Below are 279,424 nucleotides of genomic sequence, written 5' to 3' on the forward strand. Positions count from 1 at the left end.
TCCACCCCCCCCAGGCTTCCCACGAATAAGCTGTTCGCACGGGAAGCCGGGGCAGGCTGAGAAGTAGGTGGTGGCTTCGCACTCAGGCCCAGGGAGGCGGAGGTGAGCTGGGGGCGTGAGGAGGGCCGCTTGTGCCACAGCAGGTAACCCGAGGGGAGTGGCGGGGGCGGCGCAGGGGAATTGCTCTCCACCCCAGCTCATCGCCGCCACCCTAAGCCTGAGTGCGAAGCCGCCACCTGCTTTTCAGCCCTCCCAGGCTTCCCGCCGAACAGCTGATTCGCAGGAAGGGGGGGGGCGATGAGAAGCAGGGCGGGGAGGTGTGTTCAGGGGCGGAGCGGAGGTGAGGTGAGCTGGGGCTGGGGGCGGGGCGGGGAGCTGCCAGTGGGTGCTCTGCATCCACCAAATTTTCCCCGTGGGTGCTCCAGCCCCGGAGCACCCACGGAGTCGGCAACTAAGGCACCACTTTTGATGTGATCGGTGGGGGGAGTGGCTGCTCCCCCTGCTCCCCTCCTAGCTACGCTACCCCGCCCCTAGGAGCCAGAGGGACCTGCCGGATGCTTCCTGGGAGCTGCTCCAGGTAAGCACCGCCGGGACTCCCCTCCTCGCCCTCCGGCAGGTCCCTCTGGCTCTTAGGGGTGGGGCGGGCACCCACTATGGTGGCCCAAGAGACCCTTCTGCCTGGTTCTGGGGGCAGTCGGGGACAGGGGAGGAGGGTGGATGGGGCAGGGGTCCTGGGGGGGGCATCAAGGAACACGGGGGGGTGGATGGGGCAGGAGTTCCGGGGGGCGGGGGTGGGCAACGACCCCCTCATGTGGTGAGGAGGGAACGTGTTAAGATTTTGGCAGCTCATCACTGCATACAAGTACTGTAGTGCAATCTCTTTATCGTGAAAGTGTAACTTACAAATGTACATTTTTTTGTTTTGGTACATAACTGCACTCAAAAATAAAACAATGTAAAACTTTAGAGCTTACAAGTCCACTCAGTTCTACTTCTCGTTCAGCCAATTGCTAAGACAAACAAGTTTGTTCACATTTATGGGACATAATGCTGCCTGCTTCTTATTTACAATGTAACCTGAAAGTGAGAACAGGCGTTCGCATGGCACTTTTGTAGCTGGCGTTGCAAGGTATTTTCGTGCCAGATGTGCTAAACATTCATATGCCCCTTCATGCTTTGGCCACCATTCCAGAGGACATGCTTCTATGCTCATGGCGCTCATTTAAAAAAAATAATGCGTTAAGTAAATTTGTGACTGAACTTCTTGGGGGAGAATTGTATGTCTCCTGCTCTGTTTTACCTGCATTCTGCCTTATATTTCATGTTATAGCAGTCTCGGATGATGACCCAGCACATGTTTGTTTTAAGAACACTTTCACAGCAGATTTGACAAAACACAAAGAAGGTACCAATGTGAGATTTCTAAAAATAGCTACAGCACTTGACCCAAGGTTTAAGAATCTGAAGTGCCTTCCAAAATCTGAGAGGGAGGAGGTGTGGAGCATATTTTCAGAAGTCTTAACAGAGCAACACTCTGATGCAGAAACTACAGAACCCGAACCACCAAAAAAGAAAATCAACCTTCTGCTGGTGGTATCTTACTCAGATGATGAAATTGAACATGTGTCGGTCCGCATTGCTTTGGATTGTTATCGAGCGGAACCCGTCATCAGCATGGACGCGTGTTCTCTGGAATGGTGGTTGAAGCATGAAGGGACATATGAATCTTTAGCGCATCTGGCACATAAACATCTTGTGACGCCGGCTACAATAGTGCCACATGAATGCCTCTCTTTCAGGTGACATTATAAACAAGAAGCAGGCAGCATTATCTTCTGCACATGTAAAAAACTTGGTTGTCTGAGCGATTGGCTGAAGTAGGACTGAGTGGACTTGTAGGCTCTAAAGTTTTACATTGTTTTATTTTTTGAGTGCAGTTATTTTTTGGTACATAATTCTGCATTTGTAAGTTCAACTTTCATGATAAAGAGATTGCATTACAGTACTTGTATTAAGTGAATAGAAAAATATTATTTCTTTTTTTCAGTTGAAATATTTGTAATAAAAATAAATTTAAAGTGAGCACTGTACACTTTGTATTCTATGTTGTAACTGAAATCAATATATTTCAAAATGGAGAAAAAATCCAAAAATATTTAAATAAATTGCATTCTATTATTGTTTAACAGCGCAATTAATTGCGCGATTAATCACGCAATTAATCGAGATTAATTTTTTAAATAGCGAGATTAATCACATTTAATTTTTTTAATCGCTTGACAGCCCTAATTAAAAGCTCTTTTGTGGCAGTGGTCTTGTCAGTTTATATATATGTAAACCACACAGACAGAGGCTAGCACACTGGGGCCCAGATCCACACCACCAACAACAATAATTAATAAATGGCACCTATAAAAGTACTTCCTTCAGCAGGGGCTCATGAGCCAAGACTTTTCACAGGTACAAAATTAATGGTAACCCTTCGCAAAGTCTATGAGGTGCTGTTTATTTATTAACATGCATTTCCAACGTACTGTGATGGGTCACCCATCCTTTAAATATCCAATTGCTTTCTAACTTCTGAAATCTATTTCACACTTTGCAGCATGCCTCTAATAATGCCTTTTCTGGATCGCACAGCAGATGTCTGGAGAAATTGCATATTTTCTTACATATGGATGATCATTTTACCGAAAAATAAAATAGGGTTCAGCACACTGTTCAATTTTCTGAGGTATCACCCCGGGGATTCTCCACCTGGGGCTGAGACATGACTCTGGGGATTGCTATGCCAGTAGGCCACGGCAAGCAAATAGCCCCTGCCCTACCTTTCTGAGTGCAGAGGGACCCTGCCCGCAGTAGAACGTGTGCGGTTCTGCTGTGTAGGGAAGGGACAGGATGTGGGAAACCCACCCTGAGGAACTGTGATCCCTGCATCCCAGCTCCATGGGATTCTTTTTCTGCTCTGCAGTAGAGATATGGAGGCCTAGCCAGTGGGTCTACATGCCCAACTGACCAGTCCCCTCAGAGAGGGATGTGGCAGCTCATAGCTACTCCCTCTCCAACGCTAGCTTAGAGTGGCTCTGCTGCTGCTCCACAGGTAGGAGTGGGGGAAGGATTCCTTTCTCCCCAGCCTTTAAGAACTGTGAGTGCATAACCCGACTGCTGGAGCTGGGAACAGGGCTGTGGATCTGGAGGTCAGTGTCTTCCAATGGAGTGCACGACTGGCTTCCAAATGGGTTAGTGCTCCAGTCCTCTTTTCACCCTCTTTGACTCCCCAGGCCTTCATTACACCAGGGGGAGCCATGGGCATGATGCAAAGAGAAAGGGAGCGGAGTTCTTCTTCCCTATAGCAGCTGTTATTTCATGTGTCTCCATGCTGCCTCCTCTTACCCTGTTCCTTTCCAGAAAATGAAACGGTCTTCGTCTTCAGTCCTATCTCTTACGGAGGCTTTGTGCTTCCTGACACCCTTGGTGATTCCAATCATTTCCACTGCCTTTTGCTGGGTTCTTTCTCTCTTGGCTTTGCCTCTGTCTAATATAATGAGGTGGCTGAAATGGACCCATTCAGAGCAAGCAACTTCCATCCATTTTGTTTGTGATATTGGGGGAATGGAAGCAGCACACAGAGCAGGTGAGAACTCGGTCTCCATGCAAATATCTCCCCTTTGCTGTAACGAATGCGGTGGAGAGAAATACCAGATATTTCAGAAACTGTAATTACAGAAGGTGATTGTCACAGTTTCCCTGCGTGGTGTTGGTTGGGAATCTTCCCAGCCCCAAATTCATGAGATGGTCCATGATTGTTTTTCCCCATGGGTCATAGAATATCCGGCTTGGAAGGGCCCTCAGGAGGTCATCTAGTCCAACCCCCTGCTCAAAACAGGACCAATCCCCAATTTTTGCTGTAGATCCCTAAATGGCCCTCTCAAGGATTGAACTCACAACCCTGGGTTTAGCAGGCCAATGCTCAAACCACTGAGCTATCGCTCCCCCAAGGGGGTAGGGCCAAGAGTCTCTAAGTCAAAGGGCAGTTCACTGGCCCTGGATTTGTTTCAGGCCTCATGGCATCAAGTGTGCGTGTCTTGCTGTGTCAATATGTGATAGTACTGTGCAAGAGCTGGCACGCGCTGCCATTCAGACAGTTCTATTGGCAGCATTTCCTAGGGGGCAAAAGGATGGAGCACTGTGCCAGGCTTGTCCTTCGTAGCGTGGTGAGAGAAGCAGATGGTGCCAACGTATCTCATTATTTTACAAAATTAGCCAGGAGTAAAAGGGAGTGTGGGATGAGATATCTGACGCAACATGGAGCCAGTGAAATGGGCAGTTGATTGGTTTATGGTTGTCCCCAGGGACATGTGTGGTCCCACCCCCTCGCTCACCGTAAAGGGCAGACAGGGGTGTGTGTATGTGTGGTAGCCATCAATTGTAACTTCCCCTGGCTACTCAATCCATTTGAGTGCCTCTCAAGTGGGACTAACAGATTAATGTCACACCTTTGAAATTTCTTTAGGACTCCACCATTTCTCACTGTGGTTACAGACATTGGTAAATCGGACCCCCAGTGATGTGATTACTATTGGTTGATGTATTGAAAGCCCTTCACAAGTATCAGGGCACTTTATAGGAAGATGGAGAACAAGAATAAAATGCACAATTAAAAATGACTGGAAAAAAGTCTTAGGCCAAATTCATGCTAGGTGTAACTAGTTGACTTCCAATGCATCCGATGAAGTGAGCTGTAGCTCACGAAAGCTTATGCTCAAATAAATTAGTTAGTCTCTAAGGTGCCACAAGTACTCCTTTTCTAGTTGACTTCAGTGGAGTTACACCAGGGATTAATTTTGGCCCCTTGAACAAATTACTTTGAAATAGTGGATCTTTCTACCAAATAGTAGCTAAATGTATTTATTTTATGTGTAGGCTTTTCTATTGCTCTCATCACTGTATTATTGTACTGGAGAGTCTAAGAGCACATGAGCCTCAAAGGCATCCGAATCAGATCATCATGTCTAGATCACAAGTCCCACGTGGGGGCACACCCCCAGCATAAATCGAACTGAGATTAGACTGGACAAGTATAATGGAGCTGGACATCACTATAGACAGCTCAATGAAAACCTCTGCTCAGTGTGCAGCGGTGGTCAAAAAAGCAGGCAAAATGTCCATAAAGAATGGGATGGAGAATAATACAGCAAATATTATGCTGTTGTTTAAATCAATGGTCTGCTCTTAGTTCTGGTCCTCACCATCTCAGAAAAGGTGCACCAGGAATAGAGGGAGCTCAGATACGGGTGACGAAAATGAACAGAGATTGGGGAAAATTTATATGTGAGATTGAAAAAATGGGGACTGTTTAATTTAGAGAAGAATTAATAAGAGGGGACATGACAGAAGTATAGAAAATAATGGATGGTAGAGAGAATATTGCTCCAATTTACCTTCTCTCTTAATAAAAGAATAAGGGACATTCAATCCATGTGAAAGGCAACACATTTAAAACAGACAAAACCAAAACACTTAACACACAGTTAATTTGGAATTCACTGCCACCAAGATATCTTTGAGGCCAAGAATTTAGATACAAAACAGGATGAGATGGTTATATGGCTAATGGAAACATCTACAATTATATTAGACAGGAAAAAACTCAACAACCCTCATGTATAAACACTCTTGCTTCAGGACATAAGCCAACCACTAATTGATGAGGGTAGGTGACAACTTGCCCTGTAGGCATGTTAATCTGTAATTGTCCACAAGGGGGTTCACTGCACCTTCCCTTTGAAGTATATAGCACTAGTTGCTGTCAGAGACTTTCCTTGGATTAGATGGAACACTGGTTTCACCTGGTATGGAAATTCCTATGTCGAGTGAAGAACTTTAAATACAACTAGTAATTTGAACCAGGTGCTAAAGCTAATGGGTAATCAGTGCAAGAAGTCTAAAAATGAGGGTGTCACATGATCATTACAAGAATGGAGGAAATTTAAACATGCTGCTGCATTTTGCATCAGCTACACATAAATGGCAGGATGATAAAAGACTCGAGTAGCCTGATTGAGAGAGGTGGTTGGGCATCCACCACTACCACTGAAATCAGTGGGAGTTTAGCAGGTGACCAGGCCTCAGTAGTGCTGTAATTCAAAGGTGAAATTGCAAGGCCAGGGACTAAGTGTTGTAGCCACTGAAATGGTTATGTTGTGATGACTCTACTGAGGTATTACCAAACGCATAGTGACTTGACTTAGTTAGACAGCCATCAAGGGACGAGAGAGGCAAGTCAGTGTAAAAGTAACATCCACATTGGTGAAGGCAGGTGCTGGAGACCTTGGCCAATTTGGCTAAACTGACTTCCTAGTTTAATGATTGGAGTGCTCCATTTTCACAGATGCAGGAGGTGGTGGGAAGAACACGCAACAGGGATTATTTTGCTATCCAGGATTGTCCGACTGGCAATCAGTGATGGGTTGAACTTCAAAAGATTGGGAGGTTTAGTTTAGGTAAGTGCTCAAAAGCTTGAGCCAGCTCCTCAGCTGATGTCAATCCACATAGGTCCATTGACTTCAACAGACCTATGCTGATTAACCCCAGCTGAGGGCCTGGTTCTTTGTTTTGTCAAACCTCTTGGGTCTGTCAAAATGAGCTATAAATCTCCTAAGAGAAAACAAATATTTTCTTGCAAGATTTCTGGTACCTCTTGATTTCAGTCAGGCCAGAAATACCATGAGAACAGCCTTTTATCATGGTGTTTTGACACTTCTGCTTTGGAATCAGGCATTTAAAGAATGTCCTCCAATTTGGGTTTAAGTTTTGGTTTGGCTCAATTTGTACTGTATCCAAATTGATTTTCCAATCCCCAATGGATATGTATCCTCCTTTTCCTCCCCCCTAGTATTATGTGCCTGAAGGGGGAGCAGCTGGTGAGTCATGCCTTTTCTCTGCATTCAATATGCCCGTACTCGTGGAGATGGGTGAGGTCCCAGAGCACTAGAGATGAGTAAACATAGCATCTGTCTTTAAAAAAGAGGACCGGGGAATTATAGACCAGTCAGCCTAACTTCGATACATGGAAAGATACTGGAACAAATGATTAAACAATCAGTTTATAAGCACCTAGAGAAAATAGGGTTAATGAGGAATAGCCAGCATGGATTTGTCAAGAACAAATCATGCCAAACTAGCCTAATGTCCTTCTCTGACAGGGTTACTGACCAAGTGGATGGGGTGAAGCAGTAGATATGATATATCTTGCTTTCAGTAAGGCTTTTGGCACAGTCCCACTTAACATTTTCATCAGCAAACTAGGGAAATGTGGTCTAGATGAAATTACTATAAGTGAGTGCACAACTGGTTGAAAGACTGTACCCAGAGTAGTTACCAATGGTTCACTCTCAAACTGGGAAGGCATATCTAGTGGGGTCCCACAGGGGTCAGTCCTGGGTCCAGTACTAGTCAATATTTTCAATGATGACTTGGCTATTGGAATGGAGAGTACACTTATAAAATTTTCAAGCTGGGAGGGGGTTGCAAGCACTTTGGAGGACAGGATTCAAATTCAAAACGCCCTAGACAAATTGGAGAATTGGTCTGAATTCAACATGACATAGAAAAAAGACAAGTACAAAGTACTTCACTTAGGAAGTAAAAATCAAATGTACAATTGCAAAATGGGGAGTAACTGGCTAGGCAGTAGTACTGTTAAAAAGGGTCTGGGGGTTATAGTGTTTCACAAATTAAATGAGTCAACAATTTCATGCAGTTGTGGAAAAAAAGCTAATATGCTGGGGTGTCCACCCCACACCAGCCCTAAGTGAGTTAATGTGTGCCGGGGGGCTCAATTCATCTGAGATGCTGCACCTGGAGGGGAACCAGGGATTGATAGTTCCTAATGGCAGATGAAACCCAGTTTGGGGAGGAGCTGGGATAGCATTATAAGGCCAGGAGCAAGAGCAGAAAAGGGCTTCAGGGAGGAGGTTTGCAGTCACTCCCTAGAGGGAAAGGGAGTTGGCTAGCGATAAGGAGGAGATTCAGCAGGAGAGTAAACCTCAGGGTCCTGCCCTGGATTAGAGAGTCTTAGAAGAGGCTTAGAAAGTTGAAGAAGCCATGAGGAGCACAGTCTCCAATGGTAAACCAGAGACAGGCAAGAAGATAGAGAAGTGGGGTAGGAAGGAGTTCCGGGAAACAGCAAAAGGGTCTGAGACTGACTGGAGTCCCAGGGTCCCTGGGCTGGAACCAGGAGTTGCAGGTGGGCCTGCATTCCCCCACTGGCAAAGTGGCACAGGACCACGATTTGGAACGGAAGACTGCCTGAGACCGCACACAGCTTGTGCTATGGGACTTTGTTACCCCGGAAGTGGGGTGCACTGCATAGTTACCTAGCCGGGGGGTTGAGTCATGAAGAGGGAACACCCTGGGTCATGAAGAAGGAGAGGGTCCACAGCACAAGCAACCAACAGAAGGAGGCACCAGGTGTGGGGAGAGCTAATTCCCAGACCTAGCCTCAAGGAGGCACCGCTATGGAGAGTGCTTTACCAGGTTCATTAACACGAGTGTCGTATGTAAGACACAGGAGGTAATTGTCCCGCTTTAGTCAGCACTGGTGAAGCCTAAGTGGAGTACTGTGTCCAGTTCTGGGCGCCACACTTCAGGAAAGATGTGGACAAATTGGAGAGAGTCCAGAGGAGAGCAACAAAAGTGATAAAAGGTTTAGAAAACCTGACCTAGGAGGAAGGGTTAAAAAAACTAGGCATGTTTAGTCTTGAGAAAAGACAACTTGAGGAGGGACCTGATATGTCTTCAAATATGTCAAGGGCTGTTATAAAGAGGACAGGGGCTCAAATGTTCTCCAAGTTCACTGCAAATAGCACAAGATGGAATGGGCTTAATCTGCAGCAAGGGTGATTTAGGTTAGAAAGGTTTCCCTAATATCTAACTGTTAGGATAGTTAAGCTCTGCAACAGGCTTCCAAGGGAGGTTATGGAATGCCTGTCACTGAAGGTTTTTAAAAACAGGCTGGATAAACGCCTGCCAGGGATGGTCTGGGTTTCCTTGGTCCTGCCTCAGTGCAGGGAGGCTGGCCTTGGTGACTTCTCAAGGTACCTTTCAGCCCTACAACTCTATGAGTCTATCAGGAAGAGGGTATAAAGCAGAGTAACTCATGTTCCTTCTCCTTTGGTAGTGAATAGGCATATTAATTCCACTAGCACTTTGTGCTTAGCTAGAGGCTGCTGCTTGCAGTGGCAGGGCACTGTTGTGAGGAAGCTCACCCTGCTGGAGTCACTGGTGGGGTCAATGCTGCATGGAAGCTCCCAGCTCAGATACATCTCTCTCCATTGGAGGGAGAATCGCAGCATGTTAGACAGGACTGCCAGAGATGGTGGTAGGTAGAGCGGGCTATGGAGAGGGCTGAGGAGCAGGAACTGAGTCCGTGTAATAAGAAGAGACAGCATATTAGCACTGCTCTGAGTTGGTGTGTCTTTAAAACCTGATGTCTTGCCAGAGTGTGTGTCTGGCAGTGAGCTCCCTTGTCACTTCTGTAATCCCATTCAGGCAAAGAAGAATGGAGAGGAGATTAAAAACAAAGCAGAATGAACCCACTCCATTCCCTGCTGTGGCTTGCCTCTGATGGCACATGCCCCCATGCAGTCTGGGTGTCTGCATGGCTCACTCCCCAGTACTCCACGGGTTGGATAGCAAGGGTACCTTCACCTAATGTGTGTGTGCCCTTCCTCGAGGTGCTGTTGTAGGAGGGTTTCTCTATCCACCACAGCTTCGGCTTAGATAAAAATGGGCGGAAAGAGGGAGAAGGAACATAACTTTGTGAAGATAGGGGCTGATTCTGCTCCTGTTGAAATTAAAGGCATAACTCCCACAGGCTTCAATGGAAGCAAAGCGAATGGTAGGTCTGGCCTTCTTTAACATCTTTGTCAATGATCTAGAAAAGGGAAGATAACAGAATAGTAATGGAATATTTCCAAAGCTACTGAACTGTGAGATGTTGGGCGGGCAAAGGGACTAGAGAGATTAGAAATGAGGGAGAGAAATAAAATGAGATCTTAAACTTGCCTCTCGTGATGCTCACTTCTCTGGCTTTCTCAGTGTCCTTCCCATCATCTGTCACCATGACTGGCACTCTGATCTCCCTCTCCTTGGACATCTTTGCTGGCTTCTGACTCAGCTCCTAATTCCCTTAAAAAACTGCTCTCTTTGTTTTCTAAACTCCCTGGACTCACTCCACCAGACCTCTTTGACCTCATGGCCACTTTCTTCTAAGGCCTGCTCATGTCACTGCTCCAGTCTTGGCTCAGTCTCACTCCCCCACCTTTCCACCATTTCTCTGTGGATGTAGCTCTCTGTGTGACTAAGGAGTTCCTGCATGCCCAGAATGAATCACCACCGAGCACTACACCACAGCAACTCCATCAGCGTTGCCATAGTGTGCCCATCTAGCCATTGCTCACTCCCTAGCTACAATCTCCTCTCTCCCTTTACAATCCCCTCCCCCAACCCCTTCCCAGTAAGGAAAGTAGATGAGGAGAGAGAGAAGATGCACTATGAGACAGAGGGGAGAGTAATAAGAAATGAGGGTGAGAACAGAGGAGGAAGATTGAGATAAAGGGGGGTGGGTTAAATTCTCCCACTGCTTGCAGCAGTGCAATCCCCTTAAAGTCAGGAGCCCTCCAGGGTCATGTAATGCAACCCTAATTCTCTGAAGAGGATGAGCTGAGTCTCCACTTGTTCCAAGTGAGGTCTTGCTTCACTTATTTGGTTATGAGAAAGCAACCTAGGGGCATCCACGGGCCCAGTCCCACTTCCATTACTGGCAGTGGAAAGACTCCCATTGATTTGAACAGGAGTTGACTTGGAATAACTTCCCCTTTCTTCCCTAAGAGGTGAGAGAGCATTTAAATTAGCCCAGTAGCCTTTCACCTAGGGAGCCTGGGGTTCAAATCCTGCCTGATACTATCACCCAAATGACCCATTGCAGGCAGAGACTCTCTTCCCATTCATAGCTTTTATCCATGCCCATCACTCCTGCTCTGTAGCAACTGCTGCTCTCCTAGTCCTGGGCTCCTCTCCCAGCCCTGCCAGTGCCCCTCACTCCTCTGTGCCCCTCCAAGCCATATTTAATTGCAGCAATGAATTACCAAGTGTGAGCAATGAGACATATTAATCCAGACATCAGACCTCATTTTCTTAAAAAAAAAAAGGGGGGGGGGGGAGAGGGGACTTCATAGAGGAAAGCGTGGACACAGAGAAAGGGGAGGAAGAGATTCAATTAAGAAGAGGCAGAACAAAAGGGAGAGAGGGACTGGAGAAAGAAAAGATGGGAGGGAGAGAATGGAGATGAAATAGAGGAAGGGGGAGAAATTCAATCTTGGGGATTGTTCCCACTTCTTCCAGGGCAGGATTTCTCCATTGGGGAGCGAGAGGGGTGGGGGATGGGGGAAAAAAGGGGAAATAAGAGAGAGAAAGGAAATAGCATGGGAGAAGGTGGGTACATTGGAAATCAAGGAGGGGGAAAGGGGCAGTGGAGAGACTTGTCCAGGGGGATTCCCACCCAGTGCAGTATAACAGAGTGTTAGATTTTGCTGTCAGCAAAACCCCAGTGTGCATCACCAGCTGTCAACAGCCTTGCAGAGCACTAAGTGGTGCTAATAAGTGCTGTTATGCTGGCAAAGGGGCTGTAGGCGTCAACTTCTGCTGTCACCGATGGGTGCTCGACCCCCTTCTGCCCCCGGCACCACCCTGACTTTACCCCTGCCCTGCCCCCATTCCAACCCCTTCCCCAAAGTGCCTGCCCCAACTCCGCCCCCTCCCTGCCCCTATTCTAACCCCTTCCCCAAATCCCTGCCCCAGCCCTGCCTCTTCCCCACCTCCTCCCTTGAGCGCGCCATATTCCCACTCCTCCCCCCCTGGAGTTTGTTTCGCCACGAAACAGCTGTTTTGCAGCGTCAAGCGCTGGGAGGAGAAGTGGGGATGCGGCGTGCTCAGGGGCGGAGGTGAAGTGGGGTGGGGAGGGGGAGCAGGGAGGGGAGCTTGACTGCACCAGAAATAATACCTTGTCATAAATGGCCAGTTCTCATTATATTTGTAGCCTTCATTTCCAAACCAAAAATGAGCATCTAGGTCCCTTTCCTGGTCTCAATTAAGCCAGGAATTAACCCTTTCCTGGAACTCTGCCAGGCGGCATCAGTGGGACCAGAATTTGGCCCCAGGACTTTTGTCTGAGCTGAACCAATTTTTCCCTGTGGGTGCTCCAGCCCCAGAGCACCCATGGAGTCGGCGCCTATGAAAGGGGCTGGGTGGGGAACCCGTTACCCGGCCTTCCTGCATCTGACTGTGAGGTGCCATCTTTGTTGACACCGTTTCCTGCCTCTCTCCAAGCCTAAATCTCCACTCTCCTCTCAAGCTTCTCTTCCTCCCTGCATATCTGACAGTACAACAAATGACGGGCTGTCTATTTCCATGCCTGCTTAAGCAAATGAGTCTACCCATCACTCCAGGGCATCTGCCATGTGCCAACAAAGTGAGCCAGGCAGGTGAGATTTCTCTGACTGCTGCATAACAAGGCTCGGCAGGTGCAGCGCTTTCTGCAGGAAGGGGCATGTATCTGTTGATGTGCCAGCAGGGCATGGGAGTGTATCAAACTGGTATACAGCAAGTTAAAAATATCCACCTCTGATATTAAAAAGAAAGGAAAGAAAATGTCACTTTATATTAAGGTTACATCTATAAATTGCTTATACAGGTTTAGTACATGTAAGGGGGGCCATGAGACAATAGGCTACATGTAATACTTAAGATGCTCCATCAAAATGGTGTCTCAGCAGCAGTGAGGTGCAGAATGAAAAGGAAATAGAACAGATATATTTTGACATCTAGTGGGGAAAAAGTGGCTCTAATCACCCTGTCTCTCAGGGCTTGTCTACACGTAAAACTTTACAGCGGTACAGCTACACCACTGCAGTGCTTAAGTATAGACACTACCTATGCCGATGGGAGGGGTTCTCCTGTCAGCATAGGTACTTCATCTTCCTGAGAGGTGGTAGCTATGTTGATGGAAGAATTCTTCCGTCGACCTAGGGCTGTCTACACAGAGATTTAGGTTGGCTTAACTAGGTCACTCAGAGGCATGGATTTTTCAGACCCCTGCCGATCTAATTTTCTCGTGTAGATCAGGTCTAAGGGCATGTCTTCACTGGCAGTGTTAAAGCGCTGACAGGGCAGTGCTTTAACGTAGCTTGTGTAGTGGCAGCACCAGCGCTGGGAGAGAGCTCTCCCTGTGCTCTAAAAAAAACTACCTCCACGAGGGGCATAGCTCCCAGCGCTGGGAGCGCAGTTCCCAGTGCTGGTGCACTGTCTACACTGGCACTTTACAGGGCTGAAACTTGCAGCGCTCGGGGCGTGTTTTTTCACACTCCTGAGCGGGAAAGTTTCAGTGCTGTAAAGTGCCAGTGTAGACAAGCCCTCAGTCTCTGTCTTCTTGCCTCTTGTTTTCTCCTCACCAGAGACTACCGGCTGCTTTTAGTGGGACTGGGTGGGGTGGAGAGGGAGGCTGATGTGGGGATAATCCGATTATGCCAAACACAAAAGATAGATTTCTTCTACTGCTGTGAATTCTCTTTGCCTGCTTTATTTCCCTCATCTCTTTCCTTTACCCTTCCCTCCTCCTAATGCATAGCATCCATTTTACTGTCATAAACTTTGGGCGTCTCAGGCCTTCACTCTCCCTTCCTACTGCTGGGATGGGGCCTCTCCTTTCCTTTTGTGCATTTTCTTTCTTGCTCACTGTTCTTCCACACAGAGCATCACTGCCCCTGTCTGCTTCCTTTCCTCCCAACCTGTGTCTTGTCTGTTTAGATCGTAAGGAGCAGGGACATTCTCCCAACTATGTCCAGTTCCCAGCACAATGGGATCCTGATCTAGGTTTGACGCCTTTAGGTGCTACTGTAATACAATGAAGTAATCGTAACTGAAGGAATTTTTCTCCTAACCCTAACCTGCCCTGTCTGCTGGAGGCAAAGCTCTCTGGAGCTCTAGTCTGGGAATCGATTTTGAGTTAGGTTCACCAAAATGCTATGCCAGCGGTTCACCAAAATGCTGTGCCAGCGCAGACTCTCGTGTAAACCTGTGGTGGTAGAAAGCCCACCTAGAGACCTTAGGCAAGTTGATGCAACTGTGAAGGTGGGTGGTGTTGACCTTGGAGGGGCTGTGGCCAGGTCACCCAGAGGATGTGCTCACTTAGGGTATGTCTCCATTGCTGCTGGGGATGTAATTTGGAGCTCAGGGGCACGTACGCTCACTAGTTCTGATCAAGCTAGCATGCTACAAATAGAAGGGGCCAACCACCCAAGTATGTATCTAGCATCTCAGGCAGGATCCTACTCGGCGGCTATCCCCTCCCACTGCTCATGCTGCTGCAGCTACACTTGATCAGACCAAGCATGGTATGTCTACCTGAGACGGAAATTATACCTCCAGCTCCAGTGTAGACATCCCGAGGTGCATCCCATGACAGCCTCTGCCAGCTGCAGTCTTCTCAGCCCTGAATGAAAGTAAAACCTCCCTCTTCTGGCAAAGGATGGCAGCGCAAATGTTGACTGTCCTCCTCTTGTGGCCCCATTGGGGATTGGATTCCCCGTGAACCTCTCTTCTCTCTAACCCAGTGGGGTTGTGAACAAAGGCTTATCAAATTGTGTTTAATTACAAATAAATAAGTATGATCAGTTCTCCAAACATTTAGTAATTGTTAACATTAAGAGTATTTTAAATTAGTCCCTAGCTAGACAAAACTCTTAGCTCTTATAGCAAAAGTCACTGGATGTGTGTAAGGTACTGAAACCCAAACCAACACAGCTTTATTTCAGCATAATTCACAAACTGACACTCTGCTTACAGGTGATGAATAGTGCATCTTGCCCTTGCTTTTGTGACCTTCTTTTTGTGTGCGATGTTTCTCACCCCAGCATTCACAAATATACCCTCAAACCACTCTTGATCTTTTCTCATGCTAAGGGGATGGAATTGTCTGTTCTTCCTGTTAACTCATTTGAGAGCTGCAGGTGGAAGGTCAGAAGATTTTTTGGGAGAACTTAGAGTGTATTTGAGAAAAAAGAAAAGGAGTACTAGTGGCACCTTAGAGACTAACCAATTTATTTGAGCATAAGCTCAATACATAAGTGTATTTGAGATGGTTCGTAGAGCAATGGATTCTGGGTCACCAGTCTGTAGCTTCTTGTACTGACTTATCTGTCTGACATCAGTAGAATGTGGCTTGTCAGCCACAACACAAACTCATGTTGAATTGAGAAGTTTTATTGAATTTAAGGAGAACGTCTGATTATATACCTGCAGGAAAAATGTGAAAGCTATTAGCATAAGTTAATTGAAATAAGGAAATAGAAATAAAGAAAAGCAAATTTGCATCACATTAGAAGACAAAACAATACTCTTACAATGAAGTAGTGTTCTTCATTAGGCGTGAGGGCTTCAGAGTAATCTAGGCCAGAATGTTCAATGCAGCTCCCCCCCTTGGAAATTCCAGCAGTAGTATGTGAACAGCCAGAAAGTCACATGTTGTTCCATCATTTTTGTAACAGAATCACAAATAGCATAAGAATTAGTTAAGGCTGTCAATTCAGCTTTCATGGTACAAAAGAGCTCCATGCCATGCAGTTTCTTCAGAAGTTATAAAGGCCGCAATATCTCTGTATTCTGAAAAAATAGCATGCAGGGCAAATCTTGGCAGATAAAACACGGCAGTTCCTACATCTCAGTGCTATTGGGTGTCTTTCCATCATCATGCAGGAAGACTGACACAAAAGAATTTCTGTAGCGTCCCTGCAATGTCCTTATCCTCCTTGATTGCTCCCATTGACTCTCTCACAGACTTTCTACTTCTGGTATTCTTAAAGAATTTTTATTGGCTATTTTCTCTTTACATTTCCTCTTAGCCCTCCTGATTTTCATATTACATTTTACCCGCTGTAGCATTTGCTCCTTTCCTTTGGCATCAGTTGGGTTGAATTTCCACTTTTTGAAGGGTACCTTCTTGGACATTGCCATTATCCATGTTATGTCTTTTATTGTTTGTTTGTTTAGGGGCATGTAGGCCTCCTCTTGCTCTTATATGCTCTGCTGAATCTAAGAGTTTGCCCACCCCTGGTTTATACCATGGCCCGCAAGCTCCCACTGGTGAGCACAGTCTGGGGCTTGCCCTGCTCTGGCATTCCAGCCAGGGCACAGGGTCGGGGTCTGCATCACACAGCTCCCAGAAGCCACAGCATGGCCCTGCTCCTATGCACTCCAGTGGGCCCGCTCCAATGGGAGGTGCAGGGGCAGTGCCTGCGGATGGGGCAGTGTGCTGAGCCGCCTGGCCACGCCTCCGTGTAGGAGCTAGAGAAGGGACATGCTGCTACTTCTGGGAGCCGCTTGAGGTAAGCGCCCCTGGGAGCCTGTACCCCTGAACCTCTCCTCATGCCCCAACCCCCTGCCCCAGCCCTGATCCCACTTCTGCCCTCCAAACCCCTTGATCCCAGGCTGGAGCACCCTTCTGCACCCCAGAGCCTGCAGCCGGAGCCCTCGCCCCCCAATCCCTGCACCCCACTCCCGCACCCCAGCCTGGTGCTCCCTCCCACACCCTGAACTCATCATTTCTGGCACCACCCTGGAGCCTGCACTCCCAACCAGAACCCTCACCCCCTTCCGCACCCCAACCCCAATTTTGTGAGCATTCATGGCCTGCCGTACAATTTCAATTCCCAGATGTGGCCCTCGGGCCAAAAAGTTTGCCCACCCCGGTTTAAACTGATGAACTTTTGTCTTTAGATTCTGGTACATTCCCTTCCACAAAGATGTTGAGTTTAACCGTATTGTCACTAATACGTTAGTGGCTCAACTTCTTGAGCCAACTCCTACGTTTAGGACTATCTCAAGAGTAATCTCTGTTCTGATGTGTTCCAGAGCTTGTGAATTCTAATCGTTCATGGCATTCTCAGACCTGCAGTGTTTCCTTTTAACTCTCAAAATAGCTCAGACTCATTGAGGTCAAGAGTTTCTCATCTAGTCACAAGTCCAGGCTCTTCTAGTATCTGGTGCTTGAAAGAGAACTGCTTTTGTATTTCCTCTCTCCATTGAGTATATGGTGCTGCTTAGTGTTGCTTAGTTCTTCTCACTTTGGTTCTCAAATCGTAACCAAGAAAGGGAATTGGGTCATGGCTGTTGTTGCTGTTATTTTCTTCAAAAAGTTCCTTCCCTCACCAACTTCTTTTTCACCAAGTTAGTTATTATATGTTTTATGCCTGTTTCCCGTAGACCTACTGCAGTTTATGGTTTTAGGACCTATTATTTGGTTTTCCAGGGCCATATAGGGTGACCAGATAGCAAGTATGAAAAATAGGGACGGGGGTGGGGGGTAATAGGTACCTATATAAGAGAGAGCCCCAAATTTCGGGACTGTCCCTATAAAATTGGGACATCTGGTCACCCTAGGGCCATAGTTAGTTACCAAGACTACACTAAAATAAATGCTGCAAGAATGAAATGGATTGGCAAGCCTGGGGTGAAGATTAGAATAGCAGGAGGTTCTAAAGGCAGGTCTGAGGGGGATGGGCAGAGCTACGCATGGGTCTCCAACGAGTGATGCTGGTGGGGATTGAGGGGCACTCGCAGAGCTGTTTGGGGATTCGGGGAATGAAACAGGTGGGGGAATGGTGCTGCTGATCTGAAGTGATTTGAATCATCACAGCTATGTGGGGGAAGCTTGCAGAGCCTAGGCCTGCCTCTAACCAACACTATCTGTGGCTCCCTCGCAAGCACTAAAACAGCAATAACAATAATGCAACATTACAAGATAAAGGGATAACTAAGAATAAGGAAGAAAACATCACCAGTGAAAATTCTTCACCTTCCCTGCACCCATCAATGAAAGCAGAAGTACAACCAGGAAGGTAGGAAGGAAAATTTGTGAAATGACAATATGATTCATACAGTGCAACATAACAGCATCACAGAAAGATGTCAACAAGTCTTGGCAGGAATTCATAGAAGGGGAACCAAAATGATTAAGGGACTAGAGAGATTAAAATAATGAAATATGTGTATCTTGGCTAAACGATGATGAAAAGGGATGTGGTAACCATTCTCCAGTACCTCAGAGGTGTAAATACCAGGGAGGGGTGGGGATTGTTCAATGTGACCCCAAATAGTACGGGATGAAATTTACCAAGGAGCAAATGTAGGCTGAAACATTTCCTTAAGGTATGTATGTATGGAATGCATCCGATGAAGTGAGCTGTAGCTCATGAAAGCTTATGCTCAGATAAATTGGTTAGTCTCTAAGGTGCCACAAGTACTCCTGTTCTTTTTGCGAATACAGACTAACACGGCTGCTACTCTGAAACCTTCCTTAAGGTGGGATCTATGGGTCTATGGAATAGTCTCTCAAGGGGTGGATGCCTCCTCACTTGAGTCTATTAAAGGTGGATTGGACAAAACAGCGGAGAGTACGCTATAAAATAAAAAATCTGCATTGGCCAGAGGTTGGTGGGATGAGATGTGACCTCACCTAATTGGCCTTTTCCATCACTAATCTGTGATACTGGCTGTAATTATTCCACACTCATGTCATTTTGGGATTATCTCTGTGCGGGCACTGGGGCTGGTGCTTAGCTAAACAAGCAGGAATGGGTTCTAACACAGGCACAGCTGCCAGTTGGCAGAGGTGGCATTTAGGGGGGCAGGGAGGGCTGCTGCCCTCCCCGAGTTTCACAAGGAAGGTGTGCTTGCTCCCAGGTGGAGCTCTTAGCTGCAGCAGAGCATGTGTGTGGAATGTAGGTTCTGCAGAGGAGGGGGGCTGCTCCCAGCTTGTGCCCCTGGGGCAGGGAGTCAGTATTTTGTTTACAAACAGAGGCAAAGTGATTAAGATAAGAAAGGGCTGGTGATTAAATCAAGGATTTGGAAGTCGTTAATGAGCCCGTAAAACAGAAATCCCTCTTCAGTGGGTGGGGGTGTTGAAGAGAGAATGCAGGAGACTCAGAAGAAATACAGCAAAACCCTCTGAGCCAAGGTTACATTCAGAAAAGAGGGAGATGTGAGGAGCGTAGGTGAAAAGAAGGGGCCAAACCCCAGGGAAGGGATAGCAGTGGTATCGAAAAGTTCCCACTCTACCTGTGGTACTTATGTGGCCCCATCACCATTGTATCTGAGCACCTCACAATGTCTATTTCTTCTCACAGCCTGTTGGTGAGGTAGAGAAGTGCTGTTATCCCCATTGTACAGAGGGGGCACTGAGGCACACACAGATTAAAGGCCAGATTTTCTAAGGTATTTAGGCACCTGGTGGGATTTTCAGAAATGCCTAGAAGGTTAAGTGTTTTGTAAACCCCAATAGATGCCTAGCTGAATCTTTGGGTGCCTAAAAACCTTTGAATCTCTGTGCTGAAGGCACTGGCCTGAGGTCATACAGGAAGTCCATGGGGGGAGTAGAACCCAGGTCTCTCAGGGCTAGCTCCCTATCCACTGAACCAGCCTCTTTCTCTGCTGCGTGCTGCAAAAAAGAGAGCTCTGATAGATGGGAGCAAAGCCAAGAAGGCCAGTTCTCTGAGACTCCAACAAACAGTCCCAGGCGCTTGGGAAGGATGTCATGTTTGATAGCATGAAAAGCAGCTCAAAGGATCAGGAAGGATGAAGAAAGAGAGAGAATGAGAGTCAGATGACAGGGGATCACTTAACCCCCAAGGGGCGGTGGGTTCTGCCCCAGGCTGGGTTATAGTGTTCTGTGTGTATATAAATCTCTTCACTGTATTTTCCACTGAATGCATCCGATGAAGTGAGCTGTAGCTCACGAAAGCTTATGCTCAAATAAATTGGTTAGTCTCTAAGGTGCCACTAGTACTCCTTTTCTTTTTGCGAATACAGACTAACACGGCTGCTACTCTGAAACCTGGTTGCTGTTCAATTTTACATTTTACTGTAAACCATTTTTTGTCATTTTTTGTTCTGAGCTTGAGAAAAGGAAGGAAGGAGAAAGTGTCGTATGAGTATCAGATGTGTTTATGCCTCAAATTCCTAGGGTTTCAGATGTATTCAGGCCAACTCCAGAACAGAAACTGCATCCAAAGAGTCCATAAAGTCAACAGTTATTGTCATGATTTGTATTATTCACTGGGCACCATCTGTGTGCTCAGCACTGTTCAGAATATGCCAGAAAATATAGTCCCTGAGCCAATGCGTATAAGATGGGTAGCTCTGGATAAGATGGTTCAGATATTTAAGTATGAAGTGAATAGTTATTAAGCACATGTTAATATCTATGAGTGGAGATGCTGATGGCAATAGAAGTTTTACTGGATTAAGGACTAGAAGATTTGATCTTCCAACTTTCTTTCAAGAGGAAGAGCTGCCCAGAGCCTTTGTGCCTGTTTATTTGCCTTTTTTACCTGCAGTGGCCCTGAAATACCTCAGAAGTGTCCATTCTTTTCTCAACTTTGAAATCTGGAATTTTCTTGGTGTTTGGTTTTAAATATTCTCCTGTGAGAACTGCAACTCAATCACTGTAGTGTTGTGTTTAAGAGCCTTCTGGAAAGTACCTAGCCTTTAGACAGAAGTGAAAGCAGTGTTGCCAACTCTCACGATTTTGTCATGAGTCTCACGATAATTATTGTTTTTCTTAAAGCCCCAGCTCCTGGAGTCAGGTGGATATGTGATGATTTCAGCCTGCATTCTTAAAAATGAAGTTTCTAGCCCTCGTGGCTGTGGAGAAAGCTTCAAAAGGTGACCCCAGTACACCATAAAGGCTCAAAAAGCAGAAGGCGAATAAAAAGAACACCAAATCCATTATTTTTACATAATTTCATGATTTTAAAGCCAATCTCATGATTTTTGGTGAGCCTGAATCATGATTTTTGAACATTTGGGGTTGGCAAAACTGTGAAAGTGACTTGAAAGTATCAGTTTCACTCCTGTTTAAAGACAGTTTCTAGTCTTTTATTTGTCGCGGGTTAGCATTTTGAAGAGCCCCAGGCAGGTGCAGTATAAACTCATGGGGTCCTGCCCTAGTAGGATGCTTCCAAAAGTTAAATGATCTATTCCAAGCTTGGTGAATTGCAAAAAAGTGATAGAAAGTAATGTAGATTTTTCTACAATTGTTTCAATTATTGTATTCAAGTGTTAGTAACAAAGTAAGAATTAAATTTTAAACCTAACCAGTGTCTCTTAAGTGAATTGACACAAGATGTTAGAAGATGTTAGTATTAGAGCTGAGTGGGTCTAATATTTATTTACTTTTCTTTCTTTATATAGGAACTAGATACAGTGCTCCTCTCAGCTAATTTCTATGGTATCTGAAAAAACCCTAGAGTTTTCAGGTGCCTAAGTAGCCCCTGGAATCATGGTTAAAGTTGCATGAAGGTGAGATGGACATGCTCTGCTTCATTTTCTGTCCTACTGAGATTCCCGTCTAGCATAAGAGAGAAAGGAGTCCAGGAGAGATGGCTGTATTTTAAAGAATCCTTATTGAGGTTACAGGGACAAACCATCCCAATGCATAGAAAGAATAGTAAATATGGCAGGCTACCAGCTTAGCTTAACAGTGAAATCCTTGCTGATCTTAAACACAAAAAAGAAGCTTACAAGAAGTGGAAGATTGGACAGATAACCAGGGAGGAGTATAAAAATATTGTTTGGGCATGCAGGAGTGAAATCAGGAATGCCAAATCACACTTGGAGTTGCAGCTAGCAAGAGATGTTAAGAGTAACAAGAAGGGTTTCTTCAGGTATGTTAGCAACAAGAAGAAAGTCAAGGAAAGTGTGGGCCCCTTACTGAATGAGGGAGGCAACCTAGTGACAGAGGATGCGGAAAAAGCTAATGTACTCAATGCTTTTTTTGCCTCTGTCTTCACGAACAAGGTCAGCTCCCAGACTGCTGCCCTGGGCAGCACAGCATGGGGAGGAGGTGACTAGCCCTCTGTGGAGAAAGAAGTGGTTTGGGACTATTTAGAAAAGCTGGACAAGCACAAGTCCATGGGGCCGGATGCACTGCATCTGAGAGTGCTAAAGGAGTTGGCAGATGCGATTGCAGAGCCATTGGCCGTTATCTTTGAAAACTCACGGCGATCGGGAGAGGTCCCGGACGACTGGAAAAAAGCTAGTGTAGTGTCCATCTTTAAAAAAGGGAAGGAGGAGGATCTGGGGAACTACAGGCCTGTCAGCCTCACCTCAGTCCCCGGAAAAATCATGGAGCAGGTCCTCAAGGAATCAATTCTGAAGCACTTAGAGGAGAGGAAAGTGATCAGGAACAGTCAGCATGGATTCACCAAGGCAAGTCATGCCTGACTAGTCTAATTTCCTTCTATGATGAGATAACTGGCTCTGTGGATGAGGGGAAAGCAGTGGATGTGTTATTCCTTGACTTTAGCAAAGCTTTTGACACTGTCTCCCACGGTATTCTTGCCAGCAAGTTAAAGAAGTATGGGCTGGATGAATGGACTATAAGGTAGATAGAAAGCTGCCTAGATTGTCGGGCTCAACGGATAGCGATCAATGGCTCCATGTCTAGTTGGCAGCCAGTATCTAGTGGAGTGCCCCAAGGGTCGGTCCTGGGGCCGGTTTTGTTCAATATCTTCATTAATGATCTGGAGGATGGCGTGGATTGCACCCTCAGCAAGTTTGCAGATGACACTAAACTGGGAGGAGAGGTAGGATACAGAGGGCCCTAGACAAATTAGAGGATTGGGCCAAAAGAAATCTGATGAGGTTCAACAAGGACAACTGCAGAGGACGGAAGAATCCCATGCACCACTACAGACTAGGGACCGAATAGCTAGGCAGCAGTTCTGCAGAAAAGGACATAGGGGTTACAATGGACGAGAAGCTGGATATGAGTCAACAGTGTGCCCTTGTTGCCAAGAAGGCCAATGGCATTTTGGGATGTATACGTAAGGGCATTGCCAGCAGACCGAGGGACGTGATCGTTCCCCTCTATTCGACATTGGTGAGGCCTCATCTGGAGTACTGTGTCCAGTTTTGGGCCCCACACTACAAGAAGGATGTGAAAAAATTGGAAAACGTCCAGTGGAGGGCAACAAAAAGGATTAGGGGACTGGAACACATGACTTATGAGGAGAGGCTGAGGGAACTGGGATTGTTTAGTCTGCGGAAGAGAAGAATGAGGGGGATTTGATAGCTGCTTTCAACTACCTGAAAGGGGGTTCCAAAGAGGATGGATCTAGACTGTTCTCAGTGGTAGCAGATGACAGAACGAGGAGTAATGGTCTCAAGTTGCAGTGGGGGAGGTTTAGGTTGGATATTAGGAAAAACTTTTTCACTAGGAGGGTGGTGAAGCACTGGAATGCGTTACCTAGGGAGGTGGTAGAATCTCCTTCCTTAGAAGTTTTTAAGGTCAGGCTTGACAAAGCCCTGGCTGGGATGATTTAGTTGGGGATTGGTCCTGCTTTGAGCAGGGGGTTGGACTGAATGACCTCCTGAGGTCCCTTCCAATCCTGATATTCTATGATTCTATGACAGAGGGGTGTGAGAAATGCTGTCCAGGGGCAGAAAGATTTGTAGGAGTCAGGGAACTGGAAGGGGTCTCTTATTGCCATGCTCTGAATACTGTGTGGCACTTCAGTGACACACAGCAGCATAGATCTGGCTAAGTGGCCAGCTAAGCTGGGTTTGTGGCTGCTTTGCTTCACCCAGGGGGTACAGAGCAGCCAGAATGTACAGTCTGTACAATGCTTTGTGGAGCCCAGGGTACATGAAGCCAGGATGACTATTAATAAAACCAATCTGTTTTGAAAAGCTGCTGTGATCCGCTAAGACCCTAGTCCCTGCCATGGAGAGGAACATCGGTACACTTGCTGATTGGGCCTCATAGTATTGATGAACTGACCTCTATCCCACGGTGTGGCAAAGTGGCTCCCGGCTTTGGGGATGCACAGTAATACAGAATGATCAGATGCAAATCACTCCCCTGGGAGCCTGCGTTCTTCACAGCGAGTGTGTGTGTTTGAGGGATGATTCATTCAAGTTCCATTTTGGTGGCACCATTTCTTTTTCTCTTGTGGTGAGCTCCCCGCCCTTCCAATCAATGTCTCATACTAGATGTCAGGCTAATTGTATGTGTGTACGTCTCCATTCCTCGGATAGCTGAGCTAAGACAGCTGCTCCTTTAGTAAGGATTAGACTGATTTAGCGTGTGTGTGTGGGTCACGTACACCGCTGCCCATTACTGAATGTCTTTATCAGTTTGTTGAGGTCTTGCTCTCCAGTGGTTGGCTGTACTGCTATCACTGATAGCTAATGGTGATACTCCTTCAGCTCCCTGGATAGAGGCGTACATTTTATAGCCTTAGGTTGAGTTTCTCTAGTGCAACCTGTCAGCAGGTGATGGTGCTGCTGATGAAGTGATATTTGGATGTGTGCCCACGCCATCGCTCCTCAGACATTTGAGGTGTGACGGGCTTTCTTTAGCACTCTTCCCCCCAGTTTTTTCTGTGGCTGCCTTTCTTCCACCTTAATCCCCTCTACTCTTCACCGTGGCAGAGAGAGGAGTTCCAGTGTGTTCAGGGCTTGTAAAACTGAAAGGGAAATTGGAAATGTTTCAGCTTTGTGTATGTTTCAAATTTTCCTTGCAGTTTACAGTGCTAGACACACTGGATCCTATTACATAAAGATGTTTCTTGCCTTCAGTCCAAGGCACATTGCCTGTTCTTGGCACCTTCCTTCTAATTTTATGTTCTCCTTGGTGAATAGTTATACCTACAGCTTTACTCAACTTTATCCTAATAATAATACTTGCTGCTTGACGTTAAAGGAGGAGCATCTCTTTCTGCATTTTTCTTCTAATATTATTCATGCCTTGAAACCGACTCAGTCACCTGAAGCTATGGGAACCCAATGAAACTTGGTCTTCTACTAGTGTTGGGTGATCCTCTCCAGTTTTGTTTGTTCAGCTCAGACAAAAGGCCCGGGGCCAAATTCTGGTCCCACTGATGCCGCCTGGCAGAGTTCCAGTTGGCCTAATTGAGACCAGAAAAGGGACCTAGATGCTCATTTTTGGTTTGGAAATGAAGGCTGCAAATATAATGAGAACTGGCTGTTTCTGACAAGGTATTATTTCTGGTCTTCAGTGGTTCAGTCTAAATTAGAAATACAGGCTGTTTCAATAATCATGGTATTTCAATACTTCCACTTCCCACCAAAATCAGGGTGCATGTGCGTGTACACACACACACACACACACACACACATACGTTTTTAAGATGCTAATTAGAGGAGGAGATGTCTCGTGCTTTAACCACAGGTCTTTTACACAGGTTATCTGGGTTCTATTTACCTTCTCTCACAGACACATTGTGTGACTCTGGGCAAATAATTTCACCACTCTGTGCTTTCGTTTTCCCATCTGAAAAATAGGGATAATAATGCTAAACTGTCCCATGTGAGATTTTAATTAAGGCTTCTATAGCAATTAAAGAACTCTGGATAAAAGGGGCTATTGAAATGCAAGGCATTATTATATATTACACACAAAAGAGCTACATTAAACGAACATTATTAGGATTGTGAAGTTAAGCACTCAAAAGTTACAAAAAGCCAGAATTGAGGTTGCTTGTGCAACCCTAATTTGGTCCCCTTGTGCGTAAGCATTATGATATCTTCTTTAATTACATGATCACATACTATTTTTCCCACAGGACCCCTGCCTCATTCAGTGCACAGAATGGATGGTGCTCATTTAATGAGCAGCTCTTCAATATTTTGTTTCCTCTTCACTGGTCAATGTGTGGCCCCATGCCCTGTTTACTGCATGCTATTTGACCCCTGCTCTGAAGACAGAATTATTGATTTCCTCATGGGCTTTTCTGTGATGCTCATCAGAATAGCCTGAGTGCTTCACAAATATTAATTCATTTTTACAACACTCCTGTGATACCAGGGGGTATTATTACCTCATGTGATAGACGGAGACCTGAGACACAGAGAGCTTAACATTAAAAAATCCTCTACATTTGAATGCCCAATTTGAGACACCTAGAACCTGGCCTTTTCCCAGAGGACTTAGTGTTATATAGCGCTTAATACCTTCAGAGCACACCTTGCATTGACTTCCACGGCAGCTGTAGATCCTCAGCACTTCTGCAAGTCAGACCTCAGGGTCTCAAGTCAGTCACCCAGAAAGTGCAGAACACATCATTAGGCTATGTCTGCACAGCAGCTGGGAGGTGTAATTCCCAGATCAGGTAAACATACATGCACTAGCTCTGCTTGACCTAGTGCCTAAAAACAACACTGTGGCTGTGGTGGCATGGGTGGTGACTCGGGCTGGTTGCTTTGTACGCAGGAGGTCAGGTGGGATCGTATTCAGGAGGCTAGCCCAAGGCACAGCCCTCGCCTCCACGGTCACACTGCGATTTTTAGGTGCTAGCTGGCATGTGTACAACTCTCTGAGCTAGGAGTTTGTGGCAATGAAAGTCCAGACACTACAAGAGGAGAACGGGGGGTTTGAACCCCAAGAATAAGCAGTTGAATCAACTGATTGTATACAATGTTATTGTTCTACAAAAATATGTCAAGTAAGGTCTCTTGTGAAAGCTTGTAAAGTTCTAAACTTAATAATCATTGAGATATATACATACAGGCTATGGTTATGAATTTATGTGCTTGTGTATCTAGAGAACTGTGCTCATAAACTTCAGCTCCACCTCACAGCAGAACAATGAGCGATCAGACAGGGAGAGGTACCTCCCAAGCCCAAAGTGTTTATACAGAAGCAGACTCAAGTAATGATCCATTGTACAACCCAGGAAAAGACAACATGGACATTGAGATAGCTGGGAATTTTCCCACATTGAATATCTGTAGTGACTAAAGAAAAAGAATGCAGACCCTTTTAAAATAGAATGGGTTTGAAGTGAAATCGATCCAGCAATGGAGGGACAGCATCTAGGTGGGAAGCTGTCTGTGAATGCTGGATCCTGGGCTTGTCTACACTTACCAGGGATCAACACTGCGGCGATTGATGTACCAGGGGTCGATTTAAGACTGGCTAAATCGACCGCAGATCACTCTCCTGTCGACTCTGGTAGTCCACCGGAATGAGAAGAATAAGGGATGTTGACAGGAGAGCGTTTCCTGTGGACGCAGTGCGGTGTGGATACCTCAGTAAGTAGATTTTAAGCGACGTTGACTCCAGCTACGTTATTCACGTAGCTGGCGTTGCGTAACTTAGGTCAACTTACCCCTGTAGTGTAGACAAGGCCTAAGGCTAAAGAGTATGCCTGTGAAATTGTTCCAAGGCAATAAGTAACTTGTATTTGAAAAGGGATTTTGTCTGATATGGAAGTGGAAAGCCTGAGGTTGCGTCTTTGTTTTCAGTGTAACTCATGCATGTTTTCTTTCCCTTACTATTTCATTTTTGAATCTGTTTTTTCTATTAAATAAGCAGTTGTTTGTTTTTACCCCAGCAGGTCTCTATTGTGCAAACTGTGTGAAGGGTGGGTGCCAAGGTGAACTGATAACTGGGGGTCTGGTTTCACACTTTCAGGGATGAGGAACCAGAGGGAAGTAGTCCAAGTATCTGGTTCTTAAAAACTTAGGGAGGATGTATTTGAGGAGACTTAGAACTGGAAGGGCTGGTGGTGTCTCTCTGCAAGGAGTAAATAGGCTGGTGGAAGCCAGGGTGAGACCTTGTGCTTGGGGGTAGGCTGCTGGTGTCAGGGGATTGAACCATAATGGCACAGAATAAAGGCCCCAAGGTTACAGGGCAGGAGGTGGCAGAACCCTTTACCAGTCTCTGTGGCCCCCAAAACATCACAGAATTACATCTCCCAGCTGTTGTGTTGATGTACCCTGAATGACCACCTGTGAAAAATTTGGTTTAAGTGAGTTGCCCAGCATCACACAAGAACTTTGTGGCAGAGGCGGTGATAGAATCCAGTTCTCGAGGGCAGCTTTCAGTTGTCACCATGAGACCATCTGTGATGCATGGCCAGAAAGGGTTAAATATCCTGCAAAATAAATAACCCTCAAAAGACATGTGGGGAGATAATGTTTGTGTTTTTACATATATATGAGTAGAGTCAACGATGTAATCAACGGTCCCTGTCTATGCTGTATTCTGATAGTTCAGAGATCAAAAGAACATCCTAGCATTTAAACGAATTGTAAACGCGGGATGTCTCGGTATTCATCTCTCTTTTTGAAATGTACTGTGAATGGTGGAGGAACAAGCAAATTGCCTTATGTTAATTTGTATAGCTAAGTACTGGTGGTGGACCTCCTTCAAAGTCATGGTCATTAGCTTTTGTTCCCTGAGGAACTCCAACTTGTCAAAAAGACATGAAATTGTATAAAAGATCTTTGGGTCCTAATTTTGTCATGTCAGATCTGCTTAAGCTTCATCGGGGGAAGTTTGAGTCTCAAGACAGAGGTCCCAGTTATGCTGGTACACCCTGAATATGATATTTGGATATTGGACTATAACCTATGAACTATTTCTGAAAGAACTCTTGCAACTACAAAGCTTACCATCTCTTCTATGAATCTGAATTTTAAGAATTGAACTCATGTCTGTATGTATATTGATCTTTTAACCATACTCTCTCTTGTTTTTTAGTAAATTTTAGTTTAGTTAATAAGAACTGGCTGTCGTGTGTATTTGGCTAAAATCTGAAACATTCATTAACTTGGGAGGTAGTGTGTCCAATCCTTTGGGACTGGTAGAACCTTTTATTTTATACGATGAAATAAGATTTTCAGAAATCATCATGTTTAACTTAGGTACTTGGATGGAGCCCTGAGGCTGGATCACTTTAAGGGAACTGTGTTTGGAGTTCTGAGTAACCAGTAAGGTAATAAAGAAGCTGTTTTATGCTGTCTTGGTAAATCTAAGTATTGGAATATCCACCAGCTTTTTGGGGATTGTCTGCCCCCATTCTTTGCAGTTCACCCTAATTGAGTGACCACAGCTGGCCACCACTGGGGCCCCGGTCACACCATCCATTCTCTGCCTGCAGTCCCCTGCCTTGTTCACCACACAACATCCAACAAATGTGGCAGCGGTCCTACAGACAACAAAAACCTCCTTCCCTACACAACCTGATTCATCCTCACAACAGGCCTATCCTGGTTACTGAAAGAGGCAGTGGTCCTGGGGAATAAGGTTGCACAGGCTGCCTTAATTCTGGCGTTGCTTATCTTCTGAGTGCTTGATACTATGACCGTAATAATAATCTTTTAGTGTAGTTTGTGCTGGTGCAATTTCTTGGTTTTTAAAAAAGCAAACTGAAAAAAAACAAAATTATCATGTGGCAACATATTGACACCTGCAAGGGTCTTCAACGGGGTTGGAACCTTTAGATCCATTGCACAGAACTCACCCACTTGAGCTAACAGAGTTACAGATACCAGTGGCAGGTTGTCATCCTCTATGGGTACCAGAACTAGAGTGCGGGAGAGAGATGCTTTTTGTAAGTGGGTTTCACAGATATTTGCAAAGGAATGGTCAGACTCATGAGTCTTAGAATCCATTCTGGGGTTTGCAGGGGAGTGTGAGTGGGCACAGACTTTTCTGTTCTTTCTCCTACCCCCAAGTTTGACTCCTTCTGCCTTGTTCCCTCCAACTTGTCCCAACTCTTTGGCAACTCCTATTCTTTTACCCTACCCAGTCCTCGTCTTCACTACTCAGGCTTCTTACCCCAGTCAGTCTCCTTGCCCAACCAGTCCCCGCACTCCAGCTCCCAGTCTCAGTTTCTCTTTTCCCCAAGTCCTCCTTTCATGAGATTCCTTTCCTCAATCTACTCCTTTCCCTTCCTCCAGTACAGATGTTGTCCCCTCTGCATTTGAATCTGGGACCATCCTTCTCCTCACTGCATGGGTGTCAGTGAGAGCACGAAAGACAGGCTCCTTGTTCTCAGTTCCACTGCCCACCCCACACAAGCCTAGAGCAGTTACTATAGGGGAAAGTCCTTCTGAGCCCTAGTGACCCTAGACTGGAGCATGCTCAGTCACTCTGTGGGGCTGACATATGCGCAGTCTGATCATATGCAGGAGATGGAGCATGCTCAGTGAGGACAGAATCTTTAGAGATTTTAGCTGAAAAACACTAATGAGTCTTTACTGAGCATGTGCAAACTTTTTTTTTTTTCCCTCCAAAGGCTTATAACTTGGTCAAATTCAGGCAGATTTCATGTGGATAATAAAGGCACATCCCTGACCCACAGACAATCCCTATGCCAAATTTCAAGTTTCTGCTCCAAAGGATGGGGACAGTAGAGCAGTTCCACATAACTCTCAAGATTCTTTTAACATGGCACAACAACATATGTTTCCACCTTGCTCTCAGAAACCTCTGAACTGTCTTGGCTGAAATTGTCCATAAACAATCAACCTGAGGCAGAAACCAGCCATGGGTAATTTCAGCCCAAACAGTTAAAATTTGGAAAATTATAAGCAATTGAAAACAAGATGTTATAATAGGAAGTTTTGGGCAAGCTCGGTAATAGGCGACACTACCAATCCCACCTATAGTTAATCCTAAAGTGTAAAACACCTCAGAACTGGCCATTTTCGTAAGGGCTTTTGAGGGTTCTCTGAGGTTAGCTGTGGTAGGGAGGAGGGAGCGTTTGGGAGAGAAGGCACAGCACTTTTATGAACTGCATGAACACTTAGGGCAGTCTGCTCAAACCTCTGGAAACAGTGAATTCACACTAAACATGCTCAGAGTCCATACAAGCCATCCCCGTGCTAGCATTACATCATCTCATTGGCATAAATCTTTCCCATATTAGTAATTTATACCTATCCTTGCAAAGCTGGCCATACTGGTGCCTATAATGATTCTGCTGGCACTAATCTGGTTCTTTCTCTGTTCCTTGGGGAATCAAATTTTGGCCTCTTTCTCCTGTATGAATGGGTATCTTGTTTGTCTCAAGCATATCAAGTAAGTATTAATGATTTGTCTCCACAGCAGAACTGGTCAAAAAATTTCGCTCAGAACTGTTTTTCAATGGAAAACTGGCGTTTTGATTAAATCAAACTTTTCAGGCCAAGTGTCTGCTTTCCACAGAAAATTTCAGTTTTTTGTTTTAAAAAAATATTTTGTTACCTTAAATGCTGCTGCGGTGCCTCCTGGGAACTGAAATTTGATTGCCTCATGTCTTCATTCTTCTCTATGGGCTGGGTTCCCCAGCTGGACTTAATCTCCCATAGTACACCTGGGCCATGAATCTGTCATGGTGTATCCCCTGCCCAAGAGGGGAGACCATGGTGCACTGTGGAAGGTGTCTGACTAGGGAGCCCAGCATATAGAGGAGAATGGGAGCATTAGGCACCTGAATTGCCAGGAGGCACCATGGCAGCATTTTGCAATATACATATGCCAGTTTTTTGCCTAAAAGTAAAAAATTTACCGTGCGGGAAAAACCATTTTCCAACCAGCTGTTCTCCTCAGTATGTGATTGGGGCTCTGCTCTGGGCTAAGAACTTTATTTGGCTTCCAGTTGTTATTGTCTAATTCTCAGCCATGCTTATTGCCTGGCAGTCTGTCTGGACAATGGTTTTATATATTACAGTAAAATTTTGCTTTATTTTGCCTTTCTTCCAGCTCTATTTGTGAGTCTGGTGTTTGCTTGCGTTTGGATAACTGTCTTGGGGGAAGAAAAGTCCTGTTTGTCGAATCATTAGCATCTGTGCTATGGAAGCTAAGCCTTCTGTTGGTGTGTTTCTAAAATCTAACGGGGGCAGATGTGGATCTTTGTTATTTCTAGCTGCCTTTAAGGGATTTTTTCCCCCACCATCTGAATAGCTCTCCCAGACATTCTGTAACTCGTGTGTATCTTGACAAGGAGGCAAATTGTGCAAATCAGTGGGTCTTAGTGAAATCCTAAAATTCCATAACTGAAAGTTGGACTCCCTTGTTGGTAGTGAGAACCTTGCAGTGAGCTATTGTGTGTGTGAAACTTCTGAGCAATCCTTCAAACCCTTGCTCTTTACCTGCATTTTCCAATATATGGATGACTTGTGTATTTTAGGGAACCATTTTTTTCCTATGCATTGCTGGAGTAATCAGGGTCTCCTTCTAGCAAAATGTTGTCCTTACTAGTAGTTTCTTCTCTAAATGGCCAATGGGACCATAGTTAGCTTCTGTAATACATCTTCGTAAAATTGTTAATTTAGATTTATACAAAAGTAGGCCTCTGTGTCGCTTGGTTTGAACTTCTGCTAATTTGGACATAGCATGCCTCACTAGGGGTGAAATCTATTCCTATGCAGAGAGCCAGCACATGACTTATGCTCCACTTCAAACCCACTAAAGCCCTCAAAATAAACACTCAGTATTGCTGTCCCCAAGCCTTCGAGAATGTCAGGCCCCCAAAATAACGAGATTTAAGAAAAACAAACATTTTGGATTTTTTTGTTTTTGAGCAGCTGCAAATATTGCAAGACTTCCAATAAAATTGTGACAGTTAGCAACACTGCAAATAAGCTGGATTTAAGTTCTATGTAGTCCTTGCACTGGCTGTCTGTAAAGGGGTGAATTTCTCCTGACATGATTTTCATATTCATGAAAATCACTTTCCAGTGCTGTTGATCTGCTTATTGGCTTGTTGAGGGTATCTGCCACATGTGAGTCCTTGCTTGACTTCTATTCCACATGGAAATGAAAGGCGATTTCCCCAGTACCTTGCACTGTGGTGTAGTCACTTACAGTTGTGCAAAGCGGATGTATTGAATTACAGATAAATCTCTGTAGCTTCAGATGTCGGGTTGTGGGTGGTACACAATAAGCATGACTTGAATGTGTCTGGCAGCAGGCTGATATATCTGAACTTGTAATTTTTATTCTTTGAATCTGGATGTATTTTGAACACTTTCAAGGTATTGGATGATTGCTTATTATTGTTCCATATTAAAAGATGGACATAAATGAAGGCAAAGGGTATTTTTAAACACTTTCTTTCAAGTAGTTCGTGATCAGTTAAATCTTCTTCCCCTTCTCACACTGTGGTGGAATGTAAGACAGCCAAGCACAGTTGCCAGCTTCCCTTTCTCAATCTGGATGTAGTTTCTCTTGGCCCTGTGTTGAGTGCAAATACAACTGGCTGCTGTTCTTGTACGAACAAAGCACCTTCTGTAGTCCTCTGGAAAATACATTTGCTGACAATGCAACTGACTTAGTTCAATTAAACTTTAAAATGGATGGATTGTTGATCAGTATATTTAACTGCCTGTTTGTCTCTGTGATGGGGTTGGGACTCACCACCACAGCACCTCCTGCTGGCACCTCAGGGAATTAGCTCTGTCCAGTGCAGAGCGCCCTCTGCTCATGGTGTCCCGTCCTCTATTGCCCTGCTGGTGTCTGGACCTGCATTGCTCCTCACTCAGCGGCATCCTCTTCAGGACATTGCCCTCAGGCAGTGCCCACTGCTCCAGTCTAGCCCCCTTCTGGGAGTTTGGTGTTATCAGCAGTCCACGATCCGCATCTGCTGTAGTGGCCGGCTGCAGCCTCGGAGTCTAGCCCCCTTGTCACAGGGACCAGCCACAGCCTGGATCAGGCCATGCTCCTCTTCAGCCGGTGTAGTACAAGGGGGAGACCCAGGCCCACCCGCTACTCTGAGTCCCGACCCAGGGACCCTCTAGCAGCAGCTTCTCTGCCCTCCTTCTCTCCCCTTGCCCTGCTATTGTCCCTGGGCCGCTTCCCCTATGGACCTGCCCAGCCCTTTCTAGCTAGGCCAGGGGTTTTCCTTGGCTGGAGCTCCCCAGCCCTTCCCCAGCACTGCTCTGTCCAAGGTGCTACCTTTCCGCTCAGGAGCCAGTCCTCCTCCCTTGCCCACCAGGGAGAGACTGCCTTGCTCTTTGCTAGGCAGCCTCTATATAGGGCCTATGCCGGGATTGGCTTTCCCTAGGCCTTCTCTGATTGGCTACGGGTCTCCGCGGCTTCTCTGGCCTGGTTCAGCCCTTCTTCTCAGGGGTGGGCCACCGCCCCATCACAGTCTCCCTAACCAGTGCTAGGCAATGTCCTATTCCAGCAGTTGCCTTAAATGTCTATTGACCATAGGTAGATTTGGAATGGATTTTGCCCAGTAGCTTTTATCAGTTGCATACATTTCTCTGGGTCTACTTTGCATGTGGGCATGGATGTTTAATCTTTTGCTTTTATTTTATCACCATTTGCCATTAAGCTACCTTTATTCAGTGTACATCCAACCCCATACAAAGGGGCAGTAATGAGGGCCGGGGGTTCGGGGGACTTTGGAGGGTGTGCCTTATCCTCCCCTGGACCCGTCAGAATTCCCCAGGGAAAACAGCCAGCGACTCTATTACGTTTTGGTGCCATCCCTTTCCTACTTTGGAGAACTCCTGTTAATGGAGAACTTGGGACCAGCTGGGGAATTCCTGGTAGCAAGGGTGCCTGAACCTTTGTAGAAGTGGTGGGGGCCAAAGCAGATTCCTGCGCCCCTTCTCCCCTAACCTCTGCACTCCCTCCCTGTGCCCCCTTCTCCCCTAAATCTCCCTCATGGCCCTAGCCCCTTGCACTCCCTCCCTGCATGGCACCCCCTGTCCCCCAAGGCACTTGGTGCAGTCAGTCTCCTACCTCCACCAGTTTGCCGGAAGTCCTCTTGCCCTTCCCACCAGCCACCATCCGGCACCTGCAGCACCATGATCAGCTCCCCTGCCACAAAACACAGCCCTTGCTGCCGCCACTCCATACCTGCCCAAGGCTTGCAGTTTGGGGAGGCAAAGACCCTCCTGTCCTGCAAACTACGCCCATGTTAAAAAGTGTGGGGGCATGGCCTCCTGTCCCACCCCTCCCCCAGTTCTGGTGCCAGTGCCTGTTAGCACAGCTCTGATGGAGCCAGGCACTCCAGTAGCAGCCTAGCATTGAAGAGGGCCTCCGGACAGGTGATTCTGTGTTCCTGGATGGATTCCTGTAAATCAACAGGGCTTGAGGGCTACATTCTTGTTTTCTTCTGTGCAGGGGTAAACCACATTTCCCCCCATACAATGGAAAAATGTAGAGGAATCTCCATGCAGTTTCCTGTCCTTTAAACAGATATTACTGCCCGTGGAGACAATTGGGACCTTAATTATCACTGGTTTTGAAATATTTGCTGTAAATATGAACATCTATTTCTATGCAAATACATATAGGTTAAAAATGTGTGTGTTTGCATACACATGATTTCATTTATTTGCATTTACTGGGGAAGCAGTAGATTGGATATATATCTTGATTGTGGCAAGGCTTTTGACACAATCCCACATTGCATTCTCTTCCACAAACTAGGGAAATGTGGTGTACATGAAATTACTATAAAGTTGAAACCTATCTGGTTAAAAGTCCATCTTCAAAGAGTAGTAGTTATTAATGGTTTGCTGTCAGTCTGGAAAGACGTATCTGGTAGGGTCCCTCAGTGATCTGTCCTGCATCTGGTACTATTCAATATTTTCATTAACGACTTGAATAATGCAGTGAAGAGTACACTTATAACATTTATGGATGACACCAAGCTGGGAGGGGTTGCAAGCACTTTGGAGGATAGGTTTAGAATTCAAAATGTCTTTAAATTGTAGAATTGGTCTGAAGTCAAAAAGATGAAATTTAGTAAAGATAAGTGCAAAGTACTACACTTTAGTGTACAAAACAGGGAATAACAGGCTAGGAGGCAGTACTGCTGAAAAGGATTGGGCGGGTATAGTGGATCACACACTGAATATGAGGCAATAATGTGATGCAGTTGGAAAAAAGGCTAATATGCTGGGGTGTATTAACAGGAGTGTCGTATGTAAGACTCAGAAGGTAATTGTCCCACTCTACTCAGCTGGAGTACTGAGTCCAGTTCAGGATGCCGCACTTTAGGAAAGTTGTGGACAAATTGGACAGAGTCCAGGGAGAGCAACAAAAATGATAAGGTTTTAAAAAAACCTTACGAGAAAAGCTTAAAAAAATTGGGCATGTTTAGTCTTCAGAAAAGCAGGCTGAAGGACCTGATAAGTCTTCAAATATGTTGAGAGAGATTATAAAGAGGATGGGGACCAATTGTTTCCATGTCCACTGAAGCTGGGACAAGGCATAATGGGTTTAATTTGCAGCAATGGAGATTTAGGTTAGATATTAGAAAAAACTTTCTAACTGTTAGGACAATTAAGCACTGAAATAGGATTCCAAGGGAGGTTATGGAATCCCTATCTTTGTAGGTTTTTAAGAACAGATTAGTTTGAGCTAGATAATCTCTCCCAGTCCCTTCCCACTCTGTATTTCTATGATTCAGATGCTACAGGTACACATACAATTTTATGTTTATTAGCATAATAAATGTGTACATATATCTCCATTTATATTTATTGGCATCCACATAAATGAATGCATCATCTTGTTGAATTGGTCATGGGTTTTAAGTATATACTGTAATTATTCTTACATATCAATATATGCCTATCTGGGAGGGCAAATAGTTGCTATTTCCTGAGTGAAGATTTTAAAAAGTTCATAAAAATACAGATACATATTTGTATACATAAGGCATGTGGAGTTCTGTATGTAGCTGATAAGAGGGTGATTATTAATTCAGGTATCCAGGAAATCGGAAAGGCGGGGGGAAGAGTGAAAGGCATAACTCCTCATGGGGAAAAGTGAATAGGACCATTCTGGAGTTTGTAGATAAAGGGATATATGAAATAGAATAAGCCATAAAAAGTTAGAGGGATTTTTTAAAATGACAGAACACTTTAAAATGTGAGGCATGGCATCCCAAAAACTGGGTTTCTGAATTATCTCAAAGTCAGGGGGAAAATTCTGTGTGGTGGCACCATTGGACATGACAAGTGTGGGGTTTTTTTGGGTTGTTGGGGTGGATGTGTCAAAATCAACCTTAAAACAGGAGTATTTAACTATGGAGAGGTGATGGCTCTCTCCACATCATAAATTTATATATATAAAAACACATACATACACACACCATTTTTTACTCAGTTTGCTCAGTTTACTCTCTCTCACTGCCTGCACAGTTCACTCCATGGTACTCCAGTCATAGTCACTGTGACTTTGTTTAAATCAGTGGAGTCACAGCATCATAAAACTGGAGTAACACCATGGGGAATTGGGCCTTTTTTGTCTTTAATTGTTCCATTTAATGTACTTAGCTCAAATTAAAATATCAACCATTATAAATTCATCACTTTGTAATCCCACAAAGATCAGTGCAGTTACTCTTTGCAATACCTTGAGAGAACTAATACCAAATGCATACCATACTTAACTTGGCCTTTCAGTTACAACCCCAAAATTGATGTAATTATAGGCTGTTCTACCTTTTCAATAGTCCCCAGTTTTTCCATATTATAGAATCATGAGGTTAGAAGGGATTGCAAGGGTCATCTAGTCTAACCCCCTGCCAAGATGCAGGATTTGTTCTGGCTAACCACAGGCACCAGCTTTCCAAGTACCCCCTGGCTCTGCCCCAGGCCCTGCCCCCACTCCGCCCTGCCCCTACCCCTGCTCCACCCCCACTCCACCTCTTCCCACTCCGTTCCGCCCCCTCCCCTGAGCGCGCCACGTCCTTGCTCCTCTCCTGCCCCCGAGCCTCCTGCATGCAGCAAATAGCTAATCACCGGGGGGGCGGGGGAGGTGTGGGGATCCGCTGATCAGTGAGGCCGGCAGCAGGTGAGAGGTGCTGTGGGGGGAGCTGATGGGGGGCTGCCGGTGGGTGCTCACCATTTTTTTCCCCCTGGGTGCTCCAGCCCCAGAGCAGCCACGGAGTCAGCGCCTATAGGCTAAACCATCCAAGACAGATGATTATTCAGACTCCTTTTGAAAACCAATAGTGAAGGAGCTTCCACAACTTCCCTAGGCAGTCTGTTCCATTGTCCTACTGTTCTTACAGTTAGGAAGTTTTCCCCTGAGATTTAATCTAAATCTGCTATGCTGTAGTTTGAACCCATTGCCTGTGGCAAGAGAGAACAACTTTTCTCCATCTTTTTTATGGCAGCCTTTCAAGTATTTGAAGACTGCTACCATGTCCTCCCTTATTCTCCTCTTTTCCAAATTAAACATACCCAGTTCCTTCAGCCTTTGCTCATATGCTTGCATTCCATCCCTTTGATCATCTTTGTCGCTTGCCTCTGGATCCTTTCCAGTTTCTCTCCATCCTTTCTATACGTTGGCGAGCAAAATTGGACAGTGTAGCACCTTACATTTGTCTTTGTTGAATTTCATTTTGTTGTCTATAGCCCAGTTCTCCAATTTATCAAGATCCCTCTGAATTTTAGCTCCATCCTTCAAAGTGTTAGCAACATCCTCGCCCCCCAGCTTTGTGTCATGTGCACATTTGATCAGTATGCTCTCTATTCCTACATCCAGGTCATTAATAAAGATGTTAAACAACACTGGACCAAGAACAGATCTCCGTGGAACCCCACTTGAGATCTCCCTCCAATCCAACATAATTCCATTAATAGTTACTCTTTGTTTGTGGTTGTTTAACCAATTATATATTCAATTATGTTTATGTATTCAGTTCTGTGAATAGGAGTCTGCCTTGTCCAAGACAGAGCACATAGGCCTTGACTGAGCACTCAAACATACACTCTTAGTGGGGTTTGACTGTAGTGGTATCTCAAAAACAGTAACACATCATAAATGAAGCTGCTTCTTCGAGCTTGGCTGTCCCTAGGGTTTCTCCTCCAGGGCCAATAGTGTTCTAGCTTCTTAGTACCCTCTGACCCAATATCACTCCCACTTGCTTTATGTCCTTCTTGGAGGTTATTTAACTCTCCTGCCAGACTCAACAGTAATTACTCTGAATCCTAATGGAGTGTTTTAGCAAATGAGGCTAAAGGCATCTACACTGCCAAAAAAGGTGTGTTCTTAACTCTTGTTAACTAAGCCATATTAGCTAATTTGAGTTAACATAGCACTGAAGACCTGGTAGCTTGGCTTTTATCTCTGGTTAATGCTTATAGGGGAGCTGGGTTGAACTTGCTGCTAACCCAAGATAACAGCCAAGTTGCAGATTTTTAGGCCTAACACAGGGTGGTACATCTATCTGCATTTGCTACGTGGAAAGTTATGAAATTATACTGATCTTTAGGGTGAGTTGTAATAGTTACCTGCCCTTGGATTTGTACTTTGTTTCCTGCATAAGAAAGAAATTTTGCTTTTGTTTCTGTACATTTCCCTTAGTTACAGTATTTATTTTCTTTTGGAATAACGCTGCAGTGTGCTCTAGTGCCCAGTGTAAAAGATACAATTCCACTGTTATTGTTTAGCTGTATTTGCCAACCTGAAGCAATTTGCTCTGCAGTCACTATAGCTACAAGGAGATATGGATCACTGCCTTGTTCGTCTCCAAGCACATGGCTGTAACTCTGCCATATTGAAATATGATTTATTTATTGCATTTATGGCATAATTGATCAAATGCTGGACCTTTTTTGGGCTCATTCTCAGCTACATTTAGTGCCTGATTGAGCTGTTGCTGCAAGTCAGTGGGCGAATCTTGCCATTGACTTCAATGGGAGGTAGATCATCAGGCTGCTAATATTTCCCTGCAGAATAAGATTTATATTTGTTTTGTTTGTTTTTGGTTTCCTTCATTTCTAGAATTTTTTTTGTTTGTTTTGTTTTTCTTTTTAAAATTATGTTGCGTGAATTAGCTGCTCATTCTCTATCGGGTCACAGAGTCCAGATCTGCATTTCACAAGATATACAAGTTATCTGTGGTTCAGATTAAGGTGAAGCCAGCTTTCCACAGCAGTCTGTGACTTGGTGAGTCATTTTGTGTTCCACGTATAAATTTAATCTCTTATTAAAATGTCACATAGTTTCTCAGATTCACATGTTTGAGCCTGAAGTTTTAAATCAGTCACATGCATCAACAGGTTCATTTTGCCATTGATTAAAAATAACAAACAAATGTCTCTCAGAAGTAACTTTCTCCCTGGGGTCACGCAACCTCTAAATTTATCTGTACTCTGTCCCTAATCCTCTTTATTTTCTTCTTCCTGCCATTTAAAAGCACTATGTACCTGCAACATGTCCAAGCCCTCCATGTAAAGAAATGTCACTGTGTAGTGGGGCGACTGCCCCACTCCATGAGAGAAAGGGCTGGAACAGGCCAGAGAGGCTGTGCAGACCAGCAGCCAATCAGCAAAGGCCTGCAGAGAGCCAATCAGGGCTGGGCTGGGCCCTATATAAAGGCTGCCTAGCAGTGGGGAGGGCAGCCTCTCCCTGGCTAGCAAGGGAGGAGGACTGGCTCCTGAGGGACCGAACCGAACCGAACCGAACCGAACCGAACCGTACCGTGCTGGGCAGGCTCAGGGGACCAGAGGAGAGCTCCAGCCCAGTCACCTGCCAGGCTGCGGCCCCTGCTAGAAAGGGTCAAGAAGGTGCACTGGGCCAAAGGGAAGTGGCCCAGGAAGATAGGCGGACAAGAGGGGAAAGAAGGAGGGCAGAGAGAGGCTGCTACTAGAGGGTCCCTGGATCGGGACCCAGAGTAGCGGGTAGGCCCGGGTCCCCCCCCCCGGCTTACACTGCACCTGGCCACAGAGGAGTGTGGCCGAGACAGACTGCAACTTGCCCCTGAGGTGAGGGGCTAGACTTTGGGGTTGTGGTTGGCCACAGAGGCAGGTGCAAGCCAAAGGATGGTCGTTATTGTAGTACCCACCCCTGGAAGGGGGTGAGACTGGAGTAGGGGGCACTGCCGGAGGGCAGTGTCCTGAAGAGCATGTCGCCAAGCAGGGAGCAATGCGGGTCCCAGGGCAGCAGAGCAGGCAACAGGCGAGACACCATGCGCCAAGGGTGCTCTGCAACGGATGAGCTAATTCCCAGAGCAACTAGTGGGGGGCGCAAGCGGTGGTGACTCCTGACCCCATCGCACACTGTCTGCGCTTAGGTGTTTTCTCTGCAGCCCCTGTGGCAATTTCAAATTGTTGCTTTCAAATGTCATTTTTTGGTGAGGTTTCTTTGCAAATCCAGGGTACCTGAAGACTGTAATTGCTTCATCTTTGGCAAGATCTATAGCTTCTTGCAACATGTAATGTTTAGTAGGTATTTAGGAATCAGGCTGATTAGGCAGAAGTTATGGCACTTTGTGCATTTACTAAAACAGTCAGCTTGGCTTTAGTCTGTTCCAGCTTCTAGAAAGACCTGGCTCACAATGGGCATGATCAGAGCCTTCTCATAGGCCAGTGGGAGGGATAGTTGCTAATTGATATAATCACTCCTATGTTAGCACTTTACATATCCTTATGGGAAGGGCCATCCCTAGGGGGTGTGGGGCCCGGGACAAATCAGCCTCTCCCCTAGTCTTCTCGCCAGCACACCTGCCTGCCGGCAGCTGCTCACTCCTCACTCCTCGCCCCTCACCCCGCCTGGCTGCCTGCCACTCACCACCTCACTTGCCTGCCTGCTGCTCACCTCCCCGCTAGTCTCCTCGCTATCTATCCAGCACACCCCCAACTCCTGGTCTACCTGACTGCAGCTCTCCTTCTCGCCACCTGCCACTCGCCTTCCCATTCACCTCCTCTCCCCACTCGCCTGCCTCACCTCCCCGCCCACCTTCTCACCTGAATATCGGGACAAATGGTGTCCTGATAATACATCCATTGGGATGCGGGACAAAGGGCTAAATATCGGGATAGTCCCAATTTTATCAAAGTGCAGGGCCCCCGCAAAGTGCGGGGACCAGGGCGATTGCCCCAATTTGCCCTACCCAAGAGACCTGGGTGGATCTCAAGGAAGGAGTCACTTCTGCCCTGGCCTACCACCCCTCAGTACACACTAGACCTTTCCCTGTCCCTCATGCTGGGTTCCTTCTCCCACAACATGCAGAGGCCAGTGGAGCAGGTGGATCCCAACTCTCATGATTTTATCGCAGCTCTGGTGATTTGGGGTTGGTTTTTATTGGTTGTCTCACGAAAACATGATGAAAAGCTGCCAACTCTCAAATCTTCACTATTTAAAATAGCTACCACATCCTGTTACTGTCAATGGGGCTGAAGCCAGCAACATGGCCACCATTTCCCTACTGTCCACCTGCATATGGTGGTGAGGCTAACCTTGAAGTTGGCTGCCATCTCCCACTGTTTTCAATGAGTCTGAAGCCATGCCCACAGGCAAAATGGCTGCTACTTTATGGTCTAGGGGGCTGGACAGGACATGGAGACTGTGGGGAGAAGGAGGGACACTGTGAAAAGTGGATGGGGAGCATGAGTGGGAGAGCAGGGCAGTGGTGGAGTTAATGGGGGGGAAAGAGAGGGTGATCCCCCAACATGGGCAGCGGGTATAATAGGTAGGGTTGCCAACTTTCTAATGACTCAAAACTGAACATCCTTGCTCCGCCCCTGCCCTGCCCCCTTCTCCAAGGCCCCACCCCCACTCACTCCATCCCCGCTCACTCTCCCTCACTTGCACTCACTTTCACTGGGCTGGGGAAGGGAGTTGGGGTGCAGGAGTGGGTGAGGGCTCTGGCTGGGGGTGCAGGCTCTGGGGTGGGGCCAGAAATGTGGGGTTCAGGGTACAGAGGGGGCTCTGGGCAGGGGATTGGGGTGTGGGAGGGGGTGCAGACTCTGGCTGGGGGTGTGAGCTCTGGGGTGGGGCCGCGGATGAGGGGTTTGGGGTGCAGGAGGGGACTCCGGGCTGGGGCAGGGGGTTAGGGTGCGGGCTCCTGGCGGTGTTTATCTCATGTGGCTCCCAGAAGTGGCCAGCATGTAGGGTTGCCAGGCATTCAGTTTTTGACTGGAACGCCCAGTCGAAAAGGGACCCTGGTGGTTCCAGTCAGCACTGCTGACAGGGCCACTAAAAATCCAGTTGGTGGCGCAGCGGGGCTAAGGCAGGCTCCCTGCCTGCCCTGGCTCTGCGCAGCTCCTGGAAGCAGCTGGTATGTCCAGCTCTTAGGTGTAGGAGCCAGGGGACTCTGTGCGCTGCCACTGCCCCAGGCACCAGCTCTGCAACTCCCATTGGCCAGGAACCACGGCCAGTGGGATCTGTGGGGGTGGCACCTGCAGGCGCAGGCAGTGCACAGAGCCGCCTGGCCACCCCTGCACCTAGGAGCCCAAGGGACATGTCGTCGCTTCCTGGGAGACGCCTGAGGTAAGTGCCGCCTGGAGCCCACACTCCCTTCTGTGCCCCATCCCCCGGCCCCAGCCCTGAGCACCCTCCTGGAGCCTGCACCCTGAACCCCCTCCTGCACCCCAACCATCTGCCCCAGCCTGGAGCCCCTTCCTGCAGCCTAACTCCTTCCCAGAGCCCACACTCCCTGCCGCACCTCACCCCCCTGCCCCAGCTCAAAACTCTCTCATGCACCCCAACTCCCTGTCCCAGATCAGAACCCCCTCCTGCATCCAAACTCCCGCACCCCCTCCTGTACCCCAACCCCCTGCCCCAGCCTGGTGAAAGTGAGTGAGGGTGGGGGAGAGTGAGCGATGGAGGGAGGGGGTATGTAGTGGGCGGAGGGCAGGGTCTCAGAGAAGTGGTGGGACAGGGGGTGGGGCAAGGGTGTTCGGTTTTGTGCGATTAGAAAGTTGGCAACCCTACTGGCATGTCCCTCTGGCTCCTAGGTGCAGGGCAGCCAAGGGGCTCTGCGTGCTGTCCCTGTCCCTGGATACCACCTCTGCAGCTCCCATTGGCTGTGGTTCCCAGCTATTGGGAGCTGCGGAGCCAGTGCTCAGGGCGGGGGCAGCACACGTAGCCCCTTTGGCCACCTCTGCACCTAGGAGCCAGACATGCTGGCCGCTTCCAGAAGCTGCATTCAGCCAGGGCAGGCAGGGAGTCTGCCTTAACCCCACTGCGCCGCCAACCGGACTTTTAGCGGCCTGGTCAGCACCGTCCCTTTTCAACCAGGTGTTCCGGTCGAAAACTGGATTCCTGGTTACCCTAAAAATAGACCAGGAGAGGCTAAGTTTCCCTTAAGCCAAGCCCTCGCCCTGCCCATGCTGCGCCCTCTCCTCAAGCCGGTGGCAGCTCAGCTTTGGTCGGAGGCCAGCAGGTGGCTGGGGCAGGCCGGCAAGTGGCCTGGGACTGTTCATACAGGGCTCCTCCAGCTGTGGGGAGGATGAGGGCACTTGGGGCTCCTGTAGGGGTTTGGGGCAGTGGGGGGGGCACAGGTGGAAGGGGCAGGGCCACGTGGCTAGCCTTCCCAAAGGGGGGGCTCAAGTACCGTCCATGCCCCCCGCCCCCACACTCTTTAGGTTTGTGTGTGGCTCCTTTTCAAGCCAACTGGTATGACTGAAGGTGGTACCACCAATGATGCATCACCCTCACCAGCTCCGCCACTACTCAAACCTGGCTTCACTGTGAGAGCAGGGCACTGGGTGGAGCAGGAGGCAGATTTCGGGGGTTCAGGGGAATGAGGTTCAGGACGTTGGGGCAGGAGGGAGGCTGACGGGACTGGAAGATGGCAGGGATTGGATGGCAGCTCCCCTATCCTGGGGATGGGGGTAGGGTAAAGGAGTCCCCTCCGAGCAGCCAGGAGAAAGCCGCATTGCAGTGTCATTGTGGCCAAAAGAGCTAATGTGATCCTGGGATGCATAAACAGGGGAATCTCAAGAAGGAGTAAAGAGGCTATTTTACCTGCATATATGGCACTGGTGTGACCACTACTGGGATACGGTGCCCACAATTCAAGAAGGATGTTGATAGATTGGAGAGACTTCAGAGAAGAGCCACTATGACGATGAAGGGATTAGAAAACATGCCTCTTAGTGATACGCTAAATAAATTGAGCTCCCTGAGTCTAGCAAAGAGAAGATTAAGGGGCAACTTGATTAGTCTATAAGTACCTACACAGGGAACAAATATTTAATAATGGGGTCTGCACTTTAGCAGAGAAAGGTGTAACATGATCCAGTGGCTGGCAGTTGAAACCAGACAAATTCAGACTGGAAATAAAGTGTACATTTTTAACAGTAAAAGTCAATAAACCATTGGAACAATTTACCATGGGTTGTGGTGGATTCTCCATCACTGGCAATTTTTAAATCAATGCTGGATGTTTTTCTAAAAGATCTGCTGTAGGAATTATTTTGGAAAATTCTATGGCCTGTGTTATACAGGAGGTCAGGCTAGATGATCACAATGGTCCCTTCTGGCCTTAGAGTCTATGTATCACGAGACAAGGGATTTTGGTGGCTGCAGGAGGAGCTGTCACAATGACATGAGAGGCTCCTCTGATTCCATGATTTAGGGCTGGACATGTGGGAAGAGCTCTGTGGGAGAGCCTTGGGGCTAAGGCCCCAGACTTGTCCTGCCTGAAATGTGTGGCCCTATAGAAGTGAGAAGGCCTTGGGGCGGGGGAGGGGGGAGTCGGGGAAAAGCTGCTACTGGGTCTGAGGCCCTGGATTGAGCAGCAACACTTCCATGCCTCCTGTTGCCTTGGGACTTCTCCTCTAGTTGATATCTGAACAGAGGAGAAGCCCTGCAGGGCAGCAAGGCAGGGGAGATGGGGAGTCAAGATAGTAATGGGGGAGCTGCCATACATTTCCTCTCTTAGGGGTGAGGAGAAGGTAAGTGCCGTCTCCATCTGAGTAACCAGGGAGGGGCATGCATTTTTGTGGGCATTAAAAGTTGACTTTTCAATCTGAGATTATCCCACACTCACTGTTAGAGGAGTAGCGGGGAATTAAAAAGTCAAAAGACAGACTAAAAGCATGGTTTGAAGTTTTAAAAATCTCATGATATTTTTATCTCTTGAGGTTAGCAGCACTGGAAACTTGACACAGAAGCCAAAGAGGCTTAAGGATGGAGATGTGGGTGGAAGGGAGGAGAGAGGAGGCAAGATGGTATTGTGAGGCTGATGGCCTGCTGTGAGGGGATCTCCTCTCACGGTGCTGGAGAGGTGTGAGAGCATTCGTTTAGCAGATGGGGTCCATGGAAGTATGAAGTGCAAGGAGGGAACTGAGAGAGAAGTCTTGTTTATCCCAGTTCTTGCCTTTGCATCCTCAGGGTGAGAATATCCTTTCTTAGCACTCAAGAGGTCAAACCAAACTTCTCAGATGCCAGCATTTAATAACTACAACATTGGTCATCTCAAAGGACAAGTAGAGAGCATTCTCCAAGGGAACTCACCCTGGAGGGACCATGATAAAACAGTGGAAATGTGAGGGGACATCCCAGAAGTTCTGTTTGGGAATGCACAGCCCCACTGATCCCTTTGCCTTACTTTCTGTGCCGTGTTGATATCAATTCCGTGCTGTGATGTCACTTCCTGTGCTGGGATGAAGTCATTTTCTTTCTTAAAGGGGAAAATGGATGTGTTCCCTTTTCATACCGCTTTTCAATTATCTATGTCTTTTCTCCTCAAGCTAACTCTTTGTAATAGGCTTTGACAGATGCCCCCACAAAACCTTCTCTGCTAATTGACAGAAATGTGGCTGCTTCAGCAGTTGGGCAGGAACGAATAAGATTGGGAGAAAAAAAAACCCTGGTGGCATTCTTCTTCTTCAAAGAAACAAAAGAATTATTTTAATTTTTTTAATCTATGCACCAAAGAAAAAGGAGAACAGAGAAAATAGAAAGCATTAAATTCCACACCGAGGAAGATACTGGCTTGTTCCTCTCACTATGTATAATCTATAATTAAACCCAGAAAAGAGCAGTGTGCTAGAGGAGGGAGGTGGGTATGGGACAAAGAGGGAGGGGGCCGGGTTACTCACTTTAGAAACACTAACTCCAGAAATAAGTCTCGCGCTTGCTCGCTCTCTGAGTTTGACAGAGGGATTTGGTTTTATTCTCTTAGTCACATTTTTGGCTTTCCCCTCTTAGAACATAAGAACGGCCATACTGGGTCAGACCAATTGTCCATCTAGTCCAGTATCCTGTCTTCTGACAGTAGCCAATGCCAGGTGTTTCAGAAGGAATGAACAGAACAGGTAATCATCCAGTGATCCATCCCCTGTCGCCCATTCCCAGCATCTGGCAAATAGAGGCTAGGGACACTTCAGAGCATGGTTTTGCTTCCTTGCCCATCCTGGCTAATAGCTAATGATGGACCTATCCTACATGAACTTATCTAGTTCTTTTTTGAACCCTGTTATAGTCTTGGCCTTCACAACATCCTCTGGCAAAGAGTTCCACAGGCTGACTGTGCGTCGTGTGAAGAAGTACTTCCGTTTGTTTGTTTTAAACCTGCTGCCTATTCATTTCATTTGGTGACCCCTAGTTCTTGTGTTATGAGAAGGGGTAAATAACACTTCCTCAAAACCAGTCCTATCCCCCCTTAGTTTTTTTTTTCCAAAGTGAAAAGTCCCAGTCTCATTAATCTCTCCTCATATGGAAGCTGTTCCATGCCCCTAATCATTTTTGTTGCCCTTTTCCGTACCCTTTTCCAATTCCAATATATCTTTTTTGATATGGGGCCACCAGATCTGCATGCAGTATTCAAGCTGTGGGTGTACCATGGATTTATATAGAGGCAGTATGATATTTTCTGTCTTCCTATCTATTCCCTTTCTAATGATTCCCAAGATTCTGTTCACTTTTTTGTCTGCCGCTGCACATTGAGTGGATGTTTTCAGAGACCTATCCACAATGACTCCAAGATTTCTTTCTTGAGTGGCAGCAGTTAATGTACTCTCTTCCTTCTTCTCTCTCTCTGATATACCATCATTGTTATTATCCATTTATTAATCTGTATTATGGGGATGGTTAAAGGCCTGAGCTGCAATTGGGTCATCCACGGTGCTAGTCACTGCAAACACAAAGCAAGAGACAATTTCCCTTGTATTGTGCTGGGCACTGTGGGGAGGGGCAGCCCAAGATGGGTCTTATCTCAACCTGTGCTAGTGTTTTACCAGCTTCAGTTGCTCCTGTATTTTCACACAAGTTTTTCCTCACTCCCTCTTTCAGCCTAAACTTCCTTTCTTTCCCCATTTCCCAATCCCAATCTATATCTCCTTTCTTTCTGGCACTTCTCTTTTTTCCTCTTCCTCCTCTTTTTCTCTCATCTTCTCCTCATTCTGCTTTCCCATCTTTTCCACCTTCATCTCTTACCCTTCATATGCTCCTCTCTCTTTACATTCATTCTGACCCTGATTCAGCAAAGTATTTTACCACATGCTTACCTTTAAGCATGAGCCGTGGGTATCATAGGCCGGGGGGAGGCTCTTCCTCCCCACACAGCCAGACATGGCCCCGCCCACGCTCTGCCCCCAGACCCTCTCTGCAGCTCCCCCTGTGTGGCACTCCGGGGGAGCCAGGGCCAAGCTGCCAGTGCTCCGGGGGGGGGCGGCTTGCCACCCACCATCCCGGTGTGCTGGGTTGGGGGCGCTAGCCTGGGGCAGGGGCTGGTGGCCGTGGGGGGGGGGCCCTCTGGGCTCCGGCCGGGGGAGCCGAAGAGGTGGGACCTCGGGCAGAAGGGGCAGGGCTGGGGGCTAGCCTGCCCCAGCTGGCGATTTATGCACCGCCCATGCTTTTAAGCATGTGCATAAGGTTAAGCATGCGCTAAAGTGCTTTGCTGAATATGGGGCCTCAGGCACCCACAGTGTACTGGGTGATTTCCAAACAGAAAAAGGTGTAATATTTGTCGCAGTGAGCTCACAATTTAAGGACAGACAATTAGACAGACAGAGAAGAGATAGAGGGAAGGGATGAAACAACTAAACAGTTGTGTTAACAAATGTAAATTGGCCAAGAAAATTGTAACCATGGTACTTTCCCATTCCTCCTTCTTCTTCATATTCTGCTTTATTCTCTCTCCCCCTTCCCTTCCTCCCTTTTATTCTCCCTGTCTTTCTTTCTTTCTGTTTTTCTAGGGCAGCATAGTTATAACATAGCCACAAGGTAAAGGCCAGCAGGCTTACTAAGGCAATTGCTTTGCAAGAATGTGCGAAATTCAGGTTAATTGGATGGAATGAGGTCAAAAATTAATTTATCTTCCAGTGGGTGCGCATGTGTGTGCAAAGAAGGTTTGTGCATGGTTTTGGGGTGACCCAGGTTTATCAATCCCAACCCCTCATGAGCACTAAAATCCACTCTGGGTTTAGGAAAATGATTATAGCTGGGCTAAGTGATGGGACTATGAAAGCTGCTTCTGTTCAGAGAAACTTCTCCCTTGGCTGGCAGGAGAATGAGGCTGCCAAATCCTAGAGGAGAAATGGGAGTGGTTGAACTACATCTTATAAATGAGAGTAAGAGAATAAGAGATCTGTGCTTAGGAAATGGGGGTCAGGGGTTATGCTGGCATGAAGGATGAGGGGAAGGAATATTCCCTCCAGTTGCTTTATTGATTCTTAGTAATGAAGGAATAGGGTTAATTTTGCAAAGCCATCAAAGTTATTCAGTTGCAAGATATCCATTGGTGCTAAATGCCTGGCTGAGCTGGAAGGGATGGGGGAGGCTGAGATGGGAGAAGGAGAGGAGGAAAATGGGGTTGCTGGTTTGAGGAAAAAAAACTAACCTTTATTGGGCTTAAAACCTATTCAATGATGCATCCCATTCTAATCTCCGACTGGACTGTGTGTTGGAATCATTCAGGGCACTTGGTCCTGAGGGGATGTGGAATATGTGACAGACTTACCCCTGAGGGAATGGTGGGCAATGGAGAGGGGATCAAATTAGGCTCAGAAAAGCAGTGAGGGGTTCTACAGGTGAGCTGGTGGTTTAGCACTAGTGGAGAAGGGCTTGGCAGCTGGGAGAGAGGTCAGGTTCTTGTCACTAGTGAGGGGTGGGAAGATTTGACTGCTTGGACGGAGTCAGGTGAATGGTCACTTTCTCTTTGAGATAATACCACACAAGGGAGCTCTGTGCAAACACTGTTCACGTTATGTTTAAGTTGAAAATTGCAACACCCAAAATAAGCAAATATCACAGTTGTGGTATCTTCCATATAGCAATGTTAACTCGGACAGATTGCGGATGCAGTATTTGAAATTACTGGAGCCAGTTAAAATGAATGGCTTACCATATAAGGCAAGATTCATGCCTGGGGTGACTCCATGGACTCTCTGGGCTGGATGCGGCAATCGCTAGGTGAAATTCTGTGCTATGTAGAATCCAGACTGGATGATCACAGCGGCCCCTTTGGCCTTAAAATCAAATAATTTGTATCTGGTCAATTATAGCCAATGTAGCTGAGAAAATGTTGCTGTGGGGACCTTATATTTGGAATCCCTTCACTTTTGTGCCTTTAAATTCAGAATCCTAATGTGGCGTGACAGCTATTCCAAGCAGACAATGGAAGTTTGGTTCCGCATGTGCAGCTCTCACCATCCCCAAGTGGTGTAGCAGAGCAGTTGTGCTTTCGGTTAGTGAAAATGGGACCTTTGGTAACATTTTTATTTGTGTTACTAGTTTGTGTGGGTGGTGTGGTGATGTGCAGTGCAAATTTGGGTCTGACTTATTTATCTCTGTATACACCTTACGCTGTAAGTGAATGAGAGGGCATTTTCTATGCAGCTTGAATGTGGAGGAAATAGAGTGGAAACTTAGCAAGAGAAGTCAAAAGAGCATGTGGGAAGCAGCCATTCAGAATGGCAAGCGGAGTATCCCTTCATTTGAATTCAGGGTTATAAAACATTCATGATTAGAGAGGTTTGGGAGGATTCTAGAAAGGAAGGGTTCTTGAGCTAGACTGGGAACTGAGACTGTGGGAACTGGAGAAAACGTCTAAGACGCTGGACCTGTGGGGCTTGTGCTGTATCCTGAATTGACTTCAAGAAATTAAGAGTAATCCCTCTCTTGAAACTCGGGGACTGGAGTTGTGGGAACCGTGCCATATACCTATCATACCAGGGAGGAGGAGATGAGACCTTGTGTACTCCAAAATTAAAGGTAAGGCCTCATGTACTGTGTGGCACACATTATACCTAAATTCTATCTAGGTGTAATGTCTGCCACGTAGTAAATGTGTAGTGGTATGGTGTATGTGGAAGAGCCTCTTGCTTTACACAGTCTGCTATGGCATAGACAAAATTGGGTGGGTGATAAATTGCTCCATAGGAGGAGCTTTGGCATAAGTGTGGAGGAAAGCGGGCTGCAGGCAGGTGTAGGTGATATTAGTTGGGAGGAAGGGGTTGTCCGGGAGGAGGAGCAGTGACTATTAGGAATAGAGATCTGCAGTGCTAGAGGGAGTAGGGGAGTTTTACTGGGGGGGGTAGTCCACCATTGAGACATCCTAATCATGTTGCTGGATTAGAATTCTCAAAATAATGGAGGATATGGCACTGCTCTCTATCCCACATCCACATGGTGTGTCGGTCTTTAGAGTGTTGTTACACAGACATTATTCTGCATCTTAAGACATTGGTGGGGGGGGAGGCTCCCCAGTATAGGGGGCAATGTGACACCAACCATTTCCGGGGTGCGGAGAGAGCTTAAAGCTCAGTTGCTCCATGGGAGTTCAGCTTCAGGCATTCTTCTTTCTGTGCCGCCTTCCCCAGCTCCTAAAGTGTGGAGAAGGAGAGCAGCACGTCCAGCACAAATGGAGATTCACCTGGCACCTTGACAAGAAGGGAGATTGTGTCTTTGTGGAGCTGCATGATCGCATTGTACACACAATCCTGGTGGAAGCATTACACACACACCTTCCTCTGTGACTTGATAACTGCATGTGATTATTTTTAATGCCAGCTATTTACAAGAATTGAAGTGCTGCTTTCTGGGCATGGCCACTTGCTTTTAATTAACCACACACACCTGTGCGCAGTAAAATCCTTTGCCTACTCAAAGCAGGGGACAGTAAAATAATTTTATAGTTTTTGCACCAAGCTCTCTTTCTGAAATGCGAAATGGAAGCCATGGAGAATTGCCAAGAGCCACAAGGGCTACAGGCCGTTTCCCTGGTAGTAGGAAGAGTGTGAAATGGGGGGGAGCGTTCTGCATCGTACATCTCTGCTGTTCCTTCACTGGCACAGAATTCTGCTTGTGACAGCAATGACCAAGCTGCTGTGATGCCCATCAGCCTAGAGGGTCTCTCTGGAGATTTCACGTTGAAGTGATACAAGCTGTGGTTCCAAAACCATTCCAATCTGATCATTTCAGTCCAAACACCCTCTCTTGCTTCCCCCGCTAGTATTTCCTCTATCACATGCACACTCTCTCCCCCCGATTACAAGCACAGTTTGTCAGATATATTCATACAATATGATACCATTTTATTTAGTATTCTTCGTAATAGTTGTATTTCCAAAATACAGGGAACTGAGTTACTTGGAATAACACAAATGCAAAATTTAATAATTGCAAGGGGAGGGGAAATGAACAGGCAAAAAGCCGGAGAGAGAGGCATTTTCAGTTGAGATTTTTAATGGTCGTGGAACTGAGCTGCCTTCTCTGCTCTAAGCGTGGTCCTTCCAGGTCAGCGCTGGGGCACATTTGCAGAGCTGTAAGGAGAAGCCTGTACCCGCTGCTCCCTATTAAATAAGTCAGAGCGTGAATATAGGAAGGAGGGATTTGCCATGCTGGATCAGACCCATGTCCCACCTAGTCCGGTATCCTGTCACCAACAGTGACCGACACCAGATATATCCCTTCTAAAATGAGTTAGTATTAACTGCTATAAATGTCCGACCCCTTGTTGAATCTTGCTATGTTTTTGGCCTCAATGATCTCCTGTTGTAACAGGTCCTACAGTTTAAATACACATGGTGTGAAAAAGCATATTGATTTTGCCACCTTTTAACATCATTGCATGCCCCCTTGCTCTTGTGTGATGAGACAGAGAGAACAGAACCTCTGCTCTACCTCCTTGATGCCAGTCACTATTTCATAGATTTCTGTCATGTTGTCCCATTTTATTTGTCTCCTTTCTAAGGGTAACAATCCCAATCTTTTCCTTCTCTTGTCATTCATCTCTTTTTCAGGCCCTGGATAATTCTCATTGCCATTCTCTGAACCCCCTTTAATTCTGCAATATCCTTTTTGAGATTGGGTAACCAGCCTTTTGTGGGGGAGCTTTTCAAAAGCCTTTTGGAAACATACATAAATTACATCAACCAGTTTTCCTTTATCCCCTATTTTGACACATTTAAAGAATTCTAAGATTAGTGAGACACAATTTTCCTTTGCAGAATCATGATCCTCCTGATGTTTTGTTTTGTTCTGTTCTGTTTTTAATTAGCAGTTCAGCCAGTTTGCTAGGGACCAATGTAAGGCTTACTGGTCTATAATTCCCTGGATCTCTTCTAGAGACTTTTCTAAACATAGGTGCAAAATTTGCCGCTCTGCAATCCTCTGGTACTGTAATTGTTAATGAGAGATTGCTTGTTTTTTGTTAGCAGCTGAGCCACTTCATTCTAAGCTCCTTCAGACCTCTTGGATGTATACAACTTGGGCTTGATGACTTATTGGTTTTTAACTTATCAGTGTGTTCCATCACCTCTTCTTCTGACATCTCAGTCTCTGGTAGTGCCTCACCTTTATTATCAGAAAAGGGTAGAAATGAGAGAGCAAGTCTAAAACAGAGGGAAACTCTGAACTGGATTATGAAATGAAAGGCAAGCCAGAGGAGTTGTTCAAGTGCAAGAGTGATGTGGTGACTATTCTCTGACTATGGGAAGAGTTGGGGAGCAACGTTCTGAAATCTGGATCTTGAGGAAGCAACAGAGAAGAAAGTCAAGGCAAGAAGACGTGAAGGTCTGGATGGGGATTTTGACACAGATATTCAGTGGGAGGGTGAATCCTGGGAACGAGTAATAATTAATACTTATCTGCTGTATAACGCTTTCCATCTACCTATCTCAAAGCACATTAGATGTCTGGCTAATGCTGAAAGAGACCGATAGGTACTAATGGACAGTAAGTTAGACAAGAGGTTGCTAAGCAATATGTCAAAAGAGAAGCTCAGTGCAATTTTGAGCTGCATGCATAGAGACATATCACAGAGCTGGGAGGTAACAGTCTGTCTCGGCACAGGGCTGATACCACCACACCTGGAAGATTGTGTTCAGCTCCGCACTCCTCATTACCAGACAGCTGAGACAAGCTGGAGGGAGTTCAGAGAAGTGAAAATGCTCAGAGGGATTGATTTTTTATTTTTTAATTTTTTTAAGTACAGATGGCTTGGTTTAGCAACAACTGACAGGGAACAAGGTTGTGGAAAGTATGCATCCGATGAAGTGCGCTGTAGCTCACGAAAGCTCATGCTCAAATAAATTGGTTAGTCTCTAAGGTGCCACAAGTACTCCTTTTCTTTTTGCGAATACAGACTAACACGGCTGTTACTCTGAAACCTATTTAAAGGAAGTGACATGTTCTAGCCATTCAAAAACAAATGCACGCAAGCTTCAGTTACATTACGTGTATACACACCTCTCCCACTATATGTATTAATGAAGTGAGTAGAAGATTAATCAGGAATAACAGTGCTTTTGAAATTGGCTGCTGTTCAATTTTCCTGGACCACAGAACTCTTTGGCACTGTAAAGGGGTCCACTCACCACATACGTGCCTCCTTGTGGCTAGGTCTGGGAATTAACTCTTGTCCCATCTGGTGCCCCCTTCTGTCGGTTACTCACGCTATGACCCCTGTGTCTCTCGGTGACTTAGGGTGCTCCCTCTTCATGACTCAGTTGTCTGGCCAGGTCACTATATAGGCCCCCCCCCCAGGCCTTCTGGGTAAGAGTCCCACCGGATAAGCTGTCCAAATGCTGTCTCAAACAGCCTTCCATTCCAAGTCTCCAAGTCCTGTCCCACTTTGCCAGTACCTGGAGGGGGAACCTTGGCCCACCTGCAACTTTGGGTTCCAGCCCAGGAACCCTGTGACTAGCAGTCCAGGTCTGCTCAGTCTCAGGCCTGGTCTACACAACGAGTTTATGTCAGATTTAGCAGCGTTAAATCGAATTAACTGTGCACCCGTCCACACAACGAAGCCATTTTTTTCGACATAAAGAGCTCTTAAAACTGATTTCTGTACTCCTCCCCAATGAGGGGATTAGCGCTGAAATAGACATTGCCGTTTCGAATTAGGGTTAGCGTGGAGGCAATTCGAAGGTATTGGCCTCCATGAGCTATCCCACAGTGCACCATTGTGACTGCTCTGGACAGCACTCTGAACTCGGATGCACTGGCCAGATTTACAGGAAAAGCCCCAGGAACTTTTGAATCTCATTTCCTGTTTGGCCAGGCAAGCTCATCAGCACAGGTGACCATGCAGTCCCAGAATTGAAAAAGAGCTCCAGCATGGACCAAACGGGAGGTACTGGAACTGATCGCTGTATGGGGAGAGGAATCCATGCTATCAGAACTACGTTCCAAAAGATGAAATGCCAAAACATTTCAAAAAATCTCCGAGGCCATGAGAGACAGAGGCTACAGCAGGAATGCAACACAGTGCCGCGTGAAACTTAAGGAGCTCAGACAAGCGTACCAGAAAACCAAAAAATCAAACAGATGCTCCGGGACAGAGCCCCAGACATGCCGCTTCTACGCTGAGCTGCATGCAGTTCTACAGGGGGCCGTCACCACTACCCCACCCCTGTCCGTGGACTCTGATGATGGAGTACTCTTCGCCATGCCTGAGGATTTTGCGGATGGGGAAGATGAGGAGGAGGAGGAGGAGGAGGACGAGCTTGAGGAGAGCACACAGCACACCGTTCTCCCCGACAGCCAGGATCTTTTTATCATCCTGACTGAAATACCCTCCCAACCCAACCAAGCCAGAGAAGGGACCTCTAGTGAGTGTACCTTTTTAAAATATAATACATGTTATAAAAGCAAGTGTTTTTTAATGATTAAGTAGCCCTGCGGACGTGGGATGGCATTCATGGCCAGTACAGCTACTGGAAAAGTCTGTTAACGTGTCTGGGGATGGAGCGGAAATCTTCCAGGGACATCTCCATGAAGCTCTGCTGGAGGTACTCTAAAAGCCTTTGCAGAAGGTTTCTGGGGAGAGCAGCCTTATTCTGTCTGCCATGGTCGGACACTTTACCACGCCATGCTAGTAGCAAGTAATCTGGTATCATTGCATGACAAAGCCTGGCAGCGTATGGTCCCGGTGTTTGCTGGCATTCAAGCAACATCTGTTCTTTATCTCTCTTGTGTTATCCTCAGGAGAGTGATATCGTTCATGGTAACCTGGTTGAAATAGGGGAATTTAATTAAGGGGACATTCAGAGGTGGCCATTCCTACTGGGCTGTTTGCCTGTGGCTGAAAAGAAATCCTCCCCGCAGTTAGCCACGCAGGGGGCAGGGGGGTCATTGGCGCCAAGCTGTTCGCGTTTGGCTAGCAGGGATCTTCCCTGATACCAGCCACGTGGTGGGGGGAGGGGTAAAGCGATCATCCCAGACAATTGGATGGGGGGGAAGGGGTTAGTTTGGTTTCTGCTGCTGCATGTTAACAGGAAAACCACAGCACTAAATGGCCAACTCAACGTGCTTTGCTTGGTATGGGAGAGGAGGGCGCTGCTGTTATGAAGGCTGCAGAAGCCGAAAGACTATGGCTTACCATGGCCACCTGCAAGCTGAATTCTGTTGCCCGGCCCTGCGTGTGCGATCTCTAACACCAAAGCCACAGGCACTCAATATAAGATGCGAAATGCAACCTTGTACCAAAATCACATGTGCTATGTAATGTGAATAGTGTTGTTCACCGTGAAAGAGTATAGCCATTGTTCTGTAAAATGTATCTTTTAAAATACTTCACTCCCTTTTTTTCCTCCAGCAGCTGCAAATGTTTCAAGCCTCCCTCCTCCATCCCAAAGGCTATCTCAGATAAGGTGGCAAAAAAACCGCAAGCGTGATGACATGTTCTCTGAGCTCATGCAGTCGTCTGGCACTGACAGAGCTCAGCAGAACGTGTGGAGGGACACAATAGCAGAGTATAGGAAAGTGGCCAATGAACGTGAGGAGAGGTGGCAGCAGGAAGATCAGAGGAGGCATGAGGCAACGCTGGGGCTACTGCGGGATCAAATGGACATGCTCCGGCATCTGGTGGAGGTTCATGAATGGCAGCAGGATCACAGACTGCCACTGCAGCCTCTGTTTAACTGCCCGCCTTCCTCCCCAAGTTCCATAGCCTCCTCACCCAGATGCCCAAGAAGACGGTGGGGGAGGCTCCGGGCATCCAACCACTCCACCCCAGTGGACAGCCCAGGCAACAGAAGGCTGTCATTCAAGAAGTTTTAAAATGGCCTTTTCCTTCCCTCCTCCCCTCCTCCCACACCCCACCTGGGCTACCTTGTGAGTTATCTCCTTAGTTTTATAATCAATTAATAAAGAATACATGTTTTTTAAATGATAGTGACTTTATTTCCTTTGCAAGCAAGCTGTGATTGAAGGGGGGAGGGTGGATGGCTTACAGGGAATTTAGAGGCAAACAAGGGGGTGGGTTTTCATCAAGGAGAAACAAACAGAAGTGTCACACAGTACCCTGGCCAGTCATTAAACTGACCCCTGGCCAGTCATTAAACTGGTTTTCAAAGCTTCTCTGATGCGCACCGCACCCTCCTGTGCTCTTCTAACTGCCCTGGTGTCTGGCTGTGTGTATTCAGCAGCCAGGCGATTTGTATCAACCTCCCACCCCGCCATAAACGTCTCCCCTTTACTCTCACAGAGATTGTGGAGCACACAGCAAGCAGCATTAACAATGGAAATATTGGTTTCGCTGAGGTCTGAGCGAGTCAGTAAACTGTGCCAGCGACCCTTTAAACGTCCAAATGCACACTCTACCACCATTCTGCACTTGCTCAGCCTATAGTTGTACAGCTCCTTACTACTGTCCAGGGTGCCTGTGTATGGCTTCATGAGCCAGGGCGTTAAGGGTCCCCAAGGATAACTATAGGCATTTCAACATCCCCAACAGTTATTTTCTGGTCTGGGAAGTAAATCCCTTCCTGCAGATGTTTAAATAGACCAGAGTTCCTGAAGACACGAGCGTAATGAACCTTTCTCGGCCATCCCACGTTGATGTTGGTGAAACGTCCCTTGTGATCCACCAGTGCTTGCAGCACCATTGAAAAGTACCCCTTGCGGTTTATGTACTGGCTCCCCTGGTGGTCCGGTCCCAAGATAGGGATATGCATTCCATCTATAGCCCCACCAGAGTTGGGGAATCTCATCGCAGCAAAGCCATCCACTATGACCTGCACATTTCCCAGAGTCACTACCCTTGATAGCAGCAGCTCAATGATTGTGTTGGCTACTTGAATCACAGCAACCCCAACAGTAGATTTGCCCACTCCAAATTGATTACTGGCTGACTGGTAGCTGTCTGGAGTTGCAAGCTTCCACAGGGCTATTGCCACTCGCTTGTGAACTGTGAGGGCTGCTCTCATCTTGGTATTCTTGCGCTTCAGGGCAGGGGAAAGCAAGTCACAAAGTTCCATGAAAGTGCCCTTATGCATGTGAAAGTTTCGCAGCCACTGGGAATCATCCCAAACCTGCAACACTATGCGGTCCCACCACTCTGTGGTTGTTTTGTGGGCCCAGAATCGGCGTTCCACGGCATGAGCCTTCCCCAGTAACACCATGATCTCCAAATTGCTGGGGACCACAGTTTTAGAGAAATCTGTGTTCGTGTCCTCATCACCGCTCTTCCGTTGCCTCCTCGCCTGATTTTTCAGGTGCTGGTTCTGCATAAACTGCACGATAATGCGCGAGGTGTTTACAATGGTCATAACTACTGCGGTAAGCTGAACGGGCTCCATGCTTGCTGTTCTATGTTGTCTGCTCGGGCAATCCAGGGAAAAGGGCGCAAAATGATTGTCTGCTGTTGCTTTCACGGAGGGAGGGAGGGTTGACTGATGACATTTACACATAACCACCCGTGAGAAATTTTTGGCCCCATAAGGCAATGGGAGCTCAGCCCAGAATTCCAATGGGCAGCGGGGACTGGGGGAACTGTGGGATAGCTACCCACAGTGCACCGCTTGGATTGTCGATGCTTGCCATTGTACTGTGGACACACACCACTGAATTAATTTGCTTAGTGTGGACGCATGCACTCGACTTTATACAATATGTTCCCAAAAATCGACTTCTGTAAAATCGGAGTACTTTCGTAGTGTAGACATAAGGTCAGACTCTGTTGCTGTTTCCCTGGGCCCCTTCCTACCCCACCCTTCTATCTCCTTGCCTATCTCTAGGTTTACCATCAGAGATTCCTCTGCTCCTGGTAGCTACTTCAGCTTCTTTGGTCTCTTTCCAGACTCCCAGTTCAGGGCAGGACTCCCGGGGCTTACTCTCCCCATGGATCTCCTCCTTGTCCCTAGTCAACTCCCTTTCCATCTAGGAAGTGACCTTCTCCCTGTCGCCCCTTTCTTCTCTCACTTGGTTATCCTATTCCAGCTCCTCCACCAACTGGGCTTCATCTGCTGTTAGATCCTATCAATCCCTGGTTCCCCTCCAGGTACAGCATCTCAGGTTAATTGGCCCTCCCTGGGCCACATAAACTTGCTCAGGGCTTGTGTGGGGTGGACGTCCCAGCACAGGACTCAGGTCACATAAACTGGACCAATATTGCCATAGGGGTTTGTTTCCCAACCGGAAGGTTGGCAGAGCAGTGACTGAGGTGGAATTTGATAGCTGTTTGTAAGGTTTCAGAGTAGCAGCCGTGTTAGTCTGTATCCGCAAAAAGAATGCATCCGATGACGTGAGCTGTAGCTCATGAAAGATTAGGCTCAAATAAATTTGTTAGTCTCTAAGGTGCCACAAGTCCTCCTTTTCTTTCTGTTTGTAAGTGTTTGTAAAGGTGTATAAACCCCAACATTCATTGTAACCTCTGTGCCTCCCATAGTTCCCCTTTGTTTGTCCTCCCTTGCTGTGTTTTGCCTTGGATTGTAAACACCTTGGGTCAGGGATCTTTTATTTGTCTCTAAGCACCATGCACACCAATGCATGAAAAATCAATTCTACTGCTCTGTGAAATAGTCTCCAAGAGAAGTCAGGGAAGCATATGAACATAGGAATTGCCAGACTGGATCAGACCCAAGGTTCATCTGGTCCAGTATCCTGTCTCTGATAATAGCCGGATCTGGATGCTTCACAGGAAGGTGCAGGAACTCTGCAATAGGCAAATGTGGGATAATTTGCCTCCATGGTAGATCTCATCCTGGTCTCTAATTGCAGTGTAGACATACTCTTAAACACCCACAGCTGGCCTGTGTCAGCTGACTCAGGCTTGCAGGGCTCAGGCTGTGGGGCTGTAAAACTGTGATATAGATGTTTGGGCTTGGGCTGGAGCCCAGGCTCTGGGACCGTCCCCCCATCACAGGGTCCCAGAGCCTGGGCTCCAGTCCAAGCCCAAACGTCTATATCACAGTTTTACAGGCTTGCACCTTAAGCCCTGCAAGTCGGAGTCAGCTGACACAGGCCAGCCGTGGGTGCTTAATTGCAGTGTAGACCTACCCTAACATTTAGAGACTGGCTAAAACCCTGATGCATGAGGTTTCATATTCCTTCCAAAATTTTAATTCTGATTAATTATAATAACTCTAGATAGTCTTGTTATTTGTATCAAATGTCCAGTCCTTCTTTGAATCTTGTTTTGATCTTGTCTTCAGCGACTTCCTGTGGCTATGAGTTCTGCAGTTTAATTATGTCTTGTGTGGAAAAATATTTCCTTTTAGCTGTTTTGAATTTGTCACCGTTTAGTTTCAATGCATGTCCCCTTACTCTTGTGTTATGAGCTAAGGAAAACAGAAATTCCCATTCAAACTTCTCTGTACCATTAATTGTTTTATACAGTTATGTCATGTCCCCTCTCGTTGTCTCCTTTCTTAGGTGAACAATTCCAAGCTTTGCAATCTCTCTCAGTATGAGAGTGTGTCCATACACTTGATCATTCTTGTTGGCCTTCTCTGAACCCCCGTCCCCAATTCTGCACCACCCTTTTTAAGATGGGGTGACCAGCACTGCACACAGTATTCCACAAGGCCGCACCATGGATTTATATAAACCCTTATAATAATGTCTGTGTTATTCTCCATTCCATTTCTTATCCATCCTAATTTGTTGCTTGATGTTTTTAACTGCAAATGCACACTGATCTGAGGCCTGCATTAAGCTATCTACAGTGAAACGCAGGTCCCCTTTTTTGGGTCGATATAGTTAATTTAGAACCCCGTAAGGTAAACAAGTAGTTTAACTTTTCTCCTCCACTATGCATTACTTTGTATTTCGTGACATTAAAGTTAATCTCTCATTGTGATGCCCATTCACCTAGCTTGGTTAGGTCTCTCTGAAGTTCTTCACAGCCCTTTTTTGGTGCTGACTAATCTAAATAACTTTGCTGTCATATGCTCATTTTTCTACCTCATTGCTCAGTTCCCTTTCCAGATCATCAATAAATATATTAAACATGGGACCCAGAGCAGAACCTAGGAGTACCTCATGGTTAGCCTTCTGTCATGATGAAAACTGATCATTTAATCTTATTCCTTGATATGTCTTTTAGCCAGTTTTTGATCCATGCCAGTATTATGCCTCTCAACCAATGATTACTTAATGTTTTTAATAGCTTCTTGTCTTGGACTTTTTGAAAAGCCTTTTGGAAACCAAAATAAATAAAGCCAACCAATTCTCCTTTATCCATTACTTTGATCCATTCAAAGAATTTTAAGAGATTAGTAGAACACAGTTTTCCTGTGCAGATTCTGGTGTGACCCTATCAGACCTATGATCTTCTAAGTGTTTTGTTGTTCTGTTTTTAATTGTCATTTCAACCATTTTGTGAGGTACAAATGTAAGACTTGCTGGTCTGTAATTCCCTGGATCACCCCTAGACCTTTAAAAAAAATTTTGAATGAGACATTGCTTGTAGCTCAGCTACTTCATACTAAGTTCCTTCAGAACTCTAGGATGTATATAGCCTGGCCCTGGTGACTTATTACTTTTTAAGTTATCTCTTTGCTCCAACACATTGTCTTCTGTCATCTCAACCTCCAAAAGTAACTCATCTTTGTTACCAGGGAAGAACAGGACCAGGGTAGATGTCTCCCCAGTATTCTCTGTGGTGAGGACTGGTACAAAAATAATTTAGCTTCTCAGCATTACCCTCATCTTCCTTAGTTGCTCTCTTTAACCCCTGATGACCCAGTGGACCCACCAATTCTTTTGCAGATGTGAAAGGATTCACTCACTGCTAGGGGCGCCTCCTCCTGGCTACTCTGGGGATCAGCTCTTTCCAGGTCCAACGCCCCCTTCTGCTGCTCACTGCACACCCTGTCATCTCTCTCACTTTCTGTGACTCAGGGTGCTCCGGCTTTGCGGCTTGGCCCTTTGGCTCGGTCACTATAGTTCTCCCCTTCTGGGGTAAGAGTCACTTGGGACCAGCTGTCTAGTTTTCACCTCCAGTGCTCCTATGCCACTTCCCAGTGGCTGATAGGGGAACCCAGGACTGCCCTCTACACTGGGTTCCAGCCCAGGGACCCTATAACAAGCAGCCAAGGTCCGCACAGTCCTACCCCTTGCTGCTCTTTCCCTCGGCTTCTTCCTGCCTAGCTTTCTCAGGCTTCCTTTCCCCACAACTCCCCTGGGGTTGACCCTTCTTCTAGTGTTAGAATACCAAGGCTTATTCTGTCTCTTGGGTTTTCACCTCCCCTCCTCTCTGCATCAGAGAGTGACTGCAGACTCTTTCCCTGCAGCCCCTTCTGCTGGAAACTTCCTGGCTTTATAATTGATCCTATTCCAGCCCATCTGAGCCTGGCTCTCCCTCAGGCCCACATTAACTCTTTCAGGGCCCATGTGGGGTACACACCCCAGCACAAGGCTTTCTGCTTCTGATGTACTTAAAGAATCTCTCGTTTTTACACCATTAGCTATTTGCTCTTTGAATGTCTTTTTGGCCCTTCTCATTTCACTTTTTCTTACTACCAGCTGTAATTTATTTTCCTGTTTATTGGCTTCATTAGGGTCCAGTTTTCAAATGTAGATGGATTTCTGTTTGGCATGAATAGCCTGTCAGTGCTTGCCCTATTTAATCATTTTGGCTTCCTTCTTTTTGCACAGCAGTCTGCATGTCTTTTGAGACTCTATTATTGTTTTCTTAGCATCATCCATGCCACCGTTAGGGATTTTACTTCCTCTCCTTTAACTTTAGGGCCTTTTGGCCTAACTTTCTCATTTTAATGAACTCTCCCTTACTAAAGTTTAGTGTCCCTTTGTAGTACTGTATCTGCCCCTGGTACATTGAACCCAGGGCCGGCTCTACAGGTTTTGCTGCCCCAAGCAGTGAAAAAAAAAAAGTGCCACATAGACGGCAAAAGGAAGAAGCTGCCGCCGCGGCCAAGGGGAGAAGCTGCCGCCTATTTGCCGTGGCGGCGGGCGGCACAGGGGAGCTGCTGCCGAATTGCTGCTGTGGCCGGAGGAACCGCCGCTCCTTTCTAACTCTCGCCCCAAACACCTGCTTGGAACGCTGGTGCCTGGAGCCGGCCCTGATTGAACCTAATTATGTTGTGGACCCTATTAAATAGTAGCTCACTTACTGTCACTTCTTGAATTTGCTCCTCTGTGTTACTTAAGATGAAGTCAAGAACAGTCTCTCTTGTGTGCTGTAGAATTAGCTGTTCTAAGAAGCAATAATTTAAAGTGTTGAAAAACTGTCATGCCATTTGAGCATTTATAGGTTGGAAGTTCAACTCATCATATTTTTTAGTTAGATTTTACTGCTGCTTGGATTTCTTTGATAATTCTGCATTCAATTTCCTTTTCTTGATCTGGAGTTTGGGCCTATATTTACATTCTTATTGCTTGGGATTGATATCCATATAGATTCAACTGTGTCGTCTTCTTCACTCAGAATTTTTTATCTCACTAGATTCAATGGAATCTTTTAAGGTGCAGCACTACTTTGGCCTAGTCCGTCTTTCCTGCATAGTTTGCAACCAGATATTACAATATCCCACTGGTCTTTGTCATTCCACTAAGTTTCCACTTTTCACAAAACGATCACTCCATATCTGACCTCTCAGTCCTTGTCCTCAGAGGAAACCTGCACACCTTCAAAAGACGACTCAGGGAGTAGGAACTTAAATTCGTAACTTTGCTAGCTGCTAAAAATCATGGACCCAATAAAGACACTGGATTTATGGTTTAACCCACAAACCTCCCTTTTTTGTCCATAACTGCAGAAGTGTTAATGGGCCACTTCACCTTGAATGGTCTTTTGTAATCTGTTAACACCTTATGCTTAATCTGAAGAGCTCTTTGCAAGCTCAGAAGCTTGTTTTTCACCAACAGAAGTTGGTCTAATAAAAGATTTAAAAATTTTATTAAGATGTTTAAAAAAAATTGAACCGTGCAGAGTTTAAGCGTAGAAGTTTCTGGTTATCAGGGAATAATGTACAGATTATCACGGGGTACAAAATTCAGATAAGATCAGATGGCGTAAGGAATACATAATCTGCAATAACCCTGATTGGGGGTAAAAGTACAGACATTGAGATATGAGGGTATGTTGTTCATATAATGGCTATGTTCAGGTGTGGAGTATAATGAGTGGATACGATGATGATGATGGATTGACCCTCATTTGGTGAGATTTAACGTTCAGTGAATTTATGGTTCCAGTTCACATGGTCCAACGGACAAAGTCTCTCTGTCCCTTTCTCGTAGTTGATGCATGATGTCGCTCCAGCTCACACCTCCTGGTACTGTCGGTGGCCTGTGACGTGTTTGATGTAGATGTCCCTGGACCACTGGATGGTGTCTGAGACCATGAGGCACCGCATGAGCGATGCAGGTCCACAGCACACGGTCGTTGCAGGGGTCCCAGGTGCCCAGGGCTCCGATGATCAGGGTGTCCATCTGCACCTCGTAGCCCTTTGCTCTCAGGGTGTCGGCCAGGGGAGCGTACTTTACCAGCTTGTGAGCTTGGGCTTCATGAAAGGCCACAGTCCTGTTCTCAAAGGAGACCGTGACGTCGACGAGGATGATCTTTTTCTGGGCCTCGTTGGACCTGACGACGACGTCCCCTCACCCACCTTGTCTCACCAAGTTTCTGTCATTCCTATTGTATCCCTAAATCACCATCTATTGGAAGGCATTCCAATTCATCTAGAAAGCAGCACTGTCTGTGACATAAAGATAGACGAGTCAGAAAGCAATGGAGATTACAGCGTATATTGTATCTCCCTCCATTGTTTGGGAGAATATACAAGTGTGACCTGATAGGTCTTTCCCATTCCTCATTTCTACGAGCCAGGCTGAGATGTTGAGACTGTGTTTTCTTAGCTGGGCTTTATCAACCAAATGTTTGAAATTTTTATCTGCTGAATGTACTGCTTGTGAAAGTGAGAGTTGGAGACAGAAATACTGTGAGGCAGGGCCTGTGCTAGTTTCCCAGAACCCCCAGCCTTCTCTTCCATACAGTGCTGCCTGGGCAACGCAAAGATGACCTATAAATCCTCTTGCTGTCCCAATGCCAGCATTCCCATGTAGCTCGAACCTGCATCCCCCTCCTTGCTCCGCGCCTGGGCCCACCTCCTACCAGGTTTTCCCAACGCACTTCATTTACGACCCGCAGCACCTGTGGTTATTCCAGTCCTGCGATTCCCATATAGCTGTGCCAATAAATCTTAGCCCTTCCCTGCAGTAGTCCCTGATATTCTGTTCCTGGGCTCTCCACACACAGCTCCGATACTGCACCTCAGGCCTTCCCAGTATCACTCCCCATCCTCTCCCCTTTTCCTGCTTTACGTTTTCACATTCCCGACTCTTCCTGCTCTGTGGAATGTGCCAGGGCTGAGCCATCACTGGAATGAGTTGACTTGGGCTTGCAGAAAACCTGTGTACATATCCTCTCTGCTCCTCCCCCCTCCAATCCTCGCCATTCTTCGAACTAGCTGTTCCCTTGAAGGAAGATCAAACCTGCAGACAGGGGAGGAGGAAGGGATTAGTGAATGCCTGGTGAATGGAATGGCTAGGGCTTGCTGTGATTTTTTCCCCCTGTGTGGGGTCAGTTCCCTAATCCAGAAGTGAAAGATTGTGTCTGCCCCTTGCTGCAGGAAACAGGATGTTGGAATTTCCCTTCCACAGATTAATCTGGTTACATTGTTCTTTGCATCTTGCATAGTCTTTGTGTCATCTCCCTTTAGCATGGGAGGTAAGAGAAGAGTAGGTAATGCAAGCTACCATAACTTACAGTGCTCTGCATGAACCTCAGAGAACAAAGAAGGAAAGCAACAGAGAAAAAGGCGCACAACCCAGATAACATCATAATACATCTATTTATCATAAGTATCTCTGAGATGTCTATTGTGGAAGTGTCTAAGGTCTGAGTAGATTGATTAGAAAATACTTATTTGACAAAATCGAAATGTTTCACAGAAATACGCCGATTTCATAGAAACTTTCAATGAGAAATTAATGAAACATTTCAACCTTAATGAAATGAAATAATTTTGGAATATTTAAATAGGAAAAACATTTTATTTCAACTTTTTGTCCCAGATCAGAACGAAATGAAATACTGGAATTTCCTGCAGAATGGAAATTCCATTTTTTAACTGGCTCTAGCTCTGATGTAAATAACAGTAGTTCAGCTCCCTACGGTTCAGGGCTTCAGCTGGCCATGGAAGTGCCAGAGCCAGCAGTCACAGCATTACCCAATCAAGATTAAGAATATCCAAATGATTGTGAAAAATATGGCCTTTTCAATGGCCACACGGCAGGATCTTCAATTCCCAAAGTTGAGGAGTCGTCTTCAGCCTGAATATATAGACAAACATTTTTTTTCCCAGAGTTTAATGAAATCTTGTGCTGATGATAGGTGCTGGACTGACAGTTTTGAAAAAACGTTGTTTAATGCATTCCTGGAAGGCTCTCAGATACGACAGTGGTGGGCATGGTGTAAGAAGCTGAAGAAATAAAATATAATGTCTCTCTTTCAACCTCAGAGCACATACACCAAGGAAGGTAGCAGCACAAGCTTCCCACCACACTGGCCTCTTGTCTCAGTCCTGACCTGGAAGAATTCACCTCTAAGGTTGTTCAGTGTCAGTGGCCCATTCAATTCTTGGCTTGCCTGGGCCTTTGTTTTTGAAGGGATCTGTTATGCCAATGGTAGAGTTGCTCTATGAGGTGTGGACACCTTTCCCAGTAAGAAATGGTCAGAGACCTGTCTCATTTCACAAGTAAACCTTCAAAAACCTATAAAACTCCTGGCCACTCCTTCTCCATTTCCAAAGCTAACTTTTTTTTGTTGAGCTTTTATAATCTCTCTTGAATGGATGAGCTCTTTGTTCTTCAAAGCCTTCTCTTCGCTCCTTTGGTATATTTTAAATACAAAATATTTGATCATAAGTTCGTACTGTTACAGGGGAGATGTCACGGCAGGAAATAAGGCAAGGATGAGCACATCATGGCCTCCCACTCATTCTCTGTGACTGTTTCTATGAATGGAGAAGGCAGATAGGTGAGTCTCCTGCTGGGAACAAGACAAGCTTGCACATACCAGAGTCTGCTTTTCCTGCTCGTGGCTGCTGTCGAGGGGGCGGGGAGTGGTGGTAAGATGAAGGAGGAAGGTCCCATGCAGAGACCCACACAGGATACACCAGATTTCACTGCTTGTTCCATCAGACACTTCCATGCAGGAATTGGGGGAGGAGCAAGACAGAACATGCCAAACTTCCTGAATGTAACGTGGAAGAGAATTAACACGCCATCTGAGATTCCGGTGGTGTGAGCTTCCTCTCAGCAGTGCCCTGCCAATGCCAGCCAGGGACTCTGTTATTGTCCTGATGGCAGTGCAGGGCTGCATGGGCAGTGCCATCTGGGATTCCAGTTGGGGCAGAACAGCACAAGCTTGCTTTCAGGGTTGGAACGCTGCAGGGAGAAGTACAAGTAATGGAAATTGAAATGCAAATTATTCTGAGTGGAGAAAAGGCCCCATAAATCAGGAGTGACAAGAACACAAAGACACTATCAGGATGCATTTGCACAATCAAGGGATATTTCATATTTCAGAGAAAACCCAAGCTCAGCCTCTGCTCCTAAAATAAACCAAATCCATTTTTTTCTCATTGTAGAGGCCTTCTCTGAATTTCTCTGTTTTAAAGAGCAACAGGAAGCAGATTGAGTTAGATTTCACCCAAATGTGGCTTGTTTACTAACCCTGACAGGATAATATTTCTTATAAAAGAATCACTTAGAAAACCAAACCCAGCAACCTTTCTTTGATAAAAGATTTGAGGGTCCATGAATACTTGGTACCCCTGCTGAGCGTCAGGATTAACAACCCAGAATAAAACAAATGCATAATTTTAAAACAAAGTAACTTTCATTGAAAGGAAAGGAGTACTTGTGGCACCTTAGAGTATGCATCCGATGAAGTGAGCTGTAGCTCACGAAAGCTTATGCTCAAATAAATTGGTTAGTCTCTAAGGTGCCACAAGTCCTCCTTTTCTTTTTGCGAATCCAGACTAACACGGCTGTTACTCTGAAACCTGTCATTGAAAGGAAAGACAGCTCAAATACTTGAGCACTAATTCTGACACTAGGACACAGGCAAAGTGAGTTTGCTGCTCTCAGCCATAGCGGAAATCTCTCATGACAGGCACCACCATGCAACCCATAAGTCTCTGCTCAGAGTGCGCAGCAGGAGGTACTGCTGGACAAGATGAAAATGCAGATGCTGCGCTGGGGAGCAGGACTTGAATAGCAGGGAGCACAGCCAGTCAGAAGAGGCAGAGCTGGGGCAAGGGAAAAGGCTTCTTCCTGCCTACATTGCACCTAATTTCAGCCAGTGCTGCCATCCCCCTCTCATTGTCACAAGAACCAAATGCATGCCATTGTTAAATTCCACTTATCTCTGTTTGTGGGTATTAGATTTGGGAAAGGCCTCTAAGATCTTCCAGTCAGCACTGGATTGTTCCCTCCAGGACATTTGTTTAGTATTTTGTCTAGGTTAAGATTTTCCTAAGCACTGGGGCTTCCATCACTTTCTTTCAGCACGTTCCATAGCCTAACACATCCTCACTGTCAGAAAATAGTTTTGCATACACCCTGTGGTGTATGTTACATCTCCCACTCCTCGAGAGAAGTCAAGAATGATCTCTGCAGTGCAGGAAGTGGGATTTACATCTATGAAGGTGGAGTAATGGACTGAAAGCTGACCTGACTGGACGGCTAGGCCACGGAAGCAGCGGTTTGGACTGCTGCAGAACCAGGACACCAAGAGGGCTAGAGTGGATGAGCCTCTGCAATACCGCTTCCTGACTCAAAGGGGTGCTGTGGTGGCAAGTGAACCTCATAATAGGGATCCATAAGAATGACCTAAGATGGCTTTCCTAGGCTTAAACATTTCACAGCTTTGAAAGAAAAGGAGGACTTGTGGCACCTTAGAGACTAACAAATTTATTTGAGCATAAGCTTTCGTGAGCTACAGCTCACTTCATTGGATGCATGCAGTGGAAAATACAGTGGGGAGATTTATATACATAGAAAGAAAAGGAGTACTTGTGGCATCTTAGAGACTAACCAATTTATTTGAGCATAAGCATAATGCATCCGATGAAGTGAGCTGTAGCTCACAAAAGCTTATTCTCAGATAAATTGGTTAGTCTCTAAGGTGCCACAAGTCCTCCTTTTCTTTTTGCGAATACAGACTAACATGGCTGCTACTCTGAAACCTGTCTATATACATAGAGATCATGAAACAATGGGTGTTACCATACACACTGTAACGAGAGTGATCACTTAAGGTGAGCTATTACCAGCAGGAGAGCTTTTAGTGATAATCAAGGTGGGCCATTTCCAGCAGTTTTAAAGTTTATCTCCAGACATTCCACAGGTAGAAGTGAGCATTGAGTACTATTGGAGCATTGAGTACTCCTTTTTAGTGGAGTGACAATTACCTCCCTATACTAAAGGTTTGCAACTAAGTTTCCATTATAAACCCAATTTTGGCCTCCGCTCTAAAAATCCACAAACAAAGGAATATTTGCCTCAAAATTGGCAGGTTAGGCCTGGGTCTGTGGTAGAATTTTTCTACCAAGTGCAAAGGAATTGGTTAAAAAAATTTTGTAACATGGCACCCAAAATATGGCATTGTTCACCTGAGTTCTGGAAGTCATCTAACCTTTCTTTACCACCCTGTAGCAAAAAGGGAAAGGAGGAGGTAAAATGTAGCTCCTGAACTGGAGGGAGCAGATACAAGGCCTGTGTTACCAGAGCTGGTCTGCGGGCTCCAGCAAGGAGAATCTTGGCTTACCCTTTTCTTTTTTTTTTAAATGGAAGTCTAGACAAACAGATTTATACTGATGCAAACTGCTCACGAAAGCTGTCAGGACCAATCACTTCTAATGATTCCCCCTCCCACGCCATGCCCCAACTTTGTATGTATAATGAGCTGATTAATTCTGGGCATGTAGCCTAAAGAATTGCCTCCCCAAAATCCTCAGGCTGCCCCCAGGGTGAGAAGCATGAAGGACAAGGTTTGGCCATGTTTGGAGGGGAGGCAAAAAATTGGTTTACAGTCCCACCCCAAAAGGCTAAGGCCAGCTCTGCTAGTTAAAATATTAACTGTCTCTGGGCCCGTGGTGGAGCAGCAGTTGCTCCCTCAGGGCCTGATCTAAAGGTCATTCAAGTCAGTTGAAAGTCTTTTGATTTCAGTTGACTTTGGTTCAGGCCTTCAAGGGAGCTGCTGTGGCAAGGTGCATCCCTCCTTGCTGTGGCAGTTGCTGCAAGAGGAACATCCCTTCCATAAAGAAAAGGAGGACTTGTGGCACCTTAGAGACTAACCAATTTATTTGAGCATGAGCTTTCGTGAGCTACAGCTCACTTCATCGGATGCATGCTGTGGAAATCGCACAAGACATTTTATACACAGACACCATGAAACAATTCCTCCTCCCACCCCACTCTCCTGCTGGTAATAGCTTATCTAAAGTGATCCCCATCAGCATCTTTGGGAGTCCCTGGGCTGCTCCTCTCCTACAGACCTCATGAAGTCAGTACTAAGGGGGAATGGCTCTCCAAGCCCTTTTCAGTCCCCCAGCCCATGTTAGGACTAACTAGAAAAACTAAGGAAATTCCTACATGTGAACACACACACCAACCAATTTCATTAAGCAGAAGTTATGTTTGTGAGTAGGTTTCACTAATTTAAACATAAAATAACTAAATAACTTTGCAAGTAACAAACATATGACCATAAAAATGCCTGGAAATTCCAGGGTAAGGTTAAACATAGCAGCAATCAAAACTTTGGAAAGTATGCCAGTTTCCAGTGAAGGTACAGATCATGTGGCTGAGCTCCATTTATCACGTGGTTACTGACTCCATGTAGTGTATGTACCTTTTATATACAAGATATCCTCACACAGACACATGCTGTATATCAGAGTTGTCATGTGACAGTCTATAATGGGGCCAACGTAGTTTAGCATTTCTTTTTAGGCATCTTCAACAAAATCCTAAAAGGCAGCACTTAGGGGTCTGAAGGGAAGAATGTGAAAGATTAGTGCAACTGCTAATGGTGAGGGGAAAGGATCTGTTACAAAGACTAGGGCCTGGGGTGGGTCCATTGTAATGATTTTAATGCATAGGGAGACAGGACCTGTAAAGAGCTTTGTAAATGACAGCACGGTCTACATAATAGTTACTGCTTTGAAATTTATAGTTCTGTAAGGCTGGAAGTATGTTTGAAAGGTCAACAGAACTAATTACACTAGGGAAATGAAGCTGGGTTTAGACAAAAAAAATATAATAGGGGTCACCACACACACGCACACAAATGGGTGAAAATTCTATTTTTCCCTTCTCACAATTCTTAGGGTCAGGCAGGTGGGAAAGGCAGAGCGTGGAGGAAGGGAAAAAGTCTTATCAGTCCGGCGCAGTGTGCTGGGTTTTGAATGTGCGGCTGACACTAGTACTGGGCACTAAGCAACCGGTCTGGCTTCCAGCTGTCAACCTGGCCAGCAGCTGTCGCCTTGGCAACACTTTCTCAGTTCCTGAGGTATGTGCAGGACCTTAGCCATCTGGCTGTTGGCTGGTGATTTGTCATGTCCCATGATGGCGAGGAGGGTTCAGATGCTGAGCTGGCTTAGGGGACAGGCTGTTCTTTCTGGGAAGAAGCCAGCAGCACTTTGCTCTCATCCATTAAAGATTTACTGCTGACTATTCAGTGGCTGGGTTCTCCAGTGCATGCCAAGTCACTCTTTGCCATCCTGACCTGAGTGCTAACTTTGCTTTCTCTCCGTGTGCTGTCATAAATAATGTTAAAGGTTTCTAAATACAGTGAACTGAAATGCTTAGCACGGATTGCCTGAGAGCAGAATATGCTTATGTGCTGTGGGGATACACAAAGTCCATTCCAGAGGGCACAGGGCTCCAGTTCCATTTCAACCCTCCTGCCATAGGACATGCCCAAGGACTCCATTCTAGCAGAGGTGGCAGTGCTGAAATACGGGTGGGTTTCTTTCTCCTTCCATGGGGCTGCACCCATTCCAAGGTGCCACAAAAACCCAGGACTTTTCTCTCTCCCACCTTCACCTGGAATTTAGTGTGTGAAGCTAAGTGAGGTAAAATATTTCAGTCCTAAAATTGACTAAAACTGAAATAATTTCCTTCACCACCTTCCACAAAGCCCCATAGTAATGGACTTGTGAAATGAATGACCTCCTGGCTGCAAAACAAGTGATTGCTTGGGACATTGGGTCGCTATAGCACCCTCTCAGGCTTACCTCTTTTCCTAACTTTCAGTGATACAACTGTCCATCAGTTCTTTTAAGACTTCTCTTTTGCGCCTTCCCATGTCCCTTTCTCCTCCTCTTCCCAGTCCCTGCCCTCAATGGGGCAGGGAGCAAGGAGAAGTGAGGTGGGATCCGAGGCTGTAATGCGTCACTACTGAGAAATTTTATGTTGACCCCTGTGCAGACCATGAGCACCACATCGTTAGAGAAAGGGACTCTTTTCCAATTATTTTGACTGGTCTCTCACTACCTTCCTCAACAGCCTCATTCAAGACCAATAATCCCTTGCTGATGATGACAATAATTAACAGCTACCTCTTATGCAATGATGCATTTGGTAATGTCAGTTTGCCTCCCTTACGTCCACAGCCAGATGGCCTGCAGGATTAGAGCCATGTCCACTTGTGCAGACATGTGAGGCTAACTGCTGCTGGTATTTTCCCTCTGTGTGCATAGGCTACATCAGTGTGCTGTGCAATCAGGCTATGGAGAGAGGAGATTATGTCTGTGAGGGGAGGGCTCCTGCCTCATACTGGGAATGAGGGGCGATCAACAGGTTATCTCAAGTGCTTATATACAAATGCACAAAGCCTTGGAAACAAGCAGGGAGAACTGGAGGTCCTGGTGATGTCAAGGAACTATGACGTGATTGGAATAACAGAGACTTGGTGGGATAACTCACATGACTGGAGTACTGTCATGGATGGTTATAAACTGCTCAGGAAGGACAGGCAGGGCAGAAAAGGTGGGAGAGTAGCACTGTATGTAAGGGAGCAGTATGACTGCTCAGAGCTCCGGTACGAAACTGTGGAAAATCCTGAGTGTCTCTGGATTAAGTTTAGAAGTGTGTGCAACAAGAGTGATGTAGTGGTGGGAGTCTGCTATAGACCACCGGACCAGGGGGATGAGGTGGATGAGGCTTTCTTCCGGCAACTCACGGAAGCTACTAGATCGCATACCCTGATTCTCATGGGTGACTTTAATTTTCCTGATATCTGCTGGGAGAGCAATACAGCGGTGCATAGACAATCCAGGAAGTTTTTGGAAAGCGTAGGGGACAATTTCCTGGCGCAAGTGCTAGGGGAGCCAACTAGGGGGGGCGCTTTTCTTGACCTGCTGCTCACAAACCGAATTAGTGGGGAAGCAAAAGAATTAGTGGGGAAGCAAAAGTGGATGGGAATCTGGGAGGCAGTGACCATGAGTTGGTTGAGTTCAGGATCCTGACGCAGGGAAGAAAGGTAAGCAGCAGGATACGGACCCTGGACTTCAGGAAAGCAGACTTCGACTCCCTCAGGGAACTGATGGCCAGGATCCCCTGGGGGACTAACATGAAGGGGAAGGGAGGCTAGGAGAGCTGGCTGTATTTCAAGGAATCCCTGTTGAGGTTGCAGGGACAAACCATCCCGATGAGTCAAAAGAATAGTAAATATGGCAGGCGACCAGCTTGGCTTAATGGTGAAATCCTAGCGGATCTTAAACATAAAAAAGAAGCTTACAAGAAGTGGAAGGTTGGACATATGACCGGGGAAGAGTATAAAAATATTGCTCGGGCATGTAGGAAAGATATCAGGAGGGCCAAATCGCACCTGGAGCTGCAGCTAGCAAGAGATGTCAAGAGTAACAAGAAGGGTTTCTTCAGGTATGTTGGCAACAAGAAGAAAGCCAAGGAAAGTGTGGGCCCCTTACTGAATGAGGGAGGCAACCTAGTGACAGAGGATGTGGAAAAAGCTAATGTACTCAATGCTTTTTTTGCCTCTGTTTTCACTAACAAGGTCAGCTCCCAGACTGCTGCGCTGGGCATCACAAAATGGGGAAGAGATGGCCAGCCCTCTGTGGAGATAGAGGTGGTTAGGGACTATTTAGAAAAGCTGGACGTGCACAAGTCCATGGGGCCGGACGAGTTGCATCCGAGAGTGCTGAAGGAATTGGCGGCTGTGATTGCAGAGCCCTTGGCCATTATCTTTGAAAACTCGTGGCGAACGGGGGAAGTCCCGGATGACTGGAAAAAGGCTAATGTAGTGCCAATCTTTAAAAAAGGGAAGAAGGAGGATCCTGGGAACTACAGGCCAGTCAGCCTCACCTCAGTCCCTGGAAAAATCATGGAGCAGGTCCTCAAAGAATCAATCCTGAAGCACTTACATGAGAGGAAAGTGATCAGGAACAGTCAGCATGGATTCACCAAGGGAAGGTCATGCCTGACTAATCTAATCGCCTTTTATGATGAGATTACTGGTTCTGTGGATGAAGGGAAAGCAGTGGATGTATTGTTTCTTGACTTTAGCAAAGCTTTTGACACGGTCTCCCACAGTATTCTTGTCAGCAAGTTAAGGAAGTATGGGCTGGATGAATGCACTATAAGGTGGGTAGAAAGCTGGCTAGATTGTCGGGCTCAACGGGTAGTGATCAATGGCTCCATGTCTAGTTGGCAGCCGGTGTCAAGTGGAGTGCCCCAGGGGTCGGTCCTGGGGCCGGTTTTGTTCAATATCTTCATAAATGATCTGGAGGATGGTGTGGATTGCACTCTCAGCAAATTTGCGGATGATACTAAACTGGGAGGAGTGGTAGATACGCTGGAGGGGAGGGATAGGATACAGAAGGACCTAGACAAATTGGAGGATTGGGCCAAAAGAAATCTGATGAGGTTCAATAAGGATAAGTGCAGGGTCCTACACTTAGGATGGAAGAATCCAATGCACCGCTACAGACTAGGGACCGAATGGCTAGGCAGCAGTTCTGCGGAAAAGGACCTAGGGGTGACAGTGGACGAGAAGCTGGATATGAGTCAGCAGTGTGCCCTTGTTGCCAAGAAGGCCAATGGCATTTTGGGATGTATAAGTAGGGGCATAGCGAGCAGATCGAGGGACGTGATCGTTCCCCTCTATTCGACACTGGTGAGGCCTCATCTGGAGTACTGTGTCCAGTTTTGGGCCCCACACTACAAGAAGGATGTGGATAAATTGGAGAGAGTCCAGCGAAGGGCAACAAAAATGATTAGGGGTCTAGAGCACATGACTTATGAGGAGAGGCTGAGGGAGCTGGGATTGTTTAGTCTGCAGAAGAGAAGAATGAGGGGGGATTTGATAGCTGCTTTCAACTACCTGAAAGGGGGTTCCAAAGAGGATGGCTCTAGACTGTTCTCAATGGTAGCAGATGACAGAACGAGGAGTAATGGTCTCAAGTTGCAATGGGGGAGGTTTAGATTGGATATTAGGAAAAACTTTTTCACTAAGAGGGTGGTGAAACACTGGAATGCGTTACCTAGGGAGGTGGTAGAATCTCCTTCCTTAGAGGTTTTTAAGGTCAGGCTTGACAAAGCCCTGGCTGGGATGATTTAACTGGGAATTGGTCCTGCTTCGAGCAGAGGGTTGGACTAGATGACCTTCTGGGGTCCCTTCCAACCCTGATATTCTATGATTCTATGATTCTATGATTCTGTCATCCAGAACATAGACCGCTGGATGTCTGATGACCAGGAGACCTGTAAAACAATTTGGCCACTGGATACAAGGGTGTCAAATGCCATAAGACATGTAAGTCTCTTAGGCCATGTCTACCCTGAAAAATTAAGTCAACCTAACTTATGTGAACATACAGCTGTTGCAGTAATTACATAGCGTCTATGGGTCTATACTTCGCTTCTTGTGTCAGTGGGGCGTGTCCTTACTAGGAGCGCGTGTATCGATTGTACTGTCAGTGTGAGGCATTGTGGGATAGCTCCTGAAAGCCAGTAACAGTCGACATAAACAATGCCGTGTTGACATTGCGTTGACTTAACTACATCGACCGTGAGTCTACTCTGCTCATGGAGGTGGAGTTATTAAGTTGGTTTAGTGGGGCAGTTACATCAGCAGGAGTGAAATTTAAGCGTAGACGCTTCCGTAGTTAGGTCGACGTAAGCAGCCTTGTGTCGACCTAATTCTGTAGCACAGAGCAGACCTCAGAGACAGCTGAGGAGAAGCCTGTGCTTATGGTACATTTTAGTAACAGTGATGTACGAACCTGTAGGAGAGAGGTCTTAAAAACTTAATTTACATTATTAGCAAGAAAGCCTAAAGTCAAGGCCTCTCACTAGCCTTTTCTAAAATACTGTCAGTCTCGTGTTCTGAGTCATCTAGGCAGGAAGAATTAAATGGATGAATGAAAAGACAGTGTAGAGAAGAGGGACCCAAGTTCTATTAGGCACTGGTGAACCTTTTGGGAAAAGGAGACCCTATACTTAAGGAACAGCCTCCACCTTACATAGGAGCATAAATTTGCCATGCTGGACCAGGCTATTAGTCCACCAAATTTAGGTATCCAGCAGTAGCCAGTCACTGATACCTCAGAAAATGGTGAAGGTGACCACCATCCTTCATGGACCATCTCAGTGATCCAGTGCTGTATAAAGTGACCTTTGTGAGCCCTATGGTAACTGTAAAAAGAAAAGGAGTACTTGTGGCACCTTATGAGCAAATAAATTGGTTAGTCTCTAGGGTGCCACAAGTACTCCTTTTCTTTTTGCGAATACAGACTAACACGGCTGCTACTCTGAAACCTATGTAACTGTGTTACACCTAGTTGCCATTATCTTAGCTTGCATAGTTGCAAGTGTTACCAAGATTCTTTTATCTCTCTAAAGTCCAGCCTGGCTATTTGATTCAATGCCCCTCCTCCCCAAATCAGAGAATTCCAGAGATAAAGTATTCACTGCATGAAGTGGCTTTTCCTTTTCTTGGTTCTACATTAACCAGCCACTAGTCACCACATGACCGTGTCTTCTGGGACAGGGCAAGTAGGAGAGAAGGTTCAGTTTTCACTAGACCCTCCAGTATTTTTGACAAGCCATTGCCTGGCTAAATATTAATTTTCAGTCCCTCCTCATATGTAAGTGATTTCATTCCTTTAACCGAAAGGGAAACAGACTGCTGGCATTGAAAATGTATGTGGATAGGAGGGTTTCAGAGTAACAGCCGTGTTAGTCTGTATTCGTAAAAAGAAAAGGAGTACTTGTGGCACCTTAGAGACTAACCAGTTTATTTGAGCATGAGCTTTCGTGAGCTACAGCTCACTTCATCGGATGCATAGCAATGTCTTCTGCAGTTTCCACGATATGCTATGCATCCGATGAAGTGAGCTGTAGCTCACGAAAGCTCATGCTCAAATAAACTGGTTAGTCTCTAAGGTGCCACAAGTACTCCTTTTCTTTTTTGTGGATAGGAGGGGTTCATTAAACTGGAGGATTTGGGGAGAGAAGGAAATCTCAGGGAGAGTTGACTGCATGTTCAGATGTTCAGTGAAATCTGCTAGGGACAGAAGAAATTCAAGTGAAACTTTAGTGCAACATACAGTAGTTAACCAGTCAGAAGTTGGACTGATGAGAATGAAGAACAATCCAATAAGGAAACAGCTCCCACGGAGTCACATAAAAATATGCACAGCTGTTAAGAATAAAAACAACCAATAAGTGTACCCCAGTGAAACTCTTCAAATCAAAAGTGGAACAGCAGCAATGGCATGTGTGGAGAGGAGGGCTAGATGTACTGTAATGTGATGGGTGAGAATAATCAAAAGATTACCATAAACTCCAGCTATACACTATATGGTGAAAATACGGTTGATTGTGGATATGAGGGAGGGTGTGTGTGTGTTTCCAGAGACAATGTCAAAAGAGAATTTCTAAATAGAGGGTGCTTAGATACTTCAGTGGTGGAAAAACCTCAGATAGATTGTGAGGGAGGCTCTGTGAATACATACAGATACGATAGTGGTCATGTACTACCAGGTCCCAAAGCTGAACCATGGTGATGAATGCAGAAGGAAGAAATATCAGAGGTAAACAACTATAGCATATTAATAACAGGTGATTTGCTGGTTGATAAACTGGCTGATTGTCATACTGGCACATAGTATGCAATAATAATTTCGTTGTGAAACCTTTCATTCTGTAGAATAGCATGACAATAATTTGCACTTTGTAATGACACCTTTTTATTTGTGATCCCAAAATGCATTAGAAAGAAGGTAAATACTTTACAGATGGAAAAACCGAGACATGTAAACTTAATTGCGCTCTGTAACTGAAGGTGGAATTTGGCTGTAAGTTGCTCACTCAAGATCATATTGCAAGTCGGGACAGATGAAGGGATGGAATGCAGATCTCCCGATTCCCAGTTATCAGTATACTAGACGCTTCAATAGCCAAAGGTGAGTCTGAATGGGAAATGAAGCACTGCCTGCCTTATGTGGCCCTGCAAATAATAAAATCAAGTGCAGTAATATAAATGCAACTGACCAGCTGCAGCTGTAAAACGAAACATGTAGTGTTTCAAACGTTCACTGGAAAGATTTATATGGGGACAATGCTTTCAGTGTCCCTGTGAACATAATGCATTCTAGCTGAGAGGGGAGTGATCTTGTGGTTAAGGCACTGCAGTACAACTCAGGAGACCTGCGTTCAGCTCCTCGCTTTGCCCCAGACTTCCTCTGTGACCTTGGGGAAGTCACTTCATCTCTCTATGCCTTGGCTTCTCATCTTCAAAATGCAGATGGGAAGTATTACAATCTCTCTACCTTTGTCTGTCTTGTTTATTGAGAGTCTAAGCTCTCTGGGCAGGCACTATGTGTAAGGTGCCACAAGTACTCCTTTTTCTTTTTATTGTATGTTGGTACAGTACCCAGCACAATGGGGTCTTGATCTTGGTTGAGGCCCTCTTGGACTTACTGAAATACAGATAGCTAATAATAATGAAAATAATAAATAATAAGAAGAAGATGTGCACCCACTGTAACTTAAACAAATTGCTGAAACAGTACTCAGCCCTTTCCAAACAGAACAGTGGCCATTATTATGGAGGATTGAGCATGCTTCACTTTATGATGACACTTTTCTTTAGGGCTATGTCAGCCCTTAGAGGAAGGCAGTATGGTCTAGTGAATATGGACTGGAAGTCAGGAACACATGAGTTCTTATGTTGGCTCTGCCAGTGACTCACTGTGTGACCTCAGGTAAGTCACTAGGGACAACATTTTCAAAAGTGAGCTTTCATTTTAGGTTCCTTCATTTTTGGCTGCTTAACCTGAGGCATTTGGGCTCTGATCTTCAGAAGTGCAGAACCCCCACAGCTCCTGTGGGCTTTGTTAGAGTTTGGGGTGTTCAGCACTTCTGAAAATCAGGCCCTACCTTTCGCATCTTGGATACCCAAAATCAGAGGCCATTTTTGACAGACTCGGCCTTAAATCTCTCTACCTCTTTTCCCACGTGTAAAATAGAGATACTATTTCCCTGTGTCATAGGAGGTGTTATGAGGGTTAGGTAATGTTTGTATAGGACTTTGAAGATAGCTGTAGATGACTAAATATTATCATAATTATGTGTCTCTAGGCCATGCAGCCCTGTTGCTGTGTGCTGTAGGGGTAGGCAGAGAGACAGAGATTTAAGGGGAGAATACCAGTATGTCTCCAGGCGCTCTTTTCCCCCTCCTTACGCTAGAGCAAGTTAAAATAAATTAATGTGTGTGTGTCTCTCCCCACCCCTACCCCTTCACATTATCCATTTCCCTTTAGGGAAGCTGTTCTTTACCTCTTTGTGTCCCAGTGGAGTGATTAGCTGCTGCAGGGAGCCTGAGCAATTATGAGCCCGCTGTAGTTCCCTGTTGCCAGTTGCCTGCTGAATCAGATTTGCTCACTTGGTTGTTCTTCCAGACCCCAGGCGTGTGCCCCATACAACACTACCAATTCCTGCAGCAAGTCCTTTGGGAACAGGAGCACAGGATCCTGGGATGCATCTGAGAAAAATCAGTTACCAGTGTTAGAACAAGGGGAGACAGCGAGAAAAAACGTTAAGAAAAAAAGGTTAGCTAGGGAGACACATCCAGGAAGGCTGAAAATAAATACGTTTTATTCAATGACAGTCAATAATGAAAATGTATTGAAACAAATAGCAGGAGCTGGTACCAAGCCCTTTCTGCTTGTTCCCAGGCATTCCAGGTAAGTTGTGTGCAATTTCTTCAGTGTAATGGACTACACAGTACACCCTTGACTTTCTCTTTATTTACATGATATGTTCTTCCCTATACTGAATAAGAAACACTGTACAGAAATATGTGGTAGTGTAAGCACTATGCTCCAGATTCTGCCACAGCCCAGGAGGTGGCTTTATGCCATTTTTGTACCTTCCTAATCTTGGACTACTGCAACGATGGGTGTGGCTGTGATGGGGTGTGCAAACCCCACACCAGCTGAGAAGGGATTGATCAGAGCAGGAGAGCTCGATTAGCCCCAACTTTTTACACCTGGAGGATGTGTCAGGGTCAGGAAGAAGTTGAAATGAATGGTTCAGAATAGTTAGGGGAAGCAGGAGGAGACCCAGGAGAGAGGTGGTCTGGAGCTCCCTCTCTGTGGGAAGAGCCTGACAGGAGCCAGGCAGAAGGAGAACCAAGGGAAAGTTTCAGGAATGAAGTTAATTTCTGTGGTGGGTCTTGAAAAAGGAGCAAGACTCCAGGAAGGGCAGCCCTGTGGGCTGGCACTCTGTGGAAGAGCAGTGAGCTGGGGAGAACCTAAGATGGACTAAAGGCTCAAGCCTTGGGTGGGCAGAAGTTGCTTAGTTTGTATTTTGTCAGGTGGTTTTGTTTTGTTGAGGGATGTCCGGGAGAAGCCCTGGGCTCTGCAAAAAGAGTGAGGCTGAAGAGGAGCCCAGGCAGGGCAGAAGACATTCTGTTGATTATTATTATTTTGACTGACATTTGTTGTTTGGAACAATGGCAGCGTGAAAGGGGTGGAACTGTAGTGTGAGCTGGCCAGAGCGCTAACTCACCATTGTACCAGACCACTGAAGTGTCGAGGAGGAGGCCGAAGCAGAGTTGCTGAAACACCAAGTCATGCCACAATGGGGTGCTCTGGGAAGGTGAGTCTACAACAGTGGCCTCCAGCATAAGTTAGCTCTGGGAGCTGCTCTAATTTATGGGTGTCTGAGGGCTGTCCTGAACCGAGTGTACTCTGGCTACACCCCTAGCCCAACCTTACACTGAAGCCTGTACTGGAGGGCAGCATAGCACTAGCTACACTAACCCTTTGTGGGGGGTACTGCCCAATGTGGAGAGTGTGACAGCCCCTTTATGCTGCAGCAGGGGGTCAAAATCTGTCCCTGGGTGTCATTACTGTTCTAATAAGGGGGCTTCAAAATGTAATGGCCTTGTTACTGAGGGTGGGCAAAACCCCTCTCTTTAAACCCATTCAAGCGTTGTGGAATTGAAAGTTCAACTTGGTTCATGTTCCATTTACTTGCGGGATGGGTGGAAAGAAGCAGAGAAGAAAAAAATCTGATAAAAGCTAGGAGGAAGAATGGACTAAAACGAGGGCAGATGAAGAAGAAATAGAGAGAGACTGGGGGTGGGCAAAAAGGGGAAGAGGGAAACAGCTAATGAAAAAATAAATGTATATGCGGTAGCTGCGTGTGCCCCCCCCCCCCCCCCGAGTGTTTATGGGGCTTCTTCTAGCCCTGGTGTCAGTTTCCCCTTCTTTTCAGGCGGACGAGCCCTTTTTCAAAGTCAAAACTTTTCATGACGCCCTTGCATTTACTATAAAAGCCAAAACTGTACAAATAATGACAAGCCTCTGCCATTTGTGTGTTGTAAGAGGCTGAGAATACTTGAGCTTGAAGGGTAAGGGTGCGCAGAGAGTAGGGGGGCGAGATTTTCTATGCTTTAGACTGTAGTAAATTTTTCCACGTCTCGCAGTCCCCCTTGATTGCCTTTCAGAATCCCCCAGGGGGTTGTGACCCAGTGGTTGAAAAGCTCTGCGTTACCCAGCTGCTTCCCATTTGTGAGAAAGGCTTGGTGTAGGTCTTTAAAAACTGAATAACCCTTGAATAACGTGCCAGGGTTAAATTACAGGAAAAAAGGTTCATAACTTCAAATTAGCTACCTGAACCTGGAACATAGAGAGGGGTGCACGACTTCAGACTCCATGAGGTTCCTCCATCTCTACTCATTAGCTCTAAAACCAACCATGCCGCCTCTAGCACAAGCTCAGAATTCCCCTTCAGGGCAACAAAGGTACCTTAATTCCAGTAAAAAGTGAGCTGACTAGTGATGGTAAGATTGCCCTACGTGCACATGCTCTGGCGCAGCGTTAGCCACTTCATGCACTCACGTGAACCCCTGGCATTGATTGACCCCCTTGTGCAGGACCAGTAGTCCTGGTGCTGGCTCTAGTTTCTAATGCTCTGATCCCTCTGTAGTAGCAGATACATCCTGACAGTTCCTTTCCCACGTGGGGTAAGCTTCAGTGGATTCTGGAGTACTTCCCCCCCCCCCCCCCCGACTATATAGCTGGTGCTCCTGTGAGTGGAGGGAACACACAGTAGGATTGTCTTCTTTTCACCACAGTGCCCAGCACTGCTCTGTTGTATGTAACATCCCTACAGACCATGCTGGTGGCCTGTGCATTTGGCTTGCTGCACTGACCTTTCAGTCTGCCATTTCCCAGCTTCCTTCCTGCTTTCTGTCCTGCATGTCACTCTCATTACCTTGTGCTGCTCTCCTGCTGCATGCACATCTCTCTGTTTTGCTTTCCCCATGCAGCAGGCTCCTTTATGGATGCTGGGAATTTTTTGGACACAGCGGTGGTGGTAGGGGGAGGGGAGCAGATTTTTAAAGGTATTTAGGTGCCTAAAGATGCAGACAGGTACCAAGATGCTTTTAAAAATCCCCCTAGGTGCCTAACTGCATCTTTAGGTGCGTAAATACCTTTAAAAATCTGGCCTTGGCTGCCTGCCTAAAGGAAGAGCAGCTTCTCTTCTTCTTCACCTGGTTCCCTTCGTGCAGCTTCCCCCTGGGTTGGAGGGAATGAGAGATTGAAAGAGACAGGGCAGAAGAGAGATTGAAGGGGGGAAGATAGAGAGAGGAGCATCTTTACTAAATGAAAGAGGAGAAAAAATAGGATGAGAGGATAAAAATTACTGTAAATTGTGTACAAGAAAATATTGAAGGGAAAAAAATAGAGAGACTGAATGAGAGAGAGAGAAAAGAAAAGCCTAGCAGTGCTGAGTGTAGAGGGTTAGGATATTGAACTTGGAATCGTAAGACCGGGCTCTGTTCTTCTGCCACTGACCTGCTGAATGACCTTGGGCAAGTCAGTTTTCCTCTTTGCCTCTGTTTCCCCTCCTACCCTTTGTATGTCTTGTCTGTTGAGATTAAACTTTTTGGGGCAGGGACTCTCTCTCACGATGTGTTTGTCTCGTGTCCATCACAATGGGGTCCTGATCTTGTTTGCGGCCTCTGTACACTACTACAGTACAAATAATATACAATAATAATAGTATCCAGGATGCTAAACTTCAAGAAGTGGGAATTGAAAATATTAAGGCATTAGAAATGGACTGAAGGGAAAAGCTAGGAAACTTAAAGTCCATAGAGTCATCATGGAGACTGATAGAAACTTAATTAAGGTCACATTCCTGTTAAACTTGGCTGTAGTCAACAAGAGTTACCTCAGAGTTGAATGTGGGCCTCCAAAAGTTCCTTTAAAAAAAAGCAAAATGGAGGGAATCCCGTTCATTAATTTAGATCACCATGTGCAGCAATTTATTCATACCAAAAATTGTATTCTTTAAACAATGAAATCCAGCATAAGCAAAGCTAATGGAGGGAACTTAAACTTTGGCAGGTAAAAAGTCCAATGGACGTTAAGAGGCTAAGAAGAGATTTGACGAGCAAATAGCAAAGACATTAAGACAGATAATAAGAAAAGCTTTAAATACACTAAAAGTTGGAAGCCAGCACCAGAGTCAGGATCTGCTAGGCCACCGGGGTCTGCAGAGGGCAGTCGTTCAGAGGGGAGATAAGCTGGCTGTAGAGAAATGAAATGATGTCTTTGCATTGGTCTTTACCACTGAGAAGGATGGGAGAAACATCTATTTCAGGGTTAGTCTTTCCAGATAATAAAGCCAAGGGGAGGCCAGGAATGCAGGGATTTGTCCCTACCCACTGACTGAGTTGATTGATCTTGTAAAGTATCTGCTGTTTCTTCTACCAGAGGAGCCATGCAGATCCCACGGGGTAAGAATTCAAATGTTGTTCCTCAATTCTTCCCACACGCTTTCTAATAATAATAAGTTAATAATATATTATGTCCCACATTTCTGTAGCACCTTCAGCCCAGAGCATTGTGCAATGTTTATATACTGATCATGACCCACCACTGAACTGCAGTTAGCTCTATGGTGCAACCTAGCAGCTGTTTAACAGTGTACAGCTTTCGTACACAACCATTTAGCACAAGATGTGCAGAAGAACATTGTATTCAATAGAAACCACACAAGGAACTTTTAGGCCAGCAGAAAGTAATTACCTAAATCTGAATTTGGGGAGGATACCAGAGCTAATAACCATATTCATGGAAAAAGGACTGTGGGGTCTTTTAATATTCTCACATGGTGAGGACCTTGATTGCATGTCTCATCTGGCAACACAGCGCTCCAACACTATTCTAGAGGGCATTGGTTCAGTACTGACTCATGGAAAACAGCACCTCCTGTTGAGTCACAAACGTCACTTCCTGCAACATTCTGGCTTTCTCTTGGAGGCCCCCATCCAAACACTTGACCCGGCGTCATGTTATGAGATTTGATGAGGTCGCAGCTTGAGGTGATGTGGCTTCAGCTCTGAACATTATGCCACTGTAGGGAAGTGACAGCGTGTGTTCTCAAAGCTTCTAATGAAATGGGCACAGCTACAGGGTCACCATCTTCTTCCCCTTGAAGTGGGGAGGAGAAGGGACATCAGTAGAAAACTGCTGAGCCAGAAGCCCAGACTCGAAATCTAGATTTTAGGTCTGTTGTTATCTATCTAGATTTGAACTTCATGGACCTGATTCTCCACTCACATCAGTAGCAATATATTGACTACAATGAAAATACTCTTGATTTACACTGAATGAGACTTCTCATCTGTGTGGGTGGGGGTAGAGTGGGAGGGGAGACGGAGGCAGACAGGGACCAAAACCTGTGATCTGAACACTCCCAACTTTTGGTTTAAAACCCAGTTGCATTGAGAATCAGTGTTCATGTGTTAGAGGTAGATTTGAACTATAAAATCGTGATCTGAATCCAGATCTGGGGTTTTTGGTCTGACCAGTCTATAGAAGTTAGAAAATCCATTTGGACATGGTGCTCTATTCAGTGTTGGAAACTGGCCTCTGATGCTGTTGCTTAGTTGGTTCTTTGATTTTACCTGAACTTTGTTGTCTCTTCTTTTATCTAATAAAAATAATTGTTCGATGAAAACTGCAGTTTCTGCAAAATTTAAATTTTCTGCAGGAAATTTAATTTTCCAAAAAATTTCAATTTTCCATCAGCAAACCTGACCAAAAATTTCCCCTATGACCCAGCCATATACTGTATCATAAGTCACCTGATTGAGTAGGCTGACTAGGGAGTCCAACCTAAGGGAAAGAATTAAGGCATGGGGCGCCATACTATAATTGCCATAAGGAACTGTGGCATCATAGGACAATGCAGTGTCTAGTCATTTCAACACTGTTGATCTAAATGAAACCACCTGACATTCCTGAAATGAAGTGTTTCAGTTTGTTGACATGAATTGAAACATTCTGTTTCATACTGACTAGAAAGAGAATGTTTCAATTCATGTCGACAAACTGAAACACTTCATTTCAGGAATGTCAGAAAGTTTCATTCAGATCAACAGCATTGAAATGTTTCAACATTTCCAATTGGAAATGTTTGCAACTTTTCATTCTGTAAAAAATTTTTGACTTTTCTATCCAATTTGAGATGAAAAAATTGGTGAAATATTGGAATTTTCAATGGGCAATAGATTCTGATTATCACTCAGCTTTGCTGGTGGATCAGACTTGCAGATTAAGACCTAAGGGAACTGTGCTGCTGCTGCGTTTGTTACATGCTTGTCCTATAGAAAGAGAGCAGGGAGCAGAGAAAGATGAGTGAGGATAAGAAAAAAGAGGGTGAGGAGAACAAGAGTAGACACCCACCCAATAGAAAGTCTGCAAAAGGAAGACCAAAGGAAGATGAGGGGGCAGTGGAGAGAGAGTGAGTGAGAGAATTTCATTCCCTGGAGCTACCGGTCTCTTTATCCTTCATAGCACAAGTCACTCCTCCCACTATAAATGCAATATTAACAGTCCTGCAGCAGCCACGGGCATCCCGCTGCCTCCCCATGATCCTACATTAGGGGCACGGGGAGAGAGAGAGAGAGAGAGAGAGCCAAGGAAGAAATGCAGCTCTGCTCTCCAGTCCTGAACAAGGCTATTTAAAGGGGAGGGAAGGAAAGTATAATCATCAGAAATCTGACTGATTGAAATGAAGTGGCTGTGAACCAAGCAAAAAGATGGTGGGATTGGCGGGGGAGGGAGAGAGAAGCAGGGAGGAGAGGACGATGCTAAAGTGATTCTCATCTAGCTGGCAAAGTGCCCACAACTGCCTCCATGAAAGGCACTTCTTGTGAGTGCTGCTGACTGGCAGGAATTCAAAGTGAGGAGGGGATGGGACTGTGTGTCACTATTTGGTGCTTGGGATAGGTTGCACATGGCTGTGTGTTTGGGGTTGTCTCTCCATGGGGCCTACAGCTTCCACTACTATTCCAGTCCTACAGCAACTCTGTCAATGTAGTGCCCACTGTTATCATTGTAGAATCCCTACAATCTCCCTTTAGCTAGCTTGTTCTTCCCATAGGACCGGAAAAATTCAGTTCCCGTGGCTGGCCAGTCACCAGAGCTAAATTTCCCTGACATAATCCCAACAGAGGTCTGCCAAGGATGAATTTGGCCCAAGAGATTTTGGGAGTGGACTGACACAGGGTATGTAGCAGGGAGAGGGGCTGGAAAGTTAGCAGGACGTCAGTCCAAGGATCCTAGTGTTCATGGAAATTTATCTATATTTTTAATTGTCTGGGGTCTCAGCCAGTAGGAAACTTGCTGGGTTTGATGCTCTCGCATGAGCTATAAAGTGGACTCTGGTTTAGGGAGAGCAGGGAAGTGGGCCATGCCTGCAAAATGCACAACACTTGGACTTCACTTAGTTTTTTTTTTTTGTCTAGGAGAAACAGAAATGATTGTGGCTGATAGTAACCCATTTTGGGCCAGATTTTCCCTCCTATTGTTACTTGTCCTATGGGAATTGAAACCAAATGATTTCCCAGTGTCACAACATTGCCATGTTTTCAGTTTCATCTCATGGTCTCACATCAGTGCATTAATTATCATCATGAATTTTCATGACATACAGATGCTAGAAATAAATGAAGGTATCTTTAATTGTCCCACACAATCCAAGGTGTACCATACTTTTTAAGACAGGCAGTGATCCTGTTATAGCCCAAGTTGGTGTCCTACACATCCCCTAAAGTAGACTTCAGCTTCCCACTTCCAACACCACCTTGACTGGTTGAGAGCAGAAGTTAAAGGACAATTAGCCATTTGGCTGATGCTCCAGAGAGTGCAGGCTGTCCAGCTGCTAGAAAATCAATAGACAAGAGGATGAGGGAAGGAGATAGATGACTGGCACTGTGAATTGTCACTGAAGTTGAAAGCCAACAAATGTAGAACTGATAAAAGGGACATACTTCTCAGGCAAAGCCTAATAAACCTGGATCTGGAACTTATAATAGGACTGGCTGCTTCCTGAGTGTTCCCTTGTGGCCAGAGGTCACGCTCTGGCATCCTGCCTCTCTTTCCTCCCCTTCAAGGCCCCTGAATAACTTACTCAGTCCAAAGGTAATCAAATCACTCCCCTTCTGGGGGTCCAATTTATTTAGTTCTCTGGGGACACACTGGCTCGCCAGGCTCCAGCCCCAGTTCAATGTCTCTCTCCCCTTAGGTAGGGAAGCATCCAGCCCTTCTTCCCAGAGATGGGTCCCAGTTCAAAGGTCTCCTCCCAAGTAAGAGTTTGATGCCCCCAAACCCCATTCAATGTCTCTTTTCTCTTAAGTAGGGAGTTCTCAGCCCTTCTTCCCAGAGCTGGGTCCTAATCACAGTCACTTGGAGGCTTTATCTGGGTGGAGTTCAGCCTCCTCGCTCTGATTACTTAACTTCCGTGGTAGGAGCCTTTCTCCCTCCTGAGATTCCCCTTTCTTTGTTTCAGAGTAGCAGCCGTGTTAGTCTGTATCCGCAAAAAGAACAGGAAGACTTGTGGCACCTTAGAGACTAACCAGTTTATCTGAGCATGAGCTTTCGTGAGCTACAGCTCACTTCATCTTTGTGTCTTCCTGCTGCCCTCCATCAGGCTCCATCCAGGCTGCTACTGTGGCACAGTAGGGCTGTAGTAGTTTCTTCAGAAATAGGGGTTGGTTGCCCTCAGGCCCCAGCCCGTAAAGGGCAAGCCATCCTGTTACAGAACTCATTGCCACAAGACAGCGCTGAGGCCAAGAGCTTAACAGGATTCTGAAAGGAGGAGACAGTTATATGGCTAATGAGAGCAATCCATGGGTATGGGAGACAGGACAAAAAATTTAAATGAGAGATATGAACCCTTTAAGTTTCAGGGCATAAATCAACTGCTAACTGACAGTGGTTAGGAAGAAACTTCCCCTGAGAGCAAGTTATTACAGAATTTTTCACTACAGGTTTTCTTGCACCTTCTTCTGAAGCATCTGTTGCTGGCCTCTGTCAGAGAGAGGATGCTGGACTAGACATAAAGCTGATCTGATCCATTTTGACAACGTCTGAGTTCCTGTTTTCATTTCCTAAGCCCACTTTTGGCGACAGGCCTTGTTGTGAAAGTGTGTTGTCACTTCTCCATCCCTTTAGGATCCAGAACTCAGAATGAGAAGGAGCGCAATGACAGGAGAAGGAGGGATTGGAGCAGAGAGAGAGGGGGGGGTGGGGGTGGGAGAGGAACAGCTAGGGAAAAAGAGAAATGGGTGGGGGAGAAAGGGGGAAAATTCACTTGTAATTAGAAGACTTGAACTTCAGAAAAGTTAATTAGAAATGAAACTTCTGACTGAATGATGCAGATTTTGAATACCAGCTTTGTCAGCAGCTGAAATTAATTACAGGCTCAAACACAAGAGAAGGGGAGAGAGCAGAGAGGGAGGGGGAGACATTGCAGAAGTGAAGATTAAAAACTTGGTTCTAGGCTGTTGCCGTGGTGACTGGAGACAGTCCTTGTGGCTGACAGTGGTGACACATTGAAGGCAGCAGGTAGTTATAATTACCTCCTTCCATAGACTCAAGTTGACAGTGACCCCTCCCAATTCCAAGCGGGAGATGCTCCATTTTTCTCATCAGACTTTCTCTCTCTCAACTGTAGCTACAATGGGTCTTTTGGAGACCCACCTTCACTGAAAGGAAGACTACAGAGTGACAAGGGCGGGAGCCTTTTTTCTGTCATTTTAACCACAAGGATGCTCAACAATGTAACCAGGGAAACCTGGATGGCAACTACAAACTTTCAGGGCACCAGTTTCTAAAAAGGGGAGGGGAAATCTAGTATGGCCAACCCCAAGTGTCCAAAAATCAGGTGTTTTTTAAAAATAACAGATGTGGGGTATTTCCATAGGCAGCGACTCCGTGGGTGCTCCAGGGCTGGAGCACCCATGGGAAAAAAAAATAGCGGGTGCTCAGCACCCACCAGCAGCCCCCCAATCAGCTTCTCCCCCTCCCCCCAGCGCCTCCTGCCCACTGCAGATCAGCTGTTTAGCAGCATGCAGAAGGTGCGGGGGAAGGGGAGGAGCAAGGGCAGGGAATGCTCAGGGGAGGGGGTGGGAAGGGGTGGGGGCAGAAAGAGGAGGGGCAGGGGCTGGGGTTTGGGGGAAGGGGTGGAGTGGAGGCAGGGCCTGGGGCAGAGCAGGGGTCGAGCATGCCCCAGGAATGACAAAGTTGGCACCTGTGGGTATTTCTATTTGCCTTCTGGTGTTTGGGTCTTTAGGGTTCATATTTTTTAAGCTTTTCTCCGCAACCATGAGGGCTAGAAAATTTTTATTATGTATGAGAACTGAGATTCTTATGTAATGCATGACTTCGGGAGCTAGGGCTTTAAGAAAAACACCGAATATTGTGAGATCACAGTAAAATCACAATAGTTGGCAAAACTGGGGAATCTTTCTCTCTTAGATACCTATGTGGCCCCATTAACATAGTATTTGAGTGTCTCATAATCTGTTCTGTGTTTATCCTCACGACACCCCTGTGAGGCAAGGCTGTGCTATTATCCCCTTTTACAGCTGGGGAACTGAGGCAGAGGGAAACTAAATGATTTACCCAGAATCAGAGGAGGAAGCCCGGGGTACAGCAGGGAATTCACCTAAGTCTGCCCAGCATCAGGCTAGCACCCTAACCACTGGACCAGCCTTCTTACACCATTATACAGATGTAACTGTCCAATTGTGGGACCAGTGATTAACCCACGTTGCCAGTGGAGGGCACTAGTCTTCTGTTTAAAAGTACAAACAAACATTTACCGGGTGTCAAAACAATGTAGGGGCCGTCTCATTAGAATGACCTGGGTGAAAGCAAAGCTTTTGGCTCCTAGTAGCTTGGCCAAAATGATGGGGGCAACAGGGGGCTTCCCTTTGATTCCTTTAGTGAAGCTACTGCTGACACCCAGCAACAAGAGCACCCAGTTCCAGCCTCTAGTGCTGTAGTCATCTACCTTTTAGCCAATCTTATCCAGAGGGACGCCCATGCCAGAGAGAACACTCCATCTCTTAGCAGGTAGAGAGCAGGGATAGATCAGCTGTAAACTCATGCTATATATGCAGTTAAATAATGTCCCTTGCTTCCAAAATGCCCCCATGAACCACCCAAGACCAGCTGGTCAGAGATAGATGTCATGACTCATTCCTGTCCTCTCTTCTGGATGGGCACCACTCTGTTGTAAACGGACCCAGCTCCTGGGCCTGTGTGCTACTGAGCTGCCCTGGGTCTGGGTAGTGACTGATTACTGTTCCTAGCTCTGTGTCTCTCAAGCACATGCCCAGGTGCAGGCCCCATGTCTACCACACTTCTTGGGCAGTGGGACCCTGCAGTCCAGTTACCTATACTCCAGAACTGGTGTCGCAGCCCTTTGTTGTTTAGACATGTTTACCCCAGAGTCCACCTGGTTGTGGGTGCTCTGGTTTCTAGTCAAATCCTTCAGGGACAATGTGGCAGGAAAGCAATGAATACAAGCTCAGCAAAAGAATTTCTTAAGCATTGTCATGCTAACAAAGCACACTAGAGGGTTACAGATCTATTCAAAACAAATTCCTGAATGCAACCCCCCATGTCTGATTTCACCCATCCTGTGTGCTCTGGGTTTGGTCATAGTCAGGCAGACATTTTGCCCTGGTCTTGGTCTTCTTTCATTCATCAGTGTCTGGTCTCGTGCTTAGGAAGGAACCCCTCTTTTAAAACAGTTTCTATTCCCCTTTTATGCATGTGCTCCAGGCAGCAGAGTTCTGGACTCCAGCTTCCTTCTCCCTGTCATCTTCTGTATAGAGAGAGAGACATTCAAAGTCAATGGCCCCACCCATAGAAAATCCATTGCTCCCCTAGGGGAGAGTCATTCAACATTGATGGCTCTGTCATAGCTTCTCAGACAAAGACATTTCACTAGATGTTAAGCCCCTCTTACAAAACGACTCCTCTAATCCACAAAGGAGGTTGCAATACAACATGAAGATCACAGTACAAACTAGAGCCCCTGAAACAAAGTGGAGTTCACAAAACAAAATGGAGCCTACAGTTTGACACAGACACATGTCATAATGGGTTCCTGGTAGAGAACAGTGTAGCAGATGAGAAATGGGAAAGAAGGCCTCATTTCCTTGAGTATGCAGGAGCGTATTATCTTCAGGGCCATGAAAATTTAGGGAGAACCAGCAAACTGTGGAGACGCAGCTGAATGATAAACAGCCCTTTCAACCCTCATCCCCACCTTCCAACAAAGTACAAAGCAATAACAAACTGTTTCTGTCTGCAGCAAGGGTGGACTCGGGGCAAAATGCAGAACAAGGCATCTCTGGCTTAGATTCAGCTTAGCACCTCCACAGGGAGTGAAGATAGGCAAAGCCCGTCCATCTAGGGTGACCAGATGTCCCGATTTTATAAAGACAGTCCCGATTTTTGGGTCTTTTTCTTATATAGGCTCCTATTACCCCCCCATCCCCTGTTCCGATTTTTCACATTTGCTGTCTGGGCACCCTACATGCACCAGGCTGGTGAGTAGAAAGAGAAGTGGAGACTATCTAGAAACAAGGGGAGGGGGAGAGAGAACAAACCCAGGAAATGGACAGATGCCAATATAGGAAGAGAGGATGGGTGGAACAGAGAACAGGGATGGAGGAATCGCGTAGGAGAGGGGCAAAGAAAGGAGATTTGCACAGTTAGGAAAGGGGGTGCTTTTCAAAGCAAAGGGGGGTCAAGAGAGTAGGATGATGATGCACAAAAAGGAAAAGAAAAACGGGAGAGAATAGGACTGATGCAAACCCCATTGGAATCAATGGGAATCCTTCCATTGATTTCACTGGGCATTCGATCGGGTTCTTAAAGAAGTGAAAGGGAGAATAAAAGACACACATGCTCACAGATTTGACAGGGTGAGTGTATTTGATTCGTGTCCATATACTCTATGTTTGCAGTGTTGGTTCCAGGATATGAGAGAGACAGGGTAGGATAGGTAGTTTCTTTTATCGGACCAGCTGCTGTTGATGGAAGGGACAAGCTTTTGAGCTACACAGAGCTCATACCTTCCACCAACAGCAGCTGGTCTGATAAAATAGGTTCTTATTCTTCCTCATCTCTCTCATACTTCATAACATTTTCCTGGCAGGCAGGCAGTTTGTTTTAAAACTTGGTGCTAAAAGAATCTATTCATACAAAAATAAGCAGAAAGGACCTTCCTGGCATGGCTGTGAGGGGTGGGAAGGCAGAAGCCAGTGAATGATGGGGGGCAAAACTGGGGAAGGGACCACGTGAAGCTAAATAGGGAGCTAAATAGGGCCCTGTGTGCATTACTTTCTACTAAACCTGGTGCTGGCCTCACAAAGGAGCACAGGAGGAATGTGTTCTTTGAACTGCCTTTGAGCATGATTAACACAGAGCTCTGCCAGTGCCCTTGCTGAGCATTTGTCTGATGTCATGACAAAAGGAAGCTGACTGCTGTTCCTGTTCTTCGGTGAGGGCAGTGGAGGAGAAGGAAGGGAATTCATAGTCCTCCATCCCAGAGAGTGCAGGTTTGATGTGCTTCACTATCACATGACACGCAAGGAAGAACCCCACAAAACAAACTACAGGATTTGGAGTCTTCTTGAGACGTGACAGAAGTCTAGGCCACCATTTTGCGTTCACTTATGTAAGGAGTGAGAGACACCACAGCATGAGATTGTTCTTTAATAATGGACTCTTAAGCTCTTAAGAAAAGGTTTTGGTCCTGTTGACGCTGTAGCCCCATGTCTTTGCACCCCCTGGAGTCTGAGCAAGGTGTCACCAGCACATCTTAGCTCAGTTTTCCATCTCTCAGGTACAAACCAATACAAACCAGACTTTTGTCCTTTAAGAAGTGCCTCAGAGCCTCATTTATTGATAACAGAAAATGACATAAGTAAACCTTACTCTAGTAAGTAAACAGTCTCCAGTTCCTTCTGAACTCTTGCCCACTCCACGTGGGATCACACTCTGGTTCCTTCTTTAGGCACTCCTCTTTTGGAAACCATCTCATGCCCTTGCCTTGCCGGGTACACTGTTCGTCTCCCTTCCAGCCTGAAGAACTGTCACTCCTTCAGGTTGCCTTTCAGGAAGCTGTTCCCTCCCCATGGGAACACCCTCTCTCAGGGTTGCCTTTTAGTTACAAGCCAAGCTTCTCCTCTCTAGCAGCACTTTCTTCTTCCTGTCAGGGAGCCTTATAGGAAGCAGTTGCTCTGCTGCTAATTGTCCATTAACCAGTTAATCCCAGATGGACTTCAGAGAACCACCATGGGCACGTAAGGCCCTGATTCCCCTTGATTTCCCAGGCTCTAGGACTCTGTGAGGTGGGAAGGTCCCAGAGAACAGATTCCAGCCTGAGCCCATAAGTCTACGCAGTGATGAAACAGCCCCACAGCTTAAGCCCAAGTCGGCTGGCACAGGCCAGTTGTGGGATTTTTCTTGTGTGTAGACATCCCCTTAAAGGACTGACACCCACTTTAGGGCCCTTTCACATTTCTAGAGCACTGTAAAGGGGGGTTAGTATAAGTGAAATCCAGGCCCCAAGTCTGTTTAGTTGGGAAGGGAGAAGAATAAGAGGAGAGAGGTATATAATTCTGAAGGGTATAGAGAAAGTCATTCAAGCACTCCTGTTTACGCTGCCCCCTAATGTAGAAATGGAGCAGTACTTGATAAAATTAAAAGACAGTTCATTAAAAACAAATAGAAGGAAACACTTTTTAATGTAAAGTATAATTAGCCAGCGTAACTCAATGCTGCTGGCTATTATCGAAGCAGATATTTTAGTTTAAACAAAGGATTCAACATTTTTTATGAATAAGTGTAGCATCTGCAGAGACACCAATATAGCTAAGAAAACAATTACAAAGACTATCAATCCTCATGCTTCTGGACATAAACTGGTCACCAGCTGGGGTCAGGAACACAATTTTCCCCTGTGGTGATAGTATAGCACAATTAGGCACATCATGGAAGTTTTATCCAACATTGATTACTGTTGGAGGCAGAATAACAGATTAGATAGCCCATTGATCTGTTCCATTATGGCAGTTCCATGTTTCTAGGTTCTTATCAAGGAGAGAAAATGATTTCTAGGCTTTCAAACCTTAAGTTGTATTCTCCCCAGGAGAGACTCTTACTTCTAGGTTCCACTCCATTATGTTGAATGAACCCTGTCCTCATATGCTGAAGGCCTTTGCAGCTTTTCAGTGGAGGGCATGATGGGAAATCTGTTTCTATCACACTTAATTTGTAACAATTCAGCAAACCACTGAAACAAGAAGTTGGTGTGTGTCTGTGTTTAACAATGGATGTTAATTTGCCCACAATGCTTTGAGTTACTTGAATCTGTCCCCAAAATGAGTTTCAACTTGGTTTTTTTCCTGGAATGGAATGGGAGAAGGAGGGTAAAGGATGGAGACAGAAAATATAGGGATCGATGACTTGGTTATTATATCACCTGAGATTTTCTTTTCTTTAAAGGTGTCTATTTTGTCATCCCAAGTTTTAGGTCAGTTGACCATAGCTGAGTTTTCCTTGACTCTTTATTCTCCTTTGCACTTGGTTCGAGTGTGTCAGCATGATGGTGATTCTGCTGAACTGTGTTACCCTGGGGATGTACCAGCCTTGTGATGATATGGACTGTCTCAATGACCGGTGCAAGATCTTGCAGGTAAACAGTCTCCTGACCCTTAATGGGAGCAGGTGCACCATTGTCTGAGGCTCTGGACAGTGTTCTAATTGTTATGTCTGATGTTTCCCTTCCATCTGCACTCAGCTTTTTCTGAAAAAGGGCTGATTGTGGGGAGGGGGGAAATCAGGGACAATTGCACTGAGGCCCTGAGTTCAGGGCCCCCCTCCCAAACTGTAAATCTGTAAAGTCTGTTTAAATAAAGTGAAAGGGCAGGGCCCCAGCAAACATGATGTAGCGGAGCCTCAAATTTCTCTCAACAAGGATACTCATAGCAACAAACTAGCTTGCTTTAAAAAAATTACAAGAGTTTTCCAGAGAGTGAGAGAGATAGATTGAATGTAGTCGAGGGCACAAGAATATAGAGAGTTCACTTATACCTCTATGCATTCCTATTCACCCAGCCATGTTCCAAGGAAACTTGCCCAGCATCTCCACTGTCCAGAACTGTCAGTCGCTCATTTTTGTGCACGCTGAAATTTATATTCATTTACACACTTTGAACTGTAGACCAAAAGGGCAGCAAGCACTTGTTAAACTTAGCCTCCTTTTTTCCTGTGGCTCCTTCAGGTATTTGATGATTTCATCTTCATCTTCTTTGCCATGGAGATGGTGCTGAAGATGGTGGCCCTTGGGATCTTTGGCAAGAAGTGTTACCTTGGAGACACCTGGAACCGCCTGGATTTCTTCATTGTGATGGCTGGGTAGGTTAACTGTTTTCTGTGTTTTCACAGTGTTGGAGTGCTGGAGTGTTGCATGCAGTTGGGACATGGTACCCATCTCAGTCTTGTGGCAAATGCTGGAAGAGAATAGAAGGTTCTTGGGGTTTTTTACGCACAGAAACAGATTCAGCTCCCATTTACTTTAGTGAAAGGCCAGAACAATTCCTGTGAAGTCAACATTGCTACTCTTGATTTGCCCTGCTGTAACTGAGAGCAAAACCCGCCCACGGTGTTTTTGTGGCTGTGTTGCTTTGTGGGCATCGTCCCTGAGAAACTGGAATCACACATGTGCTCAGTTCAGCAGGATTGGGGAGAAACAAGCAGACACTGAAAGCCAGACCTTCCCCTCATATGAATGGGTGTAACTTCCTCAGTGCAGGGGAGCTAAGCTGCTTTACGTCAGCTGAAGCTCTGGCTCTGAAACCCAGCAACCTTTTTTAACGTAATTGGTCCAATGAGGTGTCACCTTGGCCCAAGTCAGTGAAAAGCTCTGCTCCCATTAGCTCAGCTTTCCGGTTAAAAACATCCTTTTAGAAACTGTGGGTTTCTGCCTTTGCATCACATGAGTCCACCCCACAGCACCTGAGGGACAAGTTGACATTTGAGCATTTTTAACAACAAAGTTGCTATGGTGAAGCTCTGATTTCCACTTCCCAAGCTTCTGTGTGTGCACAGCCAAAAGCCCACAAGGATTGCCCCTTGAATGTGTGGTGACATTTCACTCCTTGCACTGGCGAGTGCAGCTTTACAAGAGTTGCTTGTTTTTAATCAACTTGCCCTGTGGCAGAAATTTTGCTGTTTAAAGAAGAAAATATGGCCTGGGTTTTTTACAGCAAAACAAAACATAAACAGCTCCTTTCTAGAGCTAGTCCAATCGCCCTTTTCCTCCCTGCAGGAAACAGCCAGCTTCCATTGTCATCTAGAACTCAGTGTATCACTGGTTGAGCTGGCAGAGCCATTCAAGCTTACCTCTCACAACTGTTCCCCAGGGTGAATAATAGGGCCATCTTTTATCTTTGTTTTTAATACACCTGTCTGCAACAAGGCTTGAAAGATGTTTCCCTTTGGGTGTGAGGACAATTGTTTTCTGATGCACTAAACTGAGACCTTCAAACTCATTTAATTTGTTGTCTGGGAGATGAAGTTAGGTGCCCAGCGGTGAAATCGGCCTGTATCTAAAAGAGAATGGAAGAAAATGAAAGATCCTGTTTTTCAACCCCTAAAGCAACATGGGCGAGATGGGAAGAGACTTCCACTCTTACAATCCCTGAGCCTGGTTTTTCAGTAGCTAGCGTCTTTAATTATACTGACCACACATTGTGGTGAGCAGTAGCTAGTCAGTGAAAATAAATTAAAACAACTGAATCATGCTACATTCTACATCCCAGCGTACTGGTTCTGAACCTCTGTAAGACGAGGTGCAGTTGAGCGTATGGAGGGGGTGGTGTAGTGGCGTGAGAAGTGATGTTAAAGGAGGGGTATCATAGCTCAGATTTCTGAATTGAAAAGGACAATAAGTGCATTTGAAATGGGGTGGCTTGGAGCTGGTTGTATTTCTCTGACCATGTTAACCACGCTGTCATTCAGGTTGGGATTAAGACTTCATTCCAGGTGGACACAGAAATCCAGTTCATTGATGTGGAATGAAGAGGATGGGAAATGGATGGCTTCTCCCGGCCTGACACTAAGCGCATATCCCATTAGGGAATGCCATTCACCTTTCCATGTCCAACTCCAGCACCGGAGATGCTAGACTAGAACCTCAAATTTGAACCCCTTCTGCATGGGCAGCGCATAGAGGAGGCGTGGGGAGGCTAAGACTCCCCAAAATAAAACAGGCTGGCCATGTAGGGAGCAAATGCCAGATGCAGGTCATCTTCCTTTTGAGGAGCACCAGCCCACCGCCTTTGTGCCCTGAGAGCAGGAGTGCCGGAAGCTCCCTAGAAATGGTGGGGCCATTGGTGCCCAGACCATGGCCCTGCCTCCCCTCCTCCCCAGGGCCCTGCCCTTAAGGCAGGAAGTCCTTCGTATCTGATGGGGCCATGGCCCCCAACCCCGCACCCCCCATTCCAGTGCCCCTGGCCTTGGCACCCTCACTTTTAAAAGTGGGAGGGTTATGCCCTCCCCCTTTTTTTCTTGCCTTAAGGGCAAAAGATGGGGGAGAGGAGGCAGAGAGGAGCGAATGAGAGCGGGATCTCGGGGAAAGAAGCAGAGCGGTGGCAAGGCCTAGGGGAAGGGCAGAGTGTGGGGGGAGCCCTGGGGGAGGGGCGTGGCCACCGCCTGGGCGCTGGTGGCCCCCCCACTTCTACAGAGCTTCCAGCACTGTTGAGAGTAGCCTCCCCAAAAGAAAGAGTCACGTGCTGCCTATGCCCTTCTGATATCATGGGAGATTTCAAATCAAGTCCTGGATACAAATCCAAGGATGTTATGGTTTCATTTCAGATTCAGAACTGGAAGGGGCTTGTTTTCTGGTTCTGGTGCAACTGTCCTCATGAGATATCGATGATGGTGGAAATCTCTTGAGACTGTCTGGTCTCACAAGACTTCTCCCATGAGAGAGATTTCTCCCATTTACGTATATAAGTAGAGCCCTGTGTGGGTACAAAATTTATATCCATGGATATAAAGCAGATATCCGTGGAGCTGCAGGGCTCTACCAGGAACCACAGCAGCGAAAGCAGCAGCGTGTTGGGCCGTCACTCGCAGGAGCCAGCGCCCAGCCTGGGCAGCTCATCCCACGTGGGTGTACTGCCCCCAGCCCTGCCCACTGGGGTGGCACTAGGCTCACCATCAGCTGTCCCTGGTCACATTAAGGTGTGCAAGTGGCTTGCATGCTCCCGGACAGGAGTCTCTTCTATGCAGTGGTGTGCGCATAGGTGCTGGAACTAGGGGTGCCTGGGGTGCTGCCGCACCCCCTGGCTTGAAGTGGTTTCCATTATAACCAGGGTTTACAGTTTGGTTCAATGGCTCTCAACCTCCCCCGCCCCCACCCCATACAAATTGTTCCAGCACCTCTGCGTGTGCGTCTCTTGTCCAGGAGCGTGCGAGCTGCTTGTACACACTAGCGTGACCAGGGACAGCTGCCGGTCAGCCTCGTGCTGCCGCAGTGGGCAGAGCTGGAGGCGGTACAGCCACTCTGGAGGAGCTGCCCAGGCTGGGCGCTGGCTCCTGCAAGCGATGGCCTGACATGCTACTGCTTTTGCCACTGTGGTTCCTGGTAGAGCCCTGCAGCTCCGTGGATATCCACTCTATATCCACAAATATCCGCAACCACGGATATCAATTTTGTATCTGTGCAGGGATATATATATAAGCTATTTTATAATGTATATATTATGTTATCTGTCAGAGAGAGAAAGAGAGCCATTAGTGCTATGTAGGAACTAGTTGTTGTTATTTGTTGTTTTATTATTTGAAATCCATTAATATTGCTTATACAATTGGGGTGTGATCAAACTAATGTTTGCCATCAAAATCTGAATGCAAGCTTTTATTCAGCCTCAAACCCAACCCCAGAACTCCAGTTCTGATTCAGCCTCAAACCCAAATCCTCACGTAAACCTGTCCAAAATCCCAACCCCTCCTCGCTGGCTCATCTCTGACTAGAACTGACTCGGTTAGGAACCTCTGTTCGCCTGGAAGTCCCATGGAAATCCTTGACACTGGATCCTCATGTCTCCTATCTGATTTAACTACTTCCTAAATCAGAATCAAGTCATTCCTCTCCCCTTTCCTGTACTGAGGGCCATGTCCTGTTCCAAATCAATTCCATGGCAGAGCTCTCATTGATTCAATAGGACCCAAATTTGGCTCAAATAAGGAAAACGTGGTATTGGGGGAGATGATAGAACTAGGCACAATCAGGCTCCTCTCCTCAAATCAAGGGAAAAACAACAACTCGCCTGCCCCAAAACAAACAACCATCCAGTCCACCAGACTGAGAGGCCAGGATTAAAAGATCACCCTGTGGCCAGAAAAAGCAGAGGAACAACAGACAGCAGGGGAGACTATCGTATTGGGCATTCGTATGGTTCAAATGACCTCCCTCTGACTATTTGTGGACAATAGTATCCTTTACCCAAAAATGTGGCAAAAAACAAAAAGAACAGTCATTTGCTGACAATCACCCCAAACAGTGTTTGGGTTGCATAAACTTTGTTCACTTGTTCATTTGTTAAAGTCATTTATTCGTTTGGTCGTTTTTTTCTCTCGCTCTCTTTTCACTACCTTTAGAAAGCAGAAGCTATAGTTTTTAGTTAACTGAACTCCCTTGTCCGCCCCCCTGCCCTGCTCTCCCTCACTCCCCACACAATCCAGCCGCTTGAGGAAGAAGACTTGTTTGTCACTAAAATGTTCAGTTTCCATGGCAATGGAAGCTGACATCACCAGAACTTTCTCCCCCTTGCCTCCCTAGTTTTTGGAGTGGATTAGAAAAAAAAAAACCAAAACTAAAAAAAAAACAACCCTCAAAACCAGCCTTGACTAAGTCAATATTTTCCTCCTTTATTATTCCTTTTAAGAAATCTGCAAGCTCCCAAAACGAAGACAGCTGTTGCAGGGTTAAAGAACACATATGCCTGCGCGCACATGAGCGATGAGGCTGCAGTCTAGCTTGTAGATATTTCAGCCCTCAACTAGTCACTGGATGACAGTAGTCTCCAGGTACCCAGATGTCTAATGTGGGCTGCAGTTGTCACCAACTATCCTGGTGGGATGCCTTCCTCTCCACCTTTTGCTTTAGATGTTATCTCTGTGATTTATGGCCTGCATTTCCCAAAAATGTCTAGTGATTTTGCATGCTGGATTTTGTTGGTGCTCAAGTTGAGACAACTTAATGGGACCTGGAAAACCAGGCTCCTTTTACGGTCTCCAGTTTGGGCACCCAAAATCACTAATCGCTCTGGAGAACGTAGGTCAATGTCTCCAGACCTAGGCCACCAATTTTTGGGATGGAATATTCACTCTCTCTGTCCTGATCTGGCAGCTGAATGCCTGTAAATAGTGATGTATTCACTTTCCTTGTCCAAATCAATTTTTGTGTGTGTGTGTGTGTGTGTGTGTGTGCGCGTGTGCTTGAGGTCGGAGGGGGTCACTGCCTATTCAGGATGAAGAATACACTCTGAATGTCCTGCTCTGAGGGTTGCCAGTTAGCTGAGGTGTTATATAATCGTGCCACCCTCCTGGATCTGTGGGGGGATCACCTCCTATTTAGGGAGGGGTGTTTACTTTACCTGTCCTGATCCTAGATGCCATTATTACCTGACCTTGGTGGGATGTTAACTTTATCTCTGACCTGTTTTGTGGGGCCCACTTCAAGTCCAGATTGGGATATTCATGTGACCTGTCCTTACATGCGCATACGTGTGTGTGTAGGTTGAGGGGAAAGGGCTGATGTTCATAGATTACATAAGGCCAGAGGAGACTGTTGTGATCATCTAGTCTGACCTCTTGTGTAACAAAGGCCTTAGGACTTCCCTGAATGTGTTCCTGATCCAAGTCCAATAGCTGTCACTGAACTAGAGCATGCTTTTCAGAAAAACATCCAATCTTGATTTAAACATTTCCAGTGATGGAGAATCCACTACTATCCTTGGCAAATAGTTCCACTGGTTAGTTACTGTCTCTGTTAAAAATTTGTGCTCCAGTTCTGGACTGAAATTGTCTAGATTCAGCTTCCAGCCATTGGATCTTGCTATACCTTTGTCTTCTAGATTGAAGAACTCTCTATTATCAAATTCCTGTTCACCATGGAGGTACTTACAGACTGTGATCAAATCACCCTGAAGTTTCTCTTTGATAAGCTAAATAGTTTGAGCTCCTGGAGTCTCTTACTATAAGGCATGTTTTCCAATTCTTTAATCATTCCTGTGGCTCTTCTCTGAACCTTCTCCAATTTTTCAAGATGTGACTCGAGGTGCCTGGGGCAGCCCTCACTGGAAATGCCAAGGTCAGAGCAGGCTGCAAAAGGGAGAGCATGTATTCCCAAGACTGGTGGGTAATGGTGAAGTTAAACTCCCCAACCAGTCAAAAACTGTGCTTCTGATCCCCCACACTGGTTATCAAGAAGCAAAAAATAAATCACACAGCCCCCTTTATTGTATTCAAGTTCTCTGGTTCCCAGTCAGTATATAGGTCCAATACAGTGAGCAGTTATTTAAAAAACTCTGCTCACATATACAAAATGTTCTTCTGACCCCAAAAGGTCAGCCACATTATCAGGTAAGTATAAGTTTGGATCTTACCCAAAATACCACGCTGCCAGCCAATCCTTTAGTGTCTAAACTAAAGGTTTATTATAAGAAAAACGAAAGAACAAGAAGAGAGATGTTAAATGGTAAAGCAGTCACATACATACAAAGACTTCAAAGTCCATGTATCAGGTTCTTAGCAGTATTGGTGAGTTTGCTGGCTTGAAAGTCCCTCTGGAACACATCCACAGCTTGGATGGATCATTCAGTTCTTTGTTCAGAACTTCAGTTTGTAGAAAAGTTACTCCAGAGGTAAGAAGCAGGATTGAAGACAAGAAGCAGGATTGATGACAAAATGGAGATGATGCAGCTGCCCTTTATAGTCTTTTTGCCATGTGTCTGGTACTTCCTTTGTTTCAAACACAACAAACTCATAGCACATGTCATTGAAAGGCCTTAGAGTTCTCTTCATAGGCATGCCCCTGCATGCCTTGCTGAGTCATAAGGTGTAGTCTTGGCTCCTTTCAGTGGGTTCATTGTACAGCTGATGTCCCTTGATGGGCCATCAAGCAGGCCTAGTGCTGGTGCCATTCTGTCTGGGGGTGTCACTCAGAAACACAGATCAAGTTTGGAAATACAGATATACCCTACATATCTATAACTCATAATACAAAGGTGATACAAACATATGAACAAGATAATCATACCTGGCAAATTATAACATTTTTTCAGATACCTCACACGGCATATCTGGCATGATTCATTGCAATTTTATAATATTGGTATGAACAATATCATAAAGTGTCACCCATATTCCATATAGCGTCACACAAGAGTCTTCTTGAAGTGTGAGCACCAGAACTGGACACAATATTCCAGTAGCAGATGCTTCAGTGCTTAATGCAGAGGTCAGAGAACTTCTCTACTTTATTTAATATTCTTGTCAATGCATCTAAGGATCACATTAGCATAGGGTCACGCTAGGAAATTTATGTTCAGCTGATTATCCACCATGACCCGCCTGTCTTTTTCAGAGTCACTGCTTACCGGAATAGAGTCCCACATCCTGTAAGTATGGCCTACATCTTTTTTCCTAGATGTCTGAGCTTACATTTGACTACATTGAAATGTATATTGTTTGCTCCAGATTGCTCTGTATCAGTGATCAGACCTCTTCATTATTTACCATTTCCTCTACCATTGTGTCACCTGCAAATTTTATCAGTAATGATTTTATTTTTTTTTCCAAGTCACTGATACAAATATTAAATAGTGTAGGACCAAGAACTAATGTGGGACCCCTAGGAACACTAGGGTCCTGGTTTTATAGGGACAGTCCCGATATTTGGGGCTTTGTCTTATATAGGTGCCTATTACCCCCCAGCCCCTGTCCCGATTTTTCACACTTGCTGTCTGGTCACCCTAAGTAACACACCTGCTTGATGATAATTCCCTATTTACAGTTACATTTTGAGACTCATCAGTTAGCCAATTTTGAATCCATATAATCTGTGCCGTGTTGATTTTGTGGTGTTCTAGTTACATCAATACTAGTATAGTCTTTATCAACAAAACCTGCAATAATATGAAGTTAATTTAATAAGATCTATTTTCCATAAGCCCATGTTGACTGGCATTAATTATATTACCCTCCTTTAATTCTTTATTAATTGAATCCCATATCAACTGTCCCATTAATTTGTCTGAGATCTATGAGGGATCATGGGTCTCAAACCCAGGTCAGCATGTGCCCAGGTAGTCCCCAGACTGCTTTCACTACCCAGCAGCTCACTGATACCAACAGGGAGTGTGGGCTGGTGGACCCAAGCTCACCAGAGGCACCACCCACAAAGCTCCTGATTGGAGGAGATGTCAGGTCTCTCTGACTCACTCAGACTTACTGTGTAAGCCAGAAGGAGGCACAGGAAGTTGTCTGAGCAATTTGAATTCCTGACTGGCTGCTACATTGAACCCTGCCTTCTTCCAGCCTTCTTGCCTTGTTCCAGATCCCCGCTTCTATGCCCCACATCTGGCTACAGTCCTTGACTTGACTTTTTGTTCTGGCTCTGACCCCTGACCCTGCATCTGTGTCTTGTTCCTGCTCCCTGGCTCTGGGTCCTGGTTCCGAGCAGTAGGTATGACCACCACTAGAACTGACCACCTATAACTTGGTCCATGACAGGACTGGTGTCAGGTTGATAGGCCTTTACTTACTCAGGTCACCCCATTTACCCTGTTTAAATAGTGGCCCAACATTAGCTTTCTTAGAGTCCTGTGGAACTTTCCCAGTTTTTCAGGAAATATTAAAAATCAATATTAACAGTCCAGAGAGCTTCTTGGCCAGCTCTTTCAAAATTCTTCCATGCCAGTTATCTGCACCTGCTAATTTAATAATGTCTGTCATCAGTAGCTTCTGTTTAGAATGCTTCTTAATTACGGTTGGAATGGAAAGTATTTCACCATCATCTTATGATGTAAATACATCTGGATTTTACCTGAATATAGAACAGAAATATTTATTGAATATTTCTCCTCTTCTGCATTACTATTCACAATTCTACCACTTCCATCTATTAATGGACCAATAGTATTACTAGGATTCCTTTTGTTCTTGATATATGTAAAAAAAAAATCTTTCTACTTGTCTTAACTCTGCTGGCCATAGAGTTTTCCTCGTGTCCTTTTGCTTCCCTAATGATTTTCCTACATATTCTAGTTTCTAATTTATGTTCATTGCTATAAACTGCCCCTTTTTTCCATTTGTATTTTTTGCTTTTTGCTTTGTTTTTGTTATTGCTGCTTTCATTTTCCTTCTAAGCCAGGTTATTTTTTTTAACCAGGATACTAGACATTCTTCTTGATTATGGGATTGTGGCTTTTTGGGCATCTTGTAAAGTGTTCTTAAACAGCTCCCAATTATCATTCAAATTTTTCTGTTTTAAATTCTTTCACTCAGATGATTTGGCTCATAATTGTTCTAAGCTTTGGGAAAATGGCCCTTTTAAAGCACCAAGTATACATATTACTGGTTTGGACTTCATTCTGTTTGCACATAACCGATGTGATTAAGTCATGATCACTTTCTCCTAAGCTAACTTTTAGTTCTGTGACCAACGCCTGTATATCTGTTGAAATGACATCTAATACAGAATTCCCCCATTGTTGGATGTAACAGTTTCTGAGTTATGAAATTTTCATTTATAATGTTTAGAAATTCCAAAGATGTTTTAGTACTGGCAGCATGAGACCTCCAGATATGTCACTGAAACCGAAATCTCTCATGATGATGCAGTTTCCCCCCCTACACATTAGAGGTAGGTGCTTAGGGAGCCAGTCATCATGTTCTCTAGTGTGATCTGGTGGTCTTAGCAGACACCAACTCGTATCCAGTCTTGCTACTTATCTGTTAGAACATTGATCCATAAGCATTCAAGATAATTTGCTTCTGAGTTGTCAGTGAATGCCAGGTAATGGCATTAGAAACAGGTAATGCCATTTTTTACATAGAATGCCACTCCTCCTTCCCTTTGCCCACTCAATCCTTCCTAAATAGTTTATAGCCATTGATTTTAACATTCCAAAAGTGCAGATCTTTCCACCAGGTTTCAGTAATACTAACTAGGTGAAATATATATTTACAAATGAGCAATTCCAGTTCTTTTTGTTTATTACCCAGGCTCCTGGCACTGGCTGCCTAGGCCATTAAAATTTTTCTTCTTGTCCTTTGATCCTTGATTATTTTGTTACTGACATCTTGATTTTGTGGGAAATCAGAGCTCATTTGTTCCCCTTTTCACTCTCCCCTTTCATTGCTAATGCCCCCCCTGACTGGACAAGCCAATCTGTGCCATAGAAAGTGGTCTCCAAGCTTTTTTGATCGCTCACCCCATCAGTAAAAAAATTTTGAGCATGCACCCCCAATATATGTATATGTATAAATTATATATGTATGTACTACTGTACTAATTATGTAAATTATAAAACATACACAAAAAATAGAAGTTAAGAAACGATGAGATAAAGATGAAATAAACAATATTTATTTTAAAAAATTTATTTTATTTTATTTTCTCTCACTAAAAAAATTATTATTAATATTTTTAGTGAGAGCAATGTGATTGACTATGCTTTATTATTTTGTAAAATCTTGGTTTAACACTTTGTGATACAGCGGGCGCTCAGGGTGGGGTGCGGGGTCTGGGAGGGAGTTAGGGTGTGGGAGGGCGCTCAGGGCTGAGGCAGGCAGGAGGTGCAGAGCCCTTACCTGGGGCAGCTCCTGTTTGGGGCAGGGGGTGTGCAGGTGGCTCTGCGCAGCGCAGCACCCACCCTCATGGCCACGATTCTGGGAGTCGCGATTCTGGGAGCTCCCCCCCCAGCAGGCAGGGCCACCCGGAACGCAGGGGCTTTAGGGGCTGCAGGGCCCTTGGCTAAGGGGGCCCTGGGGCCCTGGCCTGCAGCTCTAAAGCCCCTTTCGGGATGCGGTCCTGCGAGCACGGGCCGGGGGACTCAGGAGGAGCAGGGGCAGCCGCGCAGCCAGCGGCCGAAGAGAAGCGGCGCTTTCCTCTTCAAAGCGCCGCTTCTCTCTGGCCGGCTTTGAAGAGGAAAGCGCCGCTTCTTTCCGGCCTGGGCTGCGCGGCTGCCCCTGCTCCTCCATGGGCCAGAAGACTCAGGGCCACCCCCCCACCCCTTTTTTTTTCCCGCCGGTGGTGCTCCTCCTGCCACGCCGCCCTTTTGCTCCGGCAGCACTCCTCCTGCTGCGCCCCCCAATCGATCGACTTGCGCACCCCACTTTGGAGACCACTGCCATAAAAGATTGGATCCCCTTCTTCAAGCTGAGGTCATCCAAATTGTACAGCTCCCTCTACTCACAGAAGGTGGCCAGTATTCCATAAAACCAAACCCTTTACCTTATGCAACTTACTTAGGCACCAGTTCACGTCCCAGAATCTTCTGTCTTCCTTTGTGTGCAGGACGGGAAGGATCTCTGAAAAAGATCACGTGGACATTCCTTTCCTCCTTCAACACCTGTCCAAGTTATCTGAAGTCACCTATAATTAAGGCTAAGATTTTGGCATGGTTATTTTTAGTAAAGTCAGGGACGGGTTATGGGCAATAAACAAAAATTCATGGAAGGGATGACCTGTCCATGATTTCTGCTGCTGTGGCTCCATGATTTCTGCTGCCAACATGGTGGCTGGGAGCTGTGGGGTTCCCCCTCTGCCCATGGCAGCTGGAAGCTGCAGGCGGGCCCCCCTCTGCCCACGGTGGCTGGGAGCTGCAGGGTGACCATATTTCCCAAAGAGAAAACAGGATACCCCCACTTCGCCCAAGGTGCCCCCTCCCCTCCCACAAGGCTGTTGCCTGTCACTGGAACCCTGAGATCTTTTCATGGGCACTCTTGATAGACTTGTGGGTTGGGTTGAGTAGTACTTCTAGCTTCTAGCTCTGTGGGTATTCTTCCTGGTCCTCTTCTCTCTGGTGGTCACAGCGAGCTCATTTTCATATGCCTCCAGCCATGCAGAATGCTGCCTGGTCCTCTTGCCTCTGGTGGTTACAAACTGCCAAGCCTCCTCTCTGGTTCCTTGATCACCAGTTTCTTTCTTTCTTGATTCTGCAAGGAGAGGGGTGCATGTGAGATTTCCTGAATCTGGTTTGCCAAGTACTCATCAGTCTTTCTGTAGAGTCAGTACTTGTCCTTCCAAATCACAAATCTATTTTTGCAGCACAGCCACCAACTTCCACTTCATGTGGAGGAAGTCCCGTCTGGCTTCAGGCAGGAAAGAAAATGTCCATTGCTGGCATCAGGCTATTGAACATAGAACTGTACCTAGAAAGAGAGCCTCTTACACTCCCTCTATCAGCTCCCCTGTTTGCCACTCCCGTTCATCTGGCAGATGATTTCTACACTTCTAGCTTCATCCCCTCGCTAACAGGGAGGGATTAACCGCTTGAACTTCAAACTCTGGGGTTAAGTACAGACCCAAAGTTCCCAGCACACAATCCTTAGAGAGACATAAACAAACAGACTGTCTCTCCTGGCCCATTCAGGAGCCCAGAAGCCCAGCCAGGTGACCCTCATGGAGAATAAACAGACTGAACACACGACTCACCCTGAATGGGTGCTGCTGGTTACTCAGTGGGATATGACAGTATCAGTTTATGAATTCTGTTTCCACTCATGCTGTATGGGCAGGATGACTGCACAAGTCTGGGCTTGCCCAAGGGCAGCCTGTTGCACTTCGTTCCAGCCAGCTGCCCTTCTCGGAGAAGGTGTTAAACACCTCGCTGAAGGACTGTCACCGAGAGCCATCTCTTGTTATCAACACTGAATGACTCTCAGCTACTGGCTCACCCCCATGGAACAAGGGTCTCTCTACAGGAACCTACAAGGGGCAAGCGAGCCTGACTGGTGAGTCAGGAGCTTGTCAAGCCAGGTCTAAGCTATGCCAGCAAATGTTCGTAGCTATGTCGATCAGAGGTGTGAAGAGATGAGTTCCCCGACTGACATACCTGTGCTGGCAAAAGCCCCTGATGTAGTTGCAATTTTACTGGTACAGCTTGTTTCACTCAGGGGGCTGGAAAAAGTTATGCTTGCAAAGTTTTGCTGGCATAGTTATAGTGGCTAGGAGTGTGGGGGAAAAATCACACCCCCAAGGGGACATAGATATGCTGCCAAAAGCCCTAGTGTAGATGCAGGAATCCCTTTGCCTGTATAGCTTATGGAGTTGGTTTTACTATACTGGCAGAAGAACTTCTTTGATCGGTATAACCTGCATTTCTACTAGGTGACTTTGCCCACTTGGCAATACCAGTATAGCTATGCCAGCGAAGCACTTGTAGTGTTGACAAGTCCCTAGTGTAGAGTTGGCCTCAGCGTGAACACGTGGTAGAGAGACAAGGGTCCTGTTTGAGAGCATGGCCCTGCTCTGTATTGAGGGGCAACCATGGCCACATATAAGAAGGACTTGTAGGAGGATGAGAGCAGGAGGGACTGTATTCATCCTGAAACTCTGACGAACCTCAGACTCACAAGAAGAAGTGAGCTCTGACTAGGACAAGGTGTGCCTTGGGATTTTTGTTATTTTCAAGAATCTGTAACTGCTGCGTGTTTTAGGAGTCAAAGTGACTGTGTTCTTTGCTAAGCCTGTGTTCTGTGCTTTCCTGCCTAGAAGTCCAGAGAGTAGCCCACAATCTAGGTGGAGTTCTGGAGGAGCATGCCTAAGTAGCTTGGCGGCTCCGGAGGTCTCAGACACTGGTTTCAGGGGCCAGGACAGCTGGATGCTGGTGTCCCACATCCCAAGGCAGGGCACTGGACAAAGAGGTCTGAGTCTGGAAGTATTCCCTAGAATCCCAGAGCTAAGAAATAGCTGCTAGGCTTTACCCATACCTAGTTGGCTTGGAAGTACAAGGGTCCCAGCATCTGAGTCCACCCACAACAGACTGATGACTACACAGAGGGGTATTGGGCCAGGTAGTAACACTCAGCACTTGTGGAAATCAAGTCACCTATTGAAGGGCCTAAATGTGGATTTATGATCCTATTTTTAGGTTTGTGGTTTTAAAAACCTAGGCCCCACATTCTTCTCCAGTTCCCTGAGCTGTCCAGTCTCCCCTAGCTTTCTCATCACAGAGAGAAAACCTGATTATGTCTCATATATTAGTCACAAAGTGTCTCTCCAACTCTTAAGGCATTCCGACATTTTCTCTTATTACTAGATTTGGAAGGAAATGTGAACATACAGGGACGTGAAATAATCACATCCCATGCAGCTAGGGAAAGGTATCATAGACTCAGGCAGGTTTCAGCAAGCCTTTGCTTGGAGAGAAATAAAAAAAAACCCTGATTAAATAAAAAAATTACTTACTCAATTAAGTTATCCTGTACAGCATGGGGTTTTGTTTTGTTTATTTTTTGTTTTTAATAAGAAATGGAGTAAAAATTCCCATTGTCAGCAAAACAAGGAGGGCAAAAATTATATTGTGTCTCCCAGCTCTGCTGCTAGTGAAGGGTTATAATTGCAGCACCATGACATCTGATTTTAAAAGAAGTAAATAAGACTGCCTAGCCAATCAGTTTGTGGTATGCAAAGAAATCTAAAGCAAACTGTCATGATTGGCCACGTCTCATCTGATGTCATGTGGTGGTTTTCTCGGTGGGGGGAATGGAAAGTGTTATTCAATGGTTTCCTCAGTAGTTTTGCTTGACCCTTTAGTCCCCGTTTTCAAGCCTTGCCACGTAAGTTGTGATTGCAAAACGTGTGCAAGAGCCTTCAAACCTCATGCTTGAGTGTTTGTCTGGATACATAGCATGTGATATTGCTAATCAATATGTATGGAGTGGTGATAGTGTCCTCAGTGCTGTAGAGAGTCTGGAGTAGAGCCTTGCAACCCGACCTGTACCCAGTGGGACCTAGCTACAAGTGTTGGATTCGGCTTGGGTCAGGTCTGCAAACAACTTAACACTCTCGAGCTTGGTCAGGTTCAGGTAGCCATAGCCAACGCCAACACTGCTTGGAACATGAGCACAGCGGGACTGCCCCAACAGGGAGATCAGGATGTGAGGGGGACCTGCCTCAGTCTGGGGTGGAGGGGATGGATCATGGACTCAGCTCTTCACATCAATGGCACCATGCTGCTTTCAGGACAGTCTGCCCCTTTCTCCTTGTGGATAAGCCAGGGTACATACTTTACTAATGAGGTTACTAATGCGGCTTCATGACAGGTGTCTTTCATGATACACTATCCACTTAAGCAATTTAGCTTCTTGTTTGCTCTCTTGCCTTCCCTGCTCTTGCTCCGCCATTATTGCCATTAGCATGAATGAGCCATGCTAACCAGACAGCAATTGGCTTCTTAGGTGCTTTGAAGCTGGTTGGTTCAGCTGTTTCTGCCTCTTTCATCCACTAATCGGGGCAGCTGTTGGAAGAGGGTGTGGGGGGTTTGTCCAGGCTGATTGTCTCTGACTTCTAGGAATGAACTGTATGGAGGAATATGCCTATCTGAGGTGCCAGGGTAGAGGATTTTTAATATCCTTGAATGGGTGGGGCTGGGCAAGGTATGCCAGGTGAGAGGAGACATAGGATGGGGGTATAGGATGCTAAGGTAATATGAGCCAATGAAAGGATTAGCCATGGAATTGGGTGTTGGAATGTTTCCCCCACCTCACTCCATGGTCACAGATTTCTAAACTGGAGGTGGGAGTTTCCAAGTGTAATTGGCCTTCCCTCCATCCCTGCTTACCATGTGGATGAAGGAATTTTCAGGAGTGACTATCCTGGCCCCTCTTCCATATTGTAGGTGGGAAATTTGAAACACAGCATGTTCCCTTTCCTCAGCTATTATACTGATATCCACCAGGTTCCTTGACCTTGAAGTGGGAGAAAAGGGAAATCTAAAATTAGACTGGTAAGTAGCTAAAATGCCCCTAGGTCTTATTTGGGAAGGGGAGACACATGACTACATGGAGTCATCGCCCCTGGAATGAAGTACCACAATCGGCATCTAAGACTGGACACATAGCTGACCACGCAGACTGAAAGAGACAATGTCATGCTGGCTGCCTCCTCATGGGAGAGAGACCTATAGCAGCATTCCTTTGCCTTTGCCCTCTTGCTAATGTTGTCAGCCTCGATACCCTGTTGCCTCTGCAACCTGGTGTGCAAGGGCTGCACCTTCTCATTCCATTCCTGAGACTCATTACTGCCATGAAGAGGGTCACCCACGATTTTTAGATACTGGGGGGAAAAAAATCCCACCTTGCTGTGCAGCTTTCACTGAGTAATGTAATCCTATTGCTGTAACCCTTTTCTTCCTCCTCCAACCACTCCCCACTGTTCTGTCCCCTCTCCTTTGCATCTCGATTGCAAGCCCTTTGGGATATGGGCCAGGTCTGCTTTTTTCTGTCATGAAGCACCTTTGCCAATGTTCTTTGTTCCCATTGCATATGACTTTTCTATGTGCTTAGTTTGTGTTGCCTTGTGCCCATGACGTGTACCTTTCATGTTTATTTCATGTCCCTTTTGTGTCCATTCTGTCTGTGGCTTTTGTATGTAAGGCAGAGGTAGGCAACCTGTGGTACGTGTGCCAAAGGCAGCACGCGAGCTGATTTTCAGTGGCACTCACACTGCCCAGGTCCTGGCCACTGGTCCAGGGGGCTCTGCATTTTAATTTAATTTTAAATGAACCTTCTTAAACATTTAAAAAAACCTTATTTACTTTACATACAATAATAGTTTAGTTATATATTATAAACTTATAGAAGGAGACTTTCTAAAAACGTTAAAATGTATTACTGGCACGCGAAACCTTAAATTAGAGTAAATAAATGAAGACTCAGCACCCCACTTCTGAAAGGTTGCTGACCCCTGATGTAAGGAATCCAGCTCATTTGAAAGAAGAAAAAAAACATCTAAAATGTGGCTATCAAAGGTCTCTTGTTCGTGACTTCTTCTTGTTGCCTGGCATAGTCAGTTTGGCCGGGTTCTTTTGCTGCTCTCAGGTTCTAAACATCATTCTTCTCTCTGGAGCATATAGGGAAGAGGAGCAAAAGATGTGCAAAGTTGTGGCTGGTGAAGCTATTTGGCCTAGGCTCGGACCTCACGATCAGTGTCCCTCTTCCCTGAATGCTTGTTCTCTGCTTCAGTGGTTGGCATGAGTTGAAGGTGCTCCAGGCCAGACCCTTTTGGTACTTTCAGGCCAGGGTCAATGTGTTAATAGATCGGTCAACACATGGAACAAGTGACTGGGACTGTCCTTCCTTGTAACTCAAGGTCTCTTGTACATCATAGAATTGTAGGTCTGGAAAGGACCGCGAGAGGTCGTCTAGTCCAGTCCCCTGCAGCCGAAGCAGGACTAAGTATTATTCTAGACCGTCTCTGACAGGTGTTTGTCTAACCTGCTCTTAAAAATCTCCAATGACGGAGATTTCACAATCTCCCTGGGCAATTTATTCCAGTGCTTAACTACCCTGACAGTTAGGAAGTATTTCCTAATGTCCAACCTAAACCTCCCATGCCGTAATTTAAGCCCATTGCTTCTTGTCCTATCCTCAGAGGTTAACGAGAACAATATTTCTCCCTCCTCCTTGTAACAACCTTTTATGTACTGGAAAAATGTTATCATGGCCCCTCTCAGTCTTCTCTTCTCCAGACTAAATAAACCCATTTTTTTCAATCTTCCGTCGTAGGTCATGTTTTCTAGACTTTTAATAATTTTTGTTGCTCTTCTATGGACTTTCTCCAGTTAGTCCACATCTTTCCTGAAATGTGGTGCCCGAACTGGACACAATACTCCAGTTGAGGCCTAATCAGCGTGGAGTAGAGTGGAAGAATTACTTGTCATGTCTTGCGTACAATACTCCAGTTAATATATCCCAGAATGATGTTTGCTTTTTTTTTTTTTTTTGCAACAGTATTACACTGTTGACTCATATTTAGCTTGTAGTCCACTATGACCGCCAGATCCCTTTCTGCAGTACTCCTTCCTAGGCAGTCATTTCCCATTTTGTACGTGTGCAACTGATTGTTCCTTCCTAAGCGGAGTACTTTGCATTTGTCCTGATTGAATTTCATCCTATTTACTTTGGACCATTTCTCACAGTTTGTGCAGATCATTTTGAATTTTAATCGTATCTTCGAAAGCACTTACAAGCTTAGTATCATCTGCAAACTTGTGTACTCTGTATGCCATTATCTAAATCATTGATGAAGATATTGAACAGAACCAGACCCAGGACCGATCCCTGTGGGACCCCACTTATTTTGTCCCTCCAGCTTGACTGTGAACCACTGATAATTACACTCCAGGAATGATTTTCCAATGAGTTATGCACCCACCTTATAGTAACTCTTCTAGGTTGAATTTTCCTAGTTTGTTTATGAGGTCATGCGAGACAATATCAAAAGCCTTACTAAAGTCAGGATATACCACATCTACCATCATAGGTGCTGGAACTAGGGATGCTGGGGGTGCTACTGAATCCTCTGGCTTGAAGTGGTTTCCATTATATATAGGTTTACAGTTTGATTCAATGGCTCTCAGCACCCCCACTATAAAAATTGTTCTGGCACCCCTGTCTACTGCTTCACCCTATCCATAAGGCTTGTTACCCTGTCAAAGAAAGCTATTAGGTTGGTTTAATAGGATTTGTTCTTGACAAATCCATGCTGACTGTTACTTATCACCTTATTATCTTCTAGGTGTTTGCAACTGATCGCTTAATTATTTGCTCCATTATCTTTCCTGGTACTGAAGTAAAGCTGACTGGTCTGTAATTGCCCGGATTATCCTTATTTCCCTTTTTGTAGATTGGCACTATATTTGCCCTTTTCCAGTCCTCTGGAATCTCTCCCATCTTCCATGACTTTTTGAAGATAATTGCTAAAGGCTCAGGTATCTCCTCAGTCAGCTCCGTGAGTATTCCAGGATGTATTTTATCAGACTGTGGTGACTTGAAGATATCTAAGTAATGTCTAAGGACTTGTCTACACTGCCACTTTAGAGAGCTGCAACTTTCTCGCTCAGGGGTGTGAAAAAACACACCCCTGAGCGCTGCAAGTTTCAGTGCTGTAAAGTGGCTGTGTAGACAGCACATCGGTACTGGGAGCTGTGCTCCCAGCACTGGTAGCTACTCCCCTCGTGGGGGTGGATTTTTTTACAGCGCTGGGAGAGCTCTTTCCCAGTGCTGGTGCTGCAACTACACAGCCACGTTAAAGCACTGCCCTGGCAGCGCTTTCACGATGCTAATGAAGACGTACCCTAAGTAATTTTTTAACTTGTTCTTTTCCTATTTTAGCCTCTGATCCTACCTCATTTTCACTGACATTCATTGTGTTAGATGTCCAATCGCCACTAAACTTTTTGGTGAAAACTGTCTACGCTTGCAGAGTTTTTGTGCTCTCAGTTTCACCGGTGATAGGGAACTGGTAAAAGAAAGGTTTCAGAGTAGCAGCCGTGTTAGTCTGTATTCGCAAAAAGAAAAGGAGGACTTGTGGCACCTTAGAGACTAAATAAATTGGTTAGTCTCTAAGGTGCCACAAGTCCTCCTTTTCTTTTTGGTAAAAGAAAAGCACTGATTTGTGTTTCACTCACTTCCACAGGCATCAGATCGTGCTCACATTTGCAGTAGTTACATTGCTGATGAGAGCAATGCACTGAGGGCAGGTCTCCCACAGTGCAGCTCTCTCCATTTTGAGGATAGGTCTTGTGGGAAGGGAGTGATCGGGGGGCATCCTGGTCCCTGCACAGCCTCCTCTCCCCAGACACTGATCAGCTCCAGTAGCTCAGCATTGCTCCAAGCAGGGGATTGTTTGCTCCGTGGAGCAGCCATTGTCACCTGGCCAGATGATAAGTGAGCACTTGCCAAGGAAACAGGAAGGGGAGTTTCAAAGTTCCTGGGGCTTTACAGGGGGAGGGGCAGACATCTGTTTACCTGGCATTGGAGCTGCTGGCCAGAGTGGTCACCTAGGCACTGTGGGTTATCCTCCGGAGGCTAAAATCTCTGTAAACGGGAAGAACGTGTCTTCACTTGCACATCACCGCAAAAGTATCACCGGTAGGAACTGTACACCTCTCGTGGAGGTGGTTTTCTCTTTGCAGTGAAACTTCTGAGTTTCTCCGTAAAAAGTCATTGGCAAGTGTAGACATGCCCAAAAACAAAAAAGTCATTTAACACTTCTGCCATTTCCACATTTTCTGTTATTGTTCCCCCCCGACCGCCATTGAGTAACAAGTCTATCCTGCCATTGTTCTTCCTCTTGCTTCTAATGTACTTGTAGAATGTTTTCTTGTTACCCTTTATGTCTGTAGCTAGTTTAATCTCGTTTTGTGCCATGGCCTTTCTAATTTTGTCCCTGCATACTTGTGTTATTTGTGTTTATATTCATCCTTAGTAATTTGACCTAGTTTCCCCTTTTTGTCAAACTCTTTTTTGAGTTTCAGATCATTGAAGATCTCCTGGTGAAGCCAGGGTGTTCTCTTGCTATACTTCCTATCTTTCCTATGCCACTGGGCTAGACAGACTTGCCAAGGCACAGGGTAGTGATTACTGTCAAAACAGAGAGTAGGAAGAGAGGAGAGAGAGAAGAGGAAAGGGAGAGTGGAAAGTGAATAGAAGGAAAAAGGGGAGAGTGAGTTATGAAGGGGGAAGAGTGAAAGAAGGACATCCATGAAGGATGGGAGGGAGGAGTAGAGAGGGAAGGGGAGGAAGATGCAAAGAGGCGTGAGACAGGGAGATGGAGAGAAAGCAGCACAGCGATAAGAAGGGGAGAAAACTGGAGCAAGGGGGATTGAGGCAGAGCCACAGAGGAGGGAACATCTGAAACTACAGACGGCTGTTACTTTAGAATTCTGTGAAGCAAATATCATATTGATTTTGACAGCTGAAATGCACAGGGCAAAAACTGTGTCTCGCCTCTGCCCACCTTTTCCTTTTTCTGTTTTCACCCTTCGTTGCCCCCTCTTCTTCTAACTGGCCCCTTCCTGGGAATTGAAGTAACTTTTCTTGACGAGAGCTGCTGGCCCTGCCTCGGAGATGTCACAATGGATTTTTTACGCACCACCCCAAACCCCTACTAATTAATGCTGCATGTCTGAGAAGTCATGTCAACTGCTCTGTGGACAGGGATCTGAAAGCCAATCTCAGCAAGAGGTTGGGGGTGAGATTTGCACGAGGCTTTTTTGTCTTAACTCCTTTCATTCTCACTTCTCTAGTAACTGAAGTTCCCTTTCAGACAGCACCTCCATACCTCACAGCCCCTGCTACAGCACCATCTCCTCTTCCCCCAGCCTGTGCTTCCACCCTGTTCGCTACAGCAACTCTCCCCCAGAGCCAGCGCTCCCACCACGTTCCCTCCAGTGGTTCCCACCCTGTTCCCTCCAGTGACCCCTGCCACAGCCAACTCTCCCACCCCAATCCCTCCAGCATCCTCCCCACAGCCAGCGCTCCTGCCCCGTTCCCTCCATCAACTTCCCCCTCAGCCAGGTCTCCCGCCCCATTCCCAACAGCGACTACCCCCCTACAGCCAGAGCTCCCACTCCATTCCTTCCAGCGTCCCCCCCTACAGCCAGAGCTCCCATCCCGTCCCTCCTTACAGCGACCACCGACCCCCACAATCAGCATTCCCGTCCCGTTCCCTACAGCGACTCCTGTTGAGAGTGGCTTGAACTGGAAATAGTTATGAGTTCCTACATCTTGAGCACTACTCTGCCATTCCCCATGGTGACCATTCATCATTCTTTTGCCCCCTACCCCTACCTTGGACAATAATAGTCTTTTGGGGTAGCATTACTCCCCCTCCCTTTCTGAGAAGTGTTGCACAGGAACCTTGAAGGGGAATATAGTCTCTGGGTGGAGAGGCATTACTGTACAAATTCAATTATCTTGACAGCTCTCTGCTCAAATCCCTTCACAGCTCAGGGGTTTCCCACTGATTTAGCAGTAGTTTCAGCTCCTAATCCCTTCCTGCACTCACCCACCCAAAACCAAAGGCCAAGTAACATCTGTTCAACGGCAGAGGTGAGCTGCCATTTACTTGAGGGGGATGGAGGGAGAGAGCATTCAAATCCTGGTACAGGTTTTTGTTGGGCCGTTTGCTTTGCTTGATTGCTTCTGGGCCTGAAGACACCAGCAGCAATTACAATAAAAGAACAGAGACTACAAGATGCAGAGAGGAGCTAAATTGGAATATATAATCAGGCCCATGCTTTCTTGTCAAGCTGGGCTGCGACAAGGGGAGGATTAGGGGAGAAGGTGGTGGATGTCTTGCCTGACCTTAGTTTGACCCTGCTGTAGTTAAATTATAACACCAACAGCGTATTGTGATCAACATGGTTTCCCAAACTCTTTCAGATAGCTGGGGGCAAGTGATGGGTCGAAACCCCGAAGTTCAGATGCAGACTCAAACTTCCCCTTGTTCAGATCCAAAGTTTTGGGTGCTAGCTGTGAAATTCTGATCCAGCTTCAGATTTCAACCCTTTCTCCCAATGCATAGGAGTTACTGGATCCAGGATAATTGTTCAGGCCCATTACAGAGATGGGGATTTGAATTCAAACTTCAGAGCTGGGCCCCCTTTCCCCTGAGTTTAGGTCTAGTGAACTCTGTTGAACAGGGTCAGCCATGAAATCCTGATCCCTGTGAGGATCAGGCTCACTGCTGGTAGGGTGTGGGTATTAGGTGAACCAGGAGTTTGAAGGCAAATGTTACAAGAGCTTCAAATACTTGTGTGGCAAATGTGATCCTGGTTTCCTGATAGCCTGTTCCTGGCTACTCATTCTCGGTGACATCCCAGTCAGTCTCCGTGGTTATCTGTCCTACTGTCACACAAGGAAGATTATGACATCAGGTGATGCACTCAGCCAGTGCAGCCCAGCTTCCCGCCATGTACTGGGTACCACCAGTAGAAACACAGTCTGGGGAGGTGAGGGACAGGGTGGCAGGGGAAGGGTATGAAAGCAAACAACAGGATTGAAAATTGGTGGGGTTCTGCAGGTCCACCTGCTGAAATTACCCGTGTCTCTGAAAGATCCCATTTTGAAAGGGGATGGAGGTGAAATTTGAATTGCCCACACAGACAGCAGGTCCCTTCCTGGGCAGGGGGTTGGCCTCATCCCAGTCTCCTCCCTCCTTGAGCCTGTGTGTATGGCATCACTTTGGAGGTGGGGGGAAACACTGATATAAGGTAATGCCAAGGCTAGAGACATCAGGAATGAGAGATCCGTGTCAAGGAGTGGTCCTGAGGTAGGAAAACTGCGGAAGCAGAAAGAACGAGGAGGACTTGTGGCACCTTAGAGACTAACCAATTTATTTGAGCCTAAGCTTTTGTTAGTCTCTAAGGTGCCACAAGTGCTGCTCGTTGAGGGGGGATAGCTCAGTGGTTTGAGCATTGGCCTGCTAAACCCAGGGTTGTGAGTTCAGTCCTTGAGGGGGCCATTTAGGGATCTAGGGCAAAAATTGGGGATTGGTCCTGCTTTGGGCAGGGGCCTCCTGAGGTCCCCTCCAACTCTGATATTCTATGATTCTTTTTGCTGATACAGACTAACACGGCTACCACTCTGAAACCTGTCACCATGCTGAAGCAGAGGAGATTCTGGAACTGTGTGATGTGGAGGTTCAGGGTGTCCACGTTATAGATGATATCTCTGAGCTGAACATAGTGGGCATAATAACCAATTAGCCGGGACCCCTTGTCATTCAGTGCTGGTGTGCATGCATGTCCCATTTGTTACCCTAGCCAAGGCTATTACTGAGAATCCTCATGAGAAACGGTAAGTGGCAGTTCTATCAGATGAGCTGAAACCCCTGGCCAAACCAGTAGGAGCTGAGCTCATCTCTATTAGAAGTTGCTCTCTGCAAAACCATAGAGGGTCAAACTTTCTCCCAAAAGAAGAATCCCCTCCCTTCCCTGAGAACCAGTTGTTCTTTTTCAGTGACACCTGGCACTGAGACTGACTGTTCCAGGATCTTTCAACCAAACAAACTATAGTGTAACAAATCCAGAGTCACCTAGAATGCCACATACTGACACTTTTCAGAGTAACAGCCGTGTTAGTCTGTATTCGCAAAAAGAAGAGGAGTACTTGTGGCACCTTAGAGACTAACCAATTTATTTGAAGTGAGCTGTAGCTCACGAAAGCTTATGCTCAAATAAATTGGTTAGTCTCTAAGGTGCCACAAGTACTCCTTTTCTTTTTGCGACATACTGACACTGTGGCTACTGTAACTACAGCTGACATAGACTTCTGACCCTCCTGCTCCAAACTTCAGCTGGAGGAGGATCTCAGTTGTAGCACGATAGTTGACAAGTTCTGATTACATCCAGTACAGGGAAGTAGAGTACACGTACCCAGCAGCGAGTTCATTATGAGATTGTGCCTTTCTGCTGTGCTCATGCGCTGTGAGAGCAATTGGATCTTTTACCTGGAGACTTGTAGTTCAACAAAGGCCCCCGTTCCAAATTGCAAGGTTTTACATTAGGATCATTTGCTTATTTGATATCTGCTTGAGAGAATTTATTTCAGATTGTTCTGCTATTTGTCAGAGAGGAAACCCCTTGTTTTCACAGCTCTCACCCCGCCCCACCACACATCTCCGTAGGGGATATAGCTGACAGTGTCCTCGTGGTTTCAGTGTTGTTGTAGCCATGTTGGTCCCAGGATATGAGAGAGGCAAGGTGAGTTAAATAATGTATTTTATTGGACCAACTTCTGTTGATGAAAGAGACAAGCTTTCGAGCTCCAGCAGAAGTCGGTCCAATAAAAGATATTACCTCACCCACCTTTTCCCTCTAGTGTACTCATGGGAAGTGGGAGAAAAGAACATCTGCAAGTGTATAACTCTGTGTGGAGGCCTGTGTCTTTGCGTGCCTGCTTGTATGTCTGCAAGCACATATACAAGCGTGTGTGTGTGTATTGCCGTATATCCTTCCCCAACTGCTGTTCACATCCTCAATCCCTGTCCATCATTCATGCTTTCTGTGGGCTGATTGTGTCTCCTTTATGAATATTTTGATTATCTGCGCAAAATCCCTTCTCTCTCTCTCTCTCCGTGTTCACTGTGTGTGGAGCTGACAGCTCCAGGGGGATAGATCAACACCGCTGCATTTCAGGAAAAGAATTATTTCACTCAATTACTCTAAAAGTATGAGAGAGAACAGAGCGGTGGGAAAAAGAGAGAGAGAGAAAAAAAATAATCACAACACCTCGACAGGTTTACCCCATTTTGTCTGAAAATCTATCACTCCGACAAGTCCTTTTGTGAAAAGTTTAGATAGAAAAGTTTAGATAGACACCTGCTTTTCATGTCCTTTGGTGGTGGTGGTGGTGCTGGTGGTGGTGGTGGTGGGAAATAAGGTGATGGATTGCAGGGATCAATCCGGGTAGCGGGGTCACAATGCTCAAAAGAACTGAGACAAAGCAACTTGGTATTTTAATATAAAGTGGATTTGGTGCTGGTGAAAGGTGCTGAATAGACAGCCCTGAGGTCCTAAGGCCTCTGTATATGACAAGTGCCGCATGTTAAGCAAGCGTTTCTGGTTTTGGAGTAGATGCAGCCGAAAGGAGAAGATTCTCCTATTCCTCTCCTGTGCATCTCGAAACAGCAAGAGAATGTCACCTTTTTTTTCGTGGCCTTGTGGTTAATGATGAGGAGAACGATTCAGAAGATCTGGGTTCTATTCCTGAGTCTGCCACTGACTCAGTGGCCAACCTGAGGCCAGTCACTTCACTGCTGTGTGCCTCAGTTTCCCTTCATGTAAATTGGGAATCATAATACTTGCCTACCTTCCAGAGGGGTCATGAGCCTAAATTCATTAACGTGTGTAAAGTGCTTTGAGATCCTCTTACAAGTAAGTGCCTTATAAGGCCCATGTTTCCTCTCCTCCCCGCATATTAAAAAAAAGGAATGTTTCCTTAATGTTTGTCTGACTGGCAGGGGTGGGTTCAAGCCAATGCATTACTTACAGCTACTCAGTTCTCAAGGTTATTTGGGGAGAGAACTCGTTGCGTAGGTTGCAAGTTTAAAAAAACACAGATCCAGTATATATCATAAAATAAGGACACTCCCCTGAGGATGGTGTCCAACAGGAGTGACGTACAGCTGAGATGTGATCACTCCTGCTGCTCGTGGACCCTGTCCAGTGCTATAAGGACCCTTGATTAGATCCTTGCTATGGGTATCCATGGATGTGTATGTCACAGTAAGTCCAGCTGCACCATCTGGGAAGGGAAGGTGGCTGCTGTGCTCCAGAGTGTTCAGCTGCCAGTGAACTCCAGCCCATCTCTCTCTGCAGGGGTCACCTGTGGGGTGCGTGCTGTTCTGCCACCATCCCCTTGTCCGTTCTTGCACAGCCTTTTCCCTTCTTGACAGTTGCCACAGGTAAGTGCCAGGCTGGGGTCATTGCAGCCCGCTGAGTTGGAGCCTGGTGGCCTGTCACTGCTGCTCTCTCTCTCTTTTCCATTCCAAAACGTATGGATTGAAGGGCTGAATTTTCTACCTTGGGGTTCTGGGGACTTGAGTTCTGCTCTTGTAGGGCTCCCGAGGACTCCAGCTCCACTCTCAGGACTTATACTGTTGCCAGAAACTCTTGAATAAAAATGCACCCTGTGCTTTGTCAAGCCAGCTGTCATTCATTTCCTCTGCCTCTCCAGCCTCAGTGGGGAGCACATTAGCATATTATCAATGTGTTCATGGGTTCATTAGTACCCCTTGTTTTTAACGCTTTCCCCACCAGCCGGATGGAAAAGCACGGATGCGCTGAAAGGTTTTTGCACTGCATGGAGGCCGTGAACAGCCCTGCCCTCTCATCCTGGGTACCCCTCACTTCCTCCTGCTGGTGTCATACCTGTCGCTCAAACTGAGTCTTGGAATGTTTTAAACTCACTCTCTGTCTCTCCTGTTGCAGGATGGTGGAATATTCCCTGGATCTGCAAAACATTAACTTGTCTGCAATCCGTACTGTCCGTGTCCTGAGGCCCCTCAAAGCCATCAACCGGGTGCCTAGTAAGTCGTTCTTCCCTCTCACTGGCACCCCATTTCATCTGCACTTCACCGTTGTCTGTGTTGTTTTTATTCATTGCTCTGCTGCTATGTCTGGGATCTCTTCCCCCATTGATTGTCCCACCCTGGACCTCTAGGTAGCTGGATTGACCTTGTAGCCTATAAGACAGTTATGCATGTATACTCTGTGCAGATCACCAAAACCAGGGCCCCTAGATTCCAGTCTCAGCTGGTGGGCCATTGGCTGGCTCAAGAACTGGCTAATAGGTTTGGGGTACTTAGCCCTCCAGTTCTGAGTCACCAATCTAGCCTCAGTTTGGTGGTGAGTCCTGAAGAACTCAGGGATGTTGGGAGAATGGGACACAGAGCCCTCGTTCCAATCCAGGTGTAGGCTAAATTCCTGTGTACCTGAGATTCTCAGCCTAGCCTTCATTTTGTCTCCAACCACCCCCCTCCCACCCTCCAAAAAACCCGTCTTCTCAAAGGGCTGTGCAAAGACTGCCTGGCTGCATTGTGGGGAGTGTGTGAACAGTCGGGCTACACGTGGAGTCGTTCTGTCTATAGTGCCCAATTGATAACCAAAGTGCTGGAGCTGGGAGTTGGTAATAAAGCAAGAATTTTTTTTTGTCTCACGTAAGCATACGGAAGAGGTGAGACCGCCTGTAGAGACATGGGGAGGTGTGTGGTGGGGGATGGATGAGCCGTGAGATCAGGTGGGAGCGGGAGTGAGGGGGTTGATCTCTACTACCTTCTGCACCGCTCTTCAGTTTCCTCTCATTTAAAAATACACCAGCCCAGCTCTGCGTGGGGGTGAACAACAATGGCGTATTTTATCTATTCCTTGCTGCGCACTTTCTCTTTTCCCTCTTATTCTGGTTCCCACCTCTGCAGCTCTGTGTATATGCAGCATGTATGAGTCAGGGCTGTGAGCTCTGCTGGGGATTGAGCTGTCAAGATCTGATGGGCCGAGCCTGAACCTGGAGGCACAATCAGCTTTCTACAGCTCCCTGGCCCAGCTAAATGGCTTCCCTGCTGGTTTGGCTCAGATCTGAGAAACGGGCCCATCTTGGTGTTAATTTCACCGTGGAGGGAAAGGGGTGAGGAGGGGTACCATACACAGGATCCAGCTACGTATCTGCTGGGTTCATATGACACTTCTCTCTTTCCTTCTTTCCCCTGCAGTCAATGGACACTGACCCCGGGGTATAATCTTTTGTAACCCTGCCCCATCTCATGAGGCAGGGGCTGGGAAACAGAAACTAGCCTCTTACCTGTGTGTCAATTCTTTATTACGCCCCACCTCTCTTCCTTTCCCTTTTCCCTCTTCCTCTGCATCTCCTCTTTCTTGATTCAGTTTTGATAACTATAGAGCACAGTAAGGTAGACAAGGATTGCCCATGTCACTACAGGAAGTATCCCCTGTATATGGCACAGGTATCATGCTGGTTATAACAGGGGAATGAATTTGATGCAGTGGGCCAATTTCATGCCATTGAAGTCAGTGGAGTTACACCAGCAATGAATTTGTCCCACTCTGTCTGTTTGGTATTTCAGGTCATGCCTTGCTCAGTGAAAACAGCTGTCACATAAGACATTGTGGCACTTTCAGAATTTCTTCCATTTCTCCCTAGGTTTTATACTGGGTTTTTCTTCCTTACCATATAACAAGAAGTGTCTTTCATCTTCCCCCTTTAATGCCCCCGGCTCCCACTTTTATCAGGCTATCGACAATGACCAAGACCTCCTTAGGGTTCTCCCACAGTGCTGAGGCCAATCCCATTCCTTACCTCAGTGGCTTCATTCCCTTCTCCAGAGCTGAGGGGAAGTTTATTACAGGTGAGAGCAGGCAAGAAACTAAATGAAAGAAACCCAGTTGACAGGCTGTCTCCTGAGGATGTGTGCCAAGGAAATTTTAATTATTGGGGCCCAGAACTAAAAACAAAGCTGGACAGATCAAAATGAAGCCCTGCATTCTTCTCTCTCTTATGCCAGTGTAAATAAGGAGTAACTCCACTAGAATCAATGCAATTACACCTGGGAAAAACCAATGTGAGATCAGAATTGGGCCCACAGAGACTAGATTCAGAGATGTTAAAGCCAGAGGGGACCACTGTAATCATCTAGTCTGACCTCCTGCATAACACAGGCCATAGAATTTCACCCACTTACCCCTTTATAGAGCCCAATAACTTGCCATACAGCCACCTCTATGCATTTCTTCCCTACACTGGTCCCTCTTCTAAACTCTACTTCTCTTCACTATAGCAGTGTCCGTGTAGAACTAACACTGTTTTAGTTTCTGTTCTGCTATCAGACATTTATATCTCTGTCTGTCTACATAGATATATGGTTATATGTGCAGTAGTTCTGGATGAAGAGGCACTTTCATTATTAAATGAAAAAATAAATTTCCTTGGATAGGAAGACTGTCCTGTGGAGTGAAAACTGGCTAAAAGGCTGTAAACAAAGGCTAATGATAAATGGGAATGTGCTGAGGTGGAAGCAAGTGTCTAGTGAGGTACAGCCAATATCACCGATAGGCCCTTTTGTCAGAAATCTTATTGAATGTCTTCTTAAAATTCTTCATTAATGATGTGGAAGAACGAGCAAAGCACATCAAGGAGATTTGCAGACGATAGTAAAACTGGAGGAGTTGCAGACACTAGGCAGGACAGAGAAATAATACAAAGGGATGGAGAGAGAGTAGACACCTGGGCAGAAAGTAACAAAAGGAGAAAACTGGAGGGAATGATCTGAAACACAAGTATTCAATGTGAGGGAGGAGGACTCTGGGAAGTTGCCGTGGTGAGATAGACACAGGGCCACGTTTTCAAAAGAGCTTAGTGCCGCGTTTAGACAACTAAATAGGGGCCAGACTTTCAAAAGAGCTCAGCACCCAATGTGCACCCAGTGGGCTGAGCTCTTTTGAAAATCTGGCTATGTGTTTTGGTGCCTCCCAGAGAACTGAGTTCTTTGGAAACTCTCTTCCCAGTCATGGGTGTTGAATTCTTCTGAAAATTCCTGCCCATGGGAGTGAGAGCAGGCAGCAAAGAAGAGATGAGTTTGCAACGTGCAATGGCAGCATACAAGGTTGTTATAACTTTGGGCTTCATATGCCAAGAGTAAATCTAGACTAGAAATTAGAAGAAGGTTTCTAATCATCAAAGGAGTAAGATTCTGGACCAGCCTTCCAATAGAAGTACTGGGGCAAGCAACCTAACTAGTCTTAAAATGAGGCTTGATATGTTTATGAATGGGATTATATGACTGGGTTGCCTGTGGTAGCAGGGAAGTGGACTCGATGACCCAGGAGGTCTCTTCCAGTCCTGTGTTCCTAATATTCCCCCTCTACATGGCCTTATCTAGAACATTGTTTTCAAATCATGGCACCGTACTACCAGAATATATTAGAAGGAATTCATAGAAGAGCAACCATAATGATCAGGAAGCTGGAGGGATTTGATTGATGAAGGAAGATTTTTAAAAAGTGAAATAGGTCTAGCTTGGCTAAGCAGGGATTTCTAAACAGGATGGACATGATAACAACAAATAATTGATGTGTGTAAACACGAAAGAGAACAGATTTTTTGGTGTGCTGCCTGGGCTATAACTTAGAGTGATGGGATGAAATTACTAAAGAAGAAATTTAGAAGGAATAACAGGAAGAACTTCCTTATTCTGAGATCTGGTGAGCCATGGAATAGTCTCTCAAGGAAAGTGGTGGAAGCCCCGTTGGTTGTATATGACATGATAGAAGTATATAAAATAATGAATGGTACAGACAAAGTAGATCGGGAACTTCTGTTAACACAAGAACAAGGGGACATTCAATGAAATTAAAAGGAAATACTTTTTCACACAATCCATAATTAGACCATGGAATTCACTACCCCAAGAAGTCATTGAGGCCAAAACTTAGCAAGATTCAAAAGGAGATTAGACATTTGTATGGATGTTAAGAATATCCAGAATTATCATAGTTAAAGATAACAAGTTTTGGAAGAGACATTAAACTTCATGATTCAGGGTTTGAGCCAATCTCTAAACTACTGGGGAATAGAAGTTTCTTATACCTTCATCTGAAACATCTGGTGCTGGCCACTGTCAAAGACAGGACTCTGGACTGGATGGGCCCAGGGTCAGAGCCAGTCTGGCAACTCCTACATAATTTTTAAATTAGACTGGACAAAATACGAGAAGCCCAGTTTTTATAATACTGTATGTTTCACCCATGCATTAGCATTCATGCTTCTCTCTCACATTCCTGCCTTTAGCCTTATGAATGCTGCCTGTCAGGGTTTTGTCTGAAGGTGCATGAAACAGAAATGATAGGCTGTTGTGGTCCTATAACCGTTCGATTTAATTCAGTAACACTGTATTGGCATGACAAGCTATGCAAGCTAACAAAGTGTAAAGAGGAGAAAGACCCTTCAGGTCTCTGTTAAAGGTAGTTACAATCTGCTCACGGTAGGTCTTCACACTGGGTTTGGGGTATTTTTCCACATCCTTTGGTTATTATTGTCCATTTCTGATTCAGTGGTAGGTTGCTATATAAAATGTCATCTCTGTCATCTCTTTTCTTCCCATCCTCTCAGGGTAATGCAGTTTTTCCTAACTGCTTTTTAATGGAAAGTCTTTAATCATGTCTGATAATTTGAGGAAATATCTCTTACTCCATCATATTTTTGACATTGGAGCACAAAATGTCTCTTCAATTCACTCTGCTGTCACATTGGTTGCACGGTCCTTTTGCACTGTACTATGTGTCTCCCAGTCTCTACCTCAAATTTATGGTCACTGATTCTTAATTTGAAAAGAGTCATCACAGACTGCACAGAGCTGCGGAAATCTGCTAATGTGAAGGTTCTGTGGAGGGATCTGTAGTAGACTGTTGCATAGCAACTTTGTTGAATAGGAAGCATGTGTGTCTATTAATATATAGTGTATGAGTGTAGGAATATATGTGTGGGGGTTGCATATACATATCTCAATATAGTGGCATATTATTATTTAGAGTTGTGTGGGAACAGGGATTTCCATTTCGTGCGGAATTCTGTGATTTCAAGATTTGTTTCAATCTGAATTGGAACAAAAACAAAAAAGTTCACATTTTCACTTGAAACAAAATTTCTTCCTTCCCACCACAAAAGAAAATAATTTTTGATCGATCAAAACATTTCATTTTGGATTATGACAGTTATACAATTTTTAGTAACATGAAAATAAAAGAAATTGTGAAATGAAAAATCAAAACATCTGAAAATATTGAAACCGAAAGTTTTCACCTTACTGAAACTTTTTTTTTTTTTCAAAAATATTTCCAAAATGAATTTTCATTGACATTGATACATTCCCGTGAGAAGTTTTGGTTTGATGAAATGTCATTTTCTTGATGGAAAACTGTTCCACTAGAAAATTTTCTACCAGCTCTGTCGTTGTTGTTGTTCATTTATATTGCAGAAGCTCCTAGAAGCCAACCCGGTCAGGTTCCCATGCTTTTCAATTGCCAATCTCAAAAAGCTTTCCAAAAGTGTATTAGTATTATCATCCTCTTGTTACAGAACGGGCGACTGAGGCACAATGAGTCACCAGCAGAGTCAGGAATAGAACCGACATCTCCTGATTCGCAGTCCTGTGTTCAGCCCACTAGACCAAAACAATAATATAAAAATAATCTAAAGCAGCTGAACCCTGGGATGGCAAGAACAAAGCAGTTCAATATTTACTTGCCTGCCTTAAATCTATATTCCACACCCCGATGTTAGGTGTCATATCAGTGCCTAGGACAGAGATTTGTATGGATGTAAACCCCACTTGCAGCACTGTGGAGAAATGATGGCTTTTGACTTCTCTCCAATGTGTTTTTGAGGAACTAATTTCAATGGAGAGTGTATGTGAAATTAGCTTCTGATAGGGAGATGTATTGGTCTGTGGAACAGTCTGTCTTAAAACTAGACTAAACAAAAGCCTGTTTCCAGGGCCGGTGTAACCAGTAGGCGAACTAGGCAGGTGCCAAAAAGTGGTGCCCCCAATTTTTTTTTACCCTATTGCTTAGGGGCAGGTACCCGTCAGTCTCCAGCGCTCGGGCTGCGCCAGGGCAGCAGCCTCTTCACCTCGGAGTCTCCCCCGTTTGCCCGGGGGCCACTCCTCCTCCTCAGGCTCCCTGGCCGCTGCCGCCGTGGCCACCCGGGAGGACGTGGGCGGGGGCGCCGCCGTGGAGGAGACGCAAGGGGCCAGGCTCGGCTGGGGCCCCTCACCTGCCGGCCGAGAGCAGCAGGAACCGGGCACCGCTGGGGGGAGCTGGGCGGCCCGAGCCCAGGGCACCTACACTCCCCGCCTGTCCCTGCTGCTGCGAAGGCTGCGGCTGCCCTGGGCTCGGGCCGCCTGGCTCCCCCCCGAGCGGCGCCCGGTTCCTGCTGCTTTCGGCTGGCAGGTGAGGGGCCCCAGCCGAGCCTGGCCCCTTGCGTCTCCTCCACGGCAGCGCCCCCCGCCCGCGTCCTCCCGGGTGGCCGCGGCGGCAGCGGCCGGGGAGCCTGAGAGGAGGAGTGGTCCCCAGGCAAACGGGGGAGACTCCGAGATGAAGAGGCTGCTGGCCCTGGCGCGGCCCGAGTGCTGGAGACTGACAGGTACCTGCCCCTGCCCCATCCCAGCACCACCTACCCCCCAGACCAGTGAGTGTTACCTGCCCCACCAGCCTCAGTGCCCAGCCCCATACTGTGAGCCACCCCAAGCTGACTGTGACACCAGCACCCCTTGGCAAAGGGCCCCCTGATCTTCACAAACAGCTGTCACCACGGGCCTGACAAACTCATGCAGCAGGTGGGTATTGTAGTTGTAAGAACGCTTGATAGAGATCTTGTAGGTGTTTGTCTCTGTCTGAGGGGTTGGAGCAAATGCGGTTGTATCGTAGAGCTTGGCTGTAGACAATGGATCGTGTGGTGTGGTCTGGATGAAAGCTGGAGGCATGTAGGTAGGCATAGCGGTCAGTAGGTCAAGCGTTCTTACAACTACAATACCCACCTGCTGAAGTGAAGAAACAGATTGACAGAGCCAGGAGAGTACCCAGAAGTCACCTACTACAGGACAGGCCCAACAAATAAAACAACAGAACGCCACTAGCCATCACCTTCAGCCCCCAACTAAAACCTCTCCAACGCATCATCAAGGATCTACAACCTATCCTGAAGGACGACCCATCACTCTCACAGATCTTGGGAGACAGGCCAGTCCTTGCTTACAGACAGCCCCCCCAACCTGAAGCAAATACTCACCAACAACCAGACACCACACAACAAAAACACTAACCCAAGAACCTATCCTTGCACCAAAGCCCATTGCCAACTGTGTCCACATATCTATTCACGGGACACCATCATAGGGCCTAATCACCTCAGCCACACTATCAGAGGTTCATTCACCTGCACATCTACCAATGTGATATGTGCCAGCAATGCCCCTCTGCCACGTACATTGGTCAAACTGGACAGTCTCTACGTAAAAGAATAAATGGACACAAATCAGACATCAAGAATTATAACATTCAAAAACCAGTCGGAGAACACTTCAATCTCTCTGGTCACTCGATTACAGACCTAAAAGTGGTAATTCTTCAACAAAAAAACTTCAAAAACAGACTCCAACGAGAGGCTGCTGAATTGGAATTAATTTGAAAACTGAACACCATTAACTTAGGCTTGAATGAAGACTGGGAGTGGATGTGTCATTACACAAAGTAAAACTATTTCCCCATGTTTATTTCCCCCCGCCCCCACTGTTCCGCACACGTTCTTGTCAACTGCTGGAAATGGCCCACCTTGATTATTACTGCAAAAGGTTTTTTTTCTCTCCTGCTGGTAATAGCCCACCTTACCAGTGTGTATGGTAACACCCATTGATACATGTTCTCTGTGTATATAAAATTTCCCCACTGTATTTTCTACTGCATGCATCCGATGAAGTGAGCTGTACCTCACGAAAGCTTATGCTCAAATAAATTTGTTAGTCTCTAAGGTGCCACAAGTCCTCCTTTTTTTAGAAGAGCAATAGACAGAGAAGATGGAGAGTGAACAGGGCCATGTAGAATTCAATTCTGGCAAGTGAAGTGAAAGAGGTGGGTCCAAAGCAGGGATTCATGGGAGAAAAGTGGGTATGGTTGATAAACAAGAAGCGAGAGGCCATTCCTGCCCTAAATGTGGTTTGAAGAAAGATGTGACATTGATCTTGGAAAAAGAGTGGGCGGAAGGGGAAATACCGGGGGTGAGGATTGGGAGGAGGGGGGAATGTCAGCAGAGATGGGGGCAAGTGCCACTAGGAAGAAAGTTCATTTTCAATCGAATAACTAAATGAGAAGTGTTTGGAAGTCGGTATTTAATACTACCTTATAAATAAACTTACCAAGATCTAGAGTTCTAGACACATATAGGGATATCTAGAAATAATCCTGGTGCTGTCATACATATACATTCAAATAAAAATGTAATGCACTGGCCTTTATTTAAATGAGCGATCTATCAAAATAATTTTTTTAAACAAAAATTAAATTACACTTATGTCAGTGCAGCATCATGGCAGAGATTTTAGATCCATGAGAGTCAGGGAATTCCAAAGTTAAACTTCCTACAATATTGTTAACACTACCACATTGCACATGTGGGGACAAATTTTCAAAAGAGCTCTGTTCCCTTTTAGGCTCATAAACAGGCCAGTGAGAAGATGTAAGGGTGCTCCAGCATGTAGGGGTTACTGGGTTCCTGTCTGTCAGGTGGCCAATTTGGGCAGGGCTATAAAAGGAAAAGAGAAGGATGTGACCTCTCTCCTCCCAGCTGGCTGAAGCTGGAAAGACCTCAGTTAGTTATTACCCAGTAGTTGGAGTTGATTTGTTCTGGTTGCAGTATTGCCAAACTCAAGCATTCAAAAGTCATGCCTCAGAAATCATAAGACTGGCTGAGAAATCATGAAAGTCTGAAAAAAAAATAAAAAATAAACATGAGGTTCTTTTTATTTACCATATGGTTTTTGAACCTTCGACCTGGGTCCTGTTTTTAATCTTTTCTCTGCAACCATGAGGGATAGAAGCTTTTATTTCTTTTAAATGAAAGCTGGGATTGTCCTGTATTCCCAAGGCTGCAGGAGCTGGAGCTTTATACCAAGTATCACGAGACTTGCAATAACATCTCAGGAGTCAGAAACACTGTGGTGATGGGTTTTGGTTTTGGAAATAAAGCAAGCCCTGAAGGAAGGGATCTGAAAGGGCCTTAGTTGAGCTTCCTTTTTCCTTTTAAAGCCCTGACCAGATCGGCCGAGTGACAGGCAGGATCTTTCAACACGCTCAGAAGCCAGCAGCTTCCATTGTGACACTTATGGCCAGATTTTCAGAAAAGCCAAGTACCTGACAGGCTGAGCTCTCTTGACTATCCAGCTGCTTATTTTGCACCCCTGCATGGGAGCTGAGATGTTTGGAAAATCTGGCACAATAGAGTGGTGGATACCATGGCAATATGTGTAATAATGCCAATATAGTATGGTGTAAAAATAAAGCAATACACAGTAATGCAAGTTACTGTGTATGTATGGATGGGCCAAGCTACAACCATAACCTTGAATTTCTTGATGTTTGTGCATTTAGGGCCTGATTTTCCTCTCACTCCGGGTATGTCTACGCTGCAGTCAAAGGTGTGACTGCAGCACCCGCTTTGCCGAAGCGAGCTTCAATAACCCTAGCAATGAAGCTCTAGCAGCTCAAGTACATACCCTAAGTTCTAGCCATGGCTTGTGAAGCCCATGCTGCAACCTGTGCTGCTGAGTTGTCACTGCTATTGTTATTCAAATTGGCTAGGTAAAAGCTAGCATAGGTCTGCTGCAGTCACACCTTTGACTGCCGTGTAAACATACGCTCAGTTTCATACCAGAGTAACTTTGTTGCCAGAGTAACTCCCATAGAATTACACCTGATTCATACCAGTGATAATGAGAGAATCAGCCCCTTTAAATCTTAACCACAGAGTTGCATTTACACAGTTTTATGTCATATTTTGTATTGTTCTTTATTACGTGTCCGGCCCCATAGCTGTGTATGGCACTTTACAGGCAAATGGAAAGGACAGCTCCCTGCCCCGAGGAGTTTACAGTCTAAACAAACACCTCCTGCAAATACTTAAGTCCACACGGCGATCAATAGAAGACCTGCAGCACAGCCATGGCTGGCCTAGGTCAGTGACTCAGGCTCATGAGACCCGGGGTAGGGGGGCTACATCATTGCAGCTTTGATGCTCAGTCTAGAGCCCGGGCTCTGAGATCCCACGCAGGGGGAGGGTCTCAGAGTCCAGACTCCAACCCAAGCTCATATTTCTCCACTACAATTTTTAGCAGTGACTGGAATCTCTGTTGTGCCCTTTTTTATTGTGAATATAAAACAAAACTGGGGGCAAGTGTCATGCTGAGACAAGTGATGTCTTGAATTGCTGAAGGCTCATAGTTTGGTCCTGTTCCTTTCTTGCACCAGGTATAACATTATCTCAGAATGACTTTGGTTTATTGCTTAATTGGTAACCCTACTAATTTTTAGCCCCACAGCCTGAGACCCGCAAGCTGGAGTCAGTTGACTCTGTGCTGTGGGTTTTTTATAACAGTGTAGACGTACCTTTACACATATGAAGCCTGATCCAGAGCTCATTGAAGTCAATGCAAAGACTCCTGTTGACTTCAGTGGTCTTCGGAACAGGCCCATGCTTCACTTTGTGTACATGAGTAGCCCCACCGATTCAAGTCCGTCACGTGTGTGAGTGTTTGCCGAGTTGGGACATCAGGGTGTGTCTGCCCCTGGAGCGGGGGGTGCGATTCCCTGCTCGAGGAGACACTCACACTAGCTCTCTTCGAGTTCATACCCTCACAGTCGAGTGTAGCTGTGGCAGTGTGAGCGGCAGGAGATTGGCAAGCCGCCCAGAGTATGAGGCTCGGGTCTCAGCTGGACACGTACTCGCAGGGACTAGTCCAGTCTCAATTTTTTGTTTTTCAATCCTAATTGGAACTAAACCAAACCGTGACCCTATCAAACTCCTCGGCCAAATGGAATTAGCTTTTTTCTGCCCAGCTCCAGTCCGGACCATTTGTGCTCATTAAAGATCTCATGGCCTTCATTTAGAAGCAAGACTGCCTAACCTAGTGCCCCAACCCCTGGCCATTGGAGTGATTCTGTTTGCCTCCTCCTCTTCAAAGGATTCCATCATTTCAATTTAGATATAGTTTTCTTCACTTCCTGTCCTAAACCACTGTGCAGATTAGCCATGAATGGCTTCACCCAGGGATTGCTGCTTTTCAGCAGAAGACAAAGTGATTCCTGTGTGTAAAGATTAGACGACGTGCTCTGGAATGCATTTGGATGAGAGATGCTGTGTAAATATAAGTTCATTATCATTATACCTTCAGTTCGTGGCCTTCCCCTGCTCCAGTATGCCGCCTGTATTACTTGGAGCCAGAGTCTCTGCAATCTGTCCCCTGCAGAACACTGACCAACAACACTGCACCCTACTGAATCCTCACGCTGCACTACGCTGCCAGTCATCCTCACAGCCCAGGCAGCTGCTGAGAGCTAGCGCCTGTTAATGCAGAGCTAGAACTGGGCAGGTCCATGTTGACGTGGCATATTACTGCTGTCCCTAGAATCAGTGCCAGCGCACATCAGCACTTTCCCACCGTGCTCCTGACCCTCCTGCCCTGTGGTGGGTCTATCTGAGGACTGGGCTCTGCGCAGCCACCTCCTCATGCTCCAGCTGTCTAGCAAGGCTTGTGTGGCCTTCTTGTTCCCATGCACCCCATCAGAAATGGAGAGGGTGTGTAAGTTGCGTGGCTGAAATTGCTGGGGAGAGAAGCACTGTGGGGGCAATGGAGGCCGACACAGGAGAGAGGTGAAAAACAAAACCCAAGACCCAGCTACGTCCCGTGGGGATATCATACCACTTCCTCAGGGCTGGCCCCATTCCTTTCCCTGATTTAAATCCATGCCCAGTGGGCAACTTCCCCTGGCTGGCTGGCTGGCTCCCTATGGGATGGGGTCCTGCCCAGTTGCCTTTAGGGCCCAACTCTGGCTCCCCACAATCCCTAGTCCCTGCTCTCCCAACTTGGAGGGCTCTGATTTTCCCCTCCATCATACAGTGCTGAGGCTAGCGCCATCTCCTGAAGGCCTTTGAACAAGGAAGCGGGTGGGCCAGACTCAGGGAGCAGTTGCATCGCAATGCACTTTCCGGTCTGACCGATGAGTGGGCAGGGGAGGCGAATGGTGCTGCAGCCTATCAGGAGAAGGCACGGGCGTACCAGGGAGCAGTGAGGGAAAGAAGGAGAAAGACCAAAGGGCTCCTGAACAGGAAGCTGGTGGTTTGCGAGAAACAGTGGAGATTCAGAGAGAGGGGTCACCAGAGTAATTAAGTAGAGGTGCAGGTCGGCAGGCGGCGGAGAGGGAGCGGTATATATGAAGGCGAGGGGAGAGGGCAGGACGTAAATGGAGAGGAAGCTGATGCTCAGAGGGAGCATACAGCACCAATACTTCTTTTTGGAGTGCCTTATCACTGGGGAATCTGGACACCTTGCCTCAGGAGGCCATTGTGATGGAGAGGAAAGCATAAGGGTTAGCAGGGCAACGGTTCCCGTTTGGGCTGTGAGAGGACACTGGAGGATAGTACAGAATGAGTGTTCAGAGGTCTCGGGAAGCTGACTCTTTGGGGTATTCCTACCCCAGCTGCTTCCTGGCCTCTTTGCTTAATTTTTTTCCTGCCAGTTTCTTTCCCCATGAACTTTTCTCTCACTGTGTTTTTTTCTCATTTTCATTCTCTCTCTCTCTCTCTCCTTTCTTCTCTCACCAGGTCTGTGCCTCCCTCTCTCTCCTTGTCTGACTCTCCCTCCCTCTCATCCGTTGTCTTTCCCCCCATCTCCATTTGTCTTTTTCCATTGGCAGAGCAGAAGCCACACTGGCTCACAGTGAGGAGCGAATATGAAAGGGACAATGACCTTTTCTGAGGCAGCCTTTGAAAAACAGCCGTTCCCTGAGAAGAGAAAGGAAGAGGGGCTGGGCAGTCCAGAGAAAAAGGGGGAAGGGAGGGCATTAATGAAGCAACACTCAGCAACCAAACAGGCTTCCAGGGCATAAAATATGAAAAGGTTTGCTCTTCAAGGGGAAGAAAAGCAAGAAGCATGAAATATTCATAAGTGCCAGGTGTGGGCTATGAAAGGCGTCTCACCCTCCCCACTCACCCTCTCAGGAAGACTGGGGGGACACACAAGGCTGTGTCTGCTGCAGGCAACTAAGGGAGGATTCTAGCTGGCTGGTTTCCCCCAGAAGACAGAGCTTGTGAAATGTTAGATAATAGTCCTCTACCACCCACCCATGCACACACCTCTGCACACACACAAAGGGTGGAGAATGGAAGAGCATGCCTGGTGGGTGTTTGTCATCTGAGGCTACTCTCAGTGGGACGTCCCCAGGACTCAGACTATGGGCGGAATGGAAACATCTCACTGACTCCAATATGGCAGTGCTTCATCAGACCAGGCAGGACACCCTGCCATGAGAGCAGGTGAAGGGGAGAGAGGGTTACAAGAGAAGGAAACTTTTAAGAAAACAAAACCAAAATCCACTCACAAGAGCCAATATTTTGGGAAAGTAGCTGAATTCCCTTTTGGATTTGGATTTGAAACTCTGCTCTTTGCTCTTGAGGAGCCCCGGGGTCCTTTCTGACAAGCTTCTGTCAACTTCAGAGAGTCCGTGGTTCCCTCCAGACAGTTTCTGTCAGCCCCGATTAGCTTGGCCGTCACAGCTGAAACCTTCCTGAGTGGAAACACCTGGCATGTGCCAACCCTTGGGAAAGCAGAACCACGGTGAGCGATCCAGAAAGAACAAAGCAGGGGGCGTATGCTGCAACTTGCATGCTAAGCTAACAGAGCATGTGCAGAAGAGACCGACTACTCTTTTACAAGCAAGCGACTAAAGCCCAATACATTTCTTTTCATGGCCTTCATCACTCCAGTACCAAAACTGATGGAGGACACTGGACTGGTGGGAAAATTCTATTCCACTCAGGTTATTATATCTTTCCCCATCACCGTGGTATCTGGGCACCTTCTAGGAGTGCATTAATGGACATGACTAGCATCTGTAGTGTGAAAAGTAGATGCAAGATTTGAGGCAATGAAGCCTTCTGTTCATTCAGTATCCACTGGTTCAAACAAACCAGGTAGAAGAGAGTATAATTTTCAGTACTCATCTTAACAGAGTGATGGGCCAAACTACCAGTGTGGATTTTTGTGGAAGCCAAAGCAATTAATTTCTCCATCAACATTTGGGACACAATGATCTGCAGGGGCACTGGGATACATAATTTTGATGGCACCTTAGAGACTAACCAGTTTATTTGAGCATGAGCTTTCTGAGCTACAGCTCACTTCATCGGATGCATAGCATATCGTGGAAACTGCAGAAGACATTATATACACACAGAGACCATGAAACAATGTCTTCTGCAGTTTCCACGATATGCTATGCATCCGATGAAGTGAGCTGTAGCTCACGAAAGCTCATGCTCAAATAAACTGGTTAGTCTCTAAGGTGCCACAAGTACTCCTTTTCTTTTTACGAATACAGACTAACACGGCTGTTACTCTGAAACCTGTCATAATTTTGATGATTCCAATAGCCACTGCAGAATCTGAAGCATAATTCTGTCCCTCATCCAGGCAATGTGCCCCAACTGAATTTGCCCAAGTGTTCCCTCCTTCCATGCCCCAGCGTGCATGGCAATTCATAGGGATATCATTGGGCTGGCTGGACTTTTCTGTGGTCTGCTCTTTGGTGGGAATTTTCAGAAACCAGAGACTAGATATAGAAGTAGGCTGTATTTGGGTAGACAGAAGCAGAGAGAGATGTTCGCCTTTTTTCATGCTATCCCCTGTGACTGAAACAGCGTCCCTGTCCCCAGGCACAGTGCAACCCCACTCTCCTGATTCAAACCCAAACTCAAAACTTGCTTCTTTCCTTGCTGATCCCCAGCCTTCATTCCAGACATGGCCCACAAATTTTAGTAGGTTAAATTCATTTAAAACAATCCAAAGAGGCACTAATGAGCTGTGTAAGTAACATGTCACAAATGCACCACAAAACCAATGATATACCTGAGATACCTAGATGATATTTTCATCCTCTGGACAGATGATTTAAACTCCCTCACAGATTTCCACTACAACTACCACCACCTGTCCATTAAACTCTTTCTGGAACACTCCCACACCAGCATCAACTTCCTGGATATCACGATCAGCTTCAACAGTGGAACCCTACATACAGCTAGATACAAGAAACCCATGGATCATCACACCTAACTTCACAGATCCAGGAGCCACCCCAAAGACACCAAGAGATCTGTTATCTACAGCCAGGCACTCAGATACCACAGAATATGCTCTGAGGAGGAAGTCTGGGGTATACACATTAACACACTCAAAACCAGCTTCACCAAACAAGGAAACTCCACCAGAGAAGCAGGTCATATCATGGAACAGGCCACCCAAATACCCTGAGAGAACCTGCTCCAATACGGAAATAAAACCCTCTCCAACCACACATCCCTAGTTGTCACCTACCACCCCACACTGGAACCCATACAGGGTATCATCCAACAACCACAATCCCTACTTGATGGGGACCCCATCCTGAAAGAAATCTTTCCTGAACCCCTTCTTCTGTCCTTCAGACAACCCCCCAGCCTCTCCAGATTTATCATCAGAAGCAAGCTCCCTACAGGCCAGGACATACCAACTCAAAGCAGCACCAGACCCTCCCAAAACAACAGATGCAAAACCTGTGGACATATCTCCACTGCTACAATGATCAACACCTCCCATGACACACCTTTCAAGATCCATGGGTCCTACTCATGCCTATCACAACATATGGTATACCTCATCCAGTGCATTATGGGTACAGGCTACACAGGGATAACCCGCACAACACGTTCAAAAGACGAGCCTAGGAGCTTAAATTCATAACTCTGCTAGATACTAAAAATTATAAACTGAATAGAAACACGGGGTTTATATCTTATTACAACAATCTGTAACCCACTCACAACATCCCTCCAGCTGCCTTTCCACACACCCCTTCATGTTCCCCCTATGACTGGAGGGGTGTTAATGGGGGTCCCTTGAAATATGTGTTAACTACTGATGCTAAACTATCTATTCCACCTTGTATTTAGCTGTGATACCCTGAGGGCAAGCCTACACTTAAAATGCTGCCTCAGCATAGCTGCACTGATGCCGCTGTGCCACTGTAGCCTAGTGCTTTAAGGAAAGATGTTCTGTGTCGACAGGAGGGAGCTCTCCCATCGGCGTAGTGAATCCACCTCCCTGAGAGGCGGTAGCTGTGTTGGTGGGACAAACCGTCCCCCTGACATAGTGCTGTCTACACAGAAGTTAGGTCAGTAAAACTGCGTCACTCGCAGGGGTTGGTTTTTCACACCCCTGAGCAACATAGCTGCATTGATATAGGTCTGTAGCGTAGACCAGACCTTAGTATGTTTCCCAGACCTGAAAGAGAGCTCTGTGTAATCTCAAAAGCGTGTCCCTCTCACCAACAGACATTTGGCCGATAAAAGATGTTACCTCACCTGCCTTGTCTCTCTACACGTCACCTGACATTTCATTGTTGCATGTTCAGCCCAGAGTCTCTCACAAACTTTGTCATTATTTCTTAATGTGTTAAGTCTACGCTGTGAGCTGGGGGTGTGATTTCCAGCTTGATGGGGAGCCTGGCAGGTGAGCTGGCAGGAAGCTAGACAGGTGTCCACAGGAGAGGCAGGTAGATTTTGGAATCTGCCTGCGTTCCGTTGGAACTTCAGCAAAATTTGGCAAATTCTGACAAAACAATGTTTCTTCCGAATCTCTCGGACCGGCTTTAGTCAGGACCTCAGGTCTGTGTCTCATCTGAAAGATAGCACCATCCTCCTGTAGTGGGGCAGCTGCCCCACTCCATTAGGCCAGAAAGGGTTTAAAGCCAGCCCTTGGAGAGGGCTGGGGCTGAGAGCCAATAAGAATAGGCTGACTGGGAAGGCAGCCACCGCTGGCCCTATAAAAGGCCTGTGAGCCAGGAGCTGAGTCAGTCTCTCTCTAGTGGTGGAGAGAGAAGGATCTAGCTGCCTGGGAGCAGTGAACCAGAGGTAGAGCAGTGCTGGGGGAAGGCAAGGGAGCGGGGGAGCTCCAGCCTGGTAAACCCCCAGGCTGCAGGCCTTGGTGAAGGCCTGCACAGGTGCTGGGGTTGCAAAGGCAGCTGGTTGAACCTCCTTGCCAATGATGAGTGGCCACGACAGATGGCAGTTTGCCCCAGTGAGTGGGGGCTAGATGATGACTTGAAATAGCCACTGAGGCAAGGTGGGTTTAGAGGGTTGTGGGTTCCCCTGGGAGGGGAGACCCAGACTGTGGGTTACTACTGGGGGCAGAACCCCAAGGCAAAAGGCACTGGTGTCCGGGAGGGACTTGGGTGTCAGCGGCAGGCGAGACAGGAGGTGCTCTGTACGCTGGAGAGCTAATTCCCAAGATGGCCAGCAGGAGGCGCTGCGCCGGTGAGTCATCGCATCGCTACACCCTCCAAATACCAGCATGGAGCACTTGCTTAGCAGTGACTCAGTCGAAAGTCAGTGGATCACCTACTGCATTACCTGCACAGCCTCCTATGAGGCCTGGGTTTCCCTACAGGTCTCCCATTTACGTATTACCCAGTCTGATCCAGTCTAGCTTATGAGAGCTAATAAGATCACAACGTGTGGCAGTATTGTTGCTGGAAGCACATTACACTGTGGTGAGGGGGTGGAGTTGTAAGTTGGTAATGCTGTAAAAGGGTTTTTTCCAGAGACTGGGAGGTCCGGGTGACTGGCAGCACACAGCTCTGTGGCTGGACTGTGGGGCTTTGTATTATTACAAATCAGGAAACCAGATATGGGCAAATACTCTCAGGCAAGAGGCTGGAGCTGTGACCCTGTGCTAGTGAACTATTGGTGCCTTACTAGGCTAGAAGGTGACTAACTGAAGACTAATGGCATATCCGGGCAGTGAAGAGACTGGGGCTTTGCAACCACCCTGACTTACGCTTATTAAGTCTAGAAGAGACTGTTCAATCATTCCTTCTACCCTCTCCGTCTCATGCATATTCCCCCCAATACTGGAATTCTGCATACCACCTGCACCCACCACTGCACATGCAGACCATTGCCAGGGTGAACATGTAAAGCCCTGTATTAACTCATCAAATCACACATGGACAAGCTCTTCTACTCCCTCCGGCAGTGGAACCAGAAGGAAAGGAAATTCACCATCAGAACCCCCTCTGCTGGCTTAGCGCCTCACAAATTGTAAGGCCGGACAATATACACACCTGGTCAATATAAAAGATTGACCCTCTCACACCCATACCATCTTGTCACATAGATACACATACCTGTCCGCCCCATGTACATGCCTCACACTAGATCCACACCCTCTCACCATACAGATACACACTTCTCTCCTCCTCTCTCACCTTCTTACTCAGGTATAATAAACATCTCCACCAGTACAATTACACCTTAAACCTCATCCACCCTTGTTGCCCACACATGACATTTCCCTAAATGCCCAGGGTCCTCTCCCCCTGCAATAGGAACAAAACAACACAAGCAACTGAGACACAGTGTAACGCACAACTTGATGTGGCTAATTACTTGACAATGGGCATAAAAGAGGGATTAACTGGTGCCTCAAGGGGCTGTTACTGAATCCTAATCTTATCTTTCCCTCCCCCTTCCTCTTCCACTGCCATCTGAAGTAATGAACTAGTTATAAATATCTAATTAGATAATTATATGCTGGCCTACATGGAGCGTCTTGTGTGATGGAATTCCCTGGACCCCTGGAGGAGGGAGTCTCAGTGGAGGAGCGGGGAGGTTTGTGTGTGTGTATATGTGCGCGTGTGTGGAGTGGGGGGCAATGGGAGGGAGAAGGCGCTTGTTTCATGCTCTGAATGATTTCTAGAATTTTGGCAGCCTTGGAGACCAGAGGAAATGTAATTAATTTAGCAGTGGAGGGAGGCTGGCCTGACCCTGCTGGTCCGAAAACAAAACCACCAAAATTCTTCATGCAATAATTTCAACACAAAATTGTTTTGTTATGAAATGTTTGCACTGCAGAGGTGCTGTATCAACAGCCCTGAATGCCCTGTTTTGCCAGAGAACAGGTACAGCATGGGCAGCAGCAGTGAAAGCTTCCTTCATACAGTACCCGCCAGCGTGCCTCAGCCCTGTCATGGAGGGACCACTAGAGAGGAGAAGGGAGTTTGGTCTCCATGAGCTCTGTGTGGCTTGAAAGCTTGTTTCTCTCACCAACAGAGGTTGGTCCAATAAGAGATATTGCCTCCTCCACCGTGTCTCTTTGATGAGGCTGTCACTGAGAGGTCAGTTTGTTGAGGGGTTTGTGTTTGTGTGGTGTGCATACTCATCCCACTAGCAATTGGTCTCGGGCTCATTTCTCACAGGTCACTGGGCAGCTGGCAAGCAGTTATGACTGTTAGTTCCTGCCAGCTGAGGCTGGGGTTGTTGATCTGCATAGATTTCAGGGAAGTGTTTTCATCCCATCGCCCTTCTGTGGGAAAGGAAGAAGACGGGATATCATATCCAATGGTGATTGTGCCAAAAACCTCTTAGAAAGATAGGACTAGCAGGGACCTCTTGGGTCATGGAGTCCAGTCCTCTGCTATCCATCAAAAGCTTATCATCATCCTTCCTTCTTAGGGCTATAACGTGAGGCCCGGGGTAAAGAGGATGCTGAACAGAAATGGCATTGTCCCCTGCCTGTCATTTGGGAGTGAGACCAGGGGGCAGGAGCAGTGACCATACCTGAGTGACCCAGCCTGATTTGGACAATAATGAATTTCCAATCTGCCTGTTTTATTTTCATTTAATTTTTTCTCTCTGTCTTTTTTTCCATTCCCCTTTTCTACTCTTCTTTCTTTCTGCTTCTCCCCTTCTCTCCCTCCATCTCAATCTCTCCTCCTCCTCCTCTGCCTCTTCCCCACCTGCAGGCATGCGGATCCTGGTGAATTTGCTCCTGGACACCCTGCCCATGCTGGGGAATGTTCTGCTTCTCTGCTTCTTTGTCTTCTTCATCTTTGGCATCATCGGAGTACAGCTGTGGGCTGGTCTGCTCAGGAACCGCTGTTTCATGGAGGAGAACTTCACAATGTGAGTGCACGGGAGATGGCTACCCCCTTGTCCTGTCTGCTGCAGATTCCTTCCTTCCCCACACTACTCTTTACTTCCTTCTCTTGGTCACTGAAGATTTCCAGAGGCAGTGCCAAGGATGCTAAAAAGTCTAGCCCTCCCCCCGACCCCCATTTCCACCCTCCCCTAGCCAGAAAGGTTTCTGTTTCCTTATGCGCACACACTTTCTGAAAGCTACCTCTGCCTGCGGAAGGGACCTGTCAGCATAATGGGCTACAGCAGCATTCCTCTTCTGCATCAGCCAGAGCAGTCTTCATTTCTGGGATCCCACTGCTACCTCTCCCATCCCCCTTGATTTCAGCTCAAACCGTTCCAGTGAATAGAATCTCATCTCTACGGTCAAGAGGCCCAGTCTTCCATTGCCGTCCACCTGTGCAAAAGGGATGCAGGATGCCACGACCCTGATACTAAGCTGCATTCTGCAAAAATCAGAATGGGAAGGAGGGCAAAGAGGCCTGCACACCTTCTTTGCAGCCGCCAGACTCTTGGGCGAGCTGGGGACTGGTCCAGCCCTAATTACGTCTGGCTGCCCACAGCCTCAAGAGATCATTCCGGTTGCCAGGAATATCTATGAGAATAGTTAAAGGATTAGAAAACAGGCCTTATAGTGGTAGACCCAAGGTGCTCAATGTATTTAGGTTAACAAAGAGTAAGTTCAGGGTGGCTTCGATCATAGTCTGTAGGTACCTACATAGGGAACAAGTGTTTGATAATGGACTCTTCAAGCTGACAAACAAAGCTCTAGGCATATGTGGAACGTCAGATGGGATCTCTATGCTCCACGGCACATGCTTAAGAGTGATCAAGGTTCTCTGCCCGAAGAAGGGAAGGATGGTCCAGTGGGTAGGGCACTGGCTTAGAAGGTGAGAGATCCAGCTCTACCGTGGACTTTCTGTATGACCTTGGGCAAGTTACTTAGTCTCTGTCCTCAGTTCCCCCTCTGTAAAATGTGGATAATAGTATGTCCCTACCTCACAGGGGTATGGTGAGGATAAATACATGGGTGGGGGGAGAGGAGAGAGATCGTGAAGCGCTTTGAGATCTACTGATGGAAAGTGCCATGTAAGAAATAGGCATGATTAGTATTACCTGTGGTCAGAGAGAGCATGTACAGCTCCGTTTACTTCTTTCAGTAACACAATGAACCATGAAAATGTCTGTGGGTGATCAGAACTCCAGTTACCTTGCATGGGGAGGACAGAGCACCAGTGCCAGACTGCCGCGATCCCTCCAGACGCTTATTGTCTTCTTTGCCGCTTAAACTGATCTAAGGGTTTAAAGTGTCTTAGCCCCTTAAACAAATCTAAGGCCTTAGATCAGTTTAAACTGCTTAAAGATCTGAAGTGTTGGATCAATTTAAACTGTTTAAACAATTTTAAGTCCCTAGATCATCTTAGACTGAAAAAAAAATTGCAAAAACACAATTTAGGGGGCAGCAATGGGACTGGAGGGCTAACCAGGGGATGGAAGCTCCTTAAAGCTGTCTTATACTGTGCGTTTATAAGGGAAAATGCATAAGCAGGACTTTGTTCTTCTCTCATGTGCACCAGTGTAAATCAGGAGTAACACCGATGAGACTATGGAATTACACCCATGCAGAGCTACTGTAACTGTGTGAGGTGAATCAGGCCCACAGCCTGCACAACCATCAGATACTAGTTAATCTTTGGCTGACCATTGCTGGTTAAGTCTACAGAGACTCAGTTTACTAATAATATTAATATGCACTGATATGCCTTCATAGATTAGTGTCTATTAGTTATAGAATTAGGAGCTTTTCTTTTTTCTTTTTCTTTGGACACGTTCCCATCCACCACAATATTTAATGCAAAAAATCTATATTAATGCAACATTCAGGTTGTGTATTATAGCTCTGTGAAGACTGGAAATGCACAAGTTAAGGTTGAATGCAAAATCCTAAATCTTCTCCCTTTCATTTGCTCATTATTGTCTAGTCTTAAATTAGGTGAGCACAGATTATTTCAGATACACGTGTATTTTGAAGGTTGTAGAACAGATTGTGTTACTGCAGAAATACCATGTGATCTTGAAATTAAAACGTTCTCTGTAGTACATACACACAAGGGGTCAGAGTTAAGATTGTTCATTCAGTTTTAACTTCTTCATTTATTGACTCTTGAGAGCTTAATTGTGCAACTTTAACTTTGCATTAACTGGGGGTTTGTACTTTATTATAGAAAATTTACCGCCAAATGTTATCAAATTGATGGTCACATTCACAGGCGCATCACCATGTAGCCCTGTACATTTGCTTTACATTGCATCAGTTGTAGGCTTTGGTGCCAACCGGGTGGGAGAGCTGACTGCACAAATTCCCTCCTTGTTCTTGAGAAAATGAAAACTTTCCTTTGGCAGCTGTAAAATCTTGTTCCCATCCCCCAAATCTGCTGGTGGTGGGATTTGTCTTGGGACTGTGCTGTTTGACCCAGGACAGGGCTCTGCAAAACCAGGGACCAGCTCAAGAAACTTCCCATGTCTCTATTCAGCCCCTCACCAAAATAGATCTGAAGACCCTTTGTATGCAGATTTCATGCACCAAAGTGGGAGTTCCCAGTTCCGCAAATGCCACTAAGGTGCATGTTTTTCACAGTATCTTCATTAGTACGTTTTTCCTCTTCCTAGACAAGGCGACATCATTCTCCCCCCCTATTACCAACCCGAGGAGGACGATGAGATGCCCTTCATCTGCTCGCTGTCAGGAGACAATGGCATCATGGGGTGTCATGAGATCCCCCCGCTGAAGGAGAGGGGCCATGAGTGCTGCCTGGACAAGGATGACTATTATTACTACAACTCCGTCCGGCAGGAGTTCAATGTCAGCGGCATGTGCGTCAACTGGAACCAGTACTACAACGTGTGCCGCACAGGCAATGCCAACCCACATAAGGGTGCCATCAACTTTGACAATATCGGTTATGCCTGGATCGTTATATTTCAGGTAAGATAAGGTTGGCTTCCTAGCCTCAATCCAGGTTTGTGACCAGATCCTTCTCTTGCCTCCTTGCTTTTTCAGCCTCTAATTGAAATGAGTTAGGCGCCACATTCCAAGTCTTGTTGTGTTTCTCCCTACTGCAGCGATCTGGGTTGAAAAGGAGACTGAATTTGTAATTCAGATCTAGGTTCTAAGAACCCACTCCAGGTGGGAACTGAAATCCAGGCCTGTTTCTTCTCTTCTCCATTCCAGAGGCTGTACCCAGCTTTGTACCCAGAGTTCAAGCCAGAGGGCACAGAAATCCAGTTCAGGTTTTCTTTCTTTTTGTTCCAGGGAAACAAACCATTTGAATGAATGGTTTCAGAGTAGCAGCCGTGTTAGTCTGTATTCGCAAAAAGAAAAGGAGGACTTGTGGCACCTTAGAGATTAACACATTTATTTGAGCATAAGCTTTCGTGAGCTACAGCTCACTTCATTGGATGCATTCATAGGATGCATCCGATGAAGTCATCGGATGCATCCGATGAAGTGAGCTGTAGCTCACGAAAGCTTATGCTCAAATAAATGTGTTAGTCTCTAAGGTGCCACAAGTCCTCCTTTTCTTTTTACTGTAACGACAGTGATCACTTAAGGTGAGCTATTACCAGCAGGAGAGTGGGGGGGGGAACCTTTTGTGGTGATAATCAAGGTGGGCCATTTCCAGCAGTTGACAAGAACGTCTGAGGAACACTGGGGCGTGAGGTGGCGGGGAATAAACAAGGGGAAATAGTTTTACTTTGTGTAATGACCCATCCACGCCCAGTCTCTATTCAAGCCTAAATTAATTGTATCCAGTTTGCAAATTAATTCCAATGAATATAAATTGGTGACTAGTGCAGTTCCAGGTCATGTCTAGACTGCAGTCTCAGGGTGGGATTACAGCTTGAGCAGACATACCTGAACTAGCGTTAATCGAGTTATTTCAGATCCTGGAGCTGTGCACATCTGTCAACAAAGTCTAGCTCTGCAAGTAGTTACCCAGGGTTCTGGGTGAGTTCGTACAGCCTGCACCGAAGCCCATGCGGCCACAGCTTCACTGCTTCGGTACCTAACTGGTTTAGGTATGTCGACTCGAGCTGCAGGCACATCCCATATGTATATAGACCTACTCTTTCAGGCTCTGTTAGCATGTCTCTTCACCTAGGAGAATCCCACTGATATTCTGGCCTGGAAATTTGGCTTCCTTGTAATGGATTCATTTTCTCACCTTTGTTGAGGTTTGAATCGCCTGCTCTGCTCACCAGCATCAGCCTGTGCCTCATGTAGAAATGAATATCCCAGCTGTTGAATGAATCCAGGAGTCCCACATCCTGGCTGTCTCTCTTGCTCTCTCTTCTCTTTGCAGGTGATCACACTGGAAGGGTGGGTGGAGATCATGTATTATGTGATGGATGCTCATTCGTTCTACAACTTTATCTACTTTATCTTGCTGATAATCGTAAGTACAGGGTAGCCTCTCACCCTAGTAGAATACTATTTTATGACTGAGAGTATTCCAGCTTTTTAAGCCAAGGGTCTGAGAAAGGGCATATATATAGATTGGAACCAATCAAGTCCAGGGAGCTGAGGAATCTAGGTCAGGTTCTTGTCTTCCTGGCGGCTGCATCCAGAGTCTATGCCAAAGCATATAAGTGCAAGTCAGGTTTTTCTCTTCCTTCCAGCAGGATACACCCAGAATTTGTTCCAGGAGGCACAGAAATCCAGTTCAGGATTTTCTCCTGTTCCTAGGGATCTGCACCCACAGTCCATTCCAAGGAAATCTAGAATCCAGATCAGCTTCTTCTGCCTGGTGGTGCTGCATGTAGATTCCATTCCAAGTGCACAGAAATCCATTTCCACCTCTTTCCCTGTAGATCCTCTTTACACATTGGGCAGTCTCAAGTAGTTCCTCCTATTATTAATTTCTTTCTCTTACAGTAGCCCAAAGGACCCTGTCACAATCAAGTGCTGAGTGACATAATCACCCAAAATAAAAAACAGTCTCTGCCTCAAAGATCTTACAATCTAACTAGAGGCAGAACATAAGTTGGTGTAGTGCACAAGGGAATGGAGGGGAAGGAGGAAGAGAAGTGTGACAGGAATAGGAAAATAAGATTGTTTATATTCAAGGGATGTGATCGTTCCCCTCTATTCGACACTGGTGAGGCCTCATCTGGAGTACTGTGTCGAGTTTTGGGCCCCACACTACAAGAAGGATGTGGAAAAATTGAAAAGAGTCCAGCGGAGGGCAACAAAAATGATTAGGGGACTGGAACACATGAGTTATGAGGAGAGGCTGAGGGAACTGGGGATGTTTAGTCTACGGAAGAGAAGAATGAAGGGGGATTTGATAGCTGCTTTCAACTACCTGAAAGGGGGTTCCAAAGAGGATGACTCTAGACTGTTCTCAGTGGTAGCAGATGACAGAAGAAGGAGTAGTGGTCTCAAGTTGCAGTGGGGGAGATTTAGGTTGGATATTAGGAAAAAAAATTTCACTAGAAGGGTGGTGAAACACTGGAATGCGTTACCTAGGGATGTGGTGGAATCTCCTTCCTTAGAAGTTTTTAAGGTCAGGCTTGACAAAGCCCTGGCTGGGATGATTTAATTGGGGAATGGTCCTGCTTTGAGCAGGGGGTTGGACTAGATGACCTCCTGAGGTCCCTTCCAACCCTGATATTCTGTGATTCTATGATATTAGTTAGGTGTACAGTTTGGAAGCTTTATAGGTTTTTGTGTGGTTTTGTTTTAAAGATGTGCTCAGGAGCTATTAACGAACCACTAACAAGCTGGACTTAATCTCTTTTGGGTTCATACATGTAGCAATTCTGCCTGTCAAGTCATTTATGACACAATCATCACCATGGTATCTGGATTCTGGGTATCTCCTGGTTTCCAGGTTACTGTCCACGTGGAGAATATGGAGGAGACAAAGAGAGAAGCAATATGGGCTAATGGAAAGGGAAAAGGAGGGAATATTTTTAAACAAAGCCTGATTGAAGAGCTTCATTGTGGCTGACAGCTGAAAGTGTCGCTTCACCCTAGCTAAACTTTGTTTCTGTTTGTCTGTTTGAGCTGAGATCTCTTTCTTTCTCCTCTTTCCCTTTATTGCTCAGGAAGTGTCTATGATCCTTCTTTCAGCTTGGGTCTGAAATGAGCAGGAGCACTGGGTGCCTAAGTGAGAGGATGCATGGAAAGCTGGATGCCATGGCTTCTTTTGTCCCACAGGACCTGCAGACATGAACATCCTCCCTTCTCCTCCTCCTCCTCCAAAAAGGGATTTTTTTTCAAAAACTATCATGGAGTCTGGCTACACCGGAACCAGACCCAAGAACAGAGGGGAAGCCCTAAAATGGGTTGTAGAATATATAAGATGTATCTGGGGAAGGCTCCGTCTCACTTCTTGATCACTTCCTTTGTAAGGCCCTTACTTAGCCTGTATTTTCGAAGTCTCGGGGTACATCTACCTTTCAAGCTTAAGGTTGTAATTTTCAGCTAAAATAGACATAGGCATGCTAGCTGTGATTGACCTACCGCGCTAAAAATAGCAGTGTAGCTGCAGCAGCATGAGCAGCATGGTGGGCTAGACACCAGAAGTAAGGACGTAGGGTCCTGGGTGGGGTCGTGCTCAGGCAGTTAGCCAATCCCAACACACGGCAGCAATGACCCTTCTGTTTTTAGTGGGCTTGCTCGATCAAAGCTTGCAGGCCGGTTGAAAGTGTAGATATATCCCAAGTGGATGTGGAGTGGAGATGAGACAGGCCTAGCTAATGGCCTATTTTGCACCATTTCGTTGAGTTTGTGAACCCCCCGCCACCCACTCCTGCAGGGAAATGGGGTCTCAGGAGTTGGAACTCATCCCCAGTGGAATTCTCCACATACAACTGCTTAGCTCATGATCTCATTCAGAATAAAGTGTTTCCACTTGGTGGGGTGCGAGGCCTGGGGCTAAGGGGGAATTTCCATTCCATTCTTTTTCTAAATATTCATCTTTGTTTTCTGGCCTGTTGACTCCATTACACACCCACTAGTGTAGGAACAGCGTCCCCTGTGAGGGAAAAGAGAAATGGAAATGGTGAGGGAAAGCCATATCTTCAGCAAGAAGACAACAGAAAGCTGTCCCCATTCCCAGTGGCACTGTGTACTGATGGGCTGAAGCATGGGCTAGGGGAGAGCATGGATGCAGGGAGGTATTTTTTCTTTGAGGGGCTCTGTTTACGGTTGGGGGAAAGAAAAACCAAAGGATGGGTGCAGGTCTATCACCCTCTTCAAATCTAATAGACTTTTAAAAATCTTGAGGCAGGATCCCTTAAAATGGTGGGACAGCCTCTCCCCACCCCACCCCCCAAAATGGAAAGTGGTCTGCTGAAGTCTCCACCCTAGCACCCTTTGGTAGAACTCCCCTGTCACCTCAACAAGACATGTTATGTCTGAAGCAGTTTGTCCAAGAAACAACTCCCAAAGGGGCAAACCAAACCCTCTGTGTTTTCTATGAGTTTGAAACAATTTTTTTTCCCTCGCAATTCATTCATTTCCCCACTGGAACAGACATTTTGGCCCCATTTTCACCTGAATAGCACCATTGATTTAACCATGTTTGTACAGTGTAACTAAGGACAGAATTTAGCCTTGTGTCCACATCTGCAATGTCCACTGAGGTGAGCAGGAGTTGTGTGTGCCGTTCTAAAGGCAGAATTTAAACATGGGGGCTGGTTCCCTCTGAGTAAATTCAGATGCTCCCAAACCACCTGGATGCTACAGGTGAACGTTCCATCTCTGGAAGAGGAGGTGTCTTGCCAATTCAAAATTAACTCGCAGTGATTTGAACTTAGTCTCTGCATTTGTACAGTCATCTGAAACCCTCAATTAAACACTCAGCCTGAGACTGTGCAGCTGAATGCTATTGATTTTTTTTTTCTATGCACACCCCATTCATGATGGGTTTGCTTGTTTGTTTGTTTTTTTGGCAGGCACATGCTCAGCACAAAGACCCACGGCCAAATTCATTTCTGGGGTAATTCCATTGCCTTCAGTGGAATTATGCCAGGGATGCACTTGATCCCATGTCATCATCTCTGCTTGTGTAGGGTATCCTGTAGCAAGGGAGTAGTCTCAGGGCACCCCATCCCATGACATGGCACTGCCATCACACCATCTCAGTGCCCCCTCTTGGGTCTCCAATCTATTCACATGCACTCAGATGTTTTAATAACATTCCCCTTCTTGGGGTCTAATTTATTAGGACCTCACAAAACAAATACAGTTCCTCTGGCCCTTCCATGCTCCAGCCCTTCCTTCCTTGGGTCTTCAGGCCCTAGCTCTCTCTCCACTCCCCAGCTCCCTCTGAGCAGGGAAGCTCTGCTGGTGCTACTCCAGGCCATGTGTCTCTTTGGGGAGACCTCCCTCTAGGTCTTTTCTAGCACTGGTCCCTGGGCTCAGATTCCTTCTTTTGGGAAAGAGTCTCCACAGCTCGTCTTGGGGCTATGCTATAATCCAGGCAGGCTTCCCCAACCCACCCTCATCCTAGTTCTACCAGAAGAACCTTCTCTACTTCCTCCCCACATAAGTCACACGTGGCCCTCACTTGGGACAGAGCTGAGTGCACTTCTCTTTAATCCTCAGCCAGTGGCCACGTGGCTCAGGCTCCAGGAGCCATTCCCAGCTTGATGTGGTGATCCTTCTCAGGACTTCCTGTTCTTAAAGGGGCCATGCCTTGGACAGGGCCAGCTCTAGGCACCAGCAAAACAAGCAGGTGCTTGGGGCAGCACATTTCTAGGGGCGGCATTCCGGCGCCGGCCACGCCGCCCCTAGAAATGTGCCCATGCCGCCCCTAGAAATGTGCCCCCACCGCCCCAGCTTGCCTCCGCCTGCTCCCCTGAGTGCGCTGCCGCCGCTCCGCTTCTCCCCCCTCCCACCCAGGCCTGCCGCGTGCGAAACAGCTGTTTCGCGCAGCAGGCCTGGGAGGGAGGAGAAGCCGAGTGTCAGCGCTCTTGGGGGAGGCAGTGGTGGTGTAGCGGAGGTGAGCTGGGGTGGGGGAGCGGTTCCTCTACCCCCCATTACTTCCTGTGCTCCCCCCCACCCTCACTCACCTCCGCTCCGCCTGCTCCCCTGAACGCACTGCCTCTCCCTTGACAGAGAGGGAGGGGAGAGAAGCGGAGCGGCGGCATGTTCAGGGGAGCAGGTGGAGCAGAGGTGAGCTAGGGCAGGAGGTTGCAGGGGGGGAGCCGCAGGAAGCAATCGGGGGGGGGGGGAATGCGGCACACCCGGGGGAGGAGGCAGGGCCGGGGATTTGGGGAAGGGTTTGGGAAGGGGCAGAGTTGGGGCAGAGCCGGGGGTGGGGGGGGCACAAAAAAAAAGCAGGGGCTGCCAAAAATGTTTTTGCTTGGGGAAGCAAAAATCCTAGAGCCGGCCCTGGCCTTGGAACAGGGTTGACTGACTCCCTCCCCTGCCAGCCCCCACTGCCCTTAAAGGAGACAGACCACTCTGTGAAACACACCATTCACACTCAGTAAATAATAACCATCAGCCTCCTTGCCAAAGGCCTCGTGGGCAATATGTATGTGGTGAGTTAGGCACTTAACAGAAAAAAAGACCTCAGGTTCTTGATGCCTGAAGCTGCTAGTTCGGAAATCAGAGTTGAGTCCAACGCACCCTTTGACTCTTCTCCTGTGTGTCCGTGGACTTTCCTGTTGTACTAAGAATAAAACAAACACATGCGCTCATGTTTACTGACTTCAACAGAGTGGTTCATGAGTTGGTCTTCCAGTAGCTATATTCAGTCCTCCTCCTCCCCCTTCCTCTTGATTTTAGATGAGCCCATGGAGGAAGGACTGCTTTGCGGCACAGGATTAGGAGACGGGCGATCCGAGTTCTATTCATGACTCTGACACAGTCATACTTTGTGACCTTGGGCAAATCACTTCACTTTTCTGTGCCGGAGTTTCTCCATCTGTAAGATGGGGATACATCTTCTCCCCCCCCCCCCCCAGTTAGTTTGTGAGGTTCCTAGACAGGACAGTGAAGGGCACCTTAGAAATGCCTATTAAAAAAACAACAATTCTTCCCAAACTCCATGCTCTGGTTCATTCCATATGAGGGGAGGGAGACAATGTAAATGGGAAAGTGTATGTGTGGTGGGGAGGGCATGTCTGAAGGAGATTTGGACTCCCACTCACTCATCAATGAAAACAAGATGAGAGTATGAACTACCCAGAATCCTCTGAGGGAAAGGGATCTGTAGCAAACAGGAGTTTCCTTATTTTCTCCCCTCCTTCCTAGGCCACATAAAAAATCTGAAGGGCAGATGGGCTGAAGTGGGGGAGGGCTCTGTGGATGAAGGGGAATGGATTTAGAACTGCTTTGAAGGGCATTGAGAAGGCAGGGAGAAGCACTTTATTTTGAAACCGCATATATTGTCCTAATGCTGATCTGGCCAGGAATGGCTTCATTTTTCAAAGGCTTATTTATATGTCAGCAGAGATGTCTCCCCTTTGAAATAGTAAAAGCCGCTGGATTGAATCTCATGATGGAACCTCTAGGCACCTGTGTGTGTGTGAGAGCGAGAGCAAGTGAGTGTTTGGGGTGTGTGTGACTAGGTATGGGTAGTGAAGGGGGGATATCATCTATTTGAGTAGACGCTTGAACACTGTTCATAAACAATCCCCACTGTTTCCTTTTCTGACTCAGGTAGATAGTGGAGTTGGAGTAGGGGTTCTCCCCTTCACCTGCCTGCCCTCTCCCCTCCCCTTAGGAGGATTTTGATTTTAATGACCCAGGAGAAGAGTTGCCAAACAGGATGAGTAGGAAGGTATTGGATACAGCTCTGTTGTATTCCTGAGCTGCATCAGAGATGCCACCCTGGGAAGGAAGGACTAGTAGTTCTGCTAGTGGTCCTAAATCTAAAAAGGAATGTGATGGGAACACAGTGCTAGTGGTACCTTCAGAAGCCCTTCCAGTGGAGCATGGGAATCCAGTTCAGGTTTTTCTCCTTCTCTCCAGAGGGCTGCAGCCAGAGTCCACTCCAGGGGTACAGCAATCCAGTTCACGACCTTCTCTTCTTCCCGGGGGCTTGCACCTAGAGTCCATTCCAGGGTCTCTCTGTAGGAATCTAGCTCAGTCTTCTCCACAGGTCGCATCCAGACTCCATTCCAGATGAATACAAAAATGCAGTCAGAGTTCTAAAACAATCCCTCTTTTTAGCACTGGCATATCACAGCTCACAACTCTGTGGAGAACAGATGCCAACCGTGTTGTAACAGTGCTTAAAATGAGTGGTTAAAAGTCCTAGTGTGGACTGGATTTGCATTCCTGTTGAATTTCTATCCCCATCCCTGCAGTAAGGTAGTGATCCCATTGTGGAAATTCAGATTGATCCCACAATAGAGATACTTAAAACTAATATTGTGATTTTTATCCATACATCTCCAAGCATTCAGCATTATTGTCTCCATTTTAGGGATGGGAAAATTGAGGCATAGCTAGATTAAAGGAGATCTGCAAATGAATAAAATAGAGTGTTTGCCCTGCTCCTCCTGAGTCCTCGTGCTCGTGGTCTCAGGGCCGCATTCCAAAAGGGGCTTTAGAGCTTCAGCCCAGGGCCGTGCAGCCCCTAAAGGCCCTGCATTCCGGGTGGCCCTGCCTGGGCGGGGGGGAGGCGGGGGGTGGCAGCTCCCAGAATCGCAGCCATGGGGGCAGTGCCGCGCTGTGCGGAGCCACCTGCACCTGCCGTGCACCAAACAGGAGCTGCCCCAGGTAAGTGCTCTGCATCCCCTGCCTGCCCTGGCCCTGAGGCTCCTCCCGCATCCTAACTCCCTCCCAGACCCCGCACCCCCACCTTGAGCCTCCTCCCGCATCCTAACTCCCTCCTAGACCCCGCACCCCCACCTTGAGCCTCCTCCTGCATCCTAACTCCCTCTCAGACCCCGCATCCCCACCCCGAGCCCCCTCCCGCACCCTATCTCCCTCCCAGACCCTGCACCCCCAACCTGAGCCCTCTCCCGCACCCTAACTCCCTCCCAGACCCTTCACCCCCACCCTGAGCCCACTCCCGCACCCTAACTCCCTCCCAGACCCCGCATCCCCACCCTGAACCCCCTCCCGCACCCTAACTCCCTCCCAGACCGTGCATCCCCAGCCCTGAGCCCCAGGAGGAGAATGGCGAAAAAAAGAATGAAAAATGCAGAGGGGGGAGATAAGAGAGAATGCTCCCTCCGTGTGTGTGGGAGAAGGCAAAAATGAAGCTGAGCACAGGGCCCCACTTACTCTAAATCTGCCACTGGAGGGAGGGGAGGATGTGGGGAAGCTCCCCCCCCCCCCCTCAGAAAGTCCTAAGTGCCGCCAAACAGCGCCTGTTCTTCTGGGGGGAAGCTGCTGCTGTGCAAGGTGCTTCCTAGCATCCTTGCCTGCCTCATTGCCTGCAGCGAGCTGTGCCTGTGTGGGGTAAGCCAGGGGCACCTCCCCACCACAGTACAGTACAGTACTGTACCGTATATAATGCATTTTGTCTGCCCCCCAAAATTTTCCTTGGAACTTCACCCCCCGCATTTACATTAAATCTTATGGGAAAATTGGATTCATTTAACATCGTTTCACTTAACGTTGTAGTTATGTTCCTGAGGAGTTACTGTATTTAAAAAATGAAGGGTTCTGCTTGTTTTTTACGTTAGCAATTGAGAGCTTGTCTAGACTGGAAGACTCTCGTGATTCGGGGACTAATGAAAGTAGGACATCACATGAGCCAAGAGAGTGAAAGTTGAGCAAGCAAGGGATTTTTGGTCAGACTTTTTAACACTCTTCGTTTTTTATTTGTTTGTAAATATCTATTTGACTTCAGTGCCTAGTTAACCTTTTGGAGAAGAGCCATCTTTGTTAAAGATTCAGCATCCCCATCTTTTCAATTAAGGCGAGAGAGTTAGTATCAAATATGCTCTGAGACCACCACCAAGTCCTCCAGAAATACTAGGGAAAAGCAGGGATGACATTTCCAATTTTCCTAAACTAAAAACCAAGAAGGGAAAAGAAACCAAAACACTTCATTTGTACATCAAAAAGAAGAAAGCTTAGAGCAAAAGTCCAATTTTTATAAAAGCTTTTGCAGGTCACCTTTACGTGACTTGCCCAAGGTCACACAGCAAATCCGTGGCAGAGTCAAGCGTAGAACCCAAATCTCCTGACTCCCAGCCCAGTGTGCAAGCCACTGGGCTGCATGGTGAAAATCACAGCAAGGGAGTTGTCCTCAGAAACAAGGTGAGCCAGGCAAGGTTTCCTTTGAGGACTGAAGTCCCACCTTCTTGTGCAGAATCTCACCTATCTCTATTTTTTCCTTCTCTCTTTGTCCTGTTTTATTTTCCCCTTCCCCTTTTTTCCCTCTCCTGTCTTCCTCTTTGCCCCATGCTCTTTCTCTCTGTCCCTCTCTCACTTTTTTCCTCTTCCTTCATCGGTTGTAGGTGGGCTCTTTCTTCATGATCAACCTGTGCCTGGTGGTCATAGCCACTCAGTTCTCTGAGACCAAGCAGCGGGAGCACCAGCTGATGCAGGAACAGCGAGCACGGTACTTGTCCTCCAGCACCGTAGCCAGCTACACAGAACCAGGAGACTGCTACGAGGAGATCTTCCAGTACGTTTGCCACATCGTGCGCAAAGCCAAGCGTCGCACACTTAGCCTCTACAACAGCCTGCAGGACCGACGCCAGGGCCGGATGGAGTCAGGCTGTGCCAAGCTCGGTGTGAACGGGAAAGGACAGAGACACTATAGTAAGAATCCCATGGGCAAAGCTGGGAATGCCAGTAGAGGAAGTGCAACAGCAGCTGGGAACTTCACCAACCTTGCAAAGGGCGTGTGCCCCAAAAGCACAGAATTCAGAATTAATATTAGGCACTAGGAATTGGACAGCAGCATGGGAGAGGCAGGCAATGCATCAGAATAGTAGCAGGTGTTTCTGGCAGGAATTGTTGGGGAAAGCCAGATCTAGCATTCCAGGGGCTGCTGAATGATAGGGTTGGGAGGTATCAACAAGTGCTTGTAAAGGGTTCCAGATCTGGAATAGCAGAGGATATTGCAAATTGGGTTAAGTGCATTAGCAGAGTGAGAGAGAGGGGAATTGAGCTGCTTAAGCAGACCCTGTGGGACCTCAAGATTAAGGAACAAAGGTATTGCAAATCAGGATTGAGGTGTTTTGGCAGTGAAGTGGGGGGGGGGTGTCCCAGGACCAGAATAGAAGGGAACGCTGAAGTATACAGTTTTGAGGTGTATTGGCAGAAGTGGGGGGAGGGGGACAGCATAATTTTTGAAGGGCCAGGGAAAACATTTTTTGAATGTGTAAAATTAGACGTGAGGTACAATTGTATAATTTAAATTGCAGTTCTAGTCTGAAGAGTGACAATAAAAATGGCTTTATGGGTTCTATGTTAATTGTCTCAAAGGCTTCCATATCAAGTGAATTCACTTTACGAGTGAACAGATAAAATTTCTAACTGCCAGCCTTGCAGGCTCAGCCTTTCACTTTTGCGCCTGTTCACCAATAATAAAGTTTCTGCAGCTGGCAATTTGTTGTAGCACTGGACTCTGACTCACTCTCGCATAGCTGTGTTGGCTCTGCAGAGCTAACAGGAGGAAAAAGGAATAAAAACTTAGGTCACTAAAGCCAACAGATCTGATCTCATACACACAGTGTCATGTACAATAACTCCTCGCTTAACGTTGTAGTTTATGTTCCTGAAAAATGCTACTTTAAGCGAAACGATGTTAAGCGAATCCAATTTCCTCATAAGAATTAATGTAAATGGCGGGGTTAGGTTCCACTGAAATGTTTTTCACCAGACAAAAGTCTATATATATATATACACACATATACACAGTATAAGTTTTAAACAAACAATTTAATACTGTACACAGCAATAATGATTGTGAAGCTTGGTTGAGGTGGTGAAGTCAGAGGGTGGAAGAGGGTGGGATATTTCCCAGGGAATGACTTATTGCTAAATGATGAACTAGCACTCTACTGAGCCCTCAAGGGTTAACCCATTGTTAATGTAGCCTCACGCTCTACAAGGCAGCACGAATGGAAGGAGGGGAGACAGCATGGCAGAGAGAGACAGAGAGACACACTGTGTGTGTGAGATAGAGAGATGCATTGCCCCTTTAAGTCCGCTGACCCGACTCTAAGTACATTGCCTTTTTAAGTAGATCCGCAAGTTGAGACAGCAGCTCCTACCAGCAAGCTCCCTCAGTTCTGAGCCCTGTCCTGTCCCCCTCCCCGCTCTGTGGAGATGGGGTAAAGTAGCGGGGGGCAGGAGCAGGGGGGAAGGGGACACCCTGACATTAGCCCCCCTCTTCTCCCCTGCCCCTGCACAGCAAGTAGAAGGCTCCGGGGAGCAGCTCCAAGGCAGAGGGCAGGAGCAGCACACTGCAGTGTGGGGAGGAACAGCTGAACTGCCGGCAATTGACAGCCTGCTGAGCCGCTGCCGCACAGGGAACTTAGGGGAGCGGGGAGCTGATGGGGGGGCTGCCGGCCCACCCTGGTTCCAAGCCCCCACCAGCTAGCTGAAACTGGCTGCTTCTTCCTGCAAGCAGCGGACAAAGCAGGAGCCTGCCAACCAATGTTATACGGGAGTGTTGCACAACTTTAAACGAGCATGTTCTCTACTGGATCAGCAACGAAACAACATTAACCAGAACGACTTTAAGTGAGGAGTTACTGTATAAAGTAATGCCATTTTCAAAGTCACTCTTCTGGCTCTTTAAGATGCTGTCAAAGGGTTCCTAAATCAGGGGCCCAGTTCTGCCTTTAGGCGCTCCATATGCTCTCATTGATTTTAAGGCCAGAAGGGATGACTGTGATCATTTCGTCCAATCTCCTGTGTGACACAGGCCATAGAATTTCACTCCCTGATTCATGCAGCGGAGGAAATAATTCTTCCCTACGGTGTGAGGGAATAATGTTGAGCCTAATCACTTGTGGCTGAACTAGAGTGTATGTTTTACAGAGGCATCCAATCTCAATTTAAAGACTCCAAATGATGATGAATTTACCACTTCCCTAGATAAGCTGTTCCAGTCTTTAATCACCCCCACTGTTAAAAAGTCTGGCTTTCCACTTTCGGTGCCTTCTTGCTATTTAAGCACACAAGTGGTGCACTGATTTGTATGCCTTATTTGAAAATTGAGCCCTGTTCCTTTAATTGTAATGATTTCTTTCCCCAGGACATTGCCGGAAACACAACTCTCTCGAATACACTCCTCATGCCCTCGTCCAGCCCATTGCTATGACCCTGACCTCTGACCCCAACAACTGCCCCAGATGTCACAGTGTGCAGCATGAGGCAGCCCGGAGGCTCTCCATCCTGGACAGTGCTGATTCATACCAGGAGGAAGGAGGGGCCGGCAAAGAGCAAGGAGAAGGAAGAAGAGGAAGCAAGGGTGCCACAGATCTGGAGAAGGAGGAAGAGGAGGGGGAAGAGGGCGGATGGCTGAGCCTCTGTAGTGACCTGTGGCGAGAAGTGAGGGTCAAACTAAGGGGGATTGTGGACAGCAAGTACTTCAACCGTGGGATCATGATAGCCATCCTAGTAAACACCATCAGCATGGGCATTGAGCATCATGAACAGGTAACACACCCTTGTGGGGAAGTGGGCACCTTAAACCCTATTGGCCACAATAATATCTGGCAACTTAGAATGGGGAGGGGGGTAAGGGGGGGGGCTTTGGCACTTTGGGTTGCCTGGGGTAGAATCAGGCAGCATGGGCCTGCCAAACCACATGGTCTAGACCTGAGCTGTATCCAGTGGTGGGTCTCCTTGGGCAGCATCCAAAGTTAAATGACACAGTGAGGACCTGAGGAGAGGCTCTTGAGTCACTTCCTCTTGACATTAAATCTCTCCTCTCCCTCCTGTTGTGATTGTTTATTGAGTGCCAACAGTGCGCTCAATGTTGTATAAATATCTTAAGGAGACACAGACCTTGCCCCAAAGAGCTTACAACCTAGCAGAGGTGGAGACAAAACAGTTTGGACACAGGTGACAGTGCATGGGGTCCCATCATGGGTTTGAGATGGAGTAAGGACCGTGCGGGGGATATCCTGTGCCTGCTTCTGCACTCAGTCATGTTGGCCATGGCCATCTTTTTTTCCTTTCATGTCTTTTTGTTCCTTCTGTGTCTCCCTCCCTCATCTGTTTCATCCCCTACTTTTCTTTCTCTCCTTGTCTCCTCTTTCCCTCTCTTTTCTTTTCCCTTGTCTTTTCCACTCCCCCATCTCTCTCCCTCATTTCTCTCTTCATTAGCTGACTGAATCCTTAGTCTGTTTGGTTTAGTTTAATGTGCTCTCTAGGGATGTCACAGAGACTTCACCAGCATCTGAATTCAAATCCATCCGCTAGCTAGTCTTTCCAGCTTAATTAAGAGAAGCACAAGCACAGTCTATCTGTGGAGAAGGACTGAGGAAAGCTGGTGAGTCTTGTGGTCTTCCCATTCCCTTTGGGGGCCCTGAGCCGGTCTGTAGGTCTGGCAGCATCAATTGGCAGGTGGATCATGACACGGAAAGCAAGTATCTATCTAGGTACATGTATAGCTGTCATCACAATAGTCTCCAAGCACCTCACAGTCATTAATGGATTTTATCCTAACAGCATGCCTGTGAGGTAGAGAAGGGTTATCATCCCCTTACAGATGGGGAACTGAGGCACCGGGTAGATTAAGTGCCCTGCCCAAAGCCACACAGGAAGTCTCTGACTGAGCCATGAATTGACCTCCAAGGCTCCTCAGTCCTCGTCCAATACCCTATCCACGAGGCTGTGTTTCCTACCTAGCCCTCTGATAGGCGTAGGAGTAGTCACAGTTTGATCCCAGAGTAAAAACTGCTCCGGGCACCTCAGTACCCGAAAAATGCTGTTGAGCTGCAGGGAGCTCAGAGGCGAGCAATACAAATTACCAGGAGATGGAAGGGGCTGAATCATGAGAAAAGATTAAAAGAGCTGAATCTGTACCACTTAGCTAAGCTATGACTAAGGGGTGAGGCACAGGACAACATGATCACTGGCCACAAGTGTTCAAAGGGTGTAAACCCCAGTCAGGGAGAGGAATTGTTCAGGGTCATTGGAGGGGGTATGACTAGGAGCAATGGAATGAAATTTAGCAAAGGAAAATCTGAGGTGGAGATAAAGAATTCTTTCTCAAGATTCTTGGCTTATAAGCTCTTCAGGGCCATATCGTCCTGTGTATTGGTACAGCACCCAGCACAATGGGTTCTTCTTCGAGTGATTGCTCAAGTGTATTCCACAATAGGTGTCTGTGCTCGCCATGTGAACCAGTTCCGGAATTTTTTCCCCTAGCAGTACCCGTAAGGGGGAGCGCCCCCCGCGACCCCTGGAGTGGCGCCTGCCTGGCACGGTATAAGGGAAGCTGTGTGCTCCCCCTCCCTCAGTTCCTTCCTGCTGCCAGTGAAGGTGCATCAGAACTGCTCTGCTCCAGCTTTGCTGTAGCTCATCCCCAGAACTGTTCGTTCGTTCAGTGTTAGTACCTGTAGTTAGTTTAGTTTAGTCAGTAAGTGAGCCCGGGCCGGGGCATGCCCCGCGCCCCGGGGTTTAAGTCGTGCAGCTCTTGCAGGCATTCTGTACCAAGAAGTGACCCGCACGCAGACTGTTTGTGCTGCTTGGGAGAAACCCATATCAGCGAAAGGTGCAAGATTTGCAAGTCGTTTAAGCCTCGGACCAAAAGAGAAAGGGACATTAGGCGCCGGGCCATCCTGATGGAGTCGGCGCTGACCCCAACCCGGGCACGCCGCTCCGAACAGGTACCCAGCACCACGGCATCGGTATGCGGCAACCCTCTGGTGCCATCGACCAGTCGGCACCACTCCCCGTCAACGGGGCACACCAAGAGGGCCAAGAAGACTCCCTCTTCTCAGCAGCACCAAGGGAAGTCTGGGACAGAGTCTAGGCCCATGTCAGGCAGTCCTCGATCCCCACCGGGACCCGGGCCTCCAATTCACGTTGAGCGGAGTAGCCCAGCCCCTTTGGAACAGGCCTCTCTGGATATCCGGATGCCGTCCACGCCTGAAACCCTCTAGGCGGCCCGGGACGTTATGTCCATGCCGGTGCCCGGGGCTCCGCCAATGTCAGCCCCGTGCTCCAGAGGCAAGCCGCCGCTGGGATCTCCATAGTCGCCTCTGGCCTGGTACCGGTCTCAGTCAAGGGAACGTTCCCGACCCCAATCACCACCCAGCGATCACTCAGGGCAGAGTCCATGTGGATCGCCCTCGACGCTGACCAGTCTCTGCCTGGGTTCCATCTGGCTGGGACTCGCGGCACCGCTCGTCCTCAAGGAGCGAATATCGGCGGGACTGCGGCGGGCGTCGCCATTGGTCCTCGTCTCGGACAGGGTACTGCAGTCGATCATGGCATGGTCGTCGATGCCGTTCCTGCTCGGACTCCCGCTCCAAGTCTCCACCAAGACATCGCAGCCCCGGGCGTCAATTGCCGGCGTTTCGCTGTCGTGGGTCCGCCCATCGAGGCCGTTCGTGGAGCAGCTGTTACCGCTGGGTACCAGTCCTCCACATCGAGATCGCAGTCCCATGGCTGTCATAGATCCCGGCACCGCTGCTCCTCCCAGTCCAGAGACAGCAGCAGATCTTACACCAGCCCGGTGTCCATTTGTAGCCGTCCTTCGAAGGGCCAGGCCAGCCAACCCAACAGCCGGCCCCGCCGGTGCCACAGCAGGTGCAGTGGCACCGAGCGTCGTGGCTGGCCCAATGGTACCAGTGGGCACCGTGGCCTCCGGCGCAGCCCCTGGTGGGAGCTCGCTCGGTGGCCAGAGCTTCAGAGGCACCGTCAGCCTCCCTCTCCAGACCCCTGAGAAAAGAGGCGGTGGGACATGCATCCTCGGCACCATGCCCGGAGTCCAACCAGGTGGTGGACCCTCCAGTGCCAACCGGCACCCAGAGCACCGCACTGGCCTCTTCGCCCTGCCCGGAGGAGGTGATTGCGGCCCTGCCCCCCTCCGTCCGGCAGGAGGACTTCAGGGCCCACCAAGAACTCTTAAAGAGGGTGGCAGCAAGCCTCCACCTCCAGGCAGAGGAGATGGAGGAGCCCTCAGACTCCCTGTTTAACATGTTGTCCCCTTCGGCACCGGGTAGGGTGGCCTTGCCTCTCCATGAAGGGGTGGCTAAGATTTCAAATGCTGTGTGGCAAACACTGGCCTTGTTGGCCCCCATCTCTGAAAGGCGGAACGCAAGTACTTTGTACCCGCTAAGGGGCATGAGTACTTGTATACCCACCCGGAGCCCAACTTCCTGGTGATCAAGTCTGTCAACCACAGGGAACAGCGGGGTCAGCCAGCCCCGACCCCAAAGAACAAAGACTCTTGGAGACTGGACTCTTTCGGAAGGAAAGTTTAGTCATCTTCAAGCTTCCAGTTACGAGTGGCAAACCGTCAGGCTCTCCTGGGCTGGTATGAATTCAATCTGTGGGGCTCCCTGCCCAAGTTTGAGAACTCCCTCCAGGAGCACGATAGGAAGGAGTTCATGGCGCTAGTGGAAGAAGGGGCAGCAGCCGCTAGGGCATCCCTGCAGGCAGCCTCAGATGCTGCGGACATTGCCGCACGATCAGTGGCCTCCACGGTGTCCATGAGATGGGCGTCATGACTCCTGTTCTCTGGGCTGTCCAGCGAGACGCAGTCTTCCATGCAAGATCTCCTGTTTGACGGGAAAGCTCTGTTTGCAGAGGAAACAGATACAAGGCTTCATGACATGAAAGACTCCAGCACGACCCTCCAGATTCTGGGCCTCTATGTCCTAGCTCCAGCAAAACCTGAGTTCAAGCCGCAGCAGACTCCCGCCAAGGCCGCAGCGGGACAATAAGAGATGCCCTCAGAGGCAGTCTCGGCCTGCCCCCCAGCCTGGATCCTCCAAGGGCAAACAGATGGAGAAAAAGCGTTTTTGACGGGACACTCGGGGGCACCCCACCAGTCCTCATCAGGGATCCACCCCCAATAAAGCTTCCCTTCTCCAACCGGTTGTGTGCTTTTCTCCTGGAATGGTTGCGGCTAACCTTGGACCGATGGGTCCTCAACTCCATCTCCTGGGGTCACACCCTCCAGTTTATTTCCTCCCCGCCCAACCACCCCCCACCCTCATCCCCCTTGGGGGATCCCTCGCACGAAGCTCTGCTCGAGCAGGAGGTGGGGCGGCTCCTAGGTCTAGGGGCAATAGAGGTAGTGTCCAAGGAGTTCATGAGCAAGGGGTATCACTCCCGTTATTTCCTTATCCCGAAGGCCAGAGGGGAGCTCAGGCCCATCCTAGACCTCCGAGGTCTGAACCAGTACATGGTGAAGCTCACGTTCTGCGTGGTCTCCCTGGCCTCCATCATCCCCTCCCTGGATCCCAGGGACTGGTACGCTGCCCTCGATCTACAGGACGTGTGCTTCCACATCCACATATTTGAGGGGCACAGGCGCTTCTCCGTTTTGTGGTGGGACAGAATCTTTACCAATTCACGGTTCTCCCGTTTGGTCTGTCCACTGCCCCGAGGGTGTTTACAAAATTCATGTCAGTGGTAGCGGCCTTCCTCAGACAGCGGGGGGTCCAGATATTTCCCTATCTGGACGATTGGCTTGTCAAGGGCACCTCCCGGTCGCAGGTATGGGATCACGTGGCGCTCCTCCTGTCCACGTGCACCGCCTTGGGCCTGTTGGTAAACAACACCAAGTCCACGTTAGTCCCAGTCGAACTCATAGAGTTTATTGGGGCGCTCCTGGACGCAGTGTCAGCCAGGGTCTCTATGCCGCCAGACAGATTTGAGACCCTGAAAGGTTTCATCGAGTGGGTCACGAGGCTCCCGGTGACAACAGCCAGGGTTTGCCTACAACTCTGGGGTCACATGTCGGACATACGTGGTCCGTTATGCCAGACTCAGGATGAGGCCCCTCCAGCTCTGGTTGGCCTCAAAGTTCTCCTAGGCCACGGACAGGATGGACAAGGTCCTCACCATGCCAGACTCTGTGATCGCCTCCCTACGGTGGTGGTCCATCCCAAACAACATGCTCCAAGGGGTCCCATTCAGGGACAGGGGCCTGTCGTTGGAGCTGGTGTCCAATGCATCGGACCTGGGTTGGGGGGCCCGTGTGGGGAACTTTCAGACCCAAGGCCTGTGGTCGGCTCAAGACCTGACCTTGCATATAAACATCAAGGAGCTCAGGGCGATTCAGCTGACGTATATGGCCTTCCGCTCGCACCTGGAGGGCAAGGTACTCAGGGTCCTCACGAACAACATGGCTCAATGTTCTATATCAACAGGCAGGGTGGGGCCCGATCCTCTGCCCTCTGCCGCGAAGCCCTCAGGCTGTGGGACTTCTGTATAGCCCACGACATCCACCTGAAGGCCTTCCACGTACCGGGCTCCCAGAACAAGAGGGCAGATCGCTTGAGCAGGGACTTTTCCTCACAACACAAGTGGTCCCTGCACCCGGAAGTGGCCCACTGGCTCTTCCAAAGGTGGGGAACTCCTCAGGTGGACCTGTTCCTGACTTGGCAGAACTGGCAATGCCCCCAGTTCTGCTCCAGGGGGAGCCTGGGGAGGGGCGCTATCTCCAATGCCTTTCTCCTGTCCTGGTCAGGCCGGTTTCTCTATGCCTTTCCCCCATTCCCTCTAATCAGCAGGGTTCTGGAGTAGATAAAGATGGACAAGGTCTGGGTCCTCCTGATTGCCCCGGTGTGGCCCAGGAAGAATTGGTATGGGACCCTCATGGGCCTGGCGGTAGCTCCGCCGTGGCCATTGCCACTCTGCCCGGACCTGCTCTCTCAGGACCAGAGCCACCTCCTCCACCCCAACCTGGCGGCTCTTCACTTCACAGCATGGCTACTCAGTGATTAGGTGGAGAGGAAAGGACGTGCTCAGAGCAGGTTCAGCACATCCTCCTCAAAAGTAGATGGCCCTCCACTTGCCGCGCTTATTTGGCGAAGTGGTCCCAGTTTTCTAGGTGGGTGGCGGACCAAGGTGTCTCCCCAGTGACTGCCCCAAACCAGCTTATCCTTGATTACCTCCTCCACCTGAGGGCCCAGGCCTGGTACCCTCGTCAGTCAAGGTGCACCTGGCAGCCATATCGGCCTTCCATCCGCTGGTGCAAGGGCACACGGTATTTTCCCATGCTATGGCTGGCTGGTTCCTTAAGGGTTTGGACCTTCTTTTTCCATATTCTAGACCCCCGGTCCTGCAGTGGGACCTAAACCTGGTGTTGGCTCATCTCATGGGGCCCCCGTTTGAACCACTGGCCACGTGCTCCTGGTCTCACCTCTCGTGGAAGGTGGCCTTCCTGGTTGCAATCACGTCGGCCAGGCAAGTCTCAGAGCTGAGGGCCCTGACCTCTGAGCCGCCGTACACGGTCTTTCATAAAGACAAGGTCCAGCTCCGCCCACACCCCGTGTTCCTCCCAAAGGTGGTCTCCGACTACCACATGGGTCAGGACATTTTTCTACGGGTCCTCTGCCCCAAGCCTCACGTGTCCAGTGAGGAGTGCCATCTCCACACGCTCAAAGTGCAGCGGGCTCTGGCTTTCTACCTCGAGAGGACCAAGCCGTTCAGAAAGTCTTCGCAGCTATTCATCACCTCGTCTGAGCTTGTGAGGGACCAGCCGATTTCCACTCAGCGGCTTTCCAATTGAATCACTTTGTGCATCTGTTCCTGTTATGAGCTGGCGGGTGTCCCCCCACCACCCATTGTGAGGGCACACTTGTCTTGGGCGCAGGCCTTGTCGGCTGCCTTCGTGCCACGCCTGCCACGTCCCCATCCAGGACATTTGTAGGGCCGCCATGTGGTTCACACATTCACCTCGCACTATGCGATCGTCCCCCAAACCAGGGATTTCACCGGGTTCGGCAGAGCTGTCCTCCGTCCTGGGAACTTGTGAACTCCTACCCACCTCCAACAGATATAGCTTGGAATCACCTGTTGTGGAATACACATGAGCAATCACTCCAAGAAGCAAAGACAGTTAGCTTTTCTGTAACTGGTGTTCTTCGAGATGTGTCGCTCATGTCTATTTCACATCGCGCCCTCCATCCCCTCTGTTGGAGTTGTCTGGTAAGAAGGAACTGAGGGTGGGGGGAGTGTGCAGCTCCCCTTATACCGCGCCAGGCAGGTGCCACTCCAGGGGTCCCGGAGGGCGCTCCCCCCTACGGGTACTGCTAGGGGAAAAACTTCCGGCACCGGTGCACATGGCGAGCACGCACACCTATTGTGGAATAGACCTGAGCAACACATCTTGAAGAACGCCAGTTACGGAAAAGGTAACTGTCTTATCCTCACTGTGGCCTCTGGGTGTTACCATAATATAAATAATAAATACTTTTAATAATACCTTCCTGAAGTGAGATTTATTAAACTATTGACTGATCTGCCCAGGGTACTGATGGAGACCCCATCACCTAAGTTGTCTAAAAGTGACTGAGACAAAGAATTGTGAAGTCCTGAATTGGATGTGGGATGGAGATTGGACTACATGTGACCAAATTTCCATCTGTAATTTCTATGATTCTCCAGTTACTGTTGGGTTACTTTGATGTAATTTACAAATATGACCAGAGTAGAGAAACCTCTCTATTATATTTATAAGGTACTTATCACCCTGATATCTGAGTACTGATACATGGGGCTGGTCTTATGATCCCACAGGGAGTCACCCCAGTAAGATTTCTGCATAGTTGCCAATTTAGACATGGGTGGAGAAATTCCCTGTATGGACAGGTCATCTGATACACTACAGGTGTTCTTGCACCTCCTTCTGAAGCATCTAGTGCTGGTCCCAGTCAGAGAGAGAATATTGGACTAGATGGACCCTAGGGTCTTATCCAGGATAGCAATTCCTTTGTTCAAGTAAGGAAGTGTGTGGTGGGGGTGGGGGGAGTCAAGACCAAACAGCTGCTCTCCTTCATCCCAGCTCCATCATCTGATCATTAAGGGGGGGCTCCAAATGAAATCAGCTTCCCCCAGCATAAAGGTGGACTACATTGTTTCACAGATCTGCTTAATCCTAGTAGGGAGAGAGGGTTCACTGCCGTGGGAATCTGAATCAGATAGTTTCATGGAGTTGGAAATAAATCCAGATTCAAGATAGACAAACTAGTTCTGAGACAAGAAAAAGTGGCCCGAACCATGACATCCACCCCCCCCACCCCATTCACATCTGACTGCTTCCTTCCCCCTCCCCTACTTGGGCCCAAACACTCCGTACTTAGAAAAAGTTCCATTTAAGTGTTTTTCCCCAGTGCTCATGTGTGAGACTTGTGCATGCTCTGGGCTGGCAATCCTGTGTGCGAGAGAGAAAACAGGCTTCTGTGCTGGGGAGGTTTCTGATACTTTCTGCTTCTGGCTAGGCAGGAGATGGTGTGAATCCAACCCATGTGCTGAATTAATTTTGTTATGTGCACCAATATGGAGGTGATGTGTCACATATCACCTTCATATTGGTGCACATTAGAAAATTCATATGGTAGGCGTGGGGCCGAGGGGTTTGGAGTGTGGGAGGGGGCTCAGGGCTGGGTCAGAGGGTTGGGGTGTGGGGTGTGATGGCTCCGTCTAGGGGTGTGGGCTCTGGGGTGGGGCCGGGGATGAGGAAATCAAGGCTGAGGCAGAGGCTTGGGGTGGGCGGGGGGGGGGGGGCTTCAGCTGGGGGCTCTGGGGTGGGCCTGGGGGATGAGGGGTTTGGAGTACAGGCTGCCCCGGGGCTGCGGTGGGGAGAGAGGACTCCCCCAGCTTTCTCTCCCTGCAGCAGCACCTCAGCTTTGGGGGAGAGGTGCCTCTCCCTGGCATGGCAGGTCCAGGCTGGGGCTGAGTTGGGGCCATGGGAGAGGTGCCTGTCCCATGGCTGTGGCAGGTCCAGTCCAGGCTAGGTTGTGGCCAGGGGAAGGGTGCCTCTCCCACGGCTGCGGCAGGTCCAGGCCAGGCTGGGTTAGGTTGGGTTGGGTCAGGGCTGGGGAAGAGGAATCTCTCCCCGCTGCAGCCCTGAGCGCCTGCACCGCACTTAATAGGTGGCCGTGCAGCTTAGAGGGAACTTAGGTGTGAATTGCAGACCTTTTGTCATGGCTTTGTCAGTTTTACTGACTCTGGAAAGAGCCAGGAAGCCTGGAAATGACTCAAGAAGGAAAGTGGAATCATGTTTTTGTTAAACCTCAAAAAAAGTAGTGGGGAAAGAATGGTGGGCTGCTATTTATTTGATCCAAAGCAGTTTTCTACAACCCGGCGTAAACTAGTTGGTTGTGGTTATTTGTGTGGGAGCAGCCGGAAGGAGAGTGATTGGCTTTCTTTCAGCCTCTCCCCTCCTTCAAGATTACCCTTCCTCTGCCAGAGAGAAGCTCCCTCCTCCCCTCTTCCCCCCGCCCCCCACACACACACTCTGCCCCAGCCAGCAGCTGTGTCCGCTGTCAGTCATAGTTAAGCTGAAAACACATGATGGTATTGCTAGTCCCAGATGGTTGGAAACTCTCTTGGAGGATGGGGGCCTCTAGCCCCACCAACAGCACCTTGGGCTCAACGCTAATAGTTCTTTTCACTCTGGCTAATTATCTGTCTCTCCAGAAATAGCTGCAATGCAGGGTCTGTCTCTGCTCTAGGAGTGTGTTGCCTCAGGCCTCATGGATCCAGCTGGCTCCTCTCCCTCCCTTTATCGCCTTTTTTTTTATTTTTCCACTTCGTCTTTAATCTTTCTTTGTATCACTTTTTCTCTTCCTTTCTGTCCTCTCTCTTTTCTCTCCTATTCTTTACCATCTCTCCTTCTTTCTTTTTTTGGCGGAATGGAACTGTTTTGTTTTTTCCTCTTTCCTTTTCTCCCCTTATCTCACCCTTCCTATTCCCTCCCCCCTCGTCCCTGCCTTTCCCTTCCTCCCTTCCTGCCCCTCTCTCTAGGAAGAATGCTTGGGGGAAGGAGGAGATTGATGGCCCATTAGAAAAAGATTAACAGGTGTGGGCTTGACTAGAGAAACAGATGTCAGGGAGGGGAGGAGGGCTGGAGAGAACAGGTGACCTTTTCCTTAAGAGAGATGCAAGCATGACTTTTAAAACATCAGTTGCGCCCTACAAGACAGTGAGAGAGCAGATGTGTGGACAGCACAGAGCAGGCTAATCCACCATTATACCCTGTCGTCTTTTTACATTCTTCATCCGCATTGACATAATCATTTGATTCATGCTGAAATTGGCATCTCTGTTTAGCATATGGGCATCTCATTCCCTGCTAGTGTCATTACTGCCTGGCTTTGAGGTTATCTTCATCTCTCTCCTCCCCGTGCTCTCTCTTTCTCTCTCTCCCTAGTTTTTCAGGACCCGTTTTGTTATTCAAATGTAATTATGGATGAAAATTGAGCCTCCCTGCCTTTTATTTTGATTTTAGAGAAACCAGCAGGGTATAAAATTCTGTGGCATGGGGAGAGCCTGCAATTTCCCCTTCCCCCAGCCAGAATGAAATCAAAGCCAGGTCCTAGTGAAGAAGGGGAAAGGTAGAGGTGCTGAGGAGAGAAAGGATTGAGTGAAGAAGTGGTTTTGGTCAGCATGTGTCAAATACGGTACAGGCACATGGATGGTTGGAGTTGGGGAGGCTGGCTTCAGGAGCTGGAATGAAAGCTCAGTTAGAAAAGGACATGGAGGGGACGGTTGTGATGGGCTGGACCATCTGGGATGTCACCTGGTGTGCTGGGACACCACTGAGTCAGACTGTTCTGCCAGCCTGGGCCCCCTTTTACCTGGTCTTGCTGGGCTAGGCTCCCCAGCCTTTCCCAGCCAAGCACACAGGCAGGGCCACATCCAGCTGCACAGAGAGACAGAGTCTGCTCTGGGAAGGCTCAGTTTAAAGGGCTTGCCACAGCACACAGATGTCCACCCCTCGCCCCCGCCTTGGAGTACAAACCCAAAATTATATGAAATTCACCTCTTCTCTCAATGTGGCGGAGGGTATGCACAACTCCTCACCCCGCCCCCCAGTTAGAAATCACATAAACTGGGTTATATTAGAAACCAGAAATAAATTTATTAACTATAATAGGTGTATTTTAAGTAGTTAAGGAGGTAGCAGACAGAACAAGGCAGATTACTAAGAAAATAAAAAAGAGCATGCAAACTAAGCTTAATACACTAAAGAAACTGGTTACATGTAAGTTCTTCCTAAATGTGGTTCTAATCTTCTTCACAGGCCAGATACCCTTCCAGCCTGAGTCCAGTTCTTTTTTTCCCCCAGTTCAGTCTTAGTTGTTTCCAGCAGTCATCTTGGGTGGGGTAGCAGGGGAGAACTGACTACCTGGATTACCTCACTCCCCACCCTTAAATAGGATTTGCATAAAGCACGAGTCCTTTGTTTCCCAGTTTGATACCCCTCCCCCCCCCAGCTTCTTGTGGAAAAGTACAGAATTCAAGCTGGGTTCCAGTATCAGGTGACATGGTCACATGACTCTGTAGGGCCCCTGTAGCCATTCTTCAGAGGCTGACCCACAGGTTCACAGGAAGACTAAGCTCTTTTACAGTCCATTGTCACTTGCTGATGGGCCATCAGCACTCTCCAGGTTTTCATTGTTGTACCTCAAGTGTTAGCAGGGAGCGTCATGCAAAAGTAACATAGTTGAAATATAGATACATAGTCAATATTCCTAGCTTCAGATACAGAAATGATACAAGCATACAAATTGGATAATCACATGCAGTAAATGATAACCTTTCCAATGATATCTTACACGAGCCATCGTGCATAAAGTATATCTCAGTTATGTCATATTCATATCATAAGCATATTTTTATAAAGAATATGCTTTGGGGTGGGTGACTGGCTTCAGTAACTGGAATGAGAGCTCAGTTAGAAAAGGACATGGAGGGTATGGTGACTTGGGAGCAGGCTCCAGTCCATTAATTTACTTGGGATAAGAACAATCAGAGTTGGATTCTTGTGCCTCCTGGAGTGGACTCTGGGTGCAGCTCGTGGGAGGAGGCAGGAGGGAAAGAACCAGAACTGTATTACTGTGTGTGTGTGTGAGCACCCCTCCCCCCAATGTACTGCTGGTACAGCCTGTGGGGAAGGGAGGAGACACCATTATTTTCTTAATTTAAGCACCTTTCCTTTAAAAGGACAGTAACCCTGCCCTTGTCATCATCAATAAAAAGGTGAATCAATGAGTCTCCTCCTCACGGGGCCCCATGGGGCAGTGCTCACTTCAGTGGAGAACGTTTGCTTAGGCCTGGATGCAGTCCCCGTCTCCTTTCCCAATGGGCTCCCCTGCCTGTCCTCTCTTATCACCACCAGGGGGCGCCAGCAGTCTCTCTGTCACTAATTTTGTGTTATGTCAGAAGTATGACCTGGCATTTATGGGTAGCTCAGCCCCCCATGAGGAAAGAGGCCAAGTGGATCTGTGATGGACACCCGATGTGTGGGGGCCTGTGTACACCAGAGAGTGAATGCTGCTGCGCCCTAGTGGATAGACTGTATTAGGCTTGCTCATGTCAGTTCCCTCTGGGACTGGACTACGGGAGCTGCTCCTTTAGGGATGGAAGGGACGGGAGCGTGTGGGGAATCAGACTTCAGCTATGTAATCCTATCCTGGGCAGCTTGTACTGACATATACACGAGGAGTCTGACTTTCCTTTCACATTGGTGACACTTTTGTTGCTTGTCATGCCATTAAAGTCTCATTGAAGTATGTGTGACAGAGCAAAAGAGAAAGAGAGAGTCTGCCCCCTACTGACGGGAATGTGTCAGACATTGTTATGTTTATTTCCATTCCCCTTGCTGGCTAACCTAGTGTCGTTCCAACTCAGCCAGTGAGGGGAGCCAGTATACTCTCACACATATAAGTGAGTCCATTATAATCAACTGGGGGGAGGGCTCCTCCTCCGCTTCACAACACCACCACCCCCTCCCCCGGCCGTCCCTTTCTGAGAGAGGATGGAAAGAATATGTCATCAATAGTGACAGCACAGCCCCCAGCCATATAAACATCCACTTCATCATTGCTGAGCAAACAGGCTGGACCCCTTCCCAGCCTTGTCAGAGGGGCCTCCAAGAACTGAGCACAGCAAAGAAATATCCATTAATTCTGAAAACAAAAGGAGTAATTGAATTTGTTCAGGCTTGTTCAACTGATTGAGTCATTAAAGCTCTCTCTTTCTCTCTATCGCACACACACCACCCTTTGGCTGGAAGAAGCTGAATTACCTGTGGCAAAAGGTGTCACGGATTCAGTAGATGCAGATATCCTGGCCTGGACCAGTTATTTCCTTTTACTGACATATTTGCCCTGTTTTGTTTGTTGGGAATTTCTCCCATTGTCTCACCAGTTTCCTCTTTCTTCCTCATTGTCCATTTCCCTCTGTTTCTTATTCCCTCTTGTTCTCTCTGTCCCTTGTTGTTAGACATTAACAGGCTACTCCTCATTGCTGATGTGTTATTCATGCACTCTGATATTCCCCTGGGTAATTACTTAGACCACTGCAAAGAGGAAGGTATGAGAAAAGATTGCCAGAGCAGGCCCAGCAAATGAATTCTGGCAAGGAAAAGGATGGGGGGAGGGGAGAAAGGAGAATGGGGTAGAAAAGAGAGAAAACAAGGGACCAAAGGACAGATGTGTGGAAAGAGAAAGGAAAGGGGGCAGGGAGAAGGTTGGGAGGTAGGGTTGGGAGCTTGCTGGGGAGGGACTGTGTAAACACAAAGAAGAAAGAGAACACTGAGGTCTGGTCTACACGAGAAAATTAGGTCGTCATAACTACGTCACTGAGGAGTGTGGAAAAATCCACACCCTTGAGCCGTTTAGTTAAGCTGACTTAAGTCCCCCAGCACTAGATGGATAGAAAAATTCTTCTGTCAAGCTAGCTGCTGCCTCTCAGGGAGGTAGAGTTCCTACGTGAAGGCAAAACCCTTCCCATCAGCATAGGTAGTGTCTACACTGAGTTGACACAGCTGTGTCACTGTTGCATTTTAAGTATAGAAAAGCCCAAAGATGGCACCATTGGTCCCCTCTGTAATCAGCTCTACCGTCCTTCCCATTTCCCGCATGACTCCCATCCATGCACAACCGTGTGTCGTACAAGAACGATATCCTTTGATTTCTGAGGTGACATTTTCAGATCTTGCCTGATTCTGATCCTTGCTTTTGCCGCTCCTGCAGCCAGAAGAACTGACCAACATCTTGGAGATCAGCAATGTTGTGTTCACCAGCATGTTTGCCCTGGAGATGATCCTGAAACTCGCCGCCTTTGGCCTCTTTGATTACCTCCGCAATCCCTACAACATCTTCGACAGCATCATTGTCATCATCAGGTGACGACCCCAAAATAGGGAGACCAGGCTGGGGATACTGAGGTGCAGATGCAGAGAGGCAGATCAGTGCCTGAACTGGGTTGCTGTGCCATTTCTGCTTCAGCTTTTTAATAAGTTCCAATCTGAGGGAAAGCATGGTTAATGCACAAAGCAAAGAATCGGGAGCTCTAGATTTTATTCCCAGCTCGAACACTGACTCACTGACCTTGGGCAAGTCACATAACCTTTCTGTCCTCTGTTTCCCCCTCTGTAAAATGGGGATAATAATAGTTATCTACCTCAGAAGTTTGTGAGGCTTAATTAGTTGGTGCATGTAAAGCATTTTGAGGTACTTGGATGAAACATGCTGTAGAAGTGCAAAGTATTATAAAGGAGCTTTCCCCCGTAGGGCCTTATGATACAGCATTTGAACACGCCCGAGTAGCTGAGCAGCTCTTCAATTTTCCCCAGCAAGAAATGCAGTTTTACAGACATATACATACAAAATGTACACTGCATACACATACCTGATTCAGATTCTCTTTTACACCCAGATTTTTTTGCACACGCATATGCACACCCTGCCAACACACACACTTGATTCACACAGAATTCTCTCTTTTTCACTGTCTCAGTTCACACAGATTCTCTCTTTTACACACACAGACGCTGCATTGGTGAAAGAGTTCTCTCTCCCTCTCTCACTACCTCCGTCCTGTTTTTCTACCGCTCTCTTTCTTTGTCCCTTTCCGTCTGCATCTCTCCTTGTCCAACTTTCTCTCTCCTCCTTTGTCTCTCTGGGCCACAGCATCTGGGAGATCATTGGCCAGTCAGATGGGGGGCTGTCAGTGCTGAGAACTTTCCGCCTCCTGCGGGTGCTGAAGCTCGTACGTTTCATGCCTGCTCTGCGACGCCAGCTGGTGGTGCTGATGAAGACCATGGACAATGTGGCCACCTTCTGTATGCTCCTTATGCTCTTCATCTTTATCTTCAGGTGAGGAGGTATTGTCTTCAGAGCAATTTGAGGAGACATCTCAGGGCATATACAAACCCTGGCACCAATCTCTTTGTGACTCATCCTGCCCAAGTCTTTACTTTAGACATCTTTACTTTAGACTTTAGGAACTTGGTTAGTTCTCAGAGACAGATCCTCAGCTGGTGTAAATTGACTGTATCAGCTGAGGATCTGGCCCTCAGGTGTTCACAAGTAGAGGCTTGATGGGGGTGGAGAAACTTTGCCAGCCAGGGAGTGTGCTGATCTGGGTTTCCATTAGAAAGGGTGAGTTCTGTCAGTGACCTGTTGTTCACTGCAGGGAACAGTCTGACTCTTCCCTTTCCCCCTCACTAATTATTACAGAAGTGTGGTGTGGAGTACCTGGCAGTATTTCACAGCACACCATGCAGATAAGCTAGAAGTGGGTGGAAACAGGGAATGGAACAAGAGAGAATGGTGGAGTTAACGGCCATGGGGCAGGACTGGATGGAGTAGCCAGAAGCTGGGGGTCTTGATGCTTATGGTGGTGCAGGGGGAAGGAGAGGGTGCACGAGGAGATACAGTGTTTTGCCCTTATTCACCGGTAGATCTTGATGGGTTAGGTATATTTTTATATCCCTTACTCTGGTGACAAGTCGCAGCAGGTTGGATTGTGAAAGAAAAAAGGGGAACTGCTCTAACAAGCTCATTTTGGTGGCAGAGATATTTAAATTGGACACCGTCTCCTCTTCCCCACCCAACAGCATCCTGGGAATGCACATCTTTGGGTGCAAATTCAGCCTCCGGACAGACACCGGAGACACAGTCCCTGACCGGAAGAATTTTGATTCGCTGCTCTGGGCCATCGTCACTGTGTTCCAGGTGAGTCAACACAGCTTCCATGGGCAGGCCAGACAATGGGATTGGAGGGGGATCTCAAAGTGCATTGGATCAGGAATTAGTTGTAGGTTTGTACAATTGAATGTTACACTCATTCCTGATGACACAAAAACCAATCCACGAGGCTCCAGCATGTGATTCTGAGAGAGGAGCGACAGACACATGCTGTATAATCAAGCAGCTGACATCTTTGCGACCTCCAAGGAGCAAGGAGACAATGGAAGGATGCAGCATTTAGAAAGGTCAGAGCTGTTGGGGCAACTCCTGTGTTTAATGTTGTCACCGTAGCGTACACACTATGCTTGTGTGTGTTTGTCTCTTCCCATTCGCCTGAGGTCTCTTGAGCTATTGCCATGGAGACAGTGTGAGAGATGGACCATGTTCACTGATGGCAGTCATTAGGCACCTGGGGTGGGATGTTGAGAGAAGATGGGGGAGCCTCACTCTGCAATAGGCATGTGGTGGTTAGATGATTTTCCTCTCACTGCTCATTAACACAGCCTCCTTCCTCTATAATCCCTTTCATTCTCATTTTGCTCCAGGGGGCTCACGCAGCCTCTCTTCTGTCTTGCAGATCCTGACCCAGGAGGACTGGAACGTCGTGCTGTATAATGGCATGGCCTCCACCTCACCGTGGGCATCCCTTTACTTTGTGGCCCTCATGACCTTTGGCAACTATGTCCTCTTCAATCTGCTGGTGGCTATCCTGGTGGAGGGCTTCCAGGCTGAGGTGAGTTGCCACTCCATGGAGGTGAGGTGCAGATGAGGGAGACGGCCTAAGGGGAAGACACCCTTTCCTGGGGGTGTCAAACCACTGATATGGAGGAGGGAGTTAACACCCCATCTTATGCACCCTGCAAAGGTGACTCAGTCCCCCTCCATTGGCCAGGAGTTCAGCAACTAAGCACTTGCAGACCACACAGGGATTCCTCTATCATCTGTAGCAATGGACAATCAGAGGGAACAGAATCCCTTCCCCTGGGGGGCTCATGAGTCACAGACCTTTGCATTGATTTTTCTATTCCAGGGTGATGCCAATCGGTCGTACTCAGACGAAGATCAGAGTTCATCAAACATGGAGGACTTTGACAAGTTCCAGGACAGCCAGGATGTCTCAGGTCAGTGGATCCTCCCACCTCGTTTGTTCTTGTCCTACCAGCAGCTGGGTGAAAAATGTAAATGTGCACATCTCCCTAAAATCTCATTCCTCTTTCCAAGATGGGACCAGAATGCTTTGGTCCTGACTAAAGCACTTTCATGGCAGTGCAGTTTTATGCAGTTTTGTTTGTTTTAAAGTCACTGTCAGCTTGCAATGTCACTTGCAAAAATTAGAGCTATGGCAAAATTCTGTAATGCTGTAGCTAAGACAAATGTGATCCTTGGATAGCAAAGCGGATCAGAGATATTGCATCAAGTAGGAGCAGGGAGGCATTACTACATCTGCATACAGCATTGGTGAGACCATTGCTGGAATTCTGTGTCCAGTTCTGGTGTCTACACTTAAATTGGAAAGCATTCAGAGAAGAGCTATAAGAATGATATGAGGTCTAGAAAACTTGCCTCATAATGAGAAAGAAAGTAATCTAAATTATTTAATTTATCCAACAGAAGGTTAAGAGGTGACTTGATCATGGTCTACAAGTACCTACAGGGGAAAAGATTTCTCATGGTAAATGGCTCTTTAATCTAGCAGAAAAAGGCATAATGAGATCCAATGGGTGGAAGCTGAAGCTGTGGACAAATTCAGACTAGAAATAAGGGGCACATTTCTAACAGTGAGGATAATTAGTCCTTAGCATAGGCGCCGACTGCATGGGTGCTCCGGGGCTGGAGCATCCACCAGGCAGAGGGGAAGACGGCACCTATGGTGGCCTGTGTTATACAGGAGGTCAGACTAGGCGATCAGAATGGTCCCTTCTGGCCTTAATATCTATGAATGTAATAGAAAAGAGCAGCATATTTATTATTAAGAATATTTTGATTTCTTCTTTCTCCCATCTGTGCCTCTCCCTGGCACCCCGCAGGAGCAAATTAAAGCAGGTTTGCTGGATCCTTAGGATCTGTGAGCAGTGAGGGGGCCCAGTGCAGCAGTGAGTCAGTGAGAATTCACAGCAGACTGGGAGGAGGAGTGTGTGCATGGGAATTTGGAGAAAGATAAAGGATTTCCAAGGAGGCCACAAAGTTTTGGTGGATCTGGGCCCCAATGAGTCTCAGTCTGCCCCTCAGTATCTCAGCCCAACAAACTGATCTGAGAAAAACAGGGAACATGCCTAAAATATTCAATGGCTGCTGGTCTCACAGTTGTAGCATTTGTTTCAGATGTGTGGATGACTGCCCCCTAATTCTAGCAAGTGGGGACACTGTCTCCCTCATGTGCTCCCAGGCAAGAGCCTTGCAGCATGAGTCTGCAGGGAGCGCTATCTGGTCGGCTCGCCAACGGCTTTGCCTGGCCTTAAGCAGAGCTCTCTTGTAGGCACACTCCCTGCTCTGGGTCCATTAGAGTGAAGGAGGCTGAGCAAGTGGACTCAGCTAAGTGAAAGCTGTTGTGTGAAACACCCTTCCCCCTCCAAAGCCAGAAGAGAGGGAATGCTGCCAGCACTTCTCAAAGGGGCAGGGAAAAGTGACAAGGAAGAGAAGATGACATGGGGTGGGTAGAAAGAAAGGCAAGTTGCATCATCACTTGTGTTCTTTGGCACCCCACCTCACCTCCTAGAGGTGTGCCCATGGAAGGACAGACGTAGTTCAAAGGACTTTGGGGAATCAGTGCACCTAGTGCTTGGGAGAGAGGCCATGGCCTCAAGTCTATCACTGTCCTGACCCACCCTTTGCATACAACCCAAAGGCACCAGGAAGCAGTGTTGGGTTCTAACAGGGCTAAGCAAACAAAACATTAAAACATTCACTGAATGGTGCATGAGGAAACCACAGAAGGGAAAGGAATGTCTTCTTCTCTCTTTCTTTCTCTCTCTGTGTTTTTCTGCTCAGATCCCAGGCTCTGTGCAATTCCCATGACCCCGAATGGACACCTTGACCCCAGCCTACCTTCTTCCAACCAGCCAGTGGCAGCTGGTGGGGTCACAAGTTCTGCCCGGAATTCCCTGCAGCCAGACCAGATCCTTATTGCCTTGGGTTCCAGGAAGAGCAGTGTGATGTCACTGGGGAGAATGACCTACGACCAGAGGTCACTGGTGAGTGAGTAGAACCATGAGTAACATACTTCTTCTGAAACCCAGGGGATCCATTGTCTCAGTGCCATCATCTTGGAATTCCATTGGGGGTTCTACCCCTACTGGAAACTTACTAACAGAAGCTTGTTGCCTGTCCCCGTTTAGCCTGAGGTGGTCGCCATTTCCAGTTTCTCGATCCATATTCCACTATGACTGGGTGTAGGATTCAAGTGCCTTGTTATCTCCCCTGGAGTCTTCCCTCCAGAATGAAATGTGCATTGACCTCTTAGCCCTCCACCGCAGTTCTGGAGCACAGAGCTTGGAATTATGGTGCCCTGCCTCCTCGGTAACATAAAAAACACATGGAGAGCTTCTGCCATTAGGAAAGGATGGTTAATATCAGACCTAGCAGGTCCTCTACCTGGAGAAGTTTCTGGAGCCCTTAGTTCAGGTGAAAATCAAAACCTTGACCTGCAGCACCCTTTCCTGTCCTAGGCCTGCCACCCCTGTCTGTTCCTCCAGACTACCGTCACTCACAGTTCTGCCAGTGCACTTCGATCCTATCCTCTAGCACTCCTGTTAGTTCAGTGCTTGGGCACTTCAACCACCAACACACACAGCTTTACTGGTGCACTTCAATCCTGATGTGCGGCATACCCTGCTATCCCAGTCCTTTGTTTCTCCTGAGCAGAGATGGGTGCTGGTAACAATTGGTGTTGAGATTTGGTGATGTGGAGCACTAGGCTGAGACCCTCAAACCCATATCTCTTGCTTTCTCCTCTCATTTGGATTGTAAGCTCTTTGAGGCAAAGACTATGGGCTGGATTTTCCATCACCCTGTTCCCTGTGCACCAGTGCAAAGCAAGTGCAAAACGCTACCAACCTGATTTTGTAGGGCTTTAGCCCCACTTTCCATTGGTGTAAATGACTACATGAGCCCTTTGCTTTCTAACTTACCTTATGTGTAAAGTGCCTGGCACACAGCTGGGGCTATAAAATAAATATGACAGTGATTAATTAATTAAGAATTATTAATTAATAATAATAATAATAATTAATTTGATGCCAGATTTACAGAGGTCACCTTTGACTTCACAAAATGCCTCTCCTGGAGGGGTGGGAAAGCAGTGCTTTGTAATCTTGTATTAGGAGATTTAGGGGCCCCAGAGGTGAGTCTTTGATCTAACCTGCTGAGGCCCCATCTTCCCCGTGACCCGAGTCACTGAATCCCTGTCTTCCTCTCTTACAGTCTAGCTCTCGCAGTTCTCACTATGGTGCATGGGGCCGCAGCGGGGCCTGGGGGAGCCGCCGCTCCAGCTGGAACAGCCTGGCTCGGGGACACAGCCTAAAACACAAACCTCCATCTGCCGAGCATGAATCTCTACTGTCTGGGGAAAGGCACAGGGTGGCGGATGGAGAACGAGAGGGGATGGGAAGGGCCCCTCATCACCGGCGGACGCTCTCGCTGGACACCAAAGATTCCTGTGACCTGGTGGAGCTGACGTCATCAGTCCCATCCAGTCACAGGGCAGCACGGAAGGTGGGTGTGGCTCTGGGCACCAGCGAGCACCAGGACTGTAACGGCAAAATGCCCAATATCGCTAAGGAGATTTTCCCAAAGATGGACGACCGCAAGGAACATGGAGAGGACGAGGAGGAGATAGACTATGTGAGTACAGGGGGCTTCACCAGAGGAGCACCAAGGGGCTACAAGGGGGACAGCAATCACAAGAGATGGGAGGTGAGTTGTGCCAGCCTGGGAGACGTCCGTGCTCAAGGCAAGATCAGATCACAGAATCCCTATGGGCTAGCCTGAGGTCTCTTGGAGCCTCAAGCAGAAGAAGACCAGAGTGCTGCTTCTTAGCCAGCCTCCAAGGCTCCGGTGCCCAAAACTGAAGAGATTACTGTGACACTCCAGTGGGGTCAGGGTCAATGGATATTTTAGCAGAAGTTTTCACTGTATAAAATGACATCACTAGGACTTCACTTATGTTACGAATTACACCTGGTAGGACACGCACACAACTGCTGCGAATTATACCTTGTAGGACACGCACACAAATGCTACGAATTACACCTGGTAGGACACGCACACAAATGCGGCGAATTATACCTGATAGGACACGCACACCAGTGCTGCGAATTATACCTGATAGGACACGCACACCAATGTTGCGAATTATACCTGATAGGACACGCACACCAATGTTGCGAATTATACCTGATAGGTCACGCACAGTTCAAATCTAGGCTGAGGCACAGAAACAAAGTCCACAACTGCAGAGTTCCCAAAAGACACTAAGTTTATTACGCTCGAGCGTGGTGCCCCCCTGCTAGCCAGGAGGGGACCCTGAATACAGATTATACAAAGGTTATATACTTTTTAGCAAAGCATGTTGCCCTCGTGCATCGAAAACCTTAGCCAATAAACAAACCCTTGTCTTATCTACCACCTATCCCTGCTTGGTGCATTCCTCGTGCTATACCAGTATGTTAATTACACAGCATGGTCCTAAAGCCATGCATCAGTAACCTTTATTATCAGGATGGGAGGCCTCACATCAAGGCCAAGAGACAGGGAGTTAGAGACTGACAAAAACCAGATACTGGGAGTCAAGGCAGGCTGGAGACAAGGAGGAGGATTTTCACAGGGATTCAGTATCTAAGGATCACTCCTCCTGGTGTATGATGTGCTGGCATTTAAACAATGGTGGGCCCCAAACCAAAATGGAATCACATGTGCTAACTTTTCCTTAACACTTAGGAGGAAAGATGCCAGTAGATGCCCATTCTGCCTTAGGCTCATTGGCTAGGCTGTGGGCCCAGTACTCTGTCTCCACTGTCCCTGAGGTTCGCGGGTAGTGCTGATACAAAGATCCAGTGTGCAACGGGCAGCGTCAGTGTCAGCGTTCCACAGCAGAGTACAGGCTAGCATCAGGTTCAGTTTTAAGGAGTCAGAAGTGAAGCTTGATACTCTTCCTCCTGGGAGGAAAACAGGCTTATGGAATAGCAGGCCCAATGAATTTTCCACCCACCTCATCGCTCCCCCTGTGACTATGACATCAGCTCCTTTCCTCATACGGGGTTGGGGCGGAGAGGGTAGAGAGAGGAGGATCTGGGGAGGCAATGTATCCAAGTTACTGGTATTTTAGGTTTAAAGAAAAAGGACAGAATGGACTTCTCAGTGAAGTGGGGAGGTGGCCAGTGACAACCCAGTCCCTTGTGTCCTGCAGAGCCTGTGTTTCCGCATCCGGAAGATGATGGACGTATATAAGCCAGACTGGTGTGAGATACGGGAGGATTGGTCCATCTACCTCTTCTCTCCACAAAACAGGTTCGCCCCAATTTTGTCGGTGGAGGGGTGGTTTAGTATAATCCTGTTACAGCAGCCATGTACATGGGTTGGATGCTGAGCCTGCAGTTTTAAACTTTCAAAGATGGGAATGATTTTGTTGCTTCCAGTCACAGCCTCTCCACCCAACTCTTGTTTGGTCCCTGAGGTGAGGGTAGAGAAGGGGAATCCTGAAAGGCTACTGTTGTTTTCCTTCCGGGGAATGCTCCGTTTTTCTTCAGTGTAACTTAAGGCAAGGCAGAGAATACTAATTCTGACCAAAAAAGATGATGAATGTATTCTTAACTTATCTGTGCCGTTGGCAATGTCTCTGGTGGCACAAGAGTGGCCCGCATTGCATTAGAGGCCACGAAGTTGACTTATTAGCAATCCAATCACACTTTGTTTGGGCAAAGTTAGTATTCTCTGCACTTACCAAAATAAATATTAGAAGAACTCCTCCTTCCACCAGGAGGAAACAGTGTTTATCACCAACCATCAGCATGCTACACCACAGGGTAACAGCTCATGGAAACAAGAGGGTTTCATCATAACTGCTGGAAGATTAATCTTGGCTGCACGTGCTGATCTCCTACCTATTGTACTGGTTATGGCGGCTTTTAGAGAAGCTGGAGGGCAATAGAACTAGTCATCTATTTTCATGGCAGTTATTCCTCATCAGCTGGCAGCACAAGGGAGTTTGATGCCTCGAACACTCTGGTAATCCCAGCACAGACATATCATGATAGGAAATTTTAAGTTGGGGGAGAGGGGATGGGTTAAAGATTGTGACTCATCATCACCCTGTGAGAGCAGAGCTTAGAGAGGAAGGGTGGTGCGGTGCTTTGGGCATTTCTCTGGGGCTTGGGAGACTGAGGTTCAATTCCTTGCTCCACCACAGATTTCCTCTGTGATTTTGGGTAAGTCAGTTAGCCTCCCTGTGCCTTAGCTCCCCATCTGTAAAATGGGGATAACAACTCTGCCCTACCTCACAGGGGTGTTGTGTGGAGAAAGAAATAAAAGTACTGTGGTGATGGAGGGCATATAAACAACTAGAATAGACAGACAGCGCTTCGGGGATAAGGTCCTTACAAATGCAGGTGGTTTCTCAGGAGGCGCTCTTTAGAGAATTATTATTACTTGCATTGAGGTTAGCCCAGGCATGGAGCAGGACCCTGTTGTGCTAGGTGCTGTACAAACACCAAACAAAAAGACAGTTCCTCCCTGAACAAATATGTCTCCTTTCCAGTCTGGTAATGTGCACAACAGGGCAGCTGATTTTACACTAGAGAATGTTACAATTCAGGCAGAACTCTCTTGCTCCATCCCCCGCCATACCCAATTTAATTTCACCCCAGGCACATGGGTCCTTTTGGAACTCTCTTGCAGGTTCCGCATCCTCTGCCAAACCATCATTGCTCACAAGCTCTTTGACTACGTTGTTCTGGCCTTCATCTTCCTGAACTGCATCACCATTGCCCTGGAGAGACCGCAGATCGAGCATCGGAGCACGGTGAGCAAACTTGCACCCTCAACCTTTTTTGGCTGAACACAACCCCTGAACAGGTGTGGTGGACAAAGTTCAGTAATTCTCTGGGCATTGCATAGGCTCTGGATAAGCCACAGTGCTGGAGAGTAACCCCCATCCCCAAAAACACACACCCCCCTCCATGATTTCTCTGTATGGACTAAGAGGCCTGCTTGCCTCCCTTTCAAGGCCTTAAAATAGTATAATCCTTCTTTCTCAGGAGTAGCTTCCTATATCATGGAAGGCAGAAGGGTCCTCCAGGCCCTCACAGTTGGGAGGTGGCTTGCCAATGGGAGTCAAATAACTAGGGACCATGAAACTAAAAGAGGGTGGTAACCTGGCTATGTAGCAGTGTGCCCGTGGGAATGGCATGCTAGGATTCAAGTGTGCTGTTTCTGCATTGGCTTTGAATGTGGATCTGGGTGCCGTGGTTGGGGAGAGGCTGGTGTGCTTCAGTGGGTGAATATATTCTCGGTTCTCCTCGATTCATTCTTAACAGAGGTCACAGCTGAAATGGCTTTTTGAGTGTCTCTGCTGAGTCCACATCGCCAAACGACACCACAGTTAGGTGAAGTCTGGGCTCAGGAGAGGTCCAAGAGTGGGGTGACAGGGCTGGGCTGCCAGTCAGCATTGTATTGCATTGCCAGATGGTGAAAGTCTCCATAGCTAGATTAGCAGCAGATGCTGCAGATCACAATTACAGTGCATTAGCAGAGCTGTGTGGGAGTTGCAAGACTGGAGTAACAGGGAACACTGAAGGTCAGGACCGAGGTGCATTGGCTGAGCCGGGCGGGATGAAGGTTGTTCAGCATGTGCCCTTGGCTGTAGCCAGTGCTCTCTCTCCCACCTTCACAAGACAGTGAAATTTGTCAAGTTCATAACAAAGGATTTAGTAAACTCACAGAAATGTGGAAATGTCTCTCAGTGTTTTAGGGGCTTTTTTCTGTTCTTTCTAGGAGAGGATCTTTCTCACCGTATCCAACTACATTTTCACGGCAATCTTCGTAGCTGAGATGACACTAAAGGTAAGTCACCTGGAGACAGTCAGCCTTTTTCCATGTGTCATGGGCCCAACACATCTGCCTTCTACTCGTCATCTTTCCTCAGTCCATCCATCCTTTCAGTCTTCCAAGGAGGTCCACCCACTCCTCATGAACTCTGTCATGTTAGGGGCATGTCCAACCATTGGGTTTGAATCTCATTTTCAGATTTGGATGCATGAACTTAAACACCTTTTAGACATCTAAACAAGGGACCTGGTTTTCAGAGGTGATGAGCATTCACAGATTCCACTGACTTCGGTAGCATCTTCTGGTGTTCAGCAGCTCTGAAAAGCAAACCACTTATTTAAGTGTCTGAATATGGATTTAGGTGCTTAATTTTACATACTCAAGTCTGAAAAATTTGGATTAAGTGATTTACATAAAGTCACCAGAAGAGCATGGATGAGAGCCCCTGTCTTCTGACTGCATGCCCCTTGTCTTATCCTCTGTACATCACCATCTCCCTCCAGTGCGGTAGTGCTCGGGGGAGTGGAGGAGATATTGGTTGAGAGGTGAGAGGACTTCATCAAGGCTTTGGTGGGTCTTTATTGTTTTTTCTAGAACATTTGCACTCCAGCATTTGATTTCTGTGCCTCCATTTTTACTTCACAGACTGTGGGTCTTTTCTGAGAAAGCAGATGAGTGTCAGTGTCATGGAAGGGTGAAAGATGGGTGATCATTGCTTCTTCACCTGTTGCTATCGAGTTATTAAGTACTTTCCCTCTGGATGGTGGAGAGTTTAACTCCCCATGCTCTCCCCCTCTCCTGTCCTGTAGGTGGTCTCTCTAGGCCTATATTTTGGGGAGCAGGCCTATCTCCGCAGCAGCTGGAACATCCTAGATGGCTTCTTGGTCTTTGTGTCCCTCATTGACATTGTGGTCTCAGTGGCCTCTGCTGGAGGAGCTAAAATTCTGGGGGTGCTCCGGGTCCTCCGACTGCTGCGCACTTTACGTCCTCTCAGGTGAGAACCCCATGGGCAAATTCCTAGTCTTCCATCCTCTCTCTCACTCTGTCCCTTCCTCTATCCACCCAGGAATGGCTCCCACACAGTGCCAGTATTAGAACATGCTTTATGGAGAGACAGGGCATTGGCCAAGACCCTCAGGTTAACTAACCCCCCCCCCCACACACACACACACACACCCCTTAGCGTCCTGTTGGGCTGTGCATCAGAAAAGGGCTGATGGAAAATCCTACTAGGGATGAGAATGTTGTGTAGTGTCCTCTCCACAGGGATGTTTCTCTTAACTGTGCATTGGATGTATTGTTTCTTGACTTTAGCAAAGCTTTTGACACGGTCTCCCACAGTATTCTTGTCAGCAAGTTAAAGAAGTTTGGGCTGGATGAATGCACTATAAGGTGGGTAGAAAGTTGGCTAGATTGTCGGGCTCAACGGGTAGTGATCAATGGCTTCATGTCTAGTTGGCAGCCGGTATCAAGTGGAGTGCCCCAGGGGTCGGTCCTGGGGCCGGTTTTGTTCAATATCTTCATAAATGATCTGGAGGATGGTGTGGATTGCACTCTCAGCAAATTTGCGGATGATACTAAACTAGGAGGAGTGGTAGATACGCTGAAGGGCAGGGGTAGGATACAGAGGGACCTAGACAAATTGGAGGATTGGGCCAAAAGAAATCTGATGAGGTTCAATAAGGATAAGTGCAGGGTCCTGCACTTAGGACGGAAGAACCCAATGCACCGCTACAGACTAGGGACTGAATGGCTAGGTAGCAGTTCTGCGGAAAAGGACCTAGGGGTTGCAGTGGACGAGAAGCTGGATATGAGTCAGCAGTGTGCCCTTGTTGCCAAGAAGGCCAGTGGCATTTTGGGATGTATAAGTAGGGGCATAGCGAGCAGATCGAGGGACGTGATCGTCCCCCTCTATTCGACATTGGTGAGGCCTCATCTGGAGTACTGTGTCCAGTTTTGGGCCCCACACTACAAGAAGGATGTGGATAAATTGGAGAGAGTCCAGCGAAGGGCAACAAAAATGATTAGGGGTCTGGAACACATGACTTATGAGGAGAGGCTGAGGGAACTGGGATTGTTTAGTCTGCAGAAGAGAAGAATGAGGGGGGATTTGATAGCTGCTTTCAACTACCTGAGAGGTGGTTCCAGAGAGGATGGTTCTAGACTATTCTCAGTGGTAGAAGAGGACAGGACAAGGAGTAATGGTCTCAAGTTGCAGTGGAGGAGGTTTAGGTTGGATATTAGGAAAAAAATTTTCACTAGGAGGGTGGTGAAACACTGGAATGCGTTACCTAGGGAGGTGGTAGAATCTCCTTCCTTAGAAGTTTTTAAGGTCAGGCTTGACAAAGCCCTGGCTGGGATGATTTGATTGGGGATTGGTCCTGCTTTGAGCAGGGGGTTGGACTAGATGACCTCCTGAGGTCCCTTCCAACCCTGATATTCTATGATTCTCCTCCAGCCCCTAAGGTAGTCACTGCAATATCCTCATTAGGTAACGCGCCCAAGTCCTGCTGTGAGGGACTCAAACCCACAGCATTCAGGCCTAGGGGAGAGCACGCTGTCCACTGGATGATAGCTGCACCATGATATCTGGGGTGCTACTGTTGTCTGATTCTGAAAACACAGGGGAAGAAAGAACTCTGCCATCTCTCTGTCTCACCCCCTCACGCTCCGTCCCTTCCAGGGTCATCAGCCGTGCCCCAGGCCTGAAGCTGGTGGTGGAGACACTCATCTCATCCCTCAAACCCATTGGGAACATTGTCCTCATTTGCTGTGCCTTCTTCATCATCTTTGGCATCCTGGGTGTGCAGGTAGGGTTGTTGTTGTCTATCAAGCACCCGCAACGTGCTCGGCACTGTACTGCCATGTAGGAAGCATAATGTAGACACAGTTAAGCAGATGGAGTTGTGGCGGGGGGCGCGGGGAGGGGGGGAGTGGGCCAGGCATCCCAGGACACCTTCCTGATCCTCTGCCCTGCTCTGTCCTCCTTTACGTAGTTCTCATCATAATGATTCTTAAGCCTTTGGCAATGGCAGGTAGGGTCAATGCTGAGGTCTTTCAACAGTAGAGACTAATATTCAGATCATGGTGTTAGAAGAGCTGAAGAGAAGGCCCAGGAGTGGAGTAGCAGCTGGGCGTGCTGCAGGGCATGACTCTGATGCAGTGACAGAGCAGTGTCAGTTGGGGCAGCCGCACAGGGGCCTGCGCGATGCCTGGCTCTAGGCAGTTCTTTCTCTCCCCTTCGTTCCAAGCGCTAAATCCACACACAATGTGGCGTGTGTCAGGGAGGGGAGGGGGGGAGGGAGGCAAGCAGGGGGGAAGTTAATCCTCCCTATTTTAGGCTTGTGCTGCAGAGGAGTGCTGGAGTGGGTGTTACTTCCCTCTCAGAGAATGTGCGACACTTAGTCTGTATGCAGACTGTTCTGATGAGCCTGTACAAATGCGCAATCCAGTACCCTCCATATGGAAAAGGAGCCTGGGGCAGAAGAACCGCATCAGTGTCCCTTTATTTAAAAGTACCGGCGAAGTAGGCGATATTTTTCTGGGTCTTTGCTCTCACAAGAGATCTTTTTCCCTTCAGTACACCTAGCAGCCATCTGAGGGAGTGGATGGCTCTGGGGGATTGGGCATGGGGTGTTTCATATCTAGGTCATTGGTTCCAATCCAGCCCCAGCAGGCCACCACATGGCTGTCAGAGTGGGAGGACTTTCAGTCACTGCTGACCCAAGGCAAGATTATAATCAGTGACAGAGAGGCGAAAGGCTCCATGTCCGCTCCTAGTCTGAGGAGCTTCCTATTGCTCTTTGTCCCCTGACACTGAGGAAGTCTGAGGGAGACTCACTGACCAAGTCGCTTCCATCTTATAGCTCTTCAAGGGGAAGTTCTACCACTGCCTCGGGATTGACATCCGTAACATCACCAACAGGTCTGACTGTATGGCTGCCAATTACAAGTGGGTACACCAAAAGTACAACTTTGACAACCTTGGACAGGTATGTGCAGGACCCTCCAAGCCCCCTCCTCTCACGTGAACCTGGGCTGTGCTTTGCCCCTTCCGGTGTCTCCCGCCAAAGCCACACTCACTCATTTTGAGGGGAAGGGTGGAGTGTTCCAGAACACACTCTGAGCCAGAGGAGGCTGTCATGTGAACAGGGGGTGGGGGAGGAGGCTGGTTAGACATGGGTGTCCAGGTTAAAGCAGAGTAACTCGTGTAAGGATGCAGCTTCCATGCTGAAGGGGCGGAAAGGGGGATGTAACAGCTCAAGCAACTCACATGAGTGTAAGCTAAAGGCAGGGGATAGGGGGCAGGGGGCTGCTTTTCCTTACATTCTCCTAGGAGTGCCTCTTCTTGCTAGCCCCTGACCTCCCTCAACATGTAACACCCGGTTCCTGACCCATGCTTAGGGGTGAATCCTGCCTTCACTTGCACAGGAGCACCTTCCATTGGCATTGCATGTAAATGATTGCAGCTTTGAGCCCTTACGGCCTGATTCTCTGAGCAGGGTGCGACTCAAGGGTAACTCGCTGACGTCAGTGCAGTTAAAAAACAGTGAAAGGAGAATCAGGCCCTTCATAAGCAACTTACACCCCCGTTTACATCGCCAGGGAGTTGGGCCAATGGTGTCTATGTAATCTGCGTGTCTGCAGTCCCCTTAGGCACCACCAAGGAAACGTCTGCAGGATTGGCAGAATCCTCCCTTCCTCTCTGCAGCCTCCCTACCAGTCCTGTTAGTGGAGTGCTGCCTTCTAAGGCAAGGGGCCACACCAGGCTCTTTGGTTTCTGAGCTAAGGTCCATGCATGCAAGTAGGGAGGCTTCCTCAAAGGCAGGGGTGGCAGGTGGGTGTTTTCTGATTGTGTTGGCCAGATCTGCCTTGGCTCTTGTAGATTTCGCCATGTCTCTAGCCTTTATATATTTTCACAGTCAAGCAGCAGGCCTGTCGTCCTGAGGTTTTCTGTGTTTTAATTCATCTGCCTGATGCAGTTGTTGCTGAGTTCATTTGTCCCTGGGGAGGGGAAACCTTTTACTCTGGTGCTTCCACAGGGCAGACTTGCATAATGGTCCCTCTCTGCTGGCAGCTCCCCTCCCTCTCCCATCTGTTAGTAGTTATGCAGATCACAAGTGCTTGGAGGATGACACCTTGAGTTTTAATTGTGTTTTGTGCCTAAGAACTTAAAACCTGAACCATCCCCACCCTACCGCACACAGATGCTCTGTGTCTGACGTGTTTCTCTTGTGTTCTAGGCCCTGATGTCCCTCTTCGTTCTGGCCTCCAAAGATGGTTGGGTCAATATTATGTATAATGGACTAGATGCTGTGGCTGTTGACCAGCAGGTATAGAGACTTCCTTCGACACTGATCATGCCATCTAGACCTCCTTCAGGCAGGAAGGTGGAAGCATGCTGTATCAGCCAGCTTTTGGTACTTCCTCTCCACCCAACAGCATTTTATAGCATTGCTCTGACCCTGTCCATCTGCGAGCCCCTTCTCTTCACTTTCGTTATTACTGGTGGATCAGGGCCGTGGTTCTGCATATGCAGGGAGGAGTGTTTGGAAGTGATTAGCCTGGTGGGCACTCATTGTAGCCCTTGTCCTTTATTTAGCTGGGTAAGTTATGCAGGCTGGGTCCTTATGTATCCTGTGATATCTTTGAAGCAGCAGTCACCCATGTCTTTCTCGACATGGTGCATCCACCAGATTTACAGTTGGTTCCTCTAATTGCTTATAAATTGGGATCCTCTGTCCCTGCAACTAAGTCCCAATGGTATCCAAAACTCACACTGACTTGAGTAATGCAGGGTCAGGCCCCTGGCAAAGGCTGCAGCGACAGAGGACTGAATGGCCGTGAGGATACTATCCTTACCCTCTGTTCTCAACACTAGAAGTGCTGTTGGTCTTTTAAAACCCTCAGTGGTGAGAAACCGAGAAACAGTAATGAGAAACTTTTCTATTTGATCCTGACTGACACCTGCTTTCAGGCACCCCTCACCTTTCAGGGGTTCCCCCATTGCACCTTAGAGGTGTGATTTACTTACCCTCAGCCCAACACACCTTTTCTTCAGGTATCTTTAGTGTCTGTCATATTCTCTGATGTTTTAATTGTCCATTTGATCTGTTGTGATTATATTGGAATTGTAGGTGCAGCATCCTGAGTGCTTTATTATTATTATAAACTTCTCCTTGACTTCCAGACACCCAGACTATTTGTTGCTCCTACCCTCATTTTCATAATCCTTTCCCAAAGAGCCAATCACAATCTGTTGATCTCCCTCATTTTCACAATCCTGCCACTTCCAGCCAATCACAACCTGCTGCTCTCCTTCATTTTCATAACCCCGCCTCTGACTCCCAGTCAGCCAATCACAGCCTTTCTTTTCTTTTATTCCCAGCCAGTGACCAACAACAACCCCTGGATGCTCCTTTACTTCATCTCATTCCTCCTCATCGTCAGCTTCTTCGTTCTCAACATGTTCGTGGGGGTGGTGGTGGAGAACTTCCACAAGTGCCGGCAGCATCAGGAGGCAGAGGAGGCACGCCGGCGGGAGGAGAAGCGCCTCAGGCGCCTGGAGAAGAAGCGCAGGAGTAAGGCACAGCCTCAGTGTTTGGTTGGTTCGTAGGCCAAGGTTTTCTGAGAAAAACCTCCTCCTCCTCCTCCTCCTCTTCTTTTATTTTTTGACTGATCAGTTTCTCTATATAACAGCATCTCTGTCAATGCTCTCAGCACTGCTCTGCTCTCGGTGGGACACTGCTGCCGGGCTGCCGTATTGCCTCACGCCCCCAGCCAGCTACCCTCACGTCAGAATCCCGGCAACAGAGGGTAGAGGTGACAGGGTGCCTGATGGCAACTGGGGGTGTTGGGAAAGGCTCCTTTTCCCTTAACGCCTTGCCTCTAGAAAATAACACATTCATAGACGTGTGCGTGTGTGTGTGTGTGTGTGTGTGTGTGTTCTCTGGGAACCTCCACCCAGACACAAACACTCCAGCCCTCAGGGATTTAGACACTCCTTTGGAGAGCCCTGTGGCACCAGCCAGTGCTGTTGGGCGGACCCCTACATTAATCCTTTCCTGTTTAATGCAAAATGAGGCAAGGGAGAAGAGGAAAAAACCCACACTGTGTTGCTGGGCCTTTCTATTCCTGTGGCAGTTTCTCCAAGGCTTCCTTGGAACTAAGAGGGTCCCCCCACAGTGATGGTCCCCACGTGTCTGTTTCCTGTCCTCCAATGAGAGAAACATCACAGATGCACACTTGACCCTGGGTGCTGGCAATCACCCCTGCTCCTTCCTACCCCTACCCCGGAGATCCTGTCTGATTACTCTCCTCCTTTCCAAGCCCATGGGCTTCCGTCTTCCTTCCCCTTCTTCAGTTTTTCCTGTCCCTGATGCCACCTCTGGGCGTCTCCTGGAGCCAATTGCTCCTTTTTATCATTTGTGATCTTAATTTGTTGAGGCATGAAATGCTGATTTAGTGCCATTTCCACAAACATAGGACTAACAGATTCTTTCTATCGCTCCCACCTTCCCTCTCTTGTCTCTCCCTGCCTCCTCTTTCCTTTTACACTCTCTCTTTCTTCACCATTTCTGTTTTCTTTATCTGCATTCTTTATTTTATTTTTCTCCTTTTTTCTATCTGTTTCCTCTGCTTCTTCCTTCTCCGTTCCTGTTTCTGTCTCTCCCTCCCTCCCTGCCTTTCCATTGCTTCTATTCTTTCCCCCACTTTCCTTCCTAATTCCCTTTGTTTCTCTTCCCTCTCTCTTCTATCTTCTCTCTCTCTCTCTCTCTCTCTCCCCCCTCCCATTGAAGAGGCGCAGCGCTTGCCGTATTATGCCACCTACTGCTCTGTCCGCCTCCTCATCCATTCGGTCTGCACCAGCCACTACTTGGACATCTTCATCACCTTCATCATCTGCCTCAACGTCGTCACCATGTCCCTGGAGCACTACAACCAGCCAGTGGTGAGTGAGTTCAAGGGACCAAACCCTGCCCCTACCTCCCTCTCTTTCTTTTCGCCATCTCATTTTCCATAACAAAAGAGACTTGACATTTTCCCTTCCAAGCAGTCAAACACATAAGGGGTCACTAGGTTATAAGTAAAACTTAGCAGCCATTAGAGATTGACTTGGAAGAGCAGCATCTCCCAGCATGCTTTGCAGAGGGGGTAAAATTGCAACCCAAAGGAAATCTCTATATATTCTGTAATCTTTTCTAACCTCTATCTTCTCAAACCTATCCCCTCTGCAATGTCTCCTCCCCACTCCTTATCCTGGCAACCCCACGTGCTCGAAACACTAACCAGCGACTGATTGTGTAATTTCACTACAGCTGCTGGTGTCATGATCCACCATGATAGATGGTAGAGGAGAGTCCCTGTGAAAACTGTCGTGCAAAATTCTGCAAGATAGGGTGATAGAGGGAGTTAGTTCTTTCCACTGTCATGTGGATGACCCAAGTTTAGCCTCATGGTTTCCTTCTCTTTGTAGTTTCCCTTGGGCCCCAGCAGAGGGTGGCATACTGCCCTGGGAGCTAGTGCTTTGCACTGCTAGATGGATCAGATTTCAGTTTCTCAGTAGCCACCCCCAAACCTCAGTGGAGTGAGCTGGGAGTGCTACAGGGGCTGGCACACCCAGTCCTTGGATAGCTGAAGAGAGACCCTCACCCAGTCACCCTCATTCCACAAGAGAAGCAGTGTGGACAGACTCTGAAGAGAGTCTGACCTAGTTTCTCTCAGCTGGAAGAAGGGTGATCACAACAGAAGGTCTTGAGGGTTGGGAAAGATCAATATTTGGGGTGGGGGAGATTTGGAAATCCTCAATATTTGTTGACAGGGTTACAGACACGTGCGGGAGAGGGGAAATGTGTGCTGGAAAAGGGGCTTTCTCCCTCTATCTGAAAGCACCACACTCACTGCTCTGTGTGTCCAGAAGCATGCAGTTCCAGGGAGCCCCTTTCCATCTCCAGGAAGCCCTTGGTAAACTCCTGAGGGTTTGAGGTGACAAATCTGATTTCATAGCTGGAGCTGGTTGTATTAGAAGTGACCAGGGCTGTGACTTGTCTATTGTTGCTCAATTCACTGCCAAGTTTTTCCTCTAGGTCCAGCTTATCTTTCTGGTTGGCTGTTTAATTTTGTTACTGTTTATCTTGTGTTCCTGAACTGCCCCCTTGTCCTGCCCTGGATTCCTCACAGTGTTTCCTATATCCCCTATTTGTTCTGCAAAAGTTAGCATCCCTTATGCCTTCTCACCCACACATCACATCTTGGACAAGTCAATTAGCTTCCCTGTGTCTCAGTTTCTTCATCTTTGCAATAGGGATAAGCATACCCATTTCCTCACAGGCGTATGGTGAGGCTTCCCTAATCAGTTCTTGCGAAGTGCTTTTAGATTTCCAGGTAAAAGGTTCTGTGGACATGCTACATACAATTAATAGAAACCCTCTGGTGGCAGTGGCACCAATTCAGATATTTCTTTGGGGGAGGGCTAATTCCAGTCCCCGCCCGCTCCGCGAGGTCACCTTCAGCCAGGGAGTCTCCCTTCTCTGTACAAAGGGGCACCCAGGTCAAATTTCAGTGGTGTTGCGACCACGCAGCCGGAGGGACATTCCACTGCTCCAGGAGCCACAGTAGTGATTTAGTATGGAGCCACTGCTTAAAAGTGAGCAGCCCAGGGTCTGTGGAACTTTGAGTGAGTCTAAACACTTTGGGCGGGGGGGGGGGGGAATTCACCCCCACAGCCCTCCCTAGCTGGTGCCACTGTTTGGTGGAGAACAGGGACCTTACACGGGAGAACCAGGGCAGCAGAGTAGAGGGCGGAAGCTTGCTAAATACCCACCTAGTCCCCAACCAGAGACACGGGGTTTCCCCTTACTGCAGATAACGACAGGTTATTTGCTCTGATGCACTCTCCCTGCCTGAAACATTCCCTGTAGATTTATGGAAGCCATTTATAGGGTAACACCTGGGTGATGTCCCATGAACCTGATGCTGCTGATGTCAGAGATGCTGGGTGATGGTGCTTTGTTAACCCTTTGCACACCACCACCCTTCCCTAGACCTGCCCATTCTCTTGAGCCGTGGCTAGGCAGAGCAGCAGGTATCCTGAGAGCCCCTTGGCATGGGAGTGCAGTGTGATGGCTGCTGCCCTTGGTAAGTCTGTGCCAGCATTCAAGTTGTTGCAATCCAGGATTTGGCAGCCCCCTCCTGCCTCCACCATTCCTGACCAGTCAAGCAGGCTGGAACTCAGTGACTTCACAAGCACGTCTGTAGTTAATGCCTCTCACTCTCCACCTCTCTCAGCATCTCTTTCCATCCACAGTCTCTTGAGACTGCCCTGAAGTACTGCAACTACATGTTCACCACAGTCTTTGTGCTGGAGGCGGTTCTGAAGCTAGTGGCATTTGGACTGCGGCGATTCTTCAAAGACAGGTGAGCAGTAGGGCACGCAGGTCGTCCGGTGAGGCAGTGAAGTTTGGGGAGGGATCTGTATCTGCAGTGGAATCCTAGAGCATGGGGGCCTCAACTTCTTCCTTGTTCCGGGTAGCAAAGATCTTACTAGCTTCACTTTAAACACACTGGAGCGATAATGGGTTAATGAGAGTTATCCAATGCTTCCTCTTGTTGGAGTCTGCTGATTGGTCCAGGAAGCAGAGTAGACGGGAGTAGAATAAATGACATCCAGTCATATTAGGCTCTAACTGTCACAGCGAGGCCTCCGATTCACTGATTTGGAGGATTTTATTTTACTTTATATTTAAAATGTAATGAATTCACATTCCCCTGTCAGTCACACTGGAAAGCTCCATTCTTCCTTATTCTTTTATTTTTTTAAGGTGGAACCAGCTGGACCTGGCCATTGTGCTGCTGTCTGTCATGGGCATCACACTGGAGGAGATTGAAATCAACGCAGCTCTCCCCATCAACCCCACCATCATCCGCATCATGAGGGTGCTGCGCATTGCCCGGGGTGAGAGAGACACTGGAGGGAGACGTGGGACACAGACACCCCTGGGTGGGACAGAATGCACTGGGTGCTGCCTGTGATGCCAGTTCACCAATTGGCTTCTCATATCTGTAATCTTGGATGGTTATGGAAACTCAGGGCTTGTTTACAAGAGCAGTTATTCTGGAATAACTATTCCTGATTAACTCCATGTGTGGATGCTCTTATTCTGGAATAAGAGTGCCTTATTCTGAATTAGCTTAATCCATTTTGGATTAAGTTTATTCAGATCAAAGCACTCTTATTCCAGAATAAGAGCATTCACACATGGAGTTTAATCAGAAATAGTTAATCCACCACCTTATTCCTGATTGATTTTCATGTGTAGACAATCCCTTAGGCTGTCTCCTGATTGCCCTCAACTTGACATTTAGACAAACCTTTGTCCAGGAGAGCAGTAGTGGCTTTCACTTTGTGAGAGGGACCAAAATGATTGGCAGATTTTGTGAGAAACAAATTCTTTCTTCTTTTCTTTTGTAATGCAAATGTTGCTGTAATTTTTACAGAAAAGACAAAGGGCCTGTGTGGTTTGCACTGGGGAGGATAGATTTACAGTGATGAGGGCGAATACTTGCCAAGCTGCATTTGCAAAAAGGAGGAGGAAATGAAGCAGGTGTAGAAGGATACGGAATTGGAGTAGGAGAGATTGGTGATGTGTGGTGTTGGGAAAGGGAGGGCCAGTGTTCAGGATGTATGGGGATAGGATGGAAGGAACCAGAGTGGGCATGGAATTAGAGAGAAGGGGTCGTTAGTATGCAGAGGGATAAGTTAGAATGGAAGGGACCGTGGGGCGGACGTGGGGGTGGGGCGTGGAAGGAAAATGGCCAGTTGGAGGAGGAGAGAGAGGTTGGTGGGTCAGTTTTACAATGGAGGAGAACGATAGAACACCCGCATGGTGTGCTCCATCCAGTTGTCCTGGCATATTGGAAGCAGATTTCTCTCCCTTGAGTCCCAGCTCTGAGTGACACTTTTGTTTTGGTTCTGGTACCAGTGCTGAAGCTACTGAAGATGGCGACAGGGATGCGGGCGTTACTGGACACAGTTGTGCAAGCTCTGCCACAGGTAAAAGAAACCAGCTACTAGAAAGATGCCCCTTTTGTGCACCAGTCTTTCCATTAGTTCATTTCCCTGAGCATGCCTAGAATCAGAGAGACGGTGTCTGCTGAGGTCTTTAAGATAGTGGCACGATGTGCCAGAGGGTCGTGCTCATGTCGATATGTCAACCACATGGTTACATTCATTTCTTTCTGGCCTTGTCTGCTCACGACTTTATCCCCCCATGGTGTTACTGAATAAAGCAATGCTCCATTCCTGCATGAGAGCTGCTTTATTTTGGCTGCCCCTTCCCCCTTACTGCTGTCACTTTCCTCACACTCGTTTGCCATGAGGATGGAGAGCAAACCATGACCATTTTAGGGAGAAAGCTGATGTTCAAGTATCTCTTCTGTGTCCCTCTCATTCTTTCCCACTTGTTTTCCCTTTCCACTGTCCTCTTCCGTGCTGTGCTTGTTTCATTTCTGCCACCGCCTGCCTGCTTGCTTGCTTTCCATTTGCCCTCTTCTCCTCCTTGGTCTGCAAGTGATTTTGAACCTCTCACCCCACGAGAAGCAGTGACATTACCTGTGGTGGCTTGTACAACATGCAGCTAAATGCCTCCTGAAAGGCAGCTAGACAGAAGGATTTCACGAGCTGTGAGTGGCAGCTATTTTGGAATGAGTTATTCATGCACCACCTCATGCAGGCATCAGACCCGCTGAGAGAAGCCCCTGTGATGGATGAGCAGCCAGAGAAACAGTTCTCTTCTCTTTTGGATCCTCCAGGGAGACATGTTAAGAAAGGAATAATGGCACCAAGTAGCTCTATTGATCATAGATCAGATCATTCCTCTGGCAGGCCCAGAGCAGACAGTAATCTTATCGGATATCGAAATGCACAGGCGTTTGTCAGCTGACTTATTAGGTAACACACCAGTGTTCGTGAATGAGGCCGGGCTGAAAATCAATCTGGGGACAGCACGAGCAGTTACACAAGGAACTTAATTCTGATATTTCTGTCACTAAACCATGTCCATCTGAATTAAAGGGAATCACCTGGCACAAGAATGAGATGAAAACACAGTTTCCAGTCTTCACTGAATTCTGGGCTTCATCTGACTTTCCTCTATTTATTGAGATTCTTTATTTATCACAGTAGCAGTGAGGGGCCCCAACTGAGACCAGGGCCCTATTGTGCTTGATGCTTTTATAGAATCATAGAGATGTAGGGCTGGAAGGAACTTTGAGAGGTCATCCTGTCCAGTCCCTTGTGCTGAGGCAGGACCAAGGAAACGTAGAGCAACCCTGACATGTGTTTGTCTAAACTGTTCTTAAAACCTTCCAATGACGGGGATTCTGCAACCTTCCTTGGTAACCTCTTCCAGTTCTTAACTACCCTGGTAGTTAGAAAGTTTTTCCTAATATATAATTTAAAACTCCCTGCTGCAGATTAAGCTGATTACTAGTCCTACCTTCAGTGGACATGGAGAACGAGTGATCACCGTCCTCTTTATAGCAGCCCTTAACATATATGAAGACTGTTATCAGGTCCCTCCCCTCTGTCTTCTTTTCTCAAGACTAAACATGCCCAGTTTTTTTAACCTTTCCTCATGGGTCAGATTTTCTAAACCTTTTATCATTTTTGTATAATATGCAGAGTAAGAGACAATCCCTGCCTCAAAGAGTTTACAGTCTAAATAAACAAAGTCAGTGCTATTTTCTCCATTTTACAGATAGGGAAACTGAGCCACAGAGCTGCAGTAAGTTGCTTGGGGTCACCTAGGGATTCTGGGGCAGAGCTGAGAATTGAACCCAGATCTTCTGAATCCCAAGGCAGCACCTTGGTTACAAGGTCACCATTCTTCCATGCTTAATAAATCCTGGGTTTTTCACATTATTTCACCAAAGAACTTCACTGCTAAGCAAGAGTTCTTAATATCTGCCCCTGCACACACACAAACACCTATTAAAAGAAGGTCCCCCCTTGCAAAGAGTACTGGGTCAAGGAATTTCCAGTAGGAATTTCCGGCACTGAAGGAGTGTGTAGTCAGGACCTTCCTATCTGATGGTCCTTGGTTCTGTAATAGGGAAAGGTTGACTTCATTTAATAAAGTTACATTATGGAGGCATCAAAAATGACTCCACAGTCAAGATTGTGTTAAAATGTGCTCTTAAGGCACTACTAAAACCCCTCTGTTTCACATTTAAATGATTGAATTTAGTCTCCATATTTTCTTTTATACACTAACTCTTCAGGGGACAATTGAATTTTCCATAATACTATTTTTCTCCAAGCTTTATTAACATTGGCAGAATAAGTGTTTTAAAACAGTCTCTCCTTTCCCTGGCACTCTGTTCTCCTCTCGACCTTTCTCTTTATATTACTAGAGCAGAGAGTCATCAATGGTTTTGACTTGCTAATGGCATGGAAGGCTTCTCTGGCTGCCCTGTTTGAATCCCATGTCTGTCTTTGTTACTCTGCAACCATTCTGAAAAGTGAATAAAGATGTCATTTAAAAAAAAATCCCTTTTGGAAATTTATCCCTGAGCGTCTCAGCTTTTTTCAGCTCCCTGTGGCTAGAACCCTCCCCTCCCCACAGTCAGTGTGTACGCACAAGTGCACACACACATGTGCTGACATCTCACACCAAGGCTGCTTTCCAAATGTTTAAATGTAACCAGATCAGAGTTACTCCCCTCCTTCATCAGCACCTCACCTAGCTCAGCCCACAGAGCTACCAGCTGGTGTCACTACTTCCCTTTTCTGCTGCCGCCCAGTCTGCCTTCTGGACACACTGGCCTGTTCCTCACACTCCTCACTACAGACAATGGAGCCAGGAATTGGAGAGGCAAGCAGAGATATTGGGGAGGGACAACAGGGGAGTGCTTTCCCCTGTTACTGCTGGCACAGCTTCCATGGTGCACCAGACAGCAGCCCCATGGGAAACCCTGCAAGTGCAATAGCTGGGGGCATAGAAACTGGGCTCTCTCCCACAGGCTACCTGCTCCTTCCATTCCAAGCTCCTCATACACACGCCTAGTTCCCTACTTGAGTCCCTGCAGTCTCTCTCCTCCCTTGTTCCCCTCCCACCACACACGTCAGGAGGGCCTGGTTCATTCCTTCTGCCCCCTGCCGCATGCCCACTCCCACGGTGCTCGCTGATAGACCTGCTCTCACCCTCTTCTGCCCCCACATTTGACTAGCACCTTGACTCCCACAACGCACCAGGCAGCAGCACTGAGGGGGAGCTGGGCAGCTGGGGAGGGGGGCTCTTCGGGGTAAAATTTTACTCTCGGCGCATACTTTGTCCTGTGCAAGAGGCTTCACCACTCCATATGTGCCTAAATGTGATTATCTTCATCTCTCTGGGCTTGGAGTCTGAGGGGTGGGATTGTGAGGAACTGGACGACCCGCTATAGGCTACGAATGAAAGGAGCCGTGGCGGCTGTGAGTGGCTTTGAAGGTTAGGATGTTTGAGTAGGAAGGCCTGGGGAGATGAGGTTACTGTGAGCATGACTGGTGGCTTCACTGGCGACTTCCTGGGTTCTGAGTGGTTGCGTGCGTGAAGTTTCTAAAGGTTTCGGAGCGGAAATATTTGGTGGTGTTCTGTTGCTGCTGCTAGAGTGATGATAGCTGGCTTGGCCCGGTGTGATTCAGTCTCGCTGGGCTTGGCTTGGCTTAGCCTGATATGGTTCGGTTTGGTTTCAGGTAGGGAACCTCGGACTGCTCTTCATGCTCCTCTTTTTCATCTACGCTGCTCTAGGAGTGGAACTCTTTGGGAAGCTGGGTAAGTTTTAAGCATGCCGTGCTCTGGGTGAGCCAAGGAATGGGGAAAAAAATGGCAGTTTCCCATATTGCAGCAGGCCCAGCTCTGATTTAATGAAAGGGCTGGGTATTCTGATGACCTTTAACCTCCTCTCTGGGTATTTGCCATGATAGGAATTTCCACCTTTCCAAAAAACCTGTCTCAGAATGAGAGAGTTAGATGGCTTTCTTTCATTCTTAAATCTTTGCTTTCCATGCACTGCCTCAGCAAATCAGCTCCTCTCTGTCCCAGTGCCAGCCAAATGGCTACAGGGAAGACTCAGGGGAAGTTCATGCACTCCTCTGGTCCATGTTGACATGTATCAATGGGCAAAACTTTCAGCCAAGTACATGAAGAGGGGCAGGGAATCTTCTTTCACACCAAGAGGATTAGGCCCTTGATCAAGTGACTACTGCTGGGTGTTGTGGGGGTAGCATTTTACCACTCTTACTAGTATGCCGGGTACGTCTGGCTCACATGCACTTGCTACGCTGCTGGTTGTAGCAGGAAAACCCTCAAAATCCCTTCATTTTAATGGATGGTGCCAGCACAGCAAGCTTGCAGGCTTGGATCGGCAGCCATGGGGTAAAGGAGAACTATGTTTTGGACTACTAAGCATGCTGGGAGACATCCCTGGGAAATGAGTTATGCTGTTTGATATCCTGGGGTTGGGGTAATTATTCTGATACTGCTAGACAATGTCCAACCATTGGTCATTACTGTCATGGACCCAGCCTATGGGACTATAGACTGGAGCCATTAAGTGCAGACTTCTGGATGTGAAGCTAATAATCTCAGAGTGAAATGGTCACAGGGAGGCTTATTCTGAGTCCCTGGCACACTCTGAGAGTTAGGAATCAATCCACTGCACAATTATAAATTCCTTCTTTTGCAGTGTGCAATGACGAGAACCCCTGTGAGGGCATGAGCCGCCATGCCACCTTTGAGAACTTTGGGATGGCCTTCCTCACGCTCTTCCAGGTCTCCACTGGCGACAACTGGAATGGAATCATGAAGGTAACATGGGCCTCAGAGGAGGAAACGTCTCTGTTCTAATGAAGGAGAAATTCTACGCTGGAGTGGGAGGGATCAGCACTGCTTGGAACTGTCGGTGACTCGGACATGGGTGGCCATGTCTAGGGGTTAGAGCAGGCGTCAGACCCAGAGTCAGAGGCTCAGTGCCAGAGCCAAGGGTCACAGCCGGAGTCAGGAGTCAGGGCCCAGGGTCAAAACTGGTTTACCTGGTGTGAGGCTAGGTAGGAGCAGGGCTGGGTCCAAGACAGAAGCTATTGCAGCCAGGGGCAAATACTTAAAGCAGCAGCTGCTGCTGGGTTTAAGAGCCGGTCTGCTGACTCTTCCAGTCAGTCAGACAGTGTAACCTATTAGGCAATCTACTACAGGCCAGCTGCACCCATTAGGGGTCCTGCAGACTGGATCTGGTGCAGGCCCTGTTTTCTGACAGGAACTGTTTTTACAGGAGCTAGATGATGAGGAAATGTAGATGCTGGCTTGCCAGTTCAGACCACTGGCCCATCTAGTCCAGGATTCTACTTCCTGCCAGATTAGATCAGACCATTGGCCCATTTAGTCTTGCAAGCAGCTGGCTGAGAGAAGTGCAAAATCTCTCCTCAAGGAGCAGGACAACAGTGTGGCCATGCTGAGAAGGGAGATTCACCACCATCACCACCCTAGCCCCTTCTCCGAGGCTGAGTGTGGGGGGGTGCATTTGGTATGACACACACCTGGAGCTGCAATGGGAGTGGCTTGTGATTTAGAAACCTCAGGCAGATAAGTTTTCTCCCCCATGTTCAAATCATATTGCTCCAAATTAAATAGCTTACAAGGATTCAAGGAGGGGAATTGGACAATTCTTTGGACATGGGTAGTGTCTTTGGGAGATGAAGGGGGTAAGGCACTTAGTTGCAGTGACTCTTGCTCACACTTGCAGAATTAAAATGTTCACATTTGCGGGTCTGGAAGGAATTTTCTCCCTAGGCTTACGGGGAAGAGGACACCTGTTTCTGGAGCACTGGGCAGAGACTGTCAAATGTGATGGTCTTCCTGTGATTGCCGGGGGCACCGGGCACCGAGGATCCCAGATGCTCAGACAGCACTGGGTATTGGAGAACCTTAGTCCTGCCTGGCATTGGATTCTGTGTTTTTTTACTGAGGGAGCAACCAAATTTAAATTCTTACTCTAGTCCTTCCCTCCCTTTTCCCACCACTTCCTCTCACACTTGCCCTTTCCTCAAGGATACCCTGCGGGACTGCACCCATGATGACCGGAGTTGCCTCAGCAACCTGCAGTTCATCTCGCCACTCTACTTTGTCAGCTTCGTGCTCACAGCCCAGTTCGTTCTCATCAACGTGGTGGTAGCTGTGCTCATGAAACACCTCGACGACAGCAACAAGGAGGCGCAGGAGGATGCAGAAATGGATGCCGAGATTGAGCTTGAGATGGCACACGGGCTCTGCCCCCGCACCTTGGGCTCCCCGAGCTCAGGACAGGGAGGTGGAGGTGGAGGAGGTGGGAGAGTGGACCCTGAAGGACGTCTGTGCATGAGATGTTTCTCTCCAGCACAGGTGGGTAAACCTTTATGCTTACCAGCAAAACTGCAGCAGGCTGGAGTGGGGAGAAGGAGGGCAGTCTAGATGATTTAGGGCTTAGTAATGGGATACACACTGGTGACTGGTTTGCATTCAGGTCTAGCTTGGGTGAACTGGGTTGTGCCGGTGCATTGGTGGTGTTGTGTGGGGCCAGGACTGGAAGAGTAAGGGGTGCAGGGGGTACTGCAGGACAGGTTGGAGGTGCATTGTCAGAACTGTGCAGGAAGCTCAGGATTACAATAGGAGGGGTGCTGCAGGTCAAAATTAAGGTGCATTAGGAGAGTATTTTGTGTGGGAAGCTCAGGATTGGAATAGCAGGAGATGGTGCAGTACAGGAGTGAGATGCATTGGCAGAGCTGGAAGGGAAGCTTACGCAGTGCCTGTCTGCAGTGGCAACTAGTGATGTTAGTCCCTCCATTTCACATGAACACTAAGGCCTGGTCTAACTAAAAAGCTAAGTCAACCCAGCTACATTGCTTAGGGGTGTGAAAAAGTCACACCCCTGAGCAATGTAGCTGTGCCTAACCCCCGGCATAGACAATGCTAGGTCAATGGAAGAATTCTTCCACTGACCAAGCTGCCACCTCTCAGGGAGGTGGGTTACCTACGCCAGTGGGAGAACCCCTCCTGTCAGCATAGGTAATGTCTACACCAGAGGTTTTCAACCTTTTTTCATTTGTGGACCCCTACAAAATTTCAAATGGAAGCACGGACCCCTTTGGAAATCGTAGACATACTCTGCAGATCCCCAGGGGTCTGTGAACCACAGGTTGAAAACCACTGTTCTATGGTAATGACAACCTTTCGTGGACCCCTTAGACGTAGTCTGAGGACCCCCCAGGGGTCCGTGGACTACAGGTCGTAATCCACTGGTCTATGCTGAAGCGCTGCAGTGGCACATCTGTAGTGTTTCAAGTGTAGACAAGCCCTGAGTGCTGTATTCTGTCACCATCACTCACCTTAAGTGACACCTTGCTCCACGACCAGCCTCACTGACTTCAGTAAGGTTGCTCATAGAGTAAAGTGCTACTCCCTCTGAGTAAGGGTGGCAGAATCTGGCCCTCAATTCACACAACACATTAAAGCAAAAAATTCTGGGTTCTTTAAATAATTTCTCCCATCCTCCCCCTTTCTTGTCCCCTAGGAGAACTTATGGCTGGACAGTGTCTCTTTAATTATTAAGGACTCCTTCGACGGGGAGTTAATGATCATCGATAACCTATCGGGCTCCGTCTTCCATCATTACTCCTCGCCGGCCATGTGCGAGAAGTGTAACCATGACAAGCAAGAGGTAACCTGCGTGCGAGGATGGGGAGGGAAGCCCCAAATACACACACACATGCTCATACCCTTGAGGTTTCTCTGAGGAGCGCTCCATAGATTGTTTAGACAGAAGCTTTGACCTTTGTTACTACAGTGAATTTATGATATCGGCCTGTCCTCCTAAGCAATGTACTGGTGGAAAGCAGGTGGAAACGTATGTACTGGTGGAAAGCAGGAAGGAAAGGCAGTTGTACCAGGAAGGATGACAGGAGAGAGTGAACTAGAGGTGGAGATATCGTTGCGGAGGTACAGTAGACTCTCCAGTTGGCATTCCGTTTTTCACTTAAAGAAGAGATTTTCAAGTAAATCTGTTAATTAGTTTGAGTTAAAATTAGGGCTGTTGATTAATCACAGTTAACTCACGCAATTAACTAAAAAAAAATAATTGCGATTAAAAAAAAATAATCACGATTAATCGCAGTTTCAATCACACTGTTAAGCAATAGAATACCAAGTGAAATTTATTAAATATTTTTGGATTTTTTTTTACATTTTCAAATATATCGATTTCAATTACAACACAGAATACAAAGTGTACCAGGCTCACTTTATATTATTATTATTACTAACATTTGCACTCTATAAATCACAAATAAAAAAAATAGTATGTTTCAATTCACCTCATACAAGTCCTGTAGTGCAACCTCCTTATTGTGACAGTGCAACTTACAAATGTAAATTTTTTTTGTTACATAACTGCACTCCAAAACAAAACAATGTAAAACTTTAGCACCTACAAGTCCACTCAGTCCTACTTCTCGTTCAGCCAATCACCCAGACAAACAAGTTTGTTTCCATTTACGGGAGATAACACCGCCCACTTCTTATTTACAATGTCACCTGAAAGTGAGAACAGGCATTCGCATGGCACTTTTGTAGCCAGCATTGCAAGGTATTTACTTGCCAGCTATGCTAAACAGTCATATGCCCCTTCATGCTTTGGCCATCGTTCCAGAGGACACGCTTTCATGCTGATGACACTTGTTAAAAAAATGTGTTAATTAAATTTGTGACTGAACTCTTTGGGGGAGAATTGTATGTCTCCTGCTCTGTTTTACTCGTATTCTGCCATATATTTCATGTTATAGCAGGCTTGGATGATGGCCCAGCACATGTTTCTTTTAAGAACACTTTCACTGCAGATTTGACAAAACACAAAGAAGGTACCAATGTGAGATTTCTAAAGATAGCTACAGCACTTGACCCAAGATTTAAGAATCTGAAGTTGCCTTCCAAAATCTGAGAGGGACTAGAGTGCTTTCAGAAGTCTTAAAAGAGCAACCGTCCAATGCAGAAACTACAGAACCCAAACCACCAAAAAAGAAAATCAACATTCTGCTGGTGGCATCTAACTCAGATGATGAAAATTAACATGCGTCGGTCCGCATTGCTTTGGATGGTTATCGAGCAGAACCTGTCATCAGCATGGATGCATGTCCTCTGGAATAGTGGTTGAAGTATGAAGGGACATAGGAATCTTTAGTGTATTTGGCACGTAAATATCTTGTGACGCTAGCTACAACAGTGCCATGTGAACGCCTGTTCTCAGTTTCAGGTGACATTGTAAACAAGAAGCAGGCAGCATTATTTTCTGCAAATGTAAACAAACTTGTTTGTCTGAGCGATTGACTGAACAAGAAGTAGGACAGAGTGGACTTGTAGGCTCTAAAGTTTTACATTGTTTTATTTTTGAATGCAGGGTTTTTTTTAACATAATTCTACATTTGTAAATTCAACTTTCTTGATAGAGATTTCACTACAGTACTTGCAATGGGGGAATTGAAAAATACTATTTCTTTTGTTTTTTACAGTGCTAATCAAAAATAAATATTAACTGAGCACTGTGCACTTTGTATTCTGTGTTGTAATTGAAATAAATATGTATGAAAATGTATAAAACATCCAAAAATTTAAATAAATGGTATTCTATTATTGTTTAACAGCGCGATTAATTGCAATGAATTTTTTTAATTGTGCGATTAATTGTGATTAATTTTTTTAATCACTTGACAGCCCTAGTTAAAATGAATTTAAAATTAGCTCATTAAGGAAGTTTTTGAGTCTCTTTCTTTTGGAGGGGATCCTTCTAGCTAAAAACGGCTTCTTACTAAGGATGGGAGTTTCAAAATCACATCAAGGACTTAGGAGCACAAGTCCCATGGACTTTCCATGAGACTTGTGCTCCTAAATCACTTTTAGGTGCTTTTGAAAATCCTTCCCTAAATCTCTGGAATTTCCATTAAAACTCACTGAAAATATTGAAAGAAATTAGGTTGTAATTAAGTAAAATTTTTAACAATTGTTGTACCTACCTGTCATGGTTGTGGTTAGAGTTGTGTCAATAGCTCAAGTTATTCTTATATATTGTCAATGTGATACCAGTGGTAACGCAACCAATCCTCACCATTCCCTGTGTAGTTAATTTGCATTCTACAGTTTTATTCGTTGAAATTAGTTAGCCTGTCAAGAGTTCTCATTGGTAGATTACTCTGTCCTCTGTACATAAAGAGAGCAATGGATTGGCTCCATGCCCCTGGGTCCAAGGCACCAGGCCTTCTCCTCCCAGCCATAGCCTTCTCAATGAGTCTTCCTCAGAAGCAGCAATAGGCGGATGCTGCTATTCTTCTCCAATTGCCGAGTCTTCAAGTCCTCATCCACAGGGGGCATGTGGTGGTATACCCAAGATTTTGATAAGTGACTAGTAATTTGGGGTGCCTGCATTTTTGGGTGACCAACTCAAGGCCCTTCAAGGGGCCTGATATTTAGAGAGTGAGTGCTAAGCACTTTCTGTTAATCAGGCCCATTTAAGGCATCCCAGGGTGGGCACCCAAAATCACTAGTTGCTTTTGAAAATCTTGGCCATAATCTTCAGCATCAAGCGTGGGGAGGCAGGTGGCAGGAGAATTTTCCCACCCTCTCATGCAGGAAGGTAGGCAGCAAAATCACCATACCACCACCAAGGGGTAGGGTGGCAGAATTTTCACAACCACAAAGGGTACTTGTGGTGACATCTTCCCCCATGGTAACAAAACTTTAGAATCCAAGTCAAGGGAAGGGGAACGTAATAGGGCTAAAGAGAAAGATGATGAATCCTGGACTTTCATAAGCATCATTACTATGTATGTGCTGTATGCAGCTAAATTATGGGTAGGTGACAATCAGCAGTAGCCTTGAGCACTCCCGCTAACCCTACAGACATCCTTTGGGTCCCCAGGATATCCCACGCCTACCTGAGCTCAGCATGTCAGCAAAGCTTCTAAGCTCAGCAGAATTTCTCTGGCCCCACTTGGGTCTTTCTTTGAGTCATCTGCCCCCTATTTCTCAGCTCCCCCAAGTTCCATACCTTGATTCCAACTTCTGGTCCCAGATATTCTTCCCTGCAGACTTTTTGAAGTCTTAAGGATCTACTTTGGACATTAGTAGATTTGACACTGGGTCGATGGTTCCTGCAGACCTGTTAAGGTCTGCAGCAGATTCTGTGGACTTCAGAAGGTCCACAGGTTTGCAAGACTGGGAGAAGAAGCAGGAATGAAGGTTTGGAGCATGGGAAAGCAGGAAAGGCTGGTGAATAGTGGGAAGCTGTTTTCCAGAGGATAGCTGGGAAACCAAGGTCATGCATAGTTTCTCAGCTCCACATAGTTCTTTGAACTCTGGCTCCTCATGGTTCCCAGTGCCCTGCAGTTCTCCTGGTTTTACCTGGTCCCATTTCCTATCAGAACATAGGAGCTTCAGCAGGTTTCCTCCTGTCTGCCTGTCTTGTTCCCTGTGTATGTCATAACCGTGTCAAACTGTTAAAAAAACACAGGGGCTCTCTAGACAAAACCTTTGTTAAGGTGGAGTTAAGGTTGAGAAGACATACAGGAAGACGCAAGAGAGCACAAAACAAAATTTGGATTAAAAAACCAACAAGAAAAGTATTTTGAAATATTAAAGGAAAGAAAACAGCAATTTCATAAAAAAATGCACAGGCAAGCACAGTTAGCCAGAATGATAACCACAATCTATAATAATTTATTTTTAAAAGATAAAAAAATTACATTAAAAGAAAAATAGGGATCAAAAAACTTGTGCTAAAAATGGGGAAAGTGAAAACAACTGTGAAAGAATTGATTTATAATTTTAAAAAAGTTCCAATAACCACTTTAGAATTATAAATTATCTTCCAAAGTTGCTATTTTTGATTCATATAAATACATACTGGAATTTAAAGGAAATTATTGATCGACTCATGCAGGAACAATTTAGCATTAAAATTTAGAAATTTTTGTTTTCTAAATCACATTAAAGTAAGATTAAAGATCAACGTTTTAACCAGATATATGCATCATGATTTTTTATCCATAATTACATAGTATAAAACTTTTGTGAAAAACAACAAGGAAATTCCACCAGAAGAACACTATGCTGTGTAACCCTGAAGGCTGTCCAGATACAACCACCACTACCTCTAACATTAAAAATCTAGGATGTACACAGACATTTCAAACACACTGTAGAGTAATCAATCAAAATTTATGTAGACAGAGCACATTCTTCATCTGGCCCTATTCAACATGTGTGTGCTTCATGACAATTATAAGGAAGCACCATGCCAAAACAGGTTGAAACCTGCCCCATGACAACACTTGCCTACAGCCTTCAGTTCTTTGTTCCCTTCTTATCTAGAGCTTGATCCAGCATTGTGCTAAATGCTCCAGCTCAATCCAGCCAAAACACTACACATGCTTAAAGTTCTTAAGTATGTGCTAAGTGTTCTGCTCTGTCAAGCGAAAGCCCACTGTCATCATTTCATGTTTACTTCGTCAACTTTAGTCAGGAGAGTTCTAAGTAATCTGTAGTCTATAGAAGTTGTAATATTAAAATATAAGAAGACCCTTCCTCACCACGAAGCTGGTCTCTTTTCATGTCATTTCTATCATTTCATTTTCTGTCTTTATGAGGTTTGTGTACATACTAGCAATGTGTATTGGTGGTCCATGGAGTGTTTAATCTGCAGCCCAGGGTTTGTCAATGAAAAATGGTGAACAATGGCTTTGAGCCTACTTATTGTCTATTTATGATTTTGTTAAGTATGTCTTTCTGTGTAGACTGCAAAGTGGACAGACTTGCAGAATAACAGTTCAACAAAGAGTAAAGTAGTCTAGTGTTTGTGGTCACTGATGATTTTAAACGCTTTGTTATGGTTGAAGGAGGTTGTCTCAGATTTTTTTCCTATTTCATGCCTGCATGCCTATAGGGACAGAGTTAAGGTTGTTTTGGTGGAATGTTTGCTTATACATCATGGATGAGCACACATGTCGAATGGGGCCGGATTCAGATTGTGCTTTCTAGACCTTAAATTGTTGTTGACTGGTTGCTGAGTAGCATGTTTGACGCAATGCAGTTGTGGGTTTCCGAGTTTGTTACCACTCTGAGTTGGTGGCTTTTGTATTTGAGCAATCTGAACAGTTATACCACATGGAGTTCTTGTGTTGGAACAACCTAATGGCTATGGATGTCAGGTCTCTTCAAAAATCTAGCTCAGGTTTTTTCTTTTGTTTATTCCAAGTGAATTATCACTCTGAAGGAGTCCTCTTCCAATCACTGACACTGGCACAGACTGCTAAACTTCCAGCCTGAAGGAGCCGTATCACCATCATCTTATTCTTATTCACATAGCGCCACTGGTGCACATGGTCTGTTCAAACACACAAGAGGACAAGATCTTGGTCCTGAGGAGCATGCAGCCCCAAAAAAGACAGTTACAACACCAATAAAGGATCAGGTGCCGCAGTAGGAGCTATCTCTGCTCTAGAGACCAGTGAGGGAAGCCTGAGTGAGGGAAGTATGTTTGAAGAAGGAGAGGGAGGCTGCTAGGAAGAAGGAGACGCTTTCCAAGTGTAGAGGAGAGATGCAAATGGGAGGAGGCAAAGGAAGAACTAAGGAGAGAGGGTTGAGGAGGGGAGGGTGTAAAATGGGATGGGGATGAAATGAACAGAGATGTAGGCAGGAGTAGAGCTGTGTAGAGTCTGAAAGCTGAGAATGATGGGCTTTGTTACACCTGATGAAGAAAGAGGAAGCCAATGAAGGGAATGGAGGACGGGGTGCCATAGATAAAGCAACAGGGAGGAGAAGATGATGTTAGTTGAGGTGTTGGATAGATTAAAGGTGAGAGAGGGAAGAAGCAGAAGGCCAGAAGGGAATAGGTTATAGTAGTTAAGGTGAAAGATAGTCAAAAGCATGACACTGGCATGGACTGAAGGGGGCATGACTATCCCTGGCATGAAAGAGCCTTCACACTATTTAACTAGAGCAATCTTCGTTAGCCCCAGACTGAGGGGGCCTTCTCCTCTCCAGCGTCAGAGCACACTCTGTTGTCGCCAGACTAAGGGCTTGTGTACACAACATTTAGTTTGCAGCAAGGTGGGGTGTGAATCAACCCCGCACTAGCCTGATGTGGGCTGGCTGTCTGCATGGACCCTGCTGAAGGTCAGAGAGGACTAGATTAGAGCACATTAATGAACTGTTAATGCACGACAGCAGGTCCACAGGGACAGTTTGTCTGCCAAAGGCTAGTGCAGGGTAGATTCACACCTCAGCTTGACACGAACTAATTGTTGGTATAAACAAACCTTATAGGACTCTTCCCCAACTCTCTGTCTCTGGGGCAGACTATTATCCCCAAACTAAGGAAGTCCTCTCCTGGCACTGGCTCAGGGAGCCGTATGCTTGAGGAGTGCCAAGACCCTGACCCTGGGACAGCCTCTGGATTCGTCTCTCCATCTCTGACACCAGGGGAGTTTTGATTAGGGAACCCATCATCTGGACTGGTCCGTGGCAGCTCCCAGATTTCATTTCCATGCTTTACTAGAAGTGGGTCGTCTCACCAGGCCTAGCTCTAGGTTAGGAAATACATAGTATAAATAAAGGAATGTTTTTATAAGTCAATCTCATGTGTCTGGGCTCTCTCCCTGCACCCATCCAAAAACAGCAGGAGTGGTTGAGAAACAGCAGGAGTGGTTGAGAAACAGATTCAGGCCATATCCTGTGACCATTTCTTTTTCCTCCTGTAGGTTCAGCTGGCTGAAATGGAAGGCTTATCCCTCAACTCAGACAAGTCTTCTTCCATCCTGCTAGGGGATGATTTAGACAATCGCAGCATCTGTCAGTTGAGTCCTAAGGAGACCAAGGTAGGAACATCCTAGGTATTTGGGATATATGCGTACACAGTGGGAAGAGTGCGCATCCTCCCAGGTCCTGAATGACACGTCCTTCCTTGAAAGAGCCACCATTCCTCCTAGCAGTGCTTTGGCAAGAACCCGTTCCTCACTCAGGGCATGGGAGTGAATCCCGTGAGGGTCTGGCTTTTCCCAGTGGAGGAGGTTACAAGGGGTGAGTGTTTCCTCTCCTCTTCACTTCTCCATGGTGTCTGAGACAGGGTCCGTCACAGAACTTATGTGTACACAGCACAAACCATGGGAGAGGGCTGCATCTTGGAACAGGACCACAATATCCGTTGGCCATTAGCACCTGCTGATCGGGTACATGTTCCTCTTAATGTGCCGCACTCTGTACCTCTGTCCCAGCACAGCCTGGAGTGCCATGTATTCCCCTGCTGATCACACTTCACTCTCATGAAGAATGTGAGTGCCAGGCACTTAGCAGCAATTCCTCCCCTAGAAACTTATCACTCAGACAGATCTGATGACAACACGGAGGGGGGTGCAAACTACAGCTCCTTTCACCACGATCAATGGCTTGCTTTGACTGGAAATATATTTAGGGGGATGGGGCTGTAACTCTTTGGAATGTCCATTTGCTAACATGAATGTGCACTGTTCAGGTATCTTCAGAATCCACCCCATCTCCAGAGCTTGCTCAGGCAGCTTCACCCCATCCATGTGATTTTTAATTTCATAAAGGATATCTCTTTAATTTTTTCAACAGAATGGCCAGAACAGCCCTGACTCCATGGGCATGGGAGATTTGGGGGAATGTTTCTTCCCATTAACAACTACAGGTGCTTCTCCAACTCCAGAAGGTTACTTGTGTGAAATGGAGAAAATCCCTTTCAACCCTGTCCAGTCCTGGCTGAAGCATGAGAGTAATCAAGGTAAAGAAAGTCCCCTCCATTCTCCTGGACAGTGTGGTTATTTGATGCTAGCTCTGCTGACAGTGCAGACTGTTCAGTTAGTCTGACCTGGCTCTGCTTTATTCTGGTCAGGAATACAGTTGATATGATACGGGATTTCACTAAAGAAGAATTCACTCTCAGTTTGCCAATCTCAGTGTAGTGCAGGGCTTAATTTGTAATGAAAGAGGTGCCGGGGCTCAAGCAATTGTTTTACATTCATAACTGGTGCGGCAAGCTCAGAGGTGCTGGGGCTATGAATTCCCAAACCTAGAGGTGCTGGGGTTCAGTCCTGGCAAGCCCTGGCACAAATTAAGCACTAGTGTGGTGCTTGCTTGGTTTCCCTGGCACCTTCTATCGTGACTATTGTCTTTCCTCGGAGTTGCCCTAGACAGACAGATGTTCACAATCTTAAAGGACATGATTCACCTGTACACTAAGGTCCCTTTGGACAGCTGGAGCAGGGTGCAAATGAGAATGAGCCCAAAGACTTCAAAATCAGTGTCACGTCAGCTAGCAATCAGGTGGATGAACCGTGCTAACTCTGTAGTGTAGACAGTGCCACCATCTCCTGAGGCCATGTTCCTTAGCTCTAGGGTCCGTACAGTACCTTCATCTGCCTTGGAAACAAGAGTCCTAATTCCACTCCTGAGCACATGCCTCTGGCCTTATGGGGTCAGTGAGCTCCCCAGTCACCTTTTTGTGTATTTCCCTTTTCTACTACTCCGCAGGAGCCCAGCTGTAAGTCCATGGACTTCAGTGGTGTTGCATGTGGGTTAAATTTGGCTTATCATGTCTCCGCCTTTTTCTCCAAGGACATTTATGGGAGGGGCATATTGCTCTCCATTTCCTTGTTGGGCTATTGATCCAAGCTCTGATAGTGCTTCTGAGTCTGTTACTAACTCTGGTAATTATGTGGAAAGCAGGATCAATGGAATGTGTGAACACCCAGCACTCCGGATCCATGCCTGGGAGTAGGTGTCACTAAACACCTTCAGTTTAGAGGGCTTACAGGACCCTTACCTTGGTAGAAACAGAGACTCCAAAGTGGATCAATGGACTCTTGAGGTCTTATTTTTCTGTTTTCATTCCACCTCCTTCCCCCACTCTGCCAGTTCCCCCCAGACCCTTTTCTCCAGGTGCGTCCAGGCCACTGTTACCTGTACCAGCAGAGTTTTTCCATCCAGCCATCTCTGCCACCCAGACTGGGCAGGAGAAGGTTTCCTGTCCAGGCAGCCTTCCTAAAATCTCTCTGCAGGGTTCATGGGCATCACTGCGATCCCCAAGTGTGAACTGCTCACTACTCCACCAGGTAAGGGCCCTGCTTCCCATCCATCCATGATAGGGGCCCCTCATGTGTACCCAAGCAAAGAGGGAGCTAAGAGGAGGAGAGAGAGAAGGGCCTAGAGCAGACATGCCAAACCCGCAAAAAAAACCCACAGAAATTGGGCTTGTTTTTGGCTTAATTGGCTTGTGAGTTGCTTGTTGGCTAGTTTTTGGCTTGTAGCTTTTTGCTTGTTTGGCTTGTAGCTTGTTGCTTCGTTTTTTTGATAGGCTCCCAGCAAGCAGGGGCAAGGATGGGGCTAGCAGGGGCAAGGGGGGAGAGAGTCGGGGTGCACAGTAGGCCCACCATAGTCCCAGGCTGCACGCCGGGGGATTTTGTCACATAGAGTGTTGGGGTTCTTAGGGATTGGCTTGTTTTGGCCTTGTTTTGAAATGCAATTAGCTTGATTCTTGGCTAATTGTGAAAGTCGGGGTGCTTATTTACCACGTGAAAGTTGGCAACTGTGGCCTAGAGTGCACTGGATCTCGGGGCTCAAAGGGCTAGATCACTACTGGGAACAGAGAGTACACTAGGTTGAAGATTTATTCATAGTGAGTACTAGGGAAGAAGAAGCTGGGCGGAACAGTAGGTAAGGCACTGTCCCTGTGCCTCCAGAAAACATGCACTGGCCTGGTTTGGGTCGCAAGTTAGCTTGACAGCTTCAGTCTAGATCCAAGTAGGCATGAGTTCACAGTGGCTCCTCAGCCATACCTCCCAGGCTCCTGCTGCTTGGATGGCCAGTATAAAGAGGTAGCGGCGGACACCCCTGTTTCTAGGTTTGGTGCTGATTCTGCTCATGGCAGCAGAACGCTTTCCACTGAAGGACTTGGTCTGGTGACGGAGAGGGCATTTGCCCTTGGGTTCAACACATGTAAAAATAGTCTCAGCAGGAGTTAAAGAAGGTGTGTAGGAAGCCAGATGTTCTTCACAGGGCCCAAGCAACAGGGGCAATGAAGTCCGAATAGAACTGGAATGGACCTTTCTTCATGCCCACACACACGGTGCTTGTTAGGTCTGTATCCCATCCAGATGGACTGTGTGTCCCTGGCCTTGTCTGTGTTCATATCCCATCTGGCCCCTATCTCCCAAGTAGATATTGCTGTTTGTCACTTAGGAGACTGGGGAGAACAGAGTAGAGGAGGGGAAATAAAATGTATTTCAGAAACACAGGTGGTGGAAAGGAGAAGCCAGGGGACTTCCCTGCTGTGCTTATGCTAAGGTGTCTCCTGAATGGCTCATGTTCCGGGCTGCAGGAGAGTGAAGTTGAAGAAGGGTTGGGCCATTCCAGAGGAAGAGAAAATCAGACACCTTCTAATTCACCTATGATAAACCCTGAGGTCTCCAGAGCTCTTTGTTATAAACAACTAAAATGTGAAATAACAAAGGAGACCAACGAAACAGAGAAATTAAGGCTGTTTTCCCCTCCCTTGGGGCTCTCCCCTATCTCCACATCACCTTATTGAACAATTCTGATCCAACATTTTTTCATCAGAATTTGCCAGTTCATCAAAACCAAAATGTTCTGCGGAGATGGTTGATTTTGTTGCAGTCCCGACAGATTCCTGCCTTGTGTCCAGTCAGCACACCCACGCAGCTCCTCAGCAGGGCAGGCTGACAGGGAGCTGTGAGCCCTTGCTCCTCAGCAGTGTGGGTTTGCCGGGCATATGCCCCTGGGGCAACCTTCCAGGTGGACTGCCCCAGAGCCTGGCTCCACGGCCTTTGGCAGAGAATTTCAGAATATTTGGGTTGCATTTCGAATCCGAGTGAAACCAAATTTTGAAATACCGACATCCGTCATGAAATAGAATTACCTTTCTCTGCCCTGCTCCGATTGTGACCTTACCACCTGATGGTGACAATGGAACAGATGGGCCCACAGCTCAAAGGCACCCGTAGAGGCTGAATACAGGGTCAGAGATGTTCAGGCCATCTAACTGGTGCTTTATCGGAGCCCTTCCAAGTGGACTGTAACTCTTGCCACATTTCCTGTTGCCCCAGATGCTAGGAACTGAGACTGAAAGCTTTCCCTTTGTTGCATATTGTTCTCTCAGGCCACGGAGAGCGACACCTCCCTCGATGACAGCAGGAGCAGTAGCTCAGAAGGCAGCTTGCAGACCACCCTGGAGGACAGCTTGAACCTTAGCGACTCACCCCAGTGCACCCTGGACCTCCCGATGGCACTGTGCCCGATGCCAACGGCTGCCAGCCAAAGAACCATGGCAGCTCCACTTTCCCCTGCCTCCCGGAGGCGGAACCTGCGGGGCCGCGGGATATTCAGCCTGCAGAGCATCAGGCGGCATCAGCGGAGCCACAGCAGCGGAGGGAGCACGAGCCCTGGGTGCACTCATCATGACTCCATGGACCCTTCTGACGAGGAGGGCGCGGGGAGCAGCCTGAGGGGTGGCAACAACAGCGAGCAGTCAGAGACCCTCAGCAGCCTCTCCCTGACGTCCCTTTTCTCCCCACCCCCACCGCCCCCAGGCCGGGCGATTGTGAAGAAGTGCAACAGCACAAGCAGCCTCACCGCCAACCCCTCTTCCCAAGGGCCCACCACCAACGAGGCCAAGCCGTTCTACTCGGTTGACCCCCGGGGGTTCCTCTCCATGCCCTCCTGGGTGACGGACTTCTGCAAGGACACCCCCTCACCGGGTGATGGTGAGGGGTCGGACAGCCCCGATAAACTGGGGGTGGCAGACCGCAGCTCCCCACTCCCTTCTGAGCTGGAGCTGGGCAATGGAGTCAGCAAGAGGAACAGATGAGGGTTAGGGAGGGGAGTGAGCAGCGTGGGCAAGGGCGCGCCTTGTGCTACCATTTCCCAGCAGCAATTCCAAAGGACTGTGGGAAAAAGAAACACGTAAACACAAGCTATATATATATAAATATGTATTTAGTAAATACTCTGGTACTGTACCTCCGAGGTGTGAGAGAGCGAAAGCAATATGGCAACATTCCCGCCCACGCGCTGGACAGGGAGCCCCACCGCAGAGACCACAGGGATGAGGAGGGCACCGGCGGGCTTGGAGGGACTGGGCCCACCAGCCGAACACCTGCCCGGGTGGCAGCCATTTAGTTATATACATATACATAGAGAGAGAGATTGATTTATTTATTTTTTTTACTGAGCGATTATGACTTCCAGAAAGTGCTAAGCAGGGGAAAGGATGGGGGGACGTGGGGACGTTCATTCTGAACAGGGAGGGGGAAAGGAGATGAGAACCCAAGGAGGGTTTGGTTGTTTTTGAGAATTTCATTCATCATTCATACTTCCATTTTGAAAATGAATGATCCTGGGCTGGCTCCTCAGCCAGTGTAAATCGGCAGAGCTCCGTGGAGATCCGCGGCTGGAGTAAATCAGTATAGCTTTGGTTTCAGTGGAGAAATGCAAGTTGACCCCAACTGAAGATCAGGCCCAGACAGCAGGAAAACCCAAACAGAGGGGGAGCATTGGAAGTGATTTGAGGTTACTTTGATGAGTGTGTGTGAACGCAGCAGGAATGCTCCGGGAAGGGAGGAGATGGAGGCAACATGGCAACTGCTGAATGTGTTCATTTAATGGTGTGATTTGTTTTATTTTATTTTATTTATTTATTTACTTATTTTGATTTTGCCTTTTTATTTTATTCCAAAAAAAGAAAGAAAGAAAGCTGCTAAGAGAAGAAACTCAGATGTTCAGGGTCTGTTTCCCCACACTTTAGGTTTTTGTAATGGTGACAATTTTTATTTTAGAAGCCCAAAGGCGCAAAAACTGTCTATAGAGAATCAGATCTGTTATTTTTTATATATCTATATCCATGTATACATGACAAGAAAAAGAAACTAGAATTAAAAAAAAAAGGCAATACAAAATGAGCCTCAGTCAGATATTAAGTGCAGTCGGTCCCCAGGCTCAGAGCTGGGGTTTGTGAACCAAACTCTCTTCCCAGTTCCACTGATGTGAATCCACAGTAATGCCACTGAAGTCAATGAGCCTCATTCTCCTCTCACACCGGTGTGACTCTGTTGACATCAGCAGAGTTATCCCTGATTTAAGCATGATCAGAATCCAGCCCAATCGCAGTTGAGGGTGTGGAGGACTTCACAAGATCAGGCTCTGAGGGCAGAATTTGTGCGTGTGTGTGTGTGTCTGCAATATCATGTCTATTTGACTCCCTAGTGACAGTTTTGTGTGTGTGTTTCTCACCTTGTCTGTGTTTTGCAAAGGAGTGTGCACTCGTTATGAGGGAGGCTGGTTGCATGGCTGGTTGCTGATTGGTGTCCATTGATTGTGTGGTATGAAGGCAGATTGGCCCCTGGTTCCAGAGGATCTGCTTCAGGATCAAGCTGAAAACAGGAGAATCTGATTCTCTTCCATAACTACCGCAGCAAGCCCACTGAGACTGTACCTCTGTTTGAGGCCGGCTGTGTGGTCAAGGTTTGCTTCACCATTTACCCTCTCTACCTGTGAGAGTCCATTTTTAAGAACTCACCTGTTTCGTATCCTTTCCAGATTTATGGGTGGATAGGACAGAGGACAAAAAAATGGCCTGAAGAGCTTGAAAAAAGTGGGATGCAATCCACAGGCTCACAGGGCTCTGACATGGGTATTTCTGAGAGCAAGAAAGAATGAGAGAAGGGATGAGGCAAAGAGATGGAAAGGAGCAGGGGGACAGAGAGAGGGAGCTTCAGAGGACATTGCTTCGTCATATTCAGAGGAAAGAATGAATTTCCCACATTGATTCCTGCAGCAAACCCCTCTTGGAGGAACCTTCCCCGCTGGAATCAGAAGCACTGTGCTGCTTGGTACTATACAGATTTGTTCATCTGGTTTTTGAGCAGCTGCTTCACCCGATAAACTGGGGCTGTGAACACCAAACGTGTCAAGTGGAACAAAACAAAACAAAAAAAAGGATAAATTAACTTATGTATTTTATTTATTTGTTGAGAGTAATCTATGCTTTGTGGAGAGTGCACAACTCTGACTGCAGGCATGCCGGGGAGGACAGGAAAGCCAGAGTCCCCACCCTGGCAGGAAGGCTGCTGGTCCAGATTAATTAAAGCAATAACAAGGGTTTTAAATGTTTTTTGCAGTGGTTGTTCCTTGGGTGGGTTCTTCCTGCACATTCAATCACTGGAGCAGAAGGAAAAAGAACCAGTATGGCTCTGTATTACCTGGGAAGGAAAATGGTCAAACCATAGTAGACAAAAGACTGAAATTGACTACTCTAGGTCCAATATTAGATCCAGGCATATTTTGAAATTGGAGACCTGGCTTTACACAACACAGACAGCCTACGCACAGTGTGTCTTCAGTTATTTCAATTGTGGCCTTAGAGGGAATGAGACAAGGAGCTGGGAATCTGAGCTGCCCTGGGAGCAGGATAGAGGGATAAGTATCTTGTCTGACCTAGGAATGGGAGAGGAAGCTGGGATGGGAGTGGTGCCAAATCTCCAATATATGGTCACGTCTGAAACAGGTTCTCCTATTGCCGTGTTAATGTCTGTTTATCAACATGCTTGGAAGACAAGTCATGTTCCTGGTAAAGCTCAGCTATGCGATACCATCCCCATGCAGGCCCCAAGAGCAGGGGTGTCATTCTTTGATGTGGGGCTCCATTCCATGGGCCAGTGCTACTCCCGGTTCACAGGCGGTACAAGGACTCATGACTGTAGAGATCCTAGGCCTTGCTACCTGTTAAGTGGCAGGTAATATTGATTTATAGTACAGCAGAGATCTACACTTTTTAAAACCAATCCCAGCTGCCTGGCACCACAATGTCCCATGCAAGGTTGGTGATAAAAAACAACGTTGGGAGGATGCTTGCTTGTGATGGTCAAGTGACCAAGAGGTGGTGTCAGTGTGAAATGTGTCCTTGTGCTGTCCCCTCTGGAACAGAGAAGGCCATTGTGCGCTTGAGACGCTGCCACTTTCAGCAGGAGGTCAGGCTGGGAAATCTGATGTCTTTTTCCGTATGCAAACAATATATTTCTGCAGCCAGCATTTAATGGTGGTGCTTCATCTATATTTTTGTATGCACACCTGCCTCCACTTCTAGGCCACCTTTTTATATCGTTAAAAGGTATAGGTTTGACATCTGAGTTGGGACCTTTCAGAGTACTCCATTTGCACACAGTCTAACCATGCCTGAGAAGTGGCAGATAGGGGTACTGCTTGCATTCTCACTGGCTTGCTTTTGAGGGGATCACCTGGATACCCCATGAACCTAGTTAGTGTAAGGACCACAGGTAGATAAGATTAGATTGGGCTTGTATCACACAAAGGAGAGTGGGGAGAACAGCTGTTCTCCCGAAGCTCCTACCATTCCTTCCTCTGCCTCATAAGTATCCCCTGACTTGCTGAGACAAGCATATTCCAAGATTTGCCTAGTTCTGTCATGGTTAGGGTTCGATTCCTCCTGATGAGCCTGTTTAGGAACTACTGGGAGGTTGGAAAAAACAACCACTCAGTGAAACAGAAAGACATCCGCTCTCAGAATTCTTCCTAAGGCTAAGGGCCAGTTCTGCAGGAGAGGAGCACAGCCTTCAACAATGGCCCTAGTGGAGCCAAGTCACCAAATCCCCATATCTCTTGTTTCTATAGTTTTCCTTGGGCTCCCATCTATCTTTGACCTCCTGCCATTTTCCAGATCATGGCCATGTCTGTGATGGTGGGTTCCCTGTCACTTGGTCTTCAATGAGATGGTGAGAGTGGCCCCCAAAAATGGTTGCTTTGTCTGCTTCTCCCCAGTCCCACTTGGAAGCAACTCACAAGGGAAAAGTTCCCTTATTTTTCTGGAAGCTCAAGTTCCCAAACAATTCTCCCCGTCTCTGCTGAGTCACATGGTCTCCCACACCTCTCCTACTGCGTGAATTGGCGAGGTCATGTCATTCCCCTCCGCCTCATCAAATGGTTTGCACCCTTCACTATACTGCTCATGCAAAAGGCTTCTGGCTGGGGAAAGTGGTTACCATGGAAACAGAGGACTAGGTTATCTTTAGAGAATATTTTGTCTCTCTCTTTTAATTATTTACTAACGGTTTGAAGAAGAAGAAACATTGATTCTTCCCAGAGAGAGGGAGTTGTTAAAACACAGCAGAATTTGTTGTCTTTTCCACCAGGGATTTCTGTGCATTCATTTGGATCAGGGCCTGTTCTCCGTATTTGAGAGGGTTCCTTTGGCCTTGTTGGTTTAGTGTTTATGGGGACCCCATTTTCCCAGGCTCTCTGGGATAGGGGAGTAGGGGAAGGCAGAGCCCTCATTTCTGTGCTACTGTGGGAATTTCTGGGCTCTCAGAAGCTGTGGCGGGAGGGAGGAGGCCCGTGATGCGTGCACCCGAGTGACATGAAGGAGGAATCACATGAGCCAGAGGCACTATCCAGAGAGGGTTGTCTGCACTCCAGTGTCACCGGTTGACAACGGTTGCCATTATGTGGTGTCAGAGATGACTGTTGCTTTCCTCCATACTTGAACAGGAGCTACCTCCTGTAGCTCAGACACCACTGTGTGGTGACTTGCTAAGGACTGATGTTTTAGGAGTGTCTGCACTGGGAGATGCGGGGGTGACTTTGAGCTCAAGGAGCGATATACATGCACTCGCTTGGCTCCTGCCAGCACACTAAAACTGGAATGTAGCTGCGGCAGGGTGAGCGGCGGGGGCAGGGGTTGGCTGCCCTGCGTGTGTGCCTGTCAGAGATCCTAGGTGTGTACTCGGGGTGGCTAGTCCATCCCGCCACTCATGCTGGTGTGACTACATTCTATTTTTAGCACGCTAGCTCAAAGAGCTTGCTTGAGTGGGAATCACCCTCCCAGCCTCAAGTGTAGACATACCCTTTGTGGTGATTGCTGTTCTTCCCAGCTCTACTGAAAGGTTGCCACACAAAGGGGAGGCGTGGTGGCCAAAAAGCCATGGAGGATATTTGAATTAACATACACAAAGACACAAAAGCCAAAGCTGGGGGATCGGGGGCACAAAACTGGATCTGGAACAAGCATAAGGGTTCTGTACAGACCCATGTGCTATGCACGTGGTGTCACATATTCCCTCCAGCTTTACAGTCTTAGAATTACAGCAGTAAGAGATGCCAAAGGCCTCTCTGATCATCCACTCCATCTCCCAGCCAGCACAGGATTACTCCCTATGAGACAATTACTAGGATTTTGTCCAGTCTGTTTTTCAACGTCCCCTAGTCCTGAGGCTTTCCCTACCTCCCACAGGAAACTATCCCATAGCCTGCTACCATCAGGAAGGGCTTCCCAACATTCAGCTTCAGCTTGACCTTTCCTTTTCTTTATTTCATCCCATTGTCATTAGCTACACCCCCTCCCCTACCTACCACCATAAATAATTCATCTTCCTACTTGATGTTTAGAGTGTTGAAATACTTGTAGACTGTTACTATGTCCCTCTTAAGCCGTTGCTTAGCCAAACTAGATGTATTTAGCTATTTTAATCTTTCCTTGCCAGCCAGTTCCTCTGGCTCTTTGATCATTTTTTGAGGAGTTTTCTTTATAAATCCTTTCCTCTCTCTCCTGACTTGAATCCTCCATACCCGTGTTCTGTGGGTATTATCCCAGGCACAGGGCAAAGCCCAGGCTGTCAGCCTGAGTGCTAGCTGGCCTCCTCTATGCAGGGAACCCTCTCCTCACCCACTCCAACCTGGGAATGGAGAAAGGCAGAAGTACTTATCATTTCCTCCATGCAGGGGAATGGATCCTCTTTCAGCACTGCTGCTTGACACAGCGACCTGCCATATTCCCCCCCTCTAGATGCCTCTCTCCCCTAAATAAAAACCAGGTAGGCAGTGCCTACTTTGCCTGCCCTGCACCCACCACCACTAGTTTCATTATGAACTATGAAGAGAAGTTAAGACTCATGGGACAGCAGTGACCAGGATCACCCTTTTATGGAAAATCTGCACCATAGTGCACTTGTTTTCCCTCTAGTTTTCTGCCCAATTCTCAATGATTTTTTTTTAAATTATCATACTTGAGTTGTTAGCCAATTTTTAAGTTTATTAGCTAATTACTTAAATACTATGGGTCCTACTCCTTTGAGGTGCTGATTGCCATAAATTCCCTCTTAAGTCAATGGGTGTTGACTTTTCTGTCCATGGGAAATTGGGTTTTTGATCAAAAGAAATGTCAACTTTTCATCAAAAACCCAAATGCCTGAAAACTGAACTTTTCTGGGATGTGGCCAAAAAACAAAATATTTCTGGCAAAAACTGATATATTTCTATTCTGATATGCCACTGTGGTGTCTCTTGGGAATTGTGTCTCAGGACCTCCTGCTCCCAATTGCTTCTGTGCATCACCTCCCCAGCAGGAGTTCATCTCCCATGAGCCATAGCAGCCCCTCATCAAGAGAGGAGGCCATGATGCATCGTGGGTGATGTATTCCAATTAGGGATCCCAGGCTATAGACGTGAATGGGAGAATGAGGCATCCAAACTACAAATCCCATGAGGCACCACATCAGCATTTCAAAATCAAAATATTTCAGGTTTTTGACAAAATATTTCAGATTTAGATGTTTTACCAAAAATACAACATTTTCTGAGGAAAAATGTCAATGAAAACCAAATTATTTTTTACTTTTTTTTTCAAAGTTTTCCACAGGAAGAAAACCTCCATTTTCCAGTTCAAGGTGTAGAAAAGTGCTTAGCATTTTGCACTGGCAGTCCCCTTGGATGCATGCCATCCAGCTCAGAGGATTTGCATATGTTCAGATATTCCAGATATGCCCTTCCCCAATCTTTATTAATAGATGTTTTACAGGATCTGCCTTACTTCTCAATTGTTCAACATTATTTATGTTTCTGACTAAAGACAGGTTTCAGATTGGAACTTGGCATCTCAGCCATTTGTGAATTATCATTAATTTCCTTCATCTCATTTATTAATGAACTAGTTCTTCTCTAGCACTTTTCCTTCCCCATTGCTAAAAGCCTTTCTTATTCCTCCTAAGATGCGGCTATGGTCTGAAAAATGATTGTAGAATATAGCATTGTAGGGGTTTGTGTTTATTGCCTTCAAATTGCTTCCAGATCCGAAGTGCTCAGTTTACAGGTAAAATGATGCTTTTTCCTAAAGGCCAACACCACAAACTCCACCTGGGGTCCAGATGGGAGAAAGCCAAGCTGGGCTCCCTCTCCAGCAGCAGCAGTAGTGATGAAGATTCTACAGGCAGAATTCTGCCCTTGCTGACGCCTTCAGTGGCGTTGCACAGATGTAACCGAAAGCAGGATTTGGCCCTGCAATTGCCTGCAAGATGCTTTGCATATTCTCTGAGATGTGGAGCACCCTGGGCTCTCATTGACTTCTGTAGGAACTGAGGGGACACAGCACCTCACCGGATCAAGGCCTTCATTAACAATTACATTGTTGCCAAGTAAGCCACAACAGACTCCAGCTTGCTTACAAAACCCCCTCCTCCCCCCTTCCCCCCCCCCCCCCCAAAGCCATACTGGGGTGCTGGGCTACAAGGAATACAAATCTGAACCATCTCATTTTTAGTCACTAAAGTCAGCAACTCTGTGCCGGGGACCAGACCTGTAGAATAAGAAAGGGTCATTTCTACAAGATCACTTTTGTGACTACAAGAACACTCTAACACCTTTGGCTCACACTATCTTAGCTGCTCTTAGTATTTTCCCCTCAAGTGATTCTGTATTCTTGTTTAGTTACTTCCTCCCGTTTCTGTGTCAGTGCAGGCTTTCCTACCGTCAGGTCTGTGAGCATTCCTTTGTGAAACCACACTGGCCTCTATGTCAGTTCCACCCTAGCAGAGTATTCTCCCCTGGCTGAAATCATCTCGCTGTGAGTCACCAGCGGTACCTCCAGTGGCCACATTGGAGTGTTCCCTGCTTTGCTTTGCTTTGCTGTGAGAGGCCTGCCCACCCCCCGCCCCGCCCCGATGTAGGTCTGGCATCTTACAGAGCCTGTAAGAGTGTCCCCACGAAGGCAGATAGCTAGGACCCAGTACAAACAAATGTACCAGTCACCCCTTGATCTGTAAGAAGTACAAACCTGGGCTCAGCTCCCAGTCAGGTAAAACCAGCCATTGTGCTCTGGGCAATCCAGTAACCATTCAGAAATGAACTCGGAGGAGACTCTACTGACTACACAGTGAAGCATCTTTTAATCCATGCTTTTGTTCTTGAATAATAAAGTGTATTTGGAGAGGTACCAATCCACACATGCCCAGGATAAGCACCGGTGACTGGGATCATGTCACGCACCCCAGGATAAACATCAGAGACCGGTACTGCCCCACAGGCCTCTGGGATAAGCACCGGGGACCTGCTCCATCAAAATTAACTAGGAACTGTTGATTTTTCCCCCTTACAAATACCTCTTAGATTTAAAAAAATAACAATAATTAAACAAATCCAGCCAACCTCATTTCATCTCCAAGTGTGTCCTCCCAAAACCTGTTATTTTATCTTCTCCTCAAATCCCTTTCCGCCACCTCCCTTGCTGAGCTGTGTACAGGGTTTTGTTTCAAGCATTCCAGCTTAGGCCACATGCAGACATGCTCCACGCAGTCTGTGCAATGATAGGAGTGTCTAACCGTGGGCCGAGGGTGACAGGAAGTTGTGTGTAGGAGAGGATTCCTTCCCCCACCCCAAACACTCCTCTCCCTCTTTTAATGATGAACTTCCAGTCGAATGTGCAGTTTCAATCATGTGACAGGATTATAACCCTAGCTGTCAATGGTTAGTAGCTACTGTTATATTTGGTCCGGGGTGGGGGGAGAAAATAACCCAACGACCAACAGTATTGTGTTGATTTTTTTTTAAAAGGCTGTTTTTGAAATACATTGGGATCTGGCTGACATTTATTGCTTCCTCTCTTGTGTCTGCCATGGCGGGTGTGGGTGAGGGGTGTGTGGAGGGTTATAATGGATTTCTCTCTAGTGGACCTTTTTCATAGATGTATGTAGGCAACAAGCAGCCCAGCTTGTGCATGCAGGAAATTGCTCACTGTAATCTCTTAATGGAACAGGTACAGACAGTGAACCAAACCCAACTGTGGTCATGGAAGCTCAAGGTTTTGCTTGGAGGGTGGGGGGAAAGCAGGGCAGCAGGGTTATTTGGTGATCCTTCCTGCCTGAAGACAGTAGAATGCATTTCCTGCTAGAACCTGCCAACGCTACTCCTGGAGCGACCAGTAGAGGTCGCACAAGAGCAATGCACGCTCCTGGGCGGAGCTCTCTAGAGCGAGCCAACCCTGCAGCTGGAACAGCATAGGTCTCGACTCAGATGGCACTACGGTGAGTTATACCTGCTAAGGACCCAGCCCTTCATCTTCACAGTGCTACCAACCTGTCGGCCCAGACGTGAGAGCTCCCCCGACCCCATCAGCTCGCTTGCTTGCTGAATCCACATATGGCCACTGGCACGCACGGCTGGGCTATTCTAAAGCTTTGGGTGTCCTTTTAAATCCCAAGAACAGAGTTTGTGCCACTAGATGCTTGGTCCTGCACCAGTGACCAGGGGCTGAATTCAGCAGCATTCTGTAAATTAACCCTCCCTCATACTATAACTTATGGCATGTCTACACTGGAGCCGGAAGACAGACCTGCGAAGTGTAGCCACAGTGGCATGAGCTGTGGGCAGGACTAGCCACTCGAGCATGTACCTATGATCTTGGCCTGGCACACGCTTGGGGCAGTTAGCCCCTCCCGCCATTGCAGATATGCTATTTTTAGCACCCTAGCGCAGGCAGAGCTAGCGAGAGTATGTCTGCTCGAGCTGGATTTAACCTTCCATGTGAGCATCCCTGGTACCTTCTTTATTAATGGAATCTCAATGGGTGTAACTTCCACCCCAAGGCTCTGGACGAAGGTGTAAGTGGCTGTAAGTTAAAGTGACCCCACTCTTTACACTTTCTTCTTGCCCCAGATCTCCCCTCACTTGCAGTTACTCCTGAATGCCACCTGCATAGCCGAGAGAAGAATCGTGTCCTTAGTGTGTAAGTGACACCAATTCTCCCAGACCCCGCTCAGCAATGCCTAGCATAGGTGTGATAGTTCTAAGGAGGCCTGGTTCTGCTCACACTGGTGTAAATCCAGAATACCACAATGGATGTCAATGGAGTTACACCAGTGAAGGTGGGATCAGAATCAAGCCCAAGCAGTCTGAGGGCATGTCTACACAGCCGGTGGAAGTGAGCTTCCCACCCCAGATCAGGAGACTCAGGCTAGCAGGGCTTGTACTAGCGCCCTAAAAATAGCTGTGTACACAGCGCTCTGACACTGCAGCGTGAGCTCTGAAGCTTGAGGGGGTAGGAGTTCGGCTTCAGAGCCCGAGCGCCACGCCGAGCTGCAGTGTCAGAGTGCTGGCTACACAGCTGTTTTTAGTGCACTAGCTCACTCCCGCAGGCTGTGTAGACAGACCGTAACTGAGCCTACAGAACAGGAGTCGAAATCAGTGTTGCAGGATTAAGGAATTCTGGCTGAAAATAAGTGGCTTCCCACTCACCAGCAGAGAGCCTAAGGGAGAGTAGCAGCAGCTACCTTCCGCCGGTTGAATTCCTTAGGGCAGAGAGGGCTAGCTGGTGCAGGGAAATGTAATTTACTCTGACCCCACTGCAGCTGTGAGCAAATCTTATTGTGTTTCTGAGCATTGGTACCACAGCAATCTGGGTGTGAACGAGAGCTAGCCACAACAGCACGAAGGAAATAAGAAACTTTGCCTCAACTCTGAATCTCCAAAAGCTGTTTTGTGGCCCAGTTAGCATGTGAGGGTTTTGCTTTTAAGGCTAAACTCATGAACATTTCCTACTGAGACAAGGAACCACTACAGAAAATGAACTTATTTCTAGCATGGCTGAAACCGGGGAGTCCGTGAAATCTCACAGCCAAATGAATGTTCTCGTGACCTTTGCAGCCTCTGTGGCCAGACCAGCTAGACCTGGAGCATTTGGATGCTGCTGCAAACCAAACCTTTTACCTAGGCCTAGTCAGCATCATGCTTGGAACAGCTGGCACATGCATCTCAGTTAGCCCTGACTCTCGTTCTGTATAAGGCTATCCAGTGGCAGCCTAGTCCCGTGCATCCTGGCCTGCCTGGTAAATGACCCTTATTTGTGCCTGGAGGAACACAATGTTTTAATGTTTAGTTGTGCACAGCAAGGCAAAAATACTGTTCAGTTACCAAAGAGGTGAAGAGCATTGTGGGAGATTTGTACTAATTATGGAGGAAGCTAGTTAAAGGTCCAGAGGAGGCCAGGATCTGAATCTGGCCTGTGTGACCCAGCCAGTCTGCCCCTCAGGACACCCTCCAGGAGCAGATTTCCTCCCTCCCATCTAGCTCTAGTTGCTGCAACATTTTGCTGCTCTGTAGCTACTGTGGGAATCAGCACAGCGGCTCATGTGGCACTTGGGAGGGGATTGATCACAAGTGACTGAATAAATTTGCTCCAATAAAAGTCCAGAGATGGAAAACTGAAGCACGCTCACGGCATCCTCCCTCCCCTCCCCCCCCCGCCCAGACACACACACACACCAGATTATTGCTGGCAACACCCTCTCCCCATCATGGGACATGGCCCAGAGACGGAGGAAGCCAGTGTGCTGTTCTAATGCATTAATATTCCAAGTGCTCAGGTAGGGCAGGAAAGGTGCACGCTCACTGCTTTGTTGTTCGTTGGTTTGCATTCACGACAATGCAATGGTGTCATTTTCACACTAATGCTAATTTTATGCTTTACTGACTTCAGAGTCGCCTTCATTTATATCATGCAGCTCAGCAGTTAAAGGGCCGGTCTCCCATATTAAGGAGTCTGAACAAAATGTTTCAGAGTAGCAGCTGTGTTAGTCTGTATCTGCAAAAGAAAAGGAGGACTTGTGACACCTTAGAGACTACATGCACCCGATGAAGTGCGCTTATGCTCTAATAAATTTGTGAGTCTCTAAGGTGCCACAAGTCCTCCTTTTCTTTTTTGAATTATATGTGTCTGCCATATGTGTGAATTAAGCACCGTGTGCAAGAGAGAGCAAAATAATGTTTGTCTATCCGTCTCTGTAGGAGCCTGTGCTAGTATGAGAATAAATCTATGTAAATGCCTGGGGTATACTAGACTGTACTTGACTGCAAGAGCAGCATTGGCTGTGTCAGGGCACTGGACCAGCTTCCACCTTGGGCTTCTACTCTCAGCCCTAACACTGACCTGCCATGTAATCTTGTGCAAGTCATTTAAATTAACCTCGCTGTGCCTCAGTTTTCCAGCCTGTATGGTGTAAAATACTTACCCTTCTGTGTAACGTGCTTTGAGAGCTACAGCACTCTCTGTGTGCTAACTAGTGCATGTGTAAACGCACATGTGATTGTGTATATGCATGGATGTGTGTATCTGCCAGTCATTATGGGCCAAATTTTCAGAAGAGCTCAGCTCCCATGAGTGGGATTTTCAAAAGCACTGAAGTGTGTCTTGAGCACGTCTCCCTGAAAGTCTGTCGGATTTGGGCTCCTAACTCACTTAGGATTTTGAAAATTTCACCCTAAACTGAGTGGCCAGATCTTCAGCAGTGTTCAGAAGGCCAGTGCCCTGGGGCTGCTGAGTTCTTTTGCCCCGATGTGTGTCAGAGTCTGCTATGCAAGTGTCTGAGCATGTGCATATGTATGCTATGACTGCATGCATGAGGGCACATGTGCTGATCTGTTCATGCGAGAGGATGAGGATATGCGAGAATGTGCTTGAAAACATGTAAGTGTGTGAATGGCGGTGCAGCTAGTCAGTGACACTGTTTGCCTAATGCCCTCGCTCATAAAGCTTGCGCTGCAGGATGGGAGCCCAGATCCCCTCTGAGTCTCCAGCAGGCTTACATATCCCTCCTAATGGGAACAGGAGATCAGTCACTCCAATCCTCACCACTTTGATTTATCTCAGTGTGATTTAATGTTCCCATTTGCATGGAAGGAACCACTCCGCCTCTCCTTGCCAGCACTGCTATAACTCTCTCTGCCTGTCACTCAGCTCCTTCAGGGACAGCAGACTGGTAATGAAGCTACACTGGAGTGACAGCCACTAACACAATTAAAACTACATGGAAAACGAAGGGCAGAGGGGAGGGAAATGAGAGTTCAAAGGAATAAGCAACAACTCCTCTCTTCGCTCCGGTGTGTGCATGTGTGTATGCTCTATGTCAGCAGTTTTACCAGCAAACCTTCAGGAGCCAGCAAAAGAACATAAGGTGTTTCAGGGGCCGGGAAAGGCTACCCAGCCCATCACTTTAGCACCTTCTTGGATCTATCTGAATTTTCCTTCTTGCTCTTTCCAACAGGCCCCTCTAGTCCCTCCTCCCTGTCCCAGAAACCAGCAGTTCTCTTGAACTCTTCTAGTCTGCCTCAGTTTATTGATACTCTCTCTGGCTTTAGTTTCATTGCTGGCCCCTTTTGCATGAGATGGGAGCTGCTGAAGGTCCCTGTTTGCCCCAGATTTCTTCATTTGGAGACTGGCCTCATCATGTTTGTGAACCTCTCAGTGGTGTGAAAAATCCCTCTGAGCCAATGCAGGGCCTTCCCTGACTCCGAATGCCTGGACTGGGGCACTGTCCTTTTATCCAGTGAGAACAAGCCCAGTTTCCTTATCCTTTTCCCATGCTTCAGAGCCTTCCTACCTGCTCTCATTTTTGCTACCCTCTGCTGTGCCCCTCCAGGGTAGGGATGGGGCCGGCACACTCTCCACAGAGGCCTTGATTCTGGGCCAGGGCCCAACCCTTTTATGATGCTTCAGAGCCCCTAGGTATCACCCCCTCACTGGGAATATACTTTCCCTCCCCTCGTAGCCCTGACAAAGGAGTGTGCCGGGAGGCCGGAGGAGGTGTGGCCAAAGCGCTGGCCCAGCTCTGTGGGAAGCTGCGGGCAGCAGCTGTAAGTTAGAGCAGCTCCTGGGGCCTCCAGAGCAGCCCAGAATTCAGGAGGCACAAAGGAATGCACAACCACATATGGCCCTCTCCCCCTTCCCTGGGCTGCACCTCCCACTCTGCAAAGCACACAGGGTTCAGCTCAGAATCTGGGCCAGTATCCCAGATGGAGTCAAAAAATACCACAGTATGATCCAAGGCTTGATCTCCTCCCTTTGGGACAGTTACCAGCGACAAAGGCCCAATCGGGGCTAACAGGAACCGTACATAGTAAGAGTATAGCCAAGGCATAATCTCCTTCTAGACGCGATTAGTAAAGAATTAAAGGAGGGTAATTTAATTAATGCCAATCAACATGGATTTATGGAAAATAGATCCTGTAAAATGAATGATATCTGCTTTTTGGATGAGATTACAAATTCGGTTGATACAGGTAACAGTGCTGATGTAATATACTTAGACTTCTTTAAGGCATTTGACTTTGTACCATACAGCATTTTGATTAAACAACTAGAACCTGTTAAAAGCTGGCTAACTGGTAGGTCTCAAAATATAACTGTAAATGGAGAATCATTATCAAATGGGTGTATTCCTATGGGGTCCTGCAGGGATCAGTTTTTGGCTCTAGACTATTTAACATTTTTATCAATGACCTGGAAGAAAACATAAACTCATCACTGGCAAAGTTTTCGTCTGACAACAAAAATTGGGGGAGTGGCAAATAATGAAGTGGACAAGTCACCGATCCGGAGTGATCTGGATTGCTTGGTAAGCGAAGCACAAGGAAACAATAAGCATTTTAATATGGCTAAATGTAAATGTGTACATCTAGGACCAAGGAATGTAGGCCACACTTAGACTTTGGGGGGACTCTATCATGGGAAGAACAGTGGCCCTGAAAAAGATTTTGGGGTGATGGTGGATCAGTTATACGTGAGCTCCCAGTGAGAAGTGCTGTCCATAAATTACCTAATGCTGGGGGTCCTTAATTTTGCTTGTTTGTTTCAGTGTTACAAAGTGTTACAAGAGGTGGGTGGGTCTTGAGAAATCACCAAAAAATAAGTTATGTAATTTAGGGACACCCCTGACACCATGGCCAAAAGGGCTAATGAAATTCTTGGATGCTTAATCTGTGGAATCTCATGTAGGAGCTGAGAGGTTATTTCACCCTTCCTCTGTATTTGGTACTGATTTGACCGCTGCTGGAATACTGTGTCCAGTTCTGTTGTCTACACTTCAAGAAGGATGTTGCTAGTTGGGGAGAGGGTTCAGAGAACAGCCATGAGAATGATTAAATGATTAGAAAACCTGGCTTATATACTAGTAGATTCAAGGATTCCATCTATTTAGCTTAACAAAGAGAAAGTTAGGGGGTGACTTGATTACAGCCTATAAGTACCTACATGGGGAACAGATATTTAATAATGGGCTGTTCAATCTAGCAGAGAAAAGTAGAACACGATCCAGTGCCTGGATATTGAAGCTAGACAAATTTAGACTGGAAGTGAGAAGTAACTTTTTAATGGTGACAGTACAATTTACCAATGGTCATGGTGGATTCTCCATCACTGGCAATTTTAAATCAAGACTGGACGTGTTTCTGAAAGATCTGTGCTTGGAATTATTTGGGGGAAGTTCTCTGGCCTGTGCGAGACAAGAGGTCAGACTAGAGGATCACAGTAGTCCCTTTTGGCCTTGGAATCGATGAAGCCCAGCACTCAAACTCAAATCTCACTTGACCAGGCTGACCCACTTAATGCTTCTGAATACAGTATCTCACTGACCTCCACATCCAGGCCTCCGCCCCCTCCCCCGTTTTGAAAGGAAGGGGGACTGCCAGAAAGAGACATGCAGGTTGCGATGATAAAAAAGAGTCAAATTAGTTGAAATAATTCATCCAGGCTGAAACAAATTAATAGCTTCTCTTTGATTTCCTTGTTGGGTCTCTTCAAACAAACCCCTCCCCCTCCTCCCAGGAGCCCCTTTTCTTCCCCTGTATCCCGATACCTCACTCCCTCAGCCTTTCTTATTGTACCAAATGGAATGTCTGAGGTGGCCTGAGCTGGTCCACCATTCCTTTTGTTGGCTGCCATTAATCTAGGTAATCAGTTGTATCTGAAGCACCGTTATTAATCCTTTCATCAAAGCTAGATGTACCTAGGTGACTCTGTGTGTGCCCGGGGGGAGAGGGATGGTATTTCACCGTGACAAACTGTGAGTATACTTGTTTGTGTCTTGCAAGCTGTGTTGGGTGGGTCCATGTTTCTAGGAATGTTTGGCTGTATGGGAGCTCCAGGTACATGGGATTAAATCCTTCAGGGGTCTCTGGTTTACCAGGGACGGTCTCATCTAACCCAGCTGAGAGCAGGTCTAGATGAGCCTGTGGTGTGTGACCGCTTTCAAGCTGTCTAGGCTGGGAGGCAGGGGGAGCATTTGCAGGGAAGGGGGATTCAGTCTTCTGGCTAGAATGTAAATAGGCTTGGGCACAGGTGGGATCCCCTCACCTCTCTCCTCCTGCCCAGAGATCTGCTCCCGCTCATTCAAGAATTAGGTAGAAGGGAAAACTGCACTTTAATCACTAGACCTTTCCCCTTTCAGCTCATGCTATAGCTTTCCTTCCCCTTGTGCAGCCAGGCTGCTCAGAGGTCAATGAAGATGTGAGGAGCAGGAAAACCACTGGGGACAACAGTTCTGGGTTACAACAGAAATCTCTCTCTTTCTCCTCACTGCCTCTGTCTCTCTCTCTCTTCCCTTCTCCCTCTGGGCCAGACTGCGCCCCCAGGCATAGCCAGACAAGCCTGGCAAAGCCTCTCTTCCCTGGAGTCCTGTCACTGCTCCCCCTCCTTGTCGCTTCTGCCGGTAGAAGAGAGAAATCTTCCTAAGGAGCCTTTGTTTGTATGCCCTGACCAGGACTTTGGAACAATCACAGGTCCCCAGACAACCTATCGTTAAGGAGTCATGATAGTGTTAGCCAGAGTATTATGGGATGGAGTAATGTTCCACCCCCTCCCTTACTTTCTGTTTGAAAAAACATTTAATGCGGGTACGGGGGTTTTCCCGCTCCCTTGACCTACTCAGTTGTGATGCAGTTAAATAAAACAGCAAGTGCCCAGCCTGCAACCCTCTGAGTAGATTTAGTTTTGTTGCTCCAACTGGTCCCTTTACAAAATAACCCACTGCCAGTTTTACCCCGAGCCTGGTGCCAGCCAGGCCAGGATTTGTGTGTTGGTTCCGAGCTGTATAAACACTCATAAAGCTCAAATTGCTAGTGCTCACTAGTGAGTCTCAGAGCTTCTATTTACGGAGCTCCTCATTAACTGAGGGAGGAGGGCTCTGGGTGAAAGCCTAGTGAGGGTAGCTGGAGGTCTGGCCAACACAGAGGTTTTGCAGCCACCCAGATGAGACCCAGCTGAAAATTCTTAGAAAGGAAGAGCAGTATCAGAGGCCAGGTGCAGAGGCAATGGGTAGTCCCTGCTGATTGGACAGGAGAAGGAGTTTTAGGATGGAAAAGGCAAGAGAGTTGAGTAGTAGGGAAAGGGTGTATCAGAGGAGAGCAGCTGGTTAGGTAAAGCCTGTCTGTTGTTGCTGATCTTTGTAGGATAGTAGAGTTCTTAGAACAGGACTGTTGCCTGAACAGCATTGCTCTGAGAGCAGCTCATAGATAATATGTGCCTACCTAAAAACCTCAAGCTCTGCTGTGAACAATTTCTAGCGACTAAGCCAGGGCACCTGACCTTGTGGTCAACCACTGCTAGAAGTAGGATACCTCCTGACAGCATGCTGGGGGTAGCATCAGTACAAACTCAGAGGCTGCACAATGTCTCCTTGGGCTTGTGTCCAGATACATCCAGTGGAGATAGTAACAGAGGCTTCAAAGTTTAACTCTGCCCCCTCAGTTATGATTTCTAGGTTTGGAAGGTGTTAGGGGAGAGGGGAAGTGGGGTGACACCTGAGTACACATCAACTTTAGGAGGTACAGCAGAACCTCGGGTCCTGTAGCTAACTTCATGCTGTTGCTGCTTTACTCCACCTACTCTTCACTGTAACAAAGCTGGTCTTCATCTGCCTTTTCATGAGGTGATTTCAGCTGAGACCAAACTTAATCTTTGTCTCCCCATTAATTACAGGATTAAAAGCAAGCTGCACCAAGGTGACTTCAAGCCTTAAAATATTCTTTTTTTTTTTTTTTAAAGAAAGGAAATAAACCCCGAGCCAGCAGCAATTTTTATTTAGATCTGAATTCATGAATTTTAGCCCAATGTTGGGTATTAATGTATGTCTGATTATGCAAAGCCTCCATTATGTCTGTAATGAAAATTAGATTCTGCCACTGAGGTTGTATTCAGTGATGGCATAAATCTTTATTATTTATTTTTTTTTAGATGCATGATCTAAGGTTATGGTTGCTATGGCAATAAGACTGTTACCAGAGGAGGGAGCTAAAGGTAAGTGTGTGTGTCTGTGTGTGCTGGGGGAGGGATGGGTTTACTGGCTGCCAGTCATGATTCCCCAGTGCTGCTTTCTCTCCCTTCCACCTATTAAGGTGCACTGTGAGTCTCCACCCCTGGGACTGAAATGTGTAGCGCACACCCAGCTACTTTATTTTCTAAGTCCATGTAGTATCGAGATTGACAGCTGCCCTTGGAGACTGAAGTCCTCTATTATTCACAAATAGGTACAGCGTGGGCAGCAGGTTTAAGGGCTTCCCAGAGGCTGCCTGTCTGGGCAGGACAGGAGGTCAGTTTCTGTATCCCATTGGATCTTGGTCTGTCTGCTCAGACTGCCACAGGAACCAATCAGCCCCAATTCCAGGGGTGGTTTTTGTGATGTGGGCACCTGTCCCGCTGGGAACTGGCCTGAGAGACCCCCCAGCCGCTGTCTCACAGATCACTGAACAACATTCAAAACTTCCAGCCACTACCAACCTAGGGGTTGGAACTGGTGACCTCGGGCACAGGGGAAGAACTCCAGCTTCCCAGTCACTCAGTCCCCTTCTCCATTTTTTGCTTTTGTTTTGGAGCACTTGCCCCCTCAAGGACCTGGAGAAAGCCCTAGATTCCTAGAAACTGTCTCTGCTGGTGAAATCTCCCAGGGTATGTCTACACAAGGGTAAAAGATCCATGGCATGGCCACAGCTGGTCCAAGTCAGCTGATTCAGGCTCCCAGGGCTTGGGGGCTGTGGGACTAAAAAGCTCTGTGTAGATATTTGGGCTGAGGCTGGAGCCCGAACCTGAACATCTACACAGCAATTTTTCACCCTAAGACTCATGAGCCTGAGTCAGCTGACCCAGGCTAGCCACGGGTTTTTTATCCGTGTGTAGACCTACCTCCAGTGACAATAATGCTAATATACCTTTAGACTCAAGCAGTTAGCCAATATTCAGGGTCTTTCAGGTTGTTCCCATTAGGAGGAGAAATTGATGGTGGAGTCAGGTATTTCTTCGATGCGATCCTATTTATTTAAAAAGAGTGCACGCAAAGTCATCTTTCCCTGAACACAGTAAGAATCAAACAGAAGCGTTTCCTTGCTTATCACTTCAAGTCTCTTTTTCCAGCCAAAATGCTCTTTGAGTTTTCTCTCAGGGTCCTGCTACAAGTGCTTCTGTGCCTGTCCTTGGCTTTCCGCTGCCTTCTTTGTCTGGTTCTGTGGTGTTTCTGGCTGCATCTGCACCCTGTCATGTGCATGCCACACACACAAATGCACACTCACAGCTCCCATCAAAACCGTACCCAACCCTCTGCATTTGCTTCGAGCCCCCAGCAAAACTCCTCCATTTGAGTAGCTCAGCTCCTGACCGGCCTTGCATGGGGCTGGCGTTCCGGGCAGTGTCTCTTCGTGTTCCAGCTATCTTACTCCAAAAGCGGCTTAACTGCTTCTTACATTCTTCCTGAATGAAGAGTGGCTCTTACATCCACCAGCAACAATGAGATTTCACCCAACCCGCAGTGTGCTAACATTTTGCACCTATGTAGAATCCCATCACCTCAGGCCAGGTTCTGAGCTCAGTGGCTCACGGCCAGTGGAGCTGCTCTGGATTTACCCAAGTGTGGCTGAGGTTAGCATCAAGCACTCAATTGCTTCTTCCTTTTTATTTAATTTTTTGGTGCAAATTTTCCACAGACGATCTCATCACTAATTTATTTTGTATCCTCCTTTGACTAAAAATACCACAAGTGTTTTAAAAGGGTGTCTCTCTCTCTCTCTGTCCTCCCCGTCACATTTAATGTGATTTCCCGAGCTTGCTCCTTGCCTGCATGCAGCTCATTGTAAGAGAAGCTGCTTTAATGTGAGCGGACGTTTCGCTCCCATAGGGAGGGGCGAGGGCAGGATAAACGACTGGGGCTTGCAGGGGTACCGCCATCCACACTTCCCTTCACTCTCCTCTCAAGGAAGGCTTTTCAAAACCACCTGTAGCTAAACCACTGCCCCTCAGAAAGGGCCCCCCTCCATCAGTCACCACCAAAAACTGGTCTGCTCACCAGTGACTTCAGATCCAGGGGGAGATCAGGGGAACTGGCAGATGCTGCAGTTGTGGTGACTGCAGAGCAGGCAAAACTGCTTGTTAGTTTTAAGGTAGGAGTCAGGGGTGGGGGAAAGCAGGATTACACTTGATGCCTGCATGCTTTTTTCAGAGGAGTTGCGGCCATAGTCTGATTAGAGAAAGGAAGTCCTTGGGGATGATGATCTTTAAGGCTAAAAGCCCGAGAATGCCGCAAAACGGAGCGGCCTCATCACCTGCTCAATCCTGTCATTATTTGGCCTTCCCCTTTTAGATCTTAAATATAATCTGAGTAGTTAAAAACAGAACAGACCTGCCAGGTCATTCCCCCACTTCAGCCAGTGCAGTGCGGTTCCCCGAAATATATTCTCAGGTGCCTTCTCCAGCCGGTAGGGCCCAAGCAATGTGGGTTTCCCAATTTCCCTTGGGGATGATTCCACAGTGTTCCCAAGTGTGCCTGATCTCTAGCCTACCTTTCTTTTTGCTTAATTTCATCCCAGAACTCCCAGTTATGGCCCCTCAAACCCCTCTGAGAAATTCCTCCCCTTTGTAGCCTCTTATTCCTCCTCACTATAGCAGGTTTTGCAAACTACTGCACAGATTTTTATTCCTTTCTCCTGATGGGGCCAGGAAAGCTGGATTAGTCCTACCTCTGAGAAGCCCCCTCCTTGCATTTCTCACTTTACTCCCTTTCTTGCTTATTGGATGGTCATTAGTCTCTTCCAGGATGGCTTAATCCAGGCCAGGATTTAAGGAAATCCTGTGTTGTGACACTGGGAAGTGCAAGTTGTGTTGGTTACTCTGGGAGCAAGAAAACCTGAGAGAACTAGAGGTTGTGCCTGTGTCCAGAAGCCTCGGTAAAAAAGTGCCCTTCCAGCTCACGAAACCGGAGTCCTGTCTCTTGTCCCCTAAGAAGCATTACAATGCTGAAGCCCTCATCATTCCATCTGAGGAGAGCCTCTCTTGGGAGACCCTCCTCTCGATGTTCCTGAGTTGGCTAGAAGAGGGACGGGGGAATTGCTGCAAGGCATCGCAAGACTGGGGTGTCGCTGAGCACATGGCCTCTTTTGCTGCCAGGCTGTGGGGTGAAAGAGAATAGGAAGTAAACCTAGGTAGCCTGCACATTAGCATGGAGGTTGAAGTAGATTAGCCCAATATGTGTCCTCATGGTGAGAAAGGGTTGCTGAGTTTAAACACGAGGTGAGGGAGGCTGGATGGCGCAAGAGCTTGGTTAGGCATAAGGAGGCTTTCATCTCTAGGACAGTGGTTTAATTCTAGCCAAGGTCAATTAAGATGCAAAGTCATAACCTGCAGGTTGTTGCTTGGTAGCACTCCGTGTAAAATAATGTTGGCAGCAGGCCAGTTTTTGGGAGATGGGTCACAAAACTTATCATCACATGGGAAAGCGAGTAGGACCATCAGAGAGGTCAAGGAGCGAAGAGGCCAGTGCATGTAAAGTCCTTCCTGACCCTGCAGCTCAGGGATGAGGTGTCTGGGCAGAGAGGAGGGCAGTGTGCGTAGGAAACTGGCACTGTTTCCTGTGCTGGGAATAAATACAGGCCTGGAGACACCATGGGCAGCTGTCAGTCTGGCCCTTTCACTGGCACAAAATTCACTGCTAGAAAATGTCATCTGTTGAAACACAATTTCACTGTGCAAATATTTATTGTGAGTAGTTAAATGGAAGGTCGTGCAGCTGTGGGCTATGAAATTCAGGTTTCTCATCCTCTTCCATCTAGAGGAAGATCCAGTAAGCCCTCAAGTATCCTTTTCCTCCCCCAGGCCGCCTCAGACTGCCTCCACAAAGATTCACCGAGTGTTCAGAGACATTGATGCAGCAGATAGAAGCTGTGTGGCCATAATTTTCAAATGAGCCTGTCGGGTATTTAAGGACAAAAGACATTAGCAGGGGATCACCAGCTAGACAGATCTAAGATGGTCCTAAATGGGCCACACGTAAGAATTGCAGCCTAATTTGTAGCCATCCTGAGGGGTGCATTATAGTCTCAGCATGAGATTATATCTTGATATTTTGTGTCTTCATACCATGCTGCTGCAGCAAGGCCCACTTCTAGTTTTGTCATACACCATCGTGGCATCATGAGGTATCAATGACCCTCCAGGTGTGCTGGGAGCTTTCAGGACACAGACAGACCCAGAGAAATCCAAATCGTTGGTCTGAGTGGCAAATCCTTCTCCTTCCATCCCTCAGTGTCACTCTAATCAATGGGATGGAAGTGTCGGGAGGGATGTAGTGGGCAGATGAAATGTCCACCTGTGCTGAAATCCGACATAACTGCAGAGTGTGGCGGGGAGCCCTTAGCCATGACGTACTGCAAACGGGGAGTGGCATTTTGTAAAAAATTGGGCGTTGGCTCCTTGATGTGTGCTGCTGGCGGGCCTCGGTGAGAAGAGAGGAATGCCGTGGCTCTGCATTGCAGCGTCACGGCACAGTTGTTTTCTTTCTGGGCTATTAAGACAAGTAGGGAGTGCTCCTAACTCTGCCTGTTGTGGGGGAGGGGAGGGGAGAGTGGGTTTAGATGGGCTTGGGACTGCCTCAGCCCAGCTACTGCTTTTGCAGCGGGTACAGAGGGAATGGTTGATTTCTACACAGTCGCTGGCAGGTAGTGGCACTCCTGCAGTTTGAGATTTATATTGTGTCAGGCTGGTTGCTTTTATAACTGGACATTGCCTGCCTGCCTGCCTGCCTAAGACATTGCCTTTGTCTGCCTGAGAGCTTATCCTTTTTCTGGGCTCTGTGTGTGGAATGCCCAATGAATCCACTCGGATTATCACAGGAAAAAAGAATATACATTTTCTCCCAATACAGATGCACTCGTACCACACTGTTCCTTCAAAGCCCACCAACAAAAGGATGGTCCATTATTTGTCTCTGTACATCCTTTCTCTCCTTTTAAAGGATCTTCCATCATATTTGTTGCTGGGGTCGAGGTGAAGAACTGCCTCTTTGTTTGTTTTGTTTCAGGGGAAAGTTTTCTGAGTAGAGATTTTATTCCTAGGAGCTTTTCTGCCACTAAAGGACCTGCAAAGGCTCCCTTCGTGTTGTGGTTGGGTTCTAGTGACCTCTAATGGACAACTTTTAACAGCAAGTCAAGCCCATAAAAGGAATAGCTGCCAGCTTCTGCTGAATTATCAGTTTCTAGCTGTTCTTGTTTCAACAGGGAATATATGGTATTTTGGATGTGGCTTTAAAGTTTTATTGTCATGATTTTTGGATGGTCACATTACTTGTGTGGCACGTGTGTGTATTTATTGTGTGTATGTAGATTGCGTGTATCTGACTTGGTCTCCATCTTTTCTTATCCAGCTGGGGTTGGGGTCCTAACCTAGTGCCTGCTGGAGACGGGAGTATGGATTGAAAGCAACCTAGCTTAAGGCACAGTCTAGGTAAGATGGAACTGATGTTGAACTGGAAGCTATGGCAGAGATCACATTGGCCCTTTTGATTGAGAGGTTGCACCTGCTGTGCAGTACCAGAATTCATCACTTTAGTTTCCCCTCAAACCCACAGCTGTGTTTAGATGACCAATGAGCTGGTGTGGCCAGGATGGCTTTTCTTAGAGAGATTTGTCTTTCAGCCTTTTCTTACAGATGCAGTTCCTGCTCCCACCATCAGTGCCTTTAGCACTTTGGGGATTACACACTACAGTGCTGTCTCCGTGCAACTGGAAGTGGAAAGTGATGCAAAATACAGCTGCCCCACTTGGTGAACAGAGTAACTTTCTGGGCCATCATGACACCATCTGGACTGGCTTTCTGTTGGCTTATGAGTAGAACTTAGGGGGTTGATTTTGACCTAAAGTCCTAAATGACTTGAGACCTCCCTACTTGAGAGGCCTTTCCTCCTATGCCATTTTGCAGCAGCTGCTCAGCGGAGGCTCTCCCTGGGTATATACAGGAGGGAGCTGCTCGGAGGATGTTCTCCTGAAGTGCCCCTTGACATTGGAATTTACTCACCTCCTTGGCTGATCTTGATGAGCCTTGCAAAGTGCTATGTTTTTCTCCAGGCAATTGGGGAAGGTCGGAGCGTAAAAGAGATGGGGGGGCAGAATGGGGTAGTGGCCAGTCTGATTATATATGATTTGAGTAGGACTGGATTTTGTTAGTGAGGCCAATGGGGCTTTACTGTATTCTCTAATTCCATATGTGATTATAAGGAGCGGTGGGGTTCTTAGAGCACTAGAGAAGGGTTTTGTTTTTTTTGTTCTAAAAATGGAAGTAAATGAGTACATTTTAAACCATGCAGAGAGATCTTCCGTGTCACAGCGCTTGTAGCCCAAGGAAGGGAACTCATTTGGCAGCCTACTCAGTAGTGTAGTGGTGTTTGTGTCCATGGCCCCTTTGCCGGCAAGTAATCTCTCTTCCTATGTCCTGTTGTCACTCTTTAGAAGCAAGTAACCCGTACTGATAGCTTCACAATCAGCTGGGGGTATTTAGTCCCTGCCCCTTTTTCCCTTTGTGCTTTTTCATTTGCCTCTTCAAGCTTACAGTTGGATTCAAATGGCTCGTAGTGTTGCCAGGTGTCCTGTTTTCGACTGGAACGCTCAGGCGAAAAGGGACCCTGGCAGCTCCGGTCATCACCGCTAACTAGATCATTAAAAGTTCAGTGGGCGGCACAGCGGGGCTAAGGCAGGCTCCCTGCCTGCCCTGGCTCTGTTCAGTTCCTGGAAGCAGCAACATGTCCACGTGGCCCCTAGGTGTAGGGGCCAGGGAGGCTCCATGCTCTAGCCCCACCCCGAGCTCCGGCTCTGCAGCTCCCATTGGCTGGGAACTGCAGGGGCGGTGCCTCCGGACATGGGCAGCACACACTGCACAGAGCCACCTGGCTGCCCCTGCACCTAGGAGTTGGACATGTCGGCCGCTTACGGCAGCAGCATGGCAGACAGGGAGCTTGTCTTATCCCCGCTGTGCTGCCGACCGGAAGCCGCCTGAGCTAAGCGCTGCTTGGGTGGAGCCTGCACCCGCACCCCAGACCCCCGCCCTAGGTCAGAACCCCCTCACACACCCAACCTCCCTCCCAGAGCCTGCACCCCCTCGCACACTCCAAACCCCTCGGCCCCCTCCTTCACCCCAAACACATCATCCCTGGCCCCACCTCAGAGCCCATACCCTCAGCCAAAGCCTTCACCCCCTCCTACACCCCAACCCCCTGGCCCAGCCTGGATCCTGCTCCTGCACCCTGAACCCCTCATTTATGGTCCCACCCCGGAGCCCGCACCCCAACCCCCTGCCCCAGCCCAGTGAAAGTGAGCGAGGGTGGGGGAGAGTGAGTGACAGAGGTGGGGGGGCTGGAGTGAGTGGGGGCAGGGCTCAGAGAAGGGGTGGGGCCTTGGGGCAGGGGTGTTCGGTTTTATGCAATTAGAAAGTTGGCAACCCTACTGTTATGGGGAAGCTGTGCTGAGCCAATGGGCGTCTTCACTGATACGCAGATGAGTGACTTTGCTTCCAAGTTAGAACCCCCCGGCAGTGAGAGCCCACCTGGCACCTCAGCTTGTCTGTAATGTTTCAAATGGAATCCTGTGATTCTGGACATTCAATTACCTTAAAAGGTGGCAAATTCCCGGAGATACTTTTCACATAACACATACTCAGACAGTGGAACTCACTGGCATGGGAAGTCATCAAGGCCAAGAAATTAGCTAGATTCATTTGGAGTGGGCTTTTCTATGGATACCAAGACTATCCAGAGTTATAATGAATGATGAAAATGTTGGAAGGGATATTCAAGCCCATGCTTCAGGGACAATCTCTAATTGGAGACCAGGATAAAACCTAATGTTGGGGGGGGGGGGGGCAGATTATCCCACATCTGCCTACTGTGGGGTCCTTATACCTTCCTCTGAAACATCTGATGATGGCTGCTGTCACAGACAGGATACTGGACTAGATGGACCCAGGGTCAGCTCTGTGGCAATTTCTGTGTTGCTATTGTTTGCCAAGGACATGTATGTCTGTCTTTGCTCTCTCCCCATGACTTCTTGAGGTGCCTCCCAGCCCCACATTTCTGTGATTTTTATGAGTCTATCTAACACCCTGAGCCAGGTCCACAGGAAGATTACAGGAAATGGAAGGTCAATTGATCCGTGGCACAATTTAAGACTTCCAGTTCCGGAAGAATAAGCTGCTGACAGGATAAACAGCAGCTGTCTTGTTCTAAGCGGGAATTCCTGTTTGCTCATTTGTATGCTTCCCCTTCTGTGATCGGCCGGAGGTGTAGGTGGGTATTTTATCTGAGGTACAATCGCTGCCTGTATTGACTCTCAGATCCCCACCAGGTCTCCTGTGTTGTCTCCTTTAATAGGCTGGAAGCGTTCTGTGAAATTGATACATTCTGGAAATTCAAAGAGCAACAAAATGTACTAAGGGGTATAAGAATTGACTTGAAGGAAGATTAAAAGAATTAAATATGTAGGGGCTAGGCCAAACAATTCCTTTGGGGCCGATATGGTAATCGCCAGCAAGATCTGAAGGAGGTACATAGCAAGGAGGGAGAGCAATTGTTCTGGGTGGGATGAGTGGATATAACTTTGAGCGATGGAATGGGGCTGAGTTAAGAGAAATTGAGCCTGAATATGAGGAAGAGATTAGCAGTTTGTTAGACTGTGGATTAGTCTCTCGAGGGCTGAGACTGGAGAATAAATTGTAGGGAACAATTCATCAGCCGTTGTGGGGCAGGAGAAGGAAGGAGCTAGATGACTTGTGGGTTCTTTCCCACAAAGCTCTCTGGCTTGTTGGAAAGGTATCCCCCATGTTCCAACTATAACCTCACAATACATAGCCCAGAGGGAGACTACATATGAAATTAACACAAAGGTGAGGAGAGTTGGTGAATTGTTAGGGATGGAGGGTGTCAAGGCTAATTCCCCACTCTGGCACTTCGAGTGCAGAAGGTGAGGGCCTGCAAGGATTCTAAAAATTAATACTGGCCATTCCAGGCTTGTATTAAACTCCCAAGGTTACAGCTTTTCTCTGACCTTGGGTGGTGGCAGCATCTACCCATCCAAGTGCAGAACCCCTTTGAGAGCCCAGGAAGGCACACTTGGGAATCCCTTCCTGTGGGGTACCTTCAAGCCCTTTCACACACCCTCCAGGAAAGAGCTGAGAAAGGGGGTGGGGGAGGGCGGTATGAAATCGGCTGTTGCCACCAGCTAGTTAAACAACATGTACACAAACCTCTTAAGACACAAAAATTTAATTTTGTTCTTAAAAAAAGTAAATTTAATTAATAAAAAAAGAGAAACAAAAAATACATCTGGGAACTCAGGCTATTGCTAGATTTTTAAAAGAGCAAACACAAGGATTAAGCACCAAGAATAGCTTTCTTGAGGTCCAGCTTAAAGGATGCAAGCAAAACAAAAGCATCGGGATTAGCACAGAGGAATCCACAAGCCATAAAGAAATAAAAGGGATAAACCTAATCGCGTCGTCCTAGACATTTCCTGATCTACTTACATATCTGGGCTTTTAAATGAGTAGTTTCTAGGTATGATACTGATGATTTTTTCATACCTGGCCCAAGCTTCTTACAGCATAGCTGCTGCCCTTCCCCAGGAGAACAACAGACAGACACAAGGAGAGTCTTTTCTCAATTTTTAAAAGTTCTAGCCTTCCCATTGGCTCTTTTGGCCACTTCCTTTTTACCTAGCATAACAGTGAGACTTTTTAACCCTTTACAGGTAGAGCAATTAGAGGACAGCTTCTAAGAGGGATTTTATAACTATTGGCTGACTGGGTGTCCATAAAAGGGAGCTACGCCCCTCTTCATTTATCACAGAGGGCCACACAAAAGTAGGTTAATACTAGCCTTTTCCTCCTTTAATTGCAAGGATTCTGTTTTCTCCTGACCAACTCTCTCAAGACATAGTTGGAGATTTCTACCACTTTGATTTCAGCACCTTTTTGATTCTGGCAGCTTTGATTTCAACACCTCTTCACATTCCTATTTATTCTTCAAAGGTGAATTCAAACCAGTCAGATCTGCCTGGGCTAAATGGTTAACATGTCTGCAGATGTCATTTTAACTATGGAAAATAATCGAACTATTGACACTCGGGTGTGCATGATAGGGCGAGTGTGTGCAAATCTGCCTGCAAGCAGATTGTGATAGCATCAGCTGAGCAATGTCAGTTGTGATCAGCACGGTGCCTGGATGGACGAACTCCAGGGGAAACCCAGATGTTGCAGGAAGTAATACTGATGATTCAGTAGGTGTCTCTTTCCCATCTGAGTCAGCAGTGACTCAGTGCCCTGACGTGGTTCTTGGAACCGTTGTGAATTTAGGGTAAGTCTTCGCTGCAGAGTTAGCACAGGCACAGCGTCTCCACTGCGATGCCCTAGCTCAGAGGTTCCCAAATGATGGGGTGCACCCCCCATGGAGGAATGTTTGGGGGGGGCAGTGCAGCTGGGGCCTGGGCCAGCCCCCACCGGGGGTGGGGAGGGAGCACCACCCAGCTCTGCTCCTGGCCTCGGCCCTAGCTGCTAACCCCATGCCCGGGGCCCCAGCTGCCAGCCTCGACCCCCTGGCAAGGCGGTGCTCTCAGCCCCGGCTGTGACCCCAGTCTCTGCCCCCTTACCCCTGTCCGTATTTCCCCCCTCCCAGAGCCGCTGCTCTGCTCCTGGCCCTTACTCGGGGGTGGGGAGAGCGTGAAGTAAAACATTGGTGGACCGCTGCCCTAGCTTTGTCAGGCCTGTGTGGCTGCATTCGCAATGGTGCTGGGATAGATTTCTAGCAGGATATCCCCTTAATGGTGCATGAAACAGGGTGTGACAATCAGGATCCAGACACCCCCAGGGGCTGGGTTCGGGCCGGGGGAGGGGTGCTGTGGCGAGTTGGGCCCAGGGGAGGGATGCCGCAGCAGGTCCAGGCGTCCTGGCTGTGGCAGGCTGGGGTAGGTTGGGGCTGGGGAAGGGGTGCGTGCCTGGATCCTGAACCCAGGAACCAGCTGGTTCCCTGAGTGCCTGCGTGGCGCTAAATAGACCGCTGCACAGCTTACAGGGAACTTAGATTATGAGATGTGTATACAGGCTATGGTTATGAACCCATGTGTTTGTGTGTAAAGAGAACTGTATAAACTTCAGTTTCACCTCACAGCAGGACAGAGAGGGAGAGGCACCGCCCAAGCCGGGTGTATATACAAAAGCAGACTCAAATAAGGATCCATTGTACAACCCAGGAAAACACAACAATGGGCTGTTAAAGTTAATGGAAAGACATTGAGAAAACTGAGTATTTCCCCACTTTGAATCTGTGGTTTTTCTATGAAATAAACCTTTTGTTTGTTTGTTACCGCCAAGCAAGTATCTGCTGCACAAACTGTGAGGAGTGTGGGTGTGAGGAACTGATAACAGGGGGTCTGGTTTCACACATTCAGGGGTGACAAACCAGAGGGGATAGTCCAAGTGTCTGGTAGGTAAGAACTCGGGGCGACTGAATTTGGGGAGACTTGGGACTGGAAGGGCTGTTAGTGTTAGCCTACAAGGAGTAACTAGGCTTCTGGAAGCCAGGATGAGACCTTGTGTTTGTGGGCAGGCTGCTGGTATCGGGGATCTGAGCCATAGCACCCCAAGATTACAGGGCAGGAGGTGACAGAACCCCTCACTGATCTGGGTAATCCCCAGAATGTCACAGTGGGCCACTCTATGAATTCATTTGCAGTGTGTTGTGGAAGAACTTGTCTGTCCTTCCTGGGCTCCTGTGTGGAAGTGTTCTTATGGGTCCTACTGATATTACACCAGCTTTGCCAGAAGGCTGGTATCCGCGTCTAACTGGCAGCACAAGAGAGAAATTTCTTTAATGGCATTTCTGTTTAAAAGCTGTGGGATGCAGAAGAAAGGGAGCATGAGAATGTGGGATTAAAACACAGTGCAGAAGAAGGGAGGAGTTAGACAAGAAAGTACAGCCCTGGAGAAATTGTGAGATAAGATTGGAAAACTGGCAGTGCCTTGGCTTGATTAGCCTGCATTCTCATTGCAAAATAGGTGGGTTGCCAGCCCATGCTGAAGCAAAACCCAGGCGCAAGCTCTACCTTCAGCTGGGCTTGCTAGCCTGGGTTAGGTTTTCCTTTGGAAGTGTGGTCAGGAGCAATATGGGGGCTATAGCCTACATTAACTCTGCAATGAAGACATACCCTTGGTGGTGCTCTCTTGCAGAAGAAACATAAAACTGAGCTCCAGTTCACTTGTATGCGTTAAAATTCCCAGGTAACTTTCCCCAAGAATAAAGGTGCTAACTTTGTTGTCAAATCAATATTCCAGTTCCATTTTTGCCTACCTAAAATTCCTGCTGTGGTTCATTGGATAGGGCACCCGCCCTCACTGCCTATCCTAAACTGTAGCGTAGCTTTACTGTGCAGTATTAAACCACAGTGCCCTTCCAGCCCAAAATTGGCTACACCTCACTACGGTGTGTGTCATTCTGACATGAAGGCAGCTACATCCAGCAGTGGTGGATGAATGATCCCTATAAAGTGTGTGTGTGTCTGTAAAGCACTTTGGATGAAAGGGTTTGGACAAACAGGGTATTCTTTTGCCTTCCCTTACATTTTCATCTTTGTGACATGCTATTTAACAACTTTGCTGACTGTAGTTCTGCCTCAACACCTTGTTGAGTCAGGTGTTTTGAACACAAATTTGGGAGTGTCAGTGCTTTTCTGTTAATTGCTTTTTATAGTTTTTGTCCTTTCTGAAATTTTGCATGGCACAGCCACAAAAGGAAAGGCTACATTTGAAGCTAAAGCTCCAGCAATTGAATTGGTAGCAAAAACCAACAAAACATTTGGCCAAATTCCAACCTACTCTTTGGTGCTGACATGACAGCAGAGGTTTCTTCAGAGATGTATGTTGGTGTGGTTTTAAGGCAGGGAAGTTTAATTAAAAGGAGAGAGAGAGAGAATGGTGCACAGTGTTCCAGAAATTATCAAAAATCCAACAACCCAACTCTGGTTTCTGATTACTTTACGATCTATAACAAAAAGACAGCCCAGAGACTTGAAGATGCATAGGATTCTTGCCATCCATTTTTTAAAAAATGTCTTATAACCTTATGTGTAGGATCCTCAGCTGGTGTAAACTGATGTAGCTCCATTGACTTCAGTAGCATTTGTCAGTTTGCACCAGCAGAAGATATGGCCATGTCTCCCTGGATATGGAATGAGAGCCCAGCCCAAGGCAATAAGTAGTTATAGACATGATAGGAGAGCTCCAAGGGGAAAAGAGGGTGCTGCAGGAAGTGGTGTGGGTGGCTTGGTAAGTGGGACTCTTCTTTTTGGTTCATCACTGGTCCCAATTCCCAACCAAGGTCTTGGTGGCAGGAGGTGCCATCTTCTGGATGAAATGTAAAACTGAGGTACTAACCACTTGGAATTATTAAAGATCCCAGGGCACATTTTGTAAGAATAGGACTATTTACTTCTGTTCTGGCCAAATCCAATGTGGGTAATTACATTATGTCCCACTAAAATTTCCCTTGTGGTTTGTTAGTTTCAAAATTCATCTTCACTTCCTGTCCTAAGGATATTGGGTAGCATTCTGTGCTTTTTATCACAGAGCCAGGCGTAATGATTCCTGCATTATGAATAGTTGGAAGCATGCTTTGGAATCCATCAATTGGAAATGTGCTATCAAAATGTAAATTATGTCCCTGCTTGTCAAGAAATGCCTGACCTTCAAAGACTTTCCTGCTACAATACTAAGTGAGGGGACAAGGAGGCTAAGAGAACATGACAAAAGAAATACTTTTCTTTTCATTTTACTTATAGAACTCATTGCTGCAAGGAATTATTGAAGTAAATCTAAGCACTTAGAAAAGAGTTAAGGAAGGCTTGGGTGCTGTTTTGCCTGTAACAATAACACATAGTTAGCATTCCACCAGCTTTTGTCCTAATGGAGCAGAGCATTTGCTTTGTGTTGCAGTGTCACTTCACAAACATTACATTGCTGGTCACTGTGCATTCCACCTCCTTTGTTGAGATAGGTGAACTTCCTGCTTAACAAAATTCAAAAAACATGATGTATGTAATGGATACAATTGTGCCAGGAGCTACCGTGGTCAGAATAATAACAAGAGCTATTAATCTTCATTATTGAGGGCATAAGCTGATCACCAGCTATGATCAGGAGGAATTTTCTTCCTGATCAATGGTATATAAGAATGCAAAACTTTGACAAGGTGCACTGCGGGGGTAGGAGAGGACTCTTTCCTATGAAGCTTCAAATATAGTTCAGTGCTAGAAGATGGGTACCAGACTACATGGACAATAGATGGGGCAACAAATTGGCAGTTCTGATTTGACAATGGTGTGACTTTTTTGTTTTGTTTTTTGTTTGTTTTTCAGGCAAGTGGAAGACTCCTTCATCTATCCTTCCCTTCATGGTCGGTCACAAAGGTGAGCCTACATCATTCTACTGCCCTGCCACAGATTGGTCCTCTCAGCCTTGCATGACTCTCTCTCTCTCTCTCTAGAACAGTTGTTCTCAACTAGGGGTACGTGTAGCCTTGGGGATATGCAGCGGTTTTCCAGGGGGTATATCAACTCCTCCAGATATTTGCCTAGTTTTACAACAGGCTACATAAAAAGCACTAGTAAAGTCAATACAAATTAAAATTTCATACAGACAATGACTTGTTTATACTGCTCTATGTACTGTAGACTGAAATGTAAGTAAATATTTGTATTTCAATTGATAGTTGTATGGTAAAAATGAGAGTCAGCAATTTGTCAGTAATAGTGTGGCTGTGACACAAAATCAGACATAAAAATACAGACGTAAGCAAGTCATTTTTAAGTGAGGTGAAATTTGGGGTACGCAAGATGAATCAGACTCCAGAAAGGGGTCCAGTAGTCTGGAAAGGTTGAGTGCCACTACTCTTGTTTTCCTTGGCTCAGGAAGGTGTTCTAGTGATTTTTCTTCACCTTGTCTCTGAACTCTAAACCAAATATTCTTATGAAGTTCTGGTTGGTGGCAAGAGAAGACATGAAGCTTATCACTCATTGGTAAATCAAATGAAGAGGGTTTACTCCTGATCATTAAGAGGAAACCAGATGCAACATTTGTCTTTGTATCCCTGCGTCTCTCTAGATTAGTGGGGGCTATAAGATTTCCAACACCTGATAGATTCACTGCCTATGGATCCTGGAAAGATCCCAGTTTGAGTCTCAGTTGTAGTGATGTAATATGTATGACACGTGTGCACCATGAGTCTGGTCATCAGTTGGAGGAGACTGCCAATTGGTTACATCTGTTCTGTTATCCCACCAAATAAGAGGGAGGAGGAAGGGGGATCCCTAACCATCCTCCTATGTTCCAAAGTATACTAGGGCTCAGATCTACCCTTGGACTAAAGAGAACAGAAAGAGATTTGAGTCTAAGCAGAGTTCTTCCCAGTGCCATGAGGATGAAAGGGAGCAAATCATTATGCATCTATTCAGTGTATATCCTGAACCCGCTGAGGCATGGATGTCAAACAACGAGCACATACGTCTGGAGGCAAGTGTCTCAACTAATGAGCTTTGAAAGTGGCTCCCTAACGGAGCTTGCTGGAAGCCATGTGACCCTGAAAGAGGGAAATCCTCAGAGAGTACTTCATAATTTTCCTCTGAAGGTAAAGCCTCTATAGAGGGGGATGAGTGCAGACTAAATTTTGAATTGGAATCTCTCACACTGTTAAAAGCAAAGCAGTCTAATGGCAAGGTGAACATTTAAAGCCCTTTAATCTTAACTTTTTTTATTTACAGAAGCCAGTTTGAGCCATTTACTTAAAAGGAGGAAACGGAGATAAAATAGGCAGGTGTATATGTGGTATAAATATATTTATGCAAATACACACAAAGGAGGGTGTGATATAGAGGCACAGCCATGAGTCTGGGGTGTTTCATTGTTTTCTAGAGCTGAAGTCTTGTGTGTAAACTTTGTAAACTTGTGCTATAATGGCAAGTTTGTAAAATCAGGTGTGTGTGGATATATCTATCTATCTACTCTCAGGCTGAGAAACACACAGGTATTTTGGATAAAACAGAATCCTCTAAAATCAGAGTTCATAAAATCAAGATGTTCCTATATAGACTAATTGTACAGAGTCGGTGTATATAACTACACAGTATGTGTTTAGTGTATATATCCTAGAAAGCTGGCAGTATTTCCATAACTTTACATCCAATTTGGGAACCTCCTCTAAATTCCTTCAACCAAAAGGCCTTTGTGCTTCAATTTTTGCAAGTATGATCTGTGGCAGTAAAGAATATTTCTGACAAATATAGTAGTGAACTGAACAAACCATTTCTTAGCAATGGTACTTTGAAAATAAACTGTGTTCTTTGCTTTTTGCAAATTTTTCTAATACTTTGTCATGTCGTATCTCAGAAATGGCTCGGCCTAGAAACTTCAGATTTGGTTTATCCAAGAGTCCTTGATGAGTCTAGTGCCACGTACTATTTCTGATCAAGCCAGAAGCTATTTAAGCTTATTTGCCACAGAGTTTTTAATGTTTTACTCACTAGCAGTGGGCTATAAGGGTAGAATTTTCAAAAGGGCTTGGCATTGGGCTAATTGCACAAGTCCTGTTTGATGTCAGTGGGAGCAAAGTTAGGCCAATGCCAAGTGCTCTTGAAAGTCATGCCCTAAAAGTTGGCAGAGTTCAGAAATTGAGGTACAGCTGCTCTAGTGGAGCCCATGTGGTTTATCAGTCAAAGCTCTCTGGTTAAAAGAGTTTCCAGTCTTCAGACTGCACTGTCACAGATGGCAGCACTTTAAGGGCTGCTGTCTGGCTTGCTCAGGTAGAAAGAGGTTACAAGCCCTAGGAGCACAGCCTCCAGAGTTCGTAGATTTTGGCTGAGCCACTTGCCCTGGAAATTACAAGCTCTTCTGATGCGACCAGTGGAGCTTGTAAACTCCATTAGCCAAGCTGCTTGGGTTTAGGTTCAAGGAGTAAACGGACACCTGGCCCATGCTGCACGTCTCATGGTTACAGTGCACAGGAATATTTCTGGCAAGGTTAGAAGCTTATGTGAGGAGTTACTTGCTATGGATTTTAACTCTCAAATTCTTTGACCGGTCCTGATGAATTTCATCAGATTCCCCACTAATCTAGTGCAGAATGCATGCTCTGCTGGGGTGTGACTTCTCACTCAGGCAGACATTTAAGCTTTCGCAGCTGACTTGTTCCAAGCCAAGGAAGTTACTCTTCATGCTTAGCATTTGATTTGAATACTTCCATTTGAAGTCCATTAGGTTTTACCCTAATTTAAACAGGTGCGTTCCATTTTAATGATCTGAGGTGTAGAGTAGTAGCTCTGGTAAAGGCATTAAGCTTGATTCACCCATGCTGAAGATTCAAGACAGGCACATATTGCAGGTTGGTAGGGGTGTGATGCAAGAGGGGACTGTGTGTATGTGCATGTGTATTTCTGCTTTCTCTGATGGTTCCTTCAGTGTGGGGAGCTTTAATTTCATCCAGGATGCCACTGAAGACTGCCTGGGTGTGGGGGGGCCGCAGAGGGTGTGAAGGGGAGAGTGCACTGAGATTCTGATTCAAAGCCCATTGAAGTCCATGGAAGTTTTTGCATTGATTACAGTGAGCTTTGGCACAAGACCCGAGTCAGTGAATCCCACAAGATATGCCCCCTCCTTGGCAAATTCTTCTAACTTCTGGGATGGCACTGGGTGGCTCTGGATGGAGCAGGGATTACAGGCACCTTTTGCCAATGCAAACTCTTCAGCAAAACAGCAAGTTTAGTTTTCTGGAAATTACAGCAAACCGAAGAGAAACTGATACTGCATCTTTCCAAAAGTAACTGTCTAATTGTGCTGGACACGCTTTTTGTTTTGCAGTCTTAGAATCCGATCGTGCCCCCCATTGAAGTCAGTGGAAGTTTTGCCATTGGCTCTTATTGGAACAGAATCAGGCCTAGTACAATTACAGCAAACCTCTTCCTCCTCCCTGGATCCTGTTTTCTTCATTTCAAGCGCATGCATCTTGTTTAAAAATAAAAGTCAAGATAGAATTCTCTGTAGAACCCCAAAGCACTGCATCAGCTCTATAGAAATAATAATTTGATAGATAAATGAGTTAATATTTCCCTTGTACTGCAACAGACTCAGTGACGTTTTTAATTGTCACTGGATTCTAGGGGCAGTACAAAGATACATGCTCCCCATAGTATGGAAATATTCTGGGTTTTTTCCCTTAAATATTACTGACAGTCCTTACCCAGGTCCAGGCAAGTTTTGCTGATGCAATTAGCCCTAACCACCACATTTTTGAAATGAGAGCTATTCCAATCAGAAATGGAGCAAATACCTTCCTCTCCCAGAGCAGAATCTAGGCATGAATACACCCACTGGCTAAACTGGGGATAAACCAATTTTGGGGGATGTGGGGTAAGGGGGCGATGGAGAGTGTTCTGCGATTCCCTCGTGCCTCAACAGCTTACGGATCTCCTAGGGAGCATATTTTCACTTCCTGAATCCTGAGAACCTAGAGCAAGAGCTGCTAGACAGCAGTGTGGAGCCCTCTGCCCTCCTTGGGAGGGAGAGTTCCAGAGGTGAAAGTAAGCCGATCCGGTCTGGCGTAACGGAAAGAGCTGGTACGCCATGCTGGACTGGACCAGCTTCCCCAGGCTGGCGATTTAAAGGGCCTGGGGCTCCCTGCAGCGGCAGAGCCCTGGATCCTTTAAATCGCCTCCCAAGCCTCTCTGCTGGACCCCAGGTAGCAGTGGCAGGGCTCTGGCAGTGATTTAAAGGCTCCAGCTGCTGCAGGGAGCCCAGGGCCCTTTAAATCGCCACCCAAGCCCTGCGGTAGCTCAGGACTCCTGCGTACTGTACTCCTGCTCAGGACTCTGGTGTACTGATAGGTTCTTTAACTTACTTTCACCCCTGGAGAGTTCATGTTTCTGCTGCAGCTCTCACATTCTCCACCTCCCACTCCAGTATAAGGGAGCACATGGGCTGACCCCGAATTCCAAATGCTGAAGGAAGGGTGTGTCTGCCTTAGAATTCATAGTATACAATGTTGTAGGTGTTTGGTCCCAGGATAATAGAGACAAAAATGAGTGAGGTAAAATCTTTTATTGGACCAACTTCTGTTGGTGAGAGAGACAAGCTTTAAAGTTACACGGAGCTCTTCTTCGGGTCTGTGTCGCTTGAAAGCTTGTCTTTCTCACTGACAGAAGTTGGTCCAGTAAAAGATATTCCCTCACCCACCTGGTCTCTTAGAATTCACAGCACAATCCTGGAGGCCTGCAGCTCACAGGACAGTTAAAGAGCCCAGAGTTTGTTCTGGGTGTCTCAGCATCATGCTGCAGTGTAATGACAGGCTGAGCTCTCAGCTACCGTGATGGCACATCACTATGCAATGTCATCATGCATTGATGCTGCATTATAGCATAAAGATGGAAACAGCGCAGCAATTTGTCCTCCCACAAACAGATGGTAATCCTAGAAAAGTTGTTTGATACAACAGGTGAACCAAGGAAGGTGATAGCATGGGTCACTAGGTCAAAGATTGGCTGAAAAGAACATACAGGCTGTTTGTCCTGAACTTTTTCTGATAGTGATAATGCATCTAGTCATTCACTGGTGTAGCTCCATCAGTGGTAGCAATAGGGTGCACTAGTGTAGATAAGTTACTGGTGCTTTTAATACCATGTCATCTCACCTTGCCAGATTGAGGCGATGTCGTGGTAAAAATACTGACCACTTCTGCTGCCTTGTCTACATTAGAGCTCCCCCCTTCACTGCCAGTGGTGGAGTCACCCTAGGGATAATACAATGGTGGGGAATTTTAAGGAAACAGTCACTGTGGACAAGGCCACAGTCAGTCTGAAGTTGTAGTGCTACCCCGCTCTCCAGCACATGCAGCCTCTACCACAATCTGACTTTTAGTAAAGGAGACGGGAGTGAGGGGGGGTTAAGTACATCTGTGTCGATAGAGCATCCGTGACAGACAAGCAGGACTCCCCTTCTGTAGCAGTCAGAAGGGTTCCTGTTAAACTGTGGAGGGAGTGGAGATGCTGATGAAATGGATTTCCCACCCATGTGCTTGCAGTGGGTGCACACCTCCCCATCGCTGCCGTTGTCATGCCTGGGAGTGGGGTGGTAACCAAAGGAACTGTGACCCTTGGGCCATCTGGGTGTGGGTTGGTGAGGGTAACAAAAGGCTGCAACACTGGTTTTCCTAGAGTGGGTGCCAGGAAACTCCACCCTTGGGATAAGGCTGACCTCCCTGGCAGAGCTAAGAGAATAAATGTGTTAGTGGGAGCATGGAGAATGAAACAAAGAGGCAAAGGAAGAGAAGTTGTTCTGAAGTGCTTAGCTCGTGTGTGATGTGGTTGTTCTTTAAAAGAGTTGCACTTGAAGGATAAGCTTGGGGGTAAGGCATGGGACTGGGAACATCTGGACTCAGTTCCTAGCTCTGCTACAAACTCCGTGTGACCATGGGCAAGTCATTTCACTCCTGAATGCCTTAGGTGCCCATCGGTAACCTGGAGATAATACTTCCCTACCTCACAAAGGTGTTTGGGGATAGATCCACTGATGTCTGTGGGGGGCTCAGATACACAGTGTTGAGGGGCCATAGAATTACCAACAGAGAGAGATGTTAAATTCCTTGATGCAGCGCTCTCTAAGCTACAGCAGTGAGAACTGCTGCTCTCCATTATTAAAGTGTGATTTGCATTTAAGGAGTGAATGTTTGTAGCAGAGGCACACAGGCAATGGCAAGTAAACACCAAGCATGGCCAAGGTTAGGATGCCAGGGCCTTTACTTCAAGAGTCACACACCCCAGCAGTATTTTAAAAAAAAAAAAAAAAAAAAAATCTTGTCACATGGGAGTTCTGTATGGCTATTTTCTCAGACTTTGGGCTCACTTTGAGGGTAGGGTTCATTATTACTATGTGTAGTGTGTGCGTATACTACCATAAATGTCTGTAGTACTTTACAGAGGAAATAAACAAAAGGGGCTAGATATTCAGCAGACTCCACTAGAGCTATGCCAATTCACATCAGCTGAAGATCTCACCCCCTTATCCCTGACCCAAGAGTTTCCAACAGAAGGTTTCCAAGAGGAATTGTGACCCTCTGGGAATACAGGTGAAATTAGGTTTTGTTCAAAAGGTAGGAAAATATTAATTATTTGAATAGGGTGGCTTGGGTGGGAAAGGAGTGATGCAGCTCGTCATGTTTAGCATCCAAAAGTACTTCTGTGTCCTCTGTGAGATGAGAGCATTTGATTTTTCTGGGCTGTGGTTAACTGAAATCTTGTCATATAATTGAAAATAAACCTTTGCTTTTTTAAATTAAAATGGGCATTTGAGGTTCCTGCTTGTGGTCACTGCACTGCAGAAATCAGATCCCATCTGTGACACTAGTGGCGTGCGTGCAGCCTGTTCTACGCTGGGGATTTCAGCCAGCAGTGTCCAGCCCTCTGTGTAGATAGGAAAAACTGCTGTAAGCCTCAAGGAGTTCTAAGGGAGGAAAGATGATTCAGAGCTCAGGTGCTAGAGCCTGGGATTTGGGAGACCTGTTTAACTCCCTGCTCTGACAGACTTAATAACCCTCATGTTTGTTACCAAATTGCCTAAGGGCCAACCAGGAGTTGGGCCCCATTGTGCCAGGCACTGTACAAACAGTAGTGTATAGTAAGGCTATGCCTACCCTGTGAGCTGGGGTGTGATCCCCCTACTTGTGTACACATACTTGTTAGCGCTCATCAAGGAAGAGTGAGTATAAATAGCAGCGTAGCTGTGGTAGCAGCAGCGGAGGCATGACTGAGCTGTGCCAAGTACGTGCCCACTGATTTCAGGCAGATACATACGTGACACGGCTAAGCCATGCCTCTGCTGCTGCTACCTGGCAGCTAGGCTACTCTTTACACTACGCTAGCTCGATGAGGGCTAGCATGAGTATGTGCTCTACTCCTGGGGGAATTCTGCTCCACTGTGCTCGCACAGAATTCATGTCCCCTGCAGATTTTTTTTCTCCACAGAAAATGGATTCTGCTGGGAAGGTGCTGAAATTATACTTTTCATCCACCAGGGACTGCTGTGGCACCAGAAGAAAGGGCAGTCAACTCCGGGCCAGAGTGGCCAGCCATAAAGAGAGGGAGGAGGCAGTGACTTCCTTCCTCACAGCACCCTGCCCATGGGACCTGGTGAGGAGATATGGGGGTGGGGATGGACAGAGGAGGGCATGGGACTGCTGGGGGTCACAGACTGAGGTTCGGAAGGGCTATTGGGGGTGGGGGGAACAGGCTGGGGCAGGGGCACAGGAACTACTAGGGTGACAGCATTGAGCCAAAAGTGAATGGAAGACAGGGTGCAGGGGCACAGGGGGTCTGGGAGAGGAGGGGTGGCTGAGTGGGAGTGCAGAGAGACAGGGGGACGGGCATACAGGGACACATGGGGGCAAGGGAAGATGTGCCTGACAGAATGGGAGAGGCTAGAGGGTCAACCAGTGTCTGCATGGGAGAGGCTCCCCAACAATCCCCCCCCACACACACACACACACACAAAACCAAAACAAAACTGTTCCATACTTCACCAACCCACACCCAACAATCCTTCAGGTTCACTCCCAGGCTCCTTCCCAGGAATTACTTCCTTCTCCCTCTGTTCCTCCATTCCCCCTGACTCCCCGAAGTCTTTGTATTGCTCCTGACAGGTGTGGAAATTTTCTGTATTGTAGTTTAAATGACTTATTTCTCAAAGTTTTTTATAATATGCCTAGTAAGGAATCTATTTGTTAAAAAACATTTCCTGAATCTTTTATTGTCGGTGTTGTTACAGACATACTTGCTGACAGGTATTTTGAAGTAAATTGAACCTGGCGTGATTATATTGTGGTGGTGTTGACAAATAAAAGATTAAGAATTTTAAAATAGTGTGCAGATTTAAAAAAAAATTTTGGTGCAGAATTCCCTCAGGAGTACACAAGCAGGTGGATCACACCCCTAGCTCACAGTGCAGACATGGCCTAAATAGACTAGACAAGACACAGGGTGGGCAAAGGAGTAGAACACACAAGCAGAGAGAAATGAAGGCTACTTACCCATCACCAGAGTTCTTCAAGATGGCCTCTGCATAGTAACACCCTTAGGCTGCACCAGTCAGAGCATCCCGAATGGTAGAATTCTAGCTAGCAGTCCCCATTGGATCACTCCTGCATCTTCCTTGCTCCTCCCCTCAGTGAACATCAAATATTCTAGAGCAAGGGTGTAGAAGGGGTATGGTGCTCCTGACACCTCAGTGTCTTCCTCAGTGACCCTACATCTCATGGTAAGTCGGACTCTAAAGTAGTGGGGAAAGAGTGGGCAGGAAGTGTGAATAGTACAGAGCTCATCTCTGAGAACTCTGGTTATAGGAAGTAACCTTCAATTATTTTTCGAGTGTTGTCTGCATAGTCCCACTCTTGGGATAGACTAACAAGTAGTAACTGTGGTCCAGGATGGTGGGACCATGGAGTGCTAACTGAATAAAGACAGTAAACCTGCTTGCCAAATTTTGCAGCAGACCTAGATTCCAAGTCTCTTGAGTAACGTTTAGGAAAAGCATGGACTGAACTCCATGCTGCTGCTCTGCATGTCTCTGTTAAAGGAATGTGTCTAGAAAATGCTGTAGAGGCTGCCTTTGATAGAATGTACCCTAATTCCCTCAGGGATAGGTAAACCAAGCAACTTGTAAGCTTCATTAATACATAACCTAATGCATCTTGAAAGAGTTTGCATAGAAACAGTCTTCCTTTTATTTTTCTTTTCAAACAGTATAAACAAGCTTGGAGACTGTCTACGTTGTTTAGATGTTAGAAGGGCTTTTCCTGTTTAGACATCTAATGTATGTAGCTTAGCTTCCTCATCTTGACTGTGAGGCTTGGGGAAAAACCCTGGTAAGATTAGATGAAAATATGAAACCACCTTTGGTTAAGAAAAAACTTTGAATGTTGTCATAACCATACAGCTAAGGGTAGCCAAGAATTCTTCCTTACCTGTAAGGGTTTAAGAAGCTCAGATAACCTGGTTGGCACCTGACCAAAAGGGCCAATGGGGAAAGAAGATACTTTCAAATCTTGGGGGGGTGGGGGAAGGCTTTGTTTTGTGTGTTCTCTTGGGAAGCAGAGAAGCATCAGGTCAGAAAACTCCTTCTCCTATAAACCATCCTAAATCTCTCAGATTACAAACTGTAAGTAAAAGCCAGGCAAGGCATGTTAGATTATCTTTTTTGTTCTGCTTGTGAAGTTTTCCTTTGCTGGAGGGAGGTTTATTCCTGTTTTTTGTAACTTTGAAACTAAGGCTGGAGGGAGTTCTGCTGTATTTTTGAATCTTTTGTTACCCTGTAAAGTTATTTTCCATCCTGATTTTACAGAGGTGATTTTGAATTTTTTTAATAAAATCCTTCTTTTAAAACCTGACTGATTTCTCTATTGTCCTAAGACCCAGGTGTTTGGGTCTGTGATCACTTTGTAACCAATTGGTTAGGATATTATTCTCAAGCCTCCCCAGGAAAGGAGGTGTAAGGGCTTGGGCGGATATTTTGGGGGACTAGGAACTCCAAGTGGTCCTTTCCCTGATTCTTTTGTTAAATTACTTGGTGGTGGTAGCGTACCCTCCAAGGGCAAAGAATTTGTGCCTTGGGGAAGTTTTAACCTAAGCTGGTAGAAATAAGCTTAGGGGGTCTTTCATGTGGGTCCCCACATCTGTACCCTAGAGTTCAGAGTGGGGAGGGAACCCTGACAAATGTATACAGAGAATTACCTTATGAAATAGTAAATGGGAGACCAGCCATTAACACACACAATTCACTTAATTATCACTTCAGCAAGACATATATTAAAAATACTGTCTTTATAGATGGAACTAGGTACAACTTCCCTTGGCTCAAAAGGAGGTTTCATTAATTGTGAAAGCACTAAGCTCAAGCCCCAAGATGGCATAGGGTATCTAATTGGAGGATACAAATTATTAAGACCTTTAAAAACCTCTTAATTACATCATCAATAAAAACTTATTTACGATCATGCTATTCTTATATGGCTGAAAGATTAACCTTAACTGTAGGCAATGAAAGACCCATGCTTTTAAGATGTAACAGATTGTTTTATAGCCCCTATTAGAATATCTATCTCGTACATGTTTCAGAGTAACAGCCGTGTTAGTCTGTATTCGCAAAAAGAAAAGGAGTACTTGTGGCACCTTAGAGACTAACCAATTTATCTGAGCATAAGCTTTCGTGAGCTACAGCTCACTTCATCGGATGCATACTGTGGAAAACATAGAAGATCTTTTTATACACACAAAGCATGAAAAAATGGGTGTTTACCACTACAAAAGGTTTTCTCTCCCCCCACCCCACTCTCCTGCTGGTAATAGCTTATCTAAAGTGATCACTCTCCTTACAATGTGTATGATACTCAAGGTGGGCCATTTCCAGCACAAATCCAGGGTTTAACAAGAACGTCTGAGGTGGGGCAGGGGGGTAGGAAAAAACAAGGGGAAATAGGCTTGAATAGAGACTGGGAGTGGCTAAGTTAATTGTATCCAATTTGCAAATGAATTCCAATTCAACAGTCTCTCGCTGGAGTCTGGTTTTGAAGTTTTTGTTGTAATATCGCAACTTTCATGTCTGTAATCGCGTGACCAGAGAGATTGACGTGTTCTCCGACTGGTTTATGAATGTTATAATTCTTGACATCTGATTTGTGTCCATTTATTCTTTTACGTAGAGACTGTCCAGTTTGACCAATGTACATGGCAGAGGGGCATTGCTGGCACATGATGGCATATCACATTGGTGGATGTGCAGGTGAACGAGCCTCTGATAGTGTGGCTGATGTTATTAGGCCCTGTGATGGTGTCCCCTGAACAGATGTGGGCACAGTTGGCAACGGGCTTTGTTGCAAGGATAGGTTCCTGGGTTAGTGGTTCTGTTGTGTGGTATGTGGTTGCTGGTGAGTATTTGCTTCAGGTTGGGGGGCTGTCTGTAGGCAAGGACTGGCCTGTCTCCCAAGATTTGAGAGAGTGTTGGGTCATCCTTCAGGATAGGTTGTAGATCCTTAATAATGCGTTGGAAGGGTTTTAGTTGGGGGCTGAAGGTGACTGCTAGTGGCGTTCTGTTATTTTCTTTGTTAGGCCTGTCCTGTAGTAGGTGACTTCTGGGAACTCTTCTGGCTCTGTCAATCTGTTTCTTCACTTCAGCAGGTGAGTATTGTACTTGTAAGAATGCTTGATAGAGATCTTGTAGGTGTTTGTCTCTGTCTGAGGGGTTGGAGCAAATGCGGTTGTATCACAGAGCTTGGCTGTAGACGATGGATCGTGTGGTGTGGTCAGGGTGAAAGCTGGAGGCACGTAGGTAGGAATAGCGGTCAGTAGGTTTCCGGTATAGGGTGGTGTTTATGTGACCATTGTTTATTAGCACTGTAGTGTCCAGGAAGTGGATCTCTTGTGTGGACTGGACTAGGCTGAGGTTGATGGTGGGATGGAAATTGTTGAAATCATGGTGGAATTCCTCAAGGGCTTCTTTTCCATGGGTCCAGATAATGAAGATGTCATCAATATAGCGCAAGTAGAGTAGGGGCGTTAGGGGACGAGAGCTGAGGAAGTGTTGTTCTAAGTCAGCCATAAAAATGTTGGCATACTGTAGGGCCATGCGAGTACCCATAGCAGTGCTGCTGATTTGAAGGTATACATTGTCCCCAAATGTAAAATAGTTATGGGTAAGGACAAAGTCAAAGTTCAGCCACCAGGTTAGCCGTAACATTATCGGGGATAGTGTTCTTGACGGCTTGTAGTCCATCTTTGTGTGGAATGTTGGTGTAGAGGGCTTCTACATCCATAGTGGCCAGGATGGTGTTATCAGGAAGATCACCGATGGATTGTAGTTTCCTCAGGAAGTCAGTGGTGTCTCGAAGGTAGCTGGGAGTGCTGGTAGCGTAGGGCCTGAGGAGGGAGTCTACATAGCCAGACAATCCTGCTGTCAGGATGCCAATGCCTGAGATGATGGGGCGCCCAGGATTTCCAGGCTTATGGATCTTGGGTAGTAGATAGAATATCCCAGGTCGGGGTTCCAGGGGTGTGTCTGTGCGGATTAGTTCTTGTGCTTTTTCAGGGAGTTTCTTGAGCAAATGCTGTAGTTTCTTTTGGTAACCCTCAGTGGGATCAGAGGGTAATGGCTTGTAGAAAGTGGTGTTGGAGAGCTGCTGAGCAGCCTCTTGTTCATATTCCGACCTATTCATGATGACAACAGCACCTCCTTTGTCAGCCTTTTTGATTATGATGTCAGAGTTGTTTCTGAGGCTGTGGATGGCATTGTGTTCTGCACGGCTGAGGTTGTGAGGCAAGTGATGCTGCTTTTCCACAATTTCAGCCTGTGCACGTCGGCGGAAGCACTCTATGTAGAAGTTCAGTCTGCTGTCTCGACCTTCAGGAGAAGTCCACCTAGAATCCTTCTTTTTGTAGTGTTGGTAGGGAGGTCTCTGTGGATTAGTATGTTGTTCAGAGGTGTGTTGGAAATATTCCTTGAGTCGGAGACGTCAAAAATAGGATTCTAGGTCACCACAGAACTGTATCATGTTCGTGGGGGTGGAGGGGCAGAAGGAGAGGCCCCGAGATAGGACAGCTGCTTCTGCTGGGCTAAGAGTATAGTTGGATAGGTTAACAATATTGCTGGGTGGGTTGAGGGAACCATTGCTGTGGCCCCTTGTGGCATGTAGTAGTTTAGAAAGTTTAGTGTCCTTTTTCTTTTGTAGAGAAGCAAAGTGTGTGTTGTAAATGGCTTGTCTAGTTTTAATAAAGTCCAGCCACGAGGAAGTTTGTGTGGAAGGTTGGTTTTTTATGAGAGTGTCCATTTTTGAGAGCTCATTCTTTATCTTTCCCTGTTTGCTGTAGAGGATGTTGACCAGGTGGTTCTGCAGTTTCTTTGAGAGTGTGTGGCACAAGCAGTCAGCATAGTCTGTGTGGTATGTAGATTGTAATGGATTTTTTACCTTCAGTCCTTTTGGTACGATGTCCATCTGTTTGCATTTGGAAAGGAAGATGATGTCTGTATCTGTAAAAGTTTTTTCATGCAGCTGATAAATTTCCACTCCATACAGCTAAATGCAGTGCCTTGTATAATGACAGGTTTCAGCTATTACCAGCAGGAGAGTGGGGTGGGGGGAGAGAAAACCTTTTGTAGTGGTAAACACCCATTTTTTCATGCTTTGTGTGTATAAAAAGATCTTCTATACTTTCCACAGTATGCATCCGATGAAGTGAGCTGTAGCTTACGAAAGCTTATGCTCAAATAAATTGGTTAGTCTAAGGTGCCACAAGTACTCCTTTTCTTATCTCGTACATGGAAACTTACTATAACACCCTTTTCCATTAAGTATCGGGGTAGCCATGTTAGTCTGTATCCACAAAAACAACAAGGAGTCTGGTGGCACCTTAAAGACTAACAGATTTAGTTGGGCATAAGCTTTCATGCATAAAAAACCCACTTCTTCAGATGCAACCCTTTTCCGTTTATAACCATAACATTTTCATGTGGACTCTTTTTTTTCCTTGACTGTATCAGTATATTTTGCGCCTCTAATGAGCAAGACTTTAACAATCCCAGAGCCTTATTCCCCATGCTGTTAAATAAAGAGAGTGAATATCTGGGTGATAACTTTTCCCTGTTGTGTCAGCAAATACGGTACTACTAGTAGAGATGTGATTAACCCTTGTGACAAAGTTCCTCCTCTGCCTTAGTGGGTCCTGCGCTTTATTGGCGAGTTTGCTCACCTCAGAGGTTCACGGCAGCCCTCCATTTGGCCACTTTCGTGGCTCAAATCTGCCATTCACTCAGTTAGCCTCATCACTGGCCAACATGGGGAAAAGGAAGAACCACAATCCCCGCAGTCTCTGCTGATCCACCTAGTGGATCGGGAACAGGCCAGCAGAAATTGAGGGAATGTCCAAAGTCTTTATCATGCAATCCACCAGCTCATAGAATAATACCACATCCTCTGATGGCAATGCAGCTGATGTGACCCCCCCCCACCCCCATTCCCACAGTTTCCTCTGGAGACATCATCACTCCAGAGTCTGGATCCAATTCTTGTATGTCTGCTATTTCTTCCTCTCTTGAAAGTGCATCTCTTACAACTGTTGGCTGACAAATTGTACTTTTTCCCCTCAGGAAGGTCTGGCTACCTTCTATACCCATCCTTTTCCTAACTCTTTAGTAGTGGAGACTGCACTACACAGGAACAAGGTCTCACAAGTGCACTCTCTATTCCTTCCGAGAAGGAAGGGAAAAGACTGGATGTGTTTGGGAGAAAAATATTTCCTGCAGCTACGTTACATAGGTGAAATGCAAATTATGAAGCTTGTATGGCTAGATGTCAATATCATTTATATGGGGAAAGATTGGATCAGGAGCAATAGAGTAAGTACCTCAAAAGTACAATTTGTCAGCCTTTTTGGGCATAGGAATATCTCCTGCCTCTACCACAAGAATCTTTACTTAAGGCAGGTTACTTGAAGACTCTTTGGTCAAGGGGGTCTTTCTTTTGCAGATTGACCTTTTTCAAAGAAACAGATACTGACAAGGATGGGGCATTCATGCTTCATAACATCTGGTGCATCATCTCATGGATTGGCTCTGGAGACAGAGGCCAATGCTATGGTATGGGAGGCTTTCCTTTCTAATTCCACATCCTTTATGTTGATAGTTGAGGAGGCGGTTTTCTTTCTCTTCTGTGGATTCACTCAGAACCAAAGCTGGTCTCTGAGTTTTGTTTGAACTTTGCACCCACTCGATTCCACAAGGTTTTTCTGTAATAAAATCACCCGAAGCCTGTTCTGCCTCTCCTTATTTGCTCATGTTGTTCAAGCCTTACAATCAAGCACTTTGATGAGCATTGTGACTCTGACAGACCAGGTGCCAACTAATGCCAAGGCCCCTAGGCCTCAACTGAACACTGACAAATACATAGCTGGAGCCAGTCTGGTTCACTTGTGTGTTAGTACTGTTAAAATAGGTATGTTATAAAAAAAAATTTTAGTGTTTAGACTTTATGGAATGCTTGTAAATTACTGCAATGCAATAATCTCGCTTATAATATCTGTATCCCATGTTATAAGGTAATATTTAAGTGTTTGCTCTGTAACTGTAAATCACCAGTCAGGAGAGAAGCATTACCAAATGTAAAATACTAATTTGGCATAGGAGGTGGTCTCTCGTGCCCAACAAAAGAAGGTCCATCGACACCAGAGGAACCATTGTGGAACACCAGAGGACAAAATACTTTGTTTGCTCACCCTACCCCACTTCGTTCCACTAAGAGGAGACATGCAACTGAATGCCTCCCAAAGGTTGAATGTGCAACTTGAAGTAGAAGTGGGGGAGGAATAAAAGGCCCTAACAAGGAAAAACTTTATATTTTATGCTGCTTGGCCTCTGAGGGACAAGGATTACTAAGCATATGCAAAAGATCACCAGTACCTGGCATGGGTTTGCCCTAAAGGACATATAGAGCTTGCTTATCATAGGAGCTTTTATTACCTCTTGAAACCTGAGTGTAACTCAGTTGTATGAGTGTGTTTATCTGCTTCAACTTTGTAAATAACTCTTATTGCCTTTTCCTGGTTAATAAATCTTGAGATAATTTATTATAGGATTGGCTACGAGTGTTGTCTTTGGTGTAAGAGCTAAGGTGTAATTGACCTGGAGTAAGTGACTGACTGGTCCTTTTGGACTGGGAGTAAGCTGAATATTGATGTGATCTTTAGTGTAAGGGATATTCTATCACAAAGTTAAGCTTACCTGGATGGCACGATAGTCCTCTTGGGCACTCCGATCTATCTGTGACTCTTGGTTAAGGCTGTTATAGTGCTTGAGGAGTTCACACATGATACTTAGTTGGTGAAATCTATGTATAGAACTCACAACCAATTTGGGGTTTGTGCCCTGCTTCTTAACAGTCTGCCCTGCGGTTGGTACTCATGCTCTTGGGTCACGGCAGGACAGCTTGACATTAGGAACATCGTCCGACACCAGGAACACCGCTAGGTGTGTTATGCACCCCTTAAATCCCAGCGTTTTAGTCTTTGGTTCCACTATCTCCACACAGAAGATAATGACTTATAACTAACTTAATCAAATACTAAAATACGAACTAACCAACTCAATCAAAAACTAGCCACGGATCCAGGAGTATCCTGGAGTAAAGCTTAATCTGTTCACATAGTCATGGCTGGAAGGAACCGAGGTGGCTGGAGCACCACACGCCTTTTCTATCCTCACTCGAGACCATTTGACATTCACTGAGGAGAGGGGTGAGGAAGATACATGACTAAGGCTAAGATTTTGTCACGTATATTTTTAGTAAAAGTCACGGACAAGTCATGGGCAATAAAGAAAAATTCATGAAAGCCGTGACCTGTCCGTGACTTTTACAAAAAATATCCCTGACAAAATGCTGGGTCCCCACACCGTCTGCAGAGGTGGTGCAGCTGTGGGGGCCTCTTCAAGCTCTGAGGGCCCCCACGCCTGGGGGCTGGGAGCTCCAGGGTTCCCCCACAGCCTGCCGTGACCGGGAGCTTTAAGTTACCCCTGCTGCTCCGGGGAGCCCCCACTGGGCACCGGGGGTACCCTGCAGCTCCCAACCTGTGCCGGCGGCGGGGGGATCCTGCAGCTCCCAGCCGCTGGGGCTGAATTCACAGAGGTCGCTGGAAGTCACGGACTTTGTTACTTCCCCGACCTCTGTGAAAAAATTGTAGCCTTATACATGATGATCCAACGGCTACGCCTAGCTAGAATACTACTGTTCAGGGTGTACTAGTTGGAGCCGTCCAAGAGTCGGACTGTGCAGAGGACAAGGTGATGGCAGCAAATGGCATGTTAGTTCCACAATGTAATTAATTAATTAAATTACATGTTTGTGCTCTGTGGGTTTACTTAGGAGGGGATTGGTTAAATGGGATGAAAAGGGAAGGGAAACAGGACGTGAAGGGGTCAGGGCAGGGGAGGAGGGGCAGGTGTTGAGTGCAGCTGAGGTGAAGAAACTAGGAGGGAATGGGATAGGGTGTGTTGAAGCAAGCAGCCAGTTAGCACAGGACAGAGAAAGTACGCTCAAAACTGTAGAAAGGTATCTGACTGTTCAGAGGCCCTGATTTTCTGGCTGCTGCTCCAGACTTCTCGTGTGACCTTTGCTGAGTCATTTAGTTTCTGCATGCCTCAGTTCCTTCTCTGTAAAATGGGAATAATAGTACTTATCCTCACAACAACTCTACCACACAGGCGCCCACTTTCCAATGTGCCGGTGGGTGCTTGATCCCCGGCTCTGTCCCAGGCCCAGCCTCCACTGCACCTCTTCCTCCAAGGCCCCACCTCTTCCCACCCCATTCTGCCTCCTCCCCCACAGAGTCTCCTGCATGCCACGTAACCACTGATCATGACTGGCGGGAGGCGCGGGGAGGGAGGGTGAGGTGTTGATCGGCGGGCAGGAGGCGCTGGGGGGAGGGAGAAGTGCTGATGGGGGGGCTGCTGGTGGGTGCTCTGCACCCATCTTTTTTTTTTTTTCCCCTGTAGGTGCTCCAGCCCCGGAGCACCCAGAGAGTCAGCGCCTATGCACACGGGGGTGTTGTGAGGATATATGCATTAAAGATTGAGAGGAGCTCAGACACAATGGTAATGGGGGCCATGTACGCACCTAAAATCGATATTTAGATAGGCAAGCTGCAATTTGCACTGGTGCAGTTTAGCCATGCTTGAAACCAGGGAAAACATTGCAGTAATGCAAATAGCAGGTTGGCTGATCTACCCTAGGGTTTGCACTGGTGCAGCTGGCCATCAATGGCAATAACTGGGGCACGTTCCCAGTGTAAACAAGGCCTGGGATGGGGAAACAAAGTGTGAGCAGTGGCTGTTTTAAGGTAAAACAGTGGCTTCTACGCTCCATGCCTAACTGCTTCCTTATCCAGGGATGTGTACGCAACTTGGTTGGCAAGGGAAACACAATCACTTATCTGAGGAGGGACTGAGGGGAAGAGAGCGGACGAGTGAAGAGGCTGGGAAGAAATGGGTTCATGTGTTCCCTTTATTTTTCCAGATAATTTCAAAGGCCTTTCAGCAAAATGGCTCTGAAGTGAATTAATTACAGGGATAGGGTTATTCATATACAAACATGTGAGTTGGTTTTCTCTTTTTTCCTGTTAGTGGCAGCTTTTCTCTGAAAAATGACCAATAAACCCCTAATTTCTTAATCCCCAAACTTCGGTCAGAATGAAATTATGGCAAATCTCGGTGGATTTAGTGATTTAAATTGAGCCTCTTTTAAAAAAAACAAAAACTACTATTAAAATATCTAGACAAAACTCAGGCAGTGTGCTTTTGCTATGCTCAGCCCTTCCACGGTCTCTAAGTTATTCCTGGCATGCTGCTGTTTTACATAATATTGGTGCTATGAAGCCTCTTCAGGTGAAGAGGCAGAGATTAATGAGCCACATGGAAACCCTAATTTGTCTGAGTTAGAGGAGATTAATTATGTTAATGGTCTAAGCAAAGCTAATCTAGAGGCTAGAAATGTTCATTCAGTGTTGCCCTTAAAATTGTTGGACTTGTATTTAAACTCTGTGAAAAGAGAATCTGAAAATAAGTGATGTATTTTATTTACCAGATGGGAGTTCTATTCTTTTTCTGTGTGCATCAATACCTATAGGAGTTGTGTATGTGTATGGGGAGGATAATAGATCCCTCATTATTTAATAATATTTTACATCTCTCTACCATCTCTTATCCCAGGGGTTCTCAAACTGGGGGTCGTGACCCCTCAAGGGGTTGCAGGGTGGTTGCATGGGGGTTGCGAGCTGTCAGCTCTGTGGGGCTGACAGCCCCGAGCCCCCATTAAATTAAATTCCTCCTCCCCCCCATTTTTAATTTATAAGGGGGGGTCACACTCAGAGGCTTGCTGTGTGAAAGGGGTCACCAATACAAAAAGTTTGAAAACCGCTGTCCTAGCCTCAGGGATCCCCAAATGCTTCCGAAGCAATGCATTTCAGTCACCGCTGAAGTCCAGCCGCTTCTGGAGTGAAATACAGCAGCTGTTTCACTTTCAAGGAGCTGGCCAGTCTTCCAGAAATGTTGTACACTATTGCCAGCAGTATCAAAAGTCGCCTCTGATTCTGAGTGCCTCCATTTTTAATTGAGATCCTTGGAGCCTGAGTTTCAGAAGTGCTGAGCATCTATGACTGAAGTCAGCGGGAGCTGGGGCTGTGCAGTACCTTTGAAAATCAGGCCCTGGGTGTGACAAACTGGGCACACAAAATCTGTGGCCACGTTTGAAAATGTGGCTGTTAAAGACTGCTCAGTTCCTGTGGGGTTGGGGAAGCCTGTAAAGGAGCTAGGCTAAGAAGAAAGAAGGATCTATGGCTAGGAGAGTGGGGAGCTGGAGAATCAGTATTCTTGGGCGAGGCAATGCTCACCCGTGCTCTACCTCACCTGGATTGGGAAAAGTCCCTCCTCCCCTGGCCTGCCTTCCTACTGTTCTCCTCCTTCCCAGGTCCCATCCCCTGCCTCCCTTGTGGAAGTCTGGATGGCAGACTGAGAGGAGCATCAGTTGCCAGGAGCAGAACAGAGCTGGCACGGTGCCAAGAGTGACTCCATGATGAAGAGGCTACTGCCTCAGGAGGTAAGGTGGGCAGGGAGTGCAGCGTTCCTCTCCATTTGGGGGAGTCCCTTTCTCTTGCCTATTGTGGCGATGTTAGTGGTCTAGAGAAGTGGAAGAAGACACTTTCTGCTGTTGGGAGGATTAAACAGGAAGGGAGCTGAGAGTGGGGTGATGGAGAGAGGGAGGAGAAACTGCTCCTATCCCTTTTCTGGAATCCTAAGGATGAGTGTAAGAATGTGACGGTGATGTGAAAGCTCTTGAAGCATGGCTGTAACGTGTACCTCCCATCACTAGATAATTCTGTACAGTAGCTTTGGCGGGGAAGGGGTGGTGGTTAGTGAACCTCAGACATGGAGGTTTGACATTATTACACCATAGTTAAAGTTGCGACTAGCTTTTGTTTTAAAACTATTTTGTCACTCCTGTAATTATAAATCTGTTCCAGAGAGAATGAGAACCAAGAGTATGGGGCTGAGAGGAGCTACAGCATTCAGGAATTTAAGACAAACAGATGGAAGATACCAAGACAAGTACTTTAACAGCTGGGAACTGGAATACAGGCTGTGTTGTGTCCTGGTTTGACTCCGAGGGAATTTAGGTTCTCCTGAGACTCATGTGGAAATGACTGGAACATGCATCTGCTAGGAAAGTTTGTTATCACAGCATTGCAAGGTGAAATTGTTTTGTCTTTCTGACTTTAAATTTTTGTTTTTATTTTCAGCTCTTCAAATTTCGGAAAATTCAGCTGGAAAGAGCAGCTGTGCTTGTTGGCATTAGCTTTGATTCATAAAAGATACAGGTGTGCTGCCAAAAAATCCTAAACTGAAAGGAAATCGGGTTACATGAGTAAAGATCAACACTACACAGAAACACTACCCTGTAGTGTAAGACAAGAAGTGAAGAGCTGTGTGCCCAGCTGAAAGCTGAGGGCATGCAGCTGCCCAAGTTGGAATCTGGCCAACATGTGAGCCAACACCACTCGTTCAATACAATATATAGGGTTGGAGATAGAAGACTTGAAGCAGGTTGGGTTTCTCAGCCCCTGTTCATTCTTCAGCTTCATATTTCGTAGGTGGTCTTATCTCCACATTCCCTTCCCTTTTGGTGGTTCTCCCTTACTCATGGATTTATTTTATACACAGTTGTGGGTTTTGAGAGGATGGGGCACTTCTTCAGTAAAGGAATCTCCCATAATCTTCTAGGTGTATGAAAGAGAGAGAGAGAGAGAGAGAGTCAAATAGCTTCTTTTAGCAGCAGCCATGGTGGAAATATTCTGCCCACCTCCCCAGAGAGGGGAGGGCAGTGTGCCCACAGCAGATTTTAATGTATTCGTCAACACCAGACAGGTTCTGATTAACCACAGTTGTGTCTTCCAGTGGAGCATAATGATTAGGTCCATCCATCCTTTCTATCGCTGCATGCTCCCTTCCAAACAAACCTCATCAGTCAGTTATTCTCCATTAGACCTTTATCAGACAGCATTTAAACTGCCACTTGAAATCAGCCACACTGAGTCTATTATTGGCATTTCCACTTCTGTTTCCAGTTCTGAGTTTTTCAAATTGATGAACCTCCATTATCATTGTATATATTCTCCTCCTGTGACCTCAGAACCTTCAGCCAGTTCTCTTGTATTTGTACGTCTCAGTATTAACCTCTTGTTCTCTCTTCTCTCCTTGCTCTCTCCAGCTTTCACGGGGAGACTCAGTGCTGTGCAAGCAGGAAGGTGAGTGGGATATAGAGGCTATTCAGCCCAAGCAGAAGTGCCTGGAGACATGACTCAGCCAGAATACCTCTGGGAGTAAAAGTCAGCAGGCACCGCAATACCTGTTTAAAGGGTGAAGCATGTGCTCTCCCACGGTGCTTGCCCCTGCTTCACTGGCCATAGTAGAAGGTTCACAGCACTGGCTGTGCCTCTCTGTGATGCCACACACCACTCTCTGAGGAAGGTCGCCCATTTAATGAAAAACCTTGGATAGTGTCAAAATATTGTGGCAAATTATGTTTGATGTTAAGCAAGTATGACTGTCTGAGTATTTACACTCTAAAGTAATATAAGAGCAGTCTATCTGAGAGACCACCTGCAGCCTTCTGTCCTGTCAACTGACTGCAGGAATTGCTCATCCCACTATAGAGTTTTGAAAGGACAGGAGGCATGGCCTTCTCTATCAAGGTCCTGTACCTCTGGAATGCTTTCCTCCTTAATTTACACCTAGGCAATGATGATTTTACATTTCACCATAGCATCTTTTATCCTAAAAGATCTCAAAATGTTTTACAAATTGAAATCAACACACAAACTACACATAGGACACGCTTAATCCATAGCTGAAATGTGACCATCTCCAGGATGAAAACAACTAACTTCAGTAACACAAAGCAACATTACACAACAGGTTAGGATAGGAAGTGAAGAGTACCTTTACCAAGTGAAACTGTATGGGGAGTTTTTAGGTAGGCAGCACGTAATGGAATTTTGGTCAGGACACTGGGTGATCTTTACTGGCCTTTATTTTTATAAGGAGTGCCAAGCATTCATGTCTTCTCTCTGTCTTTGTTTTACCTGAAAGATTGCACTTACAGTTGCATGGGGCTTCCACACACTTTGCTAAGCCATTGGTTCAATATTAACTCATAGCCCTGGTCTACACTAGGAGTTGAGGTCAAATTTAGCAGCATTAAATCGATTTAACCCTGCCCCCGTCCACACGACAAAGCCCTTTTTTTCGACTTAAAGGGCTCTTAAAATTGATTTCCTTACTCCATCCCCGACAAGGGGATTAGCGCTGAAATCGGCCTTGCCAGGTTGAATTTGGGGTACTGTGGATGCAATTAGATGGTATTGGCTATCTCCATTGTGCTCCATGCTCCATTGTGACCACTCTGGACAGCACTCTCAACTCAGATGCACTGGCCAGGTAGACAGGAGAAGGCCCGCAAACTTTTGAATTTCAATTTCCTGTTTGGCCAGCGTAGCAAGCTGCAGGTGAGTGTAGAGCTCATCAGCGGAGGTGACCATAATAGAGTCCCAGAATCGCAAAAGAGCTCCAGCATGGACCGAATGGGAGGTATGGGATCTGATCGCTGTATGGGGAGAGGAATCTGTGCTATCAGAACTCTGTTCCAGTTTTTGAAATGCCAAAACATTTGTCAAAATCTCCCAGGGCATGAAGGACAGAGGCCATAACAGGGACCCAAAGCAGTGCCACGTGAAACTTAAGTCTACCAGAAAACCAGAGAGGCAAACGGGCACTCCGGGCCAGAGCCCAAACATGCCACTTCTATGATGAGCTGCATGCCATTTTAGGGGGTTCAGCCACCACTACCCCAGCCGTGTTGTTTGACTCCTTCAATGGAGATGGAGGCAACACGGAAGCAGGTTTTGGGAACGAAGAAGAAGATGATGATGATGATGAGGTAGCTCACAGCAAGCAAGCGGAGAAACCGGTTTTCCCGACAGCCAGGAACTGTTTCTCACCCTGGACCTGGAGCCAGTCCCCCCCCGAACCCACCCAAGGCTGCCTCCCGGACCCGCCAGGCGCAGAAGGGACCTCTGGTGAGTGTACCTTTTAAAATACTATACATGGTTTAAAAGCAAGCATGTTTAATTATTAATTTGCCCTGGCATTCGCAGCTCTCCTGGATGTACTCCCAAAGCCTTTGCAAAAGGTTTCTGGGGAGGGCAGCCTTATTCCGTCCACCACAGTAGGACACTTTACCACTCCAGGCCAGTAGCACATACTCGGGAATTATTGTAGAACAAAGCATTGCAGTGTATGTTTGCTGACGTTCAAACAACATCCATTCTTTATCTCTCTGTGTTATCCTCAGGAGAGTGATATCATTCATGGTCACCTGGTTGAAATAGGATGCTTTTCTTAAGGGGACATTCAGAGGTGCCCGTTCCTGCTGGGCTGTTTGCCTGTGGCTAAACAGAAATGTTCCCTGCTGTTAGCCATGGGGATGGGGGAGGGGCTAGCCACAAGGTGCGGGGAGGCAAAATGCGACCTTGGAATGAAAGCACATGTGCTGTGTATGTAATGTTAACAGCAAGGTTTACCATGAAAGAGTGTACCCATTTTTCTATAAAATGTGTCTTTTTAAATACCACTGTCCCTTTTTTTTTCTCCACCAGCTGCATGTGTTTCAAGCATCGCAGGATCTTCTCCTTCCCAGAGGCTAGTGAAGATTAGAAGGCGAAAAAAATGCACTCGCGATGAAATGTTCTCTGAGCTCATGCTGTCCTTCCACTCTGACAGAGCACAGATGAATGCATGGAGGCAGACAATGTCAGAGTGCAGGAAAGCACAAAATGACCAGGAGGAGAGGTGGCGGGCTGAAGAGAGGGCTGAAGCTGAAAGGTGGTGGCAGCATGATGAGAGGAGGCAGGAGTCAATGCTGAGGCTGCTGGAGGATCAAACTAATATGCTCCAGCATATGGTTGAGCTGCAGGAAAGGCAGCTGGAGCACAGACCGCCGCTACAGCCCCTGGGTAACCAACCGCCCTCCTCCCCAAGTTCCACAGCCTCCTCACCCAGACGGCCAAGAATGCGGTGGGGAGGGCCTCCGGCCACCCAGCCACTCCACCCCAGAGGGTTGCCCAAGCAACAGAAGGCTGGCATTCAACAAGTTTTAAAGTTTTAAACTTTTAAAGTGCTGTGTGGCCTTGTCCTTCTCTCCTCCACCACCCCTCCTGGGCTACCTTGGCAGTTATCCCCCTATTTGTGTGATGAATTAATCAAGAATGCATGAATGTGAAGCAACAATGACTTTATTGCCTCTGCAAGCGGTGATCGAAGGGAGGAGGGGAGGGTGGTTAGCTTACAGGGAAGTAGAGTGAACCAAGGGGTGGGGGGTTTCATCAAGGAGAAACAAACAGAACTTTCACACTGTAAGCCTGGCCAGTCATGAAACTGGTTTTCAAAACTTCTCTGATGCACACCACACCCTCCTGTGCTCTTCTAACCGCCCTGGTGTCTGGCTGCGCGTAACCAGCGGCCAGACGATTTGCCTCAACCTCCCACCCCACCATAAATGTCTCCCCCTTACTCTTACAGATATTGTGGAGCGCACAGCAAGCAGTAATAACAGTGGGAATATTGGTTTCGCTGAGGTCTAACCGAGTCAGTAAACTGCACCAGCGCGCTTTTAAATGTCCAAATGCACATTCTACCTCCATTCTGCACTTGCTCAGCCTGTAGTTGAACAGCTCCTGACTACTGTCCAGGCTGCCTGTGTACGGCTTCATGAGCCATGGCATTAAGGGGTAGGCTGGGTCCCCAAGGATACATATAGGCATTTCAGCGTCCCCAACGGTTATTTTCTGATCTGGGAACAAAGTCCCTTCTTGCAGCTTTTGAAACAGACCAGAGTTCCTGAAGATGCGAGCGTCATGTACCTTTCCCGGCCATCTCACGTTGATGTTGGTGAAACATCCCTTGTGATCCCCCAGAGCTTGCAGCACTATTGAAAAGTACCCCTTGTGGTTTATGTACTCGCCGGCTTGGTGCTCCGGTGCCAAGATAGGGATATGGGTTCTGTCTATGGCCCCACCACAGTTAGGGAATCCCATTGCAGCAAAGCCATCCACTATGACCTGCACATTTCCCAGGGTCACTACCCTTGATAGCAGCAGATCTTTGATTGTGTTGGCTACTTGCATCACAGCAGCCCCCACAGTAGATTTCCAACTCCAAATTGATTCCCGACTGACCAGTAGCTGTCTGGCGTTGCAAGCTTCCACAGGGCTATTACCACTCACTTCTCAACTGTGAGGGCTGCTCTCATCTTGGTATTCGTGCGCTTCAGGGCAGGGGAAAGCAAGTCACAAAGTTCCATGAAAGTGCCCTTACGCATGCAAAAGTTTCGCAACCACTGGGAATCGTCCCAGACCTGCAACACTATGTGGTCCCACCAGTCTGTGCTTGTTTCCCGAGCCCAGAATCGGTGTTCCACCACATGAACCTGCCCCATTAGCACCAGGATGCCCACATTGCCAGGGCCTGTGCTTTGAGAGAAGTCTGTGTCCATGTCCTCATCACTCTCCTCACTGCGCTGTCTTTGCCTACTCACCCAGTTTCACTTTGCCAGGTTCTGATGCTGCATATACTGCTGGATAATGCACGTGGTGTTTAATGTGCTCCTAATTGCCAAAGTGATCTGAGCAGGCTCCATGCTTGCCATGGTATGGCGTCTGCACAGAAAAAAGGCGCAGAACGATTGTCTGCCATTGCTCTGACAGAGGAAGGGGCGGCTGACGACATGGCTTACAGGGTTGGCTTACAGGGAATTAAAATCAACAAAGCAGGTGGCTTTACATCAAGGAGAAACAAAAACAACTGTCATACAGAATGGCCCCCTCAAGGATTGAGCTCAAACCCGTGGGTTTAGCAGGCCAATACTCAACCCACTAAGCTATCCCTCTCTCTGGTATTTCAGCCAGGACTGAATCTCCATTGAAGTTTTCAAGGTGCCCCTGACAGACCTCACCAAAACGATTGTCGGCTGTTGATTTCATGGAGGGAGGGAGCAAATGAATACAAAACAAATCTGGTCGATTTCTTGTTTTGATCCACTCCATCTATCTTTTACATCTTTGGCTGGCAGCAGACAGTGCAGTAGGACAGCAAGCCATCCACATCTCCTGCCTGCCCGGCAGAAGATGGTGCAATAGGACTGCTAGCCATCCTCATCTCCTGCCTGTCTGGCAGAAGATGGTACAATAGGACTGCTAGCCATCCTCATCTCCTGCCTGCTCACCATAAGATGGTACAATAGGACTGCCTGCAGGACTAAAGAGAATGACCTGGTCGAGTCACTCCTAATTTAGTCCCTGCACCCATGTCTGCCCAGGCGCTCCTGACCGACCTTACCAAGGCAGCCAGGAGCACCTCAGACATGATGACGATGGTTTTCAGATCTACTGCACCATCTGCTGCCACAAGGCAATGGGTTGCTGCTGCTGTGTAGCAATGCAGTACCGCGTCTGCCAGCACCCAGGAGACATACGGTGACAGTGAGCTGAGCGGGCTCCATGCTTGCCGTGGTATGGTGTCTGCACAGGTAGCTCAGGAAAAAAGGCTCAAAACGATTGTCTGCCGTTGCTTTCATGGAGGGAGGGAGGGAAGGGGGGCCTGACGACATGTACCCAGAACCACCCGCGACAATGTTTTTTGCCTCCTCAGGCATTGGGATCTCAACCCAGAATTCCAGTGGGCGGCGGAGACTGCGGGAACTGTGGGATAGCTACCCACAGTGCAACGCTCTGGAAGTCGACGCTTGCCTCGGTACTGTGGAAGCACTGCGCTGAGTTAATGCACTTAATGCACTTAGAGCATTTTGTGTGGGGACACACACAATCAACTATATAAAAACGATTGCTTAAAAAACCGACTTCTATAAATTCGAGCTAATGTAGTAGTGTAGACATACCCATAGAGAAGAATGCCACATCTGACTTACCACCATCACTTTCTGCAGCATCTAAGTATTTCTTAAAGGTCTCTGATCCAAGCATTAAACTAAACGGGATTGATCTAGATGATCTGACTGAATCATATCTGTGACATCCTTTCAGTCAGGGGCTTGATTCCCTCCTCCACTGCCCCATAGGCACAGGGTTTGCAAGTTGAATTTCCCTGTGTCTGCAGTTGCACCGTTGGACACATTCAATTCCAGTGATGGGCAGGTGCTGGTACCATCCTCCTTTGGGACTCCTGATGAAGAGCAGAAGTTTTTAACTCCAGCTAGGACTCCAGAGAAGCCACATCACAAGTGGCTCCCTAGGAGATGCATTGAATCAGCACATCTAGCTCCGTACCCTTCTGAAAGAATTGGGTTTGAGGGCATCTTGAGCTCCTCCAGGCAGATTTTTCTGCCTTTTGGGCATGTGCAATCAGGGTTCTGCTGACAAGAATGGATTGGGCTTGAAGATTTGGGTTTTTTGATTAGCTGTGGCTGAGGGCTTGTTCTGACGGTTGGGCTAGCAAAATTTTTTTAAGTCAGTTGCAGAATTAATTGAGAATGCCATATAGTGGTTGCTAGCCACTCCTCAGGCACTCCCTCTCTTAATACTTAGACTGGACCTGTTGCACATGGCAGGGTCCGGGGCAACCAGCCAATCCACCTATTTAGGTTTTGGTCTGGAACCAGGGAAAAGGCTGTCAACCATTCTTGAAGAAGGGAGAGAGGCTAACTCGGACCCCTCCTTACAAAGTAAAATAGAAAGAGGGTGAGTTTGTCATCCTCCCTTAGGAAGACACAGGGTGGGGAAGGAGGCAGGGACTCATTGCCTTTGAAGGAAGAGGGACCTAGTGCTTTTAATATACAAGGCTTTAGTCCTTACCTAGTCAGCGGTAAGAGTAACAAACTGTAGAGCTTAAAGACAGCTTGAAAAAGTAGTGAGTCATGTGGCAGCTATAAGTCAGTTTTTTGCATTATTTGGGGTAATTATTAGGATTGCAGTTCATTTCTCTTTTCTGGTTCATTTAGTGATGCATTTGTCATTTCAGTTTTTTGTTTCTTTAAACAATT

At 47.0% G+C, this 279,424-nt stretch overlaps 1 protein-coding gene and 1 long non-coding RNA gene across 2 annotated transcripts; both read left to right on the forward strand.

The window, feature by feature from the left end:
* The first annotated feature begins 95,764 nt into the window (after window positions 1-95,764).
* Window positions 95,765-220,717, forward strand: CACNA1I (calcium voltage-gated channel subunit alpha1 I). The gene is made up of 35 exons (XM_043543708.1): window positions 95,765-95,875; window positions 96,464-96,597; window positions 123,201-123,298; window positions 143,385-143,544; window positions 146,227-146,542; window positions 147,921-148,013; window positions 156,997-157,303; window positions 159,753-160,156; window positions 174,673-174,824; window positions 175,612-175,797; window positions 176,541-176,658; window positions 177,251-177,406; window positions 177,704-177,794; window positions 179,662-179,864; window positions 181,093-181,512; window positions 183,077-183,177; window positions 184,564-184,687; window positions 185,659-185,727; window positions 186,522-186,706; window positions 188,396-188,522; window positions 189,579-189,704; window positions 190,956-191,045; window positions 192,101-192,293; window positions 193,512-193,663; window positions 196,019-196,128; window positions 196,533-196,666; window positions 197,694-197,764; window positions 201,446-201,524; window positions 202,438-202,559; window positions 203,796-204,125; window positions 205,294-205,440; window positions 212,525-212,641; window positions 213,399-213,564; window positions 214,698-214,894; window positions 216,958-220,717. The coding sequence occupies exons 1-35, from the start codon at window positions 95,783-95,785 to the stop codon at window positions 217,663-217,665; spliced, it is 6,279 nt and encodes a 2,092-aa protein (XP_043399643.1). The 5' UTR covers window positions 95,765-95,782; the 3' UTR covers window positions 217,666-220,717.
* Window positions 220,718-270,784: 50,067 nt separating this feature from the next.
* LOC122465199 lies at window positions 270,785-272,638 on the forward strand. Its single transcript, XR_006289852.1, has 3 exons — window positions 270,785-270,913; window positions 271,338-271,564; window positions 272,582-272,638. It is a non-coding gene; the product is annotated as an uncharacterized LOC122465199 (long non-coding RNA).
* The last annotated feature ends 6,786 nt before the right edge of the window (window positions 272,639-279,424 follow it).

Source organism: Chelonia mydas, chromosome 1 (assembly GCF_015237465.2).
Source record: "Chelonia mydas isolate rCheMyd1 chromosome 1, rCheMyd1.pri.v2, whole genome shotgun sequence".
Taxonomy (NCBI): domain Eukaryota; kingdom Metazoa; phylum Chordata; order Testudines; family Cheloniidae; genus Chelonia; species Chelonia mydas.

Bases quoted from the DNA above. Each gene is read 5' to 3' on its own strand.
- CACNA1I (XM_043543708.1), top strand. From the start codon at position 95,783: ATGATGGTGATTCTGCTGAACTGTGTTACCCTGGGGATGTACCAGCCT. The intron at 179,865-181,092 runs GTGAGTGAGTAG...CCTCTCTTACAG, and splicing joins CCTACGACCAGAGGTCACTG to TCTAGCTCTCGCAGTTCTCA. The intron at 204,126-205,293 runs GTGGGTAAACCT...CTTGTCCCCTAG, and splicing joins GATGTTTCTCTCCAGCACAG to GAGAACTTATGGCTGGACAG.